The 288,358-nt window shown below is 22.7% G+C and overlaps 60 protein-coding genes and 2 non-coding genes across 63 annotated transcripts in view; 31 read left to right on the top strand and 31 right to left on the bottom strand.

Annotated features, from left to right (window-relative positions):
- PY17X_1310600 (uncharacterized protein) overlaps positions 1-7,720 on the bottom strand; it is a gene marked incomplete at both ends in the record, with an annotated part of 9,000 nt that extends 1,280 nt beyond the window's left edge. The window contains one exon of the mRNA XM_723354.2: positions 1-7,720. This exon is cut by the window's left edge and continues 1,280 nt beyond it. Coding sequence (XP_728447.2) covers positions 1-7,720 — 7,720 coding nt within the window.
- Positions 7,721-9,423: 1,703 nt separating this feature from the next.
- On the top strand, positions 9,424-10,665 carry PY17X_1310500 (conserved Plasmodium protein, unknown function; the record flags this gene model as incomplete). Its single annotated transcript, XM_720327.2, has 1 exon — positions 9,424-10,665. The coding sequence occupies one exon, from the start codon at positions 9,424-9,426 to the stop codon at positions 10,663-10,665; it is 1,242 nt and encodes a 413-aa protein (XP_725420.2).
- A 584-nt stretch (positions 10,666-11,249) lies between these two features.
- On the bottom strand, positions 11,250-17,724 carry PY17X_1310400 (conserved Plasmodium protein, unknown function; the record flags this gene model as incomplete). The annotated part of the gene is made up of 2 exons (XM_720328.2): positions 11,250-17,343; positions 17,669-17,724. The coding sequence occupies 2 exons, from the start codon at positions 17,722-17,724 to the stop codon at positions 11,250-11,252; spliced, it is 6,150 nt and encodes a 2,049-aa protein (XP_725421.1).
- Positions 17,725-19,079: 1,355 nt separating this feature from the next.
- PY17X_1310300 (TRAP-like protein) lies at positions 19,080-27,540 on the bottom strand (the record flags this gene model as incomplete). Its single annotated transcript, XM_022957020.2, has 2 exons — positions 19,080-27,286; positions 27,462-27,540. The coding sequence occupies 2 exons, from the start codon at positions 27,538-27,540 to the stop codon at positions 19,080-19,082; spliced, it is 8,286 nt and encodes a 2,761-aa protein (XP_022813506.2).
- A 2,596-nt stretch (positions 27,541-30,136) lies between these two features.
- PY17X_1310200 (geranylgeranyl transferase type-2 subunit alpha, putative) lies at positions 30,137-33,288 on the top strand (the record flags this gene model as incomplete). The annotated part of the gene is made up of 8 exons (XM_022957019.1): positions 30,137-30,395; positions 30,633-31,866; positions 32,009-32,131; positions 32,251-32,288; positions 32,395-32,515; positions 32,648-32,770; positions 32,884-32,964; positions 33,168-33,288. 8 exons carry the CDS (start codon positions 30,137-30,139, stop codon positions 33,286-33,288), a joined length of 2,100 nt encoding a protein of 699 aa, XP_022813505.1.
- Positions 33,289-34,120: 832 nt separating this feature from the next.
- On the bottom strand, positions 34,121-40,000 carry PY17X_1310100 (conserved Plasmodium protein, unknown function; the record flags this gene model as incomplete). The annotated part of the gene is made up of 1 exon (XM_022957018.1): positions 34,121-40,000. One exon carries the CDS (start codon positions 39,998-40,000, stop codon positions 34,121-34,123), a length of 5,880 nt encoding a protein of 1,959 aa, XP_022813504.1.
- A 2,176-nt stretch (positions 40,001-42,176) lies between these two features.
- Positions 42,177-43,664, top strand: PY17X_1310000 (tRNA import protein tRIP, putative; the record flags this gene model as incomplete). Its single annotated transcript, XM_725859.1, has 2 exons — positions 42,177-42,305; positions 42,582-43,664. The coding sequence occupies 2 exons, from the start codon at positions 42,177-42,179 to the stop codon at positions 43,662-43,664; spliced, it is 1,212 nt and encodes a 403-aa protein (XP_730952.1).
- An 879-nt stretch (positions 43,665-44,543) lies between these two features.
- PY17X_1309900 (GTP-binding protein EngB) lies at positions 44,544-47,312 on the top strand (the record flags this gene model as incomplete). The annotated part of the gene is made up of 1 exon (XM_725860.2): positions 44,544-47,312. The coding sequence occupies one exon, from the start codon at positions 44,544-44,546 to the stop codon at positions 47,310-47,312; it is 2,769 nt and encodes a 922-aa protein (XP_730953.2).
- Positions 47,313-48,290: 978 nt separating this feature from the next.
- On the top strand, positions 48,291-49,174 carry PY17X_1309800 (replication factor A protein 3, putative; the record flags this gene model as incomplete). Its single annotated transcript, XM_022957017.1, has 5 exons — positions 48,291-48,310; positions 48,428-48,534; positions 48,632-48,708; positions 48,842-48,902; positions 49,110-49,174. 5 exons carry the CDS (start codon positions 48,291-48,293, stop codon positions 49,172-49,174), a joined length of 330 nt encoding a protein of 109 aa, XP_022813503.1.
- Positions 49,175-50,107: 933 nt separating this feature from the next.
- PY17X_1309700 (ADP-ribosylation factor) lies at positions 50,108-50,804 on the top strand (the record flags this gene model as incomplete). Its single annotated transcript, XM_722450.1, has 2 exons — positions 50,108-50,527; positions 50,667-50,804. 2 exons carry the CDS (start codon positions 50,108-50,110, stop codon positions 50,802-50,804), a joined length of 558 nt encoding a protein of 185 aa, XP_727543.1.
- A 322-nt stretch (positions 50,805-51,126) lies between these two features.
- Positions 51,127-51,330, bottom strand: PY17X_1309600 (RNA polymerase II transcription factor B subunit 5, putative; the record flags this gene model as incomplete). The annotated part of the gene is made up of 1 exon (XM_022957016.1): positions 51,127-51,330. One exon carries the CDS (start codon positions 51,328-51,330, stop codon positions 51,127-51,129), a length of 204 nt encoding a protein of 67 aa, XP_022813502.1.
- An 829-nt stretch (positions 51,331-52,159) lies between these two features.
- PY17X_1309500 (vacuolar protein sorting-associated protein 60, putative) lies at positions 52,160-53,180 on the top strand (the record flags this gene model as incomplete). Its single annotated transcript, XM_022957015.1, has 3 exons — positions 52,160-52,164; positions 52,293-52,336; positions 52,552-53,180. 3 exons carry the CDS (start codon positions 52,160-52,162, stop codon positions 53,178-53,180), a joined length of 678 nt encoding a protein of 225 aa, XP_022813501.1.
- Positions 53,181-53,796: 616 nt separating this feature from the next.
- PY17X_1309400 (uncharacterized protein) lies at positions 53,797-55,152 on the bottom strand (the record flags this gene model as incomplete). Its single annotated transcript, XM_723933.1, has 1 exon — positions 53,797-55,152. The coding sequence occupies one exon, from the start codon at positions 55,150-55,152 to the stop codon at positions 53,797-53,799; it is 1,356 nt and encodes a 451-aa protein (XP_729026.1).
- A 2,382-nt stretch (positions 55,153-57,534) lies between these two features.
- Positions 57,535-59,460, top strand: PY17X_1309300 (acid cluster protein 33 homologue, putative; the record flags this gene model as incomplete). Its single annotated transcript, XM_723934.1, has 1 exon — positions 57,535-59,460. The coding sequence occupies one exon, from the start codon at positions 57,535-57,537 to the stop codon at positions 59,458-59,460; it is 1,926 nt and encodes a 641-aa protein (XP_729027.1).
- A 692-nt stretch (positions 59,461-60,152) lies between these two features.
- On the top strand, positions 60,153-62,146 carry PY17X_1309200 (conserved Plasmodium protein, unknown function; the record flags this gene model as incomplete). The annotated part of the gene is made up of 4 exons (XM_022957014.1): positions 60,153-60,246; positions 60,409-61,601; positions 61,685-61,818; positions 62,059-62,146. The coding sequence occupies 4 exons, from the start codon at positions 60,153-60,155 to the stop codon at positions 62,144-62,146; spliced, it is 1,509 nt and encodes a 502-aa protein (XP_022813500.1).
- Positions 62,147-62,681: 535 nt separating this feature from the next.
- Positions 62,682-64,163, bottom strand: PY17X_1309100 (FACT complex subunit SSRP1, putative; the record flags this gene model as incomplete). The annotated part of the gene is made up of 1 exon (XM_721490.1): positions 62,682-64,163. The coding sequence occupies one exon, from the start codon at positions 64,161-64,163 to the stop codon at positions 62,682-62,684; it is 1,482 nt and encodes a 493-aa protein (XP_726583.1).
- Positions 64,164-66,440: 2,277 nt separating this feature from the next.
- PY17X_1309000 (uncharacterized protein) lies at positions 66,441-73,579 on the bottom strand (the record flags this gene model as incomplete). The annotated part of the gene is made up of 5 exons (XM_720680.2): positions 66,441-72,290; positions 72,385-72,593; positions 72,789-73,031; positions 73,235-73,295; positions 73,460-73,579. The coding sequence occupies 5 exons, from the start codon at positions 73,577-73,579 to the stop codon at positions 66,441-66,443; spliced, it is 6,483 nt and encodes a 2,160-aa protein (XP_725773.2).
- Positions 73,580-76,144: 2,565 nt separating this feature from the next.
- Positions 76,145-77,287, bottom strand: PY17X_1308900 (60S ribosomal protein L1, putative; the record flags this gene model as incomplete). The annotated part of the gene is made up of 2 exons (XM_022957012.1): positions 76,145-76,793; positions 77,283-77,287. 2 exons carry the CDS (start codon positions 77,285-77,287, stop codon positions 76,145-76,147), a joined length of 654 nt encoding a protein of 217 aa, XP_022813499.1.
- Positions 77,288-80,475: 3,188 nt separating this feature from the next.
- PY17X_1308800 (conserved Plasmodium protein, unknown function) lies at positions 80,476-81,183 on the top strand (the record flags this gene model as incomplete). The annotated part of the gene is made up of 1 exon (XM_721035.1): positions 80,476-81,183. The coding sequence occupies one exon, from the start codon at positions 80,476-80,478 to the stop codon at positions 81,181-81,183; it is 708 nt and encodes a 235-aa protein (XP_726128.1).
- Positions 81,184-82,639: 1,456 nt separating this feature from the next.
- Positions 82,640-84,307, top strand: PY17X_1308700 (cytoplasmic tRNA 2-thiolation protein 2, putative; the record flags this gene model as incomplete). The annotated part of the gene is made up of 1 exon (XM_725395.2): positions 82,640-84,307. One exon carries the CDS (start codon positions 82,640-82,642, stop codon positions 84,305-84,307), a length of 1,668 nt encoding a protein of 555 aa, XP_730488.2.
- Positions 84,308-84,631: 324 nt separating this feature from the next.
- PY17X_1308600 (conserved Plasmodium protein, unknown function) lies at positions 84,632-85,900 on the bottom strand (the record flags this gene model as incomplete). Its single annotated transcript, XM_022957011.1, has 6 exons — positions 84,632-84,715; positions 84,791-84,904; positions 85,002-85,082; positions 85,197-85,321; positions 85,480-85,600; positions 85,718-85,900. The coding sequence occupies 6 exons, from the start codon at positions 85,898-85,900 to the stop codon at positions 84,632-84,634; spliced, it is 708 nt and encodes a 235-aa protein (XP_022813498.1).
- Positions 85,901-86,819: 919 nt separating this feature from the next.
- On the bottom strand, positions 86,820-88,770 carry PY17X_1308500 (major facilitator superfamily domain-containing protein, putative; the record flags this gene model as incomplete). The annotated part of the gene is made up of 3 exons (XM_022957010.1): positions 86,820-87,196; positions 87,366-87,473; positions 87,669-88,770. The coding sequence occupies 3 exons, from the start codon at positions 88,768-88,770 to the stop codon at positions 86,820-86,822; spliced, it is 1,587 nt and encodes a 528-aa protein (XP_022813497.1).
- Positions 88,771-90,643: 1,873 nt separating this feature from the next.
- On the top strand, positions 90,644-92,647 carry PY17X_1308400 (uncharacterized protein; the record flags this gene model as incomplete). The annotated part of the gene is made up of 1 exon (XM_725392.2): positions 90,644-92,647. The coding sequence occupies one exon, from the start codon at positions 90,644-90,646 to the stop codon at positions 92,645-92,647; it is 2,004 nt and encodes a 667-aa protein (XP_730485.2).
- A 295-nt stretch (positions 92,648-92,942) lies between these two features.
- On the bottom strand, positions 92,943-96,398 carry PY17X_1308300 (protein SOC3, putative; the record flags this gene model as incomplete). Its single annotated transcript, XM_022957009.1, has 17 exons — positions 92,943-92,977; positions 93,066-93,106; positions 93,271-93,335; positions 93,426-93,458; positions 93,564-93,659; positions 93,792-93,885; positions 94,084-94,139; positions 94,251-94,340; positions 94,438-94,539; positions 94,621-94,816; positions 94,984-95,072; positions 95,257-95,311; positions 95,432-95,526; positions 95,650-95,751; positions 95,897-95,962; positions 96,055-96,171; positions 96,342-96,398. The coding sequence occupies 17 exons, from the start codon at positions 96,396-96,398 to the stop codon at positions 92,943-92,945; spliced, it is 1,389 nt and encodes a 462-aa protein (XP_022813496.1).
- A 1,158-nt stretch (positions 96,399-97,556) lies between these two features.
- On the bottom strand, positions 97,557-98,993 carry PY17X_1308200 (allantoicase, putative; the record flags this gene model as incomplete). The annotated part of the gene is made up of 1 exon (XM_718590.1): positions 97,557-98,993. One exon carries the CDS (start codon positions 98,991-98,993, stop codon positions 97,557-97,559), a length of 1,437 nt encoding a protein of 478 aa, XP_723683.1.
- A 3,134-nt stretch (positions 98,994-102,127) lies between these two features.
- On the top strand, positions 102,128-105,955 carry PY17X_1308100 (uncharacterized protein; the record flags this gene model as incomplete). Its single annotated transcript, XM_719485.2, has 2 exons — positions 102,128-105,565; positions 105,722-105,955. The coding sequence occupies 2 exons, from the start codon at positions 102,128-102,130 to the stop codon at positions 105,953-105,955; spliced, it is 3,672 nt and encodes a 1,223-aa protein (XP_724578.2).
- Positions 105,956-106,257: 302 nt separating this feature from the next.
- On the bottom strand, positions 106,258-113,794 carry PY17X_1307900 (the record flags this gene model as incomplete). 2 transcript variants are annotated; one of them, XM_022957006.1, is made up of 6 exons in its annotated part: positions 106,258-107,544; positions 107,739-110,025; positions 110,173-110,562; positions 110,791-111,092; positions 113,535-113,582; positions 113,678-113,794. In XM_022957006.1, 6 exons carry the CDS (start codon positions 113,792-113,794, stop codon positions 106,258-106,260), a joined length of 4,431 nt encoding a protein of 1,476 aa, XP_022813494.1. The 2 variants fall into 2 exon arrangements, with proteins under 2 accessions (XP_022813494.1, XP_022813495.1); XM_022957007.1 differs by lacking the exons at positions 106,258-107,544; positions 107,739-110,025; positions 110,173-110,562; positions 110,791-111,092 and adding exons at positions 111,483-111,835; positions 112,003-112,267; positions 112,406-112,747; positions 112,875-113,105.
- Positions 113,795-116,313: 2,519 nt separating this feature from the next.
- Positions 116,314-119,274, top strand: PY17X_1307800 (conserved Plasmodium protein, unknown function; the record flags this gene model as incomplete). The annotated part of the gene is made up of 1 exon (XM_719487.1): positions 116,314-119,274. One exon carries the CDS (start codon positions 116,314-116,316, stop codon positions 119,272-119,274), a length of 2,961 nt encoding a protein of 986 aa, XP_724580.1.
- A 2,105-nt stretch (positions 119,275-121,379) lies between these two features.
- Positions 121,380-127,970, top strand: PY17X_1307700 (conserved Plasmodium protein, unknown function; the record flags this gene model as incomplete). The annotated part of the gene is made up of 5 exons (XM_022957005.1): positions 121,380-126,971; positions 127,164-127,304; positions 127,463-127,537; positions 127,671-127,732; positions 127,829-127,970. 5 exons carry the CDS (start codon positions 121,380-121,382, stop codon positions 127,968-127,970), a joined length of 6,012 nt encoding a protein of 2,003 aa, XP_022813493.1.
- Positions 127,971-128,611: 641 nt separating this feature from the next.
- On the bottom strand, positions 128,612-129,745 carry PY17X_1307600 (triosephosphate isomerase, putative; the record flags this gene model as incomplete). The annotated part of the gene is made up of 2 exons (XM_022957004.1): positions 128,612-129,246; positions 129,634-129,745. 2 exons carry the CDS (start codon positions 129,743-129,745, stop codon positions 128,612-128,614), a joined length of 747 nt encoding a protein of 248 aa, XP_022813492.1.
- A 2,164-nt stretch (positions 129,746-131,909) lies between these two features.
- Positions 131,910-132,824, bottom strand: PY17X_1307500 (vesicle-associated membrane protein, putative; the record flags this gene model as incomplete). Its single annotated transcript, XM_722540.1, has 2 exons — positions 131,910-132,136; positions 132,347-132,824. 2 exons carry the CDS (start codon positions 132,822-132,824, stop codon positions 131,910-131,912), a joined length of 705 nt encoding a protein of 234 aa, XP_727633.1.
- Positions 132,825-135,338: 2,514 nt separating this feature from the next.
- Positions 135,339-136,949, top strand: PY17X_1307400 (leucine carboxyl methyltransferase, putative; the record flags this gene model as incomplete). The annotated part of the gene is made up of 6 exons (XM_022957003.1): positions 135,339-135,406; positions 135,537-135,625; positions 135,789-135,853; positions 135,938-136,000; positions 136,100-136,456; positions 136,602-136,949. The coding sequence occupies 6 exons, from the start codon at positions 135,339-135,341 to the stop codon at positions 136,947-136,949; spliced, it is 990 nt and encodes a 329-aa protein (XP_022813491.1).
- An 842-nt stretch (positions 136,950-137,791) lies between these two features.
- On the top strand, positions 137,792-138,334 carry PY17X_1307300 (cytochrome c oxidase subunit ApiCOX26, putative; the record flags this gene model as incomplete). Its single annotated transcript, XM_722133.1, has 1 exon — positions 137,792-138,334. The coding sequence occupies one exon, from the start codon at positions 137,792-137,794 to the stop codon at positions 138,332-138,334; it is 543 nt and encodes a 180-aa protein (XP_727226.1).
- Positions 138,335-139,789: 1,455 nt separating this feature from the next.
- Positions 139,790-142,672, bottom strand: PY17X_1307200 (oocyst rupture protein 2, putative; the record flags this gene model as incomplete). The annotated part of the gene is made up of 1 exon (XM_722132.2): positions 139,790-142,672. One exon carries the CDS (start codon positions 142,670-142,672, stop codon positions 139,790-139,792), a length of 2,883 nt encoding a protein of 960 aa, XP_727225.2.
- Positions 142,673-147,457: 4,785 nt separating this feature from the next.
- PY17X_1307100 (cytochrome b-c1 complex subunit Rieske, putative) lies at positions 147,458-148,531 on the top strand (the record flags this gene model as incomplete). Its single annotated transcript, XM_721027.1, has 1 exon — positions 147,458-148,531. One exon carries the CDS (start codon positions 147,458-147,460, stop codon positions 148,529-148,531), a length of 1,074 nt encoding a protein of 357 aa, XP_726120.1.
- Positions 148,532-149,548: 1,017 nt separating this feature from the next.
- Positions 149,549-154,757, bottom strand: PY17X_1307000 (Sad1/UNC domain-containing protein, putative; the record flags this gene model as incomplete). The annotated part of the gene is made up of 2 exons (XM_022957001.1): positions 149,549-154,455; positions 154,637-154,757. 2 exons carry the CDS (start codon positions 154,755-154,757, stop codon positions 149,549-149,551), a joined length of 5,028 nt encoding a protein of 1,675 aa, XP_022813490.1.
- Positions 154,758-156,154: 1,397 nt separating this feature from the next.
- Positions 156,155-160,466, bottom strand: PY17X_1306900 (conserved Plasmodium protein, unknown function; the record flags this gene model as incomplete). The annotated part of the gene is made up of 5 exons (XM_022957000.1): positions 156,155-156,303; positions 156,471-156,582; positions 156,801-158,674; positions 158,787-159,242; positions 159,521-160,466. The coding sequence occupies 5 exons, from the start codon at positions 160,464-160,466 to the stop codon at positions 156,155-156,157; spliced, it is 3,537 nt and encodes a 1,178-aa protein (XP_022813489.1).
- Positions 160,467-160,879: 413 nt separating this feature from the next.
- PY17X_1306800 (DEAD/DEAH box helicase, putative) lies at positions 160,880-168,480 on the bottom strand (the record flags this gene model as incomplete). Its single annotated transcript, XM_022956999.1, has 5 exons — positions 160,880-160,906; positions 161,056-161,134; positions 161,254-161,349; positions 161,513-164,231; positions 164,334-168,480. 5 exons carry the CDS (start codon positions 168,478-168,480, stop codon positions 160,880-160,882), a joined length of 7,068 nt encoding a protein of 2,355 aa, XP_022813488.1.
- Positions 168,481-170,014: 1,534 nt separating this feature from the next.
- Positions 170,015-171,073, bottom strand: PY17X_1306700 (uncharacterized protein; the record flags this gene model as incomplete). The annotated part of the gene is made up of 2 exons (XM_719015.2): positions 170,015-170,386; positions 170,609-171,073. The coding sequence occupies 2 exons, from the start codon at positions 171,071-171,073 to the stop codon at positions 170,015-170,017; spliced, it is 837 nt and encodes a 278-aa protein (XP_724108.2).
- A 1,340-nt stretch (positions 171,074-172,413) lies between these two features.
- On the bottom strand, positions 172,414-173,001 carry PY17X_1306600 (thioredoxin peroxidase, putative; the record flags this gene model as incomplete). The annotated part of the gene is made up of 1 exon (XM_719016.1): positions 172,414-173,001. The coding sequence occupies one exon, from the start codon at positions 172,999-173,001 to the stop codon at positions 172,414-172,416; it is 588 nt and encodes a 195-aa protein (XP_724109.1).
- A 1,677-nt stretch (positions 173,002-174,678) lies between these two features.
- PY17X_1306500 (OST-HTH associated domain protein, putative) lies at positions 174,679-178,518 on the bottom strand (the record flags this gene model as incomplete). The annotated part of the gene is made up of 4 exons (XM_022956998.1): positions 174,679-175,227; positions 175,524-175,699; positions 176,679-176,999; positions 177,510-178,518. 4 exons carry the CDS (start codon positions 178,516-178,518, stop codon positions 174,679-174,681), a joined length of 2,055 nt encoding a protein of 684 aa, XP_022813487.1.
- A 5,653-nt stretch (positions 178,519-184,171) lies between these two features.
- Positions 184,172-187,620, bottom strand: PY17X_1306400 (DNA primase small subunit, putative; the record flags this gene model as incomplete). Its single annotated transcript, XM_022956997.1, has 16 exons — positions 184,172-184,203; positions 184,406-184,504; positions 184,604-184,645; positions 184,768-184,836; positions 184,938-184,990; positions 185,121-185,257; positions 185,405-185,505; positions 185,646-185,755; positions 185,915-185,976; positions 186,098-186,172; positions 186,325-186,433; positions 186,552-186,634; positions 186,719-186,856; positions 187,048-187,163; positions 187,298-187,348; positions 187,557-187,620. The coding sequence occupies 16 exons, from the start codon at positions 187,618-187,620 to the stop codon at positions 184,172-184,174; spliced, it is 1,341 nt and encodes a 446-aa protein (XP_022813486.1).
- A 1,446-nt stretch (positions 187,621-189,066) lies between these two features.
- Positions 189,067-189,963, bottom strand: PY17X_1306300 (conserved protein, unknown function; the record flags this gene model as incomplete). Its single annotated transcript, XM_721059.2, has 1 exon — positions 189,067-189,963. One exon carries the CDS (start codon positions 189,961-189,963, stop codon positions 189,067-189,069), a length of 897 nt encoding a protein of 298 aa, XP_726152.2.
- Positions 189,964-191,568: 1,605 nt separating this feature from the next.
- PY17X_1306200 (cleavage and polyadenylation specificity factor subunit 3, putative) lies at positions 191,569-194,397 on the top strand (the record flags this gene model as incomplete). Its single annotated transcript, XM_721058.1, has 1 exon — positions 191,569-194,397. The coding sequence occupies one exon, from the start codon at positions 191,569-191,571 to the stop codon at positions 194,395-194,397; it is 2,829 nt and encodes a 942-aa protein (XP_726151.1).
- An 864-nt stretch (positions 194,398-195,261) lies between these two features.
- PY17X_1306100 (metacaspase-2, putative) lies at positions 195,262-201,853 on the bottom strand (the record flags this gene model as incomplete). The annotated part of the gene is made up of 7 exons (XM_022956996.1): positions 195,262-195,315; positions 195,421-195,457; positions 195,574-195,653; positions 195,770-195,851; positions 196,040-196,487; positions 196,619-201,010; positions 201,709-201,853. 7 exons carry the CDS (start codon positions 201,851-201,853, stop codon positions 195,262-195,264), a joined length of 5,238 nt encoding a protein of 1,745 aa, XP_022813485.1.
- Positions 201,854-208,018: 6,165 nt separating this feature from the next.
- PY17X_1306000 lies at positions 208,019-208,096 on the bottom strand. Its single transcript has one exon. It is a non-coding gene; the product is annotated as a tRNA-Met (tRNA).
- A 1,185-nt stretch (positions 208,097-209,281) lies between these two features.
- PY17X_1305900 lies at positions 209,282-209,370 on the top strand. Its single transcript has one exon. It is a non-coding gene; the product is annotated as a tRNA-Sec (tRNA).
- A 1,921-nt stretch (positions 209,371-211,291) lies between these two features.
- PY17X_1305800 (translocation protein SEC62, putative) lies at positions 211,292-212,891 on the top strand (the record flags this gene model as incomplete). Its single annotated transcript, XM_022956994.1, has 3 exons — positions 211,292-211,306; positions 211,540-212,562; positions 212,787-212,891. The coding sequence occupies 3 exons, from the start codon at positions 211,292-211,294 to the stop codon at positions 212,889-212,891; spliced, it is 1,143 nt and encodes a 380-aa protein (XP_022813484.1).
- A 1,016-nt stretch (positions 212,892-213,907) lies between these two features.
- On the top strand, positions 213,908-214,433 carry PY17X_1305700 (50S ribosomal protein L20, putative; the record flags this gene model as incomplete). The annotated part of the gene is made up of 2 exons (XM_725033.1): positions 213,908-214,054; positions 214,215-214,433. 2 exons carry the CDS (start codon positions 213,908-213,910, stop codon positions 214,431-214,433), a joined length of 366 nt encoding a protein of 121 aa, XP_730126.1.
- A 229-nt stretch (positions 214,434-214,662) lies between these two features.
- On the bottom strand, positions 214,663-227,999 carry PY17X_1305600 (conserved Plasmodium protein, unknown function; the record flags this gene model as incomplete). Its single annotated transcript, XM_022956993.1, has 3 exons — positions 214,663-227,283; positions 227,572-227,771; positions 227,960-227,999. The coding sequence occupies 3 exons, from the start codon at positions 227,997-227,999 to the stop codon at positions 214,663-214,665; spliced, it is 12,861 nt and encodes a 4,286-aa protein (XP_022813483.1).
- A 1,982-nt stretch (positions 228,000-229,981) lies between these two features.
- On the top strand, positions 229,982-232,546 carry PY17X_1305500 (DNA repair metallo-beta-lactamase protein, putative; the record flags this gene model as incomplete). Its single annotated transcript, XM_725445.1, has 2 exons — positions 229,982-230,072; positions 230,316-232,546. The coding sequence occupies 2 exons, from the start codon at positions 229,982-229,984 to the stop codon at positions 232,544-232,546; spliced, it is 2,322 nt and encodes a 773-aa protein (XP_730538.1).
- Positions 232,547-233,254: 708 nt separating this feature from the next.
- PY17X_1305400 (conserved Plasmodium protein, unknown function) lies at positions 233,255-243,896 on the top strand (the record flags this gene model as incomplete). Its single annotated transcript, XM_022956992.1, has 16 exons — positions 233,255-233,492; positions 233,637-234,022; positions 234,122-234,174; positions 234,291-234,528; positions 234,638-234,841; positions 234,959-235,045; positions 235,127-235,215; positions 235,357-235,695; positions 235,835-236,028; positions 236,154-236,266; positions 236,373-238,925; positions 239,187-242,029; positions 242,360-242,648; positions 242,872-243,354; positions 243,540-243,703; positions 243,788-243,896. The coding sequence occupies 16 exons, from the start codon at positions 233,255-233,257 to the stop codon at positions 243,894-243,896; spliced, it is 8,382 nt and encodes a 2,793-aa protein (XP_022813482.1).
- Positions 243,897-244,276: 380 nt separating this feature from the next.
- On the bottom strand, positions 244,277-246,076 carry PY17X_1305300 (splicing factor 3A subunit 1, putative; the record flags this gene model as incomplete). Its single annotated transcript, XM_725451.2, has 1 exon — positions 244,277-246,076. The coding sequence occupies one exon, from the start codon at positions 246,074-246,076 to the stop codon at positions 244,277-244,279; it is 1,800 nt and encodes a 599-aa protein (XP_730544.2).
- A 1,788-nt stretch (positions 246,077-247,864) lies between these two features.
- PY17X_1305200 (uncharacterized protein) lies at positions 247,865-249,724 on the top strand (the record flags this gene model as incomplete). Its single annotated transcript, XM_725558.2, has 5 exons — positions 247,865-248,299; positions 248,560-248,694; positions 248,873-249,023; positions 249,159-249,544; positions 249,650-249,724. The coding sequence occupies 5 exons, from the start codon at positions 247,865-247,867 to the stop codon at positions 249,722-249,724; spliced, it is 1,182 nt and encodes a 393-aa protein (XP_730651.2).
- Positions 249,725-250,013: 289 nt separating this feature from the next.
- PY17X_1305100 (protein kinase, putative) lies at positions 250,014-252,513 on the bottom strand (the record flags this gene model as incomplete). Its single annotated transcript, XM_022956991.1, has 3 exons — positions 250,014-250,095; positions 250,181-250,279; positions 250,466-252,513. The coding sequence occupies 3 exons, from the start codon at positions 252,511-252,513 to the stop codon at positions 250,014-250,016; spliced, it is 2,229 nt and encodes a 742-aa protein (XP_022813481.1).
- A 1,612-nt stretch (positions 252,514-254,125) lies between these two features.
- Positions 254,126-255,244, top strand: PY17X_1305000 (proteasome subunit alpha type-1, putative; the record flags this gene model as incomplete). Its single annotated transcript, XM_022956990.1, has 3 exons — positions 254,126-254,174; positions 254,324-254,406; positions 254,615-255,244. 3 exons carry the CDS (start codon positions 254,126-254,128, stop codon positions 255,242-255,244), a joined length of 762 nt encoding a protein of 253 aa, XP_022813480.1.
- Positions 255,245-258,160: 2,916 nt separating this feature from the next.
- On the top strand, positions 258,161-259,174 carry PY17X_1304900 (trailer hitch homolog, putative; the record flags this gene model as incomplete). Its single annotated transcript, XM_721306.1, has 1 exon — positions 258,161-259,174. The coding sequence occupies one exon, from the start codon at positions 258,161-258,163 to the stop codon at positions 259,172-259,174; it is 1,014 nt and encodes a 337-aa protein (XP_726399.1).
- A 1,564-nt stretch (positions 259,175-260,738) lies between these two features.
- Positions 260,739-261,143, top strand: PY17X_1304800 (mediator of RNA polymerase II transcription subunit 31, putative; the record flags this gene model as incomplete). Its single annotated transcript, XM_721307.2, has 1 exon — positions 260,739-261,143. One exon carries the CDS (start codon positions 260,739-260,741, stop codon positions 261,141-261,143), a length of 405 nt encoding a protein of 134 aa, XP_726400.2.
- A 398-nt stretch (positions 261,144-261,541) lies between these two features.
- On the top strand, positions 261,542-265,768 carry PY17X_1304700 (conserved Plasmodium protein, unknown function; the record flags this gene model as incomplete). Its single annotated transcript, XM_721308.2, has 1 exon — positions 261,542-265,768. The coding sequence occupies one exon, from the start codon at positions 261,542-261,544 to the stop codon at positions 265,766-265,768; it is 4,227 nt and encodes a 1,408-aa protein (XP_726401.2).
- A 643-nt stretch (positions 265,769-266,411) lies between these two features.
- PY17X_1304600 (ATP-dependent RNA helicase) lies at positions 266,412-269,222 on the top strand (the record flags this gene model as incomplete). Its single annotated transcript, XM_721309.1, has 1 exon — positions 266,412-269,222. The coding sequence occupies one exon, from the start codon at positions 266,412-266,414 to the stop codon at positions 269,220-269,222; it is 2,811 nt and encodes a 936-aa protein (XP_726402.1).
- A 995-nt stretch (positions 269,223-270,217) lies between these two features.
- On the top strand, positions 270,218-270,901 carry PY17X_1304500 (uncharacterized protein; the record flags this gene model as incomplete). The annotated part of the gene is made up of 1 exon (XM_721310.1): positions 270,218-270,901. One exon carries the CDS (start codon positions 270,218-270,220, stop codon positions 270,899-270,901), a length of 684 nt encoding a protein of 227 aa, XP_726403.1.
- Positions 270,902-271,364: 463 nt separating this feature from the next.
- Positions 271,365-287,686, bottom strand: PY17X_1304400 (cysteine repeat modular protein 4; the record flags this gene model as incomplete). The annotated part of the gene is made up of 2 exons (XM_022956988.1): positions 271,365-287,067; positions 287,313-287,686. 2 exons carry the CDS (start codon positions 287,684-287,686, stop codon positions 271,365-271,367), a joined length of 16,077 nt encoding a protein of 5,358 aa, XP_022813479.1.
- Positions 287,687-288,358: the final 672 nt, after the last annotated feature.

The raw sequence follows: 288,358 nt of genomic DNA, 5'->3' as shown, positions 1-288,358 counted from the left end.
AGTTATCATTTTTCATATTACCTTGACCATTTTTATTATCATTCAGCGCATTTTTATCATTTGTTTTATCATCATACAAGTTTTTACATATAAATGGAAAATAATAGTTGTATGTTATTAGGGGTAAAATAATAAAATTGTTTATCAAATCTATTAGTTTTTCGTCTCTGTAAAAGTATTTATCATGTTTTTGATTTTTATCATTTTTTCCTGCTTTATTCTGTTCATTTTTGTTCACTTTTTTAAATATATAATTTTCATTAAATAAAAATTGCTGTAATTTTATGTATGCTTCGCTTCTCGTTCTTTTAGAGCTAAAGGAGCATGCCAATGACAAGACAAAGCAGGTTAATAAGAATATGTATAATTTCTTTAATTCAATAATTTGTTCAAATGTTATATTGTCACTATTTTTGCTTCCACTACCATTATCACTTTTGGCACTACCAGAGTCAAGAATTGCCTGATTTATTTTGAGATTTTTTTTAGAACTATTCATATACATATAAATACTTTTATAATATATGTTTGATATAATGTGTAAACATTCTGAATTAATAGACGAAATGTGGGCATTTATTTCCTCCTTTTTATTATTAAAATATAGAAGATATGGTAATAATGACAAGACAATATTTTCTATGTTAAAATTGTTTAGTTTTAATAAAACAGCGTTGTTATTTATAATGTTATTAATACTTTCTGTATACACGGTTGCTTTCTCTATGTATATATATATATCTTTGTCGGTTAAAGAAATATTTGTATTGTTTGTATTTTTGTATAATATGTTATTTGGTGTTATTAATTGTAACATGTGTAAGTATATATTAATTATACAACTATTTACGTAGACATTTTTTGAGATTTTTTCAAGAATATATATGATTTTATCTATAAAGCGATATAAAATATGTTTTTTCAAAAATTGTAAAATATATATTAAATATATTCCACATAGAAAAAAGAATTTATTATTTTTTTTTTTCATTTCTGCATATCTACTAAAAAAAGGATCATTGATATTGTTATTATGATTACTATCCATTTTGAATTTTTTAAGCATTTTGTTCTTTTTCGTTTTATTATGTTGGTATACATATAAACAAATATACGAGAAATTCATAATGCTCATAATTAATTGCTCGATATATAGCCAATCTTCTTCTTTTTCATTATTACTATTATCATCTGGATTTGCAATTTTTACAAGAAATAAACTAGCTTCGATATCATTTATATTGGGATTTTGTTCATTGTATTTGCAATTTTTACTAATATTTTCAAAATCATCATCATATATATTATACCAATTATCTTTTAAAACTTCTTCTTCGGATAAAACTTTTATATTTTCTATTGGGAAATCACTAAATATGCTATTATAGATATTAACAAAAACTGTATTATTATAATTTATTGATAAAAATTTATTTAATAAATTAAAAAATTGTTCAAATGAAAATACAATAGCTTTTAAGTGCATGATATATATTTTCATAAATATATTTCTTTTGATATTTTCGATTAGAAATTCTTTCCTTCTTTCTTCATTCATATTATTAGTATCGTTTATATTGTTATAATTATCAATATTATTCTTTTTGTTTACCTTTTTATTCTTTGAATGTGAATTCTTATTTATTGATTTATCCATTTTTTTAATAGATGCATATTTATTTTTATTTGTTCGTTCATAATCGATACCAGTTTTGCTATCCTTTTCATTGCAATCTTCGTTATTACTGTTGTCATCACTTTCGCTATCTTGATCACTTTCCTCACCTGATTCTTCATATCCTTCTTCGTTTTCTTCTTCCTCATCATATGCATATGCAAATATTTCTTCAAATCTTGAATTTCCCTTTAGATTATCTTTTTCATTTTTATTTGGAAGATTTAAATTGCCTTTTGCATTATTACTATTGATAGATTGCATATCAATCACTTTCATTTGTTTTTTTGTAAAAATCGAGTCACTAGACATATCACTAATATCTGAAAGAGTACTTGAAGCATCTGTGCAATTATCGGTATCGTAAATATTGTCTAAAGTTATATCATATTTGTTTTGTTGTGTTTCCTGATCTTCTATATGGCCATTTTGATGGTTTGTATTATTATTTTCTTTATATTCATATTTCGAAGAATAACAATATGAGGAAGCGTTTGTTTGTTCTAATTTGTCATTCGGTGCTTTGAAAAAATCATTTCTATACTTTTCATTTTTATATTTTAAATAGTTAAAATGCTCTTTAACTATCATATCATATAAAATATATGTATAATTAATTTTAAAGTACATAATATGAAAAAACATTTGTGAAGTAAGCATTTTTTTTTTATTATAATAAAATAAGTTGAATGAATTATCTGAGTTCACTAAAATAGCATTTGAGTCATTTAAATTATCACAAGGGTTATTTACACCATGTCCTTTGTTATTTTCATTTGTTAAATATATTTGATTTTGTACTTGTGATTTAATACTTGAATTATGTAATTCTGTTTTGCTATTCATTGCATTTAAATTATTATTATGTTCATTATCTGTATCAATTGAACTTTTAATTATTAATATTTTTAATAAATAAACAAAGCTATTAATATTTAAATTGGTGATCATGTTATTATAAAAATCATTAATTGTAAAAAAATTATATATATCTAATTTGAGTCTTTTATATATATTGATGTTGTCTATAATGGCATTATTATTGTTATTATTTTTATTATTGTTATTATTGTTTGTGCTGTTATCACCACTTTTGGGATCTGGTTTGATGTGCACATATATATAATCCATGTTATCGTGGTCGTCATCATCATTATTTTCATCATCCCCTTCATTTTCTTCTTCCATTTGTTTTAAATTTTGATCATCGTATGATGTATTTTTTCCATTGTTTATATTTTCTTGATTTTTTTTTTCATTTTTTTTCTTTTTTTTCTTATCATCCTCTGCTTTTTCACCATTATTTTCTTTGAACATAACTAACAATTTATTATTTTCATTATTGTTATTTCGTGAAAAGAAAATGCTGCTAAATTCGTCTATCCATTTTGGTTTGTTTAATTTCTTAACGTTTTTTTTAAACACTAAAAATGGGTGGTGATAAATGTCTGTTATTGTTTTATTTATGTTAAATGTTTCTATGGAATTTCCCCTTTTATATTTTATATTTAGATCCTCTTTATCATTGTTAAATTGTGTATTATTAATATATAAATGAGGGTAGAAAAATGTTGGAACTAAGTCAATGGTAATCAACTTAAGTACAGAATTTATATAAATAATCCATCCATCACGTAATAGATTATGCGATTTTTTGATAAAGTGAAACAAAAGATATATTAAAGATTGTGTTTTTTGGGTTAAATAAAAATTTAGATGTTTAAATATATAACATAATTTATTAACATTTTCCACATCATGGTAGTATGATAAATTATTTATAAGCATCTTAAATATTCCTAAACAATTTTCTATTAAATTAATATTACTTGTACGTTTAAAAATTTCAAAAAAGATTGGAATAAAGTTATTTTTGATTAATAATTTATTTATATCATATTTATAAATATGAATTTCTTTTTCTTTAAATGGATAATAGTTTTTATAATATTCTTTTCTTTGCTCTAATAATTTCCAATATTGATTATCATTGGTATATATATTTTGTGCATTTGAAAATAATTTTATTTCTTCATGTAATATACAGTTATACAAATTTTCTAAATATATCCTATCTATATTTTTCCCATTGTTTATTCCTCTATTATTTTTAATAAATTCTTCCAATTTCATTTTATTTTTTACCTGGTTGTTATGTAAATCTGTATTTAACATAATAATTGAATATGTTAAAATAAATATGACATCACTATTTTCAACAACAACATACTTTTTCTTAATTTCTTCTTCACTCATCGATTGGATCTTTTTAGAAATATAATATACATTTTTATGCACATTATCATCTCGGTCTTCATTTTTTTTGAAATCTATTTTTTCTTCAAATTCGGTAAATTCTGAGGTAAATGTTTTAAAAGAGCCAACATTATGTGATTCCTCTGTATTTTCATTATTAATGTATTCACTGGTATTTTTGTTCGTATTTTGGGTGTCATTACATCGCTCAGTTTCATTAACAGTATTATTTGCATGGCCACTTTCGCTTAAATAGTCAATCAAAATATACCTTTTTATATTGGCTAGCTCTTCTTCTTTTAAAAGACAAATAACTTTTCCGTTGGATACTTTATATACTTTATCTAGGTCACCACATATTGGATTAGAATAAAATAGACATAAACTGAAATGTTCTAATATCCGTTCAATTAATTGTGCTTCTCCCGGTAGTTTAAAACAGTGCAAAAATAATCTCAACGATGATAATAATGATAAATTACAAAAGTCAAACAATCTTACATAATGTTTTAATACGTTTATGCATTTTCTATGCGAAATATATTCTCCTACAAATTCTTTATCTAAAAAGGGGTTATATCTCAAAAACATAGCTAATGATTTTAAAAAATATTTATCTTCCATTAAATTTGGTTGGGAATGGCTATTTGGATTCGGGGTGTCAATCTTTTTGGAACTTTGGTTTTCTTCGCAGTTTGGATGCAATTTGCTCACATCGTTATTGCTGTTACCATTATTAAAACTATTTTTCTCCTCGTTGAGAAGTTCATTATTCGTATCATCTCCCTTTTTTTCTTCTGATGTTTTTCCCTCTTCTATATTCACATTAGTATGTTCAGGCGATTCCTTATTTGCAATAACATCTTTTTTATCATCACTTATATTATTATTTTCACTGTCTTTATTTATTTGTTTACTATTTATTTGTCTTTCGTCTGCTTCATTTTTTTCTGTGTCTTTAGATGTATAATCAATTTGGCTAGCCACATTGTTATCGTTATTCCCATCCTTATTTTTTTCTATGCTTCCAGAATTTTCATTTCCTCTGGAGTTTACGTGAGAAAGAGCTTCTGCTGTTTCAGTGTGTTCTTTTTCTAGTGAAACGTGATTGGCGGTGTTTTGTGGATTTTGATCAGATTTAGTAGAATAATCAATTAGATTACCATTTTTATCTATAATAACAGAATTCAGAATTTTGGAATTATTTTGATTAATTTCATTGATGGTATCATGTGTTTGAATAATCCTCATTTTTATTAACTCGTCAATTGATTTATTTTTTAATGTATTAAATATCGTTGCTGACTTTTGTAATATTTCTTTTCTCTTTTTTTTTTTTCTGAGAAAATTATCTTTATCCTTAATATAGTTTATTTTTATGCATTCTTTTAAATACTCAAATAATAAAACGGAACAAAAATTAATATAACTTTTATCTTTACTTGATGTTAAAAAATTTAAGAAATATAATTCATTCATATTACTTTTTTTTAATTCGTTTTTTTCAGAAGAATATTTTTTATAACCTTCCCCTTCTCTAAAACTATTTTTTTTACTATCATTAGTTACACCATTATTTGTATTCAAGTTCTTATTTTCATTGACATTTTTTTCACTATTCTCTAATGTGTTTTCGACATTATTTGGATGTTTTCCTTTTTTTTGTTCAGATTTACCATTATTAACATGGGTATATTTATCAGTTTTTTTACTATTCTCTATGACTTCCTTTTTAGCGTCTTTTTTGCATTTTGTGTTGCTTTTTGTATTCCTCTCTTTTTCTTTTTCTTTTTTTTTCTTTTTTTTTTTTTGAGAATTTATTATTACATAATCAAAAGCATTTGAGTATATATCATTTCGGAATTGTGTAATTAACTGATTAGTATAATCTAATTCATTTAGTCTATTGCTTGAGCTGTTTAATAATTTATTACTATTATTATTGGAATTTTCAACCAAATAATTGCTATCAGTATTATTATTATCGATGGCACTATATGGCTTTAGTATTTGTAAAATGTTTTTGATAATTTTAAAAATTACTTCATTCATAATAGTAGTATTTTGAGTAAAATTTGTAGATAAATCTAATATAGCCTGTATGAGATTTTCTAACAAATTGGATGCATATAAATTAACATCATGATTACAATATATTTCAAATAAGACATTTTCAACAAAAAAATTTGATAATGTCAACAAAGTTGTTTCAGATACATTTTTTAGTGTGTTACTCTTAAGTAAATTTAATAAAATATTAATAAATATCTCGTTATAAATACAAAAATGCTTTTTATATAATATAAAAATATTTATATATGTTCTCATTGATTTACACATAAGAATAAAGGAAGAGGAAGTTATGTGAAAAAATAGACATCTTATTATATTAGATAAAGCGTCGAAATTTTTGCTTATTAATAAATATCCACATGTCTCTAATACTATATTTAATAGTCTAAATGATAATATATTAATAGATTCTAAACTTTCCTGTGAAGTTTCATTTTCATAAATATCATTGTACAAATTTATGCATTCATTCGTTTTTATTAAATCTGCAACAAATTTATTTTTATTATTATTTATTAGTATTAGAATTATAGTTAGTATATCGTGTATGAAATTATCATCAGTGCTATTTATGGAATAACACACAATATTGTTGTCCCCTGTGTGATTATCTAAAGTATGAGTATCTGAAATAGGGTTTTCTTGTGAGTGATTATTCATAAGATGGGTGTCAATAGTATTTGTGACTATAACACTATTTATAACTATGTATAATATATTTTTTAATAAAGCCTCACAATTTGTTTTAAAAAGTAAAGAATATTTATTATTTTTATATATTTTAAAAAGATAACAAATAATTTTTATAATATTTTTTCTATCAACAACCTTAATTGCATTATTTAATATATTATTAAACAAAACAACTGTGTCATATAATATAATTTCTTCGTGACTAATATTATTATAATTTATAGGGGCATTTAATAATGTTTCTATACTAATATTAATTATATTATTTCCTTTATTTATTAAAATTTCCGAATTTTCTTCCTTTTTAAAATTAAATTTTTTGTATAACTTATAATTCTTAGAAAAAAAAATATACTTTTTTTTTTTGTGATTTTTTTCATTTATTTTGTCTAATTGATTTGTATTAGTTGTTTCATCTTTTTTATCATTTGGTTTTGCAGAATTATTTTCACTTAACTCGTTTGGATCTTTTTTAGTATTGTCATTATTACTATTAGCCTTAGCCTCTTGTTTATTGTCTATTGGAATATAAAAATTATGTTTACTCGATGAACCCTCATCATAACATTTTTCATTAAAATAGCTGCTACTGTATTTTAATATGTGGTCTAATGAATGTAAAGAAGTTAATTTAATTTTATAAAAAATGCTATTATTTCTTATAATATTTAAAAATGGTGCTATATGGTATATATCTAATTTATTATTAAAGTGTTGTGTATCGATATCTTCCTTTAAATTGGTATTTAAATTGTTTATACTGTTGTATAGAATAAACAATGAATCTATAATACTTGAATCAAGATTTTTATTATATTCATATTTCTTAATAACGGATAAAACATTTATTATTTCATTTTTTATTATTGTGAAAATATTTAATCTTGTATATTCATCATTGTCAAATATGCTATTTATAAATTGTCCATCACAACTCTTATTATTATAGCAATATGAATGCATATTCCGAAAATGTATGCATTTTTCATTTTTTTTATTTTCATAATATTTACTGTAATCCATTTTCACAAAAAATGAGTATATGCATTTGTGTTTCTGTTCATTTCCCACATTAATTGTTTCGTTAGTTTCTCTTTGAATTTTCTACTACTGTTGCCGATATTATTATTCTCTTTTTAATAATATACGACAGTGATAATAGAAATAATAAGATGATGCTTAACTATTTTTAATCAGCAATTTTTCTATTTGATATATATGCATAGTACTCTTTTGATAAAATCAATTTTTTCTTTCAAATGAAAATTATATATGATTTTTTGAATGGAATAGTTTTGCTTTTAAGTATATAATAAAATCCATACTTTTTATAAAAATCATATATTAGATCTTTCCTAATATTTAAAATGTATAGTAAATTATTATGTGATACTTTAAATTTTATCATATAGAATTTTTATATTTGTGAAATATGTTATATTAATTTATTTATCTATCCTTAGAGCAAATATACAATTAAATGCTTTAGAAAATTAATCACGTAAAATGCAAAGAAACACATATATGTACGTAGGCATGCAAATATATACTACGTATAATATATTATTTCACTGAAAACGTAAATTACGTTTTTTTAATAATTTTATAATGCTGAAGGTGTAATAAAATATAAAAAAAATATACATACGAATATGATATAAAGAAAAAAAACATATATATATTATATAAAAATAGCTTTAAGGGGAAAGGCTATTTAACAAAATAATATTCATGAAAAACAGCTTTACCATAAACTTCGAAAATTATAACTATTTTTCAAAATAAAACAAATATAAATTGAATTGTTATGTATAATATTATTATAAAATGAAAGAGAAAAAATAAATAAATGCTTAAAAATAAAATAAATAACGAGGATAAAATTATTAAATAACGGGCAATTTATTTATATAAGCGTGTGTATTCATATATTGAATATTGAATATTGAATACTTTTTTTCTTAAATGTTTATATATTTCTTACATATATACTAGTAAGAAAATGAAAGAATTATATATGTTCATTCTCTCAGCGACAATTATTTTACTCTTTTAAATTTATACAAGGCCTTTCTGTTTTCTTCTTCCTTAACATATTATGAGTTAAAAAACGAACGTATAAAAAATAATAATATAATTATTATTCTACAATATGTAAGAAAAAAGCATAAGGAAAATTGTACTCTCAAAAAATCTAATAATATATAAATTTACAATAAAAATAAATATCGAAATAGCTTCTCACTACAATTTTTTAAGTATACTTTAAAAATGCAATTCAAATGACAATGGTAACAGCACCATCAAAACTATATTATGTGAAACTGTTTAACTCTATATTTATATTTAAAAATATATATATGTATATTTCTAAATTGATATCCATACGAACTTTGACATTTGGTTTATTTGTATAATGGAAAATCGGTTGGAAAAATAAATAGATTTTTTGTAAATTATAAAAAACAGAGGGACATATTTCTTAAAACATATTTTTGGAACTTCATTTTGTGCACGCATATACATTCATATTATTTTCTATATAATATTAACATCTGATTTGTATATGACATAATTTTGGTTCATATATAAATTAAGAGAAGTTTGAATAAAAAGTACAATTCTGAAGAATTACTTGTGTGTATATACATAGTGAATATAAGACATGTACATCATGTGTAATATATAAGAATAAAATTCTTAAAAATAGTCATCTATATTATAATATGTACACTTCTATAAACATGTTTCGAGCTGTTCAAAATATAATCACTTCGAGAGGTTTGCGAAAAAATTGTTGTTTTAGTAGTATAACACAATCAGGATTACATAATAACAACTTAAATACAATCAAAAAATTACGAAAAGCTACAAATTTATCAATAGGTATATGTAAAAATATTTTAAATAAAAATGATTATAATGTAGAGAAAAGTATAGATTACGTATTTCAAAATTTGAATAATAATTATGAAAACAAAGAAATGGAAATAACAGAAGGATATTACTGTTTAAGAAATAAAGGCAATTTAGTAGGTATATCTGAATTGAGTTGCTATAATGATTTAATTTCCGAAAACATATATTTTAAAGAGTTGTTAATTAATATATGCAATACCTTATTAAACAGTACTACTAATAATATAAATAAAACAAAGGATATAATGCCAAATAAAGAAATTATTACAAATTATATACGTCTAATTTATAAAAATAACCAAATAGCTTGCGATAAGAATTTCGAAAGTGTTGATGATATAGACATTTATAATAAAATATATTTAAATAGAAGTATTAAAGAATTAATTGATTACACTTCTTACGTTTTAAATCATTATATACTTTTTCGAAAAAATTTAACACTTAACATGGAAAATATAAATAATAATGAAAATACATATATAGTAAAAAAAAACTACCATCATAAAGAAATTAAAATTGACAATTTTATTTTATGTAAAGGTTTTTCATTTAGTTTTTTAACAATCAAATTTAAAGAAAAAATTACTGAAGAAACTAAATTAATATTAGAAAAGTTAGCTATCCTTACATGCATAAATATATTAATACATAAACCAAAGTATTGCTCAAAATCATATAATTTAGATATTAGCAGTTATTTTCAACAATATTTTATTAATCCAAGTTCCAAAAAATTAAAAGTCGATGAAAAAAAACAGGTGAATAATGATACAACCGAAAAAAAAAACGAAACAAATTATAACAGTATTGAAAGCTTAAAAAAAAATGATAATAAATCATCTGACGATTTTTTATTAAATAAAATTGAATCATTTCATTTAATAAGTGCTCATTTAAAAAACCTACCTCACGAGAAATTAAAAAATATGCCAATGGATAACACAACTTTTGTGGAATTAATATCTCTATTAGAGCAAGAACTGAACATTAAAATTTATATTAATATGCTATATTCTATGGTTAATGAAGATATTGTTATTGTGTAGTTACAAATTTTTATGCACGTCAAAAAAATAAGTTATATTATTTAAGTACCTGTTTGTTATTTTTTTAATTGGTTTTTATTTGCGTGTTTGGGAACATATAACATAAGCTTCTTGCTTTTTTTTATTATTTTTTTTTAAATATTAACTAATTAAATCGAATTTAATTTAATTTTGAAAGCTCCACAAAAAAAATTTCGTTTTTATTTGCTTAGCATATATTGAAACAATTTATGTGTGTATTTTTTTTTTACATATTAATCGATATAATAATTTAAAAGGGAACAAAGAAAACGTTATTTTGAGCTTTAAATAGCTACAAAAAAGTCTTAGACAATAAAAAAATACTTAAAACAAAATTAGCATGCATAGTTTAAATTATATTCATAAGTATATTAAAAATCATTTTATAATTAAAAAATATTATGATGCTGATTTAAGAAAGCATTCATGACAATTCAAACATAGATACAAAGATTGGTACATATATCTACAAATATATATATGAATATTTTTCCACTAATATTAATCATTTGTAAAATATGATTATTTGAATTTTGTTATTTTCTTCGACACCCTTATATATTTTATATAAAGTTGCTATTTATCTTATAGAACATTGAATCATTATCATCATCAGAATATGTAGGATAGTTTTGTTCACTAAAGGATGTATATAAATACTTATAATTTAAATTATATGTATTTTTATTTATATTTGAGTTGTTAGAATAATGCTTCCTATGTTTTCTTTCTTCTTCTAATAACGGATTTAAAGAATGATTTTTTTTGTTTAAAAGACTAGCATTTTTTTTATAATTTGAATGTGGAATATTACATAATATTTGTTTTAAAAGTGTGTTTTTAATATTTAAATTGCTTACATTGCTTTGAAAATGTTTATAATTATTTCCGATGAATATATCATCTGTTTGATCGCAATTTTCATGGGTATTATTATGAAAATAGTTAAAATTGGGATATGAAGATTTTATAAAATTATCACGATAATCATTAATGTAACCAATAATTTCGTCGTCGTCCATATCATTAGAATAATCACTTTGTATGTTTTGTTTGTTATTTTTTATTATTTTATATTGCTTTCGATTTTTTTGAACTTTATTTTGACAGTGCTCATTTTTACCATTAGTTTCCATTTGTTCAGATTTACTTGATGTGCATATATTTATATAATTGTGGTGCGGATTATTATTTTTTATATGCAAATTTCGAACACACTTTTTGTGTTTTCTTTGGTTAATATACTCTGTACAATTGCTATGCATTATTTTGAAACTAAAATTGGTATTACTCTCATATTTAATATTTTCATGACTAAAAAATTTATATACGGTTTTATTTGCATCTATTGAATGTTCACTACTATTATCATTTCTACTAGAATATATTTCACTATTATGCACATCATTTTTAACATTAATTAAGCAAGAACTTTTAAGAGAGTTATTATTAGGTTGCGTAAAATTTTTACTTTCGTGATCGCTTCCGCTGTCTTTTTTATCATTATTGTCTTTAGAAGTGATAAAATTGAAAGATGGCTTTAGAATTTTATCATGATATAATTGATTGCCAATAATTTCAGATGAGTCAATTTCATTATTATACTCAATATTAAAATTAGATTTATCATAATGTAAATATTCATTTTTTAGATCATTCAAATGATCAATATTATTGAAGATAGCGTGAACATTCTCATTGTTAGAATTAGAATCAGTTGAATTATTATTTTTCAAGTGGTTCTCATAAGATATATTTTCAAGCCTAGGGTCGTTTAAATATAACACACTTCCTTCAAATTTATTATTTCCATTATTCTTATTTTCAGTTAATATATCATCAGCATGTTCCTTTTTTATATCTAAAGCATTTTCTGATATTAAGTTATTGTTGTATTTATTTAATATTTTTATTTTATGCTTACAAATGACACATATACAATCATTTTTGTTAACATTATTAGTTTTTTCTAAATTAAAATTTTTTTTATTCAAATTTTTCAATTTAAATAAATATTTGTTGCAATATATACATTGTATATAATTATTATCATTTTCTAGATCTTTATTCCATTTTCTAAGCTTTTCAATAATTTCGTGCATTTCGTCAGTAACTATATTTTTGGTAGATAAGCATAAATTGATAGCATTAGATTCTCCATCCGTATTATAATTACTATTAATATTAACATCTAATTGATTTATTTGATTGTATTTATGAACATCATAAGGCGCATCCTCATTTAAATCATTTTTTATTTCTTCATTATATGAGACGGTATTTTCTTGGTTATAACTTTTATAATATTCCAATATGCTTTCGCTATATTTCTCTAATTTATTTGATTTATTTTTTTTTGTATTTTTAAATATCTTACTCTTATCCAATATGTCTTGGGAAGAACAATCACTATATATGCTATAACCATTCGTTTCATTACCATCTTTATACTCAATAATATTGTACTTTCGTTTTTCTAATTCATCTTTGTTATCATATGTTATGTTGTCATCTTGTGTATTTCCATTACTGTGTTTTCTTCTTCTAATATTATCGCTATACAAATATTTGTAGGTATGTTCCTCATTCTGTTGGTTATCCTTTATATAGTTATCCGAATCAATAATGCTAAGCATTTCTCTAGAATGATCATCAAAATAGTTGCCTTCTTTTTTTGCTTTCGAATTATATATGGCAGCATTAGTAGCAATCCTGTCCTTAATGCGTTTAATGCGATTATTATTATCATTATTATTTTTTTTTCTAAGTTGGTATGCCCCTGATATATTGTTTAGTTTATCTTCATAATTTAACTGATCATCTAATATACCATTATGTTGGGTATCATTTTCATTATATCTGTGTGACAATATTTTCGATGTGAGTTTTTGAGGATTTTTTTTTTTTTTTTTTGTAGAAATATTTCGTAATTTCTTGATTTTATCTAAAATTTCTTTGTTTATTGCATCTATCTCGTTTTTATTATTTTTTTTATATTCCTGTCTTAGTTTGGCTTTATTATTGCAAAGATTATTCATAATGTTTGTATACGAATTATTTAATTTAGAAGTATTTTCCTTTTTATTCATATTATTTGATTCATAAATATTCATACGGAATGTGTTTTTATTTCTTTCTTCTCTATTATGTAGCATATCACTTATATTAAGATAATCATTTTTTAAGGCTCCTGATGAATATATTTTTGGATCTGTTGAAAATTTGTTGTTATTATTATTAGAAAATTCTAAATACATATTATTCCTATTACTTCTCTCTAAATTAATAGATTTTATTAAATATTCATTTTTATTGGATAATATGAAATTTGTGTCTTTGTTGTTCTTTTGTGATATGCTAAGCTTATTATAGATCTTAGAATTTTTCTCTAAGCAATTCTCCAAATTTTTATCATTATTATTATCTTCAAAAATAAAATTATTTTTAATACTTAGCGATCTTATTAAACCGTATGAATTTATAAGATTTGGGATTTCATTATTATTATCATTTGTGTTTATGCGATTAATTTTTTCTCCTAATGATTTGGAAAAGCTAATGTTCGGAGTAATTATATTTATACTCTTATCAAAAAGATTCCCTATGTTAATATCGTGAGCATCAGTAAAAGATTCGCTCTTTTCACCCTCCGAGTCATTTTCTGTATATTTTGTTGTTCCATTACTTTTTATATTTTCTATACTTTTTAAATAAAAGGCATTACTGTTATCATTACAATCGTTTTTTGGAAAATTAAACTGATTAACATTATTTGTAATACCACAAAGAAAATGTCCCCCTTTTATTTGGTCGTTTTCATCTTCTTTTTTGTTAAAATACTTACCCTTTTTTATTATGATATCTTTATCCGTTACGCAAGTAGAATTGCTGCTTTGAACATGATCTAATATATCAGAATATTCACAAATTAATTTATTAGTTATTTTATTGGAATTTATATAAGAATATTTCCGATAACTACTATTTATATTATCCAAAATGGTATAGCAATAATAATATTTATTTTTTTTTATAAAAAATATACTATTATTATTTGAAATAGATCGACAATATTTCTTTAAGTCTATTTTATTATTATTATTTGAAGTAAAAGAACAATAATAGCGACTGTCTATTTTTATATCATTTACAAATATATGCAAATTAATGTTCTGTTTCTCATTTATCCTTTTTGTTATATTTTGTGAAAACAATATATATAGTTTTATTATGTAGACACGTTTTTTTTCAAGTTTAAATAATGATTTTGATAAATGACAATTCTTAAAAAAATTAGACCTTTTAATATTTAATTTTTTTCTTCTTATATATGAGTACATATTTTTATTGTTTATAAGGTTTATATTAATAAATTTTGGGGTAATTGTTTCGATATAGTTAAATGGTGATTTTTTATTCCATTGTTCAGAATATAAAATTTCTTCTTTTTTGGTATCACAATTTAGTGTGTTTTTAAGCATAATATTTTCTTGATTTGTTATTGTTTTTTTTTCTCTTTTTTCTATATTTCCCTTTTCCATTTCATTTAAATATTTTTTTATTTTTTCAATTCTGCTTTCTGTTTGGTTATATATGTCCATAAAATTTATTTGATCGTTATATATGCAATTAAATATAAATTCTTTTTTTGTGTTATCATTAATATTATCATTGTTTAGAAATGAATTTATTAATTTTTCACATTCGTTATTTAGTTTATTTTTTTCAAGTATGTAATTATTTAATCGGTACAAACATTCATTAATCTCTGATTTATCTTTTTTAAATTCATCTTTTATGACAAATCTTTTACATTTCCATTCATTAGCATATTTTTCACAGATATTATTGTATGTATTAGTAAACTTTCTAATGAATTCATTAGTATAGGCATCAATAGATATATTACTATTTTCATTAGGGGATATACCATTACATATGTTAGTATCTACTAAAATATTATCTTTCAAATATTTTAAATAATTGTTTTCCTCTACTAATAAAGGTTTTAATTTATTTTTACGTTTATCATAAAATGACAATATGTCAATAATATCTTTTTCTTTTATTTTGTTATTATAGAAAAATTTATTGAAGATTGTATGTCTTATATCCCTTTCTCTAGCATTATTTTGTGGGGAATTCTCACATATAATATTGTCTTTATGGTTTTCTTTAACCTTTTTCATTTGATTATGTATTTCCATCTCTTTTTGCATATCTTCTTGATCACTTTTATTACTTTTATATATATCATTCTGACAGCTCTCTATTCCATTGATAATATATTTTTCTTTATTTTTTAATGTGATATTTGGGCAATTTGTTTTACCAGTACAAATATTTATGCTCGTGGGATTTTCTGTATCATCGTTTATATCATTGGGATAAGTAGTTATTATTTTCTCTTTGCAATTCGTTTCATTTTTTACTTTTTCATTTCCTGATTCATTTGGTAATTGCGAAAATTTCGATAAGACATTAATTTTTTCATATTTTGATTTTGACAATATTTCGAATTTTTTTTTTTTTCGTTTTTTTAATGCTAACAATTGAAAATTTTTGCAAAATGTATAAAAATATTTATGGTTGTTTTTTTCTAATTCTAATTCTAATTCCTTATTTCGTAACTTTATTTTGCGATTAACATAATTTTTACTCTGTTGGGTTCTGTTATAAAAAACGATATTATTTAATTTTTCTTTAATCGTATATTTCCCTTTCCTATCACTTTTATTTCGCATTTTTTTTTTTCCTTTATTGTGTCTATTTTCGTTTTCATATATATATATTTTATTATTTTCATCACGGTCGTAATTATTTCGAAAATAATTTGTGGATATATATTTTCCTCTTTTTTTATAAATAATATTATCTTCTTTGATATTTTGAAATGATATATTTTTGTTAATACCTTTACTTGGATTCGAACATTTATTATTTTTCCCGCTTTTTGCAATACAACTATTATGAATATGTTCGTTTTTCTTATTCACTGAACACTTTCCAACATTATCTACAGAAGAATATCGTATTTTGTTATTATTGAAATAAACTTTTCCTTTTTTTTTGTTTTTAAATTTTCCATTTGTTTGATTTTTATCAAGTGCAATTATTTTAGATTTCATAAATGATTCTGCTAACTGCTTTTCATTATGATTCTTAATATTTTCGGCATTCACTTTGTCATTTATATTTTCTAATTTGTTTGGTATTTTTTGTAATTTATTATGTCGTTTTTTATATTTTTCATTCTTATTTTTTATATTTTCTTTTTCAACTGTTTTAAGAATTCTTTGAAAGAGACAATTTTCATTGGAAATCAAAAGACCTAAGTTATTTTTAGGAGAAAATAAAGTATCTTTATTAATATATTTCTTCAAAGGATCCACATTATCATTTTTAGGTTTGAATGGGTTATTTTTACTTATAAAATCAGGGTATTCTCTATCAGGGTCTACCTTTTCTTCATTTTTACCTTCACGATTTTTTTTATTTAGATTATTATTACAAATTATTTTAATCGGATCATTTCTTGACTTATATTTGCTATATCTGTCGTCTTCGCAAGTAGATTCAATGCCATATTTTTGAAGAAGTCCGTTTTTTTTGATTTTTTGAATGAGCTTTTTAGATTGAGATAGCTCATTTAATAATCTGTCAAAAGAAAAAAATTTAAACGTAATATATATGCATACGTAAACAGACATTATATTAACGGTCCATTCAGTTCATGCATGGTGTCGATGTGATGATTTATACAAATATAATATATTTAAAATTAGCCATGTGAAATTATATATTTAAATTTATCTTTATGGGGCGTATTAAAAAGAGCCCTGAAGCGTCATATAAGATTACTACATTTTTTGTAAACAATTTATAAATAATAAGATGAATTTTTCGTTTGAAAAGCACACTATGAATAAATACATACACATATGTTATTTATTTGATGAAATATATTTTTTCGTTTTGTTACTCTTCTAAATTTTTATTTTCCGAAGGATCCAATGTAAAGCATTTCTGCATGGACATATTATATTGAGAAACATAATTTATAAAAAAAAACTAATAAATCATTACTACAATATTAAGATTGTATGTTCATATTCTTAGCTAATATGCTATGATTTGTTGTCTTTTAATTTTTTTCCATATTTTGGTTATTTTTCTATGTTATTTTATTTATTTTTACTCATATTACCATTTTATTTTTTATTTTCCGAATTTGTTCACTTATTGGTTTTTATTTCTTTAGTTCTTATAATTTTTAGTTGTGCATATTTTTTATTATGATTTATATTTATTTAATTAATATATATATATATATATATATATATATTTTTACCTGTTTTATTTTCTTTATTTTTTTATTATCATTTATGGTGTATACCATTCAAGAAATATATTTTCCTTTTTTAATAAAACTTTAAATAATTTTAAAATCATAAATTTTATAATTATATGATTTGTGCGTACATATTTTGTTGGAAACCCAAAATAGTTGTATTATTTCTCACACATATTTTTGAGTTGTAAGTAGGCTTAATATTTTTGCAAGGTTAGTTTTATTAATATAAGATTTATATTTTTTTATTGGGTTCGTTACATATTATTTAATATTGCTAAAAGAAAATATTCAATAGACTTATAAAATTGTTATTCTTAAAAAAATTGCATTTTAGATGCTTAAAACAATTTAAGCGTATTTTTGGAAACCTATAATTTTTAATTAATAATACATTAAACCACACAACAAAATCGAAAAAGACGAAAAAAATAGAAAAATAAATGATGAATAAGGGGCAAATGATCAATTATAATAACGGTTATAATAACACGGTTGTAATGGCACATTAAAAAAAATAATTTTCAATTTTATAGAAAAAAGAATCTTAAAATATTATAATTATAATTTTTAATAAAAAATTTATATAAATCATGAATATATTAATCGAATAATATCCTTATTCCATCATATTAATTTAGATATCGCTTGCCAAAAATAACAAAGTATTTAAACAATGCGTTATGAAAATAGTGGAGGATATTTTCGTTGCATATAAATTATATGATAAAATTTTCAGCTAATAAAATTGCAGGGGATGGTGTGTGTAAATAACACGTTATTATATATTTATTATTTCGTCTTATGTAATTTAATGTTATTTTTCTATTATATTATTATTATTATTCATTTGTATAGTTATAATAAATTATGCTCATCAATTTGTGAAAGCACCCTTATATAAATATTTGTTAATATGTGTGTATGCACTTAGATACACATTTATATAATATAATTTGCATAGAAATATAACTTTTTAATGATGTGTTTGATTTTAAACAAGAGGTTTACAAAATATGCACATTCTTATATTTGTATTTATCTATGACCAATCATCATTAACGTAACTAATATCACCACATGTTACTTCCTCTCCTTTATCATTGTTTATTATATTTTTTGGAAACTCATCATATTCGAAATTCATAATGGGAGTTTCGTTCGTTTTGTAAGAATTAATTTTTTTAAGCATGTACATAGACATAAAGACTATGAATACAGCACCGAATAATGACATACCTGCAAGTTTTAATACTCTATTATTAGATGATTTGCTTTTTTCTTTTTCTTCTTCTTCTTCTTTTCCATTGTTATAACCTTCTAATGTGTTTTTTATGTCTTTTTGGATTTTTTCTTCTAAAATTTTATCAATACCATTAGACATATTTTTTTGAAAAGGATTTTTAGCGTCTTTGGAATCTATAATATAATTATTCTGCCCAACGATAATATATTTATTTTCATCGATTTTCCCTTGTGATTTTTTGAAAAAAATTTTATGAACGCTTTTTGTATCTGAATAATATTTATAAGGATAATCATTTTTTTCACCTGAAATTTTTTTTGATTTTTCTACGAAATCATCTAGCATGCCTAGTTTTTCGTTTTGATCATATTTATTTCCATTTTCGTTACTATTAACATTATCATTTACTACATCACTAATTATTTCATTTATATTAAAATCATCACTATCATCAATTACGTCGTTTTTTTCAGTTTTTTCGGTTTTTTCGGTTTTTTCGGTTTTTTCGATTTTTTCGGTATTAGAGTTTTCTGTAGATACATCGTCTTTGTCTTTTATAATTGTACTTTCTGGATTTACATCAGATTCTCTAGCCGTTTCGTCACATTTTTCTTTTATAGTAATTACATTTGGTGGACAATTAGTATTATCTTCTATTATTAGTTTTTTTTCGTCTATTTCCTTATTCATAGATATATCTTCTTTCTTTATAACAGCTTCGTCTTTCTTTATATCAGTTTCTTTCTTTATATCAGTTTCTTTCTTTATATCAGTTTCTTTCTTTATATCAGCTTCGTCTTTCTTTATAACAGCTTCTTCTTCTTTCTGTATATCAGTTTCTTCTTTCTTTATATCGGCTTCTTCTTTCTGTATATCAGTTTCTTCTTTCTTTATATCAGCTTCGTCTTTCTTTATATCAGCTTCGTCTTTCTTTATATCGGCTTCTTCTTTCTTTATATCGGCTTCTTCTTTCTTTATATCAGCTTCGTCTTTTGCTTTTTGTATATTAATACTATCATGTGGTAATGCATCTCTTTCCACTTTAATATCTAGATTATATGATTTGTCTTCAGAAATTTGTTCGCTTATTTTTCCATTGTTATCAATTTTTTCTCTATTATTATGTTCGTCTAAAATGGTATCCGCTTTATTTTGCATGTGTATGGTATTATATTCATTGCTTCTGCCTTCTGAATTATCAACATTAAGATCTTTTTCTAATATATCTTCAATATTTTTTTCATCTATTAATAATTTTTTCTCGTCATTATTTACTACCCCGTGTATAATTTTATCATCAGGTATATGACTTACCACATCTTTATTATTTTCACTTTCTTTTTGAATATCTTCCTTTCTTGATTCCATATGCATATTCTCATCAGAATCGCTATTTAGAGTTTTGTTTACGCTTTTACCTGTGTATATTATTTTAGATTGATCATTAATAATATTGCTCGTTGATGAGTCTATATTTTGATTTGGGACAATAATTTCTTCTTCTTCATTATCATCACTATTATCACTATAATTTGTGGACTTAGTTGATTCGTAGCCATCTAAATTTTCAATTGCCTCATCTTTATCTGAAATTCGTCCACCATTTTCCTGAATAATTTTATTGTCATCAATACTTATTCCCTTATCTATAATGTCACTGGCATCGATAGTATCAACTGGTTTATGCTCTTCTATTGTTTTAGTTTCTTCGAGAGGTTTATGCTCTTTTATTGTTTTACTTTCATGTACAGGTATAATTTCTTCTACTGTATTGTTTTCATGTACCGGTATACCCTCTTCTACTGTTTTAGTTTCATGTAGAGGTATAACTTCATCTATTACTTTATTTTCATCGAGAGAGATATCTTCTTCTATTGTTTTAGTTTCTTCGAAAGGTTTATGTTCGTCTATTACTTTATTTTCATATGTAGGTATAACTTCTTCTATTGTTTTAGTTTCATGCACAGGGATATCTTCTTCTACTGTTTTATTTTCATACACAGGTATATTTTCTTCTACTGTTTTTGTTTCATATGTAGGATTATCTTCTTCTACTGTTTTAGTTTCATACACAGGGATATCTTCTTCTATTACTTTATTTTCATCTAGAGGTTTATGCTCTTCTATTACTTTAGTTTCATGCACAGGGATATCATCTTCTACTATTTTACTTTCATGTACATGTTTATGTTCATCTAATGTTTTAGTTTCATATGTAGGCATATCTTCTACTATTTTAGTTTCATATGTAGGTTTATGCTCTTCTATTGTTTTGGTTTCTTCGAGAGGTTTATATTCTTCTACTATTTTAGTTTCATATACAGGTTTATCTTCGTCTATTGTTTTAGTTTCATATACAGGTTTATCTTCTTCTACTATTTTACTTTCATATGCAGGTATATCTTCTTCTATTGCTTTAGTCTCATGTACAGGTTTATCTTCTTCTACTGTTTTAGTTTCATGTACAGGTATATTTTCTTCTATTCCTTTAGTTTCATATGTAGGTTTATCTTCTTCTACTGTTTTACTTTCATATATAGGCATATTATCATTTACTGTTTTAGTTTCATATGTAGGTATATCTTCTTCTATTGTTTTAGTTTCATGTACAGGTATATTTTCTTCTATTCCTTTAGTTTCATATGTAGGCATATTATCATCTACTGTTTTAGTTTCATATGTAGGTTTATGCTCTTCTATTGTTTTGGTTTCTTCGAGAGGTTTATCTTCTTCTACTATTTTAGTTTCATGTACTGGCATATTTTCTTCTATTCCTTTAGTTTCATATGTAGGCATATTATCATCTACTGTTTTAGTTTCATATACAGGTTTATCTTCTTCTACTGTTTTAGTTTCATGTACAGGTATATCTTCTTCTATTGCTTTAGTCTCATGTACAGGTTTATCTTCTTCTACTGTTTTAGTTTCATGTACAGGTATATTTTCTTCTATTACTTTACTTTCATATACAGGTTTATCTTCTTCTACTGTTTTAGTTTCATATGTAGGTATATCTTCTTCTACTATTTTAGTTTCATATACAGGTTTATCTTCTTCTACTGTTTTAGTTTCATGTACAGGTATATCTTCTTCTATTACTTTACTTTCATATACAGGTTTATCTTCTTCTACTGTTTTAGTTTCATATGTAGGTATATCTTCTTCTACTGTTTTAGTTTCATGTACAGGTTTATCTTCTTCTACTGTTTTAGTTTCATATGTAGGCATATCTTCTACTATTTTACTTTCATATGCAGGTTTATCTTCTTCTACTGTTTTACTTTCATATGCAGGTATATTTTCTTCTATTGCTTTAGTTTCATGTACAGGTATACTTTGTTCTACTGTTTTAGTTTCATATACAGGTTTATCTTCTTCTACTGTTTTAGTTTCATGTACAGGTATATTTTCTTCTACTGTTTTAGTTTCATATGCAGGTATATTTTCTTCTATTGCTTTAGTTTCATGTACAGGTATACTTTGTTCTACTGTTTTAGTTTCATATGCAGGTTTATCTTCTTCTACTATTTGACTTTCATGTGTAGATTTATGCTCTTCTATTGTTTTGGTTTCATCTAGAGGTTTATGTTCGTCTATTGTTTTAGTTTCATGTAAAGGTTTATCTTCTTCTACTGTTTTAGTTTCATATGTAGGCATATCTTCTACTATTTTACTTTCATATGCAGGTTTATGCTCTTCTATTGTTTTGGTTTCATCTAGAGGTTTATGTTCGTCTATTGTTTTAGTTTCATATGTAGGCATATCTTCTACTATTTTAGTTTCATGTACAGGTATATCTTCTTCTAATGTTTTAGTTTCATATATAGGCATATTATCATTTACTGTTTTAGTTTCATATGTAGGTATATCTTCTTCTATTGCTTTAGTTTCATATGTAGGCATATCTTCTACTAGTTTACTTTCATATGCAGGTTTATGCTCTTCTATTTTTTTAGTTTCATTTACAGGTATATTTTCTACTGTTTTAGTTTCATATGTAGGCATATCTTCTACTATTTTACTTTCATTTACAGGTATATCTTCTTCTATTGCTTTAGTCTCATGTACAGGTTTATCTTCTTCTACTGTTTTAGTTTCATGTACAGGTATATTTTCTTCTATTCCTTTAGTTTCATATGTAGGAATATTATCTTCTACTGTTTTAGTTTCATGCACAGGGATATTATCTTCTACAGTTTTAGTTTCATGTACAGGTTTATCTTCTTCTACTGTTTTAGTTTCATGCACAGGGATATTATCTTCTACAGTTTTAGTTTCATGTACAGGTTTATCTTCTTCTACTGTTTTAGTTTCATATGTAGGTATATCTTCTTCTATTGTTTTAGTTTCATGTACAGGTATATTTTCTACTATTTTAGTTTCATGTACAGGTATATCTTCTTCTATTGCTTTAGTCTCATGTACAGGTTTATCTTCTTCTACTATTTTAGTTTCATGTACTGGCATATTTTCTTCTATTGCTTTAGTTTCATATGTAGGCATATTATCATCTACTGTTTTAGTTTCTTCGAAAGGTTTATGTTCGTCTATTACTTTACTTTCATATGTAGGCATATTATCATCTAATGTTTTAGTTTCTTCGAAAGGTTTATGTTCGTCTATTACTTTACTTTCATATACAGGTTTATCTTCTACTGTTTTAGTTTCATGTACAGGTATATTTTCTTCTACTATTTGACTTTCATATGGAGATTTATGCTCTTCTATTGTTTTGGTTTCTTCGAGAGGTTTGTGTTCGTCTATTACTCTACTTTCATGTACAGGTTTATGTTCTTCTACTGTTTTAGTTTCATATACAGGCATATCTTCTTCTATTGTTTTAGTTTCATATACAGGTTTATCTTCTTCTACTGTTTTACTTTCATATGCAGGTATATTTTCTTCTATTGCTTTAGTTTCATGTACAGGTATACTTTGTTCTACTGTTTTAGTTTCATATACAGGTTTATCTTCTTCTACTGTTTTAGTTTCATGTACAGGTATATTTTCTTCTACTGTTTTAGTTTCATATGCAGGTATATTTTCTTCTATTGTTTTAGTTTCATGTACAGGTATATTTTCTACTATTTTAGTTTCATGTACAGGTATATCTTCTTCTATTGCTTTAGTCTCATGTACAGGTTTATCTTCTTCTACTATTTTAGTTTCATGTACTGGCATATTTTCTTCTATTGCTTTAGTTTCATATGTAGGCATATTATCATCTACTGTTTTAGTTTCTTCGAAAGGTTTATGTTCGTCTATTACTTTACTTTCATATACAGGTTTATCTTCTACTGTTTTAGTTTCATGTACAGGTATATTTTCTTCTACTATTTGACTTTCATATGTAGATTTATGCTCTTCTATTGTTTTGGTTTCTTCGAGAGGTTTGTGTTCGTCTATTACTTTACTTTCATGTACAGGTTTATGTTCTTCTACTGTTTTAGTTTCATATACAGGAATATCTTCTTCTATTGTTTTAGTTTCATATACAGGTTTATCTTCTTCTACTGTTTTAGTTTCATGTACAGGTTTATCTTCTTCTACCGTTTTAGTTTCATGTACAGGTATATTTTCTTCTACTGTTTTAGTTTCATGCACAGGTTTATCTTCTTCTACTATTTTACTTTCATATGCAGGTATATTTTCTTCTATTGCTTTAGTTTCATGTACAGGTATACTTTGTTCTACTGTTTTAGTTTCATGTACAGGTTTATGCTCTTCTATTGTTTTGGTTTCATTTACAGGCATATCTTCTTCTATTGTTTTATTTTCATATGCAGGTATATTTCCTTCTACTGTTTTACTTTCATATTTAGGTATATTTCCTTCTACGGTTTTGCTTTCATGTACAGGTTCATATTCTTCTACTTTTTTAGTTTCTTCTAAAGGTTTATGCTCATCTACTATTTTACTTTCATGTACAGGTATACCTTCTTCTACTGTTTTAGTTTCATGTGTAGATATATTTCCTTCTACTGTTTTATTTTCATCTAATGTAGAATGTGATTCTATTATTTTAGTATTATCTATTGGAATTTGCTTACTTAAAATATTGCTATCTGATACAATTGTTTTGGAATTTTCAGGATTTTCTTCACCTTTATTTTCTACATTTCCGTTTTGTGTTATTTTATTCAATTCTTGGTCAGTAACAATTTCTTTGTCTTTTTTTTCAGTTTCACTTTTTGTTTTATCTGGAAATATTTGTTTGTCTTCATATTTCTCTTTATTTGATTCTGATTCTTCTTTTGGCAATGTTTGTTTATTAGATTCTGCATTCCCATTATTTTTTTCGTGGTCTACACTTGTATATATGGGGTCAGCTTTCATTTCAGATGTGTTATCAACCCTCATATTATTATTAATTGTTGTTTCGTCGGTATTTTTATCAATGCCTTTTATTTCTTTATTTTCGGCAATTACATTCCCTTCATATTTATCTCCATCTTGTGCACCATCGATGGGATCATCAGTATGTTTATTATTTCCATTTAATTGTTTTTTTTCTAATATTCGTATATCGGTTGGATTTTTAGTAATATTCCCGTCTGAATCGTTATTAATTTCGGATATTTCCTTCTCCACTTCACCATTTTGTTTAGGGTGATAATTTTCAATTACCTTGATCTCTTGGTCATCTTTATGGGGTTCGTGATTGTCTCCTTTTTTTGAATCGGTATCTTTTGCAGGATATTTTTTTAAGTTCGAATTCCCAGATACTGTGTATTGGGGAGGTAATATTTCCGAAATTATGTTCGTATCAGTGAGATCTTCTGAGTTTCCTTTTGTTTCTTCTTTATATCCGGGAGGTTTTATATTTAAAAGAGCATATTGCTTGTTTAACATTGCATTTATTCGGTTGTCTATGAATTCATGTATTGCTTTAATTTTTCGTGCATTAGCTTGGGCTTCTGTTTCGCCTTCTCGTATTTTTTCTATAACTTTTCGTTCAATAGTATCTTGATATTCTTTTTGTTCTGCTTCATCGTTAAGATCTTTTATTATTTTTTTATATTCATATTTATCTCTACTTTTTCTTTGTTCTTCCGTGCAAGGTGGCAAATCTGTACATTCTACATAACGTTCTACAATTTCATTATCTGCAACAAAAGGTTTAAATTTATAGCCAGCATCACATGTACCCCTACAATCATATATTATATTAGAGCAATCAATTTTGAAATCTTCTTTAACAGATATTGAATAATCAAAAGTATTACTGCAAGTTGGGATATAATGACGTAAAAATTTAGTAGCTTTTGTTCTAGTAATATTTAAAGGAATTTCTTTTCGTCGTTGTCTAAATTCACATGGACCAGACCAATCACTCCAATCATTATATTTATTGCAAAGTGATCCATGTGTTAAATGATAACAAAATTTCTTTACACTGATAACTAATCTATTATCATAAAGACCAGAAAGCAAATGTGCAATAGGATAAAGTCCGTCTTCATCGAGCCTCGTTTCTGAAAGTTTATAAACCATATTAGAAGAATACATAGTATTTTCTGAAATAAAATAAATTCCTAAATCTTGGTCTCTTTTATCCCTAATAAAATTTATTGTTTCCTCACTGTAATCTGTTAAATCTGTTTTGTCAAATGCCTTGCAAATAATGATAACATTTTTTTGATTTTTCATTACTGGATCGCTTAATATAACATTTTCATGATAGTCTATTATTGAATTTTTCAAGTTGGTTTCTTTTGGTTCGTAATGAGCATATTTTTTATATGCATCTTCAATTTCACGAGCAAATGGATGCTTTTTTATCTTCCCAATAGTTTTAATATTTTTATATACTATCTTTTCATCAAAAATTGAAACTGAAATAACATTGCCTATACTTAATCTCATATAATTTACTGTACCCATAATCGCATATATTAGGTGATTTAAAAATTCATTACTATTAACTTCTTCTGCACTTATTAGAAAATGAATGTTCATCCCCTTACAAAAATCAAAAATATACGGGGGGGGAGCCTCAAGTTCTACAAAAAAAATAATTAAATATGAATGAATACGTAATATACTAGGGAAGCAAAATGCATATGCAATATATTTATATATTTTTTTCTTTTTTTATCAAATAATAAAATGTAAAATTTTTGATTCAATCAAAGGCATTATTATTATCTATGTCTTTTTTAATATTATAGTTTTTACCCAAAAATGACTTCTTCAGTTTTCCCCCAAAAGAGAAACTGAAAAAACTGAAAATAACTAAAATAAAAAAAAATTTCATCTTGGTATTTAAAAAAAAAGAAAACGTATTAAGATTTTTAAAATATTCTAGTTAAAGCGAAAAATGCATCTATTATAGAATATATAATTGCTGTATAGTTTTTTGAAAGTGGAGTTTAATCTCATTGTTGATTCTATACATAGATGCAACCACATTTTTATAATTTATTAGAAAACATTTATTTAGTATATATTTTTTAAATCTGTACAATATATAGTTTATTTTTCACATTTTTATGTATTCACAGTACGTCATAAATAATATATTACTGTAGACATATATAACACATTATTTATTAGAATTATGCATATTTATATATATCTACAAACAAAAATTTTATGAACCAATAAAACAAAATAAAGATGCCATATACAATCGAATAAAATCTAAAATAATAGAAAAATATATAATTTTATAGGATGTATATATAAAAATTATGTATATATAATTTTAGGGTGGCTGTCTTTTTTTTTATCATACTGATAACACAATATTAAAAAAGCTAAACATTATGTAAAGATTATGATATTACTATGATTAAAAAATAAAATAAAACTATTTGGAAATATATATTTTTATATTATATTTTTTATTTTACAATATAAAATTATAATTAACACCAGAATGAATTATAAAATGAATGCATGCAAAAAAAAACCCGATTGTTAATAAAATGCTAAAAGCCTACAACCTATCCATAAAAGTAACGTGGTCATATGATACAAATTGCCCTATTTTATTTTAATATTTTTTTTTCTTTTATTTTTACACTACACATTTTTTCCACGTCAAATAAAAACTTAATAAATTATCAAGTATATAATAATAAAATTATTTTTTAATTGGTTCATAATTTTTACCAGTATGAATCTTTTTGGCTGTATTTAATTTTCTCTTTAACAGTTTCGATCAGAAAATAACTTATGAGGGTATATAAAAAAAAATTGTTAATATTATATTTTTATTTGCTTGCATGTCGAAGTTTATAAATGAGTATACATTTATAAGATAATAAGCTGCCAAAAAATTACATTTGCAAATAAGTTAAGATTATTGTATGGCATTTTTTTAATGATAGTGTTATTTTTTTATAGCTATATAAATGTGTGAACAAATTATTTTATCTTTAATTCTTTTGAAATGCGAAAATTTCGTGGATTATAGAACAAGGGTAACAAATAAATGAATATATATATACATACGTTTTTATACTTGTGTAGAATTTACGAAAAACTACAATTTATTATATAGAATCATTCTATCTATGTTCTATATCAAATGATATATCATAAAATAGAAAAGATATTTATTTTATTCTCCATAGTTAAAGAAAAGTTAAAGCATTAGTTTGTATATATCAACAACACACACATGTATATAGATATTCTTCTATTTTATTTATTTTTGTTAAATAATTTCTATTATTTTGTAAATTCTATAAATAATAAGGATTTTGCATAATACAATTTTCCAAAATGTTTATGAAATATATTCAGCTTAAAAAAATATATGATAAAAATAATGGTGTGTTTTTTATAAATTTTTACACATGTCTCTATTTTATGATTTATAAGATAATATAAAAATGAAAGCAAGGGCAAACTTAAAATATAATATCCCTGTTAAAATATGCTGTATATTTTTGTGAAAATAAGCTACAAGTATAATTTAAAGAACATATGTAAAAGATAAATTTATAACAATTTCAACCAATTTAACTATATATTTTTAGATGCAATATACCATATATTTTATTTGAATTATTTGTTATTGGAAATGTGAAAGTGCTTATAACACACATCCATCTGACCTTTTGCTTAGTTAAAAGGGAAATCCACAAAGTTTGAAAGTTTCGTGTTTTTAAGTTTAAAATTATATAAATAAATATGGAGTTTAAAACAAATAATAGTATGGATACGCATATGAAATAGTATATTCGTTTGGTATTCTTTCCTGTTTATGTTATTTTTAAATGGTAATGAGTATTTATTTTAAATAGCTATTTGAAATTTGTGTTTTTTTTTTTCAATTCTATAATTTGTTTAAGAAATGGTATTTCATCGTTTGAAAATAAAATAATTTTTTTTTTTTATTTTATAAATACACATAGAGTCATTATTTATTTAAATAGTAATTAGCAAAAAAAAAAAGTAGAATGATTATGCTATATTTCGTTGTATGATAATTTCTATACTCATTCGTAAGTGTAGCTTTATCTATGGTTTTATTTGAATTTTTTTTACATATGAATTTATTCTGAAATTTATTGGCCATTAGTATATAAATATTGTAATTGATGTTACTAAATCTGATATGGTTTTATTATAATTTTGTTTATTGGTTTTATTGTATTTAATTAATTTTTTATATATAACATTTTGGAATTTTAATGGGCTTAGTTTTGGATTTGGGGCTATCAAATCTGTGTTTAAAAATAATGCTTTCCCATATTTAAGAATATATTATAAATAATAACTATATATGTTTAATGAGGAAATAAAATTCTATTAAGTAATTTTCTTTGAGATAAAGAAAATAATATATAGGGCTTATATAGTATTAACCTAATTATATTTTGTTTGCAATACAATACAAAATGCATGGTAGGAAAGCAAATAATTATAAAGAGGAATACGGAAAGTTAGAAAAGGTTAAAGAACTTATTCCTGTTGTTAATGATTTAATTATAAAGAAAAAAACATCTAAATATGAAAAAAAATATATTCAAATGTCATCGACAATTTTAAGGAAATGTCCTTATATCCAGACATTGTGGAATTACCGAAAGGAATATTTTGAATTCATAAAAGATGAATACTTAAACAGAAACGAGAAGATTCATAATGATCCGAAAGGTTATATATTGCATGAAAAAAAAACAAAATAATAAATATGAAAAAAACAATATATGTAAATTGATCAGCATATTTTGTAGTTACCTTAATTACACATTTAGCCATTGATGTAATTGTTATAATGGATTAAGAATATTTTAAAAATAATCAATTTGTGTGTGATTGATTGCTTATTGGAGCGTTTATTTGTGTATATATATCAATATATATATTTTTATTTTTTCCCTTTTCATAAAGCAGGTGATATCGAAGAGAAGAAAAGTGAAGAATTTAAGAACGAGCTAAAAGAAATGATGGAAAATGAGAATTCAATGATAGAAGATATTTTAGTTAAATTTAGCAAATGCAACGAATTATGGTTTCATAAACTTTGGATAATTAAATATTGCATTAAAAACGATTTAATAAATCTTGAACATTTACTAAACGAGCTAGAATATTGTAAAAAATCACTTTATATAGATGACAGAAATTATCATTGCTGGAATTATCGATCTTATATAATATCTTGCATAAATATATATAAAAAAAAAACAAATGAAAACTTACCAACAAATATGGGGAGTGTTGAAATAAATGAAGATGATAAAAACAAACATGTAGAACAAAATGTGAACAATTTTAATGTTCAAACATCTAATTGTGAATTATCAAAATTACTTATTGAACGCAATTTTTCGAATTTTTCTGCATGGTTTTTAAAATATTCTCTAAAAGAGGAATTAATTAATATTAATGAAGAGTTGGAGTTAATAAAGAATGCAATATTTACGGATCCATCTGATCAAAGTTTATGGGAATACTATAGATGGTTTCTTTTTAAAAAAGGGAAATATGAAGAAGAGATATTTTTTATTACTTTAGAAAATAATTCTCTCTACATTTTTTTTCAAAATATTGTTAAAATAAATACAGACAAATCAAAATGTTATGATTCCCAAAACGAGGAAATATGTGGTGAATGGGATAGACAATTTATTATTAATAACAGTGGAAATAAAAACCTTGAGTCTTATATATACATTTTTAAAGTTAATGAAAATATTAACTTGAGTAATTTTAGTTATTTAAAATTGTCAATATGTTATTATAAATATAATATACATACGCCTCAAAATATAAATTATGAAGAAAATGTATTACAAGATTTGTTAATTGGTTATGATCACTTAATCCCAAATGAAAAAAATCAGTATAATATTATATACGAAATAAATTTTGAAAATTTCTCAAAAAATTCCCATTTTAAATTGTTATTAAATTATAGTAAAGAAAATAACAAAGAGGATCAAACATTATGTAAAAATAATTGTGTAAAGCCATATACCAATTTGTATAAATATATAAATGATACAAATATACGCTTAAATCTAGCAAAAAATGTAAATTTTCATTTATTAAATTTTGAGCTTGAGCAAATTAATGAATTGTTGTGCTTAGAAAGTGATTGCAAATATGCACTATTTACAAAGTAAGTGTGTAGTAAATAAAAAAATATTTTATAATGCATAAGTCAGATAATATGTTTTGTGGTTATTTGATACATCTATATTTATATAGATATTTGTATGTTATATATTCATTACACACATCACATTCCATTTTTTTTTCAGATATGAAATTCTAAAAAAACTTGAAAGATTTGATGAGCTTTTTGAAGTTATTGATAAATTAAAAGAAATTGATAATATTAGGATAGAATATTATAATGATAAGGAATCTGAACTACGAATACAGTAAAATTGCATACGTGATATTTTTGTTAACTTTTAAAGTATAAATACCATCATACATTATGCTTGTATATATGTTTACATAACATCGCATTTATATGCCTGTTTCATTTTTTTTACAGACAAAAAGTTTATGATTATTACCGAAGCTCCAAAATTGGTTAGTTTCAAACTTAAAATATATTATATGCATGCATATTAACACTTTGTAATTTCAGCAAAATAAAAGTATAAATTCATTTTAAACTTTAATATTTTATTAACAGAAGATAATGATGAAATTCTCGATCTAAGTGGATTAAATATAGAGAACATAATTTACCCCTCCTTGATTGAAGCATTTTATATCCAAAAAATTAACCTATCAAATAACATCTTATTCGAATCGTAAGTGAAAATTTCAAGGCAAATAAAAAAACAGGAATTACACAATTCAATTGTATATGGCTAAATTAGGTGGTACTATAATCCTGTTAATCTTACTAATCTTATTATTTATGTGTTTTTTAATTCCATTAGGTGGTCAGGAAAATGCACAATAAATTTTTTATATAACTTAAAGGAGTTACATTTGTGCAACAACAAAATAAAACAGCTGAGCACCCTTATGAAGAATTTGTATAACCTAAAACTGTTGGAAATGTAATATGCAAAAATATAATTATATCGTTTAATTCATTTATTTCCATTTCGATATATATATATATATATATATTTTTTTAACAATGTTTTATCCCCTTTAAATTTAATTTCAGGCTTGACGTAAGCAACAACGAATTAGTAAAATTGGACGAAGAACTGGATAAATATGAGTTTGACACCCCCCCTTTACTAAAGTAAGAATAATTAAACTAAAAACATAATTGAAATATGTTCGTTTGGGTATAATATGCATAAAATACATTATTTTTTAATTAATATTTAAAAAATGTTGAAAATATCTGATTTTTTAAATATAATTAAATTTTTATGGCAACATACAATTATTTCTTAAAAATGGACACACATTCATTTTATATACACATATTTTTTTTTTAAGGGAAATAAATATCAGCAATAGCAACATCGTATTGTTGTTAAATGACAAATACAAAAAAATAAATAAATTGAGCAATCTTCATGTTACTTTTAAAGGTGTAGAAGTTGTTTTATTAAAATAATAATACTTCAAAATGGGAAAAATAAGATGAAAAATTATAGTAGAATAAATATCCATACCTTTAATTATTTTTTTTTATTATTTTATGTACATAATTTCTGAAGAGAATTAAACAATGTGCTGACAAATATGTCATAACATTTGATGCCGATATTCAAAAAAAATTAACTCACTATTTTGTATAAATGCATTTATATTTTTTTAAGTATAATACATTTTTCCGAATAAAATAAGCATTATGCATATATTATAAGGGTTAAATAAAAACATATGAACTTTTTTATATGCGTTTTTTGGATTACAAATTTTAAATTATAAATCAAATAATTTAAAAAATGGATAACCACGGAGGAAAACAAAACAATCGTAAACAGATTATAAAATAAAAAATATATTGAAGAGTTTGAAACAAAGACAAACATAAACATGTGCTATAAAATCATCTATATGTATAGGCATAAAAATTGTTTATATTCGGACAAAAAACAAATTATATATTTTTTTTAATGTATAGTATTTGTATTTACGTCCTTCTATATGAACTCATGTGTATATGAGCTATATGTGTTTCCCAAAAAATCTAGCATGTTACGTATAGACAAATTATTAAAAAATAAATTTCAAATTATTACATATATTCCAAGCTTTAAATTTTTATTTTATGGCTAAATTATGTCTACCATTTTATAATTACTTTTTTTTTTCATATTTCTTGTTGATTTTCAGAATAGTTATTTATATCCCACTGTTTTCATTTAGTATTAATGATATAAGTGATTGTTTTTCATAGTATATACTTTTCGTAATGGTCATCGTTATGCATTATATATGATTTACTCATTATCTGAAATAAATAAATCATTTAAATTAATGGGTGTATCATTATCTGTTTCCCTACATGACTCTTTATCAAGGGTATTATTTGGGTGGTTAATATGTTGACTATTTTTTATTGTATCTTGATTATTATATGCTATCATATTATTTTTATATGTCAAACTTTTATTATATTCAACTTTTTCCTCGTTACGAGGTTCTTTAAAGAATAAGGTTTTGTATAAAGCATTAAAATTAAAAAGATATCCGTTTTTTTTATTTTTTAATAGTATACTATCATATATTAAAAAATTATTATTTAATTTAAATTTATAAAGATTATTATTTTGTTTCAATATAAATGTGTTCATTTGGGGTATTATATGTTCTTTAGTGTCATTATTTCCTTTTTTTTTTTTAATTTGCCATTTATATGGCGTGCCAGATTTTACTCGCTTTAGCATACAAATGCTCATATTAAAAGCATCATTACAATCAATATTATCTTTATGGGTGCTAGTATTCCTCATTCTTCGTTTACTTATGCTAGTTCTCCTACCACTACTGCTTATGAAACCTTTGTTTTTATATAAACCATTATGTGTTGATTTGATGATTTGATAGTAATGTTCATGTTTATCATTATGTTCCATGAAGTTGTCACTCTTATCGATAAATTTGCAAACATTGTCCTTTAAAGATTTTTCAGAATCATTACGTACTAAATTGATATTATCTGCTTTTATGTAATCATCATTTCCATTTTGTATATTTTGTTTTTCCTTTATATGTATTAAATCATTAGATGTATCCTTTGGTATATTATGAATGTTTTTAGAATTATCTTGGTCATATTTATATTCCTTCAATGATTCTTTATTCATATCACTAATTTTATTGGATGTATGATTAATATTATTACTTACAAGATTATTAAAAGTTATAGGCTTTTGATCTTTAGAAAAATATTCGATTTCTTTTTTAGTTTTCTCAATTTCAGAACGTAATAGTTGAAAAATCGATTTTAAATTATCATTACATGAATAAGTGGCCATAATTTTTTGAGCTAAAAATCCAATTTCATTAAGATCGTTCATATAATTACTATTTCGTTCATTTATATGATCATTCGAAATATCATTGTTATTTGTATAAATTTCTTGTTTTGGGTTCTTTATCATTGCATCAATTTGATCATCATTATACTTTTGATCCTTTCTTAATTTATTTTTTTTACAAAGCAAATTATAGAATGAATTTTTTCCTCCATCTATATTTGAGCTATTAGACGGGATTGTATCATTTTCATCATTGTCTTTATTTTCATTAGGACATGTTTTTTGAATTTTTGCCTCCGTATTTGTAGTTTCACTTCTTTTATTATAATATAAATAAAAAGGGTTATTTTCAAAAAGGTGCGCTTGTGTATTGTTGTGTTCATTTCTTTTTTTATGTTTTTTATAATCTTCAATATGATCATCAGACAATTTTTTATTTTCCAGATTTTCGTTATAAATTGAAACAGCAACATTACTATGGGCATTATTTTTATTTTTCTCCCCATGTACAATATTTTGTGTAAAATTCGTTTTTATTTCTTCATTTTTTTTCTTAACAAATTGATCTAAATTGATTAGTTGAATTTTCTCCTTATTTTTAGTTTTTCCATTTTTTAAATTAGTCATAATATATGTTTCATTTTGAATAGATATATTATCATCTTCATTATTATTATCATATGCACTATTGCTACTTCCACAATTTGTATCATTTTTTATTTTCGAAATTTTGTTTCTTGTGTTCATTCCATTTTTATGTACATTGGAATTACCATAAAATGCTTCGCAAATAGGGTATGTTCGGGATATATTATTTTTTATATTTTCATTTAATTGGTCTTTATTTAGTTTTGTGTTTTTCGGATTTATTACATCATGGGTCTTTTTTTGTTTCGATTTTTCGTTACCATTAAAAGAGGAAGAATAACAATCTAAATTTTGTTCATCATTATATTTAGAGTTATTATTAATTAAGTTATAATTTTCGTATATATCAGAATATTTTTTTTTTTCGGATTGGTTATGAATTTTGTTTATTTGGTTTTGATTTGTACAATTATGATTTTCATCTTCATTACTTTCAGAACATGTATTTGAATATGTATGTTTTTGTTCTTTTGCAATATTTAATTTGATATATTTAATATCATCCATAGAATAATTATAATTAAGGGTTTTGTCTGCATTTCTCATATTACAACTCGTATTCAAAATATTTATAAACTTTGAGCTTTTATTTTTAACAATATTGTCAAAAAGGCTCACTTTATGTTTATCAGTTTTGCATTCTTTTCTTTTATTTTTTTTAATTTTATTATTATCTTCGCCGAATTGTTCATGGATTTCTAACACATCCATTTTTTTATTATTAATTAGTGGTATTTTTTTGTTGTTGCAGTTGTTTTCATAACTGATGTGGTACTGCTTCATATTCTTCGCAGTTTTATTATTATTTATACGATTAATAATATGATTGGTATTCCCATCCATATGTACACAATCTATGTCATTACTATCGTCAGAGTTATCAATAGCATTGTCTTCTTCATTTCTATGATTGTTCAAGTCATCATCATTTTCATTTATGCAATTTCTGATATTTTCATAATTTGTTCGATCATGTTTTATTCCAGGATATTTTGTTGAATTATTATTATCATTATCCGTATGATTTCTACCATTAACTTTATTTAAATTTTTATAATTTTGTACTAAAACATTTTGATTATTGTTGTGTATTTTCATCAAATATTTAATATCATTATGGCAATTTTCGTTCATATTTTCAGTTTGGTCTTCATGATATTCGCCTATATTTATTTCTCTTTTATTTTCAGTGTGTGTTTTTTCGCTAGATTGTTTCGTATTTTGCTTTTCTCTATTTTTTTTTCGATTTATGTCGGTGGGATAATTTCCTTTATCAATGTTAATTAAGTTTTCGGTGTTTTGGTTTATACCTACAATTTTAACGTGATCATTTCTTTGATTTTCTTGTTTTATAATTTTATTTTTATTTTTTTGACATTTGTCTTTATTCTTTTTTTTTTCATCACTATAATTACTAGTGTTGTTACTATGCATATTTTGTAATTTTTGATCAGTACGTATCTTCGAATATTTATGGGTATGATTATCAGTATCATTAAAGTAATTGCTATTTTTACTTTTTTCAGAATATGATTCGTTACTACTATTGTCATTGCAACAAGAATCGCTATTAAGGTTATATTTTTTTTTCGTCGATTTAACATAATTTTCATTAAAATTATTACTTTCATTATCTTTATTATTGCAAATATTTCTAAGGTTATGAGGATCCTTAGAAGTTATGTATTCATCAATGCATGGTTTTAAATGTGTTTTTTTTATTTTCATATTTTGTGAATAACTATCGTTAATAGAATTGTTACGTGAAAACATATTTTCGGTGTTACTGTTTTTATTTCTTAAAATACGTTTATTATCACAGTTTATATTCTTCATATTTTTGCAATTATGAAGATCTTTTAATTTATTTTTTGAACCTGACAAATAATTGGTCGAAGTATCAGATGATGTAGCATAATACGAAGAATTAATATCATTTGGTAATTCTTCACCTATTTGTATTTTTTCCAGATTTTCAAAATCTTCACGCTTTTCCTTATTATCGTTTCCGTTTCCTATTTCATTTCTTTTTCCCTTTTTCTTTTCATTGTGTTCGACTGCCGAAGAAGGTATTCCTTTAAGAATAACGGGTGGGCGATAATGTTCTTCGTTTATTATTCCTTTTTTATAGCAATTTTCATTATTTCTCATCGTATTTTTATTATTAATATACATATTTTGATATTGGTTAATTGATTCTAGTTTTAATTTATTTACTGAGTATGTATTATAATTACCATTTTGTATGTTTTGTATTTCCGGTTCAACCTTAAGTGTATTTGAAAATCTCATTGATATGTCTGATTTTCCATTAACATTTGAAAAATTTACATTTTTTCCGTCGAAGTTACCATTCTTATCATCTACACAGTTGTTTATATAGTTTTCCATGTTATTATGATTATTATTTATGTAATTGGTGATGTTATGATGATTATCAAAATTGTCGGTGCGCATTGAATTCGCATAATTAACTGGTGAATTAGGTTGATCATCATCATGGGCTATTTCGATATGGTTTTTTTTTACATAATAGCACAAATTAAATGGGTTATTTTCTTTCATTTTTAAATTGCTATCCTTTTTAGATATATTTAATTGTGTTTGATTAAATTTTATTTCTTCATTCAATAAATTTATATAAGTATTATTTTTATAATCTTCGTTATCTAAAAATTTTAAATTTTCACAAGAATTACCATTTGATTTATTTTTGAATTTTTCTGTTAAATCTTTTTCACTCCGTTTATCTTTATAATAAATATCATTAAAACTATATTCTGATATCCCACTTCCCTTTTTATTTTCATTGTTATGCATTGATTGTTTTTCCATAATATCTCTATAATAAGAATCTTCGTCAAATGAATGTTTTATATTATGATTGTAATTTTTATTATTATTCAAGGTGGTGTTATTGATATAGTTAGATGGGTTCCTGGCACTACCAATATTACTAATATTGCCAACTTTATCCTCATTAGTATTATCCTCGATTTTATCATTTTTTATACCTTTGCTGTCATATGAATATTTGTTTTTTCTTTTATTTTCTAGAAAGGTTAAAATACCTCGATTCATATGATTACTTTTATTAATATTCATGTTATTAAAAACGTTATATATTTTATTTCGATTAGAATTAGTTATAGTTTCTCTATTAATGTTGGTATTGCTAAAATTATAATTGTCTTTATTTTCACCATTATCTAAACATAGTTCATCTTTGTCTCGTAATATTATTTTAGTTTCGCTTTCCTTAATATAATCGTCATTTTTATTTGACACACTCCCCTTATACACTGGATATTCTCTGTTTGATATGCTGTTATTATGATTATTGTTATTATATGGATTGGCACTTTCATAACAATCGTCAATATCATAGCAGCCGACAATGTCAAAATAATTTCCCTTATAATTGTCAGCTTGATTACTGGTGTAATAATCTCGAATATGGAGAATTGAACTATTGCTATTTATATGGTTATTGTCATATGCATTATTTTGTTTTTTGTTGTTGTTTTCTAAATTATTATTTTTGCTAGATGGAGTGGAACTACTAATATCATCATCATCATCATCATTAATTTTTTGGAATATTCTATCATAATCATTTGCTATGTTTTTGATTCCTTTATTTGTGTTTTTAATTAAATTTTTATAATGATTATTTATCATATTAATAATTAGATCATTAGCTTCACTAATATCTTCTTCAATGTCTTTATTATATTTATATTCATTTTTAATATGTTTTTTTGGTAATATAACATCATTTATTTCATCAAAATGTCTATTTATGTTATAACTTGAACTTTTTTCATAATCCATGAGTTTATTTTGATATGAATATTCTGGTATTGATTTGTTGTGATTATAGTCGTAATTACTATTTGGCTGTACATCAATTTTATTTTTGTTCCAATCAAAATTGTTGGTTTTTTCCTTATGCATCCTACCAGAATAATGGATATATTTGTCATCTCCATATCTTTTTGGTATATTGAATTCATTCAAATACTTATTTTCAATGTACTGTATACCATTTTTTATATTCGACTTTTCATAATTATTTTGATATGCTTCACTACTATAGCTTCTATCATCTTTTGAGTTTAAAATACTCACTAAACTGTTGTTAGTTATGATATCATCTTTCAAGCTATCTATATCAACACATTTGTGCATTTTCCTTTATAAAACTGTAATTTATTCATATCTTAAATTGTAGAATTAAAACGTACAAAAAAGAAAGTGAACCAATAGGTGCAAAGCTGTTTATTCGATGCACATATACATATTTAATTATACGTTTACATGTGTGCATATATGTACTTTTTGTTCGAATATATTATTACATGTTTACACATTAATAAATGTGTACATGCATACATATATAGTGTTTAATAAACAGGAAAAGAATAAAATATAATACCATATATGTATACCCTTTGAATAAAGTCAAAAATTAGAATACAAAAAAAAATAATTAATAAATAAAAAATGAAATAAATAACGAAGGATACACTTTTTATACCTCTGTGTATATATATTGTGATGAAACCTTCGCATATATATTATTAAAATAAATCAAAAAGTTTATAATTTTTCTGCAATTTAAATTTGTTATATATATATGATTATAAATAAAAATAATCATTACTTATTTTTCTCTATTTTAATAATGGCGGTTTGTAATTTATATGATAGTATAATCGTGATACATAAAAAAAAATTAATAAAATTATGTAGATATATTCATCACTATAGAAATATTTATGTCAATAAAAATAATTATGTTAGCAGAATATTGTTCCTTTATATAGAACTAGTTAATAATAATGTATATTTAAATATTTGTAAAATTGTTATACGCTTTATAAAAAATAAGAAAACGTAATATATATATATATAATATATTATGCATATACGAATTATGAAAAACGGTATTTCAAAACTTATATTAACATGCAAAAAATATGATCACATATTTTTTAAAAGTATATTATTAATGTTCATTAGAATTAAAAAAAAATTATTAAAAAATGTTTTTAATAAAGGTATATAGTAATTTTAATTAAACACTTCTAAGATATTCTTTATTCAAATGTGAAAAAATTAAACAGAAGGAAATTAACTAAGTTTTATTAATATTATTATCATCAATATTTTATTAGCTATTTTTCTTATGCATAAATCATATTACAAATTTTTTTGAGGTCTTATGAAAGTATTGCAGGAAATTAATGTTACATAGGTTTGGGGAATAGTGGAAATTATAAATGGAATAAAATAGAGATACTTTTAAAAAAGACGAATTGTTCTCATATAATACTGAAAGATATTCAGTATGATATTAGCCATAACAAAGTTGTTCTTTCTTTTTTTTTATGTAAATGATGATGAATATGAACAAAAAAGTGAAAAGTAGAATATGTGTTTGATGTATGGAATGAATATGTGTTATATTTATTTCCTTGAATAGAGCAAATAATAAAGTGTTGTAATTTTATTTTATGTAAACTTATTTCTGTGTGAGAATTAAATTAAAAATCGGAATTTAATTTGTTTAATTATGTGCTATTGTATACTTTTTATTATTTTCTATATTTGCCAATGTTATTATGTATTATGTAGAATTTATGCATTTGTATCCATATAAATAATTCATCGAAATATCCTATGATATATAAATTGTATAACTAAATGGAAACTGTTGACAAATTTAACGGCAGGAATAAATTATGTATATGTATATATATATTTTTTTTGTGAGCATCTATATATTTGTTCACGTATCATTGTTATTTTAAAAAATTGTATATATATCCATATCCTATTTTGCATAAAGGAATATATATTTTTTCCCATTTTTTTTAATTAATAATAAAATATAATAATTTTTTTACAAAGTTAATAAATTTTCCCTCAATTTTGGTAAAAATAAATAGCAACTTTTAAGGTTATATTTTAATTATATATAAATCCCAATTAAAAAAAATAATTTTTATATACCTATAACTACATGTATAGTAATAAGAAAAAGCAAAAATATTAGGATATATGACAAAAAAATATATCTTAAAATAATGTAAGTTTTATTTAAATAAAAACATATATAAGAAGTAACTTTTAATATATTTTATGAACAAATATACCATCATCATATAATCTCATCGATTTGTCGAATACATATGTTATTTTTTTCAAACAAACTTATAAAATATAACGAAAATTGAAAAAACAGGAATAGTACAATTTTTTGTGATAACAAAAAAAAGTAATTAAGAATTTACACACATATATATAATATTCGATATTATATGCCCCCAACTTTTTTAATAAAATATATTTGTTGAAAAGAATGTGTACTTTAAACTTGGTTGAGGATGATATTAAATCAGATATATTGAAATTGGCTCTTGATTTTATTAAAACTAATATAGTAGAAAATGATGATAACGTTGTTTTTCCAGAGATAAAATATGGCCAGGTAAAATAATTACCCTTATGCATTAATTTTATATGTTAATACATTTTGTGGACATATGCTTCACAATATAATTATGCATAAAGCTGTTAAAATTATATGTTTAAATAAAAATATTAATAATACTAATAATTTATTTTTTCTAATGATAGCTGATTTTAAAAAATATACAGTTCTTAATGATGCATATGTACAATTTTTAATTACATTGTTCCAAAATATTTTTTTTTGTGTTCATACTTAAAAATTTTGCGAATTTTTAATTTTTTTTTTTTATAGAAAATATCCTATGAACATAACAACAAAACATATAAAGAATTTTTTTGTTCTCTTTATGCTATAATCGACACTTATAATTGCTACAGTCAATTTTTTTGTGAAGATGAAGACAAAGTAAGCGAGAGTGAAGAATTTATTTTTAATTTAGCTAGCGACAAGTTTAAATTAAAGCCACTTGATATGAAGCATTTGAATGATATATTAAGAGAAAGATCCTATATTGTCTCGGATAAACATGCATCTATAGTAGATATATTTTATTTCTGTTGTGTTTATAAAATATTAAAACCAATGACAGCAAAGGAAAGAGTAGAATATTATCATATTTGTAGGTGGTATATACATCTTCAAGAAACATTGATATGTGACTTTGTTAAATTACACAAACTAGATATACGAAGTGGTGTTGAAAGCTTGCTAAATAATAGAACCGTAACATGCACAGATGAAAAAGTAAGCAATGAGCAAGTGAGTCCAAAGAAAGATAAACCTAATAAAAAAAATGCAGATTCAAAAGATAATAATGGAAAAAATAAAAAGAAAAATAATAATGCAGAAAATAAAGATGCAGAAGAGTCCAGAAGTTTAGACGATATATCGAGATTAAATATTGTTGTTGGATATGTAGAAAGTGTAGAAATTCACTCAGGAGCTGACACATTGTATTGTTTAAAAGTAAATGTAGGTGAAGACCAATTAAGAGATATATGCAGTGGTTTACGAAATAAAAAAAATCCAGAAGATTTATTAAATAAATATGTTTTAGTTTTAGCAAATTTAAAAGAAAAATCATTAAGAGGACGAAAAAGTTTTGGTATGATTTTATGTGGGTCCTTTGAAGAAAGAGTAGAATTACTTACTCCACCACCTGGTGTTAAAATTGGAGAAAGAATTACATTCGAAAATATGAATACAAATAGTTTACCTGATAAAACGTTAAGCTCTGTTAAAGAGAAAAATGCATTCTTTCTTATTCAACCAAATTTACTTATAAACAATGGAGTTGCCTTTTATAAAAATAACAAATGGTTATCATCGCAAGGAGAAATCACATGTGCCATAGAACAAGGAACAATATCATAATTTTTACACGTGAAATAGCATGTATATGTATATATATAATTAAACCATTTAGGTATAATTCTAAATATGTTAGTTGAAAAACGATATTATTTAGCTTTGTATAATATCCGACAACTTGCAGAGAAATAGGGAATTATTAGGATTATGCATATTTTCACATATACTCATATGCATGTGAAAAAGAAATATAAATTCATTATTTACATGGAAAATATATTTTTTTTTATCTTTTTTTTTACGTTTGATAAACTTTTTTAAATTATGTCATGTTTATTGAATAATCATCCATTACTTTGACAAATGCTATTTATAAGTGTTATATTTGTATATATTTTTTTCCCTTGATTAAAACAACTTAAATACTGAAAAAAATACACATTAATTATAAATACTTTTAATATTGTGGCTTAATCTGGTACTATTTTGATTAAAAAATAGTAAAATGCGCAATTCGTAAGGATTCTATTTAAAAGCATGTGCAATGTAGGCGATTTTCCCAATTTTCGCCAACAAGATAAAAAAAAATATTAATTTTGGATATTTATTTTATGGTTAACAATTCTCAAAAATATATATAATATAAAAAAAAATGTATCTGCATATATAACGTTATATGATATATGTATGTTTCTATTTTTTAAAAAATGTTGACAATAAATTACTATAATTAATTTTTCAGAAATAATAATTTTTTTTAAGTTTCTTTTTACTTTTTTTCTATGCAATATTTATCTCAAAACAATTTGCACAACATAAACTATCTATATTAGCATTACCTATGCATAAATACCAAATGGATGGCATACGTATTTAGGCCGTTTGAAAAAGCATGGCTTGTTAATAAGATAAAATATTTGTGAAAGGAAAAAACGTGAGAAAATGCATTCGATTAGTCGCCTTATTCGAAAATATTCGAGTGTTAGCAGCAAAATGAGTATGGAAAATTCTAAAAAAAATGTCAATATAATAAAAGAGGAAATATGCGATAATTACATAATGAGTAGAAGACAAAGGGAAAAGGGAATGAAATTAGATTTAAAAATATACGAAAATTTACGAAGGAAAATGTTAGGAAAACCATTGAATAAATTACAAAGAAAATATATGAATGAAAAACGGCCAAATTTTGCTCCTGTATTTTTGGATCAGTTAAAGCCTAGAATGGTTTTGTACAAAGTAGCTATAAAAGTAAATGAATTACCATTACCTAAATATCCAGAAATTGCATTTATAGGAAGATCAAATTCTGGTAAATCGACGCTTATTAATGAATTATGTGGAAGAAGTAATAAAGCAAAGGTTAGTAAAATGCCAGGATGCACAAAACAAATTCATTTTTATAAAATAGGAAAACCTTGTTTGTTGTGTTTAGTTGATTTACCAGGATATGGATTTGCTCATAGTAAAGAAGAATTAAGATTACAATGGAATGAATTCACATTATTTTATTTAAAAAATCGAACAAACTTAAAAAAAGTTTTTGTATTAATTGATTGTAGAATAGGGTTAAAAACAAGTGATAAAGAATTATTTCATTTTTTTGATAGATACAACATTAAATATCAAATTGTTTTAAGCAAATGTGATTTATTAAACACAAAGGATTTGGCAATTAAAATTCAAATTATGAATGAAGAAATAGTACATTTTAAAAATTTGGAAAAAAATATTATTTCACTAAGCTCATTAAAAAGACAAAATTTGAATGAACTAAGAAATGAAATTGCTAAATATCAGTTAAATAAAACTATTATTAAAAATAACATTGTCATGAAAATAAATGATTTAATTGAACAAAAAAAATTGAAAAAATTAAAAAATTTGAAAGGTATGGATTCATCACATATAACAGAGGGAAATGGGAATGATAACAAAAGTTTTCACTCAATAGAAAATGAAGAAAATGTCTATGATGAAGAGATATTAGAAAAAAACAAAAAAAAAGAAAACAGAATGAAAGATATCCTAATAAGTGATGATACAATTTTTGAAGCAGTAAATCGATGGAAAATATCTGATAATAATATAGATGATACAAATTTTAATAAATATATGAATTTTTATACTAGAAACTTAATAAATTCAGTACAAGAACATTTTTTAAATAAATGCCGAAAATTATATAATGAAAAAGATTTAAAAATTATAGATAACATTATAGAGAATTTAGAGGGTGATAATAATCACAGTGATACAAGTGTAACGCGCGAACATAATAAGCATTTAGAAAATAAAGAAAAGGAGGAGAAAAAAATGATTTACATAAATTCAGAAGACAAATTTAAAAGAGAGTCTACATATATGAAAAAAAAAACTCAAAAAAAAGTTCATAACTTAGAACTGACAATAAATTATGAAAATGTTATCAAAAATGAAGCCCTTAACTTGGATTTACAAAATAAAGAAACAACAGTTAATTTTGAAAATTTTAATATAAGTTGTGAAAATGAAACAAGTGTTGATAAAAATGTATATAATAATAGCACACATAATGAATATTGTTTAGATGAATCAGATATGAAGTTGGAAAAAAAACATGATTTATATATAGAGAAAGAGAATGAAAAATCAACGGAATACGAAGTATATGATAATAGTAATAGTTTCAAAATAGAAAATAACCAAATAAATATTGAAAATGATTTGTTCAATAGTAGCTTGCTATTTTTTGATGAAAACAAAAGTAACGAGTCGGAATATGTATATTCAAAAAATGTTGAAATGGGAGATTTATTTGAAAATAATAATTGTAACAATAATTATAATAAAGGGGGTAAAGATCATTTTAAAAATTTTGATTATTCAAAAATAAAAAATGATACATTATTAGAAGAAGATGAAACATATAGTAAAGAAGATTATATGAGTGGTTTAAAGATGGGTAAGGTCAAAAAAAATATGTATAATAACCCATTAAATGATTATACATTTAACATAAATGATAAAAATACTTATAATATATATGAAAAAAGTAAATCAGAGGCGTACAAAATTTACATGGGGCAACAGCTAGAAAATTTTCATAATGATCAAAACTCGAATTCATCAAAGGAAATGAAAAGGACAAATAATTTGAACATGAAAAATAATGATTTGAACGAGTATGATGGAACAAATACAAATAAAGACTTGATTGTAAGTAAAAATGAAGAAGACATTTATATAAGGAAACATTATATAGGGTTAAAAACGAGGAATAAAATTATAAGGGGAACTAAAAAATTAAAACTATTTGGAAAAAACCGAACAAAAGAAATTGTAAATGTTCCCATAGACTTAGCCACAGATTATTTCAAACTAAATAATAATTCCGAATTCTATGATAAGAAAAATAAAAAAAACAATTGGAATTATATTAATTCAAAGTATAATAAGTGGCTAAAAAAAATGGGTGGTAAAAATATATCTTCTGAGATTGTAGGATCTGTTAGAAAGGAAGATGTGATGAGAAGATATGCACAAAAACAGGAAGGAAAATATTCAAAAGAAAAAAATAAATTGTTAATACAGAAAAAAAAATTAGGAATGATAACAAAACCTCCTAGCCACCACAAAAAAGGCAAATATTCTAAAAATTACAACATATCTGATGAACAAAAAATGTTTGATAGAGATGCCTTCTTCAAATATCGAGACGTTCAAAAGTGAAACTATATTAGAATATAATAAGATGCACTTTATTTCACACTTCGCATTAATATATGAGTAGTAATGGACATATAAATATTATTTTCAAATACTTTTTAATATCATTCACTTTTTTTCTTTTAGTATGAAGAAAAGTAAAAAATAATTAAATATTTATTATATGGGATGCATTCCTTCAATTTTTATTTTATATTCTTATGAAGATAGCATTTTATTAATATTATTAAGTATCTATCATACATATATATATATATAAGCGTGGTATGTGTATATATATATTATGTGTGTGTTGTGGAAATTTAGCTTTTCCTTTTTTTTTCGTGTAGATTTAAAATAATTAATTTGTATCCTTTTTAGTAATTATTTAATTTATGCTATATTTATACACATCGTAAAAAATAGCATCACGCATTTTAGTGAATATATATTTGGCTTATATAACTTTTTTTATATTTCTTTACTTTTTTATTTTTACGAATTTGTCTTTTTAAAAAACCTTGACATTGTTTTAATCAGTTTTGTAAAAAAAAATGTATGAAGCGGAATGCATATATATAAAAAAAAAAATTTTAGCTATAAGTTAAATATTAATACAGGAAATAAAAAAGCCTTATAATAAATTAAAATAATACATATGTGTTATATATTCCCCTTATATATATAAATCATTGTTAATTTTTTATAAAATTATTATTTTCAATATATTCGAATTTTTATATTATATTTTATTTTATTTAATATTTTTACGTGAACAAATTAAGCATATTTATTATTATGAAGCTTATAAAATCTTATAATCATAAATATTTAAATTAAATTACACATAGTAAATTTCTTATTAATGCAAATACGAATTTTGTGATATCGCATAAGATAATATCATAGAGATTAATACTTAAGAAAAAAGAAAGTGTAATTACTTACTAATATTATATATATTCCCATCCTCAAATCATTGGCGTATTCCTTCTTTTAACAATGGAACAATTCATAGCTCCGTAAGTAAAATATTAACAAAAGAAAAAAAGGAAAAAAGAAGATGCATTACAAGCAACAAATATATATTTGCTCGTAAATATTTTTCATTTTATGTACTTTCTTTTTGAAACTGTTAGAAGAGTCAATAAAAAACACCTAAGCAAATTTTATAGCAAAAATGTGCGAATAATTGGAAAGGTCTTAAAAAAGGATGGAAATGAATTAACTTTGTTAGCATGTGACAGTAATGAAGAAAAAGTGGAATAAAATACTGGAGTAAAATATATCCATGCACAATATTTATACATATTTTCTTTGTATATGGGTTTTAACATTTATAGATGAAGAAATAAAATGCATTTTAACTGATAACCAAGTGGAGGAACCATTAGATCAATATGTAGAAGTTTTAGGAAAGGTTAAAACTAAAAACTAAATTTATTGACAATTTTTTATTAGAAGAATGATGAATTAATATGTATATATATACACACGTGTGTGTATACATGGCTATATAAATATATGCATATAAATTCTTTTATATTCTTTAGGTAAATGAAGATGACACAATAAGTGATATTGTGTACGTCCAAAATGGAGGTTCCTCAATAAGTTAGTGAAAAATATAAAATAAATAAGTTTAATAATGTTTTTCGTTTTTTTATCATTATAGTACATCAAATTTTAAAACAAAAATGAATTTCATAAATAGAAATATTTCTTAGTGTACGCTTTTAATAGTGATTTGTTTACATATTTATTCCTGATACTTAAAAGTGTAATTTATATATTTATGATTTTTTGACTTTATTATAACAGATTTAAATGAAATAAATAATTTAGTAAATCTAACATTCTTAGAAGAACTAGAAGGAGTATTTTAATTCATAACGTGAAAATCCAGAGTTCCTTAAAGACACATTAATAACAATACAATTAATACTTTTCATTTTATTATTTCTTTAATTTTTTTAAAATAATTTATTTCATTATTTATTTATATTATATTTTTATAGCAATATTTTCATCATTCTTGCTATAGCGTTTTTCATATCCGGAGTTTTATTATCATTTTTAATTTTTATCCCTATATGGGTTTTCCCCTTTTTCATAACATCGAAAATAGTTTGTAACATAAAACATATATATTTATATTATTTCTTCAATATATATGTAAATAAATAAATATGTATAAGGAATAAAAATGCATATGTATAAGGAATAAAAATGCATATATATAAGGAATAAAAATAAATATGTATGCGCAAAAATTATGACGTTCTGAGAAATTATAATGTATTGGTAAAGCATATTTATTCGCATTTATTTATATACTTTTAAATAAAATAGGAAAAAGGGAAACTACGGTATATTGAAGTATGCAATAAAATACGATTTAATTCATTTTATATTTATAATATTATTTTGTTTTATATTATTTCACTTTAAATATGCAAAGTTTTCAAAGGATTTATTTGCACATTGCTTCATTATAAGGTACTGCTGAATATTATTGTGCATGTGTATTTTTTAAAAACATTACGAGAGGGAAAAATATATGCAATTTCCTATCAGTGCTAATTTGTTAAATTTTTAGAGAAAGAAAATGATACTCAAGAGATAATTGCTTTGTTTCTATACTTGCTTTATCATTCAACGTGCTAAGATAAATGCATAAATAAAATAAATATATTTGCTTTGATTGCGTATATAATTTTTTACAAGATATGGATGTAAAAGTATAGTCATGAACTTATCAAGTATAAGAATACACATATATGGTATATGAATAATTTATATTTAGGCATAAGATAAAAATGGTCCTACTGAAAATTTTGAAAAAAATAAAGGATAAACAAAGAAATTTGAGATTAATAATATTAGGACTAGATAATGCAGGAAAAACAACAATAGTTAAAAGATTATTAGGAGAAGATATTTATAAAGTACACCCAACTTTTGGTTTTACAATTGAAACGTTGCATTTTAATAATTATTTTATTAATATATGGGATATAGGGGGGCAAAAATGTATCAGGCATTATTGGAAAAATTATTATGAAAATGTTGATGGAATTATTTATGTCATTGATAGTACTGATTTATTTAGATTACAGTTATGCTCATATGAACTAAAACAAATTTTAAAGGAGGAAAGGTTATATGGATGCTCCCTTCTTATTTTATCAAATAAAATTGATGTCGATAGTTCTCTAAATGTCAGCAAAATTGCAGAGGTATACAAAAATTAATGTTATTTTACCTATGTAATAAATTACTTGCTGTGAATATGGATTAGCGAATTAATTAACTTATACACACATATATGCACATGCATATGATATACATCATTTCATAACTTTATTTTATTTACAGGTTTTGAAATTACACGAAATGAATATTGATAGACATTGGTGTATAAATGAATGCAGCGCATTTTCAGGAAAAGGATTATTAAAATCTTTTATGTGGCTAGTTGATGATATAACATGTAGAATTCGTAATAATACATAATTTTATCGTCATAATTATTATCGGAGCTACTATAGTTATTCTTATTCTATAATTAATGTTGCCGTTATTCATTTATTTAGTATTTGGGTTAAATTTATTTCATTTTTTAAAATAAATAAAAAAATACAAAATACATGAAAATTTGTTTATATATCGACGCATGCGCTATACATATTCAATATGAATAAACGAAAAAAATTAAATGATTTTTTTTAAGTATGCATAATGTAAATATAAAGTATTTAATTAGTTTTTTTTTACACACAATAACTATTTAACATTTATTTGTTGCATTATCGCTATCAAAAAAAAAAAATTCTAGCTAATCTTCAGTTTCATGCTTTTCTGAATACTCTAATTGTCTTATTACTTCTTTTTCTAAAAAGTCATATACGTTTTCTTTACATAAGCATACGGTGTCACTGATTTTTTCAATCAAAAAATTTTTATTTTCATTTAAGAGTAAAATTATTTGCATTGTTGGTTCATCACATTTAACTAATACTCCTTTTATAGCTGTAACCATCTTCCACTTATTTTTGGATTAATGAAATGCTATTGGTTTTTGATATAGCAATGCATGTATATATAATAAAGTTGGTTAAATTTAGAGTATAATAAAACTCTTTTCACTTTTTTAATTGTTACTAAAAAAAGAAACAAAAGTATGGAAAAGAAAAAAACGGATGATATATGACGAGAAAGGACGTATGTAATTATAAAGAAATTAGCTCCAAAAATATATGTTTTTTATTTTGTAGGTTTCAGCCGTAATATATATAATTTTTGTTGTAAAACTTTATTTGTTTAAACTAAAAATTTACTTGTAACTATTTATTTAGTCGCGCAATGAAATTATTTTTAATTGCCATGTGATACAATAAGAGAATTTGTATATCAAAGTATATAAATATATTATATACATATATTATATAAATACTTGAGATGGTACAAATGGCATAAAGCATAATATTTGATAAATTAAATAATAATATAATTATGAATATGACATAATAAATTTTTTTTTAAAATTAAATAATTTTCAAATAAAAAAATGTAGTACTGTATGTATGTATAATTTTACACGGGTAAAAAATGCAAAAATAAAAAATATAAAACCGTGAATTATTTATGTGTTATATATGTATATAATGGATGATGTGATATTTTTCAAGAATTAAACAAATTTGTAATTAAAATAAACATAATAATTATAATTTAGGAAGATAATGGAATAAAAAATACTCGATATTCATTTCATTATTAATGTTATTTACTACATATATATTTTTTTTTAAGTTAATTTACTGATATATAATGTGAACAAAGCTGGATTATTTTTAAAATAGCAGACAATGAAGTAATAAAATACAAAAATGGAAAAGCCAAATTATATGACACATTTATAATCATATTTGTGAAAATAATATAAAAATTTATTTGCTTGCAATATGTAAAATATGTTTATTGATTTTTATTTTTTTGTAGATTTTTTAAGTCTAAAAAGGACAAAACTTTGGATGAAGCTTATGGTACTAATTTTAAAATTTGCAAAGTATTTTATATGACTTATGTAACTATATAGACCACTACAAACATGTTGTATATGCATATTCTCTTATTTACATTCATTTGAAATTATGACATGGATAATTAGTGTATTCATTTTATATATGTTAATTTTTATGCTACATATTATGTTGTACTCATTTTTTGTTATTTTGATCGTTTAATGCGTATTGTTTAGGAAGCCTAGAACAAAGCGTAAAGAGTATCGACGTGAACATCGATCGATATAATAAAGAACTAAATATTATAAAACAAAAAATTGAAGAGGAAAAAAAGAAAGTTCCAGTTAATCAACATGTGATAAACAATTTGCGAAACAAAGCTGCAGTTATAATAAAGAGAAAAAAAACATATGAGAATAATAAAGAAAATACTCTTGGAATTCAATTTAATATCGATCAAATAAAATACGCAAATGAAAATATTCAAATGTCTATTGATACTTGTAAAGCTTTAGAAAAGACAAGTAAAGTGTTGAAAAAAAATATTAAAAAAGTTAATATTAATAAGATAGAAAAATTACAAGATGATTTGTATGATTGTATGGAAGATGCAAAAGAAATAGGAGAAATTTTATCTTCAACTTATGATATACCTATAAATTTAGATGAAGATGAAATCGATGCAGAATTGTCATTAATAGAAGATAATATATTAGATGAAAATGTCGAAGAAAACATAACAAACTATTTAGAAAATAATGAAGAAGAAATGACCCAAGAAAAAACAATCACTGAAAATGATACCGAGAACCTTAAAAATAATACAAAACTTACTGAACAGTGTTGCACACAAAAGGAAGGATAAGCATGTATCAACACGAAATTGAGAATAATTATATGAATAAAACATTGAGAGAAAACATGAGAATAAATTTATTGTCAAATATGAAGGTTGCATATATGTACGTGCATGTATTTACTTCCTGACATGTTTAAAATTGTTTAGTTAATAATCTATCTCAGGATTTTTTTCGTATTTTTTTTGTATGTAATTATTTTTGTATCCATATTTAATAAGTAAAATATATAATTATATTAGAAATATATTTTACATTTATGTTTTATAAATAATTTGAATAATTCTAAAGGGTATGAAAGGATTTAATATGGTTAATTTATATCCATAGAAATTATATATTCATACCGTGAGTATATTATTTATGTACATTTTTTATGTGCACATCATATCAGATTGAATTTATTGAACAAAGTTATCAAATTTTATCATAATAACATATATATGCATGTATAATGGTTAAACATATATGCAAAATTAAAATAAGATAGTATTAATTGGGTTTAAAAAAAGAAAAAAAAAAGTATGATTGCATGGAAATGCAGGTAGCTATTGGTATAACATAAATTACTCATCGATATTTACGAAATTGCAGACAACTCGTTTTTGCTTTTTGTTTTATTTTTTAAGTTTTGGATGGCTTATACTTACTGTCTTGTTCCGGCGCACACATGAATGGCCAATAATCATGTATACATTTTTCAAAAACATCATTTATATATTTATGAGTATTATTAGCACAAGGTTTATATTGATATAATGATGTGTATGTATTATTATATATACATTTATTTTTTGCAGTATCATTAATTGATGGTGTTTTTAAATAATTAAAAACATCATGATTAGGTAAAAAGTGCTTACTATTAAAGTAGCCACATTGATTGCTCATGTTGTAAGCTCTTATTTCTGAGCAAGCAATGTGGTGGCAATTATACATGTCGATATTTGCTCTTGCAAAATCAAAAGCATGAATAAGTTCGTGTGTTAATATATATTTTAATTTATAAAAATTAGTAATGTTATTTGCACAAAGCCATATAGTATTACTTATAGGATTATAACCACCTGTATAATTGGATGTTTTTTTTTTTTGTGTATATGGATCATTATTATTATTTAAGGACGTTGATGACAATTCAGAGCATGAACAATTATTTTTCTGATAATTATATTTGCTGTTAATCAATTTATCATTAACTTTATAATCAGATAGAAATAAGTCACTAACCTTTTGAAAAATGTTTTTTTTTTTATATTTATTATTTGGGCAATTTATATATATTATATTTATTGGATGGTTCATTGCTGACAATGAATCGATTAACAGTTTTACTTTATAATTATTTCGTACAAAATACATAAACATTTGTAATTTTAGTTTATTAAATAGAGTTATATCATCATTATAATGTATATTAAGGTTGTTTTCTTTTGTATTTGTATTAATTCCCTTGGAATTGAGTTTAATTTTGTCCACTAAATTTAGATCTATATTATTATTTCCCTTACCAGCAATGTTATCCTGATTATTTTCACTAAAGGATGAAAATTTTTTATTATTATCTATTTCTTTATCCTTAGTTGAGGATACAATTTGATCAGTATTAATTGGGTTTGTTGTTTTCTCGCCATCTTTTCTGCTACTTTCTGTGGTTATATTTTCTTCGTGCTCATTAGATGTATGGTTTTTGTAGTGACGAAGAAATTTTTCATTTTTTTGTATAATTGATTTGAAATTATTATTTATATTATAATTTATAATAAATAAATCGTTGTAATTAGGCCAATTACATACATCTTTATACTTAAGCGAATACTGTATTAAGGATAGCATATCATTAAATTGCCCTTTTTCTGTTCTATTACTTAAAAGAAACTTTTCTACATTTTTTCTTAAATCACCATTTTTAATTTTATTATCTACATTTTGAATATATTTTTTTATTTTTTCCACTAAATTTTGTAGTTCATCCATCATATAGCATTGCTAAAAAAAATATATACACATTAGGTATATACAAGAAAGTGTTTATTTTAGCATGCTAGCAAAATTGTTTGGAAATTATAACATGTTTTTTTTTTCTGAATATGTATAATGAAGCATTTTCCATGAACGTATAAATAACTACATTGGGTGAAATATGTTTAAATAAAAATATGGCATTAAATTTTATATCTTTTTTTCTCCCATGAATTATATGTGTACAAAAATTATGAAAAAAAAAAGTTTATATTATGCCAATTATCCATGCATAATATTCCATACATTTTTATAAAATTTTTTGATTATATTCAAAATGTACCAATAAATATATATATGTCATTACAAAATATAGAGCATCATAAAAGTGAAAAAAAAAACGATTTATATGATGTACTTTATATTGCTTTTTTTTACAATTACTAATTTGAGTTTCAGTAAAATGCTTATGTGAATGAAAAAAAGGAAAACATGTAACAGTTATAGCACAGAAAGTAACTAGACATTTCTATAAAGATAAAAAAGTATATTTTGGATATTCATACAATTCTTTATTACGATATATAAATAATTTTTAATTCAATTATTTTAAACAATTTGAGTTATGCCCATATATATTTTTGATTATATGATTGTTACAGCTGATGACCTCAGAATGATCTGAAGAGTATTTTTATTGAAAATTTACGATGCATATTTTACAACGAATAAAGGGAAAAAACGAATTATTATATCATAATAGTATAAAAATAAGCAACCATATTTTCCTCTACATATATAACAGTTTATATAAGATTAACTCGTGCGCATGCTATTATACAATAATATACAGTTAGCCTCTTATAAAAAAAATGAGTAATGTCTCACAACTATAGCAAATAAAAATAATGTCAGGATATTACATTTATCCAAGTTTACCTTTTCCTCCATAAATAATATATATATATATATATATTATGGCATAAATTTACTCACTATAGCAATTAAAACGATTTTCCACTCGAATTTGTACGATAACTCTTTATGAAACAAATAATTTTATAAATATCACATTCTTATGCATGATTTAAAAATTATATATATGATAAATTTGATAAATCTTCTATGCATATTATTTTTTATTTATGTACAGACAAATCATAACTTAATGTATAATGACAATTTTTGTCCTATTTTATGATGGAAATTTGAAACGCTGCTAATTGTGTTATTTATTATTTTTTTAAATCAAAAAATTAAAAGAGTGAAAATATAAAAAATGAATTGATGATTAATAATTGTGTTTTGAAGTGCAAATGATGGAAAGAAGTCTATATGCACCATTTTAGAAGATATATAACAAATTAAGTATATGTTTTTCTTTTTTTTTCCTTTTTTTCCATTTTTTTTTAAATAAATGCCAAAAAATATATAAAATAAAAAAATATAATAAACTAGCTGAAAAGGATATCTTCACATTTAACATAGAAATTTATTTGTTTATGCATTATTTTATTTATTTTTTTTTTAATGCGGAAATATAAAATCGAATAACTTTATACATAATTTAGGGGTTATATTTACATATAATATTTATATATATATTGTTATTTGATGGGGGGAAATTACTATATATATACATTTTTTTTAATTACATATAATTTAATTTAAAAAAATATTATTATAAGAGGGGAATAACGTATATCAATACGCATTTTTCCGTAGTTGACATACACATATTAATTGAAGAACGCATATGCTATATATAGTGATGTTTTCTTATGTTTTTTTAATAGACAAATGAGTAAGTTTATGCATATGTATACAAACATTAAAGAGGGTAATACTGATTTGAAGTTTGTATAAGATTTATGATTTTTATTATTCACGCATTTTGAAAAAATTTCAGAAGGGTAAATATGGTTACAAATTTAATATATTTCACTTGAAGGAAAATATCAGACATATAATACTATTTGTTACAATGTATTGAAGAGTATTAAATGATATTTGGCGAAATAAGCATGATTGTGTGTATATATATTTACTATTTTTGTCGTAATTCTTTATATTGACATTCATGATAAAAATTTCCTTTACGTAATATATGTATAGGATATTTTTAGTGCCCCGAGAAATTTATTACGAAGAAGCATGCACATTCGCATATATATGTGAAGAGAAACAGCTGTTGAATTTGTTTTTATTTTTTATGTACTAATTTTGTTTTTGATCAGCTACTCAATTAGCTATAGATATACATTTTATCATATCCTCGTAACCCTTTATATTTGTAGCATATAGTGTTTGGTTTTATTCGACACTATTTTTTTTCTCGTAATAATATATTTTAACTGCCGATTAATTTATTAAATACAAAATAAAGTAGAACAAAGCAAAATGGAGCTAGATAAATTATCTATGCATGAAGCTTACAAAGAGTTTTGCTCAAAACACCCTTTAAAAAAATTATCCATGCCCAAAAGCGATTTAGTATGGTCTTATTATGATATTAATAGTAGGAATGAACATGTGATAATATTTTTGCATGGAATATGTGGGACTGCAGGGTGTTATTTTTATCAGTTAGAAAAATTATCAAATTTAGGTTTTCGAGTAATTTCATTGCAATACCCATGCTATAATTATTTACAAGATTGGATAAAAAATATGTGTAATATATTAGAATATTTAAATATAAAAAAGGCTCATTTTTTTGCAGCAGATTTAGGAGGGTATTTAATTCAATTATATGCAAAATTATATCCTTCAAAAATCGGTTCATTAATTTTATGCAATTCATATAGACAAACAGAAGGTTTTGCTGCAATTGCATCGATAAGAAGTATATATGGGAAATTATATACATTTTTACCTCATGTATTATTAAAAAAAATAATAATAGAAGATTATATATATGGTGATTGTAGATACACTGATTTAAAAGAAAAAAATTCTTTAGAATTTATGAGTAATGAAATTGATTTAATATCTGCATCAGATTTAGGAGGCAGAATTAGTTTACAACTATCATCAGAAATCGTCGATTCAATATATGCCAATGATAAATGTTTAACAGTAATGCAAACGTTAAATAATATGTATCCAGATAGTATAAATGATGATATGAAAAAAGCTTACCCTAATGCAAAACATGCAATTATGAAATCAGGTGGTCCATTTCCTTATTTAAGTAGATATGACGAAGTAAACATGTATATTTTAATTCACCTTAAAAATAATATTAACGATGAATTTGTTAAAGAGCGGATTGCAAATATGAGCTATATTGAAAGAGAAAAAAGTTGTGATGATATTATAAATCACTATTTAGGGAACAAAACAAAATCATCAAATCGCAAGGAAGATAACAACAAAAAGAATCGTTACAACGATAGTAATAATAATACTGATGCGAATAATTATAGTAGCTATAACAATGACACATTGGGGGATACCAAGGTATCTTACCATAATTATTCAAACGATGAGCAATGTTCTAATAAGGCTACTCATGGTAATAATAATAATAATAATCGCAATGATAACAATAAAAGTACTTATTTCTATAATGAATGGAGAATTAAAGATGATACTAATGACCCTAAATTGACATATGAGAATAAATATGCAATATCAACTGAAAAAAGTTATGAGCAAAAAAAAGTACCAGAAAAAATAGGAGATGATATGCATAGTGGTACAAAAGATGGAATGAAGGATGGTATAAAAAATTATTATAGATACAAAAATGAAGAAAGTGATTTAAATTCACACAAATATGACAGTTATAATTGTGACAATTTTAGTAGAAAGGATACTGTAACTAGCGAAGAAATACTAGAAGCAAACGAAGATAATAATTGTTCATATGAGAATCATTATGAAAATGAAAAGAGTTACAATATTTATAAAAATAGCCACTATGCTAATAACGAATATAATAGTGATAATGATCAGATAAATGAGTACAATATTAATAATAATAATTCAAATTATAAAAATAATGATAATATAACATATTCAAAAAAAAATATATATGAAGAAAATTTCAATAAAAGCAATTTAGATATAGTGGATTTTATAGATGATAAACATGGAAATATATCAAAAAAATCGAATATAAATTCGAAAGACCCACACTTTAATACTGGTTATAACAATAATAGAAGCACAACATATGAAGATTCACGATATTATAATGATAATGAATATACATATACAAGTAATGAAAATTTTAACGATTCCAGTCAAAAGGTTTCGAATTTAGAAAATTATTATAATAGGGTATATGCTAAAAACAATTATGCTTTTCACCATTTATAGGAGAAAATGAAAAAATAATTGTGGTGTGTAATCAGGTTTTATTTAATAATTATGCATCCTTATTTTTTTATTCATTTGTACCTTTATTACTTTTTAATTATATTTCTTTGTACTTTTTTATTATTCATTTATTTTTTAGTTGAATATTTCATAATATTAATATTTGTTTTCCTTTTTCATGTTTTTTAGTTGATTATTTCACATTTTTACTACTTGTTTTTATATTTTCCTTTTTTCTTTTTTTTGTGTTATATCATTATTATATATTTTTTGCTTTGTTAATTTGGCATATTGTTTTTTCCTTTTTTTTTTTCAATTTATTGACTTTTTTCTATTTTAATCCCCCCTTATTTGTCATTTTTGTATTGCTAATGTCAACTTTCTCATGCAATATAGCAAATAAAAAAAATATAAAATCTTATAATATTTGTTACGATATCAGTAAACAAGCATTTGTATACGTGAAGTATTTTTTTTTGTTCCCTATTCAAAAAAAAAAATATTAAAGCTCACACATCCTCTCATGTTGCACATATATTGTGTACACCCTATAATTATTTTTATAATTTTATTTATTATCCCACAATTTTATGCTTAAGAAGAAACAGATGCTTTTATTTCACAAAAAAAAAGAAAAAATATATAAAAGCATAGGTAAAAAATATGAAATATTCAACTAAAAAAGAAAAAAAATGGATGTTACTGAATTTGACATTCCACTATTTTCCCCAAATGTAACAGAAATAAACTTCGAAATTTTCGATTTATGGATAAGAGGGCATAATGGTAACGAAATAAAATAATAGTAAAATAAGAGTGTAATAGTAATAAAATAGCTACACCTAAAAAGAGAGAGAGAAAAAGAAATAATGTGGTACTCGTTAAAATGATGCATATCAACATAACCGTTATATAATTTGTAGTATTTTTTATTTCACAATTTTGCAGAAAAGGAAGTGTTTTATTTGTTACAAAACACTTTTTGTTCATCCATTGAAAAAATGAAAAATGAAGAAATGCATATGAGTTATAGAGATTATGTGCTTATCAATAAAATATATAAAAAAGATGGCGAGGAAAATTTGGAAAATAATAAACCTGAAAAATTAAATAAAGATAAAGCTAAAGACAATATATTATTTGTAAAGGATAGAATAATGAATATGTTTAATAATGAGAATAAAGATCCAAATAGTATTATGGGTGTGGATATATTTTTTCACCATTTTTTATGTTTATATATTAAACAACAATTTTATATTTTTAATATATTGTCTTATCATTTAGCAAATTTGGATGTTCATTTTTCCAATTTTTACATGCCAATAAATAAAAATAAAATTTTAAAATTAATAAAAATATATTATAATATCGATTTTAATTTGGAGAAAGAAGTAATTAAATATAAAAGTATTAATAATATATATAAATATACTAATGAACTAGTAAAAATTACAGGCATTCATAAAATATCAGTGAAAAGACAAATAGAGAATATAAAAAAAGTATGGAAGTATATTATAAATATATATGAAGCACGTGATATAAATGTTAGCACTTTACATAAAAAAACGAATGTAAGTGTAAAAAAAATCATAAAATTTATTAAAACAAATTTTCATTTGTATAAATTTTTTATAAATAAAAAACGAGAAACAGTTATAGATATAAATGATTATCACAATCGTGGAAGCAAATCCCTTTTAATGAAAAATAAAGGAAGAAAAAGAAAACGAAAAAAGAAAGGGAACACTGTTAATTCAAAAAATGAGTACCATCAATATAATATTATCAAAACGTTAGAGAATTTGTTAGGGATTTATTTATCCAAAAGATATTTTCGTATGTATTGGATTATATCATATCATATAGAATTCCCTAAAAAAACGAATATGCCTTATTCCTATTTTAATAACATTATTTTATTATTATTAGAAAAATTACAAATTAATGATTTAATATTATCAAAGGAATATATAAATATAAGCAAACATATATATACTACATTTAATAAGTCTAATAAAAACTTTGAAAATCTTAAAATGCAGTTGTATAAACTAGTGGATATGAACAATTCTTCGAGAACGAAATCCATTAATCGGCTTAAATGCATCATGAACATATTATGTTGTTTTAGAAATGTAAGGGATAAAAGAAAGAAAAAATGCATATAAATATATGTATTCGTTTTATTTTATTATATATTTAATACTGTTTTTTACAGGGATATGAGATAAAAAAATTTTTGGTGATATTCTGTGAGCTTCAAAAAAATGAACCTATTGTAAACGAAAAAACATTCATAAAACACAACATAGGAGATTACAATTTTGTAAATCGAATGATGTGCTTTATAAAGTAATACTGATACAGTAGACAAGTTTATATAACTGAATGTATAATACATTTTTTGTGAATGTGTTATATATATGCACAAAAAAATGACTATTTAATGAGTTTGTAATTATAATGAATGATTATAATTTATACAATCAATTATATGTACTTATATTTTGGGTCATATTTCTTATTTATTACATTTAAATTTATTAATAGTCTATAATTATCTTTGATTTAATTTTTACACTTTTTATGCAGAGAAGCGGAAAATTATTCCAAATTAAAACAAGCCAATTTTAATAATCAAAAAGTGAATGAGAAAACCAAAACTGTTAATGGTTTGTAAAATAGGAGCAACCTTATTACACATATAGATGCAGTGAATCCTCTCAATTTTCTTTCCCTTTGAAAATTTTTTAGGTTTATTAATTTTTTCTTACTTTTATCCAATTTTTGGATAGCCTATAATTTGACATTCTTTTTTTCGTCATTTTTTACATTTTTTTAGTATTTTTATATTTTTTTCGTTATTGCAGTTGAATTTTTTATTTATATTTATTTTTTTTAAAAAGCATCATATTTATTAAAAATTCGCGAAAATATGTAAAAATTAAAAAATTCAATAAATAAAAAGAAAGTGCCCATGTATAATAATCATATTAAGATAAATACAAAAATAATATTTGCGAAGAACGAACATATTTACTAAATGATGTGCATATGGTTATAAGTTTTTGATTTCCGTAATGTTTGATTGTGAAAGTAGAGTGAATATAAATTTGTACACATCTTGTGTTTCTTTCGCTCAATTTTAATAGTGACACAAATATGCACAAATAATATATATGTGTGTACATAGTCTGATGCAGAACTTTGCTCCTTCATTTGTCGTCATCCTCGTCATCATATTCATCATCATCGTCATTGTCATCTTCTTCATCTTCTTCTTCGGCTACATAATCTTCTTCATCGGATTCAGAAAGATCATCATCATCGTCATCAAAGTCAGTTTTTTTTTCAGAGACATTTGCATCATCTTGTATATTAAGATTTTTACTTTTTAAGAATTCTAGTAATGGTGCATATTCACTTTTATCGATATTTGTATATTCATAACTAATTCCTCTTTTATGTTTAATAATTAGAGAAAAGAAACGATGTTGATTTATATTTCCTGTCCTTTGAAAACTTAGAGTAACAATATCATCAAAAGAAATTAAAATAACAGGTTTGACAACAAAAAGGAAATATTTATTTAAAGGATATAACTGTCCACTAGCTGCTCTATAACTGCATGTAATACCATGCTCATTTTTAGCCGTTCTATAATCTCCTGGGATAATTGCATTTTTTTTAGCTAAAGCTGTAAATAATCGTGTAACAACATCATAAGCTTTTCCTGTTAATGTTTTTTCTAATTTATAATTTTGGATATCTTCTTCTGATGCATTAATATCTAAGTCCATATCATCGTCATTACTTAATTGAATTAAAATAAAAGGATATTCAGTTTGACCTTGTTTGATTTTATTATTTAAACTAAATATTAAAATATATTGATTTGAATTAGTTTTTGGTACTAATAACATTTTATTAATATTTGAATATTGAACAGTAAAATCATAAGATTTTCCATGTAATTTAAAAGTTTTTGAATACATTTCAATTTCATATCTTCCTCTTGGTACTAATAATGGTATATTAGATAATGATGCAATACATTCGCTCTTTGAATCTCCTATATTAACTTTTTCTAATAGATTATTTTTTAAATCTTGGAAATTTTGATTTTCATCATTTTCATGAGGATAATAAAAACGTATTTCTGAAAGTACATCTTCATTTGTATTTTGTTTATTTTCATCATTTTTTAATTCTATGGCTATATCTGTTTTTATTTGCACATTTAGTTGGTTGATATTATTTGTATTAATATTAAATGCGTATTTTTTATCAATATCAAAAAATAAATTTGAATTTTCTAATTTGAATTCTCCCCAATTCCATCCTTTTGTAGCTAGTTTTCTGGTACCTAGTTTTATATTAAAATATTTTTGAAAATGTTGTGTAATTTCTGCAATATTTCGATCAGGAAAACCATCAAAAAATACAATCAAATTATCTTTAGATTCATTAAATTTTAAATGTAGTCTATTATTATTGTAACTTAGTTTTATCCATTCGCCTTCACTAATATCATTGCATTTGTATTGATATACGCTATTTGTTTTTTTATTTTTCCATCCTAAAAACTCATTAGACATTCTAAATGACCCATAGTCACATCCTCCCAAACCTCGGATGTTACCTATCGAAATTACTGGACTATTGCTTGACGTGCTTCCAGTATTATCAGCTGGCATTTTTAAAGTTTTTATTTGTATATAATTTTTTTATAAAAAAAATAGGTTTTCCTTAAAAATCGGCAAATTGGAAAATGATTAATTTGGTGAAGTTTTAAATTGTAACATATCAAAAAATTCAAAAGTAGTTTAAAGAAAAAAAACGAAAATTAATTTGTTTTTTTTCGTCGTTTTCTCTTTCGTTTTTTTTTATTTTTTTTATAGCTTTGTACAAATGCAAAGGCAGATGCGAGCCTCTTTACCAAAATAAAAGTAGAGCATCAATGAGAAAAAAATATTACTAAAAATTAATGAATATACTTATGCAGTAAAATTCTCCTTTAGAGATATAAATGCTCCTAAATCGAAAATACAAACTTTTTACTTGCATAAAAATATTTAAAAAAAGGAAGGGGGTGTATTTATATACTCATTTGGGAAAAACAATAATAAATGTGCATTCTGCATATTTTACCCTTACATAATCTTCAAACGTGTGCATATAATTAAGTATCATAAAAATTGTACATTTTTCAGTATATATTTTGGGAAGGGTTCATCTTATCAACATGCATACATACAATATGAAATAGTTTATTTTTTATTTGGGGTTGTAAAGGATAAAGTATATAATAAATAACTATATAAATAAATAAATATATATATATATGATAAATAAATAAATATATTATATAATAAATATATTTATATGATAAATAAATATAATAAAACAAATCAAGTCTCCTTTGAGATTATTTTAAAAAATTAACAAAATAAATTTAAGCATGTTTAGTACATTCTTCAATTTCTAGGAAAAGTATTCCTTTATGATATATTTTCTCTTACAAGCACATTTATATTTTTTCGCATTGTAATTTTTATGATTATAAATTAAAAAAAAATTGAATTAAAAATGTAATATAAACAATGGCTGGAGCATGGAGATAAGAAAAGTGTATTATATGTATGTTATTAAAAATATGAATAAGGCACTAAATTTTATACTTCCCCAAACTTGCAATTACATTTACAGGAGACATAAGTCTAATAACGCGGTGATAATAGAAATAATAATATAATAAATATAAGGTAATAATAATGATTAATTATATAATAGCAATAATAATTAAGATTGATAAAGAAAGTATAACTCATAACACATTAAAATGCTTGATTATAGTTCATTAAAAAATGGTAAAATATTGCCAGAATTAAAATAACATAAGCTAGTTATTTAAAGAGAAAAAGGTAAAGTTATTTAATATACAAATTTTCCCTTTTGTATGTGTGTATAATAGAAATATTATAAAAATTAATAACACACTTTCTCTAGTTAATTTTTTTTTATAAAGTCTCCTTTAATATAAATTGTGGAAAGATAAAATCATAAAATATTAAAAACAGCAAATAAATAAGCATATAAAACCTAAGAAATAGCATATACTAATTTTTATAACATTAATGTATATGATGATATGAATTAAAATTTCGCTTTATCTTATTATTGACTTTATACCCATAATATTAAAACACATATAGAATATAAACATGATTCAACTTGCATATTTCGTAAGGCTATTTTTATTTTCTTCACACAATTTCCTCTTATTTATAAAATGACATTATAAACATAAGCACTCCTTTATATATTTTCATAATTGCATTTCAATTTATATTATATACCTTTTTTAATGGACAAGGAAAAGACAATGGGAAATAGTTTATATATGTACCTCGTAATAATTTACATGTATACATATAAATATTATTTGAGGCAAAAAAGGTATGTTTGTCCAATATCCAAACTTATCCATTATGTAAATCATTCATTAATCAGTAATTACACAATGTAATGTTCGAAAAAAAATAAAAAAATACGAAAAAAAAAGAAAAACGAAACAAAAATGTATAATATATATGCGCATGCATGAACCCATTTAAATACTTCCCTTCACCCTTTCTCTTTAATACTTCTATGCATGGGGAAGAAAATAATGCATAGAATACATAAATTATTAGAAACAAAAAAATACAATTATTATAAATTACTAAAAATTATGAAGTAGGCATATTAATAAAAAAAAAATAGCTAATTTTGGTTAAAAAAATTTTCTTTATCTTTTTACTCTGTAAAAAACAACATCTAGTTGTTCTGCCTATGTACTTCTTTGGATCAACGTATATACATATATGGTTATTATAAAATTATAGCATTAATATATAAGGGTCTTTCCTTGTATATTCTTAACATGTACGTAGGAAGGTATGAATAGGATTTTTCCTTAGTTTTAATCCTAATCAATATTTTTGAGAGTTTCGACTGAAAATGTTTATCCATTTTAGCATAGGTTGTGCCACATTTCCGTCATTTTGATATATTTTTTTGGTGATATTATTTTTTTCTTCATTATTAGTTTTTTTTGTTTTTGAAAAATATTGAACAAAAGTTTTATTTAAAGTAAGATAATCTTTTATGTCTTCGGCATGATTATTCTCTCTAAATTCTCTAGAATCTTTAATCAAATCATAATTATTTTTCCATATAGCATGTCCTACTTTTACATTACGATTTGTATTAAATTGTTTAGCCATCAAATCCTTTTTCATATGATTAGATTGATCAATGGTCGATATATTATACATAATAACATTATTTGGTGATTTTTCTGAGTCTATAATTTTGTCTTTATCTATTTGATGTACCATTTTCCCTTCATGATGTTCCGTATTTTGTTGCAATATATTTTCGATATTATGTTTATTTTTTTCATAATTTCTACAATAATCTGAGTTTAAATTACAGGCTTTAATAAATTTGTTTGTTTTATTAAATTGGTCAAGAGTTAAATTATCTTTTGATAGTGTATTTTTTTTATTAATTAATAAGTCATTAAACCTGAGATAATTATTTTTAGCATTTTCATAATTATTAGGCTTTTTAAGGAAATTGTTAGCCATTTCATTCATATTGTAATTAGATTGTTTTTTAATATAATTGTTTGTTTGGGATGTGTTATAATTTGTTGGAATTACAACTTCATTTTTATTTTTCATAACAGTGTCTTTTAGAATTGTAATTTTTTGTGATTGATATAAATTATATTCCTTTTCAAATACAGGTTCACTTAACATTAAATTATTTGAATCGAAATAACTTTCTACATTTATATTTCCATTTATTTTATTTATTGCATAATTTTGAGTTTCATTTTTTTTTAAAATATAAATTTTTTTTCCATTTTCAAAGCCATTTTTATTATCATTTAATTCTACTATCTGTCTACAATTTAGAATTCCACCATGATTATTGTATATATCTGATACATGACTATAATTTTGTACAATACTCGAATTGTTATCAATAAACATAGTTGATACTATATTATTATTTGTTTGTATCTTATTTGGTATATCATTTGTTAAATTTGTTTCGGGAATTTTATTAATTTTTTCTTTGGGTACATTATTCATATATATTGCTTTATCATTTAAATCATTACTATTATTGAAAATTGTGTTATTATTTGTAATTATATTTATTTTTTTAGTGTGACTCGATAATTTAGCGTTAAAAGTATCTTCATGCTTATCTTTTTTTTCGTTATTTTTATTTTCTTTTTTATTAGTGCAATTTTTTTGAAAAAATATGTCATCAATATGTACATCTTTATAATCAATTAAACTATAGCTTCTTTTTATGCATGAAATTGTTTCATTCGTTAATATTTTTTTTGAAAAAGTTTCTTTTTTGCAATCAATTAATTTGTTATTTTGATCAAAATCTTGATGAACATTTTCATTAAATAAATTTTGTTTATCCAAAGGAAAGTATCTATTATGTTCAAAACTGTATGGGGTATTTTCTTTATTCGTGCTATTCTCAAAATTATGTTTTTTATTATGCTCTTTTGGATGTCTTTTATTAAAACCGTTATGAGAATAAAGTATTTTTTCTTCTTTTTGAATACCATTATTGTTTTTTGATTCCAAAGAATATGGATTATTATTTATTTTAATATTTGAATTGCATAAATCATACGAATATTCACAATCTGAGTAACTACACCTATTGTGATATATTGTGTTTATTTGGGTTTTTTTGTAATATATTTTGTTTGAAGTAAAAAAAGATTTTGCCATATCACAATTATGATTATCCTTGTGTGTCTCCTTTTTATTATTATTCTTAAAATTTATTTTATTTTCGAGTATATTTTCTTCGCTTTGCTTATTTATATAAAGGTATTCACTGGGTGTGTTGCTATTTATTACGATATTTTGTGATTTGTTTGTTTTTTTCAGTATTTGTTCTCGACCGGAGTTTTGCACATTGATTTCTCCATATTTTGATTCTTTTATTTCACCCTTATATTTTTTTGCTTTTTTTTTTCTTCCTTTTTTATCATGCTTGTGATTTCGTCTTTTGTGATAATATAAATCCCATTTTTTTAAATATTGTAAAGTGTCTGCGTTACTTTTTTTTGCTTCTCTCTTGACATTTGAAAATATTTTATGAATTTTTATATTATGTTTTCTCATATAATAGTGATTGCAGTATTTTAAGAAAATTAATTGGGATATATTTTCTTTTGAATATATATTTTTTTTTAATTTTAAAAAGTATTCTCTGTTACTATTATTTTGCTGTTTGTTATTTATACACTCAGAATTTTCAATGCTTTTTTTTTTTATTTTATTTTTTTTTTTATCACCCTCAATATATATGCTTTTATTTTTACTTAATTTGTCTATCTCACTATATTGCTGTTCCTTTTTTTTATTTCTTCCGTCTAATTCTTTTTTTACTAAATTACTTATCTTACAATTCTTACTTATTTTCTTTGCATCTAATAATTCATTCCTCTGCACAACATTATTGGAAGTACTACACATATTTAAGTTATTTATATCTGTATTGTTGTCGTTGTTATTGTTTGTATTGTGCTGGGTTCTATTACTCTCATTTTCATTGCACTTATTAATAATTTCACATTTATCAGTTTTGTTTTCTTTGGTTGCACTTACGAATTTCAGATTTTGTCCTTGTAATTTTTTACAACTAATGTTATTAATGCAATCAATACTTGAATCGTTGCTCAATTCTGTAAGTGATGTGGAAGATATCGATGACTGCAATGAACCAGATTGACTATTTTTTATGGGTTTATTTTTATTTTTTTTAATTTTATAATATGAATAGTCCTCGTTTTTTATATTGCAATCGTTTTGACGATTTTTAAAATCACTAGCATATTTATTAATGTTGTTTCTTATATTAGTAATTTTAAAACCGTTTTTTTGATCGTCATTATCATTATCATTATCAGATATATGCGTATCCTGTTTTTCACAAAAGGTGTTTAAATAAGTATACCTATTTATCGGTTTTAAATTAGCATTTATAAGGTTTTCAGAATAACTGGCAGATTTTCTATTTGTTTCCATTTTTTTATTTATTAAAGGAATTATAATATTATTGCTAGAAGTTTTGTTCATATTTTTGTAACAATCATATTTTATATTTTGGTTATTAATATTATTACATATGTTGTCGTCCTTTCGAAATATGTATATATCTCTTTTATTTTCCATATTACAAATATTATTATCAGAACAGTTGTTTCTTGAATCATTGAAATTGGTAGCATAATCTACAGCATGATTTTTGTTGTCCGAAAATAATTTCGAATTGTCACAATTATTTATTTTATCAGATTGTTTTGATGTATAATTAAGGCAATGTTTTTGGTCATCGTTTTTATTTTGTTTATTAATAGGCTTATTTATTTCGTTAATTTCTCTATTTTCGTTTTCATTATCATTTTTGATTTTATCTTTTATATCGTTTTTTTCTTTCTCATCGTATTTATTGATTTGATATACTCCCTTTTTGTCTTTATGTTGATCATCGATGATAATTTTTGAATTTTGTTCGGTCATGCAAATATATGCTTCGTTATTTTTATCAGGTTTATCCGGTTGGTTGTTTAAACCCCATGAATTGTGGTCGAGGTTGGAGTGACTACTAATTTTATGGTTTTGGTTATTTTTTATGTTTATCTCATCGATACTATAACTAGCATTAGATTTGGAAGCATATTCTGAAATCATCCTATTATAGTCGCAATAATTTGAATAACGAACATCATTATTATTATAATAATTGTTAGAAGTATTTATTTTGTTTTTTGATAGAATAGATGAAGTTGAAGATAAAATATATTTAGGATCATTTTGATAATTAACTGAACACTTAACATATTTCCCATTATTATCATAGTAGTAATAATTGTATTCATTATTATTATAATTGTCCTTATCATTTGGAGGAATTATCATTTCTATATTGTTGTTTTTGTTAATAGTTGTATTTTCGTCTTTTTTAATATAATTTGGGATATTATGGGTATAATTTTGTAAAAAATTCTTACTATTAGTAGATATATTATTTTCATTATTATATGGATCATAATCATTGTGTTCATTTGTGCTTTTCTTAGAAGTGAACAGATTATATTTTTTATTTTCCTCAGTTTTCAAGGGGTTACCAGGTGTATAGCATGGTGTAATAATACGTCCATCTGAATTTTTAAGTAAATAATATTTTTCATGATGAATAATATTTGGCATATTGGTACTAAGGTTATTGTGTTTTTTTTCTTGTGGTATTGCATCATATCTACTATTTTGGTAAATTCCATTTTGATTCAAATAAAGATTATGTTCTTTATTAGATAAAATTTTTGAATCATTTAATTTTTCGGGAAAATATTGATTGTTAATATATTCTCTATTTTCCAAAAGTTTGGAGTTATAATAATTATTTTTATTAAGTTGCTTATTATCTAGGTAAACACTTTCAATTGATTTATTTTGATCATAATAAATCACATTTAAAGATTTTTCAGATATATATATTTGTTTTTCATTTATTTTTGTGTCATTTTCAACATATTTTATTTGTTCATAAATGTATTTATTTTGTATGTTGGCTTCTTCAGATAATTTAGGGGATACTATTTTACTATTAGACAATTCTTCTTTACCCTTATTATTATTTAAATCTACCGTATTGTTTTTATATGTATTTGCTAAGCCTGTATAATAGTTCGTAATATTGTTAGCCTTTTGATCATCATAATTTTTTAGTTTATTATATAATACCCCATTATTATCACATAAATATAAATCATTGTTACCTTTATTTAATACAGTTGGTCCTTTTTCATAAATATTATAAAAGTTAATTAGATTACCATTACATGATTGAGCATTTGATGGGATTACATATCGAGATGAATAAGTTGTATGAGTTGAATTTGATGGTGGTGATGCTATACCGGTTGAATTATCTTCAATGAATTGCTTCTGATTTTTTTTTTCGTAATCACTTTTTAAATTAAGAACTTTTTCTTTGGTATTATTTGAATTATTCATTAGTGCTACATTATTATAAATATTAAAATTCCAAGGATTTTTATTTACATAAATTGGGTTTCCAACAGTAGATGATATTGGAACATTTATTTTTCTATTTAAATAAGAAATTTCTAATTTATTTTTAGCCACATTAGCAACCCATGGATCATTAATAACTTGATCCAGAGATAAACGATTTATAGGGTTAATATTAAGCATACCTATTAATAAATTTTTAACATTATTTGAACATCTATTAATCCGATTTTTTGGAAAAACTATTTTATTATTTACAATTTCTTTGTGTGCTTCTTTAATGTCCTTTTCTTCATTATCAAATGGTAACAGGCCAAATAACATCGCATACAATATTATACCTAAGCTCCATATATCTGCTTTTTCACTATCATATCCATTATGTTTATCACAACCTAATACTTCAGGTGCAGCATAACTTAGCGTACCGACAATATCGTAATGTAATGTATTTGACGCATCATTAAAACAGCAAGCACCAAAATCTCCTATTTTTAATTCATATTCAAAACAAGATGGCAATTTTCCTATCCTAATTAATGTCTTTTCCTTCTGATTCAATACCTTTTTGCAAAGAAATATATTTTCGGGTTTTAAATCTCGATGAGCTATTTTATTGCTATGCATATATTTAAGTCCATCGAGAATTTTTCGAAAAAAATATTGTGCACTTAATTCTTCTAAGTATAATACCTATAAAAAAAAATACATATATATAACGCAACTCATATTATATATGCATACAAAAGTAGGTATATGTGCACATTTTCAATTTTTGTAGCATTACATTTCTAACGTATGATATTAAATCTCCCCCATCGCAGTATTCCATGATTTGTATAATTTTATCTCGAGTTTCAAGAATTTTTATAGTTTTTACAACACAAGGATGATTCATTCTACATGAGACAATTATTTCATCCTTTAATTTTTGAAACAATCCTTCATCACCTTGAACCGTGGATTTGTCTATTGCTTTGGCCGCGACTAACATATCTGGATATAACAAAAATGTATAATTATAGGCACATGTAAATATATTTTCAAATCTTTTGAATATAAATATAATGGTGAAAATAGTTCAATGAATGGTATTTTTCTCCTTTGAAATATTTATATCATTATACACACAGATAATATAATTATAAATCGAGTAACATACACAAAAAGACAAAAAAATAAAAAAATAACCTGTATTTTTATCTAATGCTAAGTGCACTTGCCCAACTGAGCCTGTATTTATTTTTTCTAAAATTATATAATTCTTAATGTGATAATATTGCAAGGTATCAGACAACTTTTTTTTTGAATATCTCGATTGAATTTTTTTTCCACTTGAAACTAAAACATTAAATAATTTTTGTCCTTTAACTACTCCCCTTTGAATAGCACTATCTATGTGATCTCCCCATTGCAACATTTCGGGCTTCTTAGCTTTGAAAAAATAAATCATGAAATAAAATAAAGTATTAAAACATAAATAATAAAATATTATATGATTGGCTATAGTTTCAGCTCGAGCGAATCATTAGGTAAACACCTGAAATCATTTCATCATGTTTATGCCTAAATATATGGTGTTATGGGTGTTTTTACCCATATTTTTATGTTTTACATTAATTATTTTTTCTTTATACTTGCTATGAAATCTATGAGACTTCTCACTTGAGGGATAGCAGAATGGTAGAGTTTTAAAAACTGTAAACAAATAGAATAATTAAAAACAATGATAAAGAATAAGATATAGATAAATAAAACGAAAAGAACTTCGTGGCATGCGATCATAATACATATAAAATATGCAAACATAAAAAAAAGGGATAAAACAAACTGAATAGTATTCGCTATTTTATAAATCTAACCCTCCAAATAAGAAAAATATTTTCTGTTAGCTCGAAATCATATTCATTAACTGTTTCAACGTGGGGAATTGAGCGAAGCTCATCGTTCCATTCATTTTTCCATTTTGCAGTATCCAACATTTTAAAATTAATACTCCAAAAAGAAAAGGGAGGAACTATACAATAAAAACGCGAAAAAAACGAATTAAGGAATAAACATTAGAACAAAGTAGTAACTATATGCGTTAAAGACAAAATAGAAAATACAGAGAGTCCTAAAAAAAAATAATAAATCAAATAAAAATACAAATATAGACAACTATATATTGTGTTAAAAATTTATGTGTGGTAATGCTACAAATATGGGTAAAACGCAATGAACAGTACATATGACGATACAAATTATTCGAAGTAAATTCATTTCAATATATAAATATTTAAGAAAGAGCCTTAAATATGCATTGTTTTTAATTAATGAAAAATGGAAAGGGTGTGCACACAAAATGAAATAATAATAATAAACAAAAAATAAACTAATAGTTGCAAATATAATTCACGAATAATGCAAATAGGCATATTAGTATGGATCTTTGCATTAACATTTAACAGCATTTTGTGTATTTTAATTATATATTTAATAAAAGTATTTAAGCTTTTCGATTATAATGTCTTTTAAATGGTAAAAAAATATGCAAAGAAAATGTGTAACATAACTTCTCTTTTAAAAGAGTTAAAATAATTTGTAATATATATATATATATATTTATTTATTTATTGGAATTTTTATTTTATTATTATTATTTTTTACATACTATCTATTATTTTCCAATACGTGCATGCAACTAACAAAAACAAAAACAATGGTAATAATATTAAAATAATGACAAATAGTTTAATTATAAGAAATGTGGTACATAATATATAGTGTATATTTTTATACTATAAAAATATAAAAAAAGCAAGTTTGTTAAAAAAATAATAATTTTGTGGAAATGTGTATGTATTTTTTTTTCTTTAATAAACTTAAGCAGTATACAAATTTCAAGCATTTCTAACCACTATAAATATGTAATTTGTGAATTACAAATAAAACAATATTAATAAATAAACAAACAACTAGAAAAATAGCAAAAATAACAAATTGATATATATTTTTTTGAAAATAAAATAATTTATCTTAAAAAAATAAGACGGGACATATTTAACAATTATATGATTAACAGGTTGTATAATATTAAAAGTGTGCTTGAAATATATAGCATAATTTATCACTTCGACGAGACTATATTTCTATGTAAATATATTTTTCGTATGTTTCCTTGCAACAAGTAATATACACACATAGTACGTATATACGCGTGCAAAATGCGGAGTAAGAAACAAATTAGTACCACACTCTAAGAGTATCATTGCTTAAGTACCAAATAAAAGTATAATTTTTATTGAGCAAATTGTCTTAAACATTAGTTATATATAAATATGTGAAACACTGATTTAGTTTGAGGTCTAACGATACTTTTATAACTATAAAAAGTTTCGTTTTTCTTTTTTATATATGTATTATAATACTATTAAAAAGTAGGAAGAAGTATCATTAAATTTTCTCTTGATAGAATAAATAGAATATGTATATATTTGTTTATTTTTTTACTAAGATCTGCTTTTGGATGCACTTTTTTGCAGCTCTAAATAATAAAAAAATGTTTAATCAAATGGCCTATTTGCATAATTCATATAAGCAGATGGGCTTATGTTAAAAAGAGTATTATGAGAACTATTGAAAAAAATGTAAATAGTATAAGTATAAACAAATTTATTAATATACTTATTTTTTATCCTTTGTGTTTCCTTTCATTTTTTTTACAATATAGATTATAATATATTATATGATTATTAAAAGAATGCCTCGACCACACCAAAAGTATATAGGACATTATTGAGCACCTCCTGCATGTATATTATAGGGTTACCAAGAAAAAAAAATTTAAAAAGTGAAATAAGAAGTGAAAGAATAAAAATTATAGAATATAAAAATGCCACACCCAAACGTACATTTTATTTGGGTGATAAAATTCGTAATCATTTTATATTTCCTTATAATCCTTATTTTTCCCTTGCTTTTTCCTATTTCATTTTTTTTTTTCTTATTAGCGATTTATTACAAATCTCCCAATATTTTGGTAACCCAATAAAAAATAAATATTAGTATCATTATTATACATACATATTTATTTTTATTATGATTATATATTATTCTAATTCATAAGGGAAAAGAAACAAACTGTTTTTTCCAAAATATTGGTGTTCGAAAAAAAAAAAAAAAACAGTAAAGGAATAAAAATAAATTCAAACATCTGGAACAATATAAATATAATATTTATTAAATTTGCAACAAGCACGCAATACATAAATATATAGAGACGTATGTGAGTATTCGAAATCATATATAGCATGACTCTCCCTTTTATATGTAATTCCTCCATGTTATGCAACTATTTAGTTGGCGAATTATTCTCTTTCTGTATTTTACCTCAAAACTGTAATATATTTAATGAATTATATATACATATGCATATGCGCATATATATATGTAATCCCCGTTTTATTCCAATTTCGCCATAAAATATTGTAATTCTTTAACACCAATACATAATGTAATATATCCACACGTTTAAAGAGCTATATATATATGTATAAGCAACATACTTAACCATAGATTCTTTGTGGTTTTCCCATAGTACTTTTAATATGTAATGTTCTAATATTTTGCCAGTTTTTTTTTAAAAGCGAAACTAAAAAATTGATGGCATGGACTATGTTTGATCTTAATTCTTCTTCCTTTAAATTAGCGTGACCAACTGGTACTCCCATACATAAAACTTTTTTCAATTGGAATTTAATGGATGATCTTAATTCTAAAATTTTATCATTTATTTTATCATTATGAGTAATTAAAGAAGGAAACTTTCCTGCTTTATTTAAACCTGGACCTAATAATTTTGGAATTTGAGGCAATATGACCTGACTTGCTAAAAATGCATCATATTTTTTAGCAAGTTTCTTAACCAATGTTTTATCTTTATTTAATTTTTTCATAGCTTCAATATCCATATAATCTAATTTTAATTTTTGTGCCTCTTCAGAATGTACAGCATCTCCTAATATACAGACTTTTAATTTCTTTCTAACTTCATTTGATAATTTTACAGTACCTGAAAAACGTTTATCTCTTTGTGTATCATAATCCTTTAAACCAATTTGTAATTCTATTGTTTCAACAAATTTTCTCTTTTTCTGTTTTGTTCCTTCGAACACATCGCTAATGGCTTTTTTTAATAAATCTTGATTTAGCTTGCTGTAAAAATGAAAATATAGGAGATAAATGAGAAACAAAATGTATTTCGAAATTTGGAAACGTTTCAAGTATATAGAAAAATATATCATGAATTATGTAAATGTATCAATTTGTTCTGTTTTAGTAGAAAAATTCTTATTCACATTATACAAATAATAGTGCATAATGCCCACATATTTTAGAAACAATTTTTTATATGGAATGAATAGAAAGTATGTGATGGGTACATTATTTCGACGGCCATATTTATATACATAACATATTAATATTTTACGATAAATTGAGAACATATATGAAAAGTAACTATAAATCATGCATAAAACCATAGTCAAACATAAGTACTATATATATAGAATAACGAATGCAATGAATAATTTATATTATCAAAGTTAAAATATGTAAATATATATTATATAGCAAATAAGCATAATTTCATATAAAAATATATATTTTTTTTATAACATTTTTTTGTTTATTATTATATATTACCTCATTGTTAATGGAAATGTTTAAAAAGGGAGGAAAAATTAATTATATATAAATGGTATAATTTATATTAAGAAAAATTGAGAAATAATTGTTATCTTCTCAAGGTATTAAAATTTTGTAAAATTAAATACTTTTTAAGTATGTTTCTGTTAAAAAAATTAATAAGAGCAAGCTTTTTATAATCTTGTTACATCGATTTTCAAAGAATCGAAAGAAAGCACATTTTATTTATTATTCATTCGTTTTTTTATATAATTATTTTGTTTGCAATATAAATTTACTTTAATCTGATAGATTGTAAAAAAATTGCAATATATAAAGCGCATAATATTTATTATATAAAAATAGTAGATTATTTATGTAGGAAAAATATTTTATATATATTATTATTTATAAATGGAAAAATAAGAAATAATTATATACTGTATATTATTATATATAGGTGAATAATGTATATTTTTTTAGTTATTAAAAGAAAAAATAATAATAAAATACCGACAATAAAATGTAAAAAATATTATAAAATGCGACGTAAATGTAATATCAGAGAGGAAAGAGCACTTATTTTGGTATTCCGTTTTGGGCAATCCTCTTAAGGCACAAAAAAATGTATGTATATACTATGGAAATAATTACATATAATATATGTATAATTAATGTAAGGTTTGTTATAATATATAGGCAAATAAAAAAAATAAATAAATAAATAAAATATATCAATAAAATTGTGGAAACACAATGGAACATAATATTTAAATAAAAACTAAGCCATAATTATTTTTTTTAAATGACCATTAGTATATCAATTTTTGGGAAACAAAAATAAATTTATTTTATTGTTTATATTTATTTTTAAAACTATAATGTATATAATATGAAAATACTACGCACATATATATAATATATTGTAATGAAAATACTTCAAAAAAGGTAAATGCATAATATATAACTAGGGGGCTAAAAAAATTGTAGAAAATTGGAATATCTTTTTTACTTTCCTAGTAAAAATATTATGAAATTTAAGGTATAATAATCAAACTGTTAATTAAAAAAATATGGAAAACATTATGTCCATTGTGTATGACGTCAAATATGCGTTGCATATATATGCTAATAATGAAAAGATCAAATATTCCAATAAATAAGATAGCGAAAAGTGTTGTATTTTTACTGTTCTTATTCTATTCCGCAAATTCTCTTTATTTTTTTAAGAGATAAGCATGATAAAAAAAAAAAAGAAAAAAAAGTTGTTCTCTTATATGAAATGTTTTAATATTATTGTACATTGTATATATGCGTTATATTATAGAAAACCTTTGAACGTATTTTATAAATGTATAAATAGTTATCCAATAATTTTTTATAGCTATTTATTAAAAATGAAATTAAAGAAACAGAGTGTTGGGGGTTTATTTGGTTATTTATGAGTGTTGTAAAATACCATTTGTCAATCTAATTGTTAACCACAATTCGTTATAAAAAAGTATTATATATGCTTTATGACTTATTTTCGATTTTATAAAATTTGGTACAATAGGAAGTAAACTTTTATATTTTTTAAATACATTGTTATATTGTGATAAAGGTATAAGATAAAGGTATATGATAAAGGGACTTTATTGTATTTATGCATATGGCACAAAGTCATATAATTAAATAGAAAGTTAAAATACATTTTCTTTTTTCCTTTATAAGAACTTACAATAGTTATGCTTTACAAGACCATTTTAAAAATATACAACAAATACAAGCATGTGTATGCCCATGATTTCAATAGTTGCAAAGGTTTTAATAACAATTGTTTTAACAATTTTATAAACTTATTTTTTTACAATAGTTTTTTATTATCTTGAAAATAATTTTATAAGGTTGATTGTCTCTTGTTACATTAGACTAAAAACATAAATATACTTTTCGCATATATCCAGAACATTTAAAAATTTTTTTATTTGTATAGTATTTTGAAAAAATATTACGAATTTTTAAAATATATGTGAGTTTTTTATTTCATTCCCTATTTTAATATATAACAGTATTATATAAACAATAAAAACACAAATAATTTTATTATATATCATCGCCCCATCCATCATTAGATCCACTTATATATATTTTTCTATTAGCTCTACAAAATGAAAGCACTACTTAATATAATGAAATTTTTTTATAAATTTTAATAAAATATAGCCATATGTATCAAAATAAATATATAAATGTGATAGTAATGTTTTGTTTGTATTTCAATATTTTTTTAAGAAAAAAGTCTTTCGTTTTAAGTTCTTATTACATAAAGCACCAATAATAATAATATAGAATATACATAAAATATATTATATTTTTAAATTACAAAATTAAATAAAGGTATAACGAGAAAAAAACAATTTTTGCGCAAAATAAAAATTAATATATATACGTTTTCTGCTTTGTAAAGTAGCAAAATGCGATACTGATATTAATATAAATATATTGTTTAAATTATACATAATATACATAAAATCCCTTTCATGTATTGCAGCTATAACTATTAAGGGCGACATGGCATTTATTTAAAAAAAAATAATATATAATATATTTATTCGCACATGATGTAATTTATAATAGTTGCCATTATAATATATAAAGCATTATTTAATACCTTTTTTATATAAGCGAGCAAGTATCATTTTATTGAAATATAAAATTTTAATAAATATGCTAATATCCATAAAAATTTATGCATAGAATTAATATATTAAAAATATATTATATATATTGTAGGTATATATATATTTTTTATGTTTTATTTTGAATAAAGCAATTAATATTACATATAATACAATAAGAATATTAAATAAATAGTAGCATTATATAATTATCCATTGCTCTCATTTTTTTTATATTTTATTTTAATTTATTTTTTTTCTATTTTTTATATTGCATTTTTTTAAAAACGTTTTCTTATTATTATATATATTTATATTTTTTATATATTTATTTTCTTCATCATTTTATATTAATAACATTTGATTTAAATTTTTAAAATATTAAAAAGAATGTTAAAATAATATTTATTACATATATATAGCTATAATTATATATAATATATTTTTTATTAAATAAACAGATATATATATATTAAATATATATAATATTTATATAAATATATTATTGTTAAAACAAGTATCCTCAGTATACTTTGTTTTTAAAATGTAAAATGGTGAATTCACCATCAAAAAAAAGGGCATTAAATACATTAGAAGATAAAAACGAAAATAAAAACATGGTTAATAAAAAAAATAATACTGTTGATACTGTAGATGACATCGAAGAAGGCAACGATAACGTTGTAGGTGAAAATAAAAATGAGGTTTTGAAAAAGGATAAAAGAAAGAAAAAAGAAAAAAAAAATAAAGATATAGAAAATGAAGATGATGATGATGGAAACGATGAGGATGCATTAAAGAAATTCTCTGTCGACACAAGCGAAAATGACGACGAAGAGGGCAGAGAGGATGATGAAGAAGATGAAGATGATGATGACGACGATGAAGATGACGATGAAGACGATGATGATGAAGACGACGATGACGACGATGATGACGATGATGACGATGACGACGATGATGATGATGATGATGACGATGATGAAGAAGATGACGATGATGAAGATGATGATGATGATGACGACGACGATGATGATGGAGATGATGACGATGATGATGATGACGACGATGAAGATTTTGAAGATATGGATGATGATGATGATGATGACGATGACGATGATGACGATGATGAAGACGATGATGAGGATGAAGATGATGAAGATGATGAGGATGAAGATGATGAAGAAGATGACGATGATTCTAAAAAAGAAGGTGGATCAAATGCAAAAAAAGATAGTGAAGACGAAGGTTTTGACTAATTGGCTCACGCTTAAAAACAATGAATTGTATATATATATTATATATATATAATATATAATATAAAATTAATTATAACTCATATGATTTCAAGGATATTTATAAATAAAGAATGTATAAATAAAAATAATTGGATGTTTCTTTAAATTATACATATTTCGTCTGTTTTAAATGTTTTTTTGCGTGCTTCATGTGTTTTTCTTATTATGCTAAAAAATTATATATATATGTATAAGATTTTATATATTTAAATTTATATAAATATATTATATGCGCTATGTATTTTTTTTCTTGCCCCTCTTCATTTTATATGCAATTATAGTTGTTCTACCTTTATTTTTTTATGTTGAAATTTGAACATTTAAAATATTTTACATATACTACAAAGTTAATAAATTGCATTTATTCTAACAATATATTTCAAAATTAAAAAAAAATAGAATTTGAAAATATATTAATCCAAATTAAAATACTTTTGGCATTATAAATAATAACAATGCATATGCTTTTTATGCATGCATAGTTATATATATAATATATATGTATGATGTACGCATAATTTCGCGAGATAACTAATATACAGTATATTGTATAATTGCCAAGGGTATATTTTTATTATATATGTTCTTACTATGTAAATGAAATATAAATTTTATAGATAAATTTGTATGTTTTAATTGCAAAACGACTTCACTTAATAGTGTCAATATTTACATAACCATAATAGCAAACTTTAAATGTGTAAAATGAAAAAAATAAATGGTATTTAAAAATACGAGTTGTATAAAACATATTTTCCTTTTTCATTTTTTCTGGTAAAACGGCATATATTTTATTATCATTTCATTATTATAGTATTCTATGCTCAAAAATTTGAATAGCTCATTATAAAGCATATTTTTATACAGAAAATAAAACAATTTATGTGAATTTAATAAAAAAAAATTATAATCAGTCATATTTAATTAAAATATATAAAGTAAAAATATAATAATATGATATTAAATTGAGTAAAAAAAGATATAGAACTTTCATCGAAAAAGTGATACATGAAGTATGGTTTAAAATATATACATAAAAATATTGATTTCGAAAATGCATTTGAAGGAAAATATAACAGGAGTTTCAAAAATTTGTAAAATGCTTAATTTGAGAAAAATATAATAATTTCCGATTTTTTTTAGTTCTATACACTTAAAAAAAATATAAATATTCTATATAGAAGATATAACCTTGGTGTTTTGCCACCTTACAGTGAAACAAACAAAAATAAAGCTATATTCTCTAATTATTTTATATGATCAATTGATTGCATTTACAACTGTTATTACCAATAATTTTTTAATATATTTTTTTTAATTTCATTTTCTTTAAAAATAAAAAAATATGCAAATGGTACATTAATTTTATGGGTAGTTTGCTCCCAGCGTAATAAATTGTATAATATTTATATATGCAATGAATACCAAAAATATGGAAAACAAATCAGACGACAATAATGGGGAAAAAGTAAATTTATCAGTCTGCTATAAATGTAAAAAAAAAAATGCTTCAGTTTCTACGAGGGAAAAATCATGTAAAGACTGCTTTTTATTATTAGTAGAATATACATTTAAAAATACTTTAAGAGAAAAATGTTTGTTTAAAAGCAAACCAGGCTTTTGTAACCAAAAAGAAAAAGGGAAGAATGAGCAAATGAAAAAAAATAATAACACTAATAGTAGTAGCAATAATAATGAGAAAAAGAAATATGAAGACAAAACAGAAATTATGAAAAATAAGGACATTGATGAAATTTCCCCCCAAAAAAACGTGTCAGATATGTTAAATGAAGCAAAGAAATATAGTAAAAATGATAACACATTTGAAAGTCAGAAAAACAAAAAAAAAACTACAATAGCATTTTCTGGAGAAATCTGCTCCTCTATCCTTTTATATTTATTTATAAAATATTTGCAAAGTGCTAAAAATAAGAAAAATGATGTGCTATTAATGAATGAGCATGCAATATTTAGTGAAATAATTTTTGTAGACATTTTTGATGATGAAAAATATATTTTGAAGTTGATTAAAATTATTGAAGAAATATTTGAACTTGCAGGGAAAAATAACGAAAAAAATTCTGTGGAAAAAGATGAGGGAGAAAATACCTCACAAAAAGATGATATATCTCCTATAGAACATAAGGACCAAATTACTTTTAATAAGGGTGTTTTTAAAAAAAAAATTAACAAAATATATTTTACAGTGCTAAAAAGTAATTATTTTATAAAAGAAAAATATCAAGGTAAATTTTTGCAAAGTTATGATATAGTAAAAACAGAAAAGAATTATTATTTAAATTATATAAATGAGATAATTATATATAACAACATATTAAAATATTGTAAAGACGAAAAGATTAATTATGTACTTTGGGGAAATAATGCAAATAATATTTCAAATAAATCTTTTTTATATACAATTATTGGTAATGGTATTAATATACCGTTATGTACGAGTTATATTGACAATAGGTATGAGCCTATAATATTTATTAAGCCTTTAAAAGACTTATTAGATAAAGAAATATATATTTATAGCTTTTACAAAGATATTAAATATGCTTATAATAAAATATTCGATGGAAATATATTATACAGTACTATTAATAATTTACTATCAAATTTAGATTCAAAAAATAATACAACGTCTATTATTAATAATACATGTAATAATTTAGTTAATTTAATGGATTACACACGTAAAAAATATCACAATATATCACATTATCATAAAAATGATTATGATAAAATTGAAAAACGGGATGACAAAAATATTAATTGGGATAGCAATGATGTAGAAAATAATACAAATGAAAAAGAAAACACTTTAAATTGTGTTGAAACAAAATCATCAAATAATAATATTTATGAAAATTTAAATAATTATAATAAAAATTCTTTATGTTATATTTGTTCTGGTAATAAAGAAACATCAGAAGAAAAGAATTTTATAAATAAAATGAACAAAATTCAGACAAAATATATTATAAAAATGAAATGCACAGATAATATATGCTCTACTTGTTTGAGTATATTTTCATCTAATGAAAGTTTTTTTAATTTGTTTGATTCTCTTATATAAAATTTGATTTTAATTTTCATTATTATATGATTTACGTTTTTATTTGTTTATTATTTTGGGGTTTTTATAATTTTTTGTTTAATTTACCTTTTATGTTAATACTTTTGTTGGCCTTTAGTATTAATTGGCATGGACTCATTTTATTATTTTTAATATTTGTTTGATCCTTTGTTATAAACAAATTTTGAGAATAAATTTTTAATAATGCATCGATTTATTACATTAGAAATAAATGTAAACGAATTAAAAAATGATTATTGTCACTATTATGGTCACTATTATGGTCATTATTATGGTCACCATTATGGCCATTATTATTTATAATTACAGCCAATCATCAAAATTAATTTTGGGATTTGGGGGGCAATTTGGTTGTGCCTTGTATTCTTGCGTTTGTCCTTGAGAGACCTTTAAAGAAAAGATATTAAAAATATGAAATTTAAATTATTTTACTAAACATATAACATTTTCGGGGCGACTTACATAGATGTTGTTATTATCCTTATATACGTGCCTCCTAATCCGTCTCTTGATTTTTTCAATCTTGTTTACATGTACTGCTTCTTGTAATTCACGATTCATAAGAATTCGTTGATTCTGTAGAAGATGTTATTAAATAAGTCGTATAATGTATGTATATGGAGAGAGCGAAACTAGTCATGTACACATGTGCATTAATATGTATAGTGCGTACCTTGTTTTTGTTTCTATATTTTTCAAAAATAATAGATTTGTTCAATGAATCGAGGTCGTTTATCCATAATTCAAAAGTATTCTTAAAAAAGTTAAAATAAAAAGAGAACAATATTTAAATATATACTTATTTAATTAGAAATGGAAGAAATGTTTGTTATAATAAAAATTAGTCAAATATATATATTTTTAATACATTATAAATAACACAGTTTTGATATGCGTTAAACATCTGTTTTTGAATTTCGTTTATTTCTTCTTGTTTTCTAACATATGGTATAATACAATTTCCAAAATATTGTAACTCTCCTTCATTATACACTAAGCATAAAAAATGTGTAAATTTGTTCGATTTTTATGTGCCATAAAAAGTAATAAACAATTAAATATAATATATATGTGTGTGTGTATATAGTGATAACATAAATATGTATACATATATAGATGAGTAAAAACTATTTTTAGTGTCTTAATTTAACTGTTATTAAGAGGGTAATAAAATAGCGGGATATTTTCTTGGGCCATCTTAAATAATTCATTTTTTTTGTTAATATCAATATTAATCTCATTAACAATTTTTTCCATATATTTTAATTCCTCCTTTTAAATCAAATAAGTATAATTAAAAATATAAAAAAGACAAAGAATAAATGAATAATAAATGAATGATATGAGAAATATATATATGAATTGGGTTGAATCATTTTATTTTCTTACCATACTTGTTGCATATAGTTGAGATAAATATTGATAATTTAAATAGTTTGAGTACGAAAAGTTTTGAGAAAAATTTAATGCGTCATGCATAATTCGTATTTTTAAGTTATTCTTTTCCTCCATAGTCATACTAGAATAATTCTTTTCAACATTTTGATCAGCCTTCTTTATGTCCATATACATTTTTACTTTCTTTTTTTACTTTAAATGGTTATAATAAAATATGTATATATATGTTATTTAGTTTAGACGAATGTGATATTTTTGATTCTGATTATAATACCCCAATATTATGAAAATAAAATCAGTGATATTTATTGTATCCATTATACTTTTTAATGAATAAACATTATATAGTTACACATATTTACGTCTTTTTAGAAACATTTGAATAAATATATAATAAGATTTAAAACATTCCCTCGATATTTTATTAAATATCAATTTTTTTTTTAATTTGACTATTACAAGATTCGGGTATGTGTGTATTTTTTTAATTTTTTTACAAAAGTTACCTAAATTTTTTTTATATCAAAACAAATAAATACAATATTAGTGGCATCGAAAATGTGGATAAAGTGATAATTAAGAATTATATATATTTTTTTCTATTTTATCATTTAGGTATTATGTGAAAAAAAATATGTAGTAAGGATATGGCTATATATGCATAGAAAAAAGATGAGAAGTTATACGAAATTGGTTGTATAGCATAGTCAATAGATTCTTTTTATTTTTAATATCATTAGTATAATATTTTTTGGCCATATTGTAAATATGTACAACTTTTAAAAGGGGAGAGAATAACACGATGAATGAAATATATTCTATAAAAAATTGCAAATTTAATTTATTTTTTTTAAGTTTATAAAAGTTTGCAAAAGAATAAAACAAAAACATGCATGTATATAGTGAATGTTTTGTTTACTGAATATACATATGATACATACAAATGAATTAAATATTAATGAAATATTTAGGTGCATGAAAGGTATTGATAAGAAAAAAAGGAATATTAATAAGCAAAATAAAAATATTTTAATAATTATTAAAAAAAATAAATAAAAACAAATAAGTATCGCAATAATAGACATGGTGTGCATTAATTCTGCAAGGATTTAATCATCTTTTCGTAATATTTAAATGAAAGGAAAACAAAAAAAATAGATACAATAGACATACATGAAGAAATAAAAAAAGGAAATAATTGGTTTTCTATATAATAATAACTATATATAATAGGTGATATGGTTAAAGATAGATATCGAAAAAATGATACTATACTTTGTGTAAATAGTTGATCCTTTTTATCAAAAAATAGAGAAATTATTGTTGGGATAATTGGCTCTATGTAAGCATAAGAACATGAATGAATAAAACAAATACTAATATATTGAAAAATTAAATTATAGTATTTTATACTGTGATATGTCAATAATACTCCTGTGCTCTGTATGATTAAACCTATGACAGCAGTTCCTGAATTAAAAAAAATATCGTCGAATTATGAGTAACCAAAAAAATGGGAATTGCACACAAAGAAATATAAATTTGTGTGTGAATAAAATATATCAATAAGGCATCATGCATATTAGAGGAAAATATTTCCTATCAGTACTCTGCACACACTTTCAGTGATTTTTCATACCATTATATCCAAATTTCCGAAGAATAAATGAGAAGGAAAAATATTGATAGCATATCATTATTATTCCACTCAAGGAAACAAAAAGACTAATTTGTACTTGCTTGTTACCTGATAAAATGGGGGAATTAAAATGAAGGGAAATGAGATAAGGGAAATAAAATAAAATAACACAATATATATTGTATGGACAATGAGCAATTATTTGATCAATGTATTATTTCACACTATTTTGCAAAGAAGTGGATAAAAGGAGAATTGAGAAAATATGCGATAGTGTGGAAGGAAATGATATTGAAATATTACCCGATGAAACATTATCGTTGTAAAAAACAAAAAAAATATTGTTCATTAGGTTTGATGAAAATGATGCAGAGAATCGAAGTAAACATATGGAAAGTAAGCATTTTGATTTATAAGTTAATGATGCATAAAAAATTTTATTAAACATATTTTTAATATATAGCGAAATTCTTGAAATGAATAAATAATCTGTTCGTCTTAAAAATTGTTGATAAGATTTATCTGATATATCATCATTATAATAATTAAAAATATTTCCTTTACGTCCCGTTTTTGAATAATTTGTTTTATTGTTTAAAAATTCATTATGTACAGATCCGGGATCCTCTTTTTTATAGTATTTATTTAAAACTGATTTATCTTGGTCATCATGTTTATTATAATTTTTGTAAGTAAACCATGTGTTAGCATTATCTTCCCCTTCTAATTTATCATTAGTTTTGTTATCTTGATTTAGCTTGTATTCACGAACTAATTTGGTGGGTGTTTTATATTTATTTTGGGATAGTAACTCACTAGAAATTGTAAGAATAATAAGTAAGGAAGATATTAATCCCAATGTATTAAAGTTTAATATAATTTCAAAATTAAAAATTGTTAAAAAGAATGATGATAACAATGGGCCTAATATTATACCAATTGCATTGAATATATTTATATATGTATAATATATACATACGTTTGTATCAACTAAATCATTAATTATAGCATTGACAACAACTACAAAAACTGAACTACAGCCACATATTATTCTGTTTACTACTAATAAGGTAAAATTTAATTTTATGTAAAATAAATATATACCCACTAAATTAAATAAAATTAAAAATACTAATAAATGCTTTTTATTTATTGAAGAAAAAAGGCCTATTATCAAACACATAATACATTGTGAAAAAGAATAAAAACTTAATAAAATTCCTAACTCTTTTACTTCTATGTTATAATAATTTAAAATATAGAATGGCAACAAGGGCTGTAAAAATGACTCAAACAGCGTTTTAATAAAAACGGACAATAATATTTTAAATAAAGTTTTTTTCCGAATTTTTTCATATTCTTCATTTTCATAAAACAAGTTATCGTGATCTCTTAAAAGTTTCATCCTATGTATGTATCTATATTTATGTGTGTGTGCTTTTTTTCATTTACTTTGTATTAGTATAAGTATATATTTTTTTGTCTGTTTTCTTTTTCTTTAATTAAGAATGGCACTCCACCAAAATTATAAAAAATAATGTTTCAATGAAATGGACAAATAATATAAGCTGAATTTTCTTAAAAATATAATTATTGTATAAGGGTATTAATATGTTCTGATATTTTTAAATATCAAATTGCCTGTATTTTATTTTGTCGAGCTTTTAGTATATTTATTATATATAAATATGCTTAATAACGCAAGTTCATATATAAGAGTATGTATACTATCACAACCTCACGCATATATATATATATATATATATATATATATATACATATATATTAAAGATAACAAAATATCTCATATATTTGTTTTTTTTTTGTTTTTTTTTCTTTATCATTTAGTAAAAGAAAAAAATAAAATAAACATTTAAACATAATGGAATATGAAAAAAACTTAAGCATAATGGCTATCTGTTAATATAGTTATGCAGTGTTATGCTTCACATGATGATAATAGAAAAAATAATTAAGAAATGATGAAATGAATAAAAATGATAAAAATATATGAATAAATCACTGAATAATTAAATGAATAAATAAATGAACGAGTGTATGGAATAGTATTATTCATTACATTATTATTATTGAGAACATTTTTATGATATATTAATTTTTTGAAAATATCACATTAATATTACACCACATTCTTAGTTATATATGCAATGGTAAGCTCACGTGAACAAGTAGCCATTTATTATAGCCAAGTAATTATTAAAAAGAAACATAAAGTGAAACACATATTATAATATATAAAATATGTATGCAATTTATATAGATATATTTTTTTTCAATTTGAAAACAGATGTATGAATGATGTAGGCATAAAAATAATTAAAGAAAAACCGTAATAAGAAAAAAGCACATTTATGGATTATTGAGAATGGGAAAAATGTGAATGAAAAAAGAAAAAGAAAAAGAAAAGAAAAACGAATGATGGTACAATTAACTAGTATTATAGATGAAAAAATTAAAAAAAAAAAATACAAATTTTATATAGTGTAACAATAGTAATATTATATTATATTCACATACATATGAATTATAATATGTAAGAAAAAGTTCTTTAAAAAACTTTAAATATATCTATTAATTATTCTAATAATGCGAAAAAAATTTTAATTTTGTTTGAATTATTGGCTATTTAAATATGTGTATTTTTTTTTAATATAGAATATTGTCACATAAATACCATTTTTTATACACATACATTTGTAATAAATATGATTCATAGAAAACCTGTATACAACGCATAAATATAATAAATAGGGAAACAACAATGTCTTATTGAAACACGCTATTTTTATCTCGTATACATAATAATACATCAATAAATATATGCATATTTGTTTGATGTTTGAAATGCTCTATATAATACAGTTATTTTCCTCACTATTTCTTTTTTCATAGTAAAAAAAATAATTTTATTTATATTATTTTTTTCCCTATTAAATTTTTTTTTTTGTTTTTTTCGTTTTTTTCATTTTTTATAATTATTGCGTGATTAGGATTGAAAATTTGGGAACATTTATGCCATCGACCAAGATATTTACTATATTTACTATCATTTGATTAATTTAATTTGCTTGATTAGCGTGATCAGCTTAGTCAAGGCATTAGTTAATTGATTTCACTGCATAATTTCCTATATTTCCAAAAATAAAAATACTTTGAATTGGAATATATATAATGCAAGAGTGAAGAAATACATATATCCTCATTTATTACATGGTTCATATGCAGGAAAAATATAAAATTTCACAGGAAAGGAAATAATGGATGGTCTTTTCATATATACCGCTGAGGGAAGGCTACTAATAGAACAGGTTTTTGGAAATGACATTGAAATAAATATATTAGAAAGTGATATAGAAGATATAATAATAAATAAGAAAAAGGAGTTAAATAATTATTTTATAGTTTTAAATAATGAAAATGATAGTAATTTTATGAAAAAATTGTATAAAAACAATTTTATATATTTGATTGTAAAAGATGATATATATTTTGTTGCAGTAAAAAGGGATGAACACAACCCAATTTTAATTGTTGAAATAATACAAGATATAATTAAAAATATAAAAGCGTATTTTAATGTCCATAAATTAAATGAGAATGTATTTTTAAATAATTATTCAGTGATTAATTTTCTTATAAATGAAAATTTAACACAAGAAGGAAAACCTAGTCTATTTGTAAACAGTATATTAAAATCGTTAGTAAAAAATGAATCAAATATTTTAAATGAAACATTGAAATTACCTTCAATACCTAATAATATATATAATATGATAGCAAATGGGAGTAGTAGTATTATCAATAGTAACACAAATAGTGATTATATAAATACTATTGGAAATAATACCAATAATAAGACAAATTTTATTTCTAATAATACAAATGAGAATAATATAAATTATAGTTATAGTAATGGGTTATGTATGAATTCAACAGATTCTATGAATATTTATTGGCGTCCAAGTAATATATATTATTCAACAAATGAAATATATGTTGATGTAATTGAAAATGTTTCTTGTATTATGAATAAATTTAACAAAATAATACATTATTCTATTCAAGGGAATGTTATTATAAATTGTACAATTAGTGGAACACCCATTGTTAAATTATTTTTTAATCATAAAATTGACTTAAAAAAATGTCACCTTCATTTTACTGTTAATTGGTCTAAATTATTTAAAAAAAATAAATCAACCAACGAAAAAAACGTTATTTATTTTGTTCCATTAGATGAGGAATATACAGTTATGCAATATTTTGAACACGACTCATTAATAAATAATAATAAAAATGGTAGTACCAAATATGATGCTAGTATAAACCGTTTTAATAGCTCTCATGATCAATTAACTGATGTTTTGAATTTAAAAACTGGAAGTATGGATAGTATCGATTTTGCAAAACCTGAAAATTCACCTAAAAATAAAAGCAAGAATAGCAATTGTGATGAGAGTGAGAAAAACACCAAAGATAACAATGATGATGATATGGATAAAGATTATTCATATATAAATGATGAAAATTATGATAAGGAAGATAATAAGGTATTAATATCTGGTGAAATGAGTAGTGAAAATGATGATATACAAAATAATGATATAATGAAGAATGAAAATATTGAGAGCAGATTTTTATTAGACTATAATAATGAGCGATGCAGACTTCCTATAAATGTGAAAGGGAATGTTATTTATGTTCCAACAGAAAATATGTATAAAATGAAAATTAATGTGACTTTAAATAATATAAAAAGAAAAAAAAATAGCAATTTATTGCTAAACAGTTATGAAAATATTCTTATTAAAATCCCAGTACATAATATTATAAGTTCAGTTAATTCAAATATTACAATAGGTAAATTAAATTATAATGATAAAAATAATTGTATATATTGGTATATTGAAAATGTTGTAGGTACTAATACTACAATATCAGCGAGCATATCATTACACATAAAAAATTGTAATAATATTTATAAAAGTGATAACACATTAGATATACTAAATGAATATCATTATAAAGATGAATTGAACGCAAACTACCCATATAATTTTAGCGAAGATTCTTATAATAATGATGGCCATATGATTTATTCATCCTTAAAGTTTGTTGTATATGCTAGCTTAAAAGTTAATGGAATTTCAATTTCAGGAAAAAAAATTGAAAAAATCGAAATTCTTGAGTCCAAGAATTTAGACATACATAAAGGCTGTCGATACAGTACGTATTTCAATAATTTGGAGTTTAGGATTTGAAAAATATAAGAGATATTCAATAAATGTAAAATAAAACAATATATTATTTTCATATGATTTTCGATCACATTTTATGGATGAAATAGTGAAATATAGACAGACGCTATGAGGACTTAATTGGGGATCCCCTTAACAAATTAAACTCAAATTGTAAATAATATTTTACAAATGATTAAATAATGTCATTCAGATATTGGATTATAATCGCATCTAGGTTATTCAACTTTCTATTATTATTTTAAATTTTGTTAATTTTGTTTGATTCTTTTTCTAATATATTTGAGGTTTTCACATTTCAGTAATGGGGCTTTTTTGTTATTATTTTCGATTCTATTAAGTTGATAAAAAAAGGGAAAGAATATGTTTATATTTTATAAGATATTAGAAGGATGATAACATAAAGCCAATTTATTTTTACCGAGTTTTATGGTGTTTTCTAGATCTTGGGCATCATTAACTCTGCAACAATTAAAGAAGAAATATATGGATGTGTGTATGTACACCACTAAAAAACAATGAAGTGAAAATTTACTTCAGAATAAACCAGTTTTATATGTTTATTTCCCATCATTTGTTCATACTGATTATTTTTTTGTATTATATGTATTTATTAAAAAAGTTACCTGCACATGTTTTTATGAAAATCTACATTTTTGTACAAGTTGATAATTTCCAAAAATTCCAAAGACTGCAATAATGATAAAATAATAAATACATACATAATAATTTTCAATTTTTTAAGATTCGTTGTTTGAATATGTATGTGTCATATTCATACCTTGTAGGATCTGCTAATATTTCCATTCTCTCTCTGTATAGGGATAGTTAAAATAAAGGGAAAAAATGATTAATATGATGGATTGAGCATATTTATGTAATTTTTATAATTTAATGGTATGTATTATGTTTTTTTTACATTTTTCTGGGTTATCATCATAAGTTTCTCTAAGACATTTTTCAGGTTTTTGATATATTCCAGCATATCTTCATTAGAATTGAATTCGATTTTATCCTAAAAAATGGACACGAAAATATTAATATCATGTGTTTGTATAATCATCAGTTAATATAGATGCGCGTATACGTGAATACAAATAGACATATTTTAGCATATTTATAAATATTGTTGTATAAATATAGTTACCTCCATATTTATTGAATAAAAGTATTTATTTTGGTTTTCTAAGAATTTTTGAATTTTATCCAATTTTATGTTAATATCTTCTAGCTCCTTTTCACTGAATAGAATTATTATTATGGTTAAATTAGGAGAGGAAAGATAATATGAACAAGTGTGTAATAAATAATAAATATATTAGAAAAGAACAAATTCGATCAACTGTTATACACACACATATGTATATACATAAATATCAATTGATGGATGGGGAAAGATATGCATTTTCTTATAATATATTTATTTTTAAAGATAATACCTTGCGAAAACGAGTTTATAAAGATCATATATATCATCTGACACCTTTTCCTTTTCCTAAATAAATACAAATAAAGACAGCATAATAAGGTGAAAATAAATAATTAATCAATAACAATATGATGTAATGTGTTGGCACATATATGCATTGTATTATCTTCTTTTTACATATAAAATTTTTTCTTTTATTATATCCTTATCTTCTGAAAATGTATTTATTATTTCATTATTCAGAGATATATATTCTTTAATAGCATCCTATGAAGGGGGGGTGATAAAAATAAAATAAAAATATCGTCATTATAATGGCACGAAACTAAAAATGTGCTAATATATATGTTTTTTTTTTTTTTACTTCAAGTTTTTTTTGAGATAATGCCTCTTCTTTTTGTAACAAGTTTTGTTTATTTTCAATGTCTAAAAACTTCTGATTAATATCGTATATATCCGTAACACCCTTTAAAAAAAATGTAGGAAAATTAATATAGCTTTGAATATGCATATTTTTTATAGGTTCTTTTTTTTATTATTATTTTACTGTTGCTTCTCTCATTTTTGATATTGTAGAATATATGTTGCTTGCATTTTCAAAAATACTCGAGGCACTTAATTTTAAGTAATTATTGTATAATAAATAATAAATTAAAAGTTTTTTGAATTTTCTTTTTTCTTGTATCATTAAGCTTATGTCTGCATTATTTAATTTATTGTTTTTGTATTCATTAATCATTTCTCTATAAAGCCATAATGGTAATAATAATAAAGTAATTCATTTTTCATTTGAATTTCTTTTATTTATGTTACGATAACCATAGTAAAAATAGACACCAATATTAAGAAATATAATAACAAGAAGCAAATAAAAAAACTAATAAAATTATAGGAAATAATATTTTTATACCTTCTTATTCTTAATATATTACTATGTTCTTTGTTGACATTCATATATTTTAGTATTTCTTCATTCTTATTTTTGGCTTGAATAATTTCCTTCATTAAATAACGAATTTATATGCACATAATAGTTAGTATATAGTATGTATTTTATTTTATTAACCTTGTATTTTTATTATTTTGATATTAAGCAATGCATAAAAGAAGGAATGACATCATAGTTGCGCAATCATGTAAATGTGTCATTTTTCTAATACATATATTAAAATTGTTATATTACCATTTTTTTATCTTCAATAGATTTTCTCAAATTTTTATTTTCTGATGTGATTTTTCTGGTAAAATAATAAATATAAATATATATATATATATATATATATAGGAAGGAACATATCAAAATGTACGGTGTTTCATAATTCATATAATCTCATTTAATTTGATTTTGTGTTTTTTACTGAATAATATTCTGATGCTGTTTTTCAGTATTTTTTAAACTTTTTACGGTTCTCTCTAGAGAGTTTAAATAAAAATACAACATTTTTTTTTCTTTCTGTTATAATGGAATAAATAAAAATATGATGTGAAGTTATGGACAAATAACAAATAAATTTGTATTTGTTAGTTTTATTATTGTTGTCGCTATTGCTGATTTAACTTTTGATTTATTCGATACCTTAATTCTTTGGAGCATTATTTGATAAGTATATTTTGAGTGTTTGAGATTTTCAAATTTGTTCAATATTCCTTCATTTTTCGATTTTAGGTCCTCATATTCCTTTTTTTAATAATGAAAATAAAAGTGAATATGTGTTTGTGCATTTTATTTTCACCATTATTTTTTATCAAATATTTGGTATGTAAATTGTTGATGAAGATTTACAAATATATGGATATATATACGATGGTGCAAATTCTTTTACATTTTTTTGATGTCCTAGAGATATTTTGTTAAGTTTTTGCTCTCGGTTTAGAAGCTCCAAATTTTTCTATAACAATAAAGAATAAAGTTATATTTTGTCTTTTTTCATTATCATTTTTTTTTGATTGTTTATTTTCCATCGTTTATTAAAGTGTTTACCTTAGTATTTTCATATTTGCTAAATGTACTTTCACCCTTTTCTTTTATAACATTGAATTTTTTTTTGACAGAATATACAATATCTTCTGTATTTTCGCTAAACTTTTCATTGTCTTTCTAAAGTGAGGAATATAAAATAAATTAAAAATAAACTTATTTCTGAAAATATTTTGATTATGAAAAAAGGCGCAATAATACTTAATGTTACAAGTGACTAGTGATGTGATACATGTACATATTTTTTGGGGGGTTATTTTTGATTATATATATACTATTTAACATATCACCTTATAAAATGGTGCTAAGTCCTTTAGGTTATCTAATTTGTCGTTTTGGTTTTTCATTTTTAATTAATTTTAATTAATTTTAATTATATTTTCTATTCATTTTATTCAATTAATATAAATATGGTGTTCAAAAAGAAATATATGGCAAAAAACTTGAAAATTATATTTATATTGAAAAAAAAATTTTGAAAAAAATATAAGAATGCGTAACTATGCTGTTAAAATGATTTAATAGTTTAATTATGCTTTATCAGTAATTACGATTTTTCTTATTTCATATTACTATATTTTATTAAAAAAATAGACAATGAGAAAATATAAATATTAGGCAATTACATGTGATAATAATGAAAAATATGAGCCTATATATGCGCAGGGATATCCGTTTTTCCACAAAATATATTGAAAATTTTTGTGTGTACTATTATAATATAATAAAAACATGCTATGTTTATATAGGTATATTTTCCATGTTTTGCACACTTGAAGAAAATAATAAAGCTTATATATAAGGACTTACGAATTTGTAGATACATATGGTGCAATAAGAAATAAATTTATGGCAAAATAATAATAATATAGAGAGAAAAAATGATACATGTATGCTTCAAATGTTTGATTTTTATAAAAGTAATTTTATCGCAATATATTTATGCTTTAAATGTGACAAAAAAAATATATTTTTTAATTTTGAGTTAAAAAAAAAGGAAGGTTTCATTGTATGGAGACATGAGCGAATGAATTCAAATATATATAGAATTGTAAAAAAAGATAAAAAAGGGGAAAAGAAGATTGTAGATAAATATAGAGAACGAAAAAGAGAATGTTTTAAGTACTAAAAAAATTGTATTAATTCTTAAAAGGTTTTATATTGTATACATAATTGTTAAGAGTGCCCTAAGGTATAAAGAAAAAATTAAGAACATTTTTAATGAAATTGTTCATATTTGATCATTTTTTCTTATAAAGATTGCTCTCATACTTATGAGTGTTTAATTGGTGGTACTTTTTTCTCTTCCCATTTTGTTTGCACAAATAAGCTTTCAGGTTGCCACACATACAAATATATGTGTAAATAAATAATATTTCTGCATTTCAAATAGCGGAGTTATTCTACGCACGAAATTATTGACCATATTTGTCCATTTCGTGTAGAATCGAATAACATCTTCATTAATGTAAAACTAAAAAAAGTAAAAAAAAAAATACAGTCTCTTATGGGGGGATTGATAAGACTGTACCTATAATATTAACTTGTGATATTCCGCCATCTGGATGAATTGAAATTTTAAAATGTGTAGCTGTTCTTTCCATATCGGTAAAATTATATTCTAACAAATTAAAATTATAAAACGTTTTTTTTTGGCCTGTATTAATTTTACAAGGAGGTAATTGAAACCAATCAATTTTTTTTTTCGCTAATTTTTCATCGTCTTCAAATATTTTTTTTTGCTCTAATAAATCTAAAGTAAGTAAATCGATACAATCTAATAAATAAATTTGTATAGTTTCAGGATGATCATGTTTATAATTTCCAATATCAATTGTAAAATTTTCAATTATTCCTCTAACTCCAAACTTAAAAATAGCAAAATTTTTAATTGAATTATATGTTAATGTTCTTAAGATTATAGGTGGTCTATTAAATAATCTTTTTGTACAAAATCCATCAGTTTTATATGAATCGATAATATTTTTTGGATGACCTTTATGTATTTCATCACATTGGTAATATATTAATGTGCAACCATTTTCTGGTTTATTTAGAAATATTTTTTGTTTTGATGCAATAGTATGTTTTTTAAATAAAGAAACAAATTCGCCATAAAAATGAATTTTATTTATTCCTCCATCTGGATATAAATTAATTCTTATATGTGTCCATGGTTTAATTAAAGATTGATCATTAATTTTAAAATAGTATATTTTTTTTTTATTACATTGTTTTAAAAAATCAACACAATCTGCTTGTAATAATTCAACCCATGGGGTATTCTGATTTTCTAACAAATCAGATATCGATTTATCTATTTTATATGATTCTAGAAAGTTATAACTTTTCTTTTTTATTGTTTTCACTTCCTTATTATCTGTTTCGTTAATAATTGATTCCTCTTCTTTTATTATGTCATCGATACAGGGGTTTTCTACAACTTCTATTGATAAGTGGGGACATATATCTTCATCCATATTTTCAAAATTTAATTCTATTCCATATATAATACTTGGATATTTTAACTTAAATATTAGCCATTCATGGCCTACATCTCTTCGCCTTCTAGTAATCCATCCTGTTTTATCTTCGATAATTAAATTTTCTGATTTACTAATTGATTCATCAGTAACAAATGCAACTTTTGCTCCGAAGTTTTTTGACAAGACATTATTAAAATTGAGAAAATTTACATCATTTATATTTTCAATTTCTTTAGATGGATTTTTCACATTTTTATTTATAATCCAGCTAAATAAATCATTAAAAATTGTTAATATTTTTCTTCGTCGTTTTTTTTTTGGTACATATATGTGTTCATTATTGTCGCTACTTTCATCATCTTCTTCAACATCGCTTAATTTTCTTTTTTTTATATTATTGGTATTATTTTCGATTATTATATTTTGTTCATCCTCACTTTGACTTTGTTCACTCATTGTTTTTTTTTCTGCTTATTTAGTATTTTATTGTAATTTATTTTATTAAATGTTGTTTTTTCTTACCGTGCTATGAGTATTATTTTTTATTTTCAATAATATATCACATATCGAACAATAGGTTAAAAGTTGTGAAACTCATATGAATGAAAAATGTTAGTAAACGAATGAATAAATGAACATAAATCAGTGCTAGCTAAACAAGCAAATATATTAATAAATAAGTACACACACACTTGCACATATATACTTATACATAGATATATATAGGTATGTATACAAGAATTATTATAGGCATATGTACACTAAATATAAATAATCAATGTGCGCATTGCTACATAATTTTTTTAAGTGATTTAGTTGATAAATGATTATATAATATTTTGTTGGAAAAAATAAAATACTACATAAGCGAATTACTTATTTTATATTACCGTAAATAAGGGAATATAGGTTAATAAATATTAAATATAAGATAAAATGTTATGAAATAAAATATATATTTTTTGCTTTACTATTTTCGATATAATTAAAGGGGAAATGTATGAATAATGATTGTCATTCTTTTTTCAACTAGAATCGTATTAAAAATTGGGAATGTGAACACATTACAAATTATTAGAATAATAATATTCTGTGTATAAATAGGTATTTAATAAAATGTAGACGTAAATGTGAACATTCATGTATATTTATATACAGTTATGGAATATTATGTATTGTGGGCTTATTCTAAATTTGATATGGCATTATATACATGCAAATTTTATACATAGGTCTAAATGATTTGAATATACGCTTTAATAAATAAAAATATAACTATATCGAAGATTTAATAAACATTTAATTTAAAAAAAAAAATTAACCTGTAATAATTATGGAGATAAGAACTAAGAAATTTTATCATAATTTTTCAAAAGTTGTATATAATAAATAACTGTAATGGTAAAAGTTTAAAGTATCTATAAAAATTAATTTTATTTAGGGTTAATTATTATAGGTATTATACTGAGCTAATTATCCCAATTTAATGGGTGTTTATAGCTAAAGGATAATAATCATAATTGTAAATATTCCAAAATTCTAAGCAGATTATAATGGTATCATAATTTTGTAAAACAAGGAAATATTGTTATATCTACAAATACTTATTAACTGTAAAGTTGCAAAATGTTGTATAAATGCCTATAGTAAAACATAACTATAATTGGTATATACACTATGTATTAATATATAGAAATGACTGTACTTATAAGGATTATAATAGCTATTATGTGTGACAACTTATTTTATATGTTCACATTAATATAATTATTATATAATGTCTTATCATTTCCCATTGCACTACTTATTACTATTTATTTGAATATTGCTTATTAATTTTATTATTTTATTTGGACTGTTTGATAAATCTAATTAATTCGATGATACGCAAAGAATAATATGGTATGTATAAAATACTCTATTATATTATTTAAAAGGACGGTAAAATAATATTCATAGAATACATTTATTAGCTGTGTTTATGCAAATACATGAACAATAAGGCATGTATAACGATGGAAAGACTATCAAATTTTGTTTATTTTTGTCTTTTTAAAATATATTTTTTACTTAAAAGAATAAGTTTGATGATGATAGTAAAAATTATAACATTTATTGTTAATTTATTTTATATTTTATGTGTGTACGTATGAGTGTGCGCATGTGTAAAATATAGTATTCACAATGAATAAGCAAAATGAAAAGAGAAAAAAATAAAATGGAAATAATTATAATAAAAATGTAAATTTTCATTTAAAAAGAGCTATAAGGAACAATGTTTTGTAAAATAAAAAGGATTGTGTTATTAAAATTAAACATAAGAAAATATGTATATAATAATACTCACAAAGGAAAGAAAAATAAAAAATAATTATAGAGAATTATGGGAAAAGGCAATACATATACATAATGGTATTAAGTCAAATTTTCTTTATCCTTTTTGAATACACAAAAATGGAACATGTAAATGACAAAATAAAAAAATATAGGTTTAATAAAAGATGTGTTTAAAATAAATATATAAAAAAAAATAATATATGTATTTTTCCAATTTTTAATATTCTTAATTTTTAAAATGTATAAACACACACAAATAAAATACATACATATAGTTATTCTTAAAATGGAAATTAAAAAAAACTATATAAATATACACAAAATATAATAATTACATTTCAAACGTCATCAGGAGAATACACACCTTTTACTTCATATGTGTATATGAAATTTTATTAAAATGTTGTAAAAATATATGGAAAATCATAATTATTGCTTTAAGCATGAAATTATTGTTATATATATTAAATTTTTTTTTTTATAAAGATTGGGGACAAATGCTTTATAGTTCATTCATTATTTTTTATTTATTCCCCTTATATTGAATTATACATGTCATAAATAAGGGGGGTATTATCTCTGATAAATTTAGAACATATATTTTTTTAATTGAATATGTTATTATTTATAAGGCAATACAATATTTGAGAAATAAAAACAATGCTTAACTGAAAAGTATTTTATTATTTTTTTTGGTGATGGATGTATTGCATCAAATCGGGAGGTCTGATTTGTATCTTTATTTTTATTTGTAAAAAATTGTATATATATGTATTTGTGTTTATACAATTTTATTTTATTTCATAACAATTTTGTATATTTTCGAGAAAAAACACTGTAAACAAATTGTATTCCTTTGATTTGTGTCTATTTAATTTAAGGCAATATTGTTTGCTCATTTTATTTTTTTGTGCATTTGGTCTTTTTTGTATTATATCATAAAATTGCATTACTAAATATGTTTGATTGAAGAAAAAAGTAAAATTGAATATACGAAAGGTAGATGAAGAGGAAATTGAAAAAATGCCTTTGAAATCAGCCGCATAAAGATATAAAATAAATAAATAGTAAATAGTGTGATACCACTTTTTAGCCATTATAGATATATACCTGTATTGGTGGAAATAAAAGGTGCTCCATTTGAGGGATAATTTCTTTGGGTAAATAAAGTGTTACCTAAAAATTGGGGAAACGGTGTCAATCAGTGCCGTTATTACTATTGATATGCGTGTTATATTTTTTATGTGATAGATATGGAAACAACAAATACGAATAAAATGATAGGGAATGATTTACCGAGGGAAAATTTTGAGAGCGTTTATAATCGGATAGTAGTTAAAAAAAAATTAGACAAAAATGAAAATAAAAATATTTTTCGAGAAAATTTCGAAGTACGCGAAATTACGGATTATAACATGATTATGAAATATGAATACATGCTGAAAACATGTTTTTTTAGTAGTAACATAAATGTTTTAAAGGTGTATAGATTAGTAAATGAAGATTATGAAAAAGAATTTGAAAAAGTAAGTAAATATTTAAATAGCAATATATTATATAGTATAATGAATATAAATGAAATAAATGATGTAAGTGAACGAATAGGTGAGTATTTCACTAAAAATTTTGATGAGTTAAAAAAATATAATTATATTATTGGGAATACAAATTATCCACAAGGTTTTGAACAAAATGCAAATGGGATATTCCAAGTTTATTTATTTAAATTAATACCCAACAAAACATTTTTATTAAATAAAACAAATTATGCAGATATAGATAATAATAGAATACCTGATAATTATGATTCTATTGCAATAGAAAGGAATTTGTATTATGAGAAAAAAAAGGAGGATTTTGAAAAAAAAAATAAGGAAAGAGCTTATTCAAATGGTAATAACAGTTCAGAATATGATATTTATAAGTCTAGAATAATGGATGGGATGATTACAACATGTGGTAGTAATAGTTGTAAAAATGGATTACAATACAGTTATTTATACAAAGTTAAAAATTCAGAGCAATTATTACCACTGTTATTAATTAAGTTCGAATTCAAATGCCTAAGAGTAGATATAAGCATACCAATTTGTGAAAGTTGCTCAATTAATAATGCCCTTTATTATTGTTATAATGATAAGGTACATTTATGTGATATTTGTGATATTAAACATCATGATAAAAATAAAATTCTAAAAAATCATAAAAGAATACATATATCTGAATCCCCTTTTCAATTTGGTAAATGCCCATATCATCCTAGTGAATTAGTTGAAACAATTTGCATGAAATGCTTTTGTAGTTTGTGTTCAAATTGTTTATTAATAGGAAACCATTCTAAAGGTAGTTATAGAAACCATCCAATTATGAATATAAAAGAAGCATATATTTTATCTAACCAAAAAAAATCTTTAAGTGATATAAGTATCGAAAATCGTAAAATAAGGGTATTAAATTTATTAAAAAAAAAACATAAATTATTGTCTGAAATATATTCTAATTATGCATCATTACAAAAAAGAATAGATACGTTATATGAATATATAATGAGTGAATTAAAAAAAATCAAAAAAAAAAAAATCAATTTTTTAATGGCATTAAAAAGATCGGTATTATCTGAAATGCTAATAATAGAATGGATGGAAGCTTTTTTTTTCCATGCAAAATTATCATTGAATTTATCTGATTTTATACTATATCAAAAAAAACATGAATTATTAACTCAATTTTTAAATTCAAAAACTAGAGAATCTAATTTATTCAAATATATACCTGAGTGGGTATTTCAAAAAATTAACATCAATTCAAGTTTATCTATTTATGAAGATTCTTTTTATAAGGTTGGTATATTTAGTGGTGGTTCTATTAATGGTGCCGATTTAAAAATAAATGAAGAAGAGAAGAATAAGCCCACATTTTTGTGTAATTTTAATAACATATTTGATCAAAAAAACAATTATTTTACTTTATATGATGATAATAAAATTGGTAAAGGAAACGAAGATGAAAATGTAAAATATTCAAAATTAATTTCGAAAGAAAATGAACCAGACAAAGGAACATGTACTAATGAAAACCCTACTTCTAATCATTTAGGTCAGGAAAATATGAATGAACTCGATTATCATATGGCCAATATAGAAGACACTAAAAATTTTCTCGTATTAAATGAATTAGATAAAAATACAGTATTTTCTACTTTGAACAATGGGGAAATAAAATATAGTTTAGAAAAAGACGAGATAAAAGAAATTGATAAAATAAAAAAAGAATACTCTATGAGAACCTTTTCACTAACTAGTGACAAAATTATAAATACAAATTTATTATTTTCATTATTTAAAAACAGACTAAGTGTTCAAGCAAAAACACTGAATTTAAAAAACAGTTATATATATAAAGAATTATGGAAGCAGTTGTTAAATTATAAATATATAAATATTATTCATATATTAAAAGCGACAAATAATTTTAACAATTTGGGTATATTTTGTTCTTTTTTAAACATTTCAAATTATTATGATAGTTTAGAAGATTTTACAAAATATGTAATTAAACATGAAATATATACATTGCTAAATAAAAATATTAATTATGATGCTAAAATGAAGTTGACGAAACTCCTTGACAATATTGTTACATTGCTATCTATTCAGGGTTTTAAATTGTCGACATGTATTGATAGATATATAAATATGTGTTTTTCCGATGTACATAAAAATGAAAATAATATTTTGCTTCACGTTAAAGATAGAATTATGAATGACAATGATAATGATAACAAATTGTATGAAGATTATATAGAGCATAAAAAAAAAACATTGAACATAATAAATGACGATGGTATGAAATTACCTGAACAAATATATCCAGATTTGAAAAATGAACCAAAGAACAGTGGAAAATTCGATTCTATTAATGATACAGCGTATGATGAAAATACTAAGGATATAGATGGAGAAAGTGTGAAAGAAAATAAAATGGATGATGAAGCCCAGAAAAGACGTCTAACAATTGATACAGCTGTTGATGAAATTAAGAGAGTTATTAATGACGGCGGAATAAAAAACACTAGCGTAATTATGGATAATCACGATGATTCTTTTAAATATGATAATTTGGGCAACGAAAAGGAAAATAAAGAAATGAAAAAACAAAGTGATGTTTCTAACATCGGAAATATAGATGCAAATGATAGCGAAAAAGAAGAATTTTTTACATTAAAAAAAATAAAGGAGTATATATTTGTGTATATAGAAAAATTAATAAACGATTTAATAAATGTACCATATAAAGATTTAAATGACAGTATTAGATTTATATTTTATACAATTCATGATGAGATTGATGGAACACATAGTAGCATAATAACAAATAAAAAAAAAATTAGCATACACACATTAACTTTATGCTTAGATTTATTTATTAACTCAATTATATATCATTATATATTTTATGTACACGAAAAAAATGTAAATATTCAAATGAATGACAAATCATTATTGCACCAAAAAGTAATACTTTTGTTTGGTGAAACATTGAGAGAAATATCTATTTATATATTTCAAATTTACAATTTAGGAGTTTACGATAACAATTTAACTACATTTATAAATAATATTAAAAATAACAAAATGCTCATTCGGAAGGCTACCAACGAAAATATGTTTTTTATGGATGTCTCTCAGAAGGTAAAATGCATTATGAATTACCTTGTCTAGTAATTTCAATTGTTATGTATTTTTTGCATCTTTGTTTTCCATTTTCATGGGTACTTTATCATTGTCATGTACATATATATATGTATATTTGTTGAATGATCTATTAATTTTTTGAACCTTTTGCAGCTTTTCAAATGGATGCTGAAAAACTTAGAATCACCAAGGTATTACGCACCCATCAAATGGAGCTATAACGAAGATATAGAAAAGAGTTATAGAAATATTGTGAGGGAAATTATAAAGCTTGATAAATTAGCGATGGAAAATTGTACTAATGAAAATGTTGATTATAATATATTATTTAGTACTACAAATTTTAAGGAAATTTTAGATTTGTGTTATTCTGTATGTGACAGTTAGTGAGTATAGGTCCTCAATTTTGTTACGAAAACAAATAAACAAAAAAAAAGCAAAGATGCAAAATATACGGCACAAAAATATAAATGTGAGAAAAAAAATCAACTTAAACAAACAAAAAGTGCAAGTTAACATAAATTTTAAAATATGAAAAAAAATGCATATATACACATGTATACATTAGACATAGATTGAGCCATTGACAATTCCCAAAAGGGTATTTAGTTATTTTGAGGTGTTTTTTTCATTTTTTTAATGTATTTTAGATAATTTTATTAAAATTGGGAAAAATTGATAACAGATAATCATCCCAATTTATTTATATTTTTGTACAAGTTAGTCCACAAATTTTCTGGAGCGGATATTCCATAAGATATATGATAATTTTTTTTTTGATTAAATAGTATGAATAAAACTAAAAGTATGTCTATTTTTTGAATTTTATTTAATATAATATTGTCTTTTAATAAACCTTTATTTTTATATTTTAATGGAAAATGTGTTAACATCATACCAGATATTTTATCAATAAAATATTTTAAATCTTTATTTTTTTTATTTAAATATGATAATTTAGCATTATGTATTAAATAGTCAGAATAATTATAATAATTTCTTGTAAATTCATGAAAAGCTGATAAAACTTCCTTTTTCACTATATTTAAATCTTGTGGATTTGTTTGAACTAATAATGTAAAAAATCCAGCAAAATACTTATCGTAATTTATAAATTCAAAAGATGAATCATATGTTAATTCTTTTTTTTCTCTTAAATGATGAAAAAATTTGCTATTCAATATATATTGAATAATATAGGATACTATACTAAAAAATAATGGATGTATATATAATTTTGCTTTTCTGTTAATAATTTCTTGGAAAGTATCTCCTTCACAATCTTTTATATTTATATGTTTAGATATCGATTCGAGTTCGGAATCGATCATGGTTGTATCCAAATTTTTGTTATTCTTTTTGTCATCTGTTTTTTTTCGGTGTTCATTTTCCTTATGGTGTAATAATTCCTTTAAATATTGAATTAAATATAATGATATATGCACACCATTTGGCAAAAATCCAAAATGATTTGCACTTTTTCCTATTAATAAAAAAATAGCATGTTCTTCTTTTTCTTTTATATATACATATGTATCGTCTTTTAATTTGTCTTCATAATTTTTAAATGGACATAATAAATTATATTCGTCTAATAAATTGTTTTCATTTTTTTTTTTTATAAGATCATTAGAAATATGGGGTGTTTCAAAATTTTTATTTGGTGTGCTTTGCTGTAACGGTGCATTTTTCTCTAATGGGCTAATATCCTTTAATTGTTCTGTTTCTTTGAGATTTTTATATGCCTCCATATTTCTATTTTTCAAAGTACCCAAATAGTGAAGAATATAATAATGAATTCTGTTAGAAATGTCTCCAACAATTGTTAATTCAAATAATGATAAATCAGTGAATAAATTATTTAATACATTCTGTACAGTTTCAAAGGTAATTTTTTCCACATCCTGAATATCAAAATTTTGGTTTCCTATTGCACCATCAGATAGATAATAAATCGTTTGTCCTAATAAAAATGACTGTAAATGAAGAGGGGGAAAAAGGGATATAAATTTGAGCATATTTATTTGATGTTTGGAAAGCATAGTACAATGAATATCACAGAATAAAGAACGGAACCAATGTGAAAGAATAACAAAATAGACGAAAATGGAAAGATATGTTACAAAATGGAATGCAAATCGACGTTTTATTCGGTGTAGGCATTAATTACCTGTAAATTATTTTTGTACTCGAAAAAGTCTTTTTTTAATTTATCAACAACTCTTGGTAGAGACGAAGGTTCAATTTTCGTTTGTAATATAATATTATTTAAAATAGAAAATGCAGAATTAATATTTTCATATTTATTATATGTATATATATCGATGTAAAAATATTCATCATTTATATCTATGTATATGTTTATGCTTTTATTGCTACAATGTATTTCAACATTTTCTCTGCTTATATTTTCAATTTCACCTCCTTCAAATAAGCATATAATAGAAAATAATAAGTCGAAGTTACTGCTTTTGTTTTGAAGTTTGTTTTTTTTTTTTCTTAATATATCGTTATGTGGAATTATGAGTCTTAAATAAACATATTTTTTATCAATTTGTGTTTTATATAAATTTATTTTAATGCCATTTAGTAGTTGATAATTTTCTATTTCTTTTTTACCCTTATTTGATAATACATAATTTTTCAAATTCAGCAATTTAACATCCTCATGAAAATTTTCATTTGTAGTTTCGATATCCTGGTCAAAATTATTAGTATTACTGCTTTTTGGAAATTCATTATTATTTAATTCGTTTATTGTGTCTATTTTTTTGTTATCATTATGGTCAATATTATAACATGCTTTAAATAGGTCAAAATTTGGTTCTGTGTTTAGATTTTTTAAGATGCAATTTGTATTATGAATTCCATGAGGTTTTTCTAGCCGTTTAATTTGGTTTAGTATGTAACTAAAAATTGATGAGTTTTTTTGTTTTTGGGGGATTAGATCGATATATTTTGATCTATGCAAATTTTCTGTAATATTTTGATATATATATTGGGGTGATAATAATTGTTTTTGGATATTTATTGAATAATTTGGTATTTGTTCTTCTGAATATATATTATTATAAAAATATTCTTTAATATCACTTTTTTTTAAATCATTAAAATTGGCATATGGAACATGAATAATAACACAATTTGGTTTTAATGAAGTATCCTCATTAAATATATTAAATAAATATTGAAAATAATTTTTAGCAAAATTATTTATTTCTTCAATTGTAATATTTTCAAAAATTTGTTTTTTTAATTTTTTTTCTCTTTTTTCATTCATATATACATTGTTACATGAATTGTAGTCAATTATTTTTTGAATTTCATCAGTATATATTTCATTCATTTTAGTGTCTAAAATATATTCTTCATTTTGTTCGTTGCATGTTTCAGAATGACCTAGTTTCATATTTTGTGAAGTGGAAGATGATCCTTTCTCCCCATCATTACTATTATTGGTAGTATCAATAGTATTATTTTTTTCTGCATTTTGTTCATCGATGTTATCAAAATCAATTTCATTAATTTTATAATTTTCAATTTCTCCTTTTGAAAATCCATATATAATCAGACTTTTTATAAATTTATATAAACCGTTTATACTTTTATGAATAGATTGGGGATTTGTTTTTATTTCTATTGTTCTAATAGTGGATCCTTCATTTATATTTGTATATTCGTTTATATCTATATTATTAAATAGATCATTTCTATGTATATTAAATCTAAATGATAAGCAGTAAAATATGATGTCTTTTATTATGGATATTTTAAAATCTTCCATAGATCTAATACTTTTTATTTCTTCTTTTAATAAAATATTTATATTAGCATTATTTAGCGAATATTTAAATATTTCAAATTGAGTTTTGAAATTTTTTTCTAATGGTTTGTTTAATGATTTTTCTTCTTCCAAATTTACAGCATATTTATTTTGTAAATAAGATCGGAATTTTAATTCGGTAACAATATCATTTTTGTTTTCTTTCTTTAGATTCTTAAATTTGACAAGATCTGCAATATTATCATCTATCAATTCGCCCATTTTAGAAGTATCTTCTGATATTAATTGTGAAACTTCTTTATCATTACATGAATTTTGTTGATTATTATTGCATGTGTCAATTAACTTATCATAAGAATTTGCATTACTTGTGTTTTTTGGTGTCGAACCATACATATGAACAACAGCAGGTAAATTTTTATTCTTTGATCGGAGTGTATTTTTATCGTTTAAAATATTTAAATATTCTATATCTGTTTTTTTTAAATCGGTACATTTTATATTATTAAATTTGCTGTTTATAATTTTTTGTGCAATATCAGCATTTATATCCCCATAAACATATAAATTTACATTCTCAGGTCTAAAAAATAAATTAAAATACTCCTTTACGTCTTTTTCTTCATAACGTTTTAGTAATTCTAGTTTTCCAATTGGGAGTCTATGAGATAACCTATTTAAAAAAAAAAAAAATTAATTATAAGTTTAAAAATTAAAAGATGAAAGATTAGTACAAGTGGAAAGAAGCAGAAAACAGTAATAACTAATACGTGGGGAATAGTATATAAATGAGAATAATTATGAAAGACAAACTATATACCTGTTTTCTTTATGCAAAGTTTTTATAATATCGGAGTTAATTTTGTATTCTACGGTATTTATAATACTGTATTCAGAAAATATGGCTTTTTTTTCTTTTGTTATTCTTTCCTTATTAAATTGATCTCGACCCGATAAAACATCTACCATAACATCAAGACACTGAGATAAAATACTATGCTTATAATTAAATTCGTCAACTGTATATATGTCATAATTTTCAATATCATCTTCTTTAATATTTTTTACAAAATTATCATACTTGAAATCGGTTAAAGAGTTTTCTTTATATATTTCGTTATTTAAACTCACACTTATATAAAAAACGATATGATGAAAATCGGTATATGCGTTTGTTCGAATATTTTTATCTATGATATCTTTTCTTTTCCTGTAAATGATAATGTGCATATAAAGGTGATTAGAAAAAAACGATTAAGAGAAATAATAAATATGGTTATGTATGTATTCATGCTTAACCATTGAGTAAATGCATTATTAATTAAGATTAGTGATATATAAAGGGTATGTTCATTTGCATTCATAAATATATTTAACGTAAATATGTCAACATAAAATATATAAAAGATAATTTATATAAATAATGAATGATTCTTACTTTGAACCCATATAAGATACATGTTCACATAAGTGACTAATACCTTGCTGATTTTTCTTTTCGTTGACACTTCCAGTATTTACTTCCATATAGACATGCAATTCTTCATAGTTAAAATCGATTGGATTTATACAATGTTTATACTCTTCCGAAATTGGATTCGAAGGTAATATTACATGGTTTTCATTATTTAATATATACATTTTTTTGTTTTTATTTTTTCGTTTTTTGTATATTATACTACTTAATTTATTTGGCAACTCACATTTTATCAAATCATCATCTTGATACAAATCTTGAATCTATAAATTTAGTGTCAGAAAATATATAAATGTGTGAAATGAACATGAATATGTCACAAATTAATAAAAATGATAAATAGTACATTTCTTGGTGTACCAATAGACATATACATGTACAATTTTTTTAAATACATAAGTGTAGTATTTTTGAGGGTGTGTTATAAAAAATTTATTATTTATTCATAAGATAAAAATTGAATTATTTTTTGTGATAATACAAATGAAATATAATAAAAAAATATGAAAATATGAAAATAAAAAAATATACTAATACAAATGATTGAAATTGTACAAATTATTTAAATTGATTTTATGTTGAAGAACGACATTTCTTTAAACAATTTAAAAGTTTTATTATACAGAGCGTGTTATAAATTTTTTTTTTAATAATTATAAAGTTAGTTCTACATTAAAATTATTGCTATTATTATCTTCAATATTAATTTTTTTTTCATATAAGTTTTTGATATATAATCCATATTGCTTAGCAAAATATGTAATAATTATATTTGCTCCAGCTCTCAAATAACTTTTGAATAACTCTGTAAGAATTTCATTTTCATAATTTTCATTTTCATTCAAATATTTTACATAACTTTTAATCATCATATATTCTCCAGAAACGTTATAGACAGCTATGGGAACATTTATATTTTCTCCAATCCTTTTTTTTATTTCTCTTATAATATCTAAGTAAAACAAGGATGGTTTGACCATTATAATATCTGCTCCTTCTTTTATATCTACAAATGGGTGTAAAAAAAATATAAATATATTTATAAAAAAAGAGAATAAAATGATTTACTATGCATGTGTGCCCACGTTATAAAGAAGAAAGTGTTAGTTGAACCAATTTAGAAAATATAAATTCATGTATTTGTGTATATTTTTTTAATATTTTTCTTATTACGTTTATCTACATTGTTAAGATCAATGTAATTGTTGAAATTGTGTTGATATGACTGTTTGTTTTTAATAAAGTTTTTTGATATATTAGCACTTAAAATATATCTAAATGGCTTATAAAGGGTTGATGCGTATTTACATGTGTATGATAAAATTAAAACATTTCTGAAATTACAATAATCCAAATTTTTTCTAATAAGTTCAATTCTATTATCCATTGAATCACTTGGGCACAAAACATCAGCTCCCGATTTCGCCAAACAAAGGGACTAAGATCATGATTAAAAAGATAAAAATGGATATACTTTATGAGATGTATGTGTGCAAAACGATTTATTTTTGTATATATAAAAAAATATATTTATATAACCATAATAAATGATTGTAATTTAAAATTATAGTATTACCTGCTTAACAAGGGTATGCACACTTATATCATTTATAATTTCCTGGTTTTTATTATCATATATACCATCATGACCATAAATATTATAAGGATCTAGAGCTATGTCAACATAAATTATAACATCATTCAAAAATTTGTCTTTTATTTTAGTTATCGTTTTACAAAAATAACTATTCTCATTATAGCATTCTTCGCAATATACAGATTTATTTTCTTCTCTTACAACTGGAAAAAACATAAAATGATGAATGTTTAATTTTAAACATTCTTCTATTTCCTTTACTATTCCTTCATAGTTAAATGTGTATATTCCTTCTAACTTTGTTTCTTTTTTTTCGATATCCTATTAGAATTATAAGTATGCAGATATTTAAAAATAAGTGAGATGGAAAGGGTGCAGGTAATAATTTTACACATATATTGGGATATAAACACAGATACATAAATTTGTATTTTGTATTTTTGAATACCTCTTCATGGATGAATAATGGATAAATGAAATTTGATGCCTTTATATTATTATTATTATACAATGCGAGCAAGTGTTTATTTCTTTTTATCCGCCTTTCACGCCTATTTGTATCAATATATATGTTGCCATTTATATCTTTGGAGAAATTTTTTAAGGCGTTTTGACTTGAGATGTTTTCGTTATATAAATCTTCAATTGATTTATCGTCTTCAATTAAATTGCTGGAATTCTAATTATGTCGTTTTCAATTTAAACATTCAATGCATTTTAATAGAAAGAAATTTGAAATATACTTAGTTATATAGCATTAAATAGTAAGTATTATATGCAATATATGTTTTATTTTTTTTTTTTCATTCTGTATACTTCGTTTATTATTTCTTTTAATTCATTTGTATTTTCTTTTTTTTATACAAAATATGTGTATACACAAATAGCACATTATAAAACAAGGATTCAAATGAAAAGAATATGCATAATACTATGGATAAAGTTATGTCCACAGAATTAGTTTACAACATATATATATATATATATATATATATATATACACAAGCAATATAAATATTTATTTTTTATATGTTTCATTTAAATTCTACAATGTATTAAAATGAAATCATGTATTATATTCATATAATTTATTTATTTTTATCAGTACATTATTATTATTTTGGCTATTCCATCTTCTGAAACGGGTTTTGGAATCCTATAAAATGAGTGAAAAAATTATGTAATATATGGATGTATATATATGGGTATATAAATGATTATGGGTGTGCAAAAATATATTATTTATTTTACATTTGTCCAATTGGGGGAGTGAAGAATATAGGCATTTTTCCTAAAGTTGCTTTTAAGACAATTTACAAAATGTAACGCGAATAAAAAAGATAAAATAATCTCATTTATTTTTTTCATTTTTTGCTTATTTTTAATGACCACTAAAAATGTAGTCAAAGTAATTTATTTTGTCACAAAGGGTGTGTATTTTGTTCTCTCCCTATATCTTCTTTTTCTTTCTATCTATCTATATGTATTGATATGGATTCCAAAATAGGAATGTTTAAATAATATTAATGTATATTCATTTGAAATGTAAAACATAAATGTTTATCTGTAATATATATTTATTTTATGAGTGTTTTGAACAAGTTGCCATTTATGTTTCCTAATTGTGTATATATATGTGTTTGGGGGTATGTGTATGACACTATGAGAGAATTTGATTAAACACGAAAGGATAATTTATATACGACGTTAGGCATTTAAAGATAAACCTTTCAATATGATATATAAATATATTTTTGTGTATCATTCATTTTTATATATTATAAATTTATGCCAATTTTGTTTGTTGTAGATTAATTTAAAAAAAGTTTTATATTTTTTATTTCATTTGTTCCTTTTTTATTTTATTCCATCAAATGTAAAATTTAACCTTAATATAAAACACATGATTTGGGTTAAGATAAAAAAGAAAGAAATAATAATGAAACCAGGTAATCAGATGTAGAAGTATTCAATAGTTATGTCAAGAAGAAGGTTAATAAAAAACAAAAAAGCACAATAAAAAAATTAACGAATTTAAAAAAAAAATAATAACAAATCTATTTAATGAAAAAATATTGAGTTAAAAATATGCATATAACTTGTTCAATTTGTATATATATTTATAATGGCGTAAAAAAAAATTAATTAAAAGAATGGATTAAAAAGAGCGATTTGATAGGAATACATTCGAGTTTCCATATCTATAAAAAATGTATACAAAATGTTTTCAAATTGCACATATGCATATATTTAAGTAGAAGGGGAAATATATCTTTAATCCTTTATTTTTTGGATTTTTAAAAATTGAATTTTAAAGTCATAGTTTTCTTATTTTAATTATTATATTTTTTAAAATACATCATCAAATTATTATAGGATATATCGAAATACATAAAGGTTATATTTTGTGTATATATATCAGAACGTTATTTTTATTTTAACAACAGGAATGAGCGATGAGAGTGGTTTGAAAAAGGCAAAAGAATATTTACACTTGCATGATATTTATATATAATGGATATTTTCCACATGTATCTTTGTTTGCATATTATATGTTTAGGACAATTTTTCATATTTTTATAGTCTTAAAATTTCAAATGTGCAATATATTATTAACCTCTGTAGTGTTTCATTTTATAAAAGAAAAATAATAATGTGGGATAAATTGTGCAAATAGCTAAAAATAAATTAAGACGATATAAAAATATAAGCATATGTTAACTATTCATTTTAGCTAGCTTTAATAAAAAAATATTATACGTAATTTTTTTTTAATTTGCTAGCTTCTGTATATAGACAATTTTAATTAATTTTAAACCTTTTATTTATAATATATATTTTTATAAACTCCAAAATATGTTTACAAATTTTAAAATACTTGAAATGATAAATGTCTCAACAAAAAACAAAAAAAATAAGTACAAATGAACGTATTTTTATTTTTTTTTTAAAATATGCAAATGAATAAAAAAAAAAATATATAATTTTTTTTGTTTGTGTACATTTATTTGAGAAGCTACTTTACAAAATAAATATATGTGCTTAATTCGTATCATTGAGATGCATCTGTATAAATTGTATCCTGTATTATTGTGAATAAATAATATAATAATATTTTTTTTTAAATATTTTCAAAACATAATTTCACTAATGTTATAATTTGCATATAAAATGAAAGACTATATCAAATAACCATTTAAATTTTCCATTAACTTTGGCATATGACAAATACGTATATACAACTTGTGAAAAAAACATTGTTTGGATATAAATATGTCTATACATATTATGGATAAAATTTTATTGATATTTTTCAAACAAAAATGTAGCAGTTAAATGATACCATTTAATATTACTTTAAATATATTTATAATTTTTATATTTAATATGCACCTGAAAAATGAAATACAATTGGAGAAAGAGAGATAAATATAATTAATAGTATTTAGTATGGTGGGTCCTATAATATTTTTACATATTTTTTTAAAATTATATTATTAAATTATATTATTAAATTATATTATTAAATTTTATAAAGATAATTACTTTTAAATAAAAAATATATATGTATGCATGTGTATTTTTAAAAATATTTTGCGTGCACATACAATTATATATGGCAGCATATTTACATATTTTTTTCCATTTTAAATTTGCATACATTATGAGATATATATGTATTTTTTCTTATAAATTTAATTTTTTAAAATATCTTTTGAATTTTAATTAAGAATAATTTATGAATAATTATGAAGATTATATGTTAATGTGTTTTGAATTTTGTATAAATGAATAAAAAAAGACGAATTATTACGGAAATTTTATATATATATATTTTTTTTTAATTTTTTTTTTGTTGTATTTTCTTTTTTTTTAATAAAAAAAAAATGGAAGTCTTAGCATGGAATGATATGCTAAAACCCCGAATAAAAAGGAGTCGAAGTATAATTGAAAGGGAAGAGAGTAACACGGAGCAATACAACAATTCCAATAACCAACTTGTCATATATAAAAATTCTTTTAAAAATAGTTCATTATGCTATGCATGGAATGCATATTTTGATAAGAATAAAGTAAAAAAGAATGTTATGGTTTGTTGTGATTTAAATAAGATATGTAATGAACTATTAAAAGGAATAGAAAATAATAGTTTGACAATAAAGACATTTTCATTTTTATTTATTGGTGTGTGCAATATATATAAGAAAAAGGTTCATTTTATTGGGCAAGATTATGATTTATTAAAAAGGAAGATATTGTCTTTGTATAAAAATAAAGATCAAGATGTGGATGAATTAGGAAATTCCAAGGATATTAAAAGGAGAAAAGTGGGAAAAAATGATAATGGTGATGATAATAATGGTAATAAAAGGCGATTAAGTAAGACACCTCTTAATATAAAGAGGGGATCTATCGGTTTAAATGAAGCAATACCATCTATAATTGATGATTTTACAGGAAGAAAATCCCGATTTTCTTTGACTGCTGATGAAATCAGTATAGCTGGAACAGAGCCCAACAATGGCTACTATTTAAATGACAGTGAAATGAATAACCAGCTACTTATGGATATGTCTGGTATTAATGATTTTAATTTTGATAATGACAATAATACTACTAATAATAACATGAATAATAATTACCATGATTTAGAAAAGGCATTAGAAGGTTCATTCATTTCTAGGCATAGTACACCTATAAACAATTTAGATGGATTAAATTTGAACAGATCTTTATCAGAATCTTTTAATCATATGGATAAATTAAATGCTGAAAATCCTATATTTAATAACATGATACCCAAAAATATGTTTTCTAATTTGGATGCTTCATTTAACGAAAAAAGTATGGGAGGAAATTTTAATAATTTAGAATTCAATTCTGTTAACAAAAGTGATGGGTTTAATTCCATGAGCTTTTACAATAATGCTGTTAATGGAGAAAATATGAATAATCTTAATTTATCTAATGATTATATGAATGGTACTGGTGGTAATCCATATATAAGAACAGATAATACTAATATGTTTAATAATATGAAAGATCGTAGCGGTATAAACAATTTTAATGGTGTTATTAACCCAGCTAAAGAATTTCAAGAGATTCCATATAATAATAATTTTATGGGTACTTTTCAAAACATGCATTCACCAATGAATAATAGAAACGATATGTATAATTTTAATCCATTTATTCGAATGAATTCAATGAGTAATAATAATTTTGATGGTAGAAACAATTTGAATAATTTTTCGCAAAGAATGAATAATCAATTTGGTGACATTGATGCAATGAGTAATGTAATGGTTGGGAGTATGTTTAGCCCTCGTAAACAAAAAAATACCCCACAAAAAAGTAATTATTTGAATAGATTAAATTTTGAAGCATATCAGAATTTTGATTATTTTGAGCAAAAGGATGATGATGTTTTTATTAAAAAATTGAATAGTTTGCTCGGATTAGACGAAAGTGAAGGTGAAGAAGAAAAGGCAAAAAAAGGAGAAGCATCCTTAGCAATTCCAGAGGAAGGAAAAGAAAAGGATAATTCTTCGGATAAAGACGATTTTGATATGGATAATTCTGATGATGAAAAAGACAAAAATAAAAACAATGAATTAGATTTACAAGGAAAAGATTCTAATAATAATAATAATAACAAATTGGACGTTTCGACATCGAACAAAAGTGATAATATGCAAGGGTCTAAAAAACGTAAAATAGAAAAACAAGTAGTTGATAAAAATTATATGATAAAAGAATCAGTAATGAGAAGTATACTAAAAAATGAAAGTGTTAATTATAAAAAGTTTTTGATTGATACTATAAATAATGAAATAAATGAGCAAATTCAAAGAGAGCATCGTGAATATCAAAATTTTTGTTTACAATCAAATATTGATAAAACAAAACCAATATATAAAATGGAAATAAATTTTGGATATGAATCATTAGATTATGAGGAGAAAAAAAATGTACTTGAAAATTATTTAAGTTATAGTGCAAACGACGCAAAATATTTATATGAAAATAAAAATGTATTAGATAATTTTAATATTAAAAAATGCTTAGATAATATTGATGGAAATGCTATATCTAATGAGAACGATAGTGCATTGTCTAGTAACTTTTTATCATTTGAAAATAATGAAGAATTAATGAAAAATAATTCTTTAAATATTGAAGAAGTAAGAGAGCAGTTTAATGCTTTCCCAATAGACCGAGATCATGTTATTCCTAGTGAGTTTAAAAACAAATTTAGCATAGATTTATCAATGACACAAAATGATCCAATGGATTTAAATTTAAATGACTTAAATTTTAAAGACGATATGGAATCTAGAATACATATGGACAGTCAGATATCTAAAAGTTTAGTGTTGTATGGTGATGATGGAAGTGTGAGTAAAGTTGATGATGGTCAAAATATACATAATTTAAACGAAAAATTAAATTGGGAATTTAATTCATCTTCTTTAGATTTGCCTGGGAATTCGAATTCTGATTTTATTAATATATTTAGTAAAGATAATGAGAGTATATTATTAGAAGATAAAAGCATAGATTTTGATATAAATTTAAAACAAGATTTTGATTTAATTGCAAAGGATTTATTAGAGGTTTATAAAAAATTATCAAAAAAAATTAATTATATATTTTTTGATTTAATTACAAAAAATGATAAATCAAAGGAAGAAATATCTATTCTATTTTATATTACTTTGCATTTGGCTAATTTAGGTTATATACAAATAATTCAAAAGCCAATACTTCCAGAGAATTTAAATTCATATGAGGAAAATTTTTCTCGCCCCATACTGATACAGTTCGTTGATCAGAAGGAAAATTAATGGGTTGTAAAAGTATGGAGATATATATAAAGATAAGAAATATATATTTTTTAAGCTTTATGTTTTAGAAAAAATTTTGGTTGCATATGTAAACAATTTTTTTTGAAATATTTTATAGTAGATTCATGTAGTACATGAATTTGATGTCAATTTCCTTAATGATTGAATATCAATGTTTAGTTTTCAATACATTAACTTTTTCCCAAATGAAAAATATTTTAACTCTTGTCGAATTATTTTTAGTGAATATACATTTGTGTACCTTTTATTAAGTTGAGCATATTATTATTTGCATTCTGTTATTATATAATTTAGTGCATTTTATATTATGTTTTCTTTATTTTGCCTGTTTTCTTCTGAATTTATTTTATGAATATTTTTGGATAACTTTGAAAATTGTAAATTAAATTATGAATATAGCAAAAAGAGTTATATGAGCATACACATATACATGTGTGTGTATATATCTTTGTTGAAAAATAAGAGCATATGGAAATTTCTTAAAATGTTTATGTGTCTCGTTATGTAGGAAATAAATTAGGATAAAAAGACAAACCCTAAATATTATATACATATTTTCCTCTTAATTTTCTAACAAATAAAGAGCATAAATTGCGAAGAAAACTATGATGATAAATCATGATATCATTTAACAAAAAATGTTTGTCCAATAAATATATTTTATAAATAGTATGGATATTCCCATAAAGTTTTTTTCTAACATTTTTCCTTCACACTATCATAGAAAATGGTGTTTTTTCATAAAAATAGAATGTGTTGATTTTTTATGCTATTGGATTACCGATATTTTATTTTTTGATTTAATTGAGAGATCAATAAATAAAGAATATATTATATTATAATAAAATAGAAACCGCAATCTTTAACAAAAATAATATCAGTTAAAAATAAACAAAATATGTAATTAAATATTACATTTAAGACTTGATTAAGGACAAATAAAATTAAAAAATGCATATATTAATAAGTTATTTTATAATATATTTTAATAGTCAGCTTTTACAATAATTTTTATAATTTTTTTCGTTTTTTTTGTTCTTTATTTTAGTGTATGCGCAATGGACATTTTTTTAATATGTCAATCATTGTGAAGCATACGAAAAGGCAGTATATTTTACGTCATTTTATGTATTATTTATTGATACTGTTATGTTGCTAATTTTATTGTATTATTTTATTTATTTTTTTTAACATTTTTTTTTGTTAATATATTATATTTTTAATTTTTATTATACATATGTATTATTGTATTTTTTTGTTTGATATATGGAGGCCTTTGGTAATTTTACACAATTTTGAATATTCTCTGAAGAAATATATAAAAAAATTTAAGAATATTCTGATGTGTTAAATTTTATTATTTATAAATGTGTATTATATACGATATACATAGTGTATACGCTTTCATATATGTATACTTTTATAAATACTCTTCACATGTATTTATTTATTTTTTTTTAATGGTAAAATGCCACTATAAATATAAATAAAATAAAAGAAAAAAAGATAATAGGCGCCTTTTCGTTCTTTCTTTTGTTTTTTTAATGTATGTTTCTGTACATAATTATTGTTTCATTTGATACAACCAAAATAAATAAAATAATAGATAAGAGAAAAAATATATAAAAAGAAATTGGTCTAATAGCTAGCTGTAAATATTACAAAAAATATATTGCATAATGTGTGTAAATATTTTCTTTTAAAAAATATGGAATACACATAATGCAATATATTTTTTTAAGTCTCGAAATTTAACGTATTCTTACTAATATACGATTTTTTTGTTTAAATTTGGAAAATTAATGCGTGATTGAAATAAACGGGGAAAGTGAATATAAATAATAAAGAAATAATAGTATTAATTTGTAATATCTATATGTAAAAATTAAAAAAAGACAAAAAAATATAGTGGGATATATTTAAATAACCACTATGTATATAGTTATAAAAAAACTGGTTCTGTCCAGTTATTATTATTTATTTTGTTTCGTTTTTTCACTTTTTTTTTCATCAATTATTGTGCAAAAAAAATATAAAATCGTTGAAAAACATGAATAGATTTTTTGATATAAATAATAATAACAATGAGTGATGATGAGTTTTTTCGAGATAAATGTAGTAATTCATTACAATACATTAAATGTAAAACTAGTACAAAAATAGATGATATATTAAAAAGAAGAAAAGACAAAAAAATAAAAGAAGAGCATGGTGAGTTAAAAGGTAGTATAAATGGGGGGTCCTTTGTTGGAATTGAAAAAATAAAAAGTGAAGAAAAATATAATGATCAAAATAAAGGCATATATAAATTTAATAGTAATAGCACTAACAAAAAAAGTACAAATGATAGTAGTTATGACAATTATTTAGCAGATGATTATATAAATGAAGATAATAATTTAAACTCGTTTAATAGTGTATGCATAAATAGCAAACTTGATTATTCGAATATTCTCAATAGAAAATCACTAGAAAAAAAAAATTTTCATAATAATAATAATGATGATGAAGATAGTGATAATAGTGATGAATATGATTTATATGGGTTTAAAAATATTCGAAGATATTCTAAAGAATGTTCTTTTAATGCACGTGATAAAATAAAAGATAATGCAGAAAAAAAATATTCTTTAGAGAAATATAACACCATAGATAATATCGGGCCAATAGCACCAATTAATAGTATATCTGGTGATAATATTTTAAAACGAGGTATAAAAACATGTACTAACATTTCTGAATATAATTCTATGAATAATAAAATTGAAGTAAATGCAACATCGTTAGAAAATGTGAACAAATATGAAAATGATAAATATAATAGTATGGAATATAAAAATGATGATTACGTAAAAATAAATACTAAAGATTCTGAAATAAATCAGAGAGAAGAAAAAAACATTTATAAAAGTCCTAGCACAGATGCTATTTTGTCTCGAATTAAAAGTGATGATAATGATAATTTATGTGATAATAAAGATGACATATATGCAAATATGACGGATTTAAATAAAATGTATATGCAAGATGGAGATATGAAAAAATTGTATACACAAGATGGAAATATAAACAAAACCCCTACGAAAACATTTTCAAAAAGCTATTTTGAATATCTAAAATTTGAGACAGCTGGTAAAATGAACATAAGTGAGTTAGAAACACCATTAAATTTAAAGGATGATAAAGAGGATTATAGTGGAAATACTCCATTCATAGCTTATTACTTAGCAGGACAACCCGAAAATAAAAGTTTAAATGGTGAAGAAGACAATTTGGAAAATAAAATATCGAGTTTTAATAAGGAAATTGATAAGGATTATTCGAAGGAAAATTTTCACGAACCTTTCAAATTTGATATTAATACAAAAGAGAAAGGTGATGAACCCGAACCTGAAGAAGCAGAACGTACAGAAATCGAAGAAAATACATTTAACATTATAAAGGATAATAGCTTCTCAAAAAAGAGAAATCATTCTTTTAGTAATAATAATATAATAGATGTTAATCAAATGAATCCAAATGATAATAAAGATGAGTTAGACATTTTCAGAAGAGTTAGTGTTACTTCTAAAAAGTATAATTTTATAAAAACTGAAGAAGAGTATAATGATATGCTAAAAGAGCGTGATATTAAATTGAGTAGCAATAAAAGTGTGTCTAGAAAAAGTACGAATAATGCAAATGGTTTGGATATTTTAGAAAAAGTTAATACTGAGAAAAATATAAATAATAATGATGTAAGTTTTACAGATAAAATATTTTCGTGTAACAATTTTAATATAATGAATACGACCACATTTAAAGATAATCTTTTTAAAGAACCGAAATATAGCAAGTTAGATCATAATGAAATAAATTTTGAAAAATATAAAGGTGATATGTTATATTATAGTATAAATGATAAAAATGGTATAAACGAAAATGAAAATATTGGGTTAAGTAAAAATATAACTTTTTTTAATACAAATGAGGATAATTATGATCAAATAGATAGAATAGATACAATACCATTAAATAAAAGACTTTCTATGTATGGAAAAAGTTATGATGATATAATTAATGAAGGGAATATAAATAATAATAATGATAATAACAATATTTATAATAATCCCAATACTTTGGGTAGTATGAAATTTATTCCAAATAGCTCGGTAATGATAAACCAATGGCAATTTAAGGATGGTGATATAAATAACATTCCTATTAATCGAAGTAAAAGTTACACTAATATAATTGGAGGGAACTCAAATAGTGATATATATAAAAATACAAATAATATAAATTATAATAATAAATTTATGTCAAATAATGATTTTAAAAGTGGTTATCAAATTGTTGATACAGAAGGGGAGAATATAAATTTTAGAAATTCATCATATGAAAGTAAAATAAGAAATATTGAAAAATACATTAATGATAATAAAAACAATGCAATTAGAAAATCGAATTATATAAATAAGTATATGACAACGCATGATGATAATACATTTGGAGGAGATACGATAAATAAAATGAATACTAACAATTTTCATATAGACAATCCAAATCTTCTAATAAACAATATAAATAATCGCATTATGGGGAATAGTGTCAAAGGGGACAATATTAACAAAGTAGAAAATTACGAACAAAATACATCAGAACAATTTTTCAAACAAAATGATATTACGAATTATTCCTCTGGAAATGGTGGTGATAATAATTCAAAAGTGATAAATCTTATGGAAAAGAGTAACACATTTAACAAATCGATTATTTCCGAAAATGATGGTTTTATCCCTTTAAATAAATATATTGCAAATAGACTAAGTGAAACTGCCGATTTTGGCTATAAGGAAAGTCCTTATATGGAAGAATCAAAAAGCGATGAACATAACAAAAATTTTGGTATCCATACCTTGGGCAATAATGATATTAATAATAATAACGAAAATAATAATGGATATAATCATGATATTACAAAAAAATATTGGGTTGATTTTATGAAAAAAAGCTTTGATAATATCGATGTGAACGAAATAAAAAATAAAATTTTAAACGATTATGCTAAGGTGAATAATAATAATAGTGAAAATAAAGCAAACATGGATATGGAAAAAAAAAATTCATTTTACAAAGATCCAAATGAAGACACATTAGCTAAATATATACATGAACAAATTAAGGGTAGCATAACTGAAGTAGTTGAAAAAATATTAAGTCATAAAGAAATAAATTTTGAGATAAATGGAGAAAAAAATAATATAATAAAAAAAAAAACGGAAAGTTTCAATGGTGATATGTTATCGACTCAGGGTAACAATTATTTGGCAATTGATAATGTTAAGAAGGAAGAGGGACATTATCGAAACAATTCTAAGATTAATGATGATGATAATAATAATAATATGAATGCTAGTGTATCTATTAGTAACAATAATATCGACAATGTACCATTAAAATATGATTTTAAAAAAGAAGGAAAAAACGAAGAAATTGGAAAAAGAGAAACTCAAATAGAGTCGTGTGAAGAGGTAATGGATGATGCAAAATTGAAAACAACCGAAATAAATAATGAAATGATAATTTTAGAAGAAGAAGATATTGAAGAGTTATATAAACTAAATAAGCATTTAAAAATGAGCAATGTTAAAAAAATAATTGAGATAAAAAAAGATGATTGTAATAAAAAAAAACAAATAAAATGGAAAGATCTATTATCTAATTGTATAAATGTAATTTATTATTTAATTAATGACAATAATAAAAAAACAAATAAAATGAATAGTTTATTAAGTGATATAAACAATATTAGCGAATTTGAAAAAAAAATTGACAATTTAAATAAAGAGAATCAAAAATTAAAACTTGAAATTGTGCATAAAAATGAAGAAATTAAAAAACATAATTATAAGGAACGAATAAATTTGAATAATAAAATAAGTGATTTGTCTAAAAAAAATATAAATTATGAAAAAGAAATTAATATATATAAAAATAAAGTCGCTACATTAAACAATAAAATAATAAATAAAGACAACGAAATCGATCAATTAAAAAAACAATATCAAATTATTTTAGATGAAATAGAGAATTGTAAAAAGGATGCTAAAGCTATTATCAAACAAGTGTTAAATAAAAAACATACAAATTTTATAGACAAGCAATGTTTAGATATTTCAAAATATTATAATATCCAAATTAATGGATTAAAGAAAGAAATTAAAAATTTAAAAGATCTTATTAAAAATGAAGCAAAAGAAAAAATATTGTTAAATAAAAAGTTAAATGAATTGATTCAGTCAAATAAAGATATTGGAAGTAATGCTGACAAAAATGATCTTATTGAAACAGGGATATATGAAACAGATGATCATGATAATAAATATGATGAAAAAAAAAGTAGTGATGATAATGTGTCAAAAGAACATACTAAATTAGGCAAAATTAAGAAAGGAGAAGATAAACAAAAAAATGAAGATAAGTATAAAATTATGTATTTTAATTTGGTTGAAGAAATGAAGGAGATTAAAAAAAACATTGAGGATCAAAAAAAAACAAATTTGGAACAAAATCAAGAAATACAAAGCCTTAAAAATCAAGTAAATACGTCTGAAAAATTTTTAGATGTATATCAAAATATTTTTAAGGAAAATCCTAATTTAGATAAAAAAATCAATAATGGAGAAAAAGTAACTGAACAAAATCATACTGATATTCACAATAATAGTTCTATCAATGTAAGCAATTTTAGTAATGTTGATCGATTGAATAATTACGATTATAATAACAGTAACAATAATGATGATAATAATTTTATTGATAATTCAAATATAGCTAATGAATATTCTAAGCAAGGTTTAATACAAACAAATAAGTACAAACATAATATAAAATCGATGTCTTCTATGCAAAGATTGGGGCTTTCTAAGGAGAATTTAGAAATATCAAAGAATGGCATTGAAAATACTTGTAAAAAGAAAGATATTGGAAAAAAAAATGATAATTCTGGTATAATTGTATCAGCGTATAATGAATACAAAAATAACAAATATCCGATGGAAGGAAATTATTCTTGTCACACCAAAATGTATGAGAATCCATATCTAAACAGTTTTGTAAAAATGTTTATAGAAAATGCTTCTCATCTTGGTATATCATTGGATAATTTTAAAAGTTTCCTTGAGAAGCCCGAAAATGATTACTCAGATAAAAAGTGTAAAAATTCAATTGATGAGAGCAATAAAATATTATATAATAATTTAATGAATTATGAAAAAGTTGAACTGATTAATATGTTTGTAAATATTTGTAATGATTTAAAAACTGATAATATATTTATTATAGTACAATTTGTAAAATTTTTATCTTTTATTGTATATGAGCAATTGCCTTTGTTTACATCTTTTTATTGCAATGTTGCATCTGTAACATCTATGGATTCAACAAACCCAGTAATATCTTTAGCTTCTATTATTTCATTAAATTCGCTCAAATTTGAAGAATGTATTAATGTTATAAAGAAATGGAAAGATAATTATATAAATACAAACAAATATTATCAATTCAGAAAAAATGTTTTATTAATTTTTCAATCTGAATTAAAAGATCTTCGAAAAAATCAAGTCGACTTTCGATGTGTGGACATTATAAAAAATATGTACCAGAAGAATATGGAGATATCTAAGTTTTCAAATGTAATACAATCTGTCTATATATATGTATATGCATACCTTTGAATGCTGTAAATTATAAAATTTAAGAAGGGGAAAAGGGAAATTCCTAAACATATGGGCATTTTATTACATATTGTGGTGTTTGAATTAGTAAAATTTCTGTATACTGTTTTTCATTTTATTCAATTATATTTTTGTTATTTCTTAATTTAGGACCCTTTTGAAAAAGCAGAATCAATAATAAATAAACAATCGAAGGAAATTATAAGTAAAATTATCAAAGCATATATGAACCTTTATAAAATCGAAAAGATAAATCAAATTATACCGCATATGAATACCATGAATTCAAAGGTACATTTAATTAGGATATAGATATATTAGTATTATTTTTTATCATTTATTTTATTTCCTTCTTATACAAGCCAGTAAATCGTATAGTTGAATTTATATGATTCTCATTTTTTTGTCTATTATCTATCATTATTTTCTTCTTTTTTTCTCTTTTTAAGATTAAAACACAATCGTATTTTATAAAATCCATATCCTCATGTTTAAATTTAAATAAATCGGATAGTTTTCAAGAGGTAAAACATTGGAGGAGAAAAAAAAATGAAAAATATTATATATCCAATTATCTAAAACATATTTTGTTATTTTCTTGTTCTTACTATGCATGGTTGTAAGTATCACATTTATTGACAATATTTTTTTTGACAGATTGGAAATCAGATAAAGGAATTAACAACAATTCGTGTGATCAACGAAAAAATAAAAAACAGGTAGTTAGCCCCCCCTAAATATGAATACATGTATATACACATTCATAATAGCAATTTCCTAAAATGGTTTATTATTTTTTTATTTATGTAAATCAGAATCAACATGGATCAAATTGATGAATATATTGCCGCCTATACAATTATGGGGACCCTAAAAAAATACCTAAACATTACACATACAAAGGACCTATTACCATCTATATCTAAAATTATCCAAAAAAATAAATCAACCTTATAAGAAAATCAAAAAAGTGTTTGTTTATTATTATTTTATTTTTTTTCTTTTTTGTAACATAAAATTTGGCATTTTTTTTAAATCAATTATTTTTTGAACTTATTTTTTGTCACAGTTATATGTGTTAGTTTACTTGTTTATTAATTATCTTATTAGTACCTTTATTTTATTATTATTATTTTTTTTTTTTGTTCATATTTATGTTAAAAAATTAAGTGGAAAAAAACTTCTAGCCATGTATATTAATATTATTATACGTGTCTAATTTTGTTGATTATTTTGTTTTTCTAAAATATAGAAAAAATATCATTACATGAATAAAAAGCATTTGAATGTAAATACACAATAACTTGTGAGATGAGTTTTCCCCCAAAATGCATATATACCAAATACCTTTAGCAAAATCATATGTAATATCATACTTATGAATGTAAATTTCAAAAGGGCAAATTGGTTGTACAAATTTATAAAGAACGAATATATATACACATAAATATAATTATAGTGTTGACAAAATGATGAAAAAATATCGTCATAGTTGATGCTTGTTGGTAGCATTTTTTTTATTTATATTTTTTTGTTTGATTTTTTTTGGGCTCTTTTTTATTGCATTTCCTTATATATTTTTTGTTGTATTTAATTTTTTACATGGCAGATTTTATAATTTCAGTGAATGAGGTCTTTAATGAGCTTGTTCCAACTAAGAAACCATCGATATCTTCTTGCTTAATTAATGAAGTACAATTTTCAACGCTAACACTACCTCCGTATAAAATTCTGATTTTATTTGCTTGAGCTTCTCCACACATTTCTTTTACAATTTTTCTAATTTCTTTATGAACTTCTTGTGCTTGCTCTGGTGTGGCTGTTTTTCCGGTTCCAATAGCCCAGATAGGTTCATAAGCTAATATGACATTATCAAAGTTTTCAATTAAATCAACAAAAGCTTTTACTTGTTTTGTGATTACATCGATAGTTTTGTTGGATTCTCTTTGTTCTAGTGATTCACCAAAACACACAACAGCTTTTAAATTATTTTTGATAGCTTGTTGTAGCTTTTGCCTTACATCTTCATCAGTTTCATTAAAATATTTTCTTCTTTCAAAATGGCCAATTAAAACATATTCGATATTTAAGTTTTTTGCAATTTCTGCACTAACTTCACCAGTATATGAACCATTTCCAAATTTTGAAACATTTTGTATACCAGTTCCTATTTTTTTATTTAATAATTTTCTAGTAAGATCATAGTGTACACTTACAGGGAATACAACAACATCTGAAATTGTTTAGGAAATAATTTGTAAAAAATATATATAAAGATAACATGGATAATTGGAGAAAATATATACATATATGCAAATATGGAAAGGACACTGCTTAGTTAATAATACTAATGTGACTTCATAAATAGATGTGAATACACAAAATCATTTAAACGTGAAAAAAAGAAGCTATGAAACCCCTTAAATTGTTATAATATGAATATATAATATAGGGTCATAATGGTGAATAATATTATGTAGCATTATCATTAAGTATATATGTATAAATATATGGGTATATGTGTGCAAATAAACTTAATGGTAAAATGCATATGTTGTCATTTAAATTTTCCACATTATATAAATTATGTGTTAACATATAATATACTTCTTTTATATACCTAGTTTGCTTGGATCGAAGTCCACGGTATTAAAACTGTCTGCCAAAGTTTTTATACTATCTTCGGTACCATTACATTTCCAGTTAGCAGATACAAAATATTTTCTTGCCATTTTTAAATCAAAATAAAATGTTTGAATAATTTTATATTATTAAAAAAATGTGTTTTTTATTTAAAAGTATTAATTATGTTTCTTATATATTAAAAGAAGAATAACGAAAATTTATTTTTTATTAAAAAAAAAAATTTTTAATAGTGATCAGGATAATTATATTTTAAATAAAATATTTTAATATAGAAAGCCCAAATAACTGTGTTTTAAAGGACATAAAATTGAATAAAAAAAATGCATGAAAAAAAATTATCAAAATTAAAGAAAAAATAATTAAATAGTATAGAATTATAAAATAGAAATTAATATAAATAGCACTGGAACAAACTGTATACTAAAAAAACAAGAATACGCAATAACCACGTGCAAATGTAGGAATTTTATGGCGCGGTATATTATTAAAGAAATTATTATATGGAAGTAGCAAATAATAGCGCTGTACTTTTTTTTTCTCGCTTTTTTATTAAATTAAAAAAATATATCCCTTTAAAGTTATAATTTATAGAAAATATAAATTTCCATATTTTGAATTAAATATATGTGCATTTTTATTTTTATACTATCTCTATACATATTGTCATGTAATATGTTTGGTATTAATTTTTTCATAATTTTATATCTATTTATTTATAAGTCCATTCTCTCAATTAATTTTTTATGTTATTATAATACCCTTAAAGTAATTATGAAACGTTACACGACAAAAATTATGAGCCTAAACATTTTTATATATTATTAATTTTAACATGATGCATGTTATTATTTTAAAAATAAAAAAAATTATTTTTTTATATCTTTCCATATTTAATGATAAAATAATATATATACTTTGGCAAATTGTATAAGAAAAGGCTACAGTACCAAAAAAATGCTTGAAATTATTTCTTTAATTTATGTCATTTATATATATAGAAGATAGTTTATTAAGATACACAAATTGGTGTAGTAAAATATGTTTAACATTTTTAAAAACAATAATTAGCTCATTATATAGTACTGTAATTAATTTTTTTTTATAATATCTTAATAAAAACAATATATTATAGAATATAAGGTTCGTGTGTAATACTATATAACGTGGATATATTTTTATGTGGACAAAATTCTGATGTATATAGACATGTAATAGTGAATGACATTTTAAAGTTGTAATTTTATTAAATATAATATGTATATATCCCAAAAGGGATGTGTGTGTGTGTTTTTTTATTCACTCAGGGTTGTATCACTCTGCATATTATTATTACTATATTAGTAGTATTTTATTATTGCTACTCTATTATTTTTTTCGTTTTTTTTAATTATTTGAAGGTTGTATAATTGTAAAATAGTTGGTGATTATTTCAAAAAACAAAAAAACTTATGTGTAACCTTGTTATCAAATATATGTGCAAAGGTGTTCATTAAAAATGTAGAGCCAACTACATTATAAAAAAAATGTGCAATAATATATATATATATAATATATATGTACATGCCGTTTTTTAAGAAAAAAAATATATCATTTTATTTATATTATTTATACATTTTTTAATAAATAACATAATATATTAATATATAATAATAACAATAAAATAATAATATAAAAAAAAATGAATACAATAAAAGAATTTAAATTATAAAAAAATAAGCATGTGCATATATATATATAAATATATATAAACTATCATGTTATTAAAAAGAGGAAACATAAGGTGAATGATAAGGATAAATATAAGTAGTTTTATATATGCATAATACAAATATTATATGCAATTAGAAAATAAAAATAAATAAGTGTACTCAATATATAATATATTTTTTCCCTTTTAAATGTTAATAAAATATATATACTTACTGTTTCGTATTCATATAATGTGTGAATTATTTAAGTTGTTTTCAAAAAAATTATGATATATAAGTGTATTTTAAAATAAAACAAAGTTATTTAATTTGTATATATATTATTTTTGGTGTATCGTGGGGATAAGATAGTATATCCACAATCGAATGTATTTAAATTATTATCATACTTAATAATATTATATGCTTTGGTATTTTGAAGTAATACATTTTTATATCTAATTCATTTTTTTTCCGCTACTTGCCCATGGTTCTTATATTATTAAAATTATGTGGCTATAATACATGATTGTGTTTATATTTCTCCATCAAAAAATAATATTTACCAATAACCCATACTTTTTGTCACAATAGCTATTATAACAATAATTACAGGTATTAGTTTACTGTCAATAAAAAATTTATTACAATTGTTATTATATGCTTTCAATTGGTTTTTTAAACTTTCGTTTTCTTTTTCTAATGCTACTTTTTGTTTATCCACAAAAACACAATAATTTAAAAGCTCGTGGTATTTTCTCTGCATGCTCGGCAAACTTCCTTTTAATCCTAAAAAAATGAAGAAATAATAAAATATAAAAAGTTAATGTGAGTAATATATGAAAATAGTAGTAACAATGATGAGAAGCATGTGAATGTCATTATGTATACTCCACACGTTGGAGCATAACAAAAAAGTACGAACATGAATTTGAATTTATCATATATTTAATTATTTGTGTGCATATAACTGCAAATGATTTTGTTTTTATATATTACCATCATCTGGATTTATGCTAGTATCCGTATAATTTAAATTGTGATTTTTATGATTCATTTCTGAAAGAGGATTATTATTAGATGGTAAATATGAATGGGGTAATTTACTTGAGGTTTCATCGTTTAATACAACTACAAGTTTATGATCTTGTATTTCACTTTTATTAACTGTGACCCAAAATTGTTTATCAACAGTTGTATCATTATCGACATTTAAGCATTGAACTTGAAATTTATCATTTGATATATTATCTTTATCTGATAAGGGCTGTAAAATGATTTGAATGTCTATTGTTTCTCTTACATTAATTAGCCCAAAAGATGGTCTAACTAAATAGTTATTTGGAGCAGTTGTTTTTATTTTAAATGCGACTTTTCTATCACTTATATTTTCTAACTTAACTACTTGTGTAACTGCTTGAAAATGTACAAGAGGGAATTCAATATTTTTTTCGGGGGTAACTCTTAGTAGTTTCATTTTTTATACTATAATATGAAAATGTTTATTTATTTTGTTGTGTTATTAGCTTTTTCTTCCCTTTCTTATTTCACTCTTATTTAACATTTAATTTTGTATTTTGAAATCAAGCCTATCCTTTCTGTTATTCCTTTCGGGGTCAATTCGATATTATTTTTGGAAGAAAAATACTATTTATGAATCTATATTTTGTCACTTTAATATTATCCTCCGTTATTAAAATCCCCAATAATAAAATACACAAATGTATGCATGAATGAATGTATAAACACCTTAATTAGGAAAATTATTCCATATATAAAAAAATAAATGGTTAATACCTTTTATATTAATGAATGTACTATAAATAATTTACGGCATGTGATGAATAAATATTTATATATGTATATATTATTATACGTATAAATGAATGAGTATATAATATACATATACTTGTATGACTTATATATACATTTTGATGTTTTGGGTTCTTTTATCAATCCATTTTTAAGCAAAGAATTTGTTTTATGATAAAAAAAAATATATATTAAAATAAATATAATAAAATTATCACCTTAATATAAAAGTAAAAAAAATAATATAAAAATAAGTGTATTTAAGATAAAAGCCATACAAAGTTTTACACAAATAATCGTAAAAATTAATGATTTCAATAACTTTTCCTTGCATTAAAAAAAATGAAAAAAGGCTTTATAATAAAAAAAAAATATAATAAATATTAAATGGAATATATATTCCTTTATATAGATAAAATACCAATTATGCATATATAAATTATTATTATATATAAGGCAATAATATAGTCATAATATGTATGCAATTATATATAATATAATTTAATATATAAATATATGATTTATATTAGCGTAAATATATACGTAAAAAACAATATAATTATGCAAACATAAAAAATCGTTATGAGCATGAAAATTGGAAAATTTTATGAAAGTAAGGAAAAATTTAATATTAAAAACATGAGCAATAATACCATAATATTTTTCTTAAAATGCGAATTTAATATGTATCTATGCACATATTTTGAAATAATAAAAATTTTATATTTATAAGAGTTTTCCACTTTATATAATATATTTTAAATATATGTTAAAAAAATGGAACAAAAGATAAAGGAAATATATTATTTATTATTGTTATTATTTTTTTGCGTAATGAGAGACATGTTTGTCAAAAATGCTTGTATTTAAATATACGCATATAACATAAAAAACGATATGTATTTTAGTTGGATAAAATGAAAAATGACGAAAATATGTACACAATCATTATATATATATGTATACACCTTTAAAAAATTAAGGTTGTAAAGCAAAAATAAATGATATGATAAACTCAATAGCAAAATCAGGCAAAATTATGTGTACATATCTGGTAAGAGATAATAATGGTGGTGAAAAAATGGTATGTTATACTATAATATAAATTTCGATATTTAACCATTTATTAAAATAATACTCTTTCTTTTTTAATTTGAAAATAGTAAATTTAAATGAATAAAAATTGGCATAATAATAATGTAGTGAGATATTGAAATGCTGCATTTAAATGGACATAGCAATGTATTTTATGCATTTCGTTATTTTGAATATGTTTTTTTTTTTAATTTTAATTTTTCATTTAAGTCGTTGGTTTTTGAAGGAGACATATACGTAAAACTAACCATTTGATCTTATTTCCTCATATTAAAATTGTCCAATGCCGTTATATTTTTGTAATACTATTATTGTATGTGTTTCTTTTTACGAATATGCACATATAGAAAGTGATGTTTTTATAAACGTATAAATCAAGTGTTGAAAAAAAAGTTAAAATAATAATATTCATGAGTTTAAAATGATTTAATAGGACTATTGGTTTCTTTAGAACAGTTGATCTTTTGCATTTATCTTTGGAATATCTTTTTATATTATTTAAAATAGTCTGTTTCTATTACTATATATTCAAGGGAAAATAAATGTAGATATTTTATCACATGTGATAAGTGTACCCATTACCAGTTCTCATATTATTATGGTGTAATTCGGAATATAAATATACGAATTTATCCTAAAACAGATAAACAAAAATTACAATAAAACAGTTAAAAGTGTGAAAATTAAAATAATGTGTTAATATAAAAGTGGATTATTAATTTAGGAAATAAAATAAAAAATTATGATAATACTTAATTATTATATTTTACTTTAAAAAGGGATGAAAAAAAATCTATAAACCAAATACTACTTATATCGTTGAAAACCATAATTAAAAAAATATATGTATTGATATATTACATTTTTGTAAAAATAATTCAATTTTTAAACTAAAATAAAAATATAACAATGTTTTTTATATTTAAAAACAAATAAAGGGTGTTAGTAATTTTGGCGTAATTGTGGTATGGTAAAAAAATAAAATAATTATGGGAAAATAAATATTAATTTAAAAAGATATATTATTCTTCATTAAAACACAATATTATAACACATAAAAAAAAGTATAACTATTTTACTAAAGATGGATTGTGCAGAATCATCCAATAGAAATGTTCAAGGAACAACATACGAAGCAGCTAGTAGTAAACTGTATACTTAAAAAATATATATATATAACATAAAGAAACCCCAATTATTTTAAAAAATAGACACATAAAGCAAAATATTATTCATTGATTTAGTGGTACTGATACATAATTTCTGTTTTATTTTCGTTTAGATCTGCGATTCAATTGGGATATTACCATGATCCATATATGCAATATTTTGTTAAAAGGAGAGAGAGGAGAAGCCCTCTAATAAATAGAGGTACATAGCAAATACATAGGGTTATATTATTATAATGTTTGATTTCTTAACTTTTGCTTATTTTCAAATCATCGATTTTTTTCTGAAGTAGCATTATATGCACATAAATAGTTTTTATATATTTCTATATTTTACTCTCCTCTTTTTACTTATATTTTGTAAGGTTATTATTCACGAGTTGCTGCGATAAGGCAATATATCGAGATGTTTGTTAAATCATTAGGGAATGTAATCGAAAAAACTAAGTATACAAATTATATTAATGTGTGCGTATTTATATATACACACACATAAACATTGTTCTTTTTTCAGGATGAATTAGTTCAGGTAGTAAATATAGGGGCTGGATTGGATACAATGTTTTTTTGGATATATGTAAGCGAACAAATATAAGGCGTATACGTTATATTGCAGACATATTATATATGATAACATAGAGATATATATGCATGACTATATTTTTTTTATTAATAGGAACAGTATAAAAATATTAAATACTACGAAATGGACTTTTATGAATTGTTAAATGAAAAAAAAAATATAATAAATAATGTTGAATTATTAAACAAATTTTTAATAAGTAATGACAAATGTGTACAAAATGAAAAAGATCTTATAAATTGTGAAAATTATAAAATGGTTTCTTTTGATTTAAATGATGCTAATTCGATGGAACAAAAATTAACAAATAGTGGTTTTGATTTTTCATTACCAACTGTATTTTTATGTGAGTGTGTTTTGATTTATTTAGAAGTTGAAAGCAGCGATAATTTAATTAAAACCTTAAGTGAACTTATGAAAAACACTGCATGTATAGTTGTATACGAACAAGTAATGCTATGCATATTCAATAATATTTTGAATTTTTTTTGATACCTACATTTTTTCATTGTATATTCATATACTTATATTAATTTGTCTATATTTCTACCCCATGATTTGCTCATAATTTCACTTTCATTTCCCTTTTTTTAAGGTTAACCCGAATACCGCATTTGGGGCAATAATGATAGACAACTTTAATCAGAGAGGAATAAGTTTAAAAAGTATTTACAAATACAACAGTTTAGAATTACAAATGGAAAGATATAAAAGGTTAGGATGGTCCAACGTGTATATAAATGATATGAACGAAATATATGATTATCATATAAATTCAGAAGAAAAAAAAAAAATAGAAAAAATCGAAATGTTTGATGAGTTTGAGGAATGGAGATTATTGCAAAATCATTATTTCATACTGGTTGCATTTAATTGCCATAAAAATATACATTCTAATAAATTAAAACAGTTTTTAGAAAATAAAAAAACAAAAGGGGGATAAATGAATGACTCTATATACTGGGAAACGCAAATGTTTAGATTCGAAGATGCCTTTTTATCGTATTCTATATGCATTGTTAATTTTTTTGTTGATACGACCATGTATATATATATATATATACGCGTATTGTTAATATTTATGACATTAATTTTTTTCACATATTAAAACAATTTCTGATAAACTTAATTTAAAAATTACCATTTTGAATTTATTTCGAAAAAAAAGATAAAAAACAAAGGATGTGTATATACTAATATATTATTTGTAAATTCATAAATTAAACAAAAACAAAAAAAAATAAACATTTTTATAAATCAGGAATTATTTAGTAATAATTTTTTGTTCATTTTCCATCGGTTTAGTTGAATTTTTTGGCAATAGTTATATATAATGCATATGCAAAAAATTGTTATACTTTATAATAAAAAAAAATATATAGCATAATGCATTAAAAATATAAAATTAAAAGTAAATGTACAAAAACACACAAAAATTAATTAAATAATAAAATCGAAAAATTTAGAAATAATATATAACACGTAAAACATGAACAAGTGGAAAAAACATTTTCGTATAATTATTTTTAAGCATTCAACAAAGAAAATGTGTAAAAATTAAAGATAAAGGAAAAAAAAAAAAAAAAAAAAAGTAATAATTACAATTGTGCTAGGATAGTAGTAATATATTATATATTCGTAAGAGGGAGATTATATAAATAAAAAACGAAGAAAATATAATAAATAAATATATATAACACAGTTTTTTAAATATTATAAATTATGTTATAGCAGTTTTATATTATATTTATCCTTACTATTTAGTATTTGCCATTTTCAATAAGAATGTTTATATTTCACAACGCGCAGCATTATTTCAATGCCTTTCGGAACTTCAATGGCTGCTATACAGATAATAAGTTATTGAAGTATTTTTTTAAAAAAAGTTACAACAATTGGTTTAATGACCCAAGTCAATATAACTATTATTTTATATCCTATTATGCTGTAGCAATATCCTTTGGTGTTGTTTTACGTAACCTATTATTTAATCCTGATGTGCATTTTAGAAGGCAAGATAAAAGACGAAACATAGTTGATAGGTATCAGCATCATGCCTATTCGCTTCCGTATTATAATCATTGGTTAAGAAATTTCAGTCAGTCATTTAAAAGTAGTATAATAGACAATGAACCAGATTATCAGGAGAATGACCCTTTATCCTTTAGGCCCAAAAGAACCTCGTTTTATGCACGATTCCCATTTTTTTTTGAAATTCCAAAATATAATGTAGATAATCCACATTACGAAAAAAATTCACACAAATATATGCAGGAATATTACGAAAGTATTGGTTATATTCCCACAACCGAAAACACTGAGGAATAAGTAAAGGATGATTTTTCTCATTATTTATGACTCACAATATGTACCCATAATTAGGATTATATATATATATATATGCATAATATTTATAATTGTATTATTACCAATTGAATTTTCCTAGTGCCTATTAAAATTATAAGTTATACAAATATGCTTTGCACTATTTCCCCTCAAATTTATACATACCGCATATGCGTATGTTTGTAAAATATTCATTCATTTCATTATGCCTGTATATTCAGTATATTTTTTATTATGCGTGTAATGTTACTATACTCGTATTATAGCCTCACAAATTAGCTTATTATAACTATTTCAACTTATTGTGTTTTTTTTATTGTGTTAATAATTTGAATTTATATTTTTGAAACAAATTTATTCTCATTTGTGACATTACATTTTAAAACAATAATATAAACCTTAAGATGTTTCAAAAAATATAAAAACAAACATGTTATATAAGCATACAATTAGACAATTAAATTAAGAGAAACTGTTATATGTTTTATTTATGATAAATATTAAAAAAGACAATCATTTACATTTGTTTTTTTAAGGGATAGTATGGAAATTACAATAATTCCAGAACGAAAAATAGTTTGCTCATTTTATTGATAGATTTCAATTCGCCATTTCACTATTATGCGATTTTTAATTATAAGAGATTAAAAATGTATATAAAATTATTTAGGATCGAAGTTTAAATATAAAGTTAAATATATATGCAAAAAACAAAAAAAGGAAAAAAACTATATCGCTCTATGTATATAAAATATAAAACATACTAATATAAATATGAAATATTCATATGTAACAAAAAAGTTTATCTTAGATAGGAATAAACATCCCATTGTTTATATAACACAAATGTTAAATAAAAAATTACAAGGAGAAAAAAATAAATAATAAAATAATAATAAATACATGATAAAGAGGAATAGGATTCAACTTATTTAAATACTATTTATTAGTGCGAATTCATTATTTGTTGTTTCGCTAGTTGCCTCTTTATCATTTTATTGTTTGTATATTTTATTACTATTTCTATATTATTATTTAATTTTTCTCCTCGTGTTTGTACAAACAAATTCCAAAAATGCACAAAATATGCATATATATGTGTTAGTATATGCACACATATAAACAAAGTGTATATATATTAAAAATACCTGTTTATATGAATAATAGCGCATATGCAAATTTTAATAATTGTATATTAATTTATCAATAATAGTAAAAATATTGTGAAAGCAAAAAAAAATAAAAAAACTAATACCAACAGTATAATTTATACTGCAGAATATGAAGAATACTTGTCTATACGGGTATCAATGTTTACAGCTGTGTCTTTATAAATAGATATCACATATAAACGTGTGTGCGCTTTCTTTTTGCTCTTGTTATATCTTGCCCCTTGTATTGAGTTTGCTTTTGCAAATTTACCACCTGTTTGGCGACTTACTTTTGATTAAAATTGCATATATATGCATTGTCATTAATTGAATATTGTGGAGCTTGTTGATAAGATAAGAGCTGAAAATTAGGATTGATGTGAACATTCGGATCGATGTTAAGTTTAATATTAGATTGAATTAATGGTTGAATATTTGGCATATTAATATTATTCAAATTGGGATGCATAACATCATTATTGTTATTATTATCTATATTTTGATTAATTAGATTGATGGGTGTATTTTTTGGTATACTAGTTTCTGGATTATTTATAATATCATTTAAAATGTTTTCATCGATATTATTTAGTCCAGAATCCCCGATCAATGAATTAAATTTATTATTTATTGAATTGTTCATGTGTGTTGTGTGTGTTAAATTTAACTGATTGTTATTAGTATTATACTTATTTTCATATTGAGTATTTACTTTATTACTTAATGAGCGTCTTATATTATTGTTTGGGACATTAGGGTTATTATTAATATGATTATTTATTAATTGGTTAGCTGGTATTTGGTTGGTCATCATTTTATTGTTTATCATTTGTTTAGTAGGTACAGCACTGTTGCTTAAAATGCTACTACTCAACCGATTTCCATTTAACCGACTACTTCCAACAATACCATCGTTTAAATGAATCTCATTTAATATATCTTCATTTGTTCGATTCTCTTTTGAAATTGTATTATTTATATTATTATTATTATTCGAGTCAGTTATTTGATTTCTATGGGAGTAATAATGGGTGTTATGATTATTATGGGAAATTGGATTTCGGCTATTACCAGGAATATGAACATTGTTAGCATTTCGATTTCCAATATTATTTGTATTGTCTATATTAGAATTTTTGGTTACAGATGCAGAATTATTTTGTGTATTTGTATTGTTATTATTTAATTTAAAATAATTATTTAGCATATCTTTGTTTAACTCAGGGTTTGTTTGATTTGGGATTGAATTTAAGTTTATCATTTCGTTATTATAGTTATCAGAAATTGTATTATTAATAGCATTATTAAAATCATTCAAAATAATGCTGTTATGTTTGACAATATGGTTTTGATTAATTATATTATTTTGATGAATTGTGTTATTGTACTTAACGATAGTATTATTCTTGGTATTATTATTTTTTTTAGTTATTCTATTTATTGATATATTATTTTTTAGATCTTTTTGGGGTATGTTTTTAGCTAAGATGTTAGGAAAATCAGCGCTATTAACATTGTTGTTCATACCATAGAAAGGATGATACATAGTAGTATCGTGTATATTCATATTTTTTGCGTTCATAGTATTTTTGTTGTTTATCATATATCCAATTTGGTTTCCATTAGAAACATTAATTAAATTGTTATTTGATTTATTTGAAGAGTTACTATTATGATAATTATTATATACATTATAACCCTGTTGTGATTTTATATGATGATCAATATTTTCTTCGTCGTTTTTATTATTTTGATAATTTTGCAAATTTGGAAGCATTTCATTTATATGCATATCTTGCACGTGCTTATAATTTGGAAGAAAAGTTGAACTGTTCTTCTTTAACATATTATTATTTATCCCATTATATGATGTTTGGGCTGTATGCATATTTAAATTTAGATTCGAATTATGATTTTCATTTTCTAGAGAATTATTGCAAGCCATATTAATGGGATATATACTATTGGTGGTGTTAGCATTATACCTGTTTGGTGTGAAGTCGTTGGTTGCTGATAAGTTGGTGATGCTCATGGGCCTTCCAGGTAGACCATTTTCAAAAATGTCGTTCTGAGCATTATTTGTATTATTAACAACGCCTTCATTAGAATCGTTTAGTACATTTTTCACGTATTCTTCATTATAATAATTTTCTTTATTATTAGCTTCGTACATATTGAAATGTGAATAATCATTCATATCGTTATTATTGCCATTTCCTTCATTCATCGAAAAGTTGTTATTATTAATTTGCTCGTTATTAATATAATATTTTGAGATATTATCAATATTATGGATATTTATGTTATTATTATTATTATAATTTGATATATTTTTTGTATTTCGATTTTTAACTCGGGAATCTGTTCGAACTCCAGGGCTCATATTTTCTTCATACAAGCTTGAGCTTCTAGCAGTATTTTTTTTATTAGTGATTATAATATTTGGTGTCCCAATTTGATTAGTATTCCTTTTAATGATTCTATTTGAAATATTTTCATTAGTATGGATATATGGATTGATACTAACGCCAAAATGATTAGTATCACCCAATAATGAATTATTAATTATATTATCATGATCATTAATATTATAGATCGAGCTCAAATTAGTAGTTGATTTACTAAAAAGACTAGTATTATTTGAATAATCAATCATATATGAATTATTAGAGTTCGCTATATTAGATGCATTTAATGAATTAATATTTTGATTATCTTCATCGAGGCGTGAAGAAGAATTGATATTATAATATTGTTTCATCATATCAAAATTAATTTTATTTGAGTTTTTTTTTGAATTTTCTTTATAATTTAAATTTGTATATTTAATTCTATCTTCTATAGATATTAAATCTATTAAAAAATCAAAAATATCTTTTCGACAAGCAGCTGCTATAACGTCCTGTCTTTGTAATGTCCTCCTTTTATTTTCTTCTGTATATTTCCACGCATATTTAGTAAACTCCATAATAAACAATTCACATGCTTTTGCTAACAACACAGGGGTGTCAGCAGAAATCATTTGACTGTTTTTTATTTTGTCATCTTCTTTCATAATCTTTTTTATTCGAGATATAGGCAATTGGTGTGTTTTTAATTCTTCTGGGGTAATATTAGTTATATCATCCAGCTGATTTTTCCAGAATGTATTCATATCATTCGAATTCATATTATTATTATTCATAACAGCATATATATATATACATATATATGTTGATTGGTGTGTATGTGTGGGGTGTTGAAATAAAAAATTGTCTCATTAGAAATAAAGATAATAAATCGAAAATGACAATAAATGAAAGCAAAGTGAAAGAAATGAAACTAAAATAGAATAAACGAATGAGCAATATGATATAATAAAATTCCGCCTGGGAAATAATTCAAAAAAATACAATATAATCAACAATATAATACAAATGTGTACAATAATAGAAATGTTTATTATGTCTACATATAAAACATCACAAAAAATGTTTTCTCTTAATTTATAGCATAATGTTATTTAAAATCAAAAAAGAAATAAAAAATCGCACCAATACATCAGGGCAAATATGTAATAGTATTAATAAAATGAAATAAACAAATTAATGCGAATAAGCAAGATGATTTATTTTCCCATTAAACAAAAATACAATAATAGCACGTATACATGCAAAGTGTGTATATATGTGCATATGTAAATATATGAATATTTGTTATATTTAAAACTGCTAATTAGAAACATAAATAACTTTATGCGTTTAATATTTTTGCAGTATATAACATAAAAATCATCATCACACAAATTAATAAATTATCATTTACATATCAAAAAAAATATAATTTTTTTGAATTTATACAAATGTATTACTTTGGTTACACATATATTGTGTTTCTGTAGTTTTGCAAAAAACATATACATATAAGAGTTTTAAAAAAGGAAATGCATTAACTAGGTTATGTAAATGCATTGTGTAAATATTTTTTATCGTATTTATTCTCGATTATTCCTTTTTCATGTTTTATTCTAGAAATGTAGAGAATCTAATAGAATCATATGAAATAATTTTTTTATTAATACATAAAAAAAAATATATATATATATATATATATATATATATAATATATATATATAATATATCATGCAAATATTTCTTGCAAATTGTGATACTTCTATTTAAGCGTTTTAATAAGTATTTATTCAAACATTATGAAATTATTAAAGTGCTGATTATGCATTTTTTTAAATATTTTTTTTTTTTTTTTTTTCATATATTTATAAAATACAGAACTACCATTAAAAAAAAATGTAATCATGCAAAAATCAATCTTTGTAAGCATATGATATATGCCGAAATTAGTTCATAAACTATTTTTCTAATATGCTTTTTTTCAAAAAAAATATTAAGGTACACACATGTAATTTATAATCAGTGTGCAACCAAGGAAAAAATATATTTATATATTTTTTATGCATACATAATGCATATTTAGTGGATAATTAGATGGTTTTTTGGTTGTCATTTTAAAAAAAAATATTGGGATTTACAAAAAAATAAATAGATGAAAAGTGCATCTATAAAATATGCATATAAGGCGAAAAAGTTATGCAACAATTATAAATTTGAGGGGAAAAAGAAATATTACATAATAATTAAAATAAAATAAAATAAAATAAAAGATAAATTTGTATTCATAATGTTTTGTTTTTTCATATGTATGCTGTTAATTCCTTTTAAATTTAATATATAAATTATATATATGCATATAAAAAATAAAAAGTTAAAGCGCACTGGTTCACCAACTTGTTAAAGGGTAATATTCATAAAAATCTATAATTTAATAAAATAGCAGGATAATAGCATAATCATCTGCAAGTGATCTCTTGAAAAAAAAAATATATTATATATTTTGAAAAATAAAACGTTTTTAAGAAAAAAAATATTTCAAATAAAAGAAAAGATATATTATAAGAAGGAAAAATAAAGATAGGATAAGGAGAAATGCTCGTGCACATACATTACTATGTTATGTAATTGTCACAATTTATAGCAAAACAAAATACTTAATGTAATATATAGTTGTTTTATAAAACAATAAATCGAATCAAATAAGCATACATATATATGTGCAATATGTGTATATGAGCCTATATATTATGTATGTTTAAATTCATACTAATGTATTTGTAGTATATGCATAATGCACGTAAGATAATACAACAATATACAAAAGATAAAAAAGGTATAATCTACACTTGATAATTCACAACAATTATTTTATAAAAAAAAAATGTATATATTATCCATGTGTGAATAAATAATAATATTTACGTTTTTTTTTACACGTTTTAAGGCAACTTTTTATAATATAAAACTAAATTAGCACTTGATATGTTTCATTTATTTTTGTTTGTAACTAGTAAAATATGCACTAATTTACACAAAGTTGGAAACATTAAAAATGGAAATATGCATTAATATTCTTCTATATGTTATTAAAATCAAACAAATCCATGGTTGGTTAATAATGTGTTTATGTATATATTTAAATGTAAAAATAACGAATGCATGAAATTACGAATGGGAATCAAATTGCTGCATTTCTCTGCTGCATTTTCAGCTGAATTTTTCTGCTGCATTTCTCTGCTGCGTTTTTCTGCTGCGTTTTCGTTTTTATTTTTATTTTTGGCTATTTTCACTTTAAATATATTTCAAAAAAAAAAAAATTTAATATATCACAAATTTACTATAATTACCAAAATAAATAAATCATTATATCCAATATAAATGGAACAATAAAACAAAATATTGTCATAAAAATAAAATAAAAATAATATTATATATTTAACATAGGTTTTTATTATTTTTTAGTTGTTACATGTGTTTAACTTTTATGTATATTTATAAGACAAATATATTTGGTACATAATTTATATCCATATATATATAATATTTATACCTGTTATATATCTACATAATTGATATTTATACTGTATGAAGATATAGGAAAAGGGAAAAACACACAATCTTATTAATTATTCATAAATAAGTAAAAAGAAACACATACAGAAAGATAAATATTTTTATATTGAGAATTTCAGAATTATTTTATGTTTTTGATGTAAATTGTTTTTAAATTATAACGTTTTCAAGTCATTTTATAAAATTATATAGTAAATACTTATATGTAATTAAAAAGGAATGCGATAATTTTTTCTTTATATATATTTACAATATTGCATAGTTGTCAATTTATTCTTTGGGGTTAGTATAATTGATAAGTTATTTTTCTGATTGATATTTATTTATAAATCACCACTTTTATCCTTATCTTATTACTTATATTTTTCAATGATTTCTATATGCAATGAGGAAAATAAAAAAAATAATTGAATCTCAAATTAGTATGGATTTATAATATTCCCTTATTTATGTAATGAAAATTAAAAATTATATAAATTTACTTCAATTTTTTTTTTTTTACGTTTAACATTAGAGTTCAACGTTATGGTAAAAGAATGTTTGTGTATAGAATAATAAAGATACAAGTATTACACACAATAGTAAATAGCTGCATATGTGTGTGAACAAAACAATTTTTTTATTTTTATGTGTACGATTTAATTAGCAACATATTTATTGAATTCTATATTTCTCCGTGCTATGCATCCGGCATCTATTATTGTTACTATTCAGTAATGAGATGTGTATGTACTTTTAATAACCTCTTATTTCATTTTTTATCATATAAAAGGAATATATAAGTTTTATGTGCAGTATTATTTTGTCTATATCGATTGGATATTGGCACCTTTTAAGTATTTATATAATTAACATATTATATTTTTGTGTTAAAAAGTGAATATTTTTTCTTCACAGGTCTTTATAAACATACAATTGCACGATATTGTATTTTATATATTAATATGCAAAATATGTTAAATAACGTACTTTTTAACATATTAAATATTTCATTTTTTAAACAAATTTATAAAAATTTTATGATATTATATTTTCGGAATATTTTAGTTAATATTTCTATTTATGAAACATGCTTAAAAAACACAGAACTATATATATTATGTGTATTTGAGCTACTTGAAAAAAATAATAAAATAAATAAAACATTAAATAAAATAACATTCAAATAGATTAATAAAAAATAATATATGTGTACCAATACAATAATTATACCCATAACACTGATAATAATAGTTAGTGTTAAATATTTATGTGCAAAATATTCTTTTATACACAATTTTATCCCTTAGTATTTTATATATGTATTAAAAGAACAATTACCAAAATAAAAAAAAAATAAATTAAATATAAAATTATAATACCAGGATAATAAATGTATGCATAATATAATAATAAAAATAAAATAAATATATAATCAATATTGAAATAAAAAATATATAAAATATAAGCATGAAATTAATAAAATATATAAAATTATGTAAGTATAATAAATATGCATTTTATGGGTATGCATTGGAAGACATTATGTTAAATAATAAAAACCATACAATAATTTAGTGGGTATTTATTTCAGTATTTCGTGTATTTTTCTAGTTACATAATTACTATTGTTAATATTTTATTTTGTTACTTTTGTTTTTTAACACGTTTTTTTTGTGTTTTATGAGAGTATTATTAAAGAATTTTTTATCAATTTAATTCCTTTGAAATCAAAATATTGATATATTTTTTTACACGAAATCGTTAAACGGAAAGGTAGCCTAAATATAAAGAGATAATACATACATAAATATTCAAATTTATATATACAGGAGAATGTGTATGATCTTTTATATATGCATATAAATTTTGTATATGAAAATTATTCATATATATTCATGTTTATGCATGTAACATATGGGTTATATATGTAATCGTATTTTTCATACTTAAATTTATAGAAATGAACAAGTGTGGAAATATAGAGAATAAAAGAATTACGTGAGAATAAAATGATAAGAATAAGGAATATCGCTTTAATTTCAAAAAATAATATATTTTTAAGAAAAAATGAATTAAATAAAATAAGTCAAAGGTATTTTGGTGGGACATTTAATCATAATATTAAGGAAAATGAGCGAGTTCCTCCAGCTTCAGAAAATCCAGGTTACAAAAATTTATTTGATCATGCAGAAGATATAAAATTATGGGAAATCGAAGAAAAGGAAAATATTACTCATAAAAAAGTAGATGATTTATCTGAATTAGTTGAGCCATCAAATCATCCTCATCAATATGAAGGTATATTTGTTAGAACTCGATATGCTCATTATAATCAAACAGCTGAACCAGTTTTTCCAAGAAAACCAGATTTAGAAAAGGGTGAATTAGCTAGTGGAGCTAATGTAACAAGAACAGATGTATGGCATAACCCCAATGAACCTGCTATTGTTTCTGTTGGAAAATTCGAACCCAATAATTTTAGGCCAGCTGGATATATTGAAAATGCACCAAATCCTGATAGTATAAATTCCGATTATCATCCCGATTTTCGTGAATATAGATTAAGAAGTGGAAATGCAGATAGACGAACTTTTATGTATTTTATAAGTGCATCGTACTTTTTTATTATGTCATCTATAATGAGATCAACTATATGCAAAGCAGTTCATTTTTTTTGGATATCAAAAGATTTAGTTGCAGAAGGTACAACCGAATTAGATATGAGAACAGTGGGAGAAGGGGAGCAAGTAGTAATTAAATGGAGAGGTAAACCAATTTTTGTTAAACACAGAACTCCTGAAGATATTCAAAGAGCTAGAGAAGACGATAAATTAGTTGAAACGATGAGAGATCCACAATTGGATTCAGATAGAACTATTAGGCCAGAATGGTTAGTTAATATTGGTGTATGTACACACTTAGGCTGTATACCTGCTCCAGGAGGAAATTATAATGGCTATTTTTGTCCATGCCATGGTTCTCATTATGATAATTCAGGAAGAATCCGTCAAGGGCCTGCACCCGCAAATTTAGAAGTACCGCCTTATGAATTTGTTGACGAAAATACTATTAAAATAGGATGATTTTCTAAAACCTGCTAAAATGAAATGAATAATCACAGGATGCTTACACACACACACACATATATATATACATCACAAACATGAGCAAATATACTACTTCTAACACTAGTATATATTTCATTTTTTCCTGTGTTTATTGTGGACTTTATTCCTATGTACCATTTTTCGATATGCATATTTGTATCATTTGATACGCCCGCACAACGTTTAATTTTTTCATTTTTTTTATTATTTTTTTTATTATTTTTTATTTTTTTTATTGTTGGAGCATGTGCCTTAAGATGCGTTAAATCATATATGCAATATATAGTACTCCTAAATGGTTTCTATTAATTCTTTATATATATATATGTGCATATATATTTTTTTTAATTATACCTTTGTATGTATTATTTTGTTTTTAAATACATTTATGCTTCTTTATAAATATTTACACAATTTTTGAATTAATAAATAAATATATAAATACACATATTCCACCTCCATTTTTTTCATATTATATATATATTTAAAAATCTGTAAGATAAAAACAAATTATGCAAAATGGAGATAACTAAATAGTAATATAATTTCTTAACTGTTCAAAATCCTATCATTTATCATTTCAATTAATGCTAAATTTATTTTTGTTACTATAATATAGAAATTAACAACTGTAATGAAACAAAAGTTGTATTTAATTTCTATAATGGATTGATACCAGAATAGGGAAAGAACATTTTTTTTGAAATATTATGTATTAATTGTTTAAGAGTATTTATCAGTTACAAATTCATTATATAGGTTTATAGTTTATCAATATTTTGATAATGTGAACTAAAGTTGATATAAATTATTCAAAAAAAAAGGTGTGAAACAAGCACATGTTATTAAAAAAAAAAAATGCAACTAATACATATATGTATCACAAGTACAATAAACATAAATAATTAAATAAATGCTAAATAATGCGCACACGCATATAGATTTATATGTGTGCACTGGCCAATGGTATATTAATTATACAAAAATGTAATGCTATTTGGTGTGGCATGCACATTTTTGATGATAAGCATTTAATTTATTTGATAAATTTTTGTACAATATAAAACACAAAAAATTATTTACAATAAATACAAATAAAAACATAGAGATTAATAAAACATATATGTTTGTGTCGCTAAAATCAGAAAAATAATAATTTTTACTGTTTTCTTGATTAGTGTTATTAGAATGGTGGTTTTGGTGATTATTATTAGATCGCTCTACATTTTTGTTAGTATTTATAAAATAGTTATAAATTTTATTTTTGAAATATTTAAATTTGAATATTAAATATCTCCAAAAATTAAATTTGCTAAAAAAATCGAATATTTTGAAGTAAACATTTTGTATTTTTTCCACAGAAGAATTGTAATAAATGAGTGGTGTTTTAAATGTGTCATTATGGCAATGATTTTCGTAATATAAAAAATTAAATATATAATTGCTCTTTTCCTTTAAATTAAAACTAGAATTTTTTGTATGTATAGAATTTTTATCATGGGGAATAATATTTTCTGTATTATGACACATTGTATATTTATTATTCGAATTTTGAAAAAAATATTTTTTTTCAAATTCATCATATAATATATCTTTAAACTGATCACAAATGTGTTTAAGTGAATCAAAAGTTGAATTTGGATTATTAAATTGTGTCAAACAAACATTTTTAAATATTTTTAAAATGTTATGGATTTGATTTTTATTTTTATTTAAATCTTTCATATTTTTTTCATTTATCATAATATATTTTAATAAAAGGCTTATAGTATTTTGCATTACCTTAAAATTTGATAACATATGATATATTATTTTTGTTTTATTATTAGTTATTCTTATAACATCTCGTAATTTTGTAATAGCGTGGTTATTTTTATTTTCAATCATTTTAACTTTATCTACTAATGTTAGTAGTGCGTGTCCTCTTGTATTTCTTGACTTTTCTTCGATTTTTTCTTCTCTTAAACAATCATGATAATTGTCGTAATTGATATTATCATCAATAATTTTATCAAGATCATCGGGATAGCTTAATATTTTTTCTCTCTGTATTTTTTTTTTAATTGGATGATTATTTTTTATATCTCTTCTTATTTTATCTTGTTTTTTAACTATTAATGATACATTTTTTCCAGTTTTTAATTTTACAGAATAATTATTTGATATGCGATCATCATACTCTGTTATAATATCATAAACTTCGTTAATAAGTTTGCTATTTGATTCTTCAGTTTTTTTTATTTCATGTAATATTTTCATACTGTTATCATTTTTTTTCTTATCAATAGTATTGTTATAGTTTATGTTTACAATGTTACTTTCAATTTTGTCTTTTTTTATTTCTCTGCTAACAATATTTTTGTCTTGATAATTTTTCCCACATTTAACAGATTGTATAATATCACCCGCTTCGTTAACTGATAAGCATATATTAATATTATTTTGGTGGTCATTTCTTGATTGATATTTATGTATACCAACATTTTGATTATTTAAATATTCATTTGTTTTTATAGCAGATTCGTATTGTTTCATAATTGTAAAAATACAATTGTTTATGTCATAATTGATATATTTGTTTTTTTCATTTTTTCTTTGTTTTTTTATTTCGTTTTTATAATGATTCATCATGTTCGAAGATTTTATTCTGATATTTATCAAAGAAAGAAACATATGAAATATGGCATTTTGTTTTATTGTGTATCCATATCCAAGGTTCTTGTGTTTATTTTTAAAAAGGTTTGTCTTATGGAATTGATGAAGAATTGTATTTCGACTTGAAATTCGATAGAAAAAGCTTAAAATGGAATTAATATTGTTAATTTTATTATTTTTGATAATTCTTTGGCGTGTTTTATTTTTTCCCCATTTTTTTGTAATATATGATAACTGTTGGAAATTACAATAGTCTTCCTCAAGATGTTTTCTCAAAGTTTTTATCTTGTTTATATCAAATTTAAAATTTTCATTTTCTTTATTTTTTTTTTGGATATTCAATAAATAATTATTCCATATATTTATAAAGCACGTATTCAATGTTTTTATAAGATATTTATTGGAGCCAAATAAAGTTGCACCATATCGGATTATAATATTTTTTGCTATTATCCTCTGGAAAAGTATTTCAAAAAATGTTAAATCTTTTAAATGAGTAACAAATTCAGTTGTATAATTATTATTTTGGTTATTCGTAAGAGGTATATGACATAATTTATCTCCATATAAACAAACGTTGGTATTTTTATTTGCATTAAAAAATGTTTCTAGTTTAGTATTATTATCAATATCATAATTAAAAACATTTCTTGCTATTTCATAAAACATAGTACATCCATTGTAGTCCTCATTTGGATTTACACCTATTTGTGAGTTATTTGCAAGTATTTTATTTTTTTTTTTTAAAATGTTATACTCATTCAAAATGTTCATAAGAATAATTCTGTAATATTTATTCGTTAAAGATTTATTATTTATTGTTAACATTAAAATATTCGATTTTTTATATTTATTCCATTTAAAAATAAAATCTATACAATTTTTTAAAAAATTTAAAGTATATATATAATATTTGTTCGATCTATAAATTATATATAAAATTAAAAGCGTGTCATTAAGTATGCTAATATAAAAATTGTTTTGTTTTTGTATATTATTTTGTTCTTTTTTAACTCTGCTCAGTATATATTTAAATAAGGTATTTCTCTTGTTATTATTGATGTTTGTGTTATATTTTGATATATTATTTATGATATTATGAAGTATATTTTTTTTTTTTGTCAATTTTTTAGGTAAGAATAAATTTAAAACAAATTTAGATCCTTCATTTTGTTCACATCGAAACGTTTCATAATTTGTTCTTTCAGCGTGTTTCTGTTTATTAACATCATCATACATTCTATAAATTCTTATTAGATTTGTGATTGAATCATTATAATTATTGATAAGTCTTTCATATATTTGTCTATTTGTATATAAACAAATAAAATCATTGTTGCATATTATTTTTGGGAAGAACAACAGATTTAATAATTTTATCTTTTCTGATTTAATCAAAATGATGTGTTTATGTTTGACCGTAATAAAATTTTGGTAATACTCTAATGTGTTTAAAGCTGTGCATTTTTTCTTTTTCCAAATTAATTTTTTTTTGTTATTTTTTTTTATATCTATTCTTTTATTTTTTATGTGAGCATTCCATTTTTCGTTTGGAATAAAATAAGAATTATATAATATAATTAATACTTTTTCAAGTGCATGAGAAAAAGGGGAAACAAATCTTTTACCATTGAAATAATTTTTATACGGAAAATATTTTTTGGCATTCTCTTCTTTAGTATAATCATCATAATTGTATTTTTCTCTATTCATAAAAAATGTAATATTTCCATTATTTTGAACGAAATTTATTATTACATGTTTGTATGAAGTTATTAAGGACATTTTAAAAATTTTTGCTATATTATAATTTTTAAAAGCGTTGCATATGGTATAAATTTTATTAGAAATGTGATAAGCAATTTTCATGGCTTCGATGTTTATATTATTAAAGGGTTCGGTTTTTAAATCAGTGCTATATTTAGGATTTATTCCTAATAAATTGGTCCATTCCAATCCTTTTTCATTTTTTCCATTTTTTAAAATGATTACATTTTGAATGTCTTTTAATAATTTATTATAGTATTTAGGATGCATTATATATTTATTTGCGTTTCTTTGAATATTTTTTGTGTTATCTCCCTGAGATATTATTTTGTCATTATATTTTATACCCTTATTTGAAATAATCGGTGTGTCTTCTTTAATATATTGTTTATTTTCTCCATACTCCCGTTGCATTTGCTGAGTTATATTATCGAATATATTTTCTTCATTGAAACTATTAATTTTAATATCTTTTTCAATAAATTCATAGTTTAGCAATTCATCTTCTATTAATTCTGTGTCCATTAATTCTTTTTTTATTAAGTCGGTGTCTATTAATTTAGATTGTGTTAATTCTTTTTCTAATAAGTTCGTGTCAAAAAGGTCTTTTTCTATGGATAGATAATGAGCATAATTTGTATAATGTGCATTATGTTTCGAATTTTTATGTCGGATATCAGAATTGTGAATATTATTATGAAGTGGTTTATCGTTATGGAAATTGTCAGGGTTTATAGAATTCTTATAATAATTATCTTTCGAAGTCAATTCTTTTGAATTGCCTTCTTTTGAATCTTCTTCTTTTGAATGTATTTGTTTTTTAATATGTTTTAAAACTTTATCTTCGTATAAAACTTCCAAATTTTCAACATTATCTTGCTCTTGTATTTTGATTTTTTTTTGTTCGTCCGACTTTTCAGGATCACTTTCGATCTGGTTAATATTGTCATCTGAATATATTTTATCACTAAGCATATCAACACCAGAAGAAGCAAAAATTTGAAGGTGGGTCAAAGTACAATAATAATTTTTTTCTATATTATGATGCGACAAAACAATAAACTTTAAATATTTAACCCAGCAATTATCTTCATCATAATTTTTACAATGATCATAAATGTTAAAAAGTTCAAAACTTTTTGTAAAATTTGTTGAAATTTTTCCTAATTTTTTCCATTTTGTAGCTGGGTATGTATCACTTCCTAATATTTCGATTACTTTAAAATTTGATGCATAATGCTCTAAAGACACTAAACCTATTTTTTCGATGTGAATAAAATCACTAAAAGAATATATCCACCATATATCCGAATCACATGGTGTTAACATATAACTATCATAATCATATTGTTGAATAGATTTTATATTTATGATCCCACGACTATGTTCTATAATTTTGGTGCCCGTATCGAGCGACCCAAAATCAACTTTTAATTTTAAGCTCGTTAAATTGTAGTTTTCTCCTAATATATATTTTTCTGAAAATAAGTAAAAGAAAAAGAAAATATAAATAACGCATAAAATAGTGAAAATATGATATATTTAATTTGGACGCACATAACGAATAATGTGTACGAGAATGAATATTCATATTCTGTGATGGTACAAAAAAAAATTGTTTTAAATGATTTTTATATTATTTTTTTCATGATTCCATACCTGTTTCCACATTATTTGGGGTGTTATTTAAATCGTTCAGATATATTGTCCCCTTGGGAGTAAAAAAACTTTTTATAAGAAAAAACAAAAAGTTTATTGAAATTAGAAACCACCATATCATATTTTTTTTCCTTCTAGTCTTATTCTCTGCGCGTTATAATCGTTTATTTATTTTGTTTATATCTATTTATTATATTTTTATATGTGTTTTTGGTGATACCAGAACCTTTCTATTAATTATTCGATTCGATGCCAAATTTGTTGATTACGTTTTTCACTTGTTTTTTTGCATTATCTTTTATCTTTTTTAGGTGTTCTTTGTTTTAGGGAATTCATTTTTCAAATAAATCGCCGATTCGTAGCGAACGCGCTTGTTGTAAAGGTATGCATGCATGTGTGAGTGTGAATACCTACATGAATATATATATGTACATACATGTATGTTGGGCTTGAAATATGTTGATTAGTCTGCAAATTTATGTATTTTGCATAAATATATTTTATTCAGATTATACAAATTGTTCTCATACTTTTGATATTTCTAAAAATATTGTTTCTCTCTCTATATATGATGCTTTGGAATAAATATATCGCTTTATTTACAAAGATGAACAATTATTTATGCATCTTGGGATATATTTTTTAACGTATATAACAAATAGTTCCAGGATTACTATATATGCATAATTATATATATATATATTTTTATAACTTATTATGCGCTAAAATCCATAAAAAACACATGACAAAGCATTTTAAGTTACGCATTATAATGTACTGGTGGTAATGATCAGAAAATAAAGCAATGAGTATTGTTCCTTCTGATTTAATAGTATAAGGCAATAATGGAAAAAATATTAAAAAAATGTAAAATGAAAAAAAATACCAAAATACAAAAAAAATGCATATAACTATATATATATATATGCTAATATATATAAAGAATTTACGAATATGAATTATGAAAAAATAAAATTTTGTATAAAACAAAATAAGTTTTACGTTTTTCCAAAAAAATATATATTAACTTTACCCGCATATGACTTTGGGTCTTTATTTTAAAATTCATGAATTACTAAATAAACTATAGATGAAAAGAAAGATAAAAATAAAAGAAATGAAATAACTTGTATTTAATATTTTGTATTTGATTTTTTCAAAATTAAATTATATGAGGGAATTTCGTTGTATGTATAGTAAAATTTGTATTGGCCCTTTAATGATGCATATAATATATAAAATATTTTTATATATAATAAAAAAATAAAAAAATCATTTTGGATTAATCATAACACGCTTAAAGTATATGCTATTCCTTTTAATTATTTCTTAGTGTATATTAAATGAAAAAGAGTAGTACAAAGGTTTAAAGCACCTTATATTATGTAACACAAAAAAGTAAAATCAAATGCAAAATAAGAATAAAATTATTCCATTTATAAGAACAAATTTTCTCCTTTCGTTTTTGTTACATTATATACGTTTTATTTGTTTTTGATTAATGGCATTTCATCCCAATTAATAAGGAAAGGGTTTCGTATTTAAAATAATAATCTTCACCTTTAAGAATTTCATGAAATAATGTTTAACAACATTTTTAAAGTTGCATTTGCTAAATGTTTCAAGTGGACTTTCTTGTATCATTTTATGATCAAAATAACATAAATCTGCAAATGATGAAAAATGAAAAAAGAAATTGAATGCGTTAAGAAATTTAATGAACCAATATTATGTGTATGAAAATAGTCTTTTAATATATCCATCTAAATTCTCAATTACACAAAATAAAAATTTACATATATTTGAATGTGAGTAATAAGTATAATATATATACCTGGGTTTCCTTTATTAATCAATGAATGAGGCGATAAATTTTGTTCACTAAATTGTAAGAAGCAATTTAATATATGAAAATCAAGAGCCAAGACATCTATATATCTCGTAAGCTATAAAAAAATATTATAAAAAAACAAATGAAAGATGAAAGCAAAACAATTAATTTAAATAATGCTATGAAATGGTTGTTATGTATATTAATTTGTTAAAAAACATAGATTTCGAAATGTATCTTCTCGAATTATTATTGCATGCGTAATGGTGTTTATAAATATATACATATATGTGTTAGCAAAATTAAATTTGGAAAAAAACAAATGTAACATACAATTTTTTGTGAGTTTTCTATGAGCATCCTATCCGCATCTATTTGTCTTAAGCAATAATTTATATTTCTAAAAATTTTAATCTTTTTATATTTTCGTATAACTGCTTGGATGTATGAAATTAAGTATTTTTCGGAATGTTCCGTATTATATTGTTGTAAAAATGTGTTTCGCTTTTTGGTTTTAAAATTAACAGAAAACGGTTGCGTAAAATATGATAAATATTTTTTCAGAAGGTACTGATATATTATAGGTATATCCTTGTTCAAGTGTATATTTTTTTTTTGGTAATTTTTGAGAAAAAAAGACATAGTAAAATATTTTTTTAAAACGCTTAGATATTCTAAATTAAATGAGGATGTAATTGTTGATTTATAATTATAACTTAATAGTAATATGCTATATTGAATCGAATCAAGGTAATAACTTCGATTATTCAAAAAAGGGATCATTTGATGATATATTTCTTCTGGGAATTTATTATTTAGAAAATTTCTTTCAATATCGATGATTTTGATATTTTTTTTTCTTTTGTTTATGTTATTTTTTATTTTTTTTATTAAATAAATCGTGTTTAAGACCATTTTATTATGGTTGTAGCAATGCGATGCTTGTTTTTTTTTAGTCTGTTCTTTTTTTTTCGTTGATTCAATGTACTTTTTATAATCAGCAAAAAAATTATGAATAAATGTTTGTTCTACAATATGCTTTATATAATCTGTAGAAATATTCCAGCCAGTGTTGGTATCATGGTTTTGCGATTGTATATCCTTTAACATCATAAAATTAAAATTGTTTGACTCCTCTTTTTTTTTAAAATGTGTATCAATAATAAATTCATTAGTATCATATTTATAGACAAAAGAGAAGTTAAAGTATAAAAATAAAAGACTAACTATATTTTCAGTTTGAGATAAATTATTTAATTTCCAAATAGAGTAAGAAAGATCTATTAATAAGACATGCATAACATTTCGTAAATGAATTTTATCTGGTATACTTTCTTTATGTGTTTTTTGTATTAGATTAAATGAATAGCATATTGTTTTTATAATTTTTATTGCTATATTGACTTTTAAAAGTTCAGACATATTTTCTACATTTTTTTTATAATTTTCATCATTTGAATATATTTCTATATCCAAATTGTTTGTTTCTAAACTGGAATAGCTTACATTTTTCATCGTTATATTTTTTTTTTTCATTTTATATAAAATGTTTTTGAAATAAATATTTGAATACGGTAATGAAATTTTGTGTGATGAATTTATTATTGTATTTTGATTTGTTTCATCATTTCCTTGAGGTTGTTCATTTTGTTCACTTATTGAGATATGATCATTATTATGAACCGCTTCCTTTTTGGATATTTCGTCATAATTTTTATTTATAAATAAATTCATAATTTTGTTTAACGCTATATTGCTAATTAAAGCTGATTGAAATTCACTGTGGTAATTTTGTGTTAGTAAAATTTTTAAAACAGAAATGATTTCCTCATTGATTATATGGTGGTTTAATTGATATGTTTGATTATCCTTTGCTTGGTTTCTTAAATTTTCCATTTCTATGACTTTTGCTGAAAGAATACTATTATTTTTTAGTAATAAAATATATTCGAATATGTCAAGTAAAAATTGTGTCAAGTTGAATCCATCGACGTTATATAAAAAGTTATATATTTTGTTTTGTTTATCTATAATGCAAAAAAGTGTTAAAAATATATTTATAATATTTGTATAAAACATATTTAGATTTTTTAAATAAAATGATCTTTTCAAGTATATGTAAAAATTTAAAGACGCATTCTGTGGTATCTTTTTATCATCCATTAGACTATTTATTTTTAATAGGTGTTCCTTTATTTCGTCAATTCCTATTTTAAAGAAATAAAATAAAAATATGATAAGTATTTTTATTCATTATAAAATGTCTTTGCATGATCATAAGCATATGTATATATATGGTTCCATCAGGTGAATAATTACCAGATACTTGAATGCGAATCAAAGTATCTAATGAGTAAGAATTTCGTAAATTAAAAATATCATTTTCTATATTCTGATAAAAGTAATGAGGTAGAAACTTTTTTATGTCCTTTATGGAATTAAAACATTTTTCTACCTCTTCTATAACTTCCCTTTTTTTTATCATAGCATAGATTTTTCTTACAACAACAATAGCATATATAATGTACAAATACTGAATATAATTTTTGCTTTTTATATCATCTAATGAATTTATTATTTTAGATGGTGTAATATTTTTAATTGTATCTTCATCAATATATACTTCTTCAGTGTTGTAATTTTTTATTTCTTCATTTATTAAGTCTACACATTTATCACAGCAATCAATGCAATTATTTATATCATTTGTTAAGAGATATAATAGGGATAGATTGCTTAAAACTTTTATATGCTCGTTCAAGATTAGTTCTGCACCTATTTTCATAAAAAATATAAGCATATTGGTCAAATACATATATATGTGTATGTAATGATAAATAAAATTCACAAATTGTTATATAAATAAAAAAACAATTATAAATTCGTAAAACTATTTCAGACAAATGTGAAAAGGGAGGAAATGCACAGTTTTGTGGGCAAACGTATGTACATATACTCATATATTTTTAATTGATATTTTATTTAATTTTCTATAATGAAGATATTCATAGTTAACTATAATTTTACAATAATATTTGTTCATGTTTTTTTACCTGATTGAATATTATCCTTTACTGATTTCAATGTCTCAAGAGAACTTGAAAAATCAGAGTTTTTAAAAAAAAGTTTCTTAGCTTTTTCAATTAATACAATCAAAAAGAAATTTTTTGTTGATGAGTAATTTGCTAAGGGTTTTTTTAAATTTCTGGATTCTCTTGCTGGGCGTTGATTCTTTTTTAGTTCCGTAAACTTTAACTTTATTACTTTATTTGTGTTATCATTTCCTAGAAATAATGATTCAATTATTTTAGGTTTGTTTTGGTTATTGTCTATTTCACCATATAGGTTACTTTCTGTTTCATTTTTCTCATCTAGTTCTTCATAAATCGTATCTACTGCTCGTTTTTTTACAGATTCTTTTTGAATTTTAAAATCCTCATTTTTTTTTTTTTCTAATTCCCATTGTATTTTTTGTGCATTATCTTTCAATTGTTTATAAAAATCGTCGTTAAGTAACTTATTTTTTTTTAATACTTTTTTAAGATGGTCTATACTTTGAATTCTCCTGTTGTTAATTAAAGTTTTGAATTTTTGTTCTAGTGAAATAATTTTATCTTTTTCTTCTTTTGTGCATTTTAATAAGTTTGGATATACATAATTTTTGTAGGTTACAAACATAGAAAAGAAATATAAATGCCCCCATAATTTTTTTTCCTTTTTTTTTAAAATTAAAATTATGCATTGATTATTATTTTTTATTTGTATATCTTCTTTTTTAACACTTATTTTATCATATAAGTCTAAATTTATTGTGTTATTATTATGAACAATTTTTATATATACTTCTGTTATTAAAATATTTTTTTCAAATTCATAATAATTCGTATCTAAATAGGCATTATTATAAATATCAGTTTCAAACAAAGTGCCTTTTGTATGTGTTTCATGTCTTAATGATATTAGTATTTCTTCGAAAGTTTCTTTCCAATCAACTTCCATTTTTAGACAGTTGATGTGAGAAGGAAAAAACAAAGCAAAGTAAATGAAGAAAAAATGGAAAAATATAAAGTGGGAATAAACTGAACGAATAAATGGATAAAAGCGGAGAAGTTGTGGAATATAAAATAAAATAATAATGCCAAAAAATAAGTGATAAAAATAAATGAAAAAAATAATAATATTAAAACAATCGTGCCGTAAAATAGCATTGTCATAGAATCATAGTGTGGAAAATGGTCACAATTTATTAAAAATGGTATAGCATAGTATTGTGATTAAATACTTTGCTTAATTAGTGAAATTATTTTATTTTTCATTAACATAATCGTACATAAAATAATAAAAAGGAGGTAAGCAAAATGGGCATGCCCATATATATACTAGAAAATGTCAAAATTATAGTATTTTCCAATTTATTCAACTTGGATATCTAAATATACCTATAAATGGAATGTTAAATATATATATAGAGAGAGAGATGTATATTAAATACTTTTAAATGATATTATTTTTATCTAATATACGCAATAAATATATAAGAATGGGAAATTTATTGATTTTTGTATTTATTTTTAATTGTTTAAACTACCTCGTAATCGAGTCCATAATACGTATCACTGTGAACATAAATTATGAAATTATAATTTCCGATTTCAATATCCTCGAGTCTATATAATGTTTAAACAAAAAAAAGATAATATGGGAATAATAAACGATAATAATTTGAAATAACTCTATATTTCATATAAATATATAGTGTACTATTTATGGTGCGTTTATTTCTTACGTAAATGAAACAGTAGACATTTTTTTTGACGAGGATAAGGTAAATCGTTTGATGGATACTGCTTGATTTTGTGACAAATCGTGAAGTATAGCATACCTGTCGAAGTGTAAAAAAATAAATAAAATTGTAATAGTGAGAATTAGCAAAGAAAAGTATTAATATAAAAGAATGATATATTATGGAAGTAATTGAAAAAAACGATCACAATTCATAGGATAAAATAAGTATATATGAATTCGAAGAAATAAAAAGGGCATACCATTGAGCATTTGAAACCATGGTTGAATTTGTATTTGATTCTTTAAATATTTTGCTTAAAATGTTAAAAAAAACTTTTATCAATATTTCATTTTTTTCATAATATCTTATTTTGAAGTGGTATTTATTTTCATTTTTGGAATATTTTCCAAGTTTTATATTTGCAAAATTGTTAATTTTATTTGATTCTATGCCAATATTAGCATCTACAAGAGTATCCGTATTGTCATTTTTTTGGTATAATTTGATGTTTGTGGTTAAATTCGGTATATTAAGAATATAATTTATTTGCGATGTATCAAATATGTTTAGTGAGTATAAGAAGTTTTTATCAAATTTGATTAAATCCTTAATATGTTTGATTTGTAAATCTTTTAGTTTATTTATTTGACTATCGGTAATGCCTTTAATAGTATATAGGTCATTTGTATATGGTTTAATTTTTTGATTAACACATTGGAAAATTAAAATTAACGTTTTAATATAAGTATAATTATGGAATAGTAAAGATATATCGATATAACTATTTATAACTCTAGCTAGTTGGTCTAATACTAATTTTAGGTCGATATGATAATCAACAGTTTCATATGTACATTCATAAAAACGTGAAAGAAGTAAAAGATATGTTTTAACATTTGGCATATTCATATCAATATCTAGTGGTATTTGATTTCTAAGTTTTACATTATATTTATCTTCATTATGTCTTAATGGGATATCATCAAATTCTTTTGCTTGTGCAATAAGTTCAAGCAATGCATAAAAGTCTAATTTTTTTTTTGATGGAGACGATATATTAGATTTTATAATATTATTGTTATCATCAGGATTTTGTTCATTTTTTTCTTCTTGGTCAATTATTTCCTCTTTACAATTTTCGCCATTTTCTATATCTGCTTTCGTCGTCTCAGATGTATTTTGATCCTGAACAATGGGAATTGTTTGTATTGTGTGATCTTTATACATATTTGCATCTGGAGTAATACTTTGTTCTATTGTTTTATAAAAGAAATAAGCAGTTTCACATTTTGTGTAATATATGCATGCTATATATCCTAAGGGGGTAGAATAATAATGTTGAATATAATCTTCTTGTACTGCTTCTATACATTTATTTTTTTGTAAGAATTCGATTGTATTTTCTATGATTTTATTTATATGGTCATATATGGCTTTTTTTGCTTGGTTTGATAATCGGTTATTTTCAAAGAGTTGAATATATTGAACATCTTTTATGTAGTAAGAAGGGTTAGAAAAAAGTCTTTTAAAATAGTATGATTTTGTTATGTATGTAAGCATATCTTCCTTGTTTTGTATAACTTTTGAGCATATTTCTGCATTTATATGCTCATTTATATTTTCCATAATATTCGATTCAATATTCATTGGATGATATAAAAAGTTTTTAATGGCATTTTTTCTTTTTTCATGAACTAATAAAATAGCTAAAGCTTCATTATCAAATTGAGGTCTTCCCGCTCTTCCAATCATTTGTAATAAGTCTGTATAAGATATATCTTTATATTTTTTTGTTTTGGGATCATAAAATTCATTACCTTTTATTATAACTAGATATGCAGGTAAATTTATTCCCCATGCCAAAGTCGAGGTACATATTAAAATTTGTATTATTTTATTTAGAAAAAAATATTCTACAATATTTTTATCACTTTCATTTAAACCGGCATGATGAATACCTATGCCATATTTTAATAAGTCCTTTAAATGCTCGTTTTCTATTATATTTAAATAATTTTGAAATATTAAATTTTGTACATGAATTTGTTCTTGTTCAGATAAATTTTTATTAAACAAACAATTGTAGTCAAATTGATCAGAATCGTTATCATATTCTACCATTTTTTCATTTTTTAGACCAGTTGCATTAGCAATATAAGAAGTAAGACTATTTGTATTTAAAGAATTCTTTTTTTCATTCATTTTCTTAGTTTTATTTAACAAAAATTTAATATGATTTTTATCATTTAATAAATTTTCAAGATGGAGAAAATTAAAATTATGGCTACTTAAGTTTAGAGAAATTATATCATAAGCAGTAAGTCTTGTTTGTCTTCGTGAGGAAACAAATATTAAAACATTTTTAGTTTGTGCATATTGGTTAATAGAATCAAATACGTCTTTGTTCATTACCGACATTCTAGGACAGTATGCGTTTTGATTGAACCCTAAAATGTGTGTTTTACATGGGACTATTCTACAAGAGGATGGGAAATTAAAAAGATAATTTTCTTTTACATCTAACCATAAAATCAAATCATCAACACTTGTTATAACAGTTGTTAATCCAACTAATCTTATTTTTTTATTTAAATAATGTTGCATGTTTTTGAATCGATTTACTAAAATTTCAATAACTCCCCCTCTGTTTTCTTGCCCTAACAAATGTATTTCGTCAAATATTATTAAATTAATATTTTTTATAATATTTTTATTTTTCCAATTTCGAGATATGACATCTAATTTTTCAGGAGTGCATATTATTATATGGCTGTTTTTTATATTATCTTTGTGTTCGTTTTTATCTCCTGTCAATTCAATTACATTCTTATTGAACAATGTTTTAAATTTATTTTTCCAAGCAATACATCTTTCGTTTACAATCGCTTTCATTGGACATATATATACCGATCTCTGATCTTCATAATTTAGTAGATTTCTTAAAATGCATAATTCTCCTATGACAGTTTTTCCACTACCTGGGAAAAAAGGTAAAATAATGAGAGAGTGAAAACAAATTAAAAATGACACAAAGATAACCCAAAAAATATGGTCACTTATATTTTTCTATTTCTTCTTACCAGTCGGAGCTCCAAGTAATATATTTTCATCAGTGTGAAAAGCGGCGTGGAAAATTTGTGTTTGTATGGGGTTGAAATATTTAAAGGAAAAGAACTTAATGTAGTTAGGAATATTCATAACTTCAGTTGACAAAGGTACAATAGGCAAAATTTCCGAAAATACATTTATTTTTTGATTTATAAATAAATTATTTGTGTTAAATATATGAACAAATGATAGATTACACCAATTCATAGATAAAAATTGGACAGTAATTTGTGAAGGCATTATATTAGTTATTGGAAATTCAAATGAAATATCATGAATTTTTTTTCTATCTTTTTTATGTATAGTAAATTTTTGAAAATATAAAATATCATTATTTAATGTATTTAATAAAAATATATGAAAATCTTCTTTAGTACTATTCCACTGATCTGACCATATTGTATTTTGTAATTGAACATTTAAGTTAATTTTCATAATTGTTTGAGTAATTGGCTGAATATATCCATCAATGTATAAATTTGGTATTATATTTCGATAATATAATATTTGTTTGGTGTATACTTCATTTCGTAAGAAAAAGAACAATTCACTTTTACTTAAATTTGCAATAGTTTCATAAGATAAATTTTTTTTTTCTAATATATTTACTGCCGCTTCTTTTAAGTATACTGTATAGTTTTGGTTTTTTCGGTATCGTACATTTTCACCATAGATATCTTCTTCATTATCATTAATATCGATTGGGTTTAAATTAGAATCGATAAAATATTGTTTTTCTTCTTTTTGATCATCATTGTTAAAGTTGGAATCTTTTTGATTTTTGAATTTCATGTTATTCCCTCTATTTTTATTATATTTATTTTCATTTTGATTGCTTGTATGAACGTACTTTTTATCCATTAACTCATTTTTGTAACAAAAGTGTCTGAAGAGTCCACAATCCATTGGCAACCTTCTTGTAATGGACAGAATCAAATTATGTGTATTTATAATTAGATGTGATATGTTTTTTAAAACATTTAAACATATTTCATAATAAGCATATAATATTCTAATTATATTTTGTACTATGTAATTAATTTCACAAACTAGAGAAAAATTATTTATTTGTATTCTTCTCAAATACATTTCTATTAATATACGTACTGTCATAGATTTACTTTCATCATAATTTTCTTTAATATCACATTTATTTTTATAATATATAAAATCATTCATATCTTCATTTCGAATTTGTATATTTTCGAACTCCTTTGCTTTACTTATAACATCAATTATTTCTGCATAATTATTATTTTCAATATGTGATGCAAATATTCCTATAGTTTTATAATCTACATAATATTTAGCAGCTATATGCCCATAAAAAGTTCCGATAAAATCATTGGTTAAACTTCTTCTTACAAGTTTATTTTCGCTTAAATTACTGATTGCTTTTATAATTATGTTTTTACGTTTTTCGTATAATTCTCTATCATTTTTTATATCTGTGTCATATAAAAAAGGGTTTTTTTTCATACGAATGTATAGATAGGTATATTCTAGCCATTTAATTCCATCTTGTGCATTTTTGGTTGTTCCCATACTTATTTCAGCATTTAGATGATTTTCAATATTTTTTAAAAAGTTTGATTCAATAATTGTATTATTTGTTAATAGTTTAATATATTTATATAATTTTGTTCTTTCTGTTATTAAAATAGCATGTCCATGGCTTTCATATTGTGGTCTTCCACATCTACCAAAAATTTGATTAATATCTAATATGTCTAAATCTTCCATTTTGCCACTTTCAGATGAAAAGAAATTAGTCCCTTTTATAATAACAGTGTGGACAGGCAAATTAACTCCCCACGCAAGTGTAGAAGTACAGCATAAAACGTTGAAAGTTTTTTTTTTAAATAAATTTTCTACTAGTATCTTATCATATCTAGACATACCAGCATGATGTACTGCGCAACCATATTCATAGAATTTTTTAATATATATATTATTAGATTTTTTTATTCTTTTATTTACATCATAATCTGTGTATAAATTATTTGTAAAATAATCGATCTCGTCGTTTTTTATTGCATGATCAATTAAAAATTCAATTGTTTTATTAGTGTCATTTCTTGAGCAAACAAATATTATACATTGTTTATCATTTTTTAAACTATTTATAATTTCATTATATGCACATAAGTTTTTTGCTAGATTTAATTTATTCATATTTGTTTCATGTATACCATATAGTGTTTTATCTAATTGTATAGATCTATATTTTTCATTAAAATAAAAGCACATATCTCTTTCTACTTTTAAAAAATCACTAACATCTTTATAATTTGGTAAAGTAGCTGACATTGCCATTATTCTTTTCATAGATTGTGACGTTTCTGAATATCGTAAAAATCGTGCAACAATTGTTTCAATTACATCACCACGATCTGTATTTAATAAATGAACTTCATCAAGGATTATACATTTTATAGATTTTATTAACGATTCATCGGAAACTGTAGATGAATAACTGCTATTTCGCAGAAGTATATCTAATTTTTCTGGTACAGTAACAATTATATGAACAAGTTCTAACTCTTTAGAGGTAAGACTATGTTCTTTTGTGTATTCACAAACATTCAAATTAAATATTTTTAATTTTTCTCTAAAATTTGTTGTTATTTCATATACTAATGATTTCATTGGGGCAATATAAACAATTTTAAAATCATTTGAATTAATCACATTTTCGCCCCCTTTTGGCATACTAGATACATCACTTTTGTTATCATCGTCATAAGATGATTCTGCAACCTCGAATTTGTTAATATCATTATCTATTTCGTATATTTCATCGTTATTTTTTTCTTTAACATCGATATCTTCCACCTCCAATTTGTTTTTTGGTTCCTCTATTTCTATATTTTCGCTATTTTCTGTTTCTATTGTTTTTAGCCTTCCAGAAGTGGTACCATGTTTTTCTATATATCCATTACCCCCAGAAGACAATCCATTTTTAGCCAAATGCATATTAGCAATTTTGTTCAGGTTAATACCGTGTTTTTCTGAGTGCAAAATCAGTTGTTGTAATATAACAAGTAAAGCTATATTTGTCTTACCACATCCCGTCGGTGCAGATACTAATAAATTTTTATTGTTTTTAAATGCAGCATTAAAAACTTTTGATTGAACATAATTAAAGTATTGAAAGTTAAAAATATATTTTCCCCAAAATGGTAAAGCATTAACAGATACTAATTCATTTTGATCAAAAATCATATTTGGCAATCTATTAATTTTTACTTTTGTCATGTTATTTGAATATGAGTAAGTGGTATTTTGGGGAACATTTATTTCTTCTAATTGATTTTCTTCATTAGGTAAATAAATCTTTTTAACGTTATCTAAATAATTATCCTCAAAATTGTTTATAAAATATTCTATGATATTTTCAATGTTTTCTTTATTAGTTAATATATTTTTATTATTTTTAGTATTTTTTGTTGTTGTATTGGTTATAAAAAAATTAGCTCCTAATGTATTTTCTTTAATATCTACTTGTTTACTTAACAGTTTTATGTCTTTTTTTATTTCATCTTTATTTTTAATTATATTAATTATAAGATCTACATTACTTTCTCCTAATAAAGTGAGCATACTATTTTCCAATGTTTCATTTTTAGTAAATATTGTATATACGATTTCGACTAGTAATTCATTTATATTGTTTTCACTTATTTTTTTCATGCTGTTCTCATTATTTATAATTATAAATTTATCTTTTCCATTTATATTGTCTTGATTTTTAAAAATATTGTCACAAGCATTATACAAATATATTAACCCTTTTTCTTTTTTTTCACTAACTTTTATTTCATCTGGATTTGTTTTTCCATTTTTTGAATTTTCATTTTCTGCATGTTTTTTTAAATATGTTTTTTCCTTTTTAAATAACTCATCTATTTTTGTTTTCACCGTATCATCAATTAGATGATAGTTGACTTTATATTTTGCTGCTTCATCCTCTTGAATATTATTTGAGTCAGTGTATTTTCTAAAAAATGTGTTAGATTTAATATAATTCACTATTTCATAGATATCATATGTGTCACATTTGTTGATATATTCTTGGTATGTGTTTTCTTTTATTTTGCTATTTATTCTGTTTTTCATGGCTTCATGTATTTTTGTTTATATCCAATATATTTATTTGATAGTATACCTAGCATTTGTATATCTATATATTAATATAATTGAATACTTATCTGATGATATTTGTAACTTGGGTTATTAAATAAGACGATATTTAATTTTTTTGCCTACATGCTTAAGTTCGCAATTGAATAGGCATATGTGCTCACGCGCTTATTGGTTTTCACAAATATTTATTCATAAAAAATGTTACAAAAACAAATAGTTACAAATTTGACAAATATAATTTTCTATATACTGAAAAATATTATGATTTCATTTCTCACACAATCATCTATGTAATTATTTCATTATTTTTTTAACTGTATGTTTGAATATATATAATGTTTTGGAGATTTATTGTATGATCTGTACATACAGTTTCGATGATCAATGTGGAATGATTGCAGTTATGCATTCATCTTGTTAATAGCAATATTTGTGTTTGCTGATACACCCAATATATATATATATGTTGAGAATATGATATTAATACAAATACAGTAAATTTATAATAATTTTTTTTTCGTTATATAAATGTTACTATAGCAATCGTATAAAATATTCCCAATTTTTTTGATGTTTTTTTTGACAATAAAATATATCGCATAAAAATCAATAATATAAATTCCCATATTGGGTTATTATTCTTATAAAAAATAAAACATAAATCGTATAAGGATGTACAATTTGTATAAATATTTAAATAGTGTTAAAATAAGATACAAAAAATATAATAGTAATATGAAGTGACAATAAAGTGTAGCCAAATTGATCATAGATGAAAAGCATCTTCCCCCCCCAAAAAAATTATATGATTAATTGAAGAGCTGAAATGTAAAAAATAGAAAAAATGAAAATATAAAGAAATAAAAATAAAATAAATTTGTAAAATTATAATTTTTTTTTTTAATATAATACATTTCTAATTTTTATAACCTATAAAGATTAGTGCATATTATATAGAAGTTGCTATATATTATTCTCCTATTTAAAGATATGGTTTCATTCAAAATTTTAAAGAGCGGAGTATTTATATACATATCATTTTAAAGACGTATTAATACGAATAATAATGATAGGATACATATATTTACACTTGTAAGTTATATTTTTTAAAGAAAAGGAATGGTAATACGGTAGGTTCCTAATATATGGTAAAGTGTAATCGAACTATATAAAAAATGGAGTGTAATAATGTTTGACCTAATTTTAAAAACAATAAAAGATAAAAAAATAAAACATAGAATTAATAAACTTATATTTATCATTTAAAATATAACAAAACAAGCATCTTAAAGAAAAATTTTCAGCTTCACATATAATTTTTTTAGCTAATGTTAGCTAATTTTTATAATATAAATATAATTTCGGGAGTTAAAACGGGGTATGTATTAAAAATGTACAGCTTAGATATAGTATTAATATGAAAAAGAGTCTATGTTGTGGAATATAAGTATATATAATAATATCTTGTTCCTCTTGGGTTATATATAAATGTGTTGTAGTTAAAATATTAACATCCACAACAAGCTGGATCCCCATAAAGCTCTTTATGAGTATCTATATCACACTGTGAAGTATTAGTGCATGTCACAAATTTGCCTCCCATTAAAAAGTATCCAAATGATAAACCCAAAATTACAGCGAAAAATAATCCAACATTAAATGTCATTACAATTAGCATTAATAAATAATCCCAACTATATATGATAAAAGATAAAATCATTCTAATCGTGTTATTTTTAAATAGAATTGCGCTGGTGAATATATTCATATTATTTGTTGTGGGCAACACCATTTCTATATATAGTCTCAAAACTTTGAACACAACTGAAAGTATTCCAAATATAAAGCATAATATCAGAGATAAGAAATAAAATGGAACCTACATTTTTATTAAATATAAAAAAATATGGATGTGTATATATAAACATAAGTACAAATAGGTGTGTAACATTGTTATTTTTTATTAATAGATATTTATCGCTATAATATTCAGTAAATAAGCGCATATATGTGCAAAAATATTTTATGAATAAGCATAAAGCTTGCATAGTTATATACATATATATATTTATTTATGTTTAATATACGATTTTGTTCTTACAGTGGTAGTTTCCCAAAATTTGAATAAAATAATAGTATGGGTAGTATTCTGAAATGACATAGGCATAGATAAATTACCCATCATCATATTCAATTTTTCTGGACCACCGGTTGTATTGCTTTGATTTTCTTCACTAAAGTGCTCATTAATTATACTTTCATATATATCATGATTTATACAGCATTTGTAAATAAATGGAATTTTGTTTTTTCCTTTACTCCCTATGTGATTGAGATCTAATATTGGTTTACATTCATCATCTCCCGATTGTTTATCGCTGCAACAACTCTTTAGCGGTTTGTTTACGGATGGTAGTGGTTTATTAGTACCACCGCAACATCCCGTATTTTTTTTGTTGCTGGTAGTGCCATCGTTTTGATCATTGGACTCACAATTTACATTTACCACAAATAAAGAGTTTATAATTAAAACAATATATATAATTTTCCATATATTCATACACATATTGCCAAAAAAATTAAATAATCAAATAAAAAGTATTTAAAAAAAATATATATATACTAAATAATCGAATAAGAATTATTTTAAAGAAATATATTTACTAAATAATAAACTAAAATATAAAGTGTTGAATATATGGTTTAGTTATTTACTTTGTTATTGTTATAAGATTTATTCAATTATTTACTCATTACTATTATTATTGTCATTGAATCGGTTTTACTCTTTATTATTATTATTATTAATTATTATATTTATGTGATTAAAGATATTTTATAATTTATCACCGCATTATTTTTATTTTATTTTGAAAAGGGAGTAATGTAAACCTTGGAATTTATTTTATCATACTAAAAAAATTCTTAATATAATATATAATTCAAGAAAATTAAAAAAATATATTGTTATATTTAGTATGAACGATTCTATATGCATTACAATTTTGGGGGACTTATTTGCTTATATCTTTGAACAATGTGTAAGCATGAGTATACTATATATAGTTCATTACTTTGTATTATTAAAATAGCATTTTTTGAATAATTTTCCGAAAATCATCGTGGTTTTATTCTCTTTAAATAAATTATTTTTTATATTTTACTATTTATTTAATTATATATTGTTTCCGATGTATATACAATTTTTAAATATAAGATAATGTGTTAATGAGACCATTGAGCTTTGTAAAGCTAATTGCTTATTTCCGAGTGTTATAATAATATCTTAGGCATAAAAATATATACTATCCTTTAAAATAAAGAAACACAAGTAATGATAAAGAAATGTATTGCACATTTTTACGCCAATAACACTAAATTTTTTATGGAAATTCATATCAATTCAAGGATTTACATATGAGAAAAATATGGCATATATTATGTGATGATCCTTGAATTGTAACTAAGTTGAATACATATGCATTTATAGAAATATCTGCAAATAATTTAAGTTCTTATAATAATTTTTTGTGTAACATGTTAAGATCATTCAATTTCGACATGAGTATAGTATGGAAAATAAATTAATTCATTATACTCATGGTTTATACAATTTTTATTTGTTCGTTCTTTCTTAATTATTATTGTTTTTATTATTGTTATTTCTAAGTTTTCTTATTTTAATTTCATACTGCCGTTTTAAAAATAAAACATTCAACGTTACAAATATATGCATATATAATAAAAATACACAAGAATATCATAACACAGTATAATTAACATTCACGCGGTTATAATATTGAATGTATGAAAAATAGGATTACATGTACAAACATTTATGTGAATGCGGATATATCTTTATTTTTGGATTAAATATTAAACCGTTTTTATTTGATTTTTGTTCTTTTATAAATTCGATAAATATTTTGCAACTCCTTCTTCCGATGGTTTCATGGATTCCTTTCCTTTTTGCCAATTAGCTGGACATACATCTCCATATTTTTCATGGTGTTGTAAAGCATCAATTAGTCTTAAAATTTCATCAACTGATCTTCCTAATGCTAAATTATTAACAAGAAGATGTTGAACAACTCCTTGTTTATCTATAAGAACAAAAGCTCTTAATGCTACACTTTCGTTAAATAAAACATCGTAACTTCTTGCTATACTTTTTGAAATATCGGATATCAAAGTATGTTTAATATTTCCAATACCTCCTTGTGACAATGGTGTTTTTTTCCATGCTAAATGTGTAAATTTACTATCTACACTACATCCCAACAATTCTACATTTCTTTCTTTAAATGAGTCAAGAGCTTTATCTAAAGCTATAATTTCAGATGGGCAAACAAAAGTAAAATCTAATGGGTAAAAATATAATAAAACATATTTCTTTCCAATAAAGTCAGATAAACTAACTTCTCCAAAGGTATTATCACCGAAAACAGCTTCGGCTTTAAAAGATGGGGCTTGATTTCCTACAATTGATGGCATTTTTTAAAGTTTGGTAAGTAAGAAAAATTTATTATATATTAATATAATTTTAGCGAATTGCTTAAATGGGAAAGTGTTAAGAAAAAAATATACTTAATTGTTTTTATTATGTAATATTTGTGGGATATTATATAAAATAATATTTTTTTATTTAATTAAATAAAGGATTTTGTTAAATAATTTAGTAAAAAATATAAAAACATTCAGTATTTTGGAAAAATTATATAAAATAAAATTACAATAGTATATCCGAAATTCTTTAATTATTTATAAATGCATCCCGAAAAGTAGAAATTTGTATATATGTGCTTATAAAATGATTATAAGAATAAAAAAAAACATAGTTATTTTGACTTTTATCGCATCAAAATTGCTATTATACATACACTTGTTTTATATGTATGGTTTCTATATATATATATATCATTATATCGGAAGAGGAAAAATTATTTTATTTTTTTTACAAAGGTTGCAATAAAATGATGCTCAATAAGGCTAGTAAGATTACAAATAATGCATCATAATCGTCAATTTTTTATTTATTATAAGATGTGTATGTATCAAATTATTTTAATAATTATGAGGTATATGTCAAAGAACTTACACATATATGAAACATATTTGAAGGTGATTAAATTTGCTTATAAGCGTGAGTTCATTACTTCACTAATGATATATCAACTTTTTCGAAATATCACAAATTGTTATCCTTAATCCAAATAATATATTGGGTTAATTTTACTTTATATAAATATTTATTATATTAGTCTTAAAACATTTATGTGTTTAGGGAAAATATTGATATGCCTTTATGCATGTTTCAATCAAATGAATAAAAATATACATATAAAATTATATAATAAATAAAATGAATAAATAAAACAATTTGAGGGTCACCAAACATGAATGTGTATATTTTATTCGATTTCAATAAACCAAGTCGCTAATTTAAATGTAGAATAAAATAAATAAGTAAATAAATTTAAAAAAATGTTTGTTATTTCGAAATTATTACAATTGGTTATGCATTTATTCACACAAAAGGTTACTAATACAATAAAATATTTTTTTATATAATTTTAAACGATCTATTATATATTTATTAAGATCTATATAGTTATATGTTATTTTTAGAGCATATAAAATATGCGTTTTATTTATTTTATAATTTGTACACATATATAAGTGGGGGGAAAAAAGGGAATTAACTGATCATCAGGATTATAAATGCGAAAAATACTGCTTAAAATTTGTATTAAATTAAAAATAATGATACGAAATTGTAATATCCATATAAGTGTACTTATTTATGTTTTATCATAGTTATATTGGCGATAATTATGAGTACTTAAATTATTAAAAATTAAATTTGCAATATAATGTGCTCAAAACTAGTGTACGTACACTTAAACGGTACACCCCTTATGTATATATATAAATATAGGAATAATAAATAATTTACACTTGTTTTATTTTTCGTTAATAAATTAAAATATAATATGCTATTAATCTAGTTAAGTACTATTTCTAGTGTATTTTTTATAGGCGAAATATGCTAGGAATACTATAGTATATATATAGTTGTCTATGGTTTGGATATGAGCATTTTTTTATATTAATTTTACAAGGTAAAAAAATATATTACACATGGTCATTTAATAGTTGGCTACTTTAATTTTATTCTGCACAGTGATTTACTGTATTATCATTAAATAAAGAATTAAAAACGTCGTAAGATGATGGTGAGTGTACATACATGCTATTTATATTTATTGGCTCTTCAATAGATATGTTTGTATTTTCATATTTTTGAAAATCACATATGATATCAAATTTATTTTGTGAGGTATCTAAAAATTGAATAGCCGAAGCATCATCATTTTCATCCTTACTATAATACGAATTTGATTTAAAATATGAATTATACATATCATAAGACGATGGCAAATTAAAGACATTCAGCGGTAGTAGTAGCGGTGGTGTACTTTCCTTACTAACAAGGTTTATATTATCACAAAAAAAAGGGTCATTTATTAATTCGTCTATACTATTATTACTAGGTATGCTATATTCCAGCTCAAAATTAGTATGCTTGCTTTTTAAGCAGTGCAATGTATGCAAAAATGTAATGCACCTCTCCCATTGGTATTTTTTAATATAATCTAGTGATTTTTTTATTTCAATTTCTTTTTTTAACTTTGAATTTTTATCCCTATGTTTTTGTTCCTATAAATAATTTAAAAAGAGATGAGAGATATATATATATGCCATATATGCAGAGCTATTTTATTTAATGCACATATCATATATTTATTTTATTTATTATACTATATAATATATACATATATATATATTATATATATAATTATATATATAATATATATATGTATATATAATATATATATATATATATATATATGCACAATATATATATATATGTATATATATATAATATATATATATATATATGCACATATATGTATATAGTATATTGTATATATTTATTTATTTTTTTAACTAACATCCTCCATAACTGGAAGTAATATACACTGAAATTTATGCTGTGTTGAAATAAAGCAAATATCGCTCATTTCATTATTTATAAATTCAGTTAATTTTGAATATCCTATTTGGTCAATATTTATATTTTCCTTATACACATTTTTATATATTAATGGAAGCCTACTAAGAGAAAACCCTAATATAAATAAAATAAAAAATAAATATAACATGTTTGTTTTATTTATTTTTACGAATATTTTATTTATAAATTGAATATAGGGATTTTAAAAAATATTAAACATATTAATATGATATTTTTTATAATTAAAATTTCATTTGTTTTGTATACATTATTATAATCATTGTTATTATACATTTATCTTATATATTTACAAATATTACTACTATTATATTTATTAATAGAATATGAATGTTTGCCGTGGGAAATAGTTTGTAAATTCAATAAATTTATTGAATTTCTTATCCCACATACTTTCATACTACATTTTTTAAATTTATTTTGATTAAAACTACAATTTTATATTTATTAAAACTACAATTTTATTTTTATTAAAACTCAATTTTTGTTTGGTTAAAACTCAATTTTTGTTTGGTTAAAACTACAATTTTATTTTAAAGTATATAGAATTCAAAACTTCATTATATAAAATGTGTTTGCTTTATAATTTCATTAGCTACTTTCATATAAAATGAGTTTGCTTTATAATTTCATTAACTACTTGCATATAAAATGAGTTTGATTTATAATTTCATTAACTAGCATATAAAATGAGTTTGCTTTATAATTTCATTAGCTACTTTCATATAAAATGAGTTTGCTTTATAATTTCATTAACTAGCATATAAAATGAGTTTGCTTTATAATTTCATTAACTACTTGCATATAAAATGAGTTTGATTTATAATTTCATTAACTAGCATATAAAATGAGTTTGCTTTATAATTTCATTAACTACTTTCATATAAAATGAGTTTGCTTTATAATTTCATTAACTACTTGCATATAAAATGTGTTTGATTTATAATTTCATTAACTACTTGCATATAAAATGTGTTTGATTTATAATTTCATTAACTACTTTCATATAAAATGTGTTTGATTTATAATTTCATTAACTACTTGCATATAAAATACGTACTATATGATGTATAACCTTTTGTTTTGGATTTATCCTCTGAATAACTATATAATAAAGACTTTATTCTATTTTTGATTAAATTTATTGATTGCTCTTTGTGATTTTTTAATGCTGGCGTTTGATTTACATGCATTTTTGAAATATACGTTTTTGAAATAGACATTGATGTAAATATTGGTATTATATTATTGTTGAAATATGATAAAATATTTAGATCAATACATTTTTGTAGTATGTGAATTATTCTTCCTAACTTCATCGTTCTAAAAATATAAGGACCTGTATGCTTTAGTGTTTCAGCTAAAATATATCTCCCTCCCTTGTGATTATTATCGCCTATATAACATGACATTAAATAGATTTTAATATAGTAAAATACATATTATCGTAGAATATCCATAAACAGTAAATGGATATATGCACATTTAAGACCACAAATGTACTGTGTATATACAAAAATATAATATAAAGAGCATTCAAACACCATGAAGGATAATATTGAGGAAGAAATACATATATCTAGATGGTAAGCGAATATACAAATTTAAAATATGCATAATAGTATGTGTATTTCATCATAAAGAATGTATTTTGTTTGATTTGGCAAAATACTAATTTATCAATGTACATATTTAAGTATTATGCATGAAAGGAAAAAAGTAATGGTACTACATATTATAAATAAAAATATACATATTTTTTTGATAGGACTTGTTTTAAGAATAACTTTTTGTGAGCCATATATCTTATATATGTAATATAAACATACTAAAACCAAAATAGGTAAGCATACATTTGTGCATAATATATGTATATTTAAAGGTATATACTATTATTAATTCTTACTTGATTGAATCCTAAATCTATCAATTATGTGAATAAAGATTAATGGTATATACAAAGAAATATTTTCATTATCATCATTAGGGTTAATAAAAAAATCTCGTGGAACACCTCTTAAATATATGCAGATGTTTTCATTGTTAAATGGCTTTTTATAAATTATTTTCCCTTTTTTTAGATCTTTTTCATAAGCATTGGATCGATATATTTCAAATTTTTTATATGGGTCTTCTCTACATATATTTATAAAGTTATTATTTAAAACAGCGCAATCAGGAAAATATTTGTTAATTTTTCTTTTAATTTCATTAGCCTCAGGTAATATTCTTTCGTAATATAAATATTTTAATATTAAATAAATTAAATCAGTGTGTACTTGTTTTAAATCAGAAATTTCATATTTTGTATTCTTATATATTTCTTTATAAACATTTAAGCAATTGCATGGATAATATTTATGAAAGCTTTTTAAATATAGATCACTTGTGAGAAGTACATCTTTTTTAATTTTATTATATTTCTCATTTATATTAGGTTTTTTTTTTAATCCTCTTTTTATATTTGGATTTATTTTCATAAAATCATTTTTTTGATATGTTTTACATAAGGTATTATTTATTTCGAACATGTTATTTCTTATACAATTTTGTTCATCGTGTTCTATTTCATTTTCATTTCTTACATAATACAATTTTTCTTTATTTTGACGGGATCGTATTTTCATAGATTCCCCTGTATTGTTTTTTTTAAAGATATCATTATATTGGATATAGGAATTAGGATTATAAGTAAACCTTTCTGATATATTCGGATTACTATAATTTGTATAGTTAGAATTATTATAATCACATATTCCCTTTAATGGATTATTCAGAAATATATCTTCAGGAATATTTCCAAGCGAGGTAGGACACATACCATAATTATAATTATCATATGCATCTTTCCTTCGCGTTTCAGTATAATTTTTGTCCACATGACCGTACTCACAAGTATATTTATCGTTATTCATTATATATATGTAAATATGTATCTTAAAATCTTAATATTATTAGTAGGGAGTAATAAATCGTACTCGATTTTTTAAATTTAAATCGAGTACTTAAATATAATATTTTCAAAAAATATATGTGCACATATATACGTACAATATAAGCTTTGGCATTTATACATGATATTAATATATAGTGTATCAATGTACCTTTAATAGAGAATGCTTTATAGAATAAAATATGCAAAGTGAGAAGTATAATCTGAAAATAAATTCAGACTTAAGAGTGCATAATTTTTTGTACATAAAAAATTAAAAAAAGACAAATAGGTGTACTACTATTATTCATGTAAGGACAATAATCCGATTAATGATAGATCAACAAGTCAATATTACAATGTATATAGATAATTAATTATTTGAAGCTTTTATAAACAAATAGTGTAAAGTACGAATGAAGAAATAAACTTGTTTGAGCGTAAAAGTCATATTGTATATATAAAGTGTATTATTGAAATATATAAATTATATTATTGATAACGAGCATATAAGTACAGACATTCGCAAAATATAAAACAGTGCATTAAATATTTATTATACTTACCTTATAAATTTAAATAATATTAATGAAAAAGATTTATGATTAGAAAAATATAACTTTACGTATATATTCTATTGTGTATTTTATAATATATTTATATGTATAACGTTGTTCTAAAATAATACGACATATTTATATTACATCCCTTTTATATGAATTCAAAAATGGAAAAACAATGAATCAAATCTCAGGAGCCAATGGAGTTATCATGTGTTTCCATATGAGATAGTTCAATTATATATAGATTAAAGGATATTTATAGATTTACGCTTTCTATTAATGATTATTATTGAATGCTTTAAGAAGTGTAATCATTTAAATAAAAATAACACAAAGTAACTATAAAATACATAAGAAAAGATGAAAAAGTAAAGAAAGGGAAAAGTAAAGGATGGAAAGACAAAGAAAGGAAAAGAAAATGAAAAGAAAAGTAAAGGATGGAAAAGAAAATGAAAGGAAAAGATCAAGAAAGGAAAAGAAAATTAAAGGAAAGCATAATGAAAGGAAATCATAAAGGAAGGAAAAGATAAAGAAAGGAAAAGAAAATGAAAGCAAAGGATAAAGAAAGGAAAAGTAAAAAAAGGAAAATATAAAGAATGGAAAACTAAAGAAAGGAAATCATAATGAAAGTAAAATATAAAGGATAGAAAAAATATCGAAAGGAAATCATAAAGGATGGAAAAAGTAAAGGAAGGAAAATAAAATGAAAGGAAAAGAAAATGAAAGGAAAAGATAAAGAAAGGAAAAGAAAATGAAAGGAAAACTAAATAAAGGAAAGCATAATGAAAGTAAAACTATCGAAATGAAAGCATAATGAAAGTAAAAGTAAAGGAAGGAAAAGATAAAGAAAGGAAAATAAAATGAAAGGGAAAGATAAAGAAAGGAAAATAAAATGAAAGGAAAATATAAAAAAAGGAAAAGTAAAGAAAGGAAAATAAAATGAAAGGAAAAGATAAAGAAAGGAAAACTAAAGAAAGGAAAATAAAATGAAAGGAAAAAATATCGAAAGGAAAACTAAAGAAAGGAAATCATAAAGGATGGAAAGGATATATCAAGGAAATCATAAATGATGGAAAGTATAAATGATGGAAAGTATAAATGATGGAAAGTATAAATGATGGAAAGGATATATCAAGGAAACCATAAATGATGGAAAGTATAAATGATGGAAAGTATAAATGATGGAAAGTATAAATGATGGAAAGTATAAATGATGGAAAGTATAAATGATGGAAAGTATAAATGATGGAAAGTATAAATGATGGAAAGTATAAATGATGGAAAGTATAAATGATGGAAAGTATAAATGATGGAAAGGATATATCAAGGAAACCATAAATGATGGAAAGTATAAATGATGGAAAGTATAAATGATGGAAAGTATAAATGATGGAAAGGATATATCAAGGAAACCATAAATGATGGAAAGTATAAATGATGGAAAGTATAAATGATGGAAAGGATATATCAAGGAAACCATAAATGATGGAAAGTATAAATGATGGAAAGTATAAATGATGGAAAGGATATATCAAGGAAACCATAAATGATGGAAAGGATATATCAAGGAAACCATAAATGATGGAAAGTATAAATGATGGAAAGTATAAATGATGGAAAGTATAAATGATGGAAAGTATAAATGATGGAAAGTATAAATGATGGAAAGTATAAATGATGGAAAGTATAAATGATGGAAAGTATAAATGATGGAAAGGATATATCAAGGAAACCATAAATGATGGAAATCATAAGGGATGGAAAGTATAAATGATGGAAAGTATAAATGATGGAAAGTATAAATGATGGAAAGTATAAATGATGGAAAGTATAAATGATGGAAAGTATAAATGATGGAAAGTATAAATGATGGAAAGTATAAATGATGGAAAGTATAAATGATGGAAAGTATAAATGATGGAAAGTATAAATGATGGAAAGTATAAATGATGGAAAGGATATATCAAGGAAACCATAAAGGATGGAAAGTATAAATGATGGAAAGGATATATCAAGGAAACCATAAAGGATGGAAATCATAAATGATGGAAAGGATATATCAAGGAAATAATAAATGATGGAAAGGATATATCAAGGAAATAATAAATGATGGAAAGGATATATCAAGGAAATCATAAGGGATGGAAAGCATGTATCAAGGAAGGCATAAATGATGGAGAGCATATAACAAGGAAACCATATATCAAGGAACGCATACATCAAGGAAAGCGTATATCAAGGAACGCATACATCAAGGAACGCATACATCAAGGAACGCATATATCAAGGAGCGTATATATCAAGGAGCGCATATATCAAGGAGCGCATATATCAAGGAACGCATACATCAAGGAAAGCGTATATCAAGGAACGCATACATCAAGGAACGCATATATCAAGGAGCGTATATATCAAGGAGCGCATATATCAAGGAGTGCATATATCAGGGAGCGCATATATCAGGGAGCGCATATATCAAGGAAGGCATAAAGGATGGAAAGCATATATCAAGGAAAAAGGAGTTAATCGATAGTTAAATGCCATGTTATTAGTTAATGATCAATTGATTGTTTTATAGTTATAAAATCATAAATACAACCGAAAGTTATGTTTTTATTTGGGTAAATCCATTTGTTTAATATAAAGCATTATTACATATTAGGGAATAGAATCATAATGGGACATAGGTGGTTATCATTTGATTTGAATGGTGCAGTTACCTAATGAATAAATAATAAATAAACGCCACCAATTTGAGCTGAAAACGATATAAGACTGTAGTCTCGGTACGAGAAATTCAAATATATATGCACCCCAAACCTCGGATTGATCCGATGGTGCCGTTATTGGATGGGAAATTAATATTTATTGACATGGATTCATTAAATAATATATCTATCAAGCTCAATACACTACAATTACATAGACATTATAGACGTTTGTTGTTGTGGCCTAGATTGATTAAAAAATAAGAATAATTCAACGAAAAGTGATAAAATTTATGGTTTTGTAATGAAGTATCGAAAATTCTCATATTATGAAGAAAAGTGACTATATAGCCTACTAGACGTTAAAATTACCCACATTTTATCATTTGCTTGGCTTTATATGAAGCATCTTTGATTATTCTGGATTATATTTATAATTTATTTATTTTATTTACAAAACTATTTGCAATTAAATGAATAAAACTGTCTATTTCTTATCAGTTTTAGTATGATGGGTTAGTATTTGTCTAATTAGTTCTCATGTGATTATTTAAACTTTTGAGGAGATTTTTGATGGTGCGCACATTACATTAGCGCCAATAAATAAAATAACATATTTTTGAACGAAATAGAAGAGCACTAATCATAAAATGAGCATATATTTTCATACGGCGAAATATAATTTAAGGGTTATTTATTTACGTACTTATTTGTGCACCATGTGCATTTACCCGTTAATTATTCTTAATTAAAATAACATTATTCAAATTTAATTTAAATTAAAAATGAAATTTTAAAAGGAAGAAAATTTATAATTATTTAATCAGTGATATAAAACATATTTGAATGTAGAAAATAAAATGTTGGATTAAATTAATTTAAATGAAACCTTAAATAGAAAAATCGAAAAATAACGAAAGAAAAATTTATGAGAATATGGGATAATAATGATAAAATTAAAAAAAATGAAAAACCCAATATTTACATAACCAAAATAAAAAAGAAAAAGCGAATTTTGTGGTTTGGGGATTTTTTTTTTCGTATTTTTTGGGTTATTTTGAACTTGGTATTGATTTTATATTTTGAGGCGAATGAAAAAAGATAATATATAAGCAGATTCTTTTTCTAAATTTATATATGTTTACATATAAATATTTATACATGCATTTAATAAAAAGATAGATATAAATAACTGACAAAAAATGTGTGAATTAATGGCTTAGATACTAATTTGTTGAATTTTAAAAATGATAATTACAAATAATATTATTTTGTAAAAATATGAATAAATACAATTTTATAGTTTCTTATTTTATTTCAAATATATCAAGAGATAAAGGTAATTTTAGGAATATTATGTTTTGGTTTAATGGTGAAATATATTTATTTTTTAAATAATTAATAAAAAATAACCAATAATTTCAGAATTACTAAATTTTGATTCTATTTGGAATATTACAATTTTAATTTTACCTCGAAATTATGGGACAAATAAATAATTTTTTTTCCCCATTTTGATAACATGAATAAAAAAACACTTCCGAATTAATATATGTATATAAATCATTTCGTTTGATAATATTTATTAATATGATATTTAATTATAAAGATGATAAAATAATTTTATATGGAATAGATAAAGAAACAATTTATCATTGATTTTTACATATTTATGTTAATGTATATATGGTTGTTGATATTTGTTTAATATTATGTATAAATTTATTATTTTTGTTTTTGTTTTATTTTTATTTTTACTTTTAATTTAATTTGTTTCAATGCAGAAGCATGTGCACTGCAAAATATATTCCCGAATTAATAATATTTTAAAGGCAACACAATTTTTACAACTGTTGAACAATTATGTATAGCTAAATATATTTCATATGATCACTAATAAATCAGAAAACACCTAGTAATAATACCTTTCCCAGTTTGTATATTTTCTAAACATTAAGATAACAAACATGTCCATTGTTAAATTAGCGTTTACTTCTTAGCCAAACCCCATGTTTTTCAACTACTGGAAAATATTAGAAGTTTATATTATATATTTTTTATTTTTAAATGATATAGAATAGGTTTAATAATATTTTATAAAATGATTTATCGAGCTTGACGGTTTATAAAAGAAAACAAAAAATATATAGTAATAAAAAATAATAAAGGCGGTAAATAAATAAAAGGATATTTTATGGGCAATTACATTAATATTAAAACAATATATATTACCATTAAAATAGTTATAAAATTTGATATGGGTTTTTAAAAAAGATAATAAATTAATTATTTTATAAGATATAAAATATAAGCACAAAATACATAAAATTATTTATTATTTTTATTAAATTTTTTAATGCACTCATTAATTGACAAATTTGGGGCCTTCGCTCATTCCTGTTGTAAAACGGAAAGAAAAAATACATACATATATTTTGTTATTATTATTATTATTATTATCGTTATATGCATATTCGTTACGTTATATATTAATTAAAAAATATTCAAAAATATGTTTTTTAGTATATGAAATTATTCATATAATGTGCACACTAATGCACATTATATATGTTTGTGTATGATAATATATTATTTTTACTTTTTCTTTTTTCAACGCATGATAACAATATATTTTCAACAAAGTTATGGCGAAAATAATCTACATAGGATTTCAAAGATGTCCTATATTCTGTATCAACTAAAAATATAATAAAGGATAAAAAATAATAATGTATTATGTTGTAAAGAAGCAAACATAATATTTGTCATTTATAAGTTTTAATATTTTTAAATATACTATGTGAATTTTGTGGATCATCAAACTGCTCTCGAAGCAACTCTGCAATGATTAGGATAAAATATATGTACAAATAAAGAATGTATTAGAAATCAAACTTATTTAAATGAAGATTATTTCTATTGATATTGCTACTACTATTACAATAATAGTAATGAACCTACTTAATGTTGGCACTAATTGGGGGTTAAATTTGTCAATTTGTTTTATATCTATAGGAACACATACTCTCCCTATTATAAAAAAGAGGTAGACAGTAAATTATTAGGTATTGAATGCACTTATGTATATTTTAAAAAAAATAATATATTTAATATCCTTTTGAGTAGATAACCTGTTCCATTATGAATACAAAATGGGCTTTTCAATAAGTGATTAATTTCCTTGCTAAAAAGTGGTTATTTATATTACATATATATAAGAAATATTGGTACGGTATCGATAAAATATATTAAATTTAATATGAAGGAACGTTAATTATTATATGCATTGTTACGAATAAGGAAGAACCAATTACCTGACATTTATATCAAGTCTTGGGTATGTAAAATGAAAGACTATTTCTTTTATGTATGATGGAATTACAGGGTTTTGATTTGCTTCTTTTTTTTTAAAATAATTTATGGGAACTGAAAATCCATAAATTGTACTTAACTATAAAAAGGAATAAAATATGGCATGGAAATATTTTATGTGAAAAGTGTGTATTTTTCCTTTTCACACGTGTTATATGCATTTTACAAAGATCCATATAAATATTATTTCTGAATTGATTCTCTAAAATTAAGAGCTGATAATTACCTTTTCGAATAATTGCTTAGAATTAAAATTGTTATTATCAACAAATTCCTTGAATTCATTAACTCTCGCGCTTTTCACGGGATCTGCATTTTTTCCAGACGCTGTAAAGTTTTCAAACAATGTAAAAAAATATATGAATATAATGAAGTGTATATATAGACATGCAGTTATATTGATATATAAATAGAATGAGATAAATCATATTTTCCAAACATAGAAATATATGTAGGTTCATTATTACTGTAAGGCAAATAGTCAAATATTTTTTGAACATGAGGAGAGCCTTTTTTGAAAAAATCTTGTTCTTCCAAAAGTACGTCAAAATATTTATAGCAAATATCAAATGCTCGCCTAAAAATGGTGATTTTTATTTAATTTTTTTTCTCGCAGAACTATATATTATCGTATTCTATATAATTAGTTTCATGATTATTTATACATTTACATATATAAATAAATTTTACACTATTTGATTATGAAATGCTATTTTTTATTATTTTTTTATGTTACTCAAACATTGGGTATTTTTCTTTCCCCCATATAGAGACCTTTTTTTTTTTAGTGTCTGACCCCTGTTTAAAAGAAATTAAAAATGATTATATATACAATTGATATCGCATTCAAACGAGGGAAACGCTAGGTTTACTACAATATTATATCATAGTAAAATTATATTTGTGCATTTCTTATTACTGATAATATGTTTAAATAATCTGCAAGGGCTGCCCTGGCATCAGTTGTGTAGTGTCTGCATGATTCATCACAAACCTAAGGAAACAAATAATAAAATAATTTAAAACAATAAAATGCGCATAGACATATGCGTGTGCAGCATATGTAGGGTGATATAATTTTGTTATATATATATATATATATATATATATATATATATTTTTAATATGATAAAAGTATCTATATACCCAGCAATGTATTCCTCTTCTTCCTGAATAAACCCATAATATATTTTGAAAAGCAAAATCTTCTCTTAGGGATGTATCTAATAAAACTATTGCTATAGTTAGAAACTTCCTATATAATTCATAATATATAAAAATGTTAATAAAATAAAAGATGGTATACTATTAACTAATATTAATAGACAGATCGAATAAGATGCTGACATATACTTATATTTATGTGTGCATACCAGCAGAGTTTGCAAACTTTTTTATCTGAACAACATGTTCTTATATCATCATAATCGTTCATATCAATATCGAATATTAATTCCTATGTTAAAATAATAATAATAAAAAATAAGAAATGTAGTAAAAATAAATATAAATAAAAATAAAAAATACTGACGTATTTTACCTTTTGAATAGGACGAAATGAATCTCCTTTCTGATCTTTTTGGGAAACAGGGTAATTATATACTGCTCCTATATCGAATTTAATTGGGACGAAATTTGAAAGCAGTTTATCTTTAAATTCATTGGCGCTGTTGAATGACTACAAAATAATGAAATAAGAGTTTATAAAATTTAGAGCAAGTATAGCTTGGAATTAAAGAATAAACGAGAAATATATTGAGGTCAAACTATAGATAATAAACAATTTTTTAATGTATATGATGCAGCGATTTTGAATCAAATAAAACTTAAAAAGGAAAGGAATAATTTTATATTATTTTGCTTTTTTACCAGCCATCTCATATATATTTCGTCTTTCCCTTGATCACCTTTTTTACAAGTAAAAGAAAATTCTCTTTTTGAAAAAAAATTCGGATCGTTTAGTCGAGTATATTTTCCATTGTTGTCTTTGTTCAAAAATAAAATATATTAAAAATTATAATACGTATTAAGGTGTTGAAGCAATTTTTTACATATGAATTTATATGATCAAGTTAATATGTATGTTTTTTTTATTTTGTGTTTTCGTTTATTTTGTTACCATTCTTGTAGTTTAGCCAATTACACAAATCGTTAATAGGACATAAGTTTCCTGTTAATTTTAACACCCGAAAGAAAAAAAATAATAAATAAATGGATAAACAACAAAAAATATAGACATATGAAGATAATGTTTTATTTTATGTGATATAGGGTAAAGGAAAGAAACACAATATTTATTTATACATTGGGTTATCATTTGGATTTATCATATTCAATCGCATAATTTTTATATAAATGGTGTATTATATTTTACTAACTGTAATAAAATATTAGATCCGTTTCGTTAACTGTGGAATCTTTTATTTCTTGTAAAATTTCCATTTTAAAGGTGATTTTCTTTTATTTTCTCCAAATTAGAGAAAAATTATGTAAGAAAAGGGAGATATTATTCTTTATCAAATAATTTGGCTTTTGCAAGTCATTGAGATTTATACAAATATATATAAGAGCACATATATATATAATAATGTGGATTGATATAATTACACAAATAATAAGAATCAATGGAAAGCTATGCAAATTTCTGTATTTTTCGAATGAAGCAAGGGTTTATACAAAATTTTTCCGAACAAATTATTTCTTTGCAATACATTAACTTTTATAATTTAATTATGATTCCATAATAAATATTATTCGTAAGTATAAATAAAAAAAAAAATTTTATGGCTTTTTTTAATTATAAATTAGTATGTAATATACACATACAAGCATTTTTCATTGTATTTTATTTTTCTAATATTTTAATGTTCTTATTTTAAGAGTTTATAAGTATTAAAATAGTTTAAAGTAATAATATAATTGCTAATTTTTGCATAATTTAAATAATATGCCTTTGTGATATGTATTAGAAAATTAAGATGTGCAGATTACGAATATGAGGCATTACACACATAATAATATATGTGTATACATTTTTTAAATGCATTGAGACCTAGTAATGAAGAAATCAAAAAATAAAAAATGCAATAATCAAATAAAAAATTAATAATATATAATTCAACTAATACAAAAATAATAATAAAGTAATGACAAAATAAAGAAGATATACAATATGCAATTTTACGTAAGCAATATAACGACAAATATTTTTTTTTTCTCCTAAAATTGATCAAAGAAATAGTATGGAGAAATTGAAGTAAACCTATAACAAATATGTCATTGAATTATGTATATTTTATGATTTTATTATCATGAATAGTATTTTTATTTTTGAATTTTAAATGATGGGATTAAAAAGGTAGCATAGACTATTTCCCACAAGAAATGAAGTGCATCTTTTTGTTTACAAATATATTAATACAAAGAAATATTGTTTATATTGTTATGAAATGTATTAATTTGAATGAATTTAAAATATATCATCCAAAAATAGAGGATTTTATATAGGGCGCAATGACACGAATAAAATATATGATTGTGACACAGCTTGCATTTGTATTTAATAAAAAAAAAATGAAAAATTCAAGTATCATGCATATATAACATTGGGATAAAATAATAAAATTTATAACTATAAAAAAAATAATGTGACTCGGGAGCTTTTTACATACATATAGATTGTGTGCACCAAAAAACAACATAATTAAATAAATTGAGATAGATATATAATTTTTTATAAAGGATATTAATTATATTTTCACTCTCAAAAAAGGAAGCATTGTATAGAGTGTAAATATTATTGACATCTTGAGGGCTATAATAATATGAGCATGCATAAAGTTGCATATAATATATTTCTATATGAAATAAAATTAATGCGGGTTAATATTATCCGCCAAACATATTTTGAAAAATGCTTAAAAAATCGTTTTTTTTTTTTTTAAATATATCATCATCAATCATTTGTATATATTTTTGAAATTTGGGGTCATAATTTAATATAAGTCTGTATTTATACTTAATATCTTCATATAAGAGTTCATTTTTATATAGGCATGAACATGTAATTAAGTAAGCTACCTGAACGGGTAATGGGACATCTTTTTTATCTAAATTTTTTTCAAAATTTTCGATAAGATCCAATGCTTGTTCTATCTTATATAGTACAAGTAAGCATAATGTTGTTCTTAAAATAAAAAAATTATATTCACTTGGATAAGCTTCTTTTCTCCAAAAAGATATTATATTATACAGCATCTTATTATCATCAAGATATAGATAGTGATTATGTGCTAAACTATATTTTTTATCTTCAAAATATGAATTGCCCATTGCTCTGTGAAATTCTAAATAGCCAAATATATTATCATCATCTGTTGACCATAAAATGCATTTGTTCATAAATTTATATTTTTCTTCTGTAGAATTAGGTGGGCATTTTTTAAATATTTCTATTATTTTATCGGCATAATATATATCGAATTCGATATTATTTTCAGTTAATATAACACAACATTGATACATTAAATCACATAATAAAACATATTGCTTTACATTGGCAAATTTTAATGAAAAATAAAATATAATATTTAAACAACTAGCTAATTGATCTTTTTGTAATTTTCTGTTTATAATTGATTTTATTAATTGATGAGCTTCATAATATAAGCCCTTTCCAATTTTTTCCTTGGCTAATTTTTCTTTTGCCAGTTTATCTTTGCTCGTCTTTTCTTTTATCGACTTTTCTGCGGCATTTTCGGTTGACTGATGCTCGCTTTCCATCATTTTCTATTCGTTGAAGTTTGGATATATATCAGTGCCAAGTTAATGGTAATTTGATGGATAAATGTACGTGAGCTATTTACTTACAAATTTATAAGTATATTAATATATATGTGTGGCTTCGTAAGTTTATGCATAATTTTCCTAAATATTTTATATTCCTTTTCCTGAATATATATTATGCAGGGTTATATTTTTTGTATTTGGAAGTGATTATCTTTTTTATATTTTTAATGCTTTTCTCTATCAAACAATATAAATACGTGAAAGCCTAGTAAAAATTGTTTTTTTTGTTTATATTATTGTAATAACTTTTTTGGTAAACATGGAAAGGGTTATTATCGTATCTGTTTATTTGATTGCTTATTTAGTTTTTTTTTGTTTAAAATAAAAAATATACAAATTTTCTAATATAAAGATTTACTTGAATTTTTTAAATATATACTTGTGTAGAATAAGCTATTTATTATATCATACACCATTATTATTAATATAAAAAAAACAATATATAATCTCTTTAATTGTTTACTTATTGGTTTTCACCATCTTAAGGTAAAAAATTAAATGAATAAAAATATTAATGAGGTATTTTTAAAAAATTCACATAAATTTAAAAAAATATATTATATACATAATTTAAAGGGAAGAAAACGGTGAATAATTTTGTTTATAAAGCATGGAAAAAGGCATCATAAAAGATTTATTTTTTTAATTTCTTGAAAATATGCGTAACACCCATGAAACGTATTATATGCATATATAATTTTTTTATGATTATAAATGATAAAATTATAGAATGTATAAAATATTATAAAAAAAATATAATTAATGTATTTTTAAGAAAATATGTAAAATAAAATAAATTAAGATCACATATAATGATGAATTGCGGATATGAAGGAAGATACTTAGTAGGAACACTTAATTATATGGAGAGAATTGAGTATAAACATAAAGTTATATATATGACTTATATATCTTTAAAAAAATTATATTGAAACATTGCTATTAGCATATGTTATGTTTTTATAATATATAGAATATTATACTTTTATATATCCATGCACAATTTCGACTGTTTCAATGAAAGTAAAAGATTACAATTAATATATACACAGCAGTTTTGAAGTAATCATAATAATTAATTAATGAGATAAAACAAAATAGGAAAACATTTGAGAAAACAAAATGTATAAAAAATAAATGATGTAAAAAAACAACTTTTGTACGACCCCCAATTAGTAGGATTATGCAAGAATATGTATTGTATACTTTTGTATAAGCAATTTTAGAACGATAAAAATTTTGAAATTGAAAAAAGATGTAAATTCGCATCCATTATAATAATAACGGTGTTCATAATCACAATAGAGGTAATAATATGTATTATACCTGCGATAACTGAGAAGAAAAAACACATTATATTAATTCTGGCACAAAATTATTTAATCACTAAAATATTGTGATATATATAAAAATAATATATAATAGTAGACTGTTGCAAAATATTTTTTTTGCAGTAATATAATTAACACTCTTAGAACACTTACAAATATATGGGAAATTAACCAGTTTGATCTATTTTACTATTATTTTTTTTTTTTAAAAATGAGTAACATAAATATTGTATGTTTGGGAGGAGCTAGCGAAGTAGGGAGATCATGTGTAATAATAGAAAGTGAGAAAACGTCGATTATGCTAGACTGCGGAATACATCCAGCTTTTATGGGCATTGGCTGTTTACCTATATATGATGCCTATGATATATCAAAAATTGACGTCTGTTTAATTACACATTTTCATATGGATCATAGTGGTGCATTGCCATATTTAATTAATAAAACTCGATTTAAAGGGCGAGTTTTTATGACCGAAGCAACAAAAAGCATTTGTTATTTACTGTGGAGTGATTATGCACGTATAGAAAAATGTATGAATTTAATGAATAAAAATAAATCTATGAAAAGCAAAAAAGAGTTAGAAGATAATGGATCTGATGGTATAGATAATATAAATAATGACGGATATATTAGTAATGATGACAATGATGATGCTTATTATGATAATTATATTGTTGATAAAAATAATGATGAAAATAGTAATAATGTGTTATATGATGATGATGATATAGAAGCTACAATGGAATTAATTGAAACAATTAATTTTCACGAAAATATTGAACTTGAAAATGTAAAATTTACTGCATATAGAGCAGGACATGTTATAGGTGCATGTATGTTTTTAGTAGAAATTAATAATATACGTTTATTGTATACTGGTGATTATAGTAGAGAAATAGATAGACATATACCAATAGCTGAAATTCCGAATATTGATGTTCATGTATTAATATGTGAAGGAACATATGGTATTAAAGTACATGACAATAGAAGAAAACGAGAGGCAATTTTTTTAAATATGTTAACTAATATATTAAATAGTAAAGGAAAGGTATTATTACCTGTTTTTGCTTTAGGGCGAGCTCAAGAAATACTATTAATATTAGAAGAACATTGGGATCGAAATCCTAATTTACAAAAAATTCCAATTTTTTACATTTCTTCTATGGCTACAAAATCGTTATGTATTTATGAAACATATATAAATTTATGTAGTGATTTTATTAAAAAAATTGTTAATGAAGGTAAAAATCCATTTAATTTTAAGTATGTAAAATATGCAAAATCATTAGATTCTATTTTAAACTATTTATATCAAGATAATTACCCATGTGTAATTATGGCGTCCCCTGGTATGCTTCAAAGTGGTATATCAAAAAGTATTTTTAATATAATTGCATCCGATAAGAAAAGCGGAGTTATTATAACTGGGTATACAATTAAAGGAACACTAGCAGATGAATTAAAAACCGAACCGGAATTTGTAACCATTAATGATAAATTAGTCAAAAGGAAATGTCAATTTGAACAAATTTCATTTAGTGCGCATTCCGATTTTAATCAAACAAAAACATTTATTGAAAAATTGAAATGTCCAAATGTTGTTTTAGTACATGGTGATAGAAATGAATTAAATAGATTAAAAAATAAACTAATAGATGAAAAAAAATATTTATCAGTTTTTACTCCGGAAATATTACAAAAAGTATCCTTTCATTTTGAACATAATGATCATGTTATATCATTAGGGAAACTTTCTCAACATATTAAAAAAATTAATAAAAAAATTAGATTACTAAAAAAAAAAAATCAGATAAAATTAATGGAAAAAAATGAGTTAGACAATACAAAGGCAATAGAGGATGAACAATTTCAAGAAGATTTGAATGGCAATGAAAATATTATGAAAAAAGAAGAAATTACCGAAAATATTATTACTAAAAAAGAGCCTGATGCAGAAAACAATCTTACTGAATTGAAAAAAATAGATGCTTTACAAGCAACAGGTGAAGAAATGGATAAAAACTATGCGGATATCGAAGATGAAATAGAAGCAGAAGAAATAGAAGCAGAAGAAATAGAAGCAGAAGAAATAGAAGCAGAAGAAATAGAAGCAATAATAATATCTGAACCTCAATCTGCCCCTGTTATTGTTTTTCCAAGCGATATACATGAATATACAAATTTAAAAACAGCATTAATTGATCAAACCATTAATATTAGATATCCATATAAATTAGATGCATTATATAACGTTTTAAGTAATGTATACGAAGACATTTTTATGGAAGATAACATAATTTTCGTTAAAGATATAAAAATATTATATTGTGAAGAGGAAAAAGTAATAAAAATTAATTGGCTATCAAGCCTTATTAATGATATGGTTGCGGATAGCATAAATTTTTTAATTCTCGAATTTATGGATACAATGGCATCTAATAAAAAATGTTTATCAATTTGTAATAATACAACGGATACCCAAATATACGAAATGATAGTTGACTTTGTTGAAGAAAATTATGCAAATGTTGAAAGAATATTAAAAAGAGATATAAAGCAGGCTTTATTATTATGTAATAATAAAAATGGTGAAAATGATTCTATAGAAAATCCCAAATCTGCTTTGTATGAAGGAGAAAAGAAAAAAATAAATATGAAGAACAGTAATAATTGTGACAAAAATGCAAATGAAAATATAGATGACTCCAATTTAAATGAAAATGAGTTAACCTTAAATTTGGAAAATAACAATAGTAAAAATATAAATTTTGAAATGTATGACAATTTATTTTTCGATTATATTAAAAATACGATTAACGAAGAAAAGTCTAATAATGAATATGATGATATTTGCAAAATTAATGAAATTGGAGAAATATTAAAATTTGAAGTTAAGGATAATGCTAACAACGATGTTCAGGTGTTTGTTGATATGGACAATAGGGAGGTTATATGCAAAGAAGAATGTGTTTTAATAAAAGTTAAAGAGATTTTAAGAAATATTGAAGAATCTATGCTGCCAATGTGTTTTTGATATATTATTGAAGAGGTTTACTATCATATATTTCACGTTTGTATTTTCGTATATCCATGCATTTTTTCTTTCGCCATTTTTTCTTTCGCCATTTTTTCTTTCGTCATTTTTTCTTTCGACATTTTTTATTCCCCCATTTTCTATTCTTTTTTTTTGTTAAAATTGTTTATAAATATAATTTATCATAATAATGCTTAATTTTCAAAACTTTATATAATTAATTAAATATATAACTGTATACGGAATACATGCTAATAATAGGCATGTGTTGGTAAGTATGACAATTAAATAAATGTTAAAAGTGGTAAAAACATTAAAAAGTAGGAATTGAGAAACTGTAATATATATATTTCCTATTTTATACTAAGCACAAGTGAGAAACACGTCATTAAATAAATTGTTACAATATATCGAGATTGTATAAATTACTAAATTATACACATATAAATATTTGTAGAAAAGAAAAAAATAGTATGTGTAACTATAAATTAACAATCAATTGGACCATGTTTACATTTATGATTTTATGGGTAAATGCAGACAAGGTTTCATTGCTAATTATGCCTACTTTATTTATTTGCATTAAAATAAAAAATAGCATTTACAAAAAGTTTACAATTTAAAAATATTAAGAAAAATTTTCAAAAATCAAAATTGTTTTTCACAGATTAATAATAAATTAAGATGAAATACAAATAATAACTTAAAAACAAAAACAAAAATGAACAAATTTTATGTTAATAAATACAAAATCAAATCAAAAAACTATGAACATTCATGGTCATAAAAACAAACTTGAAAATCAATTTTCATAAAAATTAAAAATATAATAATAAATAATCATATATGTGGAAATAAAAGATACTAATTCTCTATTATGAGTTTTACATTCAAATCTATAATACCAATGATGTCCTTCTAAAAAAGGAAAAAAAAAAAAAATGTATATATATAACATTGAAAAAAGAAAGAAATATGTAACATATAGAATATTTTTTAATTTAATTTTATATTTTTTCTAACCTTTTCATTAACTAAAGAAAACCTCCCATCTTTGTTTCTAAAAAAAGTAAATAAATAAAAGTTGAAGATTCCATATTTTTATATTTTAGATGCACACATTTTTACATTCTTCACATGTTTATATAATTGACTCTGTTTTTAGGATATTCTTACTTTATATTAAACACGCTTCGAGCGACAAAGTAATTTTTTTTCTTCTTTTTAAAAAGTTCCACATAAAATTTGGCATTTTTCTGTAGAAAAGACAAAGTTTCAATCATGCAATTAAACAGTCAAATAATGTCTTTTTTTACATAAAAAATATATATAATAAGAATTTTATATTATTTATTTTTTAATAAATTTGTACTATGCTGGCAAGGGCTAAAATAATGTATTCCAAGAAAAATATTTTATCCCTAACAATTTTTTGGGGTTTTGTATTTTTTCGCCTAATGTGAAATATGTATAAGAAGGGATAAGACAAAATATATATTAATTTCAATTAGTTAATTTTTGTGAATAATTGAATAGGTTGTATCATATATATATATATATATATATATATATATATATATATATATATATATATACAAATAATATATTTATACATATGATGAACATTTTCTAGATGTATTACCTGACACAAAGGATATTTACATTCTTTGGTTTAATAAAACAACTTACAAAATATTCAATTGAAGTATCAATTTTAGTTTTTGAGAAAAATTGAATGTCTTTTATAAAAATTAATAAGCACATTTTTGATAAATTTAGCGAGAGTTCACTAATATTCGTACTAAACTTGCTTTTGGTCGATTCATGTATACTACCCAATCTTATGGATGTTTTCCATAATGGCTCTTCAATTTGTCTTTTTTTGTATAAATAAAGGCTTTCATGCGATAAAAATTTTATATCATCTGGAGAATGCTCATTTAGGAAGGATAATCTAAAATTTATATATTTTATTTTGTATTTTTGTTTAATATTAAGAAGTATTTGAGATGATAAGAGAAATACATCATGATATGAAAAATTCGATTTCAACAATTCTATGGATTTTCCTATACAATATGTTAATAAACCTGTAAAGAAAGCGAAAATTGAGAGACATTATAATGGATTAGCATACAAATAAATGAAGTGTACACATTTTCTTTTTATATCGAATTTGTATAATATATATGTATGGATTAGCATTTGTAGATATGCTTACCCCGAACTTTCCCCTTCATGAGCAACTCATATTCATTCCTATCTCTAAAATCAGGAGAGAAGAAAAATATGGATGGAACAAGGGTCTGTTTTTCACCTTTTATGTGTTTTTTTTCGGGGAATTTATTGTTTCTAGGTTTCTTAACATTTTCTAGATAAATTGGATCGGTATGCCTATCTTTAATTTTTCCAAAAGTTTTAAATGAGTAATTATTTTTCTTGTACGAAAATGGTAAATGCTCATTTTTGGATAATTCAGTTGCATTTATACTTTTATTATATGTTATAGATATAGATGTCGGAATAAAATATGATGAATACGTAGTATCAAATATAACGCATAATTGTTTACCTCCTTTTAATTTTTTAATTATATGCGATATTTCATTTGAATATATATATTTATTATTAGAATAATCTTGAGGTAATAATACAAAATTGTTATTCTCACGAAATTTCGGATCAATAATTTTGGTAGAATAACCACAATAATAAAAGAATAAAATATCACCATTATTAGAATTAATAATAAAATCACGTAAATTATTTATAATATTTTTTTTAGTAGCTTTTTGTGCAACAAAATTTTTATAACAAAAATTACAATCATTTAATAATATCAATTCATTAAAATTAAAGAATTCTACTAAACATTTACATATCTGAGTAGTATCATTTACGGATCCTTCCAATAAACCATTATAACTCAGTGTAATGACAAGAGCTTTTTTTTTTCCTAAATAATGCGATTCTGATTCAGTTGTAGCTAATTCACTGGAAGCATTCATTTTATAGTTACTTACTTTTTTTTTATTAGTAATAATACCATCGTTTTTTTGGTTCCATGAATTGTTTGTATCTTTACTAATACTTTTTTTACTCTCTATTTTATTTATTAAATTCACAACTGAACTGTTTACATATGTTATGTCACTTCTATCTCTATTAAAAAACGGTCGTAATGGCTCACTATTTATTACTATTTTTTTTGATACACCATTATTACCATCTGTACCATTTCGATGAATTATGGCAATTGTTTCTACTTTATTATTATAATGATCAAGTTTTTTATACAATGTAGCGTTATTATAATCATTACCTAGTGCTTTTTTATCTGCTTTCGTCATAGTTTTCATTTTAAAATATATAGACTCCTGAGATTTAACAATACTTTCCAAATTTCGATGATGCCTATTGTTTATAGTACAACTAGAGGAGCTGGTGTCGAAAGTGATACTTTTTAATTTCTGTTTCTTTTTTATTAATTTATCATGTTTATTATGTTTACTATGTTTTGATTTTTTATATAAGTCATTGTTTTTTGATTCTTCATTTAAAGCATTCAATGGGATGCTAGATTTATCGCGCCCTTTTGACATGGATAATAATATTTCATTAATTCCATCAATTGTACTAATATTATTTCCATTATTAATTCTATTATGTGTTTTTTTCAATTTTTCAAAATCACGTTCATGTGAATTCATAATAATAGATTTAACATTTATATCATTTATATTTAATTCGGTTTCTTTCATCTCAAATTGAGATGAAGCATATGGAATTTTTTTTATATTTAATAAATCATTATTTATAAGATCAATATAATTTTCATTTAAATTAATTTGTGCTAAATTGGGATTATAAGTTATTTCATTATTTTTATTTTTTTCGCCATTATCAGCAGTGTCTAATACTTTGGGATTATTAAATAGATTATTTAATTCGTGTGTAGTATTATTTTTATTTTCCACATTATATTTTGGTGTTAGTTTTTCTAAAGGATTAAGAATTGTGCTTTTATTATTTGGTGTAGCAGAATCTTTGTTTATTGAATTAGGATTTAATTTTTTCTCAGATTTAATATATTCTTTTTTATCATTATTTACATTATATGTGTTACTTTTGGGGTATAGAAGTTTATCAATATTATACTCTTTTAGTTTATTTATAGGATTTTCAAAAGCTGAATTTGAACGTATCATATTTCCTTTAGCGTTGGTAGTATTTATTTGACTTTGTCGTGCAATATTCTGATCATTTAATAAAAAGCTATCTTTGTGTTGAAGTGTATTTTTTCCATATATTTCGTTGTTACGAGATATACCATCTTTGGTATTGCTATAATTTTTGTTGTAGTGAAATTTGTCTATATTTTTAAGATAAGTTTTTGCATTATTATTTGTATTAATATTATTATATTGGTTTGGTAAATATAATATATTGTTATTTTTATAATTATTACTGAGCATTGTGTTTCCCATATTAGGGTCCTTTGGATTATTGTTTGTTTTGGGAATGGAATTTACGTGTTGGTACACATTAGAAAATGTTAAATTAGCATCATTTGAATTTTTAATTGTATTTTGATTTTTTCCAGTTAGCTGCTTTTCATTTTTCTTAAAATTGTTAATATTATCACTTTGCATTACTAAGTTATTGTTATGAAAATTATAGTTGATATGGTTTTTGTCATTTCCACTTGATATATTTTCTGTATCATTCTTTATATGATTCATTGAAAATTTTAAATTTTCGTTTAGATTCGTATCCATAATATATTTATTTTCATTTTCCTGACATTGAGTTTTTATGTTTCCAATTTGTGTGATATTTTTCTCGTCGGATTTAGGGTCAATGTTGTTTTTTGCATTGCATTGAGATATTTTACCATTGTTTTTTTTCTTACTTACATTTTCTGACAAATAATTTTTTTTTAAATTTTGAACAAGAGAATTTGTGTTATCCATATTTGAATGATATAAATTTAGATGGTTCGTAATATTAGACTCTTTATTTTTAATTCCATTCTGATCAGTAAATTTATAAATACTAGTTTCCATTTTTTCGGGATATTTATGTCTATCATCATAATGATTATATTTAAAGGATAATTCATTAGGAATGTTATTTTTATATAAATTTTGTTTTCCAAAAGTCATATTATTATTGTTAGGATGTGTATTATATAAGAAAGAGCCATTTTCCATGTGTTCAGGATTATAATATTCATAATAATTGTTATAGGCATTGTTTTTGTTTTCAGTTTGTATATTATTAAAGGATGATACGTTGTTATTTCCGTTAATAAACGAATTATGAGCATAATTTTCATTACAAATATTACTATTATTTTTTCTATCATTTCTATTATTGATATGATATAAATGCTGTATTTCCCCATTTGAATTACTACTTGTTATGCAAAACGATTCATTTTTGTTTGAGTGTTTTAATCGGTTATAATTGACAGAATCGTGCTTAGGATTGTATTTTTTTGCTGTATACTTTTTTTCAAGTAGCTCTTTTTGATTATAAGGAAATAAAAAATTATATATTTTTCTTAAGGTATTGTTTTTATCTTGTTTTTTGATAGATGAATCCTTAACTCTTTTTCGTCTTATGTATGAAATTGAGCTGCCAACACTTTGATCTACAGATGCACTTCTCATTGGATTTTCACAAAATGATAAATAATCAGAAAAATTAAAGGAATTATTTTTATTTTTATTTTTATTTTTTTTTAATTGGTCATTTGGATTCAATGCTTTTCCATTCACATTTATATAATCTTGTTTGTCTTTTTTTAAAGGGTTTAATAAATATGAACTACTATTCCTTTGAATATAGTTTTTTGGAATAAATGATAAATTTATCATATTATTTACATGGGGCATTTTTGTATTTGCTTTTATGTTATTATTAGGAATTAATGGTACAAATGGTCCCAAAAATGTTAGATTGTTATTATACAAGGAACGAGAATATCTATTTCTAGTATTATGGATATTGTCAGAAGACATACTTCTATAAATGTTTACCCCTTGATTGTATTGATTTAAAACATCTCCATTATAATTGTTATATAGATTATTTCCATAATTATAAAGTGTATTGTTTTTAGTGTTTAAATTATGAGCGTTGTCGAGTATATAATTATTTCCATTATTTTTATCTACAATTTTTGAAATATTAGATTTTGTAGCGTTATTATGCCCATTTAATAAATATCCTCCTGTATAGTTTTTATCATCATTGCGTATGTTATTAATTTGATTTTTTAGTGAATTATTTAAGTTATTAATATAATTTCCGGCACTATTGCTTTGTATACTATGTTGCTTGTTATAAAAAATGTTATTGTTTGGCATTAAGTAAGTATATCTTATTGGGTTTATCGAATTAATAATTTTATTTGGTGGTATGTTATAGCCATTCAATGCGTAATTTTCTTGATTAATATTTTGAAAAAAAGCTAGGTCCTTTATATTGTCTTCTCTTGGGGGGATACACAAAATTTTATTTTTCGCATTTTTCTCTAAATCCTCTAAATTCTCTAAATTTTGTGTCATATTTTTATTTATGGGTCTTATTTTTTCATTTTCAGCGTCTATAGAAATTAGAAAAAAAATAATAATGTTTTTAATATACAATTGTGTTGTGTGTATATTAAAATATATTTAAAAAAATAATCTAACACAAATAATAAGTATATGTGTATCTCATGTATACATCATAATTCACATATTTTTTTTTAGTTGTTTTATGGAGTATGGAAAAATATAACACTATAAATATTTTCTTTAATAAAACAGTTTATTATTAAAATGGGGAATAAGAAATTAGAGTAACTTGAAAGGGCAATGAGATAACAGAATGAGAAAATAAAGAATGAAAAAAAACAATAATAAAACAAATAGAACTATGATTCCAGAAGGTAGATGTGAACATCTTTTATAAACATTTATAATTCACAAGTTAATGGAATTCATATAAATACGTACTAAATTTGTTATGCTTATTAAATCATTTACCATAAAATACACATTCAAAAAAAAAGAAAAAAAGACTAATTAAGTTGTATATATGTATATCTAGTCATAATGAATACTATTTTATTATAAGTTACAAATTTGTATGTCTCATGAACATGTATAAGGACTTATATAAACATTCAGTGTTCGAATATTTAAAAAGTAAATATGGAACATTTGGATATTAGATTATTTACCACAATTAGTACATAAGCATTCATATATGTACACATAAAATACTTTGAAAGTATTTATATACTTTTAAAAAATATACCTTTCACTAATATCCTCCCTTTGGTGCCACATGATATATTGGCGGTAGATATGTCACTATGGTCATTGATTTTCCTAATTTGTTTATATATATTTATATTTTCATAGGAACTATATAGCGGAGAATAAATATTTATATCTCGCATTTTAATTTTATAATATATATATTAGATTTAAAAAAATTTTGTTTTAAATAAATAATATATTTTTAGTGGTGTAGAATATTACAAATTATTATAGATGCATTATATCGAATTGTTTTTCTTTGTGATATTCACTGAATACACAAATTTGATTTAATTTTTTTTTTAAAAGATGTTTTATAGATATACAAAATTAAAATAAAATATGTTCTATCTTTAGAAAATTTCAATGTTATTTTTTGTTAAAGAAAAAATTAAAAATATATATTAACCAAATATTTTATTTTTTATTTTAGAAAAAGTAATAAAAACCGTTGGATATATTTTCCAACATGCGTATAGTTACGCATACATATGCACGCAGATATTATATGGGTAATGTTATGTTTCCTTCGTTGTTTTTATTTTATGTAACATTCAAAATTTGTTGAAATTTTATGTCGTGCATAAAAAAGTACATAAATATAATATGTGGTTGTTAAAATATAACCCAAAAAAGTACACAAATATAATATGCGGTTGTTAGAATGGAACAAAAAAAGTACACAAATGTATATGCATTGTTAAAATATAACCAAAAAAAGTACACAAATATAATATGCGTTTGTTAGAATGGAACAAAAAAAGTACACCAATTATATCAATTGTAAAATCCGACCAAAAAAAGTACACTAATATTATGCGTTTATAAAATCCAACCAAAAAAAGTACAGTAATATGTATTTGTAAAATACGACCAAAAAAAGTACACCAATTATATCAATTGTAAAATCCACCCAAAAAAAGTACAGTAATATGCATTTATAAAATCCGACCAAAAAAAGTACAGTAATATATATGCATTTATAAAATCCGACCAAAAAAAGTACAGTAATATATATGCATTTATAAAATATGACCAAAAAAAGTACAGTAATATACTTTTGTAAAATCCGACCAAAAAAAGTACAGTAATATACTTTTGTAAAATCCGACCAAAAAAAGTACAGTAATATGCACTTATAAAATATGACCAAAAAAAGTACAGTAATATATATGCATTTATAAAATACGATCAAAAAAAGTACACTAATATTATATATATGTATTTATAAAATACGACCAAAAAAAGTACACAAATATAATATGCGGTTGTTAGAATGGAACAAAAAAAGTACACCAATTATATGCACTTGTTAAAATACGATCAAAAAAAGTACAGTAATATACATACGTTTGTAAAATCCGACCAAAAAAAGTACAGTAATATATATGCATTTATAAAATATGACCAAAAAAAGTACAGTAATATATATGCATTTATAAAATCCGACCCAAAAAAGTACAGTAATATATGCATTTGTAAAATCCAACCAAAAAAAGTACAGTAATATACTTTTGTAAAATCCGACCAAAAAAAGTACACTAATATTATGCATTTATAAAATCCGACCAAAAAAAGTACACTAATATTATGCAATTGTAAAATACGACCAAAAAAAGTACAGTAATATATATACGTTTGTAAAATACGACCAAAAAAAGTACAGTAATATATATACGTTTGTAAAATCCGACCAAAAAAAGTACAGTAATATATATGTATTTATAAAATCCAACCAAAAAAAGTACACTAATATATATGCAATTGTAAAATCCGACCAAAAAAAGTACACTAATATTATGCATTTATAAAATACGACCAAAAAAAGTACACTAATATTATGCAATTGTAAAATACGACCAAAAAAAGTACACTAATATTATGCAATTGTAAAATACGACCAAAAAAAGTACACTAATATAATATACGTTTGTTAAAATACGACCAAAAAAAGTACACTATATATATGCACTGTTAAAATACGACCAAAAAAAGTACACTAATATAATATACGTTTGTTAAAATACGACCAAAAAAAGTACAGTAATATATATGCATTTATAAAATACGACCAAAAAAAGTACACTAATATTATGCAATTGTAAAATACGACCAAAAAAAGTACAGTAATATATATGCACTGTTAAAATCCGACCAAAAAAAGTACAGTATAATATACATTTGTAAAATACGACCCAAAAAAGTACAGCATATGGATTTATAAAATACGACCAAAAAAAGTACAGTAATATGTATTTGTAAAATCCGACCAAAAAAAGTACAGTAATATATATGCACTGTTAAAATCCGACCAAAAAAAGTACAGTAATATATATGCACTGTTAAAATCCGACCAAAAAAAGTACAGTATAATATACATTTGTAAAATACGACCCAAAAAAGTACAGCATATCGATTTATAAAATCCGACCAAAAAAAGTACAGTAATATGTATTTGTAAAATCCGACCAAAAAAAGTACAGTAATATACATTTATAAAATACGACCCAAAAAAGTACAGTAATATATATGCACTGTTAAAATACGACCAAAAAAAGTACACTAATATTATATATATACACTTGTTAAAATACGACCAAAAAAAGTACAGTAATATATATGCAATTGTAAAATCCGACCAAAAAAAGTACACTAATATTATGCAATTGTAAAATACGACCAAAAAAAGTACAGTAATATATATGCACTGTTAAAATCCGACCAAAAAAAGTACACTAATATAATATACGTTTGTTAAAATACGACCAAAAAAAGTACACTAATATATATGCACTGTTAAAATATGACCAAAAAAAGTACAGTAATATGCAATTGTAAAATCCAACCCAAAAAAGTACAGTAATATATATGCACTGTTAAAATCCGACCAAAAAAAGTACAGTAATATGCATTTGTAAAATACGACCCAAAAAAGTACAGCATATGGATTTATAAAATCCGACCAAAAAAAGTACAGTAATATATATGCACTGTTAAAATCCGACCAAAAAAAGTACACTAATATATATGCACTGTTAAAATATGACCAAAAAAAGTACAGTAATATATATGCACTGTTAAAATATGACCAAAAAAAGTACAGTAATATACATTTGTAAAATACGACCCAAAAAAGTACACTAATATATATGCACTGTTAAAATACGACCAAAAAAAGTACAGTAATATGCATTTGTAAAATACGACCCAAAAAAGTACAGTAATATACATTTGTAAAATACGACCCAAAAAAGTACAGTAATATGCATTTGTAAAATACGACCCAAAAAAGTACAGTAATATATATGCACTGTTAAAATACGACCAAAAAAAGTACACCAATTATATGCACTTGTTAAAATACGACCAAAAAAAGTACAGTAATATGCATTTGTAAAATACGACCCAAAAAAGTACAGCATATGGATTTATAAAATCCGACCAAAAAAAGTACAGTAATATATGTTTGTTAAAATCCGACCAAAAAAAGTACAGTAATATGTATTTATAAAATCCGACCAAAAAAAGTACAGTAATATGCATTTATAAAATCCGACCAAAAAAAGTACAGTAATAATATATATATATATGCATTTGTTAAAATACGACCAAAAAAAGTACAGTAATATATATGCACTGTTAAAATCCGACCAAAAAAAGTACACTAATATAATATACGTTTGTTAAAATACGACCAAAAAAAGTACACTATATATATGCACTGTTAAAATACGACCAAAAAAAGTACACTAATATTATGCAATTGTAAAATACGACCAAAAAAAGTACACCAATTATATCAATTGTAAAATCCACCCAAAAAAAGTACAGTAATATGCAATTGTAAAATACGACCCAAAAAAGTACAGTATAATATCATTTATAAAATCCGACCAAAAAAAGTACAGAAATATATATGCACTTGTTAAAATACGACCAAAAAAAGTACACCAATTATATACATTTATAAAATCCGACCAAAAAAAGTACACCAATTATATACACTTGTTAAAATATGACCAAAAAAAGTACACCAATTATATGCACTTGTTAAAATACGACCAAAAAAAGTACACCAATTATATGCACTTGTTAAAATACGACCAAAAAAAGTACACTAATATTATATATATACGTTTGTTAAAATACGACCAAACAAGTACACTAATAATATATATATATATATGCATTTGTTAAAATACGACCAAAAAAAGTACATTAATATTATATATATATGTTTGTTAAAATACGACCAAAAAAAGTACATTAATATTATATATATATGTTTGTTAAAATACGACCAAAAAAAGTACACTAATAATATATATATATATGCATTTGTTAAAATACGACCAAAAAAAGTACACTAATATTATATATATGTATTTATAAAATCCGACCAAAAAAAGTACACTAATAATATATATATATATGCATTTGTTAAAATACGACCAAAAAAAGTACACTAATATTATATATATGTATTTATAAAATACGACCAAAAAAAGTACACTAATAATATATATATATATGCATTTGTTAAAATACGACCAAAAAAAGTACATTAATAATATTATATGTATTTATAAAATACGACCAAAAAAAGTACACTAATAATATTATATGTATTTATAAAATACGACCAAAAAAAGTACATTAATATTATATATATACGTTTGTTAAAATATGACCAAAAAAAGTACATTAATAATATATATATGCATTTGTAAAATACGATCAAAAAAAGTACACTAATAATATATATATGCATTTGTAAAATACGATCAAAAAAAGTACACTAATATACATACGGTTATGATAATATAATCCCAAAAATTCATAAAATAATTAGTAAAATTTAAATAAAAAATAAGCCAAAATATATAGGAATCTATGCATTATATATTGAGTATTTTTATAAAATGTCGTTTTAATTAAAATTGTAGGATTTTGTTGTTTTGTTTACGATAGGAAATAACGTAATGTTGCGCATAAGGAATATAATTGTAAAATATACGCTTTATTTAGTAAAAAAAAATATAATTTCCTAAAATGGAAACCCATTATTTTAAAATTGATAATTATTCCATTCTACATAATTATCTAAACAATTGCTATATTTAATATTTTATATAATCTAATATTTTGGTATATCGACATTTATGTAGTTACATAAAATACATTATTAAGTGCATACTTTTTGCACACAAAATAATATGTTCCTTTTGAAAATAGCATTACACTAAATTAAAACAAATTTTAATTAAATTATACATGTATAAAATTGTGTATGTTTCCTTTTCATCAAAAAAAGGAAATAATGCATTGCTATTTATACGATTGAAAATTTTTTTAAAGAAAATATGTAGTTGATAATAAATTAAAATTTTATTTATAATTTTAAAATTACATTCTATATAATTATAGTGTTATATTTTATATTTTTATGATAATAAAAATGCATCATTGGGGGCTTTAGAGTTACACTTTGCTTAATTTGTATGAAATACATCAAATAAAAAAATAATGATATTATGTTTAATATTTTGAATCATAAAAATGCTAAATAATAAAAGCTCAAACCGAAGTACATTAGATTTTATCAATGAAAAAAAATACTTCAATGATATGTGTCCTGTCTTTAAATAAAACAATATTAATATAATAGGAATGATAGTACATACAAAAACTTCGTTTAATTTTGCTATATGAGAAATATCATTATATAAATTTATGTAATTCCGTTTTATGAAAATTGTGAAAAATAATATTTTTTGTAGATTTTAGCTGTAGCACGAAATATGGTGATAAGTATATGGATAAAAAAGAATTTTGTATTATATTCATTTAAACTTTATGATTTGTTCACGTCGATTATATCGAAATTGATTTTTATTAGATAACCTAATAAACTTATCACTTTTTATTACATTTATTCATTATTTGGAATGTGTTAACAGAATGTGAGAAGTTATACAAATATAATTTGAATATCATATAAAAAAATATGTATAGGTAATATTAATTGAGATAAAAGATTATTAAATGTATTTATATTTCTGTGGCCATATATATATATATATATATATATATATAAATATAAATATATAAATTTATATATTGCTACAAATATATAATTTGTGAATTGGATTATTAATTATACATGCATAATGAAATATTAATACTCTATATAATAGTGTTTATTTGTATAAAAAATTTATAATTACATTTATTTAATATATATACATATTTTATTTATTATTACGAATTTTATATATAAATTATTAAATGAAAGGGAACAATAAAATTTGGGTAATGTGAGGCTCGAACTCACGACCTCGGGATTATGAGACCCGCGCGCTAACCGACTGCGCCAATTACCCATAATGTACTTTTTGCAATTTATAGTTATATTAGTATTTTATTTATGAAAAAAATATAAATGGTGCAAGCGTACACGAACATATATATAGTACTAATAAATGAATTTATTTTCATTATTTCTTTTACATTAAACGCCTTAATATAATTTGGCTTTATAAAAATTTAAACTGATATTTTACCTCGACATTATTCCATATACGCTTAAATTTGGAATCCTTTGGCTTTTAAAAATAATATTAAAAGAATGTATAACATTTACATATGGATATAAAAATTAAAAAATGTAAATACATACCATTATTTTTTAATATTTTTTTTATAATTTATACCGTAGCTGTTTAATTTCCTTATTTTTATGCTGCTAATGATAATAAAATTATTAACAAAATATATTAAGCAAATGTAATAGTAGAATATGAATACTCGTTTTTATTTTTTGTATCTTTATGTTTTTTGTGTTTTATTTATTTATGGATTTGTACCAAAAGGTAATTCGCATATATTAATTAAATACAAATTATTTATAAAATCACTAGAAATAAAAATAATATAAGCTATAAATAATTGGCGTCGAAAACTTTATACATCTTCCTGAATAAATGTATGATTTAATGAACATTTTATGAATAATAAGCAGCTGTTAATGCTGCAAATGAATAAAATTGGATGAAAATGCATACATGATATTTAAACATAAAAGAGAAAAAATAAAGCCGTATAAAAAAAAACATATTTTATAAATTCCTATATATGGCTGATGGAAGTATGAAATGAAACAAATGACTATATGCTATGAACGCAACAAAGACACTACTAATTAATACACGTATATATAAATAATAGGTATTATAATACAACACACTGTATAAATAATATCTTAATATAGTGTGATTAATGTTAATGCTTTCGATTTGATTTTTCCTAAAATTCCATAAATTCTTTTTGTTTTCCTTTACCGTGATTTTTATAAAGAATAAAGCATATAAATTATACAATTTTTAAGGAATCTTAAAAAATCTTAAGGAAATAGCAAAGCGCATATATATGCATAGGAATTATTATAACAATTATTATTTATTATGTATATATACAATAAATATAATAGTACAAAATTATATGTATATATATAATTTTTCTTTTTTATATGAAATATGTATAAGATTTAAAAAAGCAAAAGTAATGGTGCACCGATGAGTTAGCATGGTTGCTAAAGATGACTTCAAATCATTTGGTGTAGGTCACTGCACAGAGGTTCGATTCCTCCTTCGGTGCGAATGTGAAATTTTATTTAATGTAAAATTCAAGCGTGCCGAAAAAGGGAACACCAAATATGGAAAATTACGTTGATATTTTTCTTATATATTATAAAATAAAAATGTAAAAGGGGATATAAATTCTGAAATAAAAAGTGAGAATGATATGCATTTAGGTATACTTATATAGTTATAAAATAATCGTGAATATATAAATACGTAAATGTATATATGCTTTCCACGGCTTAAAAAATAAATTTAGATTAGTTATAAATCGATATTAAACATTATTTTTATATACATAGGTATTACAAAATATCACGAATTTGCTATAAATTTATTGAATATAAATGTAAAAATAAAAAATGGTAACAATTATTATAACATACATATTGTACAAATTAGGTATTATATATAGAAAAATAAAAGGCATATAGAATTATATACCCTCTTATATTTTTAATATGGTTCACATATCTATATATGTAAAATGCAATAAATTACATATTTTATAAAAAATTAATTTGTTGTTTTGACAAAATGAATAAAGTATTATTTAGTAAATATCATCAAATGCAAATATTTTACATGTTCACGTTTAATATAGGAAAATTAGGTTCCATGATTAAAAAAATATATAAATTGTAATGTGTATTCATCTATGCATTATATTGTAATGGTCAAAAGAATTTTTAATTTATATAAAAGGGATGTTTTAAGAAAAAGATATTAACATATTTAGTGTAACAAATAATTAGAGTAATTTTTTATAATAGAAATGTATAAGTAAGATATTCTTTCAAGTTGCACTTTTTAGAAGTGTAAAGAATGTATTATATTTTTTATTTTTCGTCTTTTTATTTGCTAAATATAAATTAAAAATCACGATCTGTAAAGATATATTTATGTCAGATTTAGTTAAATTTTATATTGGGGATTATTGCTATAAATAATTTATAAATATATGTAGCATTAATTTTCAAAATAGGGATTTAATAAAAACTGACAATTCGATATAATCGGGAAAACAAACAACACTAAATACACATATACAGTATAAAAATAATTAATACATATAAATTTAGGAAGTTAATTCTTATGGTCTATTTTAAAAATAATACACAAAATTATAATTAAATGAATAAATATATACCAGCCAAAACTCTAATGTATATGTTATTCGTAGGGGAACTTATAATAACTTGTTTTGGGGTATTATTGCTTTTATTTAGCTTATTTGTGAATTTTTAATTAAAAATATTTTTTAAAATGATCGGAATAATATTTATCCTACTTTTTTAAATATGCAATTTTCAGATATAAGTGATGATATGTGCACAAAAATGGTATTCTAATATACATATATAATAATTATATATATGTATATAAAATTAGAACATAAAAACACAAAAAAAAGTGAATGCGAACAAAAAAAAAATTTTTTCTTTACACATAAAATATTACTTCGTGATGATATATTTCATTATTAAAAAAAAAAAATAAATAAAAATATATGACTTATACGGCATTCACCCAAAAAAAAGGGAAAGAAAAAGGAAAAAGAAAGGAATTATTAATTAATAATGAATATATTTTGAAATAATATTAGAAAGAAAAATAAAAAAATATTTAAGAACAAATCAGAAAAACTATATTTTTAAAAGTTATATAATAATAAACAAAGAGAAATTAACTGTATATGATTACATATATAAGAACACAATAAAAAATATATTTTTTAATTGATATTAATGAATTAAAAATAAAAAATAAAGACGAAAAACAAAAAATAGTAGTAGGAAACTAATAAAGATATATAAATACGTTATTGGATTAGAATGGTCGTATAACCCACCGAAAATTACATACAAATTTATTACTTCTATATTTCTTAACGTATCTTTTTATTAGTGTTATTGTTTATCAATAAATTAGGATAAGATGGATAAAGTAGAGGTAATTTTGTATACATTTTTTAGTTTGTAAATATTTTTACTAGATAAGAAAATTTCATACTTTTGTATATGTGTGCGAAAAAACATCTACATATATGCATGATAACATATTATATAAATGTCGACTTATGTGAATGAATATATTTAAAGCATCTCGATGTTTTTGTTTGATATATATATCCAAATTTATTTTTAGTCGTATTAATGGGTATAATTTGATTTATAATTTTTTAGGAGATACATTCAGATATGTTTGCTTTGCTGAGATTCGCCTTTGATGGAGGGGTGAAAGTAAAAAGCGCAGCTGAAGTTGGAAAAAGAGCAGTTGAGTATTTCAGAGGAGACGATTTTGTAAGCTTTTTAAGTAGCAAACAAGATATTTTAAAGAAAAAGTTTCCAAAATTAATAGGAAACCGGAATCTATCAGAAATGAAAGAAGTAGAAGAATTTGCTGATTTGTTTATACAAAAAGGTTTTATATATAAAGCTCAATATAAGCCACTTAAAGGGGTACATGAAATGGATGAAAATGGAGTATATAAAAGACCGAAATGGCCAAAGAGATTAATTATGACTTCAAAACAAAATTTTGATAAAGCAGGTTTTTATATTTTAGTTTATGAAAGAAATAAGAAATTACAATATTTTATGTTAATGATATTAATCTCAATAGTTTTAATATGTTGTATGTTTCCTGTTTGGCCATTGAAATTGAAATTGGCATTGTGGCATTTATCAGTTGTATTTATAGGATTGTTATCAGCAATAATAGTTGGAAGAATAATCACTTTTGTTTTTTTCTGGTTTTTTGGTGTTGATTATTGGATTTTCCCAAATTTATTTGATGAAGACTGTAGTATTGTCGAATCTTTCATTCCATTTCATTCATGGGAACGTAGAAATGATAGTTGGTTTTTAGTATTTGCTAGAGCGGTTACTGCTGTTTTAGTAGCTATAGGTATACATCAGTTAGGAAAAACTCATTCTATTTCTGATATTCAAAATTTTGCAAAGCAATCTTTTATTGATATAATAGAATGGGGTAATAAAAAATTATCTGACACTCCAGAAAATACTTTTATGTATAAATCTATCGACTCAAAAGCCACATTTGAGGAGCAAGAAGACATTGAAGATCCAGAAGATCAAATCGTTTATGATGATAATGAAGAAAATTATGATTGTTTGAAAAAATGTGGATTCCCACCTTTCGAGGAATTAGTTAGAAGATGCTTCTTAAAATGCGATTGTATGGAGGTATGTAAAAGAAAGACAATATACTATTATAGTAAAATAACACTAGCGAATAAAATACTATTTTAATGAAATCCCAATTGATTAAGGAATATTAATCTTTGGGGAAGCATATGTTTATTTTATGTTGACAATGTATTAATAAAATAATGTATTTATATTTTTAATGCTGTTAATCCGTGTTTTAACTGTTTGTAACATTTTTATATACATATATTTTTTTTTAGAAAATTATCAAATCACATTGCTACACGAAAAAATGTTCCAAGGCAACAAAAGAAGTTTTAGATGAGGCTCACAAGGAGGCATGTTTCCAAAATATTAAAACATAAGAGAAAATTATAAAATAATATATTTATCTACAATTTTTTTAATTTTAAGTATTGTTTGCATAGGTACAATACTTCTCAAATTGAATATAGAAGTATGTATATATATATGTATATATATACATAAATAGATAAATTCAATGAAACCACAAAAATTGATTTGGACATATTTTCCACCTATTTATAAATAAAATATTTTTTTATGAACTATTTCACATGAATGATTTTTCCACATTAAAATTTAATACGTTATATTTTTGTTAACCCTTATAATATTTTGTTGTATTTTTTTTACACCTTTTTATTTTTTTCGCATTTTCCTTCTTTTCCTTTTTTTAAGAACATTTATTGTGGCATTTCGTTACTATAAATTTATATATTTGTTTATATATTTAGATTTGTAAAAATATTATTAATGTACTTTTTGTATTTTAAAACAACACGAAATAGTAGCATACCCAAAAAAATAAAAAATATTATATTTTTTATATTATTTTTAATTATTTTTTTGCAAAGCTTTATAAGTTTTATTTTTAAGTGTGATATTAAGAAATAAAATATATATGATTTAATTGTATTTAAAAAAATTATTTAATTATTACGATATTTAAAAATTTAATTCTTTATTCGTTTGTAGTACGTTAAAGATTATATAATAATTATGGAGTATATTTGCATTTATACACATCTACGAAAGAGCGTCGAAAATCTGTAAAATAATTTTAAGAGCATGAATTATATGAGAAAAAAATAAAAGCATATCGCATCTTATTAACAAATATAAAAAGCACGGGAAAGAAAGGTATAATAATAATATAACAATGATTTATATAAAAATTGGAAATAGAAACAATGTATAAAATCATATCTATATAAAAAAGGGAATATAATATATAAAAATATAATTAGAAATATAATTAGAACAGAAAATTTGGTCAAATAAAACAGAGCTAATATTTTGAAAATTACACTTTATTACTGATAAAAAATAATAAATTATATTACAAAAGTTATCAAAAATGAAATTACCAAGAGAAGTAGTTTTTCAAGTAGCAAAGGGTTTTAGAGGTAGGAGCAAAGGATGTTTTAAAATTGCAAGAAGTAGAGCAATGAAGGCTTTACTTCATTCTTATATTATGAGGCGCCAACGATATAGAAGGCTACGGGTAATTTTAATAAAATAAAGTTATATATACATATAAAAATAGTTATATGGAAAGAAAATGATAATGGAATATAATCAATATATACATATTTTGTATGCTTATATATGTAGTTATCATCTTACATAATTATTGTATGTGTGTTTGAATTCCCTATTTTTAGGTACATTGGATAGCTAGCATAAACAGAGGATGCAGAGAATGGAATTTTACATATTCAAATTTTATGTATAGTTTATTAAATAATAATATACTCTTGAACAGAAAGAGCTTATATACATTATGCTACACAGAACCAATAAGTTTTAAGGCTTTAGTAGATGAATCAAAATATGTTTTTTATCAAAGGAAACTTAAGTTTAGAGACATATCACAACTTTAAATTTATAATGGGAGTTTATATTAGATGGAAAAAACACAATTCAAATAATTAGCTATTTATTAATTCATGTAACTGTACCATTACTACTATTATGAATAGGTACACATATATACATTACAAGTTTTACTGTTCACTTGGAAAATTTGTTATGTAATAAATTAAATGTGTAAAATATAGAAATATACAGATAATATGACAATTATATATTTTTTTAGAAGGTATAATAAAATTATGTTTTTGCAAAACTATTAAAAAAATCGATTGAAAATTTTACAGATTGATTAATATAATTGATATACATTTTGATGTGTTCCATATTGTACTGCAAATAGTTTTGGGGAGTTTCATTTGATTTCAGAAAAGATGAAGAAAAAATTTTGCTGAGAGAATAATGAAGCTCATTTTGAAGTGTAGAAGAACATAAGCTATTTATTTGGTAATTAAAATTTTTATGTGTATTAAAAAAAAAGTAAAAATGTTTATCTTGGTTATTCATATTATGGTATGCTTCCCACTTATTTTTGTTTATGTAATTTTCTCTATCAATATTATTTTTCAAATCAAATTTTTGTATATTTTCGGATACTACCTCAGATGTCTTGAGTGTAGTTGCTACAATGCCGATTGATCCGGTTTCTTTTTTTTCTTGATGTTTTTTGATAAATGTAAAATTTGTTCCTTTTCTTTTATTTTTGATTAATTTTAGATAATTAAACATAAATAAATCATATTTAAAAAATGTTTTATGAAAATAATAAAATTCCTTTATGTAAATGCTTAAATAGTATTTATGTAGCATATGAACATTAATCATTAGAGGATGAATGAAAATCGAATATTTTATTGATTTGATATGTCTTTCTAAATGCTTTAACTCATTCTTTAATTTTTTATACAAATTTTTAAATTGTAAGATTAAACTATCTTTTTCTTTGTTATGTTGTAACGCAATATATTTATTAAAGTCATTTGTATTTATTATTTTAATAATATCAGTAACTATTACTATTAATTCAGTATATAAATAAAAGTATTTTATATGTGTCTTTTGTACATTAGATGGATTATTGTCTTTGTTATTTAATTTGTCCATTTTTATAATTTGAATTATATTTTCTTCGTTGTTATTTAGTATTTGGAAATATTCGAATATTTCATTTAGTATATAGATGAGAACAAAATAAATATTTATATCACTAGATATATATAGTATACATTTTTTGAAATAATTTTTGTTTTTTAATAATAATAAATATAAGTGCAAAATCGAAAACTTAACTAGTATAATGGCATCTTTGTTTTTTTTCATTTTGGTGCTTGATAAAAATATGAAATTAAACCAAATATTATCATTTTTATCAAAATTGAATACCGTATTTATCAATCGCTCATCAAAAACTGGATTAAGGAAGCACGAATTAAAAAAAAGAATAATGTAATAACTTAAAACAATACATGCATCTTTTTTTTTAAGATATTTCATTAAAACATTTGCTAATTTTAATATATCATTTTTGTTATCTACAAAAATTATTTGATAACTTATAAATTGTAAAATTAACATGATTAAGTTATTTCCTCTTTTTATTTCTGTTTTATTTTTACTTGTGTTGTTTTCTATATTGTCTATAATGTAATTGATTAGAAAAGAATTAAATTTTGTTCTATTAAACTCTGTACTTAATTTTTTGATGCATTCAAAATAAGTCCCTTTTTTTCCGTTTTGTGTCCATTTATTATTATTTTTTAACATGTCAGTAATATACTGTTTTTCGCTCAAATTATTTTGATCATCTGTTTTATCATTTTGTTCTAAAAAGATAAAAGTATTTTCATATAATGAAAAATCGAAAAAGTAGGAGTTCATAATAGTAAGATAAAAATTTAAAATTATAGTACATAAATATATTCCTTGTGTATTATTTATTAATTCTTTTAGATAGTTATTAATTGCATCGATAGATTTTTGCGTGTTGGAGCAAAATTTGTCCAATGTCGAAACATCATATAGTAAAAAACATGATATGAAATTAAAGAAATAATAAATATATAAATATGACAAGTATCCAATATCTTTATAGAAAATATTTTTCCATTTGTCTTCTACAACACTTATTTCATTTTTTGCATTATTAAATATGTAGTAGTCAAAAGTATTATAAATGCATTTGATAATTTCGGCGTTTTGAAAATAGGATAATTTTTGAAACATAATTGAAATGTATTTATATGTAAAAATCAAAGATGAAACGTTGTTATGTATATGTATAATCCTTAAGCTATTTGTTGTATATAAAAATAGCAATTTTTTATTTCTCTTTAATTTATCTAGTATGATAGTTATTATATATGTGTTTTCTTTTGAAGAATATTTAAATTCAAGATTTTGCTCACTTTCTTTATGTATATCTAATGGTGTTTTTTTTTCATTCAATTCATTGTTTTTGGATTTTTTATTGTTATATAGTTTAAAGTTATTATTTTTAATTTCTTTATCTATATTTTTCACTTCGTTTTTTTTTATTCCTTTATTTTGTAAAATATCTTTGCAATTTTGTTGAGTGATTGATTGATCTCTATTTATGCTGCTCCCTTTTAATGTTTCTTCACGTTTGGTTTGGTCCCCCTTTTTTACCTTTTCTAATGCATCATGTGCTCGCAAATAAATATTTTTATTCTTTGTTTTGTCTATTTTTTTTGGTGATTCATTTTTATTACTTTCTTGAAAATCTTTAATCACAGATTTATTGTCTATAATTTTTGTTTCGTTATTTATTTCATATTTTAAATTATTGGAGGTGTAATTTTTCTGTTTTTTTTTCATGTTTAAATTACTTGATTTTGTAATTTCGGATAATTTTGAATGGACATATATAAAGTCATCATTGAAAAAGGTTATAAAATGCTCGAAAATATGCCGTACTATTTGCATTAAAATATTTTCTTTTATTTCATAATCGGATGAATAATAATCATAAAAGAATAACAAAAAAAATAATATAATATTTGTTGTTATCTTGTTTAAGTATACTTTATTATTTCTCTTAAAATTTGATTGAAAAGATTTGAAAAAAATGTAATTTTTTATAGAATCATCAGAATTATTATCCAACGAATTGCATTTTCTATATGTTTCTCCGTTACTATTGTTTATATTATATTTATTGTCATTCATTATATATAAAATAAATAAATAAATATTATTGTTATGAAATATGTTTCGAATTATTACATTTTTAATATTTTGGTCTATATAATTTTCTAAATTGTTATTTGAATTTTGGTTTTTATTGTTTATTAAGACATCATAATATTCTGCAATTGGTATGTAGTTATCATTTTGTTCGTTAGTTTTTTCATTTTCTTTTTCATGCGTACTCTTTAAATTTGTTTGTATCATTCCAACACTATTTATATATATAATGTTTTGAAAAAATGATGGAAGAGTAAGCAAATTTTTGATGTGTGTAAAAAATATGGTGTATAATTCATTTAAATATATATAAATATAAGAAACAAATATATATAATAGATTGTGAATCATCGTTTCATTTTTTTTCTTTTTTTCATTTACTTCTTGCTTATTTTTTAAAACATATTTAAGATATTCTTGTAAACTTTTATTAAATTCATCGTAAAAATTTTCATTTTTTGAAAGAAGAATCGATAGGAAATTTTTGTCTTTGAAACACATAATAACAATAAGGATATAATAATATATTTTGTCATATATATACTCCAAATTATTTTTTTCGGTTTTTTCTATTAGAAAATAATTAAGAAAATAGTTTATATAAAAATGATTATCATGAGTCATGTGTTTCTTAAAAATTTTTTTTTTCTTTGTGTAATAATATATATTTTTACAGCTGCATGTTGTATTATACGTATTTATATTGCTATCATTTATTTTATTATATATAGATCTATCTGTTTTATCTTTTGTATAATTTTTATCATTATTGCATTCTTTGAAAATATAATTTGGTTCTTTGCATTTTTTATCTATATCAGATTCGCAGGTGACATTGTTATTGATACTACTATAATTACAACAATTATTAATGCTGTGATAATATCTTCCCTGTATATGTTCATCTTTATCATTTCCTTCTTTAAATTGTATACTTTGCGAATTCAATGGATTCAATTCATTTTTATAAATGTAAATTTCGTATTTTTGCAAATTGTTCATTGTTTTCTTTTGGTTACAATATAACAGTTTTATAAATATTTTTATAAAATATTTTTCAAGTAGTTTCGCTTCTCTAAAAATACAAAAATTTCTATAAATATTTTTTTTACTCAAATAATAAAATATACGTTCACATAAAATAATAATATTTTCATTTTTTTTATTATATGAATCCCCGTCTTTTGTAAGTTCTCTTGTTTCATTAATATCTTGCAAAAAGAATAAAGGGAAATTATCCAGTGAAAAACTTAAAAAAATTATTATAGACAAAAACAATATTTTGATTTCTTCACAGTAAGGACAATAAAGATCAATCATACATACATATGCTGAGTTTGAAATATCAGTGATGCTATTATTGTTATTTTGTGGGCTACTGGATTTGAAATGCTCATTCAATCTTCTATCACAATTCGAATTATTAACAATTTGCTCTCCTAAATTATTATATAAATAAGAATTTTCACTGTTTTTTTCGGTTTCTATGCAATTTCGATAATGGTTTATTGTATATTCGTAAAATAGTTTACAATAATTTGTATATATATTTTCCTCTTTTATAGAATAATTGTGTTTATTTATATCTACTTTTGTTTCTTTATTTTGATCATTATATTTTTCATTTTGTCTTTTTTTAGTATTGATATTATGCATAAACAAATTATTTGAAAATTTCGTGTTTTGCACATATATAGAATATTTTAGTATAATAAAATAAATACTTTTTAAAAAAATACAAATTTTTTTATCCACCTTGTAATGTTTTAAAAAATAAATTAATATTTGTTGTTTAGAATAACAATTATCCTTTACATATTCCTTCCTAAATTTGCTTTTTATAACTTGTAGAATATATTTAAAAAAAAACATTAGTAATTGAACATGCAAACACTCTATAACAATATCGTTGTATATATTGCAAAAGTTTAACAATGTATTAATATATTTATTTAAAATTATTTTTTTTAAAATTCGCAACTTTTTAACATTTTTATTTTCTATTGATGGGTTGAGAGATTTATCCCTTGTTTTGCCATTATTTGAAGAATTCGAACTGCTTTGGCTATCATTAAAACCGTTATTATTACTATTATCACTGAAACTACTATCTGAATATTTGCTGTCATTTCTTATAGTAGTAACATTTTGTCCAATCTGTGAGGAGGTATTTTCTGGGTGTGGTGTATGTTGATTATTTATATCGGTTTTTGATTTCCAAATATGTTTATTGACAAAACGCTTATAATCGTAATTGATCAATATATTATAGTTTATTAAAAATATATCATTGTTTATTAAATTTATATCAATGTAACATCCCTGTTTCATTATTACATGCAACATAGACATGACATTTTTTATAAAAAATATATTTAATTTAAGATATTTTTTTTCATGATTTTGAAATGTGGCATTTTCTATGTTTATTATTTTTTCTATTTCGTATAAATTTACAATATTATAATATAAATTATTATTAGATTGTGATATTTGGTTAGGAATATTTTGTTTCGTCTTTTTTTTGATTATTTTCTTGGAATATTTTGATATAATGAAAAATAGAAAATTAACTAAGGTCGATATACTTTTATTTTTCTCCTTTACTATTTTTCGTTTTCTCTCCTCTTCTTTTAGCATAATATAATTTTTAGTTTCTTTTTCCTCCCGTTTTTCTCCATCCAGATTATTATAATAATCATGTTTTATATTAAGGTAGTAATTGTCGATCTTTATAAAATTATATATAATGTTTAAAGAGAAACTAGATATTTTATTTTTTAATGAATTTGTAGATATCGAGATATATAATAATTTATATATATATAATGATAAGTCTATTTGTTTATTTAGTTCATGGATGTGTTCTTTAATATATATATTTTTATTGTTCTTAACTATTAAATGAATATATAAGCATATATCAAATACATTTATCAAATGTTCTAATAATAATAGGTTGTTATGAATAAGTATTATATTTTTTTTATGAGAATAACTTTCATTTGTAGTATTAGTATTTGTTAGATAGTTATACATAAAAAACACAAGTTTATCGGTATATGGAAATATTATATCATAAACAAAATTGATTACGCTCAATATGTGGCTAAAGTTATTTTCAAACAAATAGTAAACGTTTTTTTTTATTTTTATAAACTGATGGTGACAATTTTTATTTTTTTCACGATTGTATAGATTTATATTTTCTTCAGATATTCTATTTGAACTTGTTTCCATTTTTGATTTATCATGTAAATACGAAATTTCACATTTTTCTATATTATTATTTTGGGGAATAACGTTTTGACTTTGCTTTATATAATTTTCAGAGTTATCATCATATGTGTATAAAAATTGAATATAGAAATTATTTAGGAAGAAAAAAAGCCTATTTAAATTGTATATATAAGCAAATTTGACTTTATCATCTTCAAAATCATTTATAGATGGTTGGATTTTTAATTCCTTTAACAAAGAAGTTATATATGCTGAATTATTATATGATAAAATATTTTTGTCTAACTTTATATTTAAAAAAATAAATGAATTAGTATTTGATAAGCCGTTATTACTATGAGTATCTTGATTTATTGGGGGAATTGATATATTAGGTTTATCAATGTTATTATTATAATTTAATAAAATGTTATTTCCACCTTTTTTTAATTCCTGAATTATGCAATAATATTTATTAACAAATAAAGCAAAAGATCTAAATATGTTATCATTGTTATAGTTTCCATAATAAGATAATTCTTTTTCACTGGTATTTGATTTAGGGTTATGAAAACTATGCAAATAAGTATATTTTGTTGAATATAAAAAAAAGGATTTAAATTTTTTAATATGGAACAATAACTGATTTGGTTGTAATTTTTTATGCAACCAAAAAGGTATATAATAAATAATTTTATTTTCTATACAATAAGATGTCCTTTTTAAATTGTCTATAGGATCATTTTTATTATTGTCTAGATATTTCGATTTATTATTTTTTAAATTAAAAAAACTAAGATTATATTTTTTTTGAATAGAATGTATATCATTTTGAAACGAATGATTTTCATCATCGTGTTTATTTTGCGTGTTTTCTATTTCTTCTGTTGTACGCATATTTATATGTTCTATTTTTGTTATTTCATTAATTATAGAATATTCTACATTTTTTTCAACATTGGATTGTGAAGAAGAATTTATTTTTTGTTTATTGGGGTATTTATTTAATAAAAATGGAATATATTCGTCTCTTGTTTTTACTTTTTTTTTATTTTCCTCTTGTTCTATGACAAAATATGGCTCTAAAAATAATCTGTATTTGTTCAATAACAATATATTTTGATCAAATATTAAATAAAAAGTTAAGCTAATAGATAATGATTTTATAATTTCATTATCATAGAAAAAAAAGCAATATAAATGTGATAAAAAAAAGTACTTCTCTTTATATATCTTTTTGCATATTTTGCTATTTCTATTATTGGTAATAAGTAGAAGAATAATTATTTTTAACACATATATAAATGTTTCAATATATTTTATGCTTATTTGTTCTTTAAGTATAATTTCTTTTATGATTTGTAAATATAAACTGAGAATATTTTCGTATATTTGAAGGGATATATCGTCATCGTTTGGTACTCCTTTTTCATGGTTAGATGTTCTTTTGATTGATATTATGTTTGCTTCGTATTTTGTTTCTTTTCTCAAAAGGAATGAAATAATTCTATTAAAAAAATGAGGAGTTAGTTTTTCTATACCCATGCTTATATTATCTATATATTTCAAAATAATTGTTTCATCATCTGTGAATGTGTCTACTAAAAAGTCGCTTATGTAAATATTCAAAATATTAGCTTTAAAATCCCAGTCACTTGAATAGTTAAATATGTTATAAGATAGTTTTTCACCTTCTTGGTTATTTTGCTCATTTATTTTACTATTTTCATAAGTTTTGTCTGTCTTTTGTTCAATGTTGTAATATTGAATTTTTTTTTTTAAAATTTCTCTACTTTGACTTTCGTTATTTGTGCTAGAAAAGCCATCTAAAGGATCATTTGAATTATCATTTTTTTTGAGTTGTTCTAACTGTGTATTAATTTTACCAAAGTTCATTTTAAATTGGTAATATAATTTCCAAAAGAATTTAAGAGAAAAAGTTCTTTTTTTTTTTTTTTTTTGAAATAGGAAAAAGTATGCATTATGTATATTTATAAAAACATTTTGATAAAAATATAGACTGCTACTTGTTTGATCTACTTTTAAGTTTTGTTTTTTATTTTGGTTAAAATGAGGATAGAAATAGTTTTCATACAAAAAATTAAAAGAATTATAAAGAGTTTGTTCAATTATGATTATATATTTTTTTTTAATAAAATATAAAAGAAGCAATAAGTTGGAATATGTCTTGATATTTGCTAGAATGCATCTTTTTTCGTTTATTTCTTTATCTTTGATCATATCAATCAGAATGTCGATATTTTTTTTAATATTTTCTATAATAAAGACTATGTAGTAATTTTTTATTTCCTTTTTGCTATATACACATATTTCATATATAAAATCAACAAATTCGATTATTTGAAAAGGTGATAAAAATATATCTGATAGGTATTGTTTTGTTTTATTAATACTGTATTTTATATTACTATTTTTATCGTAATTAATTTTCATGGTATTTTTATTATAATTTTTCGTATTATCATCAAACTGTGCAAAAACTTCTTCTGTTTTGTTCCATTGATTTTGTTCATTGTTGTTATACTTGTTTTCTTTTTCACTAAATTTATTTTGTTCTTTTTTTAGAGGAATATGTGTTTTTTTGATTCTTGCTACACAATTTTGTTCTTCACTATTTTCTTTCTTAAATGCATTTTCACAATATTGTGTATTTTCATAATCAGGGTGACATTCAGGATAATCATAATTGTCTTTATTCCCATATTTTATCATATCATTAGAAGCATGTTCCTCTTTTTTATGTAAATATTTTTTGTCTTCATTGCCCATATTATGATGAATAGTAGTACAATTAGTTCCATAATTAGTAATTGGATTTTCCTTGGTTTTAAAATTTGAATGATGAGTTGTATGTTTATAAGAACTATTTTCATCAATATATTTTTCATAATCAGATTGATAGTTTGTTTTTTTGTTCAAAGTGTTTATTTCATAATTATGGTTATCAGTGATGTTAAATGTTTGTATATAAATAGGAGACAATTCCCCATTAGAGCTAAAAAAATTACTTTTTTCATTATTAATATTAAAAATAAAGTTAAGAAAAAAGAAAATAACTTCATTATTGTAACTATATATTATTGAAATTATATTATATAATAGAAGAAGAAAATTTTTAAATAGTTCAACAAATTTAACATTTTGAATTAAATTATTTTCACCTTGTGTGCTATGATTAAATGATAATATATGCATTTTATTGCTAAATTTTTTTAGCTTATCAACTATAAATTGATATATTGTACTATATTGTCCATGTGATTCTATATAACTTTCAAAATTGTTGTATTCAGAAGATAATAATAAAAAAGTGTTAAATAAAATTTTTAAATTATTCTCAATTAATATGCTACTTATATTGTGAATAAAATTGAAGGAAAAATTGGAAATAATATTTGAATTATCAATAAATTTAGCAATTTCTTGACTTTGAAGATTTATTAATTCTGTGTTGTTCTTTGTTGCTTTTATTAAAGTAGTATAAAAATTATGTAGATGTTTTGATTCTATATTTTTAAAATTATTTGATGCGTCTTTTGTGTATTCTTGTTGGTTTTCAAAATCGCTTGATTTAAAATTAACAAAAATTTCTGAAAATTCGCTAGTTGGATTTGTAATTGTGTTTGAAAATATGCTATTATCACATGAACCGATGTTGCAATGTTTTATAGATTCGACAAGAAATTTTTCTAAAAACATATTGAGGGATGTATAATTAGTAGATAAAAAAAAAAAAAAATGAAAAATATTGTTATTAGTATTTATAAATGTTGATATGTCTAATTGGGTATTCATGGCATCCATGCTTTTCTGAATGTATTTGTCTGCATGCACCATAGGGTTATGTATATTTTTATCTGCATGATTGTTTGCGTTTTCACTATAAATAAAGAAAAGGTTTACTAGTAAATTGTAGTAGAATATGAAACCCTCGTACTCTTTGTAAATTTGTGAATCATAAAAATAAAAGAAAAGTTTAATAAAATATAAAATTTCCAAATAGTGAATATTTATATGTATATCAAATAATATAGTTTTCAATAAGTTAGCAAACTGTATTTTTATCCTTTTTGTTTGAATAAATGATATAGGTGTATAGTTAATATAAAGACATATAATTTTTAATATTTCAATTTGTTTTGAATTATATTTATATGTGTATCTATAGGAATCATTGGTGAATATATTAATACTTTTAAATTTATCTTTGCTCATATCATGTGACAATTCAGAAGAAGATGATTCTAAAACTTCGGATGAAGCAAATGAAGAAGAAATAGGTAAAAAAGAATAGCTGTTTGGTTCCTTTTTCCCAGATATATAATCAGATTTATTATTATGAGTATTTTGATTTGTGTTATTCGAAGAAGTATAAATATTTGTCTCTTTTATAAAATCAATTAAAATATTAAAGTGAGTATCTAACTCTTTTTGGTCGCTATCAAAATATTGAATCATTATGTTATACAAATAATCATATATAAGTATATAATTTTCTGTATGAAAATTAAATATAGAACAATTTTTATTTATATTATCAATTCTATAATGGGAAATTCTTAATATTTCTAGCATATAGAAAACTATCATCTTGAAAATATATATGCAATTATTTTTTGTTATAAATAAATAGTGGTACATATCATTTTCGTTTATTTCTAAGGTACTATTTTTGTCTGCTAGTTCGGAATATTTCTGACAATGTTTATTATAGTAAAATGAATTTATATTACTTATTATTTTATCATTGTTATGATATTCGCTATTTAAGTTTTCATCATTGTTTCTTTGATATGCTGCAAAATTAGTAACTGTGATTATATTTTTTGATAATTTTTGTTTCGTCTTTTTGTTATTGCAAAGAAAAATTAAATAGAAAAGATTTTGATTAAGCAAGAAAAAAAAATTATTTATATATATATTGTATATACTATTACACATACATTCTTTTTTATTTTTTATAGTAACATAAATATTGTATAGAATAATATATATGATATAAGACAGGTTATTTACTATATTAATTATATAATTATAGTCATTTTCTAATTGCCTATTTTCTACATAATTTTTATATATATAATGAATATTATAGCTAAGAGTGTATATAAATTTATAATTAAATAACAATACGTCTTTGTTAAAAATATATATATATTTGTTTAATATTTTACTGACTTCCTTATGCATGTATACTAAATCATCTACACTAATTTTTTTTTTAATTATATTAATTCCTAATAATTCAAAGTAATTAAATTTCATTTTCGTGTAAAAATATAGCAAATTAATTTTATTAGTATAATTTGTAATTTTGTAATAAATTTTGTTGTTATATATATAATTGTATTTTAGATATGTGTAATATTGATCTATTATATTTGTTGTAGAACAAATTTGATCATTTTTCTTTCCATCTTTTTTTTTTTTTTCTATATCACATTTTTCAGTTTCTTCATTTAGTTGCTTTATTTCTATATTATTGTCTTGTGGTTCCATCCCATTTATATCGAGAAAATTTTTCATGAACATATCATAGCTATCAAAAAAGTTATATAAATATAAAAAATTGTAATATTTTAAAAGAAGAGAATAATTTTGTTCAATGATATTTTTATTAGTATGAAGAAAGGATGCAGGCAAGAGTACATCAGTAGTATTGCTATCTGCGTTCTTAATTTTGTTAGATTTATAAGATTTATAACGTAACAATAAGTCAATTGAATTTTGATTTAGTTGGTTTTTGATAGAATATAATGTATTATAATATTCAAATTCTTCGATTGTTGAGCACCTATTTTTTGTAAATATATTTATATAGTTGTTTTTTTTAATCATTTGATTTATAGTTGTCAAATCTTTTTCTGATATATTATTATTTTGATATAAGCTCAACGAAATCAATGAGTTTCTTTGTTTTTTTTCTTGTTCCTTTGGAGTTATATCATAAGTGTTTTCATTTTGAACTGTATTTGTTTCATTTATTATGGAATTTTTTATTGGACTATTATTTTCGTCATTTTGTGGATTCATACTTTTTTCATTATAAAGATTGATACTATCACTAGTTAAATCTTGTGTATTTAACGAAGGTATTACATCATTTACACTTTTATCATTTTGTATACTTGTATAGTTGGTGTCTTTAAATTCTAATATATCATTTATTGGTTCGTCAGGACAATATATATTAATCAGTTCACATAGAATCTTAATAACGCTTGTGCATTCATCATTTTTTGTAGAAGAATTGTCCAAACTTAACGCACACACATCATCACTTTTAGCAAGATAACTTTTTTGCACTTGTTTATTCGATTTATATTTTTCCTTGTTATTTTTGAAATGCGTTAAAAATTCTTTCAAAAATTTTGATATATATAATTCTTCAAATTTTTGTTTTATATGTTCATCTTTCTGGATTATGATAAAAAAAGGCAATTAAAAATTCTATGCATTAGATTAAGGTTAGAAGGACGTATATATCCACGTAAATAATACACACATATATACATAATGCAATATTTAATATTGTGATTATTCTTAAAATATAATAATATGGAATGCTTAGTTATAGCAAAGCTATTAGAAATTTAAAATTCAAAAATTACATTAAAAAGGAAGGCTTTAAATAACTTACATATGTACCTTCGATTTTATGTGAACTTTTAGTAGATATAATTAGTTTATCTATATATCTTTTACCTTTATAATGTTTCGCACAAAGGATAATATATCTTGTAAGTTTTTTAAAGGTATGAATGAATTTCTATCATTAATGTAATGAAGAATCAAGCAATAAAAGCTGTTTCGTTTTTTTAATTCTTCTTCGTTTATTAAATTTTTTTCATATTTTTGCATTAACATAATAATCGACCTGTCTCTAATATCATCAATATGGTGCCCTAAATTGAGATTAAAAATATGAAATAGTCAGATGGTCATTGTTTAGTATTTTTTTCGAGCTTTTATTTTGATGAACATAAATTATAAATTCGTTTTTTCTTTGTATATATTTTTATACATAACGATTTATAACATTTGATAGACTTATTTTATTATTTGTCTTTTTGAAAATTTCTAGTTATAGTACCTATTTTTTGTATGAGGTTGCTTAGGCTATCGTCATTCATTTTGTAACATAATTCATTTTAATTAAAATATGTTAGTAACCTTTTAGCTGAATATTTAATGAGAGATAATATACATACATAATTACATATGTGAGCATAGTTACATGTATTGATAGATATACGTTTACAAAAAAGGAGGTTCTATCAAATGAAAGTAAAACTAATCATAATTAAAACTATTAGTAGACAATACTATTTCAAGTCATTTAAAACAATTGTTAATTTTTTTTACAAAAAACAAAAAATATTAAAAAATAATTTGTATATAAATATATGTTATTTTCCATAAATAAAAATATATTAATTTTTTCGACGAATGGAAGCCTCTAATAATAGTAAATGAAAAAAAATGTGAATTATATGAAGAAATAATATGAGGTAAATGCTAAATATTAAAATACGGATAATCTTAAATAGTTAAATATGATAAGTGATGTTATTTTTCATTGTTTATGCATTATTCTTATGCGATATTTATACATAATTTACTTGCGTATACATTTATATGCCATGCTTATAATTCTTTTTTATATGTCTAAAATTTGCAAAATTTATATCATTAATTGGAGTCAATTAAAAATAGACTATTAGGAATTTCCATTTTTTATAAGAAAGTGTTTTATTTATTCAGGAAAGAAAAAATATGTTTTTATTTTGTAAATAAATGGTTAATATAATATTAATAATATATGAATTAGGCAAAAGTTATGTGGAGAAATTATCTAAAATGAATGTATAAGTTTGTCATAATAATGTGTCATTCCTTTTTTTTTGTTTTTTGAAATCCATAAATTTTAAATTGCTTTTTGAATTTTTTTAATGAAATTATTGTTCACAAATAACCATTTTTTTTTAAATTTAATACGATTTTATTTTTTCATCATTTTAACAATGAATTGGTATATTATGACCCCTAATATTATTTGCTCATACATTTGTAATATGGTTAAATTAAAAGATATCTATGGATACACATATGTTCGTTTCTATTTATATTAAACTTGGTAAAATTGCTTGGGTATAAAAACAATTTATAAAAAAATATGTATAATCTTTATGTACAATATGAATAGGTTTTGCGTTTAAAAAATTTAATAAATTCCAAAAAAATGTACACATAAGTCTTTAGTAATTTTTAAGGGGTCTATAAAATAAGTATTTATAATAATAAGGGTTTTATTTTCAATTTTATTTTATTATCCATTAATTTCTCCGTTAATCGATTCGATAAAAATATAATGAGAAAAAGGAGGTATTTATATATTTGCTTTATTTATGTGCTTATATTTCAGAAATTTTTAAGACAATGAACAATTGGTAGTGGTAATTAAAGAACTAATTATAAAATGACAAAAAAATGAGTATACTTTTAAATGTATATTATAAATATACTGATATTTATGTCTTATACTAATTTTAATATATTCAATCGAAGGATATAACTTTTCGCTTTGTTTATAAATCCGTATTTGAACTACAAACCAAAAGGATTAAAGATGAACTGTTATCGAATAGAATTTCTCTTATCATATATATTGCACCATTCGATAAAATGAGTGTATCAAAAGTAAAATGCTATTCTGAAATTGTTTTAAGTATACACAAAATTGAATTGATTAACACAAAAAAATATTTTTAAGAATATAACTTCAAAAAATTATTATGATTTATATTTGTTTTTGTTTTTTGGGGATGACGTTTGTTTCATAACTTTGTTTTTTTGCGTATTATTATTCGTGGAAAATTATATTATTTATGCTTTTATATATTATTAAAAAGTGAAAATATTATTTAAAAATAATATAATATATCATATTTTTAAGTAATATAATTTATGATAATTTTTTTTGGAAAAATGAAACATGTTTATTAAAACTTCAATATATTGAGGTATTGAAGTATAAATTGAAGAACAAAAACTAAAAGATTGTAATATAGTATATTGGAAAATCGAATAAAAAAGTATATTATACATTGCAAAAATGATAGAAGATGATATACATATAATTGCAAATGATCCCTTAATTATTATAGATAAATTTCCATATATAAAAAAGAAAAGCGTTACACCTGGTATAATAAAAAGTTGTTGTATTGTTACATATATATATTTTAGTGTGTACATAAATGTTAAATATTTGTGAAAAAATGTATTGAGTTATATTAATTTATTGTTAATAAAAATTGTATATATAATAATAGTGACATTGTTAAACTGATAATATAAAATACATATATATACATGTGGTGTACCATACATATAAATTCACAGATGTTAATATATTTCTCACTTTGTTTTCTTTTATATTTCTACAGGAGAATGTGATGAAAAAAAAGAAATTACGAAGGTGTATTTTTTAACTCACTTTCATGCAGACCATTATATGAATATTAATAAAAATTTTAATGAGAATATTTTTTCGTCTACAATAACAAAAAAATTGCTAATTAATATAATTGGTGTGGATGAAAAGTATGTGCATAATTTAAAAGTTAATAAGAATTATTATCTTTTTAATTTTGAAATAATTTTGATTGATGCTAATCATTGTCCTGGTTCTGTAATTATTTATTTTGAATTTTCAAATGGTACTAAAATAATTCACACAGGTGATTTTCGTTATTCGAATGTCCACACTCTTTTAATAAAAAAAATATTAAGTAGCAATGATCCAGTTAAAATATATGAATATAATAGTAGAAAAAGACAATTTATTGATAAATATTACACAGAAGAAAATAGCAATACGTTAGTGGGAAAACGGGAAGAAAATGAATGGATATTGTGGAATAATAAAAAATATAATAATTGTTATATGAATACACCATTTAAGATATATAACAGTAATACATATGTTGTAAGTATTGATGAATTCAGATTAATGTATTTAAAAGGAATTGAGGATTTATTATGGAAGCTTCAAGATATGAAAACAGAATTTTATGTATATGATTCTATAGAACGTGAAAATTATTTCAACTATTTTATGTTTGTAGAATTGTCTTTATATTTTAATCAAAATAATACAGATATAATGTTAATGTATGGAAATGATACAATGTTAAATGACAATATTATAATAAATAAAGAAAATTTAAAAAATATTCGTTTTGTTTTAAATTATGATACAAAAGATTATTTAGACAAAACTCCATGTTATGGTGATTGTTATTATGAAAAAGAACAAGAAGAAAGCCGTGTAAGTAAACAAAAATACAATAATATCAAGGTTAAGCACGAAAATGATGATGGTGAAAATAATATAAGTACCAATGGAAATTGTAATTCTGCTAAAATAAATATCAAACGAGAAATCAGTAGCAACAAAGAAGCACGATGCTGTAATTCACATAAGACACTGAAAGATACTATAGTTAAAACTGATACAAAAAAAAAAATGAATAATAGCTATGATATATGTAAGTTTGAGGTTAAAAAGAACAAAAATGATCAAACACCTATGAATGAATTAAAAGAAAATACGAATTATATAAAAACAATATATCTTGATACAACATATGCAATGTCTAAAAATAATATGTTTGCCCATCAAATGTATTTGATTAATTTTATTATTTATATATGCAAAAATAAAATAAAACAAAATTATAAAGTAGATGCATGTAAAGATGAGAATTACAATTTTGATAATTTAAGTAAAATAAAAAATTCGATAAATAATTCTACACGAAAAAACAAAGATAATAATACAATGAAAAATGGCGATGATCCTAAAACAGAAAATGGATTATCATTGATACCAACGTTTAAAGAGAATGGTACAGAAAATAAACTATCACTCATGCATGTAACACCAAGAAAAAGAAAGAAAACTTTATTTATGTTTGGAACTTATAATTTAGGAAAAGAAAAAGTATATTTAAGTGTTTCAGAAGCATGCAATATGAAAATATACTTTCGAAACCCAAAGAAAAAAATAATTTTTAATTCATATATATGCAATAAAGACATGTTAAATAGAATAACGGAAAATAAATTAGAAGCTGAAATTCATATTATTGATATTAATTACTCTTATATATTTCCTAAAATTGAAAAAAATAAATTAAGAAGCTTAATAGATGCAGAAATGGAAGATGAATTTGATTCTTTTTATTATATTATTCCAACAGGATGGGTTAAAAACTATTATTTCTATGAAAAAAATAACATGTCTGTTTTTTTAATACCTTATAGTGAGCATTCTAATTTAGATGAACTAAGAGAATTTGTAAAATCTATTAAGCCGTGTTCTATATGTCCAACCGTGTTTTCTAACATTAAAGAAAAAAACAGGATGTTAAACATTTTTAATCCATATCTCAATTTAAAACAAGAAGCTTATGACTTCTTAAAGCCGAAGAGTGAATTACGACATATCAAAAATAAGAAAATAGCAAAGATTAAAAAAGAAAAATTGAATGAAAAAAAAAAAATAAATAAGCATAAAACCAAAGCAGAAAAAATACACACTGATAGATATCAACAAAAATTGACTTCGTTTTTTTCATTAACAAAAAGTGAGTCAATTAAAAAGTGTAACTAATGAAGCTACAAATGATGGAGTAATAAAATAGCAACAATACAAAATTGTATTTTACTGGTATCTTCTATAATATCGTTATGGACCCAAATAAATGGCATAGCTTTAATGGTAATTGATATGGTTAGGAGAATTGGGGAATAAACATTTTAATGATTGTTTGTACATAAATATCTAAATATATTATAATAATTATCACTCATATGGCTGAGTGCGATAGACATTGACTTTATATTAATAAATGTGTACATCTCCATATTGAATACTCTCTTTTATGGCTATATATAAGTACATTAAGTTTACTATTAATTTTTTTTAGTTTTATATATATATGTTTTTTTTTATTTTGTGTCCCGTATTTTGTTTAATGTATTTTGCTATTATTATTTTCATTGCATTTTTTTTAATTCGATTTTTTAATTCGTTTTTTTTTAATTCGCTTTTTTTAATTTCCATTTTTTTACTGTGCATTATGTCAAAATACAATGCGTATATATATTATATATATTTGAACCTACGATGATTAAAAAAAATAAAAGTTATTTCTTATAAAAATAAGTTATAAAACTCGATAACTTTTATATGAAAATTATGATAATAACATTTTTATAAGAAAATATGCAAATGTTTATACATAGGTATCCATATTTGCACATTATAAGTATTATAAGAAATTAAATTTTCCATTCTCTATATAGAAATATAAAATACATGGGGGATAAGAAACATATCGAAAAAAAAGAAAAGAAAAAAAAAAAAAAAAAAAAAAATGAGTTAGACACGGGATTTGTAAACACATCCAATTTAGATATAGATGAAGAATCAAAATGTATTGAAAGAAACACATATAGAGATATATCAAATAATAAGACATTAAATAATATTGATTCTATTCATGCAGATAGTATAATTAGTGATACAAAAGATCTCATAACAAATTCTTCAACTAGTAACAACAAAAGTAATATATATCTATTTATTTAAATAATTATAGAGGGGGGATGTGAGTAAAATACATCGTACATATATGTTGTTTTAGTGATATATATACTTCACGTTCATGTTTTGAATACATTATTACATTTTTATATAGGTAATTTAACAAACGTAGCCATAAACGATGAAGATGAAGAATCGAATACATTATGTTATTGTACAGATAGTTACGATAATTTTTTGTCTACTAATAAATATAAATTAACAAATATTAAAACTAGTGAAATATTTGAAAATAATTTTTTAGTAAATAAAAATGATAAATATTCAGTAGACAATCAGGAACCTTGTGATATGAAAGAAAGAGAGAATTATGAATTAAAAGGATTTAATAATAGCACCAAAATTTTGGAAGATATAGAAAAATTTAAAAAGAAAAAAAAGGAAATGGACAAAAATATGTTTAATATTGAAAATAAAACCGATACCAAAGAAACCATAAATTTAAATAATGATAATCTAAAGAGTCCTACTAATATAGAAGTAATAGACACGCTAAAAAAGAAAAAAAGTTAAGATGTCGATTTTATTTTTTTATTAAATTTTTAATAATATATAAACATATCGATTGTTACCTCTCAGGAAAAAGAGACAGTTTCATATAAATTAAAGAAAAAAAAGAAAATAGATAAATAGTAATCAATTTCATATATACTAATGATATTTTTTATATTTGCATATATGATTAGAAAATCAATCATATATTTTACCGTTTTGCTTTTTCTTTTTTTTTTCAAATAACGAAATGCAGTAATATTAGTGTTGAAGAAAAGGACAAACACATGAAAAAATATATGCTCAGACTTGAAGAGCAATACAAAAAGAAAAAGGAAGAGGATTTGAAAAATGAAATTAATGAAAAAAAAGAAGAGATTAAAAATTTGCAAGAAAAGGATAGTAGATTTATTAATTATTTAAAAAATCCAAGATTGAATTTATCAAAAAACGATGATTTAAATGATTATTTGTGTATCTACCCATTAACAATAGTAAATTAAAATCTGATAAATATTATAACTACAATTTTTCTAATAAATCAATTTGAATTATAAAATATATTCCTCACAATATATACATATTTCCATTCGTATTTTACAGTACTTTACAGATGTAATGGTAGATTCGACACAAACAGAAGATTTGGTAATTACAAACAAAAGCAATACCCTACTACACATTATTATAGTTCCCCCTTCAATGAAATGTTTTTTCATAAAAGATATAATTAATATGTATAATAAAAGTGAGGAATCCTCAAAAAATACTTTAAATCATCAAATTGCCCCAGGACATTCCATAAAGGTGAAAGAGAAATATTTAATTATTATTATGAAGCTAAAACCAATAAATTATTAGCTGACGAAATATAACCCTATATATCAACTTTTTTTTACAATGTGATTATTATGAACGACTCAGATAAAACTAGGTTATAATGTTTTGACCTTAAATCACCTAAGGGATAATATAAAAATATTGTCAGAAGCAGGAAGTCAGGAAATCCAGGTAAAAAAGAATATTGTGATAAAATAAAATGATAGAAATTGATGTATATATTTGAACATTATGACATTACATTTTTTATAGATAAAAGTATTTCAATCGCCACCAAAATTAGAATTTCCTAAAACTATAAATTTTGGTCCAATTCGATCTAACGAGAAGAAGAACAAATCGTAAGTCTATTTTTAAAAAGTAAATTAAATGGAATAATTACTAGTGGAAATTATATTATGAGTTTGCATGGTTCATGTTATGATTATCTTTGACGTTTTTTTAGTATTTTATTTTTCTTATTAACTTTTGATTTTTTAAAGGTTTACAATTAAAAATAAAGGAAATGATGTAAATATACTGATAATCCCAAAGAACTTATTTGAATTTTATGAAAAAAAGAAAAATATCGAAAAGGAAGAAAATATTTTAAATTTGTTAACTAATAAAAAAAACGACAATGAATCTATAATAGAAATAAAAGAAAACAATGAAAGCTATTATATGTATAATAATATTAAAAGTCGTTCATATAATTTTCTTTTCTTATACAAAAAATTAGTTAGCAATTTTGATAATTTATATTTTGAAAATGTGTTACAAGATATATATTATTTTAACTTGAAAAGCTCCGAAGAAAAATCTGTTATTTTTTTTTTTAAGTACAAACTATAAAATTAAAATTTTAAATTTTTGAATAAACATTTTGAAATTAAATTTGAATTTATTGAGATTCTATACGCATTTCATATTTACATAAAATGTTAGAACATACATAGACATGTTTTTTATTTTTTATAGAAGTGGGAAAATAGGAGCATATGAAAAGAAATACTATATCATACCAGATATTGATAGTGATTTTTCTGAATTAAAAGATCGAGAAAAATATAATTTTATTAATTACAATGGATGGAATATTTTTCAATTTCGTATTAAGGTTATTGTTGAACCCATATTGTTAAATTTGGTTCGCATCAATAAGAGGATAGCAAGTAACTTTTCATTATCTTGTCATTAAATTTTTTCGAAAATAAATAAAAATTAAGTATCAAATTGGTATTATAATAAATTATTTTTTTTTATATTTTTAACGTTTTTTACTTTTTTTTATGTGCAGGAGATTTGTACGAATGTCGATTTTCAAAATATTTAGAAAATCAACAAAAAGACAAATTAGATTATTTTTTTTATAGCAATTCAGGAAACTCATATAAATTTTCAGATATTCAAGTAATGACTAATCGATTTTGTATAAATTTGTGAAATATATATTTTTATGATTTGATGTGTTATCTCCTTTTTTATATGCTTGAATATTTTATATTTTTTTTGAAAGGTGAATAGTGGGTATAACTTCACTGAGCTCGAAGTTGTAAACAACGGACTAATTGACTTGAACATATCGTGCTATATATATGTTAATGAAAATCCAGAAAGTAAGAAAATAGTTTTGGAGAAAAAGAACAAAGGGACATACTATTATGAAGAATTTTTTGATCCTGCATTTGCTGACTCTTTATATGAGAACAGATCGAAAATGAGATATAATATGGAGTCAGGAAAAATAAAAGTAGATAAAAAGGATAAAAATTCGGAAAAAAAGAAAAAAAAAAAGAATAAGAAAAAATGCTTATGTCCAATTTACATTTATCCCCAAAATTTCGTTTTGTCATATAAAAAACCGAAAAAGATATATATTGTTTTTAAGCCTAAAGATAAACATAAAAATTACAAAAATTATCATTTTGTAATGATCATTAAAAATATATGCAAAGGATCTGATGTTAATATTGAAAATTTGTTGGAAATTGACAAGAAACAAGAAGAGAAAGAAATCAATGGTTTCCCTTTAGTATGTGTAAGAGAAAATAAAATAATAGATAACAAGAAATGGAATGAACTATTTGGAAATAATTTTTCAAGATATGAATATTCATCGTCATCATTGTGTAAATCGTATTCAAGTTACTCTGAAATTAATGAAGAAATGATAAAAAAAAAACAGAAAAAAAACCAAAAAATATTTAACAAAAAAAATAAGACAACAAATTTTATAGGTATGTATATAAATATATATGCTAATATAATTGAACCAAGTATAAATATAAAGTCAGAAAAGCTATCAAAATGTTTTATGTTAAATCCGTTATTTTTGTATAAAACCAGTTTTACTATAAAAAATCAAAATGATTTTTATATTAGTTATCTTTTTGAAAATGTTATAAAGTTGAGTGATTCATCTAGATGTAATATAAAAGTTTGTTCAAACGAAATTGTAAAAGATTTACAAAAAGATCCTCAGAATGCATTATTAGAATACAAAGAAGAAGAAAAAATTGTATCATCTTCTGAAAAAATGGAGAACAAACAAAGAGATGAGGACAGTTATAAAAATGACGAAGATGCACAAAGATTAAGCAGTGTCTCAGGTTTTATAGAAAATGGTATTTGCTATTACGATTATTATGCTGTATTAAATGAAATAAAATTAATAAATGAAAAGAAGAAAAATATAAAATACATAAAGAAAAATGTTATAAGAAAAAAAACAAATAAAGATAATTCAAATACTACAAATAGAAATGAAACAAGTAATGATAAGCCATTTGATTGTAAACAGAATTTAGTATTCAATGATGGAGATGAAATAGCAAATAAAAAGTGTGTGAAAAGTGATATGAATAATAAAAAAGAAGATACAATAACATTGGGGGAAAAAGAAGACTTATATTACAACTTGAACAAAAAGTTTATAAAATATTTTTATAACAAAGGAAATAATGATAATGTCCAAGTGTATGTATTGATAAAAAATGTAGTGAGCCCAAAGCAAATAGATATAATGAATAAATTAGAAGTTGAAAAGAAATTAAGATATAAAGAAAGGAGAAAAATTAGAGAACAAAATTTATATAGAGATGAAAAAATAAAAGATAGGAATGAAAACCATTTAAAAACGAAAAATGAAGGATATTATCTATTGCCTCATGAAAAAAGGAAAATCGTTTTATACTTTTTAGTTAACAAATACGGATATCACAAAATAAATATAAACATGAGTTTCTACATGGGTAATTATAACATTAAAAAAGAAATAAAATGTAGCATATTAACGAAAAGCAAAGGTATAAGTATAAATCAGACTGATTTTGTATTTGAAAATAGTTACTCACATTACGGGTTTTGTAATATTGTAAAAATAAATAACCTTGACAAAGATTTAAAATTAATTCGTTTAGAAGATTTATACAAAAATAAAAGTATTAGTAATACAGATGACAAAAGTAACAAAGACAATGATATTAGTAATAATAATAAATATGGATTTATAACATTATACACTTTCTATTGTAACGTCTTTAATAGCGTAAAGAAGGTAAACAAAAATGAGCTAATAAAAAAATCCGATCTTATATATAATTTCAAAAACAGTTTTTACAAAATTATAGATGAAAAAATGGATAAGAATGGTATAAAAAAGGAAAATGATTTTTATAACTGTAATAAGTGTAAATGTCTTTTTAAATATAACAGTTGTATTGATTATTTAAGTGATATTTTTTCGGACTTTAGTAAAGAATTCAATATTTTTTATAATTATTTGAATGGAGAAAAATACATAATACACAATATGGAAAAGTATAAAAGTATAAATCTTGAAGACAATGATGAAAAAATATCGTTGAATACAAATGAGTTTAATAAAAATTTTAAACAAATTTATAAGCATCATGAATATAAATATATATATATACATGATGATAAAATAAATTTTAAGGACAATCTTATAGTATATCCCTCAAATTTGCTATTATTACCATTGAGGGAGACATTTTTCGTTTTCTTTTTCTTTTTCTCACATGCAAATAGTATAAGCTTCCCCTTAAGAGTAATAGAAACTGGAAAGAAATAAATGAAATAATGGATAAACGATAAATAATTAGATAGGCAAATAAATATATGCAGTGATTTACATATGTATCTGAACACTATTTTTTTCTATACATATATTAAAATATGGAAAAGAAACAATACGTATATGTAGTTATATAAACAGTGTGAATAATTTATATCGATGTTACTGCAGGTATATATGGTTAATACTTTTCACATATGTGTTATATCGTTTCTATTTTTTTTCTACATTAAGGTGAAATGGGACTCATTTTGTAAAGAAATTTTCATGAAAGGTACAAGTAAAAATCATAATATTAAAATAACATACGACAAAAAATATCAAGACAAAAATAATTATATGAAAAATGAAATAATAAAAGAGAAAGATACGAAGGAGAATGAAGAAAATGATAAAGAAAGGAAAGATAATTATATTGGAATTTGTAGTGACATTTTTTATGTAAACTTTGAAAATTTAAATGAACTAAATATTGGGTATGAATTAAGTGAAACAGAAACTGGAAATTTCGAATATAACTATTACAAAAAGAAATATATATTAATTAATAATTGCAACCCAAAACTAAATTATTATTACAAAAATTTTGATAGTTTCATAAAAGTAAACAAGTTAGAAAATAAGTTAAAAAATAAGCTATCAAAATATTATTTAATAAAAGGCGAGGAAAACAATAAGGATAAAACCAAAGCGGTTACTACTGAAGCGGAAACAGTAGAAGGGGAACATAACGTTTTGAATACAAATAAAGAAAACGCATTAGATGCAATACATGCTTGTATTATTACAGAGGACGATATTTTAAATAAAATAGGTGGGAAAAAAACAAAAAGACATGGATTCAGATTATTGGTATTTCATAATAATAATATAACTAAAGACGAAAATTTTATTAAATTAAAATTTTCAATTAATTTTAAATATTTTAATTATTGTAAAATTATAAAACTTCGATCACATTTTTTTGTACATACATTTGATTTTATTTTAATTAATGAAAAAGATTTATTATTATCTTTATTCGATTATATGAAAAATACTATATGTGTATCAAAGGGTGAATTATTGGGGGATGTAAATAATAATAGCGAAATTGATAGGTTTAATGGGTGTCAAGAAATTGAAAAGACGAAAGGAAATAAAGAAAGTTCAAAAGGAAGAAAGATAGATTCAAGTGTGGATGGGTTAAACATCTGTAAAGCAGATAAGACAAATGAGAAGGAATCAAATATTAAAAATGGGGAAAGGGAACAAATTGATGTATTTGTAAATAAACTGATAGATGATTTATCTCTTATAAAAATAAAAGAGCATGACAAATCTAAGGCGAAAATAAAAAGATATATGGAAGAAATAAACAATTTTTTTAATTTGAATATTGATGAGAATATGTTTGACAAATTTGAAAATTATATTGATGAAATACGTCATGATTTTGACAGTAATATAGAATCGTGTATAGAGACAAATGAAAGCCTTCGAAATGAAGAAGAGGAAAAAAATATCGACAAAAATGAAGGATGCTACGAAATTTTTAATGACCCAGATAGAAATTCAAGTAAATTGATAATGGGGAAAATAGACAAGTTTATTTGGGTGCACAAGCTATTAAATCGTTTAAACAATAAATTAGATTATGATTTAGTAGACTTTGTAAAGAAAAGGAATAATGAATTATTCTACAATTATGACCAAGAGGATGATATATCAAGAAGTGAAGAAAACGATATAGTAATAAAAAATACAAAAGAAAGAAACAAAAATAAACCTGGTACACATTTACTTAAAAACTACTGTTATAATTTAAATAATGAAAATGATGTAATATATATAATAATAAATAACAAAAATAAAGTCGATTTAAATTTAAATGTAAATTGTTCTGGTTCTATAAATGATAATTTAAAAAACATATTTAATAGATGTATAAATAATTTAATAATGAAAAAGGAATGGCAGGGATTAGCTGATTTTCTAAAAGAATCGAATTTAGAAAAAAACAAATATAAGAAAAAGTGCAACGTCGAGAATATAATATATGGAAATTATAATAAATTAAAGCATTTAAATAATAAATATAAGATGAAAAACGAAGAGCATTATTATAATTTTTTAAATAATATATTAAATGAAAAAAGTGAATATTGCTTAATGCTAAAAAATAATTTGTTCTTAGATTTTGTCCTTTTTAAAGATACAGTATGTTCTATGAAAAGTGCATTTATTAAGATTTATCTATATTCAGATAATATTAATATGTATAGAGACAAAATATTTATAAATTTAAGTAAAAGTGAACAAATTTGTAATATGTCAATTAAATCAGAGATAAAATCATTACATTTATTAAATCCTTATAAAGTTGCAAAAAATGGTGATAAATGCATATTTATTAATTCTATTTATATAGATAAAGGCATTTTAAAAAATTACAAAGTTTTAGAGAAAAATGAACGCAATGAAAATATATGTAAGTGCTTTGAAGAAATATTAAAGCCATATGAGGTTATATTGCTTAATTCTTCGAATTTTAGGAAAAATATTATATGCACTTTTTCAGACATTTCAGATGTTCTATTGAATATTAGCGATAATAAAAATATATATATATCAGAGCATGATGATTTAAAAAATGATGAAAATAAAAAAATAGATACATTTTTAAAAGGAACGCCTAAAAGTAATGAACAGTGTAGTAATAGTTTAAATGAACTTTTTTTTAGAAATAAAAATGATATCGAGATTGCGAAAAATTCACTATGCTCTACAAGTGATGGAAAAACAGCTAATAGCGAAAACGATATTAAAATTGATTGTTCAAATATTTGCATTGATAAAAAAGCAAAAAAATATATCAAAATATGTTTGGAAAATATATTACACAAAGAAGGCAATCATGTATATAAATTTGATTGCAATTACAAATATATAGATGATATAGACACCAAAAGTAAAATTAATACTGAATCGTCATTAAAAGCGCTCAGTGAGCATTTAATAAAATCGTTATATCTAACATTTTATTTATATGTTAATATCGAAAAACCGAAAATGGAATTATTATGGGGCAATAAAATGTAATATATAAAAAAAGAGATCCACATACAAAAGGCTAGGCATATAATGTTACATATAAGATGTTTAGTTAAGAAATATTATGAATTAGTAATATGAAATATATTCATTCTATGCATATATATGTAGATAATTATATAAATTTATCACGAGGCATTATGAAAACACCAATATGGTGAAATAGCAAATACTTAATTTATAAAATCTATGCAAAAAATAAAAAAATATTCATTTGGTTATAACACATTTGAATTGTCTATACTATTATATTTATTCGTTCTTCTATTAATTTTCATGAATATTTTTTTTTTGGTGGGATAACCTTGGTGCAGATCTCATGATAAAACAATAAAATTCGACTTCAAATATTTCAATAAAAAGGCCTATAAAAAAATAAACAAAATGTATACAGATCAACTTATCAATGACATATTATATGAAGATATAAATGAGATAAATGGATACTTTGATGAAACATTTTCACAAAAAAAATCTTTAAATATATATTTCATTAATATGAAAGATATAAATTTTTATTCATATATATACACGAAATTGTTTTTTGAAATAAAAAAGATTTATATAGATTCTGAGGAATTTGATCATACTAATACTAGAATTGTAAACATATGCATTTATATGGGATGAATAATAATAAACTAATTTAATTTGTTGTCTTATATTATAAAAAGGAATATGTAGACTATTTATTTAGCTATCATTTTATAATAAATTTGAATATTTATTTCATTTTTAAAAAAACAATATGCATATTGCATAATTTCATTTATTGTCTTTGTTTTAATTTTGCCATTTTGTTACTTTTCTTTTCCTTTTTTTTCAGTATCATATAAAAAGAAAAAGTAAGATATGCATAAAATTGGAAATAGACGAAGTGAAGTTTAAAAAGGAAATAAAAAATAAGATAAATAGTAAAAAAGGAAAAAAGCATGTATATGAAGATTATTTAATATTTCAATATTTAACAAGTGAAGAGCATGAAAAGTTTATAATTGAATGCAATTATATTGTTCCCTTTTTAATTATGAAAGAAAATAAATATATATTTCACGAATTTAATAATTTGAGAAAGGAAAACCAAATAATAGAAAATTGCAAAGAACTAAATGATGTTATTAATAATATTTCGGATAAAGTAAAAGAGAATCGAATAACTTATAACGATATTGAAATAAAGGACAATACATATTATATTTATATAAAATTTAGTGAATTAAAATTGTATAAATTTTGTTTGTTTTTATTTAACACAACACAAATTCCTATCACTTGGACAATAAAGGAAGAAGAGGATTATATAGAGCAAGTATGATTATAAAAAATACAATCATATAATGAGAAAAATACCCGAAAAAATAAGAGCATTAAAATTTTTAAATAAGTTTTGAGAAAATTTTAGTAGACACACCTACATATATGTATACATATGTGAAATAATTTATTATTTTGTTGTTTATTATTATTGTTATTATTTTGCTTTTACTTATGCAGAATTATCATTTATCAAAAAATAGCCTAAATGGAATATTCCATTTTAGTAAAACAAAAAATGCATTGTTTGGGAAAACATATGGTGCTTGCAATACTGATTATGAAAAAGAAGAAAAAAGAACAAACCCTTTTTTATTTCCTAATTATATAATTGTGACATTCGCGTAAGTACTTTATTTTTTTCTACATTTTCTCAATTTTGTTTGTGAAAAAATATAATAATATATTTCTGTGCATTTTTAATGCAGCCCAATAATGGAGAAAGACATTACCAAAAAATATTTCATCGATATTGGAAATGGATATAAGATTTATTTTTATTTAAAAGGAATTTATGTACCAAAAAATGGTGATTAAGTTAACTATAAAAATTTTTATAAAGACAAAATAAATAAATAGAAATAATAAAACAAAGTGAAATAAATCCTAAATATAATATAAAGAATGCATATATATAACATATGATGCATTAAATACGTAAATTAATTGAAATGTGCTAGATCACTAAAAATAAAATGAATCTGTTAATTTTGAAAAAATTAAATTAAAAAAAGAGAGCGAAAAAAATAATATATAAAAGACATTAAATATGTCTAAATAATGGATGGCCAAATATATAGAATTTGCCAAAAGGTTATAATATTGGCATGTGTGTTTTGAATTAATAAGAAGTAAAAAGAAAGTCTATTTTGAAATGTTGATTTAACTAATTATTAAACTATATAACAACATATATATTAGTTTGTTTTTTGTTTTTTATTATTTTTGCTATTAGTTTCTTTTGATTGGTTTGCTTCATTTTGAGGGTAATGTGCAATGGATGGACCTGGCAATATTTTATTGTAAATATTATGAATGTAACTATATACATCTTCATTTTTTTTTACATTTTTAGTAGTTTTTTTATTTTCATTTGATGTATGGTCGTTGATTTCTTCATCGATAGATCCAAAAATATCTGGTCTATTAATAACAAAAAGAGATAAATTTCCTTCAATGTCTTCAAGAGGTGAAAACGAAGCTTCCTTTTTAGCTTTTTCATATAACTTATCTTTTTGTTCTTTCCATTGTGGATCTAATAATAATGTTTTCAAGTGTCGAGTCATATCATTAATATCTATAGGTTGGTTTGTAATTGGACATAAGTGGACATTTTCTTTATTTATTTTGTGTTTTCGTGATTTTTCATAATTCTTAACAACTATAATTTTTTCTTCATTATCATCATCCACAATTTCTTGAATGTTATCTAAAGTTTCTTCACCATTTGATATTTCACTATCATTTTTATTTAATTTTCCATGTAGTTGGTTCTTTTGTTTTCGTCCTTTTATATATTTATTATCAGAAATATTATTCTCTTCTTGAGACATATCTACTGGATTTTCTTCTAATTTTCTTATTTCGATAGCATCATCTGAATACTCATTTTGTCTTTCATAATCATCCATTGAATTGTCACCATGAGCTTGGCCTTCTCCATTTTCATTTATTTCTTTATTTATATTACTTGTATGATATGATATGTTATTTATTTTTTCGATATTTGTATATTTGTTATCTGTATCAAACAATTGATTTAATACATAGTTTTCAACATTATTAAAATCTATTGATTGAGGCAAAGTTTCAATGTTATCATCAAAGGTTATATTTTCTACAACGGTAAAATTTGACCAATCATAAAATGTGTCACATTTTGTTTTTTCTTCAAGTTTTCTTTCTTCTTCTTCTCTTTTCTTCATGTTATGGTTATATATACTATAAGAATAGTTTAGAATATCCCTTTTGTTATTGGAATATTTTTTAATTTTATCCATTATATCATTATTTGGAAGTAAACATTTCACATATATATCAATAAGTTTTGAAAAAAAATTATAGTATAAATTATTTGCTCTCAAAAAGTCATATTGGCTATTATTTTTTTCTCTTTCAATAAGTTCATTTAAAAATTTGTTTCCGTTTCTAGCCACAAATAGAGCTGTTGTTTTCATTAGATCTACATCCACCGAACTGATAAGTGGAGATATAATTGTATAAATATCTTCTTTGATTTCTATTTGCTGTTCTTGTGTATCTTCATCTTTAGTTTGGTCATCTATGGAGTATATTATTTTGTTTTTTTCTTTTTTAATATCCTCTTTTACAAAATCACATATTTTTAATATGTGTTCATTATTACTTGATTTATTTAAATCTTCTCTTTTTTTTATTTCTATAATAGCTTTAGGTATTGTATTTTTTTCTTGAATTCCTAAAAATTGTTCATGTAATTTATATTGATAATAAAAAAAATATGGGTGTGTACTATTTATAAAATTAAACTGCTTTTCTTTTTCTTTATATATTTTTTGTTCAAAAACTTTCCCATTTTTTTTAACAAATGCAGCAGTTTTATCTATAACACTTTTTATACTATTTGGTGGTATAATCATTTCATTTTCTAAAAACTCCAATCTTTTATTTACAAGTTCAAGATCCGTGACATCAACATTATCATCAAAAATACTTCCTTTAACGATCACTTTCGCCATTTGTACGAATTATACTTGTTATATAATAGTAGTGATTATATGTGTATTTATGAATATACATATATTTTATTATTATTTCCTTTCACATTTATCATTTGCGTGTTTTATTCAATAATGTTTACGAACTTGTAACCATATTACTGTTTTATTACCAATTAGTCTTTTGGGGTTTTCCCTTTTTCATTTGCTATTTTTTTTATTACTGGTTTTTTTATTGTTGTAAATGTATTTGATGCTCAATATTTTAAAATTAAAATGCGTGGATTTAATATTAAAGACGGCACTTTGGATGCACATATGCAGGTAGGTATATATATATTTGTGTATGTACTTATTTATATATATATGCATATGTTTTGTGAACCATCTAACTTATATTTTTCCGCAACAATTTTTAAACATTACATAAAAATATCCGCTATCTTTTTTTATTTTGTTATAAGTTGTCCTCATGATAATATTCATGATTTACAATATTTATAAGGTGTAAAAAAAATGAGAAAAAATAGTTTTTGTATGTAGTATTGAAAGGAGTGTACATAAGAATAATTTCTATGGTATTAACATATTTATCAAAGTATATTATCCACAATTTTTAAAAGAAGCTTTTCCTTTTATGCACTTTTTTTCAGTGTGCCATATTTTTTGTAGTACTGGAAATTTTTACAATTAAATAAAATTGCAGAAAAAGCGAAAACATATACAATATAATAAAACCTATGCTTTATATAATTATAAATCGAAAAAAATATATATAATTCAATTCATTCGCTTTTTTTTCATTTTATAGTATATTACGCCATGAACAAAAAAAGCATGCTTATAATAAATAGATATTTACATAATAAATATATTTTTATGGTAAATAACATGATAAAAAATTGAAAAAAATTATTTACCAATTTTTATAATTCTAATGCATATGTAATCAGTCAAATAACACGGATTTTATAATAAAAAAGGTTGAAAACAATATAAGCACATAATTTCTTAATTGCAATAATTTTTTTCTGTATATTACAATTTTATTAAATTCTTTTCTCAATATCTGCGTAAATGATTGTATATAATGTTGAATAATTGATAAAATAAAATACAATAAAAAATTATAATCTATCGTTAAAATTCCTATTTTCTAAGATTTTTTTATTGACCACGTAAATTTTATTATTGTGTAAATGCTTTAAATTCAATAAGAATTTGTAAAATTGTATATTAATAAAATTAGTACTATTTATTTATGAATATTTTACATAAAATTGAGAATAAGTATAATTTTTCACATATTATTTTTATTATAGAAAATGATAGAATTTTAAAGGCTTTATTTTTTGTTTTTTTAGGTAATCTAATTAATACAATTATTTGTGAGCAGTTAATATTTCAAAATAAATATACATTGAACGTTACTATATAATTATTGCTTTAAAACAAATATTTTTATTAAAGGGATTAATTCTCCATAATATATTACATTACCACAAGATCAGATATATATTTATTTTTATAAATTGTGAAAATAGTATTAGCAGAACCAGAAAATATTACATCATATTATATGTTATTTATATAAGATAAAAATAAAGAGACTAAAAGAGCATGTTATATAATTTGATTTATTTATTATATTGAGTTTCTTTTAAAAATATTATTAAGGGTAAAACTATTTTGAATAACATAATATTATATTGTTATTGCTGTTACATATGCAAATTTTTTAATGGGGGATTATAAATTATAATTTTTTTATAAAGAATATATGCATACATTTAAATACTATATGCAAGGATGGATTCATATGAAAGGAAAAAAAAGGAATTATATTTAAAGAGGAAAGAGTTAAATATATATTATCATCCTTTAAAGACTATCAAACTTTTTTTTTTAGAACTAAGAAATATAATATTAAATATATATGAAAAAAATAAAAAATATAATAAAATAGTATTATTAGCTATATCAATTATACTGTTATTATTAAAAATCAGGCATAAACATGCATACCTAGACAATTTGATAATATATGTAGAAGTTATAATATGGTGGCTGTTACTTGGAGTATTAAGTAGTGTTGGATTGGGGTGTGGTATGCATTCAGGAGTATTGTTTTTGTTTCCTCATATATATTTTATTTGTTCTACATCTGAATATTGCAATTCATTGAATTTTGACTCAAGAATAAACATGTGGAAATCCTTATTGACGACAGGAAATTATTTTGAGGTAAAAGGAGAAAAAACTATGAATAATAAAAATAATATTTATATATTTTGACGAAAAATTATATGTAAATCCATATTATAGGAATATATAGAGTTGTATATGTTATTTGAATATAATTCTTGAATAGTTTGACATTTCTTTGTGGAAAAAAATTATATAAATGAATATTACTATTGCTTGATTAATACAATTTCGAAAAAAGGAAGTATATGAGTTCCATATTACGATTATACATGTATGTTTTGGTATTTTTTTAACAGTGTATATCGAAGGGTGATGGAGATGTGACGCTATTAAAATTATTTATGAAAATATATCCATATTGTTTTATATGGGGAATCGGAACAGCTTTAGGAGAGTTACCGCCATATATGACATCATTTTACGCCTCAAAGGTAAATAATAAAAAAAATATATAAAACAAAACAATAAATAAAATTGCATTTATCGCTTAAATAAATTATGATCATTTAAATACGTTTTTTACGGTATAAAAATATTAATTAAGCAAATGAAAAATGATGTAGAGTAATATATATGCAATGTATGTATGTGTATTGTTTTTTTTTCTAGGCAAAGTTATATGACGATGATTATGAAGAATTTGAAAAGGATATAAAGGAAGGAAAAAGAAATATTGTTACATCTATGAAAAAATGGATGATTGATTTTATAAAAAAATACGGATCAATTTCTGTTTTTCTCTTATCTTGTTGGCCTAATAGTAATATATGCATAAATGAAAATGAATAAGCTATAAATATGGATTTTTTGAATATATATTAACTTATTTTATTAATAAATATAATAATTTATTTTCTTAATTTGCCTCATCTTTCCTTTTTCAATTTATTTACAGTAATGTTTGACCTATGCGGAATTTGCTGTGGTCACTTTTTGATGCCATTTGAAAAATTTTTTATCCCATTAGTTTTAGGAAAAGCTGTGGTTAAAACAATTTTCCAGACATTGTTTTTAATCTTTATATTTTCAAATAATTACAAAGAAATGCAATTAGCAATTTTGAAAAAAGTATTATCAATTTTACCGTTGCATCGTCTGTTCCCAAATTTGAATATGACCAACATTGAAAGCTTTATAGACGAACAAATTTCAGTTTTAAAATACGGGAAAAAGACGAAATCTAAAATAAATTTCATGTTTTTATTCAATATATTTTTTTTTTTAGTAATTATATTTTTTTTCATCTCATGTATTAATCAAATAGCCCAAAAATATCAAAAGGTATGAACGAAAACAAAATATACGTATGTAAAAAGATACGCATTGTTTAACGCATTATTTATACATTTCCATTTTGTAATATTATTATTTTTTTTATTTTTGTAGAATCTTGATGAAGAAGAATTGAAAAAATTATTTAACAAAGATGAAGTTATACGTGAAAAAAAAAAAAATAAATAAATGTATCTTTGTAGAGACAGATACGAGTTTCATAAATTAAATTAAAATATATTTAATGATTAATGTTGTTGCATACATATTTTATATTTGTGTGTTTGGATAAAAAAACATACATAATATATACAAGGACTTAGGAATAAAATTTTATTTGACAAAAAAAAAGATTTGCAATTTGAATTATCAAAACTTTATTATATGAATTGCCAGTATATGTATATATACTTATATGTTTATATATGTGTATGTTTTGCATGAATTTATATGTTCACACATTTGTATATGCACTTTTTCATTTATATTTTGAAAACCATCTATGTTGTTTTATTTTTTTGAAATGCATTCTCTTGTCAGGTTTGGTGTTTAGCAATTTTCTATAAAACATAAAAACTTAATTATAATTTAAAAATTAAAAACAATTTAATTATTTTTTATTTTATAAAAATATTATATGCTTACCTTAGTAACTTTTTTAAGTCATTATTAATCTTTCTATATTTTGGAAAATACAGGCTGTTATTTTTCATGTTGTTATAAATTTCGAATATATCCTTGCCACTATAGAAATGAAAATGGGATGAAATGTGTGCATATAATCATTATGTAGGAAAATAAACCGAACATATATATTTATTTATTATAACGAAAACGAAAAATGCTTCTTGAAAAACATCCATGTGTACATAATTAAGTTAGTTTTATGTGTATGTGTGCGTAATTGTATGAATAATAATGAAATGTTACTGATATGGAGGGATTCCAAATAGAAAGGTATAGAGAACTGAACCAAAGTTATATGCCTGTTTTTTGGAAAGTTCAATTGTTTTATTAATATCAGGAAACAAGGATTCAAAGGAATTAAAAATATCAGTTTCGCGAGTGTAGGTATTAAATGATTTTATAATAAAAGTACATGCATCAAAATCTATTAATTTGATAGAATTATTATAATTAATTTTATTATTTGAAAGACAAGATTGTTTTTCCGTATCATCAGATGGAATAATATCATGATTTTGGATTTTTTCTTTATATGCATTTTTGTCATTATCATTCATATTTTCTGTTTTTCCCTTCTCATGAATATTGTCAGTATGTGCTTTAATAGCACTTAATTCAATATATTGGTTTCTGGTCATATACAATACATCTGTGCACATATTTCCAATTTTATTATAGTATTTGTTAAAAAAATACAGATCTAAATATACTAAAAAGTCATTATTAATATCACATGACTTTCCAATATTAAAATATAGCCAGTAGAACTTCAAAAAATTAATAGAATGCTTCTGATTATATTTGAAAATAGATAGATTTTTTATTTTATTTATGTAAGTTTTATTTGGGGATAGTGCATTATTTGTTTTTTTTCTTTTTTCATATTTTTTATATAAATTATTTTGTGATTTATTATGTTTATTTTTTTGTTGAATAAACGTTTGTATAAATGTGGTGGTATTGTGAGGCGCAAAAAAAAATGTGTCTAATTTATTTTTAGTAAAAAATATTCTTTTTACAGTTTTATCATATTCAAATGATTTGGACAAATTTACATTATATATATATTTAATTTTTTTATTTTTTTTTAGTTTTTCAGGTTTTAAGTTTGCATAAGAACAATAATAACATATATTATTTTTTGATATAACCGTTTTTTTGTTTTTTCCCGTGGTAAGAAACATTTTATTAGCATAGGCGTTTTTAATATATTCATCTTTGGTACATGATTCTTTTATTTGCTCTTTGAATTTTGTATGAAGGTTTATTTCTATATTTGATATTTCTTTAGAGCTAGATGATATGAGTACCTTATTTAGTTTTTCGATTTTTTTTTTTTTCGTAAATGAAACTTCATAAGATTCTATTGTGTCTGCATTTCTATGGGTTAAAAGTATGTTGTCAGGTTTTAAGTCTAAATACGCTACATTTTTTTGTAGCAAATAATTAATTGTATTGTATATATTTAAAAATATATACTTAATAAAATTTTCTGAATATAGATGTATTTTAAATTTTTTATTTTCTAATCGTACTAGTTTTTTATTATAAATAGAATATATTTTAGGTTTTTTTTTATAATACATAGATTGATGTTTAATATATGGAAAAATAATGAAGAGAATTTCATTTTTTTCATCACAAAATATTTGTTCAATATTAATTATATTATTATTTTCTAAATAATTTAGGAAAAATATTTCACTTAATATTTTATAAAAGTAATTTGTTAAATAGACTTTATTATTAATATAATATGGACAGTTATCTTTTAAACATAATCTTAAATAAAAAAGCTTTATACAGTATTTTTTATTATCTATAACATTTTTACAATAATATATGTTTCCATATTCGCTAGAATATATGCATTTTATTATATGATATTGATTCATAAAATAAGATATATTTTTTCTTTTTATTTTATAGACATTTACCATGGGCTCACATTTCTTATTTTTGGTGTTAATGCATATATTTGACCTTTTTTCAAAACTTTTTAACAAAAGACTATAAACAACATTGTACTTTACATCGTAATACACTTTTAATTTTTTATTAATTTTTAAAATATTTATAAGTAAATTTGTGTTGCAATTATTAATAAATTCATTAGTGATTTTTATTTGGGAAATATCTCCTTGTTTTATTTTTTTTTTTTCATCATCGAAAAAATTATCCCTGGATATTATAGTACCGTTGCATAAGTATTCATTTAGTTTTTCTTCTAATTTTGCTCTAAATATAATATTGTTTTTTTTTTTTTCAAAAGGGTTCGTTAAAAAGAACATTTTTATTGTTTATTTGGTTTTTATAATAAATAACATATTACCAAATTTGTGCCTCTAAAAAAATGGATACTAGTACGTAAATAAAGTATCCATTATCATGTGTGTAATATTGGATATGTGTATTCCTCTGTACCATTCCACACTATTTACTTATGTGATGGAAGATAGTATGCTTAAAGATTAATTTCAAACATATGTAAAACTATTAGCACATGAATAATCATGAGCAACGTACGTTTAATTATATAAGCCTCCTACCAATTATAAGATCAGATAATGATTAGAAATTGTATATATGTATATGAATGAATCTATATATTATCGTCATGTTACAGTGCGATATGAATCACAAAAATAGTAATTAAGGCATGTATATCAATCTTATTATATAGGATAAAAATATCCATATAAATCGATGTATATGTGTAATTATCCAAGAAATGTGCATAGTATATTGCTTATGCACATTTGAAAAAAATATTTTCAATGAATACAAATTTCAACTTAAAATAGTATGTTGTAAAAGAAAAAAATTAATACAAAAATATTCGTAAAGATAATGTGCAAATAATAACGCATTCTAAAAAATAGGAAAAAAGCATAAATTAAAAAAAACACATTCCCTGATGAATAAGGATTTGAATTTCCTACTTAAGAAATAATTTTACAGTTAAAATTTAATTAAAACATTTAAGCAAATTAACAGGTATTCGGTCATTTATTATCATTTTTTTAAAGATTAGATATATACATACGAAAAAATATAAATAAGTATCTATGTAAAGATGAAATGAATTACTACACATTCCCCCCAAAAATATATAATAAATAATAATAAAACAAAATTATATAGGGTTGTTTAATAATTAATTAAGGAAACAAATGGTAAAAAACGAAATTTACGATAATAAAATAAAAGTTAAGGATTTCATTAAAAATTATATACCATGGTAAAATAAACTATTTTATGATGGGTGTATTATTTTATTTTAGCAATTTCAAAAAATTTATACAAATAAATTGTATATGTATATAAATACATATATAAATATAGATTCTTTATTATACTTCAGTGATAATATGCTTTTTATGTTTTAAGAATTGGCTTAAGATATTTTATATATGGTACGCGTGAAGATCGTTTGGATATATCAAAATAAATTATATTCATATCAAAATAAAAAATTAATTGCTTAAAAAAAATAAATCATAATAAATAAAATAGTATTTATTATTGATATAAATAATAATAGTACACAAAGCAAATAAGTGTATAGCAATAAAATATGGTAACATTATACACAAAACGAACAAGCTTATATAGAATAAAAATAATAATTATTTTTGAATAATATAATTACATTTTTAAGGTAGAAAAATTTGCAAAAAATTGTAAATTTTATTATAAGAAAATGATGTAAATTATTTTTTATTATTTAATTATTGTTTTTCACATTTTTAGCTAGAAACATATATTTATATATTTTTTTACATTTTATTAAATATTAATTTTTGTGAAAAACTGCAGAAAATTAAAGAGAACATTTATAAAATAAACCGAAAAAGAGAAAGAAATTAAAAAAGAAGAGATATAATTTGGAAATTTAGTAAAATGTATAGAAATTTGTATGATACAGACAATATTATTTATTCTCCTGAAGGTAATATCTATAAAAATATATAGAATAAAATGTGAATACATAAAAAATAAAAATCACAAAAAAAGTTTTGAATTTTTAACAATGTGATGTTCATAAATGATAACATTATTGTATTCATCTAAATATGAACGTATTTAAATGTTTTTCAGGGAGGTTATACCAAGTAGAATATGCAAATGAAGCAACGAAACAAGGAACCTGTGCAGTGGCTATAAAATCTAAGGAGTTTGTGGTTAAAATATACACCTATATATATGTATAGTTTCTTTGAAAGTGAACTGTTTTTTATAAATATATAAACATTCATAAGAAAATTGGAAGAATGATTAAAATAATATGACGAAAATGACGTTAAATTATATGGAAAATGCATAAAAGAATCGTACTTTCCATGCTTATAAAGTAAAAAAAAACACAATAAATAATTTTTTTTATTACAGGTAGTTTGTGGTTTGAAGAAATGTATTAGTAAACTTTCCTATCATCAAGAAAAGCTATTTAAAATAGATGACTATATAGGTGTAACAATGAGTGGGATAACTTCAGATGCGAAAGTATTGACCAAATATATGAGAAATGAATGCTTAACTCATAAATTTTTATTTGATGAAAATATTAATATAGAAAAATTAGTTAAAAAAGTAGCAGACAAATATCAAAAAAATACCCAAAAAAGTAGTAAAAGAGCTTTTGGTGTTGGATTGATAATATCTGGGTATTTTAATGAACCACATATTTTTGAAACAAAATCAAATGGATCTTATTTTGAATATGAGGCAATATCTTTTGGTGCTCGATCTCATGCATCAAAAACTTATTTAGAAAAGAATTTACATTTATTTGAGGAATCCTCATTAGATGATTTGATTATACACTGTTTAAAAGCTTTGAAATGCTCTCTTTCTAGTGAAACCGAACTAACTGCTGATAACACATCTCTAGCTATTGTTGGAAAGGATAAACCATGGGAAGAAATGCCATATGTCAAATTGATTGATTATTTGACAAAGGTAAATAGTGAAAAAAGGACTGAAGATAGTCAGGAAAATGCTGAAAACATTGGAAACTAATAAAGACGTGGAAGTTATATCGACCAATGTTATTTAATATTTTTTTTTATAATTCATAGAATTTATATAAATTCAAGCAAACTAAGCCACATGTGTGACTTTTTAATAAAATAAAAATTATATGGAAATTAAAATGAATACATGTATGTTATATAGTTATAATTTTTAAGTGTTACATATACATGTATGATTATATATTTCCAAAAAAAACGTCCATATATATGTACTTATATGCATAAACTTTTATTAAAGTTAATTTAGTATTTTTTTCAATAAATTATTCACATTATTAAAGTTTATATATATATATACGTGTTGCAGTTTTCATGCTGCGTGATTTTTTTAAAATACATGTATATAATATATAACTTTATGCTATCTGTTTAATCATGCTAAAATATAGCTGTATTCTTTATGAGTAATGGAAGTAATTTACTCGAGAATAATTATTTAATATATTCGTATCCGAATATATGTATAAATATTATATATATACATATATGCGCACATAGGTTAAAATGTCAATAATAGAATATTTGTAAAATGCTTGCTCAACAGCGTTTTAAAAAAGTTCTATATGGTATAAAAAAAAATACGCCCTTAAGATCTTATAGGATTATAAAATGAGGAAAAGAGGAAACAAAAAAAAAGTTCACGAAAATGATCAAAACATATAAAAATAATTTCGTTTTTTGTACATACATAACGCCTTTCTTTTTTATTTATATGACTAAATATTTACATATATACGCGTCCATGTGTGTATTTATTTGCATTATGTTCATAATATAAAAAGCAGTTTTATCTATAAAAAAAAGGGCTACGTTTTTAATAAGCCAAAGAAACATATATAAACTATTTATTTTATAGTGATTTTTTCATTATTTTATTTATTTCAATTAAAAAAAATATATACATAATATTTTAACAATATCCCCATATATGCACAAGTGCTTGCTTGTGTATGAATTTTTTTTTTAATTTTAATATCCATATAATTTAAATATAAAATAATAAATGAATACTTCTTGTGTGATTGAATAGGTAGACACTATAAATACGTGTATAAATAAATCTATATAGCTTTCTACATAATACAATCATAAATGGAATTTATAATTTTTTAAAATCCGTTTTCACAGTAGAACAAACAATTTATGTGGATTATGCATAACATATATATTATTATTTAAGCTTATACTGAATAATATATTAACGTAGAAAATCTATTATTGACCTTAGATTAAAATACCGCTTAATATATTAAAATACCTACAGTGTTTTTTTTATATATATAAATATAAATGCTCGTTTTTATTAGTATAATTATGCTTCTAATTATCATACACACACATTAGCATTACATAAATATATATAATATATATACATATTTGCATTTAGGCAATGTGATATAGTTTTTTGACATATTCAGTTATATATAACGTTTTATGTATACATATATAAGTATTTATAAAATTATCCCCTTCATTATACACATTCCACATAAATAGCTTGAAAAAAATTGTAACTAAAAAATTTTATATTGTTCTGAATAGGTTATTAATTTTTGTAATAAAATTTATATAGGTGTGCTGGTATTAAATTTTAGAGTTTATTGATCAATATTTTTTGTATATTTATAATGTGTACATACATATATGTGATATATATATTGTATATTCGTGTTATATTTTATAAGTGTAGAATTTCATATATATTATATTTGATCAATCTATATATTCTTTATGACATTTTAAAGCCAGAATGTAGATTTAATATCTTCGAATATCCTTCATTATAAGAAATAATAAATATAAAAATTAATATATACTAGAATACATCTATAAATTATCATATGTAAAACAATTTAATGTTTGATGTGTTTGATATATCAATTTGTGTACATAAAAAAAACAAATAATAAAGTATATTTTAGACCCTTCATAAATATTATATTATGATAAAAATATAATTATTTCCTTTTGAAAAATATTATAACTGGAAAAATACATTACTAATCCATAAAACAATTTATTATTTATTCCATTTTGTTTTGTTTACGTTTACTTAATATATATTATGTATATTTATCCACGTATATAATTATTTAATTATATATTTATTATATGCATTAGCTATGTATGTAAAATATATATATTATTATTTAATTTTGGTATAAATTAGCGGTTTTTCATTTAAGTTTTGATTGAAATATTATACTACATTTTTTTCATTCATTATTTTACTATTTAAACATTTCCTATCACCTGCAATATATATATATATATATATATATATATATATATATATATATATATATGTATGATATTATACTATATACTTTTAATTGATGCTTAATGTTATACTTTATACTAAATTATATCATATGCATATAACATTTTTATTTGCTTAGAGTTTTTAACAATGCATGGCCTTTTTTTTATGCTTATTCTTTCCATAAAAAGAGAGTAAATTCCTTTTTAAAATGTTATGAAACATTCATTCAAATATCGATAATATTATTTTATTTTTTATTCTTTACATTTTGTGTTTAAATATATATACTATACATGCATATGTATACATATATAATATGCGTGATGTGTATAGTAAAACGAGCGCAGTGAAATACACATATTAAAGCGTATTATCATAATAATGTACATAGGCATAATTTTATATATTTAGAGAAATATTCCAGTACATATTAAAATACACATTTGTAAGCATATTATATTTAGTATAATTTTCGTTAACATATATAACCATTAACATATATGTATAATCGTTTCCAGCTCACATAATATATAGGGTTATTAGCAATTTAGGGTATAAACTTTTATATATATATTATTATTTTACGTTTTTGATATATATATATATTTTTTGTTTAAAATAAATTGATAAGGGGTAAAAATGTCTTCTGTATCAACATTACCATATATAGGAAGTAAAATTTCTTTAATTTCAAACTCAGAAATTAGATATGAAGGAATTTTGTATACCATAAACACCCATGAATCTACTGTTGCATTGCAAAATGTTAGATCATATGGCACAGAAGGTAGAAGACAGCCTGATATTCCTGCATCAAATGAAGTATATGATTTTATAATATTTCGAGGGAAAGATATAAAAGATGTTACAGTAAGTGAAGCCGCTAAAACGATACCTGATGATCCAGCAATAGTATCAATGAATATTGCGCCATCAACGAAAAATAATATAGGGGATAATTTAAATTATAACAATAATGTAAACAATATTAATAAACCACTAAATGTTCAAAATAATATGATCCCACAAAATGAAAGAAATATGAATTTAAATAATAGAAGATATTATAATAGGCATAATTATAATTATTATTATAATGGTAATATTGGAAATGGTAATATGAATGGCAATCCAAACTACAATAATAATCATAATAACAATAGGCATTATAATAATTTTAAATATAAAAATTATCGAAATTATGATAGACAACCATATGTTATTGGAGAATTGGAATCACAGCCAAATCCAGTATTAAAAAGTAAATTTAGTCCAGATTTTGATTTTAGCTCAAATAATTTAAAATTTGACAAAACGAATATAATAGATGAAAAAAGCAAAGATGTATTAACTGCAAATAGTAACATACAGGTAGGAGGATATGATAAAAAGTCTAGTTTTTTTGATAATATTAGTTGTGAAACATTAGATAAACAACAAGGAAAAGATGAAAAGGTGGACAGAGAAAAATTAAGGATGCTAGATGTTGATACTTTTGGTATAGCGGCTGCACATTATAGGACTAATATGCATAATAGAAATAATAACAGAAATAAAGGAAGAAATGCTAAGAATAATAAAATGATGGGAAACTTTAATTATAATTATTATAACAGAAACCAAAATCCATTTAACAGATATCCAGCCTATTAATATATATATATTATCTACTAATTCATTTTCATTTTATTCGTTTATATTAATTAAACACTTTCCTTTTCAGAGTCATAAAAAATAAATATGTGCCCCAAAAAAAAAAACAGTATAATTCAATTTTTAAATGTTTACAAATGGAATTGTATCTATATACAAATATTGAATTACATATTATATGTATATATTAAATTTATACCTTTTTGATGAACCCCCCTTTAAATATATAATTAAAGACTAAAGATGATACATCACAAAAAATTAGCGCATATTATATGTATTCACTTTGAAGAAAGAGAAAATTCAAGCATACACAAAATTTTTTAAGTTCTATAAAATTATTTTCGTCTATTTCTTTTTCGTTTTTTTAAATGTTAAAAATGAATTTTATTTTGTTATGCATAAATGTTTGCATATATGTATTATTTTTCGCTCGGCGACTTTTTTACTGTTCATATATTTTAAGAATTGCAGTAGCAACTGCAGAAATAAATGCAATCAAAAAAGGAAGCAGCAAAATTAATAGTAAACAATATATATAAAAATGTGTGCACATTGTTTTATATTATATTTTTTATAGGATTTAGTGAATCTTGCATTTTAAAATTACATAAAACGTGAACATAACCCATATGCATATTACATATTTATAATTTCATTTTCATACATAATATGAATTTTTTCTTGGATATTCCTTTATTATGATAAGCAATTTTTTTTCTTTTACATATATGAATATGTTACACACTTTACAAAGCTTTAATAAAATTAATTTTATATAAATTTTAATTTTTTTCGTCAAGACATAATGTGTTTTCGGAGTAAGCTAATTTTTATTTGATTAAATATTTTTTATTTTTCTTCGTGGTTATAACAAGGTTTTGGTATTATTCAAAACTTATTTTATGCTACCTAAATAAATATATATATAAGGCATTTAGTTATTCTTTTAAAATTAGTAAGTGATAAATATGTTAAGAAAAATGAAACTGAATAGGCTTCAAAATGTTGATGTGTAATAAAATTTATATGGATAACACATCTATGGGGCAACTTGCCAAAATGAATTTTATACAGTTTTATTTATTTTATACTTTTTTCATTTGTTCGTTTTCAATAAATATATAATTTGTTTTTATATTTAAATAATAAAAATGTTTCAATGTAAAGAAACGAAGTGTGCTTTTTACGTAACTTAAAAATGTGTATATATATTTAAATACGTAATAAAATATAATAAGGATGTGGTGGAAATTTCCATTATTTCAATGAAATTCAGTTGGTTTTAGTTAAGAAATCGAATTTATATGAAAATTTTCAAATATATTTTTTTACGAAGAAACGAATATATGAAATACGTTAATATATATGTATGAAAGTGATACATATAAAATTGTATATATATATTTTTTTTTCACAGAATTGCATGTAGGGGCAATAAAGAGAAATTTATGATGCTATATTCCAAAAAAATATATATGTTCTTTTTGTTTTTTTAATTTGTATTGTAAAAAAAATATATACAAATCAATGATTCAATTATATTTACGATAATAAAATTACCATGATGCTTTCGAAAATGGAAGATAATAAGATCGAAAAATTAAAGACTGAAGAAAATAAAAAATTATATATTTTACATAAAAATTATAGAGAAGGGTTATTTGAAAATAAGTTGAGGTTTGAAACTGAATTAGAATTTGTTCAATCATTAAGTAATATAGAATATATAAAGTATTTGTATGATAATAAATATTTTAATGATAAAAAATTTTTGAATTATTTAAAATATTTGAATTACTGGAGAAGTAAACCATATATTTTTTACATTAAATTCCCTATATGTTTATATGTTTTAGAAATACTAAATGACAAAAACGTAGATGAGTATTTTAGCGCCTCAAATTCGTTTAATACTTTTATATATTACTTAAAATTACACTGGCTATACTTCAATTATCAAACATAGGGAATAAAATTATATATATTATAATACATGGGAACTTATTATATATGGTTCTCTAAAACATGAAAAGGAAAAATTTACACATTTATTTAAGAAACTTTGGTTGAACTATTTAGAATAAGATTGTGAAGAAGAAACAGAAAACAGAAATACAATTGTAGAATGATGAATGTGGAAATTATATACAACTAGTAACTATGTGCATGTATACTATGGCTTATGTAGCTTTGAAATATACTTTTTTTTTTTTTTTTTCATTCTTATGTTTCATGATTTTCATTATATATATTATTTTGTGAGTTTATAATTATGTTTGATATATGGCATTTCATTCACTAATGGTATTTATATATTTATTTGTTTTAGGATATAAATTTTAAGGATTCAATTTAAATTCAGAAATGAAAATAAGGAATAATGGTATTATAAAAGTGTGTTACGCAAATGGTATTCATTGTAAATGGCCCAAGTATTATTCCAATGAAAATAGTGGAAATCGTGGTGACTGTATAAAAATTGTAAGTGGTGAAAATGGCAAATATTTGAACTATAAAAATCAAATGAAGCACAAACTGAAAGGGAGCCCAAATTATTATACAAGGAATGAAAAAAAACACATATTAAAAAATATTTATGAAAATATTCGATTACAAAAAAATGAACTAAGTGACGAAATGTTAAAATGTTATATGGAAGATGAAGACATAAAAAAAATATTAGAAAATGAAAAGATTTATGATGATAATAGCAAAGTAGCAAGGATAAGAGAAATCGAAAAAAAAGAAGAAGAGTTGATTAAAAAATTTAATAATTTTTATGATTTATTATATTTTTCTATTGAAAATTTAAAGAGACAAAATAAAATTCCAATTAAAATGAATATTGAATCAAACATAGAAAATGGTTTTTTAGACCCTAATTTAAATAACAACGTTTTTTATAAAAATCATGAACTTATAGTGAATAATTTAGAAATAATAAACAAATTTTTGATATTTATGGATAAAAATTTAAACATATATAACATTACATCGTCCTCTTTTAAATTATATTTTTGTCTTAATAAGTTTGTAATATATTTCTTTAATTATTTCTTTCAATATGTTAATTATTTTGATTTAAACTTATTATTGAAATATTGTTATTTATATATAAAGTTAAATTTATTCGAAGATAGTTTAATTCTTTATAACCAGAAAAAACAGAAATCTGAAAAACTTTATCATGCAAATATATCTGATGAAGATATTTTTGAAATTACAAAAAATAATAATAATGTAGCTTTAAAATTGTTAAGTATAATAACAGATAAAAAATGTTATCATGAGTTGCTGGATTTATGTGAATTATATATGTTGTATTTTAGGAAAACGAATATAAATAAATTCATTCAAATTGTTTGTGAAACAAATTTTGGAAATAAAGAAGGAAACGATAATATAAGAACGTTAAGAAACGAGGATGGTGATAAAATTGGTAATGGATTTACGAATGCAATTACTAGACACACGCGTGGAAGGAATCATGATACATTGATGCATAAACATAATGATTATTTTATTTGTTTATATTTTAATTTTTTATTTTTATTAAATAAAATTATTGGTAATAATACATTATTTTTATCAAAAATGAATAAGCAAGCATATCATTTACTTGATTGTGTAGGATTATTATGTGAGCAAATTTTTGAGGGAAAAAATGGTGGAGAAAAAAAAATAAGATATTTGCTCTCATTATTAAATAGTGTATCAATAGAAAAGTATATTATAATAAATAACAATTCAAATAATTACTATATGCATGAAAAAAAAAAAAACATGAAAAATGTGATTTTTTTGAATAATGAATATGATGATGAAACTGTTATTAAAAATGGCAATGGAAATAATGTAATAAATGTGATTAATGGTTGTAAGGATAAGCATAATAGTAATAGTAAAGAATTAAATGATAATGAAAATAAAATAATTAAGAATCAATTCTTTTATGAAGATCTTTTACTAAATGTTTATAAGAATACGCACAATAATGTAATATCACTTTTTGAAAACATGACACATTATTTTATTTTAGAAGATTGTGATTCAATTCTTAAATATCTTCAAATAATTTATGTGACTAGATATATGAATATATACAATATAAATATATTGTTTTATAGCATATGGCTGAATTCTACATTTTTTAAAATATATCAAGTAAAAAATGTGTTATTCTTTTTGTCTTTATTTAAAAGTAGCTTTGTTATAAAGGGAATGGATTTACAAAAATCGATTTACAATTGGTATAACAAACAGTTAATATTTTATTTACGAAAAAGAATAGAAGGATATTTTGAAAATAATACATTGGAAGCTAGTATCAAAAGTATATTTGTTTTGTCTGATTTGATAAGTTATAATAAAGTTATTAAAAAGATTTTATTAAGAAAATTAGTTATATTAAATTTTAATAAAATAACACCAACAATTTTTTGCCAAATATTTTTGTTATTAAACAAATTAAGGTTTAATGCTAGTAATAAATTGTTTTGTGAAATATTTTTAAAACATTATAAAAAAGTAATAAATTCATTAACATATATGGAAACCCTTGATTTAATTAAGAACATTGAATATTTAATACCCAAGAAAAAGCGGAAAATATTTGTTATTATGATTTTGCATTTTTTTAGAAAATTAAAACATAATAACCTCATAAGTTACACTAATGATACAACATCAATTAGCTTAAATCATGTATTTAAATTAATTAATATTATAAATAAGTTTAAACTTTATGAATATTGCAATAAAATATATTTTAATCCTCTATATCAATTAATTTTTACTACCATTAACATGAACTATTTGGATCATAATCAAAATAATATATTTTTTGTTTCAAAAGACATTCTTAATGTTTTACATAAAAATAGCAATTATTCATTTATGATTAAGAATAATAAGACAGTTTTAATTGATAAAAGTTATAAAATGTATGAACAAATAAAGAATAAAGGGGATACTAAATCGTTTGCTTCCAATGGAATTGAGAGGATAGGGGATAGTAATATTAATAAAGACGTTGAATTGACATATCAAAACGGTATTATAAACGAATTTAGTGTGAATTTGGATTATGTCAAAAATATGGGAATAAAATTGGAATTATTAAGAACAAGCCAAATATTGGATTTAATTTTTTTCAATATTAATACAAAGAAAAATGTCATTCTTATCAGTGAAATATACACCGATCTGTTTTATAGAATTATTCGAAACTGCTATTTTTCAAAAAAAGAATTATCGCTATCGTTTAGAAGTATATGGATGTCGCGAATTTTCCATTTGGATTTTTTGGCAGCATTAATAGATACTATAAAAAATAATATAAAAATAGTTGACACTTCCATTTTTTCTTTAGATATATTGCTATGCTTATGCACATATAAGCATGAAAAACTGGATGAATTTTTAGTAATTACTTTATTTAATATATTTTTTGAGGATATTGATAGAATTTTAAAAAATGTAAAAAATCAAGTACTTTTTTATTATTGTTTGATTTTTTTGGAGTTATATTATCCATTTATATTTTTAAAAGTTATAAAAAAACGAATAAATACAGAAAAATATAAAGATACCAGTATTCAATTAGAGAATGAAAAGGAGACTCATTCATATAATAATATTATGAAAAAATATGATTTGGGAAATGCATCACATTGTGTTAAAGGAATTAAAAATAATTATAAGGAACATATGGAAAACAATTTAAAAGAAAAAAACGAAATATCGAATAAAATATTCAATACACCTCATGTATTAGAAAAAATAAGTGGGGCACCCATAGTTGATATATTGAAATATATAAAACACATATTTTTTCTCCAGCAAAAAAAATGTGCTCATAGTTATGAACTTATTAAATTTTATGAAGTAATAGACAAATTAAATATAACAAAAATGAAGTTTAATAATGTACCTAATGTTTATTTTAAAAATTATGAGATTAATGATTTATTTGTTTTGCATATATATTTTCCACAGTTGAAATTTGCAATATTATTTACAAAAAATGGAATTTCGGAAAATAGTGGCAATAACAAAAAAAAGTGCATTTCCAATATCGTTGAAAACGATAATATGAATACGTTTCAATTAAATGGCGATAAATGTGTTAAGGAAATAAAAAGTGGTGATTTGAATTACACAGTCGATGGGGAAAACTATTCTAATAATAGAAATAATGTCGGAAACTCATTAGTAATGAAAAGTAATAGTAATGATGATGACAAAGTAAATAACCCAAGTTCGTTTTACATAAAAAATAATTATATTGATATGAATAGCCCCTTTTTTGAAGACAGTTATGAAAAAAGTATGGATATAATGGCTCAAAAACTATATTTATATAAAAATTATAAAATAAATATTATGGTAATACCTATGGAAAAAGTTATTTTTTTTTTAAAAATTCTCGATAAGGAAAAACAAAATTGTATAATAAATGAGTCAAATTATGTTTTTGACAATGTATATAACCAAATTTTAAGCACCAAGAAAATAAATAATAATTTGGAAGGAATGAATATTATAGCGTCTCTTGTGAAAAAACAATTACAACATATTTTTTCATTATAGTTGGTAAACATTTGGAAAGAATGCTAAGCTAGTGGAAAAGGAAACACTTAAATTTTTTCTCTCTTTTTTTAATTGTATTATATCATCTTAGCCTCCTAGTATATTTTATGTATAAATAATGAAAATTAAAAATAGAAAGAAATATATTAGGCATTTATTTGAATAATTATTTAATATTGTATTTTTTGTTTTAAAATAACGAATTCATCGTTTCGAAAATTTGTTTATATAAATATTCACATTGGGGAAACATTCCCCTGATTATTCTATATAAATACGCTCATTATTTTTTATATAAATGCTTTCAGTTTTTTTTTATAAATATTTTTTTTTATTTGCTTCTCTGATTTTGAGTATTTTCTTTAATTTGAAAACAAATTTATTTAATTCTATATAATTCATATTATTAAGTTACCATAAACGTAGCACACATATATTGAAAGATTTAGTTTATTAATAAAATGTATTAAAAAATACATATAAAGAATTATGAAATATTGAAATGGGATAAGAAGAAAAGGCTATGGTCTACCAAAGCGAAGGATAGTACTAAATTAGATATTTTTTAATACATATATATTGGACTTATTTATGTACATTTGGATGCATAACACTTGTACCATATTATGCATATCTCTTAAACATGAAAAATTATGTGATATACAATAAAAACGAAAAGAAATCTATATTCGAAAATTTCAAAAGAACTATAATAAATTTAGTAAACACTCATAATGTGTTCTTTATTATTGGAAGATTAGAATTTGATGAATTTATAAAATTAGTACTTATTTTATATGAAAAGAAATTGGAGATTTCAAATGATAGAAATAAAATATGTGTAGCATTTAATGACAATATATTGACCTATTGTTATAATATAATTGAAGAAGATTCAAAGGATTTTTTTTATCTTTCAAATGAATATGACGAGGAAGAAAACAACAATGAAAATACAAGTAACAAAATTGCAGTTTTTGATGAATCAACGTTGTTACAAAAAATATTATTTGATCCACTTTTAATTGAATTTAACATAATAATTTTAACAAATATTCATAAAAGGCTAATAAAGACGGATTTGTTGTTATCATTATTGAAAAAAATACTTACAAAAAGGAACGATTTGTGCATCTTTATTTTCTCAGATTATTTCATTGAAAATGTTCTTAACTTTTTCAAGGCGTGTAATAATGTGCATGTCAATAATCCAAGGAAAAAATCGTCAATAGGACCAGAAGAAGAATACGAAAAAAAAAAAGATGATCAAATTAGCGACATAAAAGGTACAAACAATTTGAAAGAAGATAAGGAAATTAATGTAACTGAACCCAAAAGGGATAAAGCACATAAAACAGTGCGTGATGTAGCTTTTGAGAACTTTGAAAAAAATGATAAAGTTGATATTATAAGGACGGGAAACGAATTTGGATTAAAAGATAGCCGATGTTATAAAGAAAACAATATTTTAATCAAAGGAGATGTGAAAAATTTAAACCGAAGCAATAGTAATAGCTCAGTTAATTATTCTAAAGAACACGCATATTGGGACAATCGTGATAAACTAAAATATAAAAAACAGATTGAAAAAAAAAATGAAGAAAGGAAAGAAATAAATTGTGTAAAAAATAAAGAGTTAAATTATTTAATAAATAAAAAAAAAAAATTAACACGAAGTAGAAGTAATACTCTATCAAGTGAAATGTCTGAAAATGGATTGAATATATTATCAAGTAGTGATGAAATAATGCATACTCATCGTTCCAACATAAAAAATGTGTGTGAAAAAAACATAAAAATTGGAAAAAATAAAGAACGCAACAGAGATCGAAACAAAAAAAATGTCCTAAATTGTTTTTTTGTAAATGAAAGCAAACACTCACTGATGCACAATTATGAAGAAGAATTAATTACAAAAGGAAATGCCGATATAGATGAGGAAAATGAGGAAATGAGTAACAAATTAGAAGAATGGAAAGAATTAGCAATCAAGTTAGAAAATATAAAAAATCCAATAAGCATATTCATCTTTCACATATTATCTAACAATTATTATTGTGATGATAATAATTATTTAGAAAAAAATAAACAAAAAGAAGAGTTTGATAAGCACATTCATTATCTAAAAGAAAGTTGCTCAGATTATCTCCAAACAAGCATTATGTTAATAAAAAATTTATATGAAAATAATAAAAGAAAAAAAGGAAGCAATGAAAATATTCTTATATTTTTAAATAATGAATACGAAATATATATTGTTAAAAAAGGGCTTCAATCATTAGGCATTGATAACATTGAAGTAATAAATGATAACACATATAACTATGATTCACGAGAAGTAAGAAACAAAATAGTGATTATTAAAGATATTGGATTTAGTTTTCATAAAGTAAAATATGTGAAATATATAATTGATACATGCTTTATGAAAGATGAAATTTATGATTATGAGTTAAATATGACAAATAAATATACTATATTATGTAATAAAAACAAATGTGAAGACAGAAGATTAGCTTATAAGGATTCTATATGCTTTAGATTAATTACGATGAATGATTACATGGATTTGTTAAATGATGATGATATACCTGAAATATTAAAAAAGGATATTTTTTATAAAATATTTTATATAAAAACTTTAGGAATAAATAATATTTGCTCATTTGATTTTGTTACTGCTCCAACTATAAAAGCATTAAAAAAATGTTTTGAAATGTTTTACATATTAAATCTAATGGATATTAATGGAAATATAATTGATAAAAAGTTAAGTTTATTAATTTGTTATTTACCTTTAAAATTTAAATACAGCATTTTTTTAATAAATAGTATAAAGCATAAATGTGTTTACGAAGTTTGCATTATTATTAGTATGTTAATTAATGACCCGATTTTTGTATACAACAATAATAGTAGCAGTATAAAACGATTAAAAGTTATGCGATTATCTTTAATGGCTGAAGAAAGTGATATTTTAAGTTTTTATAATATATTTCAAACATTTGTTAATGCAAAGAATAAAAAAAAATATTGTCATGATAACTTCTTAAATTACACATCCTTAAAAAAGGCTGAACGTTTTTTTAATAAATTAAAATACATATTGCAAAAATTTGGTATACCAATGGAGAAATGCGAAAATGTAGAAAATATCTTTAAAGCAAAAATATCTTCTTTTTATTATAATGTTGCAAAAGTAGTAAATGATAATAAATATAAATTATTAAATAAAAAAAGTGAAAACATACTATTTTCACTTGATCCTTTATCTATTCTGAATGAGTCAAATCATACTGAAAGAAAATTCATTGTATATATAGACCTGCACTCAAACAATGATTCCGAAATTTTTATGAAACATGCATCCATTATTGATGCATTGTGGCTAACAAGTGTATGTCCTCGATATTTTTCCAACAAGCACATGCAAGCCATTCAGGAATTGAAATAATAAAGAACCGCGTGAATCTGTAACTGTGTCATTGTACATTTTCGTCCTATTATATATATTGGATGGTATGTCGATTTTTATATTTATACAATAAACAAAAAAATGGCATTGAATCGCTTGAGAATCTGTTATCTAACGTGGGTATATGTATATCGTTTTTTAGTCCATAAATCAATATTATGTGGGGGGTAGGATATATTCTACACATATTTATAGGAATTATTTTGTGTGAATAATGTAATTTTCTACATTATATTTTATAAAGAGGATTCATCCTCATTAATATAGATATGTATGAACATTTTATATTTTTAATGTCTATCAATTAAATAGCTATAATTTTTATATTTCATTTTTGTTTAATAGCGCATTAGTAATGATGCATATTACTCATTTTTATATTCTTTGTGTATTATTTTTTCGTTTAGTTTTTTGGGATATATATATTTTACCCCATTTTAATGAATGAAGATGTTTGTTTATTATTACTAGTTAATGTGTAGTGTTGTTTCGTATATTGTTTACCATTAAACTTTTATATGTAACATGAAAATCTACACATTCAATATATAATAAATAATAAAGATATAGTTTTTTTCTACATTGATGTAATTAAGCAAAATTGATTGGGTCATAATAAAAATAATGTAAAGTCGCTATATAATCGGCAAACATATTTTGGGGGCACATATAAATTTATGTAACACTAGTAAAATAAGCTAAGCTATGTATTTTTCTCGCAAAATTAAATATTATTATTATAAAACGATATAATGTGCACATTATAATATTTTTATAGAAATTAATTTTAACTTTTAATTTTTATATTTTATTTATATATTTTTTTTCTTATAAATTATTATGAATATAAAAGATTTGAAACCTTAAAGTTTAGTTCATAATAACATACCTTTTTTTATTTTGTTTTTTGGATTTTTTTAAAGCCCTTTTCTTTATATCTCATTCCGTTTGAGAATAATGTAACATATAGAAAAATGAATAAATTCAAATTTTTTTTTAGTAGATTAAATATTAAAAGAAAAAATAATGTAAAAAATATATTTTTTGTACCAAGCAAAAGGGAAAAGTTTGTAACTCCCTACTTATTTTTATCTATGTCAGGGCTTATGTTTGGTTTATCTTTTGCCTTTGTACCATTGTATCAATTGTTTTGCCAATCAACGGGTTATGGAGGAACTACACAAAAGACGTTTGATATAAGTGAACTTTTTAATAAAAAGGTAAATAAAGATAGATTAATTGAAGTAAATTTTACAAGCCAATCTAATATGCCTTGGGCATTTAAACCAGAGCAAAAAAGTATTATTGTGAAACCCGGGGAAACAGTATTAGCATTTTATAAGGCTAAAAATTTACTTGACAAACCCGTTATTGGGATAGCATTATATCATGTGTTACCAGATGAAGCTGGTTTGTATTTCAATAAAATTCAATGTTTTTGTTTTGAAGAACAAATGCTAAATGCAAATGAAGAAATTGATTTGCCAGTTTTATTTTTTATAGATCCTGAGATTTTAAATGATTCTCGATTAAAAAATTTAGAAAAAATTACCTTATCATATATTTTTTTTGAGTCTGACTCTGATATACCAGAGGAATATCAACACCTTTCGAGGGCAATTGCACCAAAGAAAAAAACAGAAATACAAGTTATTTGAATTTTTAAAGGGAGAACATTTAATTATAGTGATGAAAACAACACCTAATTTTGAGCTCGTGGAAAATGAGCTTTAAAGAAATACATAGATATTAGAATTACATAATAAAAATTATATTATATGATAGGAATATAAATGTGTTTATGTGCAGGACTATGAAAAAGACAAATAATTACTTTTAACTACATATTTTTTATATGGTATATTTGTGTTTTATTCATTTTTTTTTTTTTTTAATTTTTGACTTAATATTTATTTGATATGCATTTAATATAATTTATAATATTAAATAAAGTTTACGAAAAAAATAAATATTAATATAATATAAGAATATGCATTTTATGACACACAAAAATAGAGCGTAATACGCTTGTTTCAAAAAGAACAATTTTGAATTATCATTTTTTGAAAATTGGAGGGAATAAATTAATAAATGGATACAAAAAAAATAATCAGCCGTTTCTTATTCCTTTTTTTTTGAATGATCTAATTTATAAGTTTCTTCATTTTGCAAAAATGAGAATATGAAATTAATATCATCTGCTAGATTTCCAGCTGGTTCATTATTATTTTGTGTATTTTTTAGAAGATCTCTTATTGCACGCGATCTTTTATTTGCCTCAATACAATCTTCTAAGTTTTTTATTTTTAATATCAACTCTCCTTCAATATTTTTTCGTTTTACTAATTCCTCTTTATAGTAATAATAATTTTGTATTTTAATTTTTTCAACAAGATTTTCTTGGCTTATTTCATTATCAATTTCATTGGCTTCACGTTTTATTTCATTTCTTAAATTATTAATATAAAACGTAAGATTCTTTTCAAAAATTATATACTTTTTGTTATAAAGTTTATATAATTTATTAAAGGTATGAGAATTCATAGTTTTTAATGTACTCATAGCTATATACAATTCAAACAGAGAAATTAGAATTTTATAATTTGCTTCATTAAACATCTCCGAGGAAAAAATGTCTAATGAATAGTTAAATGTGTTTAGCGAAGCCTTCTTCGCAATACTAGCAGTATTGCTATCATTATCGTTGGAATTTTTTTTGTTTCTTTTTTTGTTTCTTTTTTTGCTTTCCTTTTTTTTTAAATATTTTATAACAGAATTTTCTTCATTTGAATTATTATCATCATCTTTAGAACTTTTTACATTTTGAGAATTGTTGGGAAAATTCTCTGATATAGATTCTTTTGTATTATCTCGAACAAAATTGGATAAATTTGTATCATTTCCATTAAATGAATTTTCCCTGCTCTTTTGCTCATTAAAATAATCGTTTGTTTCTTTCTCTTTTTTCCTATTCTTTAAACTGTTCATTTTGCTATATGATCCATAACTTCGACTAATTTTTATTTCTGTATTTTGGAAACTATTAATTTTTTCCAATGTTTCAGTTCTATACTTTCCTTCTTCACAATTATTTGGAGCATCATTTGTTTGTTCTTTTGGAGATTCATAACATGCTTTTTGGGGGCGAGTAAAATACTCATATTTATAAAATAAAGGGATATATATATATTCATCTGTTATAGCATGTAATTGATCTATGGTGGTCGGTATAATTATATTTTTTTTATTAATTTTTTTAATCCATGATATATAAACAAATGCAAATCTCATTGCAAAATCAAACCAATTTTCATATATAGAACATGATTTCGATATAACCACGAATTTATCAATAACTTGTATTATAGCTAGTACAAAATATTTAATATTATATTTTGTTTCTTTATCTTTGATATAATCTGGTATACGAGCGAATATATTATATGTTTTTTCATTGGGTTCTTTATTAAAACTTGAAGATAACTTATCTTCAAAAGGCATTTGGAAAAACAAATCTTGATTTTTTTCATCATACCATATATATGCTACATCGCACACATTAGCTGACAATTTTTTTTTTTTTAATGAAGAGCTTGCTTTTCTTTTTATATTTTTTTTTTCGCTGTCTATTATTTCTTCGCTTTGGTCTTTATTTCTTATTACTGTTTTTTTTAAATTATCATTATATTTTCTGATAATATTATCAATTGCCTCAAAATGTATGTATTCTTTTGGTTGATCATCTATTTTTTCTATAGAGTTATTATTTTTAGCATATTGCAATATACTTTCTTTATGGCTTTTTTTCAATACAAATTTGATTTTATTCATAATTTTATAATAAAATTTATAATTTTTATTTTTAATAGTATGGTCATCGTATCCCACAGATTGTACATTAATATAAGTTTGCAGGGTAATAACATATTTCGAAAAAATTACTTCTTTAACTATATTGTGCACCATATAAAAATGATATAAAATCACAATAAAAAAGGGAAACATGATATTCCTTTCATAATTCAAATAGAAGCTCCCCCAAATAATGATAGAAAAAAATATATTTAAAACACTTCCCACACGTAATGATATATTTAGTATATTAAACGATCGTCTATCAAATGGGTCTGAAATTATTTCTAATATCGAAAATAGTGTTAATGTTAAAGTAATTACAACAATATAATAATAGTGATAATAAATAGTAAATGCTATAATAACTACTAGAATTATATTTTTAAGTAAAAATATTACTTCAAATATTTCTTTTCCTTGTCTATATCCTGATAATAAATTTTTGAGGAATTTGTTAAACAGTTTAATTGTTTTTCTCTTTGAATATAAATATAATAACAAAATCAATATAGCTATATAAAATAATAATACTACGAAAGCTACAATTAAACCCATCATAAAGGAAGCTGAAGAAGTTGTACATTTTTGAGTAGTCAAATATGCTAAATATAATTCACTTTTTTCAGTCTTAAATTTGATAGATTTGCAATAAAACAATTGTACAGTTTCCAAAATTATGTAGGGAGTTGAAATAATAATCATTAAAATATAACATGGAATATTATCGCTTATGAATTCTAGGAATCGTTTTATGAAACAATCATTTTTTTTATATATAAAACGCCATGGACCAAACATTTTTTTATCATAGATATATTCAACAGCTTCATTCAAAAATGGGGAATACATGGTATGCTCTTTTTTTATGTATTTTAATTCATAACTTTCATCGTGGATACTTTCATTGTCTTCGGTTAAGTTATTCTCTATTTGACTATTATTCAATATTGACTTTTTATTCTTTATTAGAAAATTGAATTTTTTTTCTATTGGATTGTTTGTATTATTTTTCAAAGTATGGGGTTCTTCACTTTGTCCATCCTGTAAATTGCAATCATGCCTATTATTTTGTAAATTTTGTGCATCACCATGAGTAGTATATTCATCTGATTGACTTTCATTTTTTTCTAAATCATGTATTAGTGTTAAATTATTTTGTGACCCGTCTTCTTGGTCTTCGTGATTGCTATTAAATATGTGTATTTTGGGGGTCTTTTTTTTTTTTGGTTTTCTTTTTTCATTTTGTTCTATTTTAAATTTGTCGTACACTTCGGGGACTGTAGATAACATAATCTCAAAATTTTGTATTTTTTTTCGGTGCCAAAAATTTGATATTTTCATAATAATAAATAAAATAAGAGTAATAAAAAAAACATCAAAAAAAAATGTAAAAATATTGAGATATTTTTGTATATACCATATATTTTTATACGTAATATCAGTATTATAATAACTCATAAAGCATCCAACTCTTATATAAGGTGAAACAAATTTTAAGTGATAAAGGAATATCTCTTTATATACATACCAATATCTTGTAATAAATGAAAGATCATTAGGTGAAAAGAATCCTAAAGAAATAAAATTAAATGAACAATTAAACCATATTCTGAATAAAACTCCACTTACATATAGCTTATTTAAACAGCTATTATAATTTAATGAGACAGTATAAATAATAATTACATAATATATAATTTTTAATAATATTATGCTTAATATTTCATGATAAATATTTCTACACTTTGTACATTTAGATTTAAAATATTTCATGTCATAATTTTTTGAACAACTATTACATTGATATCCTGTTGAACCTTCATAACATAAATTTGTTATAGTTCCAAGGCATCTATCTGGTAAATTGCATGGGTGAATATCAGGTGTCCTTTCAAATTGCTTGTTTCTTTCTGTTATTTTTTTTGCCTCTTTTAGATTATTATCAAACATTTCTTTTATTAAATTATTCGTATCCTTATTGGTGTCTTTGATCATATTTTTATTGCTTTCTAAAAAGGACAAATATTTATTTTGCATGGAAAATAAATTATAAAAATCGACTTTTGTTGGATCGTGAGTTGTATTTGAATTTTTGTTTTGTTTTGTATATATATTTTTTTCTTTACGATTGTTATGGCTTTGGTCATTTTGATATTTGGACGTATCAGATTTGTTCTCATTTTGGATAAAGGATATTGTATTGTATTGATTATATATATCATTAATTGATTCTGTTGCATCTACATGTTTATTATTTTTTTTTTTCATTTCATTTTTGTTCTTTACAGATTCAATAAAGGTTTTATCTAAATAAAATTTGTTATTGTTTTCAAAGAAAAAATAGTTCATGTTTTGTACATGCTTTTGAATGTACAAAATTAGATTATAATATGGATAAGTATATTTGAAATTGGCATCTGTATTATTTTTCGTGTTGTTATTTGTACTTTCATCATCGCTGCTACTATTTTTGTCGTCCATAGGTGTCCATAAAGTATTTTTATTGTTCCTTTTATATACTGCGTAATATCCGTATACTGGATAAGGGTTTTCATGATCTAAAATGCTTATATTATTATATGTCCTGTCCTTTAGCAGTTTTATAAATAAATCAATGTTAAAACCTCTATTACAAATAGCTCCAGTTGGGCAAAGTTCACAGTTTTTTTTTATATTAGAATTTTTTTGATTGTTAATTTTCGCAGTAGTTAAGTAATAATTATTTTTGCAAAAGCATTGATTTTCAAATGATGAACCAATAAAAGATGTTGAGAAGTGTGGGCACACTCCTGAACAACTATTATCATACTCACTTTCTTTAAATGTATTAGGAGGACATGGAAAGCATTCAAAAGTGTTATCTTTTAATTCTCTTAAGACTTTTCCATGAACGCATAAGCAATTTTTTATTGAACTTCTTTGTTTAATTCCTTGAGGTATAACAAGTTCATTAGGACACTTTTTTGGCAATGTGTGAATATTGTTGTTTATAAGTTTATTATTAAAAACAACATTTGATTCTATACCACCTTCACAATAATGATTGTCAAGAGAACAGGGTCTGCATACTGCTATATGTAGTTTTAATATTTGATTAATATATTCTGTGTCATCCTTTTTATTAAGATTATGTAAACTTATTTTTATAGCTTTTGTCATGTAATATATATTATCATCAGTTTTTTGGGGGACAATAAAATACTGATCAATATTTTTGTAAATAATATTTTCTGCTTTAATAAAATTGCCTAAGGTATCAAATTCGATATAATTTCCAAGGGTACATGAGCAATCGCTAATATTTTTGGATCCAATTTTGATCGTAGAAAAGGTTAAAGGGCAATTTTCACATTTTATATTTCCTATTGTGTTCTTATATGTACCTCTTTCACAAATTGAGCATCGGTGAGATATTAATCCTAAATATGCGTAACCTTCCATGCATAGGCATTTATCAACAGTTGACGTTAACTTTACTATTGTCGTTGAATTGTTTGGGCATGATATCAAATAAGGGACATTATTACCAGGACAAAATTTTCCAGCAAAACATTCTGTTATTTGATATTTCTTATATAATAAATATTTTTTATCTCTGTCTATAGAACATGTAAATATTGTTTTATTTTTGTATCCTAATATAAAATTTTTATAAGCCAGAGGATTCTTTATTGGTACACCATTCTGAACGTTTTCATTTAAAAATTGTTCTAAATTAGGTGAAGAATAATAATATATATCTTTATAATAAAACTTTTTGCATTTAAAATATCCAACAATAATCTTTTGATTATTTTTTAAAAAAATTTGTTCATATTCAACTCGATACCGAGAAAATTCGACACCAGTACAATATATATTACTTTTACAACTGGATATGCACGAGTTCAAATTTGGTGTATATGTAACTGTAAAATTAGGGTTATTTTTCGAGTGAACATTAATATGGCAAATAACATTTAAATTATTGTCATTTTCCCAGTTATAATTGTCTTCTATATTTTTTAACATTATTGAATATATATAATATATTACGTTTGGTTCAAGAAACCCGAGTTTTTTCAAATCCTTTAAATTGTATTTATTATTGTTATTATTTTGATTGTTGGGGTTATTGTTGATGACATTTTGATCGTTATCTTCTTTGGGATATAATTTTTCTTCTTTATTTCCATTTTTTTTATTAATGCTATTATTTGTTTTGGTGTTATTATTCAAATTTTGAAATACCTGCTCAAAATTGTTATTTAAAAATAAGTCATACACATCATCATCAAAACTTTTGTTATTATTTTGAAAGTAATTATAAATTGTGTTTTCCATATTCGAATCAAATTTATACCTTAAATATTCTATATTTATATTTCTAAGCATTAGTATAAAATGTCCTTCTCTAGGCAAACAATTGCTTATCGAATTTGATCCTTCTAATAATGTATAAGTTTTATAGGGACAAGGTAAACAGTATTCATCGGTTGTATTGTGTTTAAAGAAATTTTTTGGGCATACCTTACAGGTTAAGGATTTTTTAATCCCATTTCTTCTCTCATTTAATGTTCCATAACCACGTTTACAAACACAATCGAAAATAGAAGACGCCTCTTTTTTATTTACAATGGAATTATTAGGACAATTTTTGGGTTCTTTGGAAAACCCTTTACAATACTTATTACTGCAAGGCAAGCATTTATTTTTTTTATAATCTATAAAATGTCCACTCTCACAAAATACACAGTTAGTATGATGATGTGTGTTAACTTCAATTGCAAATTTTATTGTATCTTTAGCATCATTTCCGCCATCGAGAGCATCGTTTTTATTATTGTCATGATCGTTAAATTTTATAAAATTTATATAATTTGCATAATTTCTAGGTATTTTCGAATCAATTTGAATTTCTCGGTTTTCTTCGCGTTCCAACTTTTTACCAAAATAAGCATACCTCACATTTTCCTTATCCAAGATAAAATCTTCATAGTAATTATGTATCGTGTTTACTAACCCGTAATTATTTTGATAAGGTACAGCAAAAATATTGATATTTAGATATTTTTCTTCGCATAATTTACAATAAATGGGTTCCGATTTAACTTTAGCAATAGATACGCAATAAGTACAATTATTATTTTCCTTATTATATATGAAGTTTTCTTTGCACACACAATTTTCTTTCAATTTTGATCCTATTTGTGATGTTTCATTTTGATTGCATTGTATAATAACTTCATTTCCTGGGCAATAATGATCTTTTAAACATAATGTACATTTTTGATTGTTCATATAATACCCTTCAACGCATTTACAAGACATTTCATCATAATTTGTGGCCCCATATATAATACTTGTTTCATTAATTTTGCATCCTTTAATGCAAATAAAATTTCCAACTCTATTTTTGTAATAACCTGGTTTACATTGTTCACAACTATGTGTTTTTTCTGAATATTCATATCCAGCTGAGCATAAACAATCTGTTATTAATTTTGATCCAATTTTTAATGTAGATGTATTTTTTTTATATCCATCACATTTTTCACATAATAACATTTCATTATTCCAAAATGTCCCTATTGGGCAACCTTCGCATCCGTTATTATTTATATTAAATTTTTTTCCAATTCCACAATAAGAATATAAGTTATCATAAATATTAATTTTATACTGAAAATATGTTTTTGCAAAAATTGTTAATTTAAACGTCCCAAAATAGTTTAGTTTTCCTGTTATTATTCCAGTATTATAAGAAATCTTTAATTTCGTTAATTCATCTACATTTGTGCATTTGTTGCTTGAATTTAAAAAACAGAAATAAATAATAGTGTCACTGTTTTTATCTATTTCTGGTATTATATGTAAATGATCATTTGCAGTATACCTTTTGGAAAATGTATAACTAAAAGATATTTGAAAATAATGACTAAATAAATTAAAATAATAATGGTAGTGATGAGGAGTAATTCCATTATCATTAAGATCTTGTGACGTAATTATTAATAAAGTTTCGTTTATCGGTATTACTTTATTAATAATGCGATGCTTTTTATATCCTTTTCTTAATTTTATTGCTTTAATAATTTTGTATTGATTTTGATTCAAATCAATAATTTTTACTTCATTACTGTTTATTTGTGATACAAATGCTAATTTATTTGTATGCTCAGTATGTATAATTTTGTTTCCTTCATATATTGAAAAATTTAAAGGATTATTTAAAGTAAATTTATGTGTTGAAAAATTGTATTTTTCTAATTCAATAATTTTTTTACTTTTCAAATTATAACTGAAAAAATTGTTTTTTGTCCTGTCTAATATATATAATATATTATCATGTATAGAAATATGTAATGGACTTTTTAAATTTGCAATATCAAGGTAACTCATATTATTAGGCAAATATTTTTCTGTATTTGGCAAGTTTACAAAATTTTCAATATTCTTTTGTATGATTTTATCATAATCTGATTGGTCTAATTTTTGAAGCGCGTTTCGTTTTTTTCTTGTAAGTTCACTAGTAGTATTCATAATATTAGGGTTATTAGACACATTCTTTTCTTCATGTACAATTATAGAATCTGGTATTTTTAACGACATTGCATTATTATCGTAGCTATTCATTTTTTTTTTGCTCTTTTTGAATAAATTTAAAAGATTGCTGATAATTGATTTTTCTTTGAGAATATTTTTATTATCTAATATTTTGTATAAATATACACTCGAACTTATGTTACTAACAGTTTTTTTAAGATAATTATATAGCTTACTAATGATTTTACTCATTGAACTTTCTCTATAATTCATTTGGATATTTTCATCTTTTAAAAAATTCTTTTTTACATTATTAGAAACTGCGTAACTATTATATTGTTGTAAAAAAGTAACTATCTCATTATTTTGTTTTGGATTTTGAGTGTTTTGTGGATTGTAATTTAGATTGGTTCTCATTGTCTGTTTGTTGAAGTTATTGGTTTCGCTTTTTTTGGATTTTTTTAGCTTTAATTGTTCGAATTTGTGTGAATTTTTATTAATTAATAATTTGGGGAATAATACATCAAATCTATTGTAATGCTGTGCATCATAAATATTTGAACTGTTCACTAAATGATTTGTTTGTAAATGATTTTCATCGCTAGTTTTTGCATGCATAACATAGCTCTTAAGTAGTTTACCTTTGTTAAGAATTTTGTTTTGGAGTAGCTTAATATTTGATTGATCTACCCCTATGATATGTCTTTTCGATCTTTTATTCACTATAGAGGTTGGTATTCCATTAATCATAATTTGTAGTCGAATTATTTTCTTTAAATGTAAATCGCTTATGTATATATAATTGTCGTCAAAATCGATATCAACAGCAAACATTATATTATGGCTTGTTGAGAAGGATAATTCACTAGTATTATTATTATGATTCAGTATGTAAAGAAATACATTAGTTTTGGTTAAAATAATTGTATATTTGTCTTTGCTTTTACAAGATATTAGTTGATGTTGTTGTAATTCAGGAAAATATTTATTAAAATTATTATTTTTTTTTAAAAATGTTAGATTTTTTGAATCAATTTCAAAATAGAAGCTCCTACTTTTTTTTATTATATAAACATTGTTATATTGGATATTTACGCAAACATTTAAAATGGCATAATTATTTTGGTTACTAGTTGATGGAATGTTATCATCATCAAAATATGAATCATTTACAATATAATAATTTGTAATGTTTAATATACCCACGTCTGTATATATATTTTCCGTCTTGTCTAGAATGCATAATTTATAATTATTTATTTTGCTTATTTGTATGTCTTTGAAAGTTATGGATTTACTATTTTTATTGGAAAATTCAGATTTTTCTACATAAAATAATTTTTTATCAATGGTATAACAACTGTTATTAAACTCTATGATATATAATATAAATTTATGATCTGGTATATTTTCTCCTTTTATTTGTATAGAAAAGTTATATTCTGCTAATTTGATAACCATATGGTTTTTATAAAATCCTATATCAGTTGAATCTTTTATCATTAAATAATGCGGGCGATTATTTTTGTAGTATAAATTGGTAAATTGTTCTAATATTAAATTTTGATCTTTAATATTTTTTTCAAGTTGTGCATTATAATTTTTAAATTTATTTAACAACTGCTGTATTTTTGAAACTTTTTTAATCACATATTTATTATCGTCAACTATTTCTACTTCAAAGTATTCTTCTTCTTGACAACAAAATATAACCTTTTTCGCATTGATAATAATTATATTTTCTAAATTAAAGTTTGCAAATATACTTTGACTATTTTTATAATATACCAATTCATTTACATCAATACTTTGTATATCATAAAACTTAGATAATAATTTTTTTAATTTTATGTCTAATGGTATATTATCATTATTATATTCTTGATAATTATTATATATATTAATTTTTGAGGTGTTTTGTGATTTGATAGAAATTTGCCTATAAAAATACTCACTAAATATATTTGTGTCTTGTTTAAATTTTTTCAAGGATGAATACATTTTTTCAAAATCATCTGAATCTGCATCACTTTGTTTATTTGTATTTGTTTTTTTGTAATCAAGTAAAAGTCCCATCTGACTCAATTCATAGTTATAATTAATCGTGTCTGTATAAGAAGGATTATCATCAACTTGTATAGATTTTAATAGATAGGTAGTTTTATTTCCATAATAATAAGAACTATAACATATTACGAAATTAATTTCATTTTTATAATATTTTTTAAAAACATTTAATATTCTTGATTTGTAATCGTGGTATTGAAATGCCTCATTTTTAACAAAGGGTATAATAACAAAATTGTTGTGAGTCCTATTGTTACAAACATTAGCATATTTGTTAAAGCTATTTATTGAAACAAACTTTATAGAATCTTTACTAAAATAGTTAATATTTGGTGATTTATAAATTAGATCTGAATTTGTAATGTTCTTTTCCATTAATGTATTATTGTAGACGAGACCAATATATATATAACTATTTACATCATTGCAATTGTTATTATAAAAATAAAAGCAATAACATATTTTTACGCTGATTTCTGGCTTTTTGATTTTATAAATTTTCGAAACCCACATAAAATTTCCATTTATTTCTTTTACAATTTTTTGCGGTGTTCCATATATATTCAATTTTTGTTCAAAACTTAGAGAATAAGTTTGATTATCTATTTCAATCGTGTTATCGAACAAATTATCATGTACATTGTCAGTACAAGAAAAATTAGAATCCACAAATATGATTCTATCATCTATACTTATTAAATTATTTAAAAAATTAAAGGAAAAATGGCCTGTGGGATCGGTATCAACTTTTAAAAATAATGGGGCATTCGTTTTGAAAAAAGCAACTTTAGTTAAATAATCATTATCATCACACATATGTTTTGGACACCAGCATATTATAATACCTTGTGCTAAGAAATCGATAATTATTTCATAATTTTGCTCGTATTCATTCAGGTCGGATTTATCATAAATTATAAACATTTTTCTTCGATTTAATTCTAAGCATAATTTGTTCAAGTCTTCTTCCATTTCTATTGGAAATATTTTTATAGATCCAGATAACTCTTTAGCTGTTTGTAATGTGATAGTAACTGGTTCAAGGAAATTTAGTGTAGAATTAATTTTCGGTGATTTTAGAATAGCTGTATGCATACGATATTTCATGATTTCGCTGGTATACATATCATGAGAACGGCAATTCCCTTCGATTAGTTCATAACAAGAACAAACCAAAACATATTGTGGTTTGTCGATGTTTTTATGTGAAGCCATATAATTAGTATTGTCTACATCTAAAGATAATATTAAGTCTTCCCACTTATGACTAGTAACATTATCTGCTATATTTTTTTTTTCATGTTGTAATAGAAATTCTTGAACGGTGTTTCTCGAATAAATTTTTTCACGAGTATTATTATTAATATGGCAGAATGGGCCATCTCCAAAATTTTGATAAACAATACGAATGAATATATCATAACTTGTGTAAAATTGTTTTACTTCAAGGGTGAAAGAAACACCGGAAACAATTTCATAATAATTAGATCCCAATTCCCCATCTTCCGCACTTTTTATGTTTCCAGGATTATAATTTTCATTAAAAATCCCATAAAAAGTAACACTTCCAATGTTATAATAATTTATATCTTTCAGACTTAATGATGCACATATCTCATAAATTTTGTTTATTTTTTGGGGGACAATATTTATTTTCAAATCATAAATTACATCTACTAATTGATACATTAAATATTGTATTTCTTGAGCAATAATAACATCACCTAGGTCGCTTTTGTATATTTTTTGGTTCTCATTTTTACACTCTTTGGTATCATTTAATGTAAAATATAGTTCGCCTACCTCCTTTACATGCTTAGCAATCCTCTTATTATTATCATCATTGGCTTTTTTTGGTTTTCCTTTGTCCTCTATACGTTTGTTAGATGTATACAATTCGGAAATGGGAATTATTCGCTTAAAATTTATTATTGTTCTGCACAATATTCCAGAAAAACAAATATAATTATTATATTGTATTGGTCCAGGTAGAATAATAGTAACTGGTGCTACACCTTCATCTAATTTTTCTTTAAAATCTGGATCAAAATCAAAATCATGAACTTTATTACTATTTTTATTAAAATCATCATTTACATTTTGTTTAATTAATTTATATGAAATTGGTTCTATAGTAACAATTAATCGTGAAAAATCAGTTGTTTTATCACATAGAATATTTTCTTTTAATATACATACACACATATTATATTTATTGGGATACTTTAATCTTTTATAAATTTCTTGGATGTGGTTTGGGTCACTTAAATTTGATTTTAAATCTAAATTTTTAATATCTAAACAATTTTTTTCTATTAAAAAAAAGTAACCATCTGTTTTATAATTCATAAAATTAAAATTTGATGATTTACTTATTTGAGTAATGGGATTTAGAATGGATTGCAACGGTGAATATTCTATTATTTTTAATTGAACATTCAATAAATTTTCACAATATTTTTCAGATATTTCATAGCACCAGCATAAATTAATTTTTTCATTATTTAATTGTGCATCTTCACATATCAATGTGTGATCATTATTATATTTACATTCATGAGTATTACTTAGAATTGTTTTTTTAATTTCATTCACATTTTCATTAGGTTTAGAAATATCTGTTAATAATTTCGTGAAATTGCAAGTTGAATATGCTATTATTTTAATTTTATCGTTTTCAATTTGCTTAAAGTAGCCTTCAAGTAAAATATTATTTGCAACATCACTTACAATATTTTTGTGCACAATTGGTCCAATATAATGAAATGTACCAACATACGATTCGACAATTACACCATTAACATTTTTACTATAAATCAATTTATAGGGACCGGGTTTCATCTCAGTAGTTTTTATAGAAGATACGATTAGTATCATTTTCGAAATTTTTATTGTACTAAATGAGTTTGGGTGGTTGAGTTTTTTTTCTGGAATTTCGTGTAATACAACTATAATTCTTTTTGTATCTGTAACTTCAATATATAATGAATATTTATACCATAATAAATAGAATTGTTCTGTGTGTTTACAGTCAGTATTTATAGGGCAATAAAAATTAATTTCTTGAACTGGACCATCAAACATTATAACACTAGTAACTATATAATTTTCTTTTGTGCTGCTTTCGCAATTGTATATATTTATGGAACCATCCATGTTTAGCGATATTAAGTTATTTTCATAAATCATTTGATCAAAATTCCTTTCTGGCATGTTTACGGTGTTTTGAAAAATGTAATGATCGTCATTATGATGATACATTAATACATTAGGGCAATAATGACATTCTCTTATAAAATATAATTGGTTATTTTTTAAATCATTATAATCAATTTTTAAATTAATTTGATTATGGTTTGTTTTTTCATCAATTTTTATTTCTTTAAATAAATTTTCTTGGCCGTTAAAATAAGAGTATATGTATAAATCCTTTTTATTATTACATAACTTATCATGTTTTATATTAATTATATCAAATTCTATATTTGGTATATTATGATATATTAAGAAAAAATCATTTTCTATATAAATATTAAAACTTTGATTATTATAATTTCCGCAAGCAATTATATTTGTATTGAACAGATTTTTATTCCATTCGTTAATATTATAATATATATTGAAATCAAGAGCTATTATATTGGATTTATGATCAGTTAATACATTATTATATTTGTAATCAATTCCAATGTGTACTATTTTATTTGTGTTACATGAATTTCCTATTTTAGATATCCATTTATCGGAAACTTGTGATGAGTTGAATTGGATAGTAAATGCACATTTATAAAACAATTTGCATATATACACTGTTTTATTTAAGTCTTTTACCTCATTATCTATATAAATGTTTGTGTATGTGTAATAATTTATTAGATTATTATTATTTTTACAAAGTTTTTCTTCAGAACACATACATATATAATATCGCGATTTATCTAATTTGGGTTGAAATTCTATTTTGTAATTTACTTTTGCACTTATTGACGTATGTTTTCGAATATTTAGAGTTTCGACATATTCTTTATATGGTGTAGACATTAAAAATTCTCCTTTATCTGAATGGCAACTTTCATGCTCCTTTATTGCGAATTGAGAAAATTTTGTGTTAACGTTATCTTTATATAATAAGATGGAAGCCTCAAATAGGAAAGGATTAAACGATATAATTTTTATGTTTGTTAATTTTTCAATTTGTACGAATCCTATATCATAATAATTATGTTGCTTTAAGCATAGCCTCATAGTAATGGCATTATTTTCATTGGTGTTAAAATTTAATTTACCAAGTGAATGTATAAATTCATTATCAGAATTATCTACCGAATTATTATATTCATCTTTAACATTTAAGTTATAGGAGCATTCATATTTTATATATGGGCCTGCATAATTATTGTATTCAAACAAGTAATTCATAGTATTAAAAACTACATCTTTTATTACGGTGTAATAAATTTTATATTCAGGGTTTTTTATTAAATTTATAGTGAATAGAGGAAGATAATATTCATCATTATTTGAACACAGAGTAGTTTCATTTTGTATAGGGTCAGCACTAGTAATATACAAAGTATCATCACTTTTTTGTATATTGGTACTTATCTTTTTGCCTGTCGATTTATTCTGTTTGCATTCAGTATTAGACCATATAAGATTTACAAGTTTAATATTGTTTGCAATATAATTAATTTTGTCTTTTGGTGTATATAATTTAATTGGGCATTGGAAATTTTCGAAGCAGATAATGGGATTAAATGCATCTAAAAAAAACACATATCCCGCGATTATATATTTTGAAACATTTTTTATGCAAACCTCTAGATAATATTCCTTATTATTTTCGAAATTGAATAAATAATATCCGCCGTCTACTTTATGATTTGTTTTTATATGTGGAGAACTCGTATCATCACATTTTGGTTTAATTATTACAGTTTCATCATTTGTGATTGGTACAATACTAAAAATATTAGCATTAATTGGTATTAAGCAATTTGAATTTTTATAATTGCAAAGAAATGTGCTAGTAGGAATTGGTTTATCAATAGTAATCTTACTAAGTATTAATGATATATAATTATCTTTCATGCATATATAATATGTACCATTATATAATTTATGTATATCTTTTATATGTCCAATGATTCCTTTACAATTAAAAACTTTAGTTTTTTTAACAAATGTAGGTCCTATGATTTGATCACATTTTTCACTGTCGGAGATAATGATGTCCTTTAGCATATCAAAATAATTGGTAAATATACGAATATTTTCATCGTTGCATTGTTCTATATCTCCAACACTTATATGATCGTCCTCTTTTTTAATTTCTTGAATGGTGTATATCGATTCATTAATGGGGGTTATAGTGGAGCTAAGAGAAGAAAAGACCAGATAAATGAATATACCAATAAATTAATAAAGCAATTCTCAAGCTTCAATTTTTATTTGGTCTTGCATGATAATTTCATAATATTTAAAATAAATGAAAAAAACTGAAGTAATTTTTTGATTTTTATAAATTTTGATGAATGTATATAAACATATATGAATATAATGATTAATAATATGAATGGATCACATAATGTGTATGTATAAGTGTTTTCGCAAAATAATTACCATAGATTGTTTTTGTCTTTAATATATGTTTTTACATTTGTTTTTTGAACTAATAAAATATTTGAATCGATATTTTTCTTTATAATTACGTTTCCGAATTTATTATGGATTACATTACAAGTTTTGTCTTGTTCATCATCAGAAATTAAATAGTCGTAACTATTTTCAAAATTTGTATTAGTTGTGCCATCACCTATTATTTTGAGAATACTTATATATTCAGTTTCTAATAAATTAACATTAATCTCATTTACCTCATTGTAATAATTAAAATCAGATATGCTTATCTTAGCATTTATACTTTGAAGCAATCGCACAAAATATAATATAAAAAAGAAAACGTTAAAATTTTTTATGTTTGGTTTAAATTTCATTTTTGACTAACTTTTAAATAATAGGTCCTATTGTTTTTTTATTATTTCATATAAATAAATGATTACATCAAAAAAAAGGTAATAATTTATTGTGTAGCATATTTCTATACAAAAAATTATGATCTGTATAAACATTTTTATAAATGAAGCAATACCACATTTTTACACAAATATATTACATTTTTTATGTATTTCATATTTGAAATGTATGAGTGATATAATATAGTAGACATGGATAAGCTAAAACATAGATAAAACCGAACTAAACAAATAAATATAGGAAAATAGCCAAATACGAATATTTGTAACCTTAAAAATTAAAAAAACACACTTTAATTAAACAAAAATAGAGACATGAATAAAAATGTATTTATAATAAAAGTACGTAAAAATAAAGCGTTACCAAAACATAAATACTTTTTTCTAACTAAATAAAATTGCATATGCGAAGGTATAATATTTTCCTACATAAAATGAGGTTTATTGGTTTTTTAATATGTTTTACTTCGTTTTGATTTATTACACATATATAATTTTTTTACAATATTGCGCCATTAATGTAGACATTTTTAAGAAAGTTGTATTTATTGATCATATTCGAACAAAATTCCGTTGTAAATTCACTCAGGTGCATGCAAAAGATGTGTTATTTTTTTGTACTATTAAAAATTT

Source organism: Plasmodium yoelii, assembly GCF_900002385.2.
Source record: "Plasmodium yoelii strain 17X genome assembly, chromosome: 13".
Lineage (NCBI taxonomy): Eukaryota > Apicomplexa > Aconoidasida > Haemosporida > Plasmodiidae > Plasmodium > Plasmodium yoelii.
The sequence above is the reverse complement of the archived record's forward strand: the minus strand, read 5'-3'. Positions and strand labels throughout refer to the sequence as shown.